The sequence below is a fragment of the Eleutherodactylus coqui genome, chromosome 9 (genome assembly GCF_035609145.1).
Source record: "Eleutherodactylus coqui strain aEleCoq1 chromosome 9, aEleCoq1.hap1, whole genome shotgun sequence".
NCBI classification, from domain to species: domain Eukaryota; kingdom Metazoa; phylum Chordata; class Amphibia; order Anura; family Eleutherodactylidae; genus Eleutherodactylus; species Eleutherodactylus coqui.
In genome coordinates this window covers 17049533-17337890 of record NC_089845.1, presented here as the reverse complement: position 1 = coordinate 17337890, position 288358 = coordinate 17049533, and the positions used below count along the sequence as shown (strand labels likewise).

Genomic DNA, 288358 nt, shown 5'->3' with positions numbered 1-288358 from the left:
GGATGCGCAGGGCACTTTAACCCTTTCCAATCCAATTTGTACCCTGGTTTTCCTGGGGGGCTTACTCTTTCTGCCATTATACAACGGTGCTATCTGCTGGCTAAAGCCAGTACTGCATGAGGTGACACATTGGATAGGCTCTGACAGCAGAGACGCTGGCAATATACAGTAAGAGAACCCCGACGGACGTCTTTCAACATCGGAGCTGTACAGCCTTAAATCATAATGTCTTCAGAGGTCAGACAGTGGATTGGAAAGGGTTAAAGATCTTTAACAAAAGAGTGGGGTGTCATTACGTACCTTTTGCAACTGCACTGACATCTTCATAAAATCCAGCAATCAGTGCGACATGTCCTGGTCGGGACTCTGTAGGAACCCGAGTGTGAGAAACTCCCCAACTTGCCTTGGTTTTTATTAGGTTTCTGAAAGACACAAATAGCAAAGAAACCTCTAACGAATCATTAATGAGCACAGAGTTGTCAGCGCAGCCCATGGATATCAGTCTCAGAGTAGGTGAACTCATATGCAGGCTGAAGGGAGAAGAGACGGGGTAGGAGGTAGACAATACATCAATAGGAGAACTCATGTGCCGCCCTGAAGGGGACGGGACAGTGGGCGGATCCCAACGATCTAGGCAATCATTAGCAGCGATTGGACGGCGAAAGCCAAATTGTTCACTTTTCGTTTGTTTTATGCAACCATAAAAATCATCGTTGACTTTCACTAGTTTAAATACTGTTCATTCAGTCCCTCCCTTACAGTGAATGATCAACGGAACGATTTCTCTTTTGAACTAGCCAATGATGTACCAGGCTGTACAAACTGGCTGCACAGGTGAACTTAAGCATCATTGGCTCATGTGAAATGATGGTCTAACAAGGCTGGCAGCAGCTTTTCGATGCCATTTCCATACAACTGCTTTAAATGCACTCTTAGAATTAGAGTAAGGCCTGCCTCATGAGCGTATCAGCATGTGACCACTGCAGCCAATCAAGGACGACCGTTTACATACTCAGATAAACCCCATATGGTGGCCAGAACCATCAGATTCTAGAGGAAGCTGTTAATTTTAGTCTGCAGATGGCAGGAGAAAGGGTCAACCATGTTCACAAGTCAAACATGTCCAATCCTTGCTTCTACTAGTGGGATCTGGCAGCAGTTAATTCCCCTTACCCCATTGTACAACTGAGTGATGACGTACCTACTCAGTAGCACCCATTGGAGGGATGCCATATTATGAGTTCATATCTGACTTTAAACCCCTAAACGACCGGGCCATAGGGTTTTTACGATCTCCTTCAGTGGGCTTTATTCTCTGAGGACGTAAAAACATGTGTCCTGCAGAGAATAAAGCCCCTCGGGCTCTGGACGTGACGGCTCCATGCTGCCAGTGACCGCGGATAGCAGACAGCATGGAACTGCTATGCCGGGCTGCAGGGACCCTCGCCCCCAGCAATGCAATCGGCGCTATCCAATGGATCGCATAAGTTAAATTTTTTTTTTTTTTTTAAAGTTAGATTCAGCTGCCCTGATGGATCGGAACCATCAGGGCAGCTGAAATCACTCACCCGGGTCCGCCGCACTGCTCCCCGCTCTCCTGGTCCTCTGGGCCCCGAAGCCGACCTTCTGCACATGCGCGCCAGGCGGCATTACGCACATGCAGAAGGCTCGGCGGCCTGGGAAACTTAAAATCTCCTGGCTCCTGTAGGTAGCCGGGAGGCAGGAGATGTCAGCGGGGACCGCGATCACGTACCACGATCGCCGTTATCCAATGGATAACTGTGATCATGGAAATGTAGAGAAAAGTGTAAAAAAATAAATAAATATAAAAAAAAAAAAAAAAAAAAAAAAGAAAAGCTTCACCTCCCTTCATGGATCGGATCTATAAGGGAAGGTGAAAACACTAACCCCGCTTCCTCCATGTCCTCGGGTCGGTCTCGGGACCCTCCGCTGGCTTCTGCGCATGCGCTGATGTGGCGCGCATGCGCAGAAGGCCGGCGAGCCTGGCAAATTCAAAATCTACCTGCACCCGGCTGTCAGATAGCCGAGTGCAGGGAGATATGACTGGGGACCGCTGTATGCGGTGTCTAGTCATATGATTACCGTTATCCATCGGATAACGGTGATCAAATAAAGTGTAAAAGTAGAAGAAAAAAAAAGTTTATAAAGTTAGTTTCATCTCCCGGGGGATGAAATTACATACCCAAGGTCCCCGGATTTGTTCCCTGATGGGATGTTGATCCGCGGACCTTACCCCAGCTTCGGCTCATGCGCCCGTCAGCATGATGGCGGACGCATGCGCAAAAGTGAAATATCGCCCAAGAAATTTAAAATCTACCTGCTGCTGGCTACCAAAGGTAGCCAAGAGCCTGGAGATGTCACGGGGAGCCGCGGTATGCGGTTACTGGTCACGTGATCCCCGTTACCCAATGCATAATGGCGATCACGTAAAAGTTCTTTAAAAAGTGGCAGTTTCATCTCCCCTCACCGATGCGATCGGTGGGGGGAGATGAAACATCTTCTCGGAGGCTTCCGCATTTGAATCCAGATGCGATTATCCTCCATGGACCCTTCCAGCTGCTGCGCATGCGCCCGCCAGCAAAATGCCAGACACATTCGCAGGAGTCGGGGAGCCCAGGAAATATTAAATCTCCTTGCTCCCAGCGACCAATGGTCGCTGAGTGCTTGGAGCAGTGACCGGGGGCCTCGTTGAACGGTCCCCATCACGTGATAAAGTAGCGATCTAACATTAGGCGGGTCACGCATGGCCGGAGAGGAAGTACGGGTTCTGCATGCGCTTGATCAGCGGTAATCCACGGATCAATCGCATGCATTGGATCACACAATTCCCCCCAATTAGTAGGTTGGAATTACGGAATCCACTCACAGAAAGCAGAACACGGCATGCTATATTTTACCGCGGATATCCGCGACCTAGAGCCCATTGTGCTTTATGACCGCGGATATACTCGTAGCCCATATGCAAACACATTGTGTACAGGCTGCGGGGGTACCCTGGTCATCTCTAAGCGACGGCGCGGGAAATAAAAACACAACGGTGTACTGCGCATGACCGCCTGTGTGAGTAGGCAGTTATGCGCAGTACGTTACGTGGCCGTACACAGGGTCACAGCCGGGCTCACAGCTGGAATCCGCTGCGGGCCTCCGCAAGCGGATTCCACCTATGGCTACATGAGCCTGGCGTTATTCAGACCGCTACCTGTAATCCGTAATTTACAAGAAGCCCCGGGAATGTTCGCCTTCCTGCAGTTCCAGGAGCAGCTTGTTGAGCGCCTTCTCTGTGAGACCGCTGCACCTCATCAAGCTTACGAAGACTCACGGAATGACACTTATTACACCCCATCCTGGCCGCTGAGGTTACGAAATACCCCCCAAAAAGCATGAGAGGAGGGGGAATACCCGGTTTTCTTGCCCCATGTGCCCATCCCATTCAGCCTCCGTAATTACCCCTGTCTTCAGACATAAAACGCAGTTTATATTATTACCTTAATCTAATATTTAGGGAATGCCAAAAAATGGGGGGGGGGGGGGGGGATTATTTTTTTTAGGAAGTCAATTTTTTTTCCGTATAAGTGGGCAATGGGGCCTGGAATTTATTCAGTTGTACCCTGAAATCCAGCGGACATTCCCTCCATTATGGGCCTAGCCATGTGTCCTTTAAATAGATTAGGGCCACAATGGGTATGTTTCTGAACACGGGACAGCGGGGGTATCCATTTTGGGGTGAACGTCTTCATTCCTATGTACACTGTCCAAAAAAAACACTGTTTTTAAATTGACAAAAAAATGAGAAACATAATTTTTTCCTTCTGCTTGGCCTAGATTCATTCTAAAACTGAAGTTAAAAAAGTTATCGTACCCCTAGATAAATTCATTAAGGGGTCTACTTTTAAAAAGGGGGTCACTTGTGGGGATTCTCCATCGTTTTTGTTACTCAATGGCTTTACTAGTGGGCAATAGGGCCTAAATCTCCTTCAAGCCAAATTTGTTCCGAAAGCCACGGGTTGCTCCTTTCATTTTGGGCCCCATTGTGCATACAGACGTAATACTAGGGCCAAAATGGGTATGTTTCTGAGCTCGGGACAAACGGGTATCCATTCTGGGGTGCAAATTTTCATTTTCATGTGTACTATAGAAAAAAGTACCGATTTTAAAATGACATATTTGCAAAAATATGAAATTTTAGTTTCTGTTCTAAATTGCATTGACTCCTGAAAAAAAAAACAAAAAACAAAAAAAAAACTGGAGTTAAAATACTTATGACACCCCTCAGTGAAAACGTTAAGGGGTGTAGTTTTTAAAATGGGGTCACTTGTGGGGGTATCTATCATTTTGACTCCTATGAGCCTTTCCAATCTTGGATTGGTGTAGGAAAACAAAGTGTTCCTCAAAATGCTGAAAAGTAATGTTACATTTGTACGTCTCCTAAATAGTTAAAAAAAAACACGAAAGTTTTTCCAATGTGCGCCCAAAATAAAGTAAAGGGATGGAAAGATATATCTTAGCAAAAATTTCTATATTATGTTAGCACATATTTGAGATATTGCAGTTGGAAATGTGAAAAAATGACGATTTTTTCAAAATTTTCCCAATTTCGGCGCTTTTAATAAATAAAACAAATTCTATCGGTCTTTTTTTTCCCACCTAAGTCGTCAAGTACAACATGTGGCGAAAAAACAATGTCAGAATCGCTTGGATACGCAAAACCTTTCTGGTGTTTTTTCCCATGTTAAAGTGACATGTCAGATTTGCAAAATTTGGCCTGGTCATTAAGACGCAAACAGGCTTCGTCACTAAGGGGTTAACAGGCCTTGCAACCTCAAGCCAAAGAATAGCCATCTACATAGCGCAGTTTGATTTCTTGCCCCTCAGTAAACAATAGTGTTAGTTATCTAGGTTTGAGACCATCAACTTGAGTCCAAGGGGTGGGGTGGAGGAGTAAGGTTTCACCTTGTGGGGAGCCCCATAAGGGGTAAGCAATCTGACAGGTCAGGAAGTATAAACAAGTGATGGAATAGTGCCTCCCTAGTGCCCCCATTAGTGAACAGCCAGTCAATATGAGGTTTTAAACAGGCTTTGTAACAGGACTACAAAGATAAACCAAAGCAATATACTAATCTATATTCTGCCATTTCAGTGGTTTTGTCCCTCCATCAGTGGACGGTAGGGTTGTGGTTCACCTACTCAACCAGAACCGTACAAGGCAATAAAGGGATTATTCCATTGTTCATGTGCATTGCTTTTTCCCCCAAGGAGTAATGCATGGGTTCCAAGACTACACCTTGGGGGTCTTCTGTATTCTAGTGGTCTGCACAAGGACAAACCTTACCCCTCTTCACCACTAACGCATGCTTGGGCAAAAATCGTTTAAAGCTGTCAACTGAACACTTGTGTACATCCAACCCGCAAATCTGTCTTCCACAATGTACTGCACTTTAGTGGCAAAAAACTATAAAAAAACAACATTGTGTAGATTTATACACAAGTTTTGTGTATTGTAAGTGTTGCACAAAAGTGAATCTTAGTTGCAGCAAAATGTCGTTTAAAAAAAAAAAAAAACACAACTATAGCAAAACCTTAGTCCTCAGTTTCAGCTTACCTAAGATAGGGGGCTCTAGGAAGGCCATGCTCATCCAACGCAAAGAAGGTGTCGGCTCTCAGTCCATCAGCCACAAACAGAAGCAGTCGTTTGGCGGGAGGCGGATGCAGCGTCTGCTGGGGCGTCATGCCATGGACCAGCGGAGAAGTAAAGTAGATGTCAAAAATGGATGCAAAGAAAATGAGGTGGACTACCAAGCCAACGACGAAAAACAGAAGCATCCTCTAGACGACCATGTGCCGACACTGCCTGGGAACGAAGCAGATACACTTCATGTATACAAGACCTAAACACATAAGGAAATCACGTTCTAAGGTATAAACTGCTGTGCTACCCCAAGGCCAATTATAAATCTTACCTGGAAACAAAGACCAGACACCCATAGAAAGCCGCAGCCAGCGATATGGACCCATGTAATAGAGTTAAGACCAGCCACAAAGTCTGCGACAACGGCAGCACCATGACGACAACTATATTCATATAGCACCAACATAGTCTGCAGCGCTTCAGATACCGGGGTTACATAAGGGCAGACTCAAAGAAAAAAAGAAACACGAGTCAGGATTCAGATTCTAAGGCAAATCATTCAAGACAGACACCGTCCGTGTTCTGTGCGATGTGCGGAGATGGCACATCTATCTTTTGTTCTCACGTGAGACTCAAGGAAAGTCAAAAATTAAAAAAAAAAAAAAAGAAGAACGCTGCATTTGTTCAGTCTTACAGCTTCGCTTGAAAGGAAAAAAAAACAAAAACATTAAACTTCGTGAGAAGACCTGCTTCTATTTTCATGCTTTCTGTGATGCAAAACTTGGTGACGAAATGTTTTCTCTTTAATTGCAGCGTCATCGTTTACTTTCACTCATCTGAACAATTGTTTAAGAAAAAAAAATCTCATCTAAAACAGCTTTGACGAACCAATTTACAGTATAAAAACTGGAATGAGGTCCTGGCTCACAAGCACTTACGATCTACAGTACTGGGCGAAAGTTTTAGGCAGGTGTGGACCTGGAAAAAAAAATAATAAAATACCTCCAGAGTAAGGAACAAGCAGTTCTGGAAGTGATAAATCTCCCTGTAAAGACCTGATGTGAATCATCCAGTCTGTCAGAAACAGAAGGATTTGAGCGAGCCGACCTCCACAGATCTGTGCTGAAGAAACCTCCCTGCTAAGTGCCTTCAAAAACTGTGTGCAAGTGTCCTAAAAGAACTGATGAGGCCACACAAAATATTTAGGGTGGTTTCACACGTCCGCTAGTGATTCAGTTATCCTACTCCATTCGGGAGACTGAAACCCTGAACTGTGCCCAATAGGTGCAAAAAGCAGCCCGAGGCTTTGATCGCCCACAGCAGAACTGACGTACTACAAGTTTCAGGAATCATTCACACAGGCGGAAGGGTTTAAAGTCATACCCACCATATTTAAGGCACCAAAAATCATTCACGCCCACGTTACTTGCCCACTCCTGTGGGTTTTTGTGCATACACAAAGAATGCAGAAGAGCCCATGTATTTGCTGCACAAATACGCAAGTTCTGGGTATGCACCATGTATTTACACCGGCAAATTGGTGTGTAAAATGAACATTTTTTTTAATATATTACGAGAAAAAAAAAGCTGCAAAATTTTTTCTACCAAAAATTTACAACAACTTAAGTCATAAAAACCACAGGTAAAATTCCTAAAGTTTGTTTTTTTTAGGACCGAAACACCATGATCCTTAAGGGGTTAAAGAATCCATAAACATTGCATTAGACACTTGGGGTCTGCAGGGCCCCGCTGGTGGCAGAGCAATATCTTAAATAAACGCAGTTACGTACCCAATAAGCGCAGACTGACGTCTTTAGAGTCGTTCCCGTTTTGTTCTACAATCGACACTAGAGAATATTTCTGTAGAGCCATCTGCGACTGCAGTACAGGCTGGCCCGTTCTTAGCTCAGTACTGCCACCTTGTGGCACTTTTATCATACACCTACTATTACACTGGAGGACGCTTTGGAGATCGAGACAAGTAATATCTCCTAATCCACAACGCAAGCATGTAGACAGATAATTCACACATAGCGCAAATCAATACGGGAAATGTGGCTTTATGGCGGCAGCCATCTATATCTACAAAGACCAACACAAACTGACATTATGGCAGCCCGCAGATGTGGGACTAACATAGCAAAAGCCTTCCAGCAGTCATTACATTTGAGGCTGCACAGGTCATACAGTATGGATGAAGCCATGCGTGATACCACCTCCACAGGACAGGGGAGCTGGGTGACTTCAAGTACCGAGACTCAAACACATTCGGATAGTAGTTGGATGTTATTTCACCAGTTCACATACCGTGTTTCCCCGAAAATAAGCCCCCTGAAAATAAGGAACCCCCTGAAATTTTCAGAAGTCCCAAATATAAGGCTCCCCCCAATAGTAAGGCATAGTAAAGTGTGCAGGCAAGTCAAGAGGACTGTCCCCTGCTGCCATCCCAGTTGTCTCCTACCTCCTCCTGTGCTGTACAAGTGTGCTGTTGTAAGCTCCCCTTGCTGGCTGGAAAACCCCATACTATCGTTCTCTTGCTGCGGCACACGTCTGCTGTGATGAGCTCCCCCTGGTGGCCGGAAGCTGCAATACCATCCTTGCTTACAAGTGGTACAGGAACTTCTGTCTGCAGGTACGTTACTTTTTTTTTTATGGCTCTGTGTGTGAGTCAGGCAACCATATGTGTGATTCTTAAGGGTGGGTTCTCATAGTGTATTTCCAGCCTTAGGGGGCGAGCATGACAGTCTGCTGTTATCCTGTCCCTGCTGTGCTGTTCAAGTGTGCTGTTGTGAGCTCCCCTTGCTGGCTGGAAAAGTTCATACTGTACATTCTGTTCCTGCTGTACATGTCTGTTGTGATGAGCTCCCCCTGGTGGCCGGAAGCTGCAATACCATCCCTGCTTACAAGTGGTACAGGAACTTCTGTCTGCAGACAGGTACGTTACTTTACAGCCCTTATTTTTTTATGGCTCTGTGTGTGAGTCAGGCAACCTGTGTGTGATTCTTAAGGCTGGGTTCTCACAAAGCGTATTTCCAGCGGAAATCTCGCAGTTTGGCCACAGCGATAGACAGCGAGATTTCTGCCGGGAAAGCGCTGCTTCAAAACCCACGGCACTCAGCCGCTTGTTTTGAAGTGACCTGGCTGCACGCTTTTCCGTTTCTGTGGCCGGTGAATCCGCACCACAACACTGGCTTCTCCCAGCTTTGCCGTGACAGATTTGCTGTCCCATGTTGACGAGATTTCTGAGAAATTTCATCCACAAAGCTGGCAACTTGAGGGATTAGTGGCCACAGACGGATTTGCCGCGACTAAATAAAACACCCCCTGAAAATAAGACGTAGCGCATATTTGGGAGAAAAAATTAATATAAGACAAGTCTTATTTTCGGGGAAACAGTACATCCTACATAAGCCGGCGCCTTAGTTTATTCGACCGACTTCTAGCTTTTACATCCATCTGCTCTGCTTATCCTCCGGGATAATGAAAATCCCAGTCACCGTCATCTTAGCTTCTACGGTAAAGGACATATCTTCCCAGGTCTTCCTCAGATGGTCGACCTTTTTGTCCATCGGGTCCGAGAGCCGAGATGCATCCTCGAAGGGTAGAAGAGTTCTTTCTCACCTTAGCGATCTGTATGTCTACCTTTGGGGGCTATACAGGTGGACATCTTCAGGAGCGAACGCCAGCCGGTTCGCAATCTCTTTTGAGACAGCTAGTCTCCTCTCTGGTTCCTGCCATTCGTCCACAATAATTTGTTGCAGGGATTGATTAACCCTTTACAATCCAATGTCGGGCCTGCCCTGACAATTTCCCTCCACAGCTCCGATGTCGGGGCAGGCCTGACACCAGTGCAGGAGTGCGTCTGCACCCGATCGTCAGACACATCTGGTGCAGATACACTCCTGCACTGGTCCCCATCAAGGACCCCCGAGAAGGTAGAAAGGGTTTTTAACCCTTTCTGCCTTCTCCTTTACACATTACATAGCACTAAATTAGCGCTATGTAATGCAGAGATTCCGGCCGGCGATCATGTGACCGCCGGTGTTACCTGACCCCCAGCGGTCACATGAACGCCAAGCCGGGAGCCTGCACCGTGGGGGGACCTGCTTACCTGTCTGGCGTCTTCTGCCGTCTTTCTGCCTCCTGGCTCGGCGATCATGTGACCGCTGGGTGCCACCTGACCCCAGCGGTCACATGATAGCCGAGCTAGGAGGCAGAGGGAGAATGCGGAAGACGCCGATCAGGTAAGCAGGTCCCTCCACGGTGCAGTGAGCATCTGCACCCTCCTGAACTCTGTCAGTTCAGGAGGGTGCAGGGAAATGTATTTTTTCTCATCCATTCTCCCCAGCTCCAATTTATTTGGAGCTGGGGAGAATGAATGAGAAAAAAATAATTGGATTGGAAAGGGTTAACAGGAAACATTTCGTCCTAGACTGTTCTGGGTAAGCGGTCCTCTTCGATCTGCATAGTTTCCCTCACTGCTTTTATGAGGTGCCTAGCTATAGCTATAGATATTTTTTTTTCCCCCTCATCCTCCAGTAACAGTGGATGTAGTTCTCCCTCTGATAGGAGTCCCAGGGACTCACCGGAGATAGAGCTCACCAATTCCACCTGCCTTGACCTATTGGGGGCCCTTGAGGGACGAGGCTGAGGGTAAAAGGACGTCATTGAGGCCTGCAATTCCTCTTTGATCATGCACCTATCGGTTTTAAACGCCGCCTTTCCCCTGCTAGGATCTTCCCAGTACACTCCTCACATAGGGGTTTTTTGTAGTTATCCTCTAGCCTCTTACTACATATAACACACTTCCTAGATTTTTTCCTGGAGTCCACTTAGTCTTCAGACCTTTATCCATCTAACCCATACCAGAAAATGGGAGAGGGGGGAAAAGGAACATATATGCATCAATCAATCATAACAAGTTAGCATATTCCATTTTTTGGCCTATAGCCACTCACGTTTGTAGGGCATCTGCTTCTCCATCTCGCACTGAGCGGTCGCGTGTAGATATGCTGAGGCACTTCTGGCAGTTGCAGGATAACTTCTATGAGGAGTATGGAGAAGTCTTTCGAATTTGGCAACATTTCCTGGTCTGCACCCGCAGTCACACCCTCTACGTTGTGTGCGTGATGTCACCTGTACGCGCCCTGAGGACCAGGGAGGCCGCCGCTGCCGTTCCCCTGCCAGGAGGAAGTACCCGATTGCGGCAGCCGGAAGGTGCCGAACTGCTCAAGGAGGCCTGTGCAGGGACTACTATGGTATGCCGCCCCGACCTCTTCCCTCCAGGGGATCTTCAGCATTACGTGCCTCTGGTAGGTGAACTCTGGAGCTTGCTTTATCTAGCCAACGTAGGGACAGTAAGACACTGAGGAATGGTGGAAGGTAGGTGCTTTCTAAGGGCTCTTTCTGTCCCTACCGAGGTCAGAGGGCAACTTCCATTGTAAATGGGGCCCTTATTAGTAGTTCTCCACGGTTAGTGCTGATAGCATTGTTTCCCACTGGAGAACAAGAGAACCGAAAGCAGATAAGTCATCAGGCTATTAACTGCTTTCAGCTAAGGCTTCATGTGCACACTTAATTGCTCTTCAGTAGTTACTGAACACCGTAGTTTATGCAAAATGATCAAAGCGGTCACTCAAATTGTCGTTTGAGCGATCGTTCCGTGTAAATGGGCCTTAAGTGGTTAATGCTCGATAAAAGGATAATCCTTTCCTGATTAGGTGTCAAAGGAGTATTCCTCACAAAGTGTCAGATAAGTTAGGGTCTCAGAAGAACAGGGGTCCAGGGACCGCTAGTCTGGCTGCCTGATTATTAGGGAGAATAGTGGGAGTTATCCCAAGTAGGCAGCAAAAAAAAAAAAAAAAGACAGAGGAGGCGTACGTGGGTAGCGCATGGCGGGAGAGGATGCAGCTACTGGAAGCTCCTACACCAACCGTTGAAAAGGCATTGGGCACCGGCAAAAACCATCTCCAGAGACCCCAATAGCCACGATGGTATGGCAAGACGGGGTGTTGAAGCGCTCTCAGGACCCTGCACTCTGCATCAAGCAGATCCAAGATGGCAATGGACCCTTCAGGCCGGAGTAAGCTGGCGGCTACTGTGGAGTGCATAGAGTCGGAGCGCTCCCCAACAGAGATTGACAGCAAGGAGAGGGAGGGGACATATTACAAGCGGGGACACACCGGCTCCAGTGGCTTTAGAGACTCTTCGCCCAAGGTTGGGCAACGCTGGCAGTAGCCACATCAGACACTCCCCTCTCCTTGTATAGCAGAGCCGGATGCCTGAGAGGTAGTCCCTCATGGGATTTATCTCGACCCGCTCCGGGCAGCACCGCTGTGGGTGCACATTTAGTGCAGAAGGCTGCAACTGTGGCCCCACATGCCTTGGAGGAAGCAGCATAGAAAATTCACATAATGGAGATTGCTACAAGGGATGAGCCAAGCATCCTACTTACAAAGTTAAGTTGCAAAATTTTCACGAGCAGCAGGCTGCCGATGCCCAGGGTTTACTTTGAGACCTTGTCGATATGTTTATATATGCTTGGGGTGGGTTTGGGCACAAGCCACGTTTGGGCTTATTTGCAGAGCGCAGGGGGCATGTACATGCCAACACTAATCTTTTGGATGGCTTTCACTCCTTTTATCATAACTTCTACAACCTGTGGAAGGGTCAAGCAGGAGTAAAGGAGCCAATCAAGAAAGGAACATTTACCTATAGCAGGGAGCATCTTGATGCAGTATTAGGCCGCCTGCAGACGGGCGGAAATTCCTGCAGGATCGCCGCCGCTGGAAGCCTGCATAGGATTGCGTTAACAAACGCAATCCTACGCAGATGGATGCGGTTTGACCACGCAAAATCTCGCGCAGCAAACAAATCGCGGCAGGCAGAAACGTCACTCACCCGCCGCTGGCTCCGGTCTGCGCATGCGCCGGCAGCCGACACATGAAAGATCCGGAGCTGCGGGGTGCAAGTGAGTACGCGCTGGTCCCTGCAGGCGCTCTGATCAGACCTGGCCTTAGAACAGGGTTTTTTCTGGAAGAGGTAACAGATATAATTTGAGCACCTAAGCTGGGCAAAAGTCCCAGGTGTTTTTTAAACTATGTGGTGATGCATAGGGGGGGCTCGATAAACTGAACCGAGCACAACCTCTTAATTTATGTCACCAATCCTAGATTAGCACTTCAGTGTACTCTAAAAGAATTTGAGAGGTTCAGTAAACCAACTTCAGTCAACCTCACTAAATCTGAGATCCTTAAAAGAGGTTGTCCAGCAGAAGCAAGTGCAGTTATACACTTCTGTATGGCCATATTAATGCACTTTGTAATATACATCGTGCATTAAATATTGGCCATACAGAAGTTATACACTTACTCCCTCCGGTGCTGGCGTCCCCGTCTCCATGGCGACGACTGAAGCCTTCTCTGGTCGCCGCAACAGTAGCGCTTGCGCAGAGAAGAATCCTCTTCTGGAAGCTCCTAGCTCACGAGCTGCATCCTGGCTCCTCCCCCTTCTCAGCGTCATCGCGTAGCTCCGCCCCCGTCACGTGGTGCCGATCAGCCAATGAGGTGGCTGTAATTGGCAGTGGAGCTCAGACTGGAGAAGAACATCCACGGTGCACCATGGGAGAAGACCCGCAGTGCACCATGGGAAATGACGGCAGCCATCTTGGAAGATTTTTATAACTTCATGAAACAGCTTCATGGTCAGTAGAAACGCTCTTAAAAAAACTATTTACGTGGGTAGTTTGTAATGCTTGCTTAACATGGGGGACTGGGGTGTGAAAATTTACGTTTTGGCCGCGGGACAACCTTTTAAAGTTATAGCTTTCAAACGCTACCTATAAAATTAACGGGCATTCCTGTCCTGGATTAGGCATTTAGTTATGAGATTCATCTGGGGTAATCATAGGCCCAGGTGGAACTGAAGGGCCCTGACTTGCCACAGAGCGGGGAGGAATGGGGGTCCCAGATTTTTTACTATACCATAGGGCTTCCCTGACGAAGTATCTTAAACTACGATGGTACAGCGTGCAAGCGGTGGGTGGAAGCCAAAGAGTCAGTGACGTTGTTTGGGTGGGACAACAGGGGTGCGTCTGGTTTCTGGGCAGAAATACACAGAAAAATGGGATTGGCTCTTTTCCTGGGTAATTTAGTTAAATCCTAGATAGGTCCTGCTATTGAATCAGGGTTAATTGTACCAGGTCCAATCACCCTACGATGGGCAATCCAGATACACCGGCCTTCCTCAGAGGCAGCTCTTAATCCTGGGCATCAGGATTAAGACACTGCAAGAGGTATTAGATGGAGGAGACCCCCTGACAGGGGCTTGGTTCTAATATCTATAATTGTGTCACTCTGTCAGGTCCCTATGTAGTTTACTGCAGTTGGGAAGACCCATAACCGCTTTTGAGCAGACATGCTTGTCAAACCATGACGTCCCACTGAACATGACCCTCCTTCACAAATCACTATTCAAGACTGACATGACAGGGAGCAGTAGGACACTTGAGTTGGCTTGGGACAGACATACAGGAGGAGCTCTGGAAGGCAGCATATGTCATGACCAATAAGCTGCACATATCTAGTAAGATACAGGAACTCAGTTACAGAATTTTCATACTGTGGTACAGGACCCTGGTGAAGCTGCCCAGGATTTACCCCAGTATCAGGATGTGTTGGAGGTGCCTTAGTGGATCAAGGACCATGATTCATTTATGGTGGTCATGCACACTAATTCAGTCATTTTAGCAAGAGGTGGGAGCTTTGTATGATGCAATTTGTAACAGTTGCCAAAATACATGGAGGAACTTCGTGGCAAAGAGGAGATTCGATATACTAAATTTTACGCAACATTGGCGATGTGGATGCACTTCTGCGCACTGCCGGAGTTAAACACCCGTTAACTCGTTGGTGCTGTCCGGCTCTAACTTGGCTTGTATAGCCTCAAGCTACAATAGTCAGGGAGTAGACTTGCTTGGGAGAGTGTTCTAGATGCCCCATTATGCTGGACTCCGATGTTCTTAGGAAGCACCATTAACAAAAAGGAACACTATTTATGCCAATATTTTGTACTTAGATGAATCCAAGAAACAAAATTCTAGACTTAGGATGCAACTTCAGGAAGATGGATTTCTATATAATTCACAATTCAGGGGTAACTTATAACCTCCATCTAATTTGTTATCCTGTTCTTATGAAGTCATCATAACAGTCTTCCTCAGATCTCCAAAGGGTATTCTTCACCATAGAAAGCTTACCAAAAGATGTGTGGGGAGGATAAAGAGGCCCTCTATTGTCTTTCCACTGAAGATCACCTGTCAAAATCTCCAGCCCCACACAGAGGATACGAATAAACAGGTCATAGGCAGAGCCAAGAGGCTATGAGTCAAAGGCAGATCCTAGAGCGACAGACAAAGCTCAGCAACCAAAAGCCAACAGTCTAACATGCAAAGGTGAGGCCTGGGGGGCACAAGGCCAAGCACAATTGCTGTTAGCACCTAGGTCAGACACAGAGGCCCTAATTAAAAAAAATAAAAAATACAATAGGCAAAACGGATAGGTAAACCACAAAAGTTTAAAGGCCAAACCCAGAAAAAGTTGCTATGCCACAGCACAAATACCACAAAGGCAATAAGCAAAGCCCGAAAGCCATAAAAGCTACAAGTCATAAAAAACTAAGCCTGAAGGACACTGGCATAGCTATAGGGGATGCTGACGACATGGTTGCACCCAGTCTTAAAGGGGTTGTCCCGCGCCGAAACGGGGTTTTTTTTCCTTTCAACAGCCCCCCCGTTCGGCACGAGACAACCCTGATGCAGGGGTTAAACAAGAACACCGGACAGCGCTTACCTGAATCCCCGCGCTCCGGTGACTTCTTACTTACCTGCTGAAGATGGCCGCCGGGATCTTCACCCTCGGTGGACCGCAGGGCTTCTGTGCGGTCCATTGCCGATTCCAGCCTCCTGATTGGCTGGAATCAGCACGTGACGGGGCGGAGCTACAAGGAGTCGCTCTCCGGCACGAGCGGCCCCATTCAGAAAAGAAGACCCGGACTGCGCAAGCGCGTCTAATCTAGCGATTAGACGCTGAAAATTAGACGGCTCCATGGAAACGAGGATGCTAGCAACGGAACAGGTAAGTGAATAACTTCTGTATGGCTCATAATTAATGCACAATGTACATTACAAAGTGCATTAATATGGCCATACAGAAGTGTATAGACCCACTGTTTCGCGGGACAACCCCTTTAAGGGGACCATAAGGCATATCTTCTCCATATAGGAAGCCCAATACTATGAATAAAGCATTATAGATGGGGGCCCTGTTACAAGTTTTGCATTGGGGCCCAGGAGCTTCAAGTTACACCTCTGCACAAGGGCCATAGACACAGCAGATGACCCAGAGGAGAAAAAAATAGATTATACCTACCCGATAATCGGGTTTCCAGTAGTCTTCACGACAGCACCAATTGAGATTGCCTCCTCCTGATAGGACAGGAACACACGGAGAGGTTAAAAGCTCCCCCCCCCTTCCCCACTTTCCTCAGTGGATTTTAACGAATTGCCGGGGTAGGAGCTCAACTTAAATCTCTTCCCTTAACCGGGGTTTATTTATTTATTTATTTTTTTAATAAAATTATAATAAAATATATATATATATATATAGTTTCTTTTCTATCAATTTAGGGGGGGGGGGGGGGGGGGGGAGGTACGGGTGCTGTCGTGGAGACTCCTGGAAACCCGATTATCGGGTAGGTATAATCTATTTTTCCCCCAGTCGTCTACACGACAGCACCAATTGAGATGTACCAACAAAAGTTTATTAGGGTGGGACTGCTGCCGAGAGGACTTTGCGGCCGAAGGCCATGTCCTCGTCCTGCTGCACTTTTACCCTATAGTGTTTAACAAACGTGTGGGGTTTCTTCCAGACTGCGGCTTTGCATATCTGCTCGACCGAAGCTGAGCTATTTTCGGCCCATGAGGATGCTACTGCCCTTGTAGAATGTGCTTTAAGAGCTAAAGAGATTTCCTTCCCGAGGGCCTTATAGGACTATGATGGCTAGGCGGATCCACCTGGCTATGGAGCTTTTCGCTGCTTTGCTCCCTTTATTTGGGCCACTGAACTGGACGAACAAGTTGTCGTCCCACCTCCAGTGGCTTGTCGCCTCTATGTAGCCTAGGACTGCTCTCCTAACGTCCAGGCAGCTTAGGGTTTTTTCTTCCTCGGTTTAGGTTTACTTAAGAATGAGGGAATTATGTCTTGGGACCTATGAAAATGTGATACTACTTTGGCATAAACGCCAGGTCCGTTTTAAATACTAATTTGGTGTCCGAGATTTTCAGGAATGGGTGGCGAATGGACAAGGCCTGCAGCTCGCTAACCCATCTTGCGGAGGTGATGGCTACTAAGAAAATGGTCTTGATAGTAAACATTTTTATGGGTAGTGCTTCGATCGGCTCGAATGGTACCGTTGTCATGGCCCTTAGAGCCCAATTAAGGTTCCAGTCTGGAAAAAGATTTATGGGCCTAGGCTGTAATCTAGTTGCTGCTGCTAAGAACCTGTTGACCCATCTGTTGTCTGCGAACTCTGTCATATATGGCGCGAAGGGCTGCGACCTGGACCTTCAGGGTGCTTGGAGAGAGGCCCATCTCTAGGCCCTCCTGCAAGAACTAAGATGAGAGGGATGTCCGGGATAGAATCCCCACGATCCCTTCCCTGTCTCCATGAGGAAAACCTTCTCTAACTTTCTGGTAGATAAGGTGGGTCGTCTTTTCTGCTGGACACTAACGTGTCTACTACTCTGAGAATCCCTTCTCTTTTAGTGAGGATTCCTCAAGAGCCATGCTGTTAAGTGGAGCTTATCTAGGCTCGGATGGTTCAGTGGCCCCTGCGATAGAAGATCTGTCCAGGTAGGGAAGGTGACTGGGTCCTGGACGCTCAATGTTGCTGGAAGACCGAACCAGCTTCTTTTGGGCCAGAAGGGGGGGGGGGGGGTCACCAGGATTAGTGTGCATACCTGGGTTCTGAAATGTTGTAAGACTCTGGGGATCAACGGTATAGGAGGAAAGGCGTACGCCAGCCCCTCTCCCCAGTCTTGGCCTAGGGAGTCTACTGCTGTCGGACGATTTCCTGGCCGGAGGGAGAAGTTGCTTACTTTGGCATTTTCCCTGGTTGCGAACATGTCCAATTGTGGGGTACCCCACTGGTTGGTCAGGATTCTGAATGCTTCCAGGGAGAGACCATTCTCCTGGGTCTATTTGCCTCCTGCTGAGAAAGTCCGCTTTTTGGTTTAGCATCCCCTTCAAGTGGGTTGCCGTGATCGAGAGGATCCGGCCCCCTGCCCAGTGGAAAATTTTCTGTGCGAGGTTTTGCAGAGCGGGAGATCTTGTGCCCCCTTGGTGTCATATATGGGCGACCGCGGTGATATTGTCTGACAGTATATTTATATGCTGGTCCCGTAGCGAGTTCCCTAACTGCTGTAGGACCTGCCATACGGCCTGTAGTTCCCTGTAATTTGAGGACTGTTCTTTTGTCCTTTGAGGCCATGGGCCCTGAAAGAACTGGTTCCCCACATGCGCTCCCCATCCCCAGGCGCTTGCATCCTTTGTGATGTGAGTGGCTGGGTTTTGTAGCCAATGAACCCCTCTGCAGGTTCTCTGGGGATGTCCACCAATGCAGGGATGTACCTTCTTGTCCCTAGAGAGGACTGCCTTTTGTCCCACGTGGCTAGGACTGAGGCTTGCAGGGCTCTGGTGTGAGCCTGGGCCCATGCCACTCCTGGAATGCATGATGTCAAGCTTCCCAGGAGAGACATGGCTTCCCAAATTGTGCATAATCCTCTCCGTAGAAAGGTTTTGACTAGCCGTCGGATTTTTTGTATTTTCTCCTTGGGTAGGCAGGAGCATTGCGATTCTGAGTTGAGCGTTATACCCAGAAACGTCTTCTGCTTGTCAGGATCTAGGCTGGATTTTTCCCAGTTTATGATCCATCCTAAGGACTGGAGAAGTTCTAGCACTATCCCCAGGTGTTTCGTTAGGAGTTCTCTGGACTGTGCTATTAAAATATCGTCCAGGTAGGGTACTATTAGGACCGACTTCTTCCTCAGGTAGGCGGCTACCTCTGCCATAATTTTGGTGAAGATTCTGGGTGCTGAGGAGAACCCGAAAGGCAGGCATCTGAATTGATGGTGCTCTGTTCCTTTGCCCATATCCACTGCGAACCTTAGGTATTTCCGGGACCCCTCGTGGATCGGTAGGTGGAAATAAGCATCCTTTAAGTCGATGGATGCCATGTAGGCTCCTTTGGGAATCAACTTTATTGTTGAGGAGATGGACTCCATCTTGAATTTTCTGTATCTGATGCAGGTGTTCAGAGGTTTCAGGTTCACTATCATCCGCTGTTTCCCGCAGGGTTTCCTTTCTAGGAAGAGCCTGGAATAATGGCCCTGGGTTTCCTCGTTTTGCGGTACAGGGGATATTGCATTTAGTTGTTGCAGGTCCCGAACGCTTTGCCTTAGTAGGTGTAACTGTTTGGAGCCTCCCGTGATAATGCATTTTCTTCTGGGGAGGGACACCAGCTCTATCCGGTATCCCTGCTGTAAGATCTTTGGGATCCATGGGCCTTCGGAAATCGCGGCCCATTGATCCACAAAGCTCCCCCAGCCTTGCCCCTACGGGGATGGCGTCAGGGTCTCTTTGGCTCCCCCTGGTGGGGGTTAAAGAGGATGTTTCTTCCTCTGCCCCCCTTGGGGTAACTCCAGCGGCCTGTCTTGCCCTTGCCTCGGTAGGCCTCTGGCTGTTGCACTGGGGCCCGGAAGAAGGTCTTCCCACTCTGTGGCTTTTCTTCCGGGAATCCCTTCTTTTTGTCGGCCGCCTTCGCTAGAATCTTGTCAAAGTCCGGTCCAAACAAAAACTGGCCGTAGAACGGGAGGGCGCATAGCTTATTTTTTGAGGCTAGGTCGCCTGACCACGATTTCAGCCATAACACTCTTCTGGCGGAGTTAGACCGGACTGTAGCTTTCGCCGAGAGTTTGACAGCTTCGGCCACGGCGTCCGCTAGGAAATTTGTTGCCATATGCAGGATCGGAAGGGAATTTAGGATCTGTTCCCTCAGCGTCTTATTGGTTAGGTGTACTGTAGCTGCTCTAGCCATACCCCCAGAGTCCGTGCCACACAAGTGGCTGCGATCCCTGGCCTAAGTATGTTTGCCGCTGCCTCCCATGATTTCTTTAGAAGGCCCTCAGCTTTGCGATCCATGGGATCTTTTCACTGTGCGGCGTCCTCAAAGGGCAGGGTCGTTTTCCTGGCTACTTTGGCCACTGGAAAGTCTACCTTAGGTACCTCCTCCCAGCTTGCGCAAACATCCTCCTCGAATGGGTACCTTCTTTTTACACCTCTAGTGGAGAAGGAGCTTGCGTCTGGTTTCCTCCACTCTTTCTGGATTATTTTGGTGATATTCTTGTGGACAGGGAAGGTATGCTTGCGCCTCTCCCCTAGTCCCCCAAATATCTCATCTTGTAAGGTACATGGTTCTCTGGGCTCTTCCATTTTTAGTGTAGCCCTGACTGACAATCAATTCCGTTAAGTCGTCCTGATGGAAAAGGTATCTTTTGTAGTCATCGTCTGAGGACTCCTCGGCGGACTGTTCCTCTTGCTCCGACCCGATAGAACTCCTGGAGTTGGAAGGCTCGTCGGGAACATACGCCCTTTTCTGGCGTTGCGCTGGTGGCGCCAGCTGTGACGTTAGGGCTGATCTAACCTTTTTTCACCAGCTTCCTAACATTCTCCATGAAACCCCCCCAGGTTTCAGCTGTTTCTGGGGCTGGAACACATTACTACACCGGTGCTGCAGACACCTTACAACCTGTAGTGCTGGCTGTTCTGGCTTCTCTCAGGTTCCTATGTTTTTTTAATTTTTTGCGCTCCTGTGCTAAGCCCCGCCCCCTCCACTCCTGATGATGTCATCGCGCTGGACACGTGACGCGGCACCCCACCCCCCGCTGAAGGGCTTCCTGGAGCGCCGCGCTGTAACTCTGCAGGGAGGACGAGGGGGACTGAGGCTCCCGCTTTGTACCCCCCATGGGCCGCCGCGGGAGGCACCTGGCCCGGGGATTACCACCCCATGTAGCGTCCCGGGAGTAGTCTGGCTTGGAAGGGAGGACAGGCTGACCCACTGCCCTCCGATCCGCCTGTAAGTAATCCTGGCTGGCTTCTCCACCAGCCCCTCTCAGTGATCCTGCCTCCTGGCAGGACAGGAAGACACCGAGCGAAGTGGGGGAAGGGGGGGGGGGGGGGGCTTTTAACCTCAGTGTGTTCCTGTCCCATCATCTCAATTGGTGCCGTCGTGGAGACTGGGGAAAAGACAATTTAATCCACTTCTGGCATCTCCTTTCCTGGGTATATTGTGCTCATTGAACACTGTACTAAATAGTTAAATTAGAAGTATTACTTCCACTATGTGACCCAGCAATGACGTAACTGCTGGGTGCCTCCTGTCACAGCAGAGCTGCAGGGTCCTAGCAGACTCTAATCAGCTCTGCCTGTGACTACTGTCATTATAGAGGGATGTTCTCTTTGTAACTGGGACTCCCATGGATGCCTTAAGTGGAAAAAATGAGAAAAAAAATAAAGTGAATGACCCCTGAGGTCTTGTATGACACCATGGGGGTTCATATATTTTTATAAAAAAAAAAAAAAAAAAAAAAAAAAAAAAAACTTTAAAAAAAATAAAATAAAAATCTACACAAGAAAAAAACCCACCAGCGACTGCAACCACAACAGTCGCTGAATGTGCCCTGTTTTCTATAAGGAACATATCAGAAAGTCTGAAAAGTTTAGCTTTTCACCCCCAACACAAAGAAAAAGTGTGTCAAAAAAATAAAAAGCCCTTTAATGAATAATGCAGGAGAAATCATAGAAGACAATAAGTAGGATGGGAAGGGGGGGGGGGGGGGGGGGGGCAAATCTATTAACCCCTTGAGTGGCGGGTTTGCTACCACCCTGTTGTGCCCACCAGGGCAGGTTTTTTAAAATGGTCTAATTATTGAATTTCAACTAATTTTGCAGTTGCGTCTCAAGAGCCATAACTTTTTCATTTTTCCATTGACATGGCCATATAAGGGCTTGTTTTTTGCGGGACAAGTTGTGATTTTTTTAAACGGGGGGGGGAGGAAAAAAAAAAAGAAATGGGGAAGAAAGAATAGGGGCCATGTCATTAAGGGGTTAAATAATGTATTAACTTCCTTCTCTGGGTCATTACGACGCATGGATACCCCATGTGTGATTGTATTTTTGATTTTTTACAAAGGGAGACAAGTGTTAATTTTTTTTTATTTTTTTTTTGTCCCTTTAGGAGACTTCCACAGGGACCCATCAGGACCCCTGATCACATTCCAGGGGTCTGACGGTGACAGCCCTTTACATGCTGCAGTGACAGCCCTTTACATGCTGCAGTGACAGCCCTTTACATGCTGCAGTCACATAGACTGCCGCATGTAAAGGGTTAACACAGCAGAGATCGGAGGTTTTCTCTGATCTCTGCTGTAAGAGCTGGTACCTAGCTGTCCTCTGACAGCTAACAACCAGCTCTCCCTGCCACAGAGACCATCGGCTTGCTTCTGACAAGCCAATGGTCTCTATGGCAACTTGTAAGCAAAGCAGGAGGTTGCCGACATATCGGCAATATCTTCTGCTGGTTTTTCAAAGCCCTTGCACTGCTCTGTGTGGGTCTGTACAGGCAGAGCACTATGTCACAGCTTGTGGCATTGTGCTCTGCAGCTCCCATAGTGATACATAGCCCGGAAATCTTCCGGGCTATGTCACTATGAGCAGTGGAGCTCGTCCCGTAAAATTTCCGGGCGTGCCACTCAAGGGGTTAAAAGGTTTCTTTTCAGGTGTATTCACAAACTATAAGGAAATGTCCGAGGGGCAGGGGAATAAAACAAATCCCCACCCCACGGCTACATATTGCATACCTAACACACAGGAGGGAGTGCTGAGCTGGAATAAAAAAAAAAAATTAAAAAAAGGAATCAATAAATCACCAGGCCCAAATGGAAAACACCCAAGGGTTCTAAGGGAACCAAGTGATGTGATAGCTAGACTGCTATATCTAATATTTATGGACACTATAGAGACCCGGGGTTGTACCACTGTATTGGCGCATTGCCAATGTAGTTCCAATATACAAAAAGAGGCCCAAAAGAAACCCTGGCAACTACAGACAAGTCTCACTTTAACAACTGAACTCCTCACCAGCATGGGTTCATGAAGGGTCGGTCATGTCAAACCAATCTGAGCAGCTTCTATGATTAAGTAAACCCTAGGCTGGACCGGGAGAGTCTATTGATCTTGTATATCTGGACTTCTCTAAAGCGTTTGACACCGTGCCACATAATAGGCTGATATATAAAATGAGACAGCTCGGACTGGGCGAAAACGTGTGTAAGTGGGTAAAGAATTGGCTCAGATAGAAAGCAGAGGGTGGTAATAAATGGTTCATACTCTGATTGGGCCACCGTTGCTAGCGGGGTGCCAGAGGGTTCAGTATTAGGCCCCATTCTGTTTAACATATTTATCAACGACCTGATAGAGGGGCTGCACAGCAAAATATCAATATTTGTAGAGGACACAAAATTATACAACATAATTAATGCAACGGAGGACAAGATACGGCTACAAACGGACCTGGATAAGCTGGGGGCTTGGGCAGAAAAATGGCAAACGTAGTTCAATGTTCATAAATGTAAGGTTATGCACACGGGCAGCAAAAATGGATGTCAGCAATATACACTATATACTGCTAGGAAAAAGTGGTGTGGAAAAAGACCTGGGGGTACTAGTGGACTGTAGACTTAACTAGAGCAATTAATGCCAATCAGCTGCTGCAAAAGCTAATAGAGTCTTGGGGTGCATTAAAAAAAAAAAAAAAAAAAAAAGAGGTAAAGGGGCAAGGGGCAAGAACATTCTTCCACTATATAAGGCACTTGTCAGGGCCCACATAAAATACTGTGTACAGTTCTGGTCACCAATGCTCAGGAAAGATGTTACAGTGCTTGAGGGGGTTCAGAGGGCAACTAAATTAACAAATGCAATGAGAGGACTGGAATACCCAGAGAGGCTATCAAAATTAGGATTATTCACCCTAGAGAAAAAAAAAAATAAAAAAAAAAAAGTACAGCTGCCTGTCCACAGGTGTTGCGGTATTCCACGGCGGGTCTCCGCTGCAGGAGCCAGATGACGGATTTACGCTGTCAGCCTGTCTGACAAATAAGCTGACTCTGGAGCATCATGGCAATTTGCAGCATGCTGTGGCAAGAAATAACGCCCGTGGACAGGCAGCCTAAGGGGCGACCAAAAAACTATGTATAAATACATGAGGGGACAATACAAGGATCTCTCCCATGATCTGTTTACACCCAGGACTGCGACTAACAAGAGGGCATCCGCTACGTTTAGAGGAAAGTTGCATCACCAACACAGAAGAGAGTTCTTGACTAAGTGCAGTCAGACTGGAACTCTGCCTGAGGACGTTGTTATTGCATAATGCACTAAGGAGTTGGAGGCGACGAGACTTCTCGAGGATATAGACATTAGGTGGCCAGCGGGTTTGTAGTTCTGTGTCTTAATCAGGTAGGAACCACCAAGGTTAATCCAGGGATTTTTCTGATTGCCATTATGGAGTCATGAAGGAATTTTCCACAAAATTGGCCAATTGGCTTCTGGCTTTTGGGGTTTTTGCATTTCCTCTGGATTAACAAGGGGGGGGGGGGGTTGAAACAGGCTGAACTAGATATACACAGCCTTCATTCAGCCTAACATACTATGTTTTAGGTCACAGGGGGACCAAAAAAAACAAAGCAGTAAATTTAGGTAGCTGGAAAAAAAAAAAACAAAAACAAAAAAAACAGGGCAGGAAAATCACTACATGGCAAGAAAAGCATAGGAAAATTATCCTACCGTTGATTACCCTTCTTGAGTCATCCTGACAGCATACACATGGAGGTTGTCCCTAGACTTCTGTAGGGACAGGAAGCAGAAGAGTATAAAATTACCTCCGCTCCCCACCTGATCACCAATTACTACGTCCTTCACCAGAAGGTGCTATTTATTGTACGCAAACACCTTACAACGAAAAACACAACACATTCACCACACGCGTGAGAGTTTGAAGAACGTACAAAATGCTGTCATGATGACTCCAGAAAGCAAATTAATGGTAGGATAAAACTCCTATGTTCCTCTAGTCATCATGACCGCCTACACATGGAGGAAGCCAAATTAAGAGGAAGGGCTTATGGCGGAAAAACAGTCTGTAATACTTTGCATCCGCAGGCTGCATCTTGACAGACCTCCAGATCTAGTCAATGTTTGACAGAGGCGTCGTTAGACCACATAGCGAGTCTGCAGATCTGATCGGTGGTGGCGTGAGCTTTTCCTGGCCCAGGGCAAGCTATAGCCCTGGTTGAGTGGGCTTTCAGTGTCCTTTGAGATGGGGAAGGGGGGAGGGGAGAAATGCCCTGGGATTTGTAGGCCCCCTGAATAGCTTGTCTGCCCCAACGGGGCAATCATATCCTTAGAAGCAGCCTTTCCCTAGCCGACCCCAGAAATAAAACAAAGGTTATCAGAATTTTTTAAGGAATACGTTGCCTATAGGAGAGCTAGTATTCCCTCCTGACATTTACATTATGGAACTCCTGCTCCTTCCTTCTGCCAAGACACCAGGAACAAGGAAGTGTTATTGACTGCCCCTATGGAAGTCCATTAAGGCTTTTGGTTTAAAGGGGGTCTAGCGTAAATATCTTGTCTGCCTTATGGGAGAGGGCCTGTATTTCTCCCACCTATCTAGCTGACGTAATTGATACTAAACAGGGCTACTTTAAACATGAGGGTAGCAGTAGACAAGTCTGCAAAGGGCTCAAAGGGGTGGGGGGGGGCTCACAAAACAATTGTAAAATTGGGGTTAAATCCCAAGGAAGAGTAGTAGACCTGACAAATGGGTGCAGCCTGCTAGCTTCTTTGAAGAATTTAGTACCCCACCTGTGTTCTACCAGGGAAAGGTCAAAGAAAGCCCCTGAGGCTGCAACCTGTACACCTCTAGGATATTTGAGCTTAAGCCTTTATCTAGTCACACCTGTAAGAAATTAAGCGTTTTAGGGACCTCTGTGTGATGTAGGTCCTAGATATCCTGACCTGCTCACTTTGTGAAAGCCTTAAATCTTTTATGTAAGTTCACCGAGGATTGACACAACCCTATAAGAAAGGCCCTGATCCAAGAATTGTACCCTCTAGCATCCAGGGGGTTAGTTTGAACATCTGAAAATCTGGGTACTCAAGGTCGCTGGAGTAAAAAGGTCCCGTCTTATTGGCAGGTGATTGTGCAGTCTATCCTGCATGAGTCGGCCCCGACTCATGCAGTCATCAGTGAAGCACAGGTAAAATTCCTCCTGGGGAGCCCGGTCTGCAGGTGATTCTGACTGCTGTTGGATAGCAGTCACAGCGGGTAGAGAACCTTTCCTTGGGTTTTATGCCAGCACAGACAAAAGGCCCAGGAGGGAAGACCGCTCCTCCACGCCACCTCACTTACGCTCCATCGGATCTTTCAACTGGGAGCAGTCTTCAAAAGGGAAGCGCCATCTTTGCCAATTTTGCTACAGGAACGTCAACTTTGGGGATTACACGCCAAAGAGAGCCATCCTCCGCAGTAAAAGTCTCTCTGAAATCTTTTTGGATGATGCACCCCCGTTTGGGTTTGTGCCACTCATCCAAGATCATATTTCACAGGTCTTCGTTAACCGCGAAGCACTTCTTGTGGCAAGGTTTGAGGCCCCCAAACATTTCATGTAGCACTGATCTGACCTGCGGCATATCAGTGACTTCCATGGTGTTAGGGACTGCGGAGATTAGCTCCTCTAGGTCCGTATTTGAGAAAAATAATTTTATCCCCTTCTGTGGGGGTTGACAGTTCCGATGAGTTGTCTGAAAAATCTCCCTCGGAATGTTCAGGTGAAGAGATCCCATAAGTTTCGGTGCGGGCTATTTTCCAGGATGGTCCCGGCTGGGCGTCCAAGGTTTGCTCTTTTAGTGCCTGTACCTCTTCACGCACCATTTCCCGAATACCCTGTAATAGGTTGTGTTGCTCGTCTTTAACTATTTTTGTAGCAGTCTGAGCATATGGGTCTCTTGGCGTTATCGTCCACTTTTTTCGCGCATAACGCACACCTCTTGATCCTTTTTTTCTCCTGCTTAATTTTTAATGCTTCCTCCTATAAGGAGAAGCCATTACTAATACCAGGTGTGAAACTTTGTTACTCACAAAAAAATGTCCCCCATTTTGTCCAAGTGGACTACTTACAGTTGGCACAATCTTAACCCTCCAGCGCTATTCATATTTGCTCAGCCTGGAAGGGAGAGACGCCTGGGACATGAAAGGGATCATTCAAATTTGAATTTGGCGCCTTTAAGCGCCCGCGCTACGTCTGACGTCATCCCGCCGACGTCTGATGTCCTCGCTCACGATGCGGCGGCGCCCCATACCTGGAAGCCGGCCGCCTGACGCCGGGGAGTAGGAGCGCAGAGTAGTCGCACCTGCAGCTCCCTCTGGACAGAAGATGCCGATCCTTCGGATTGAGTGAGGAAGCTGCCTCCCCTGGCCGGATACCCCGCGCCCCGGTGAGTAGCGCTCGCAGCTCCTCCATCCTCAGCACGGAGAACTCCTCCTGTGTCCGTTTGGGACAGAAAGACACTGGAGTCAAGCGGTGGGAGGTGGCTTTTAAAGAAGTCCTTCCTGTCCCAAGGATCACAGGCGGAGCAACCTCCATGTGTGCTGTCATTATGGACGCTACGGAAAGTAAACTTGACACATGCAAATACACCCATTAAAAACTGAGCGGAATGGCCACCCGTTAGACCAGCTCTGTTCAGGCAGTGTAAAAAGTGACACATTAGCATCCCTCAGACCAGACAGGCGTATACAGAGGCCATCTGAATTACTGCAGAAGACGGCTCCAGCAAGGAGATCCTTAGAGTCCGCCGACAGTGAAGTGAGCCATGGTCAAACCCCTCCATTCTGAACGCACACTATGCTGACGCTCTGTAAAGACACCAGCTGCAGGAGACAATCGCTGGATACTAGCAGCACGTCTCACATAGGAACAGAGGCGCAGGCAAATACACAAAAGCCTCCCACCGCCTGTCTCAGATGGGGAGAACAGGGGGGGGGGGGGGGGGACAAACCGTGCTGCAGCCCTCATAATGCAAGATGGCACCCAGGACCTTTTGATGACTGCAATAGAAACCCAAGATGGCATGCTCCTCACCTCAAACCAGCAAGGCACAACAAAGCCTGAAAAACCAAGAGGGGACCCTCAGAGCTTCTGTCCAGGCGCAAGCTCTTCAGACACAGGTCAGTCTCACACAGAAGAACCACCCCAACAAGGAAAAAAAACAAAACAACCAAACATCAAGATAGGAAAGAGACTTAGACAAATGCCAACACTCCAGGCAGCCTAGTCAAACAGAAAATGGTGCTCCCAAAAGGATGGCAACACTGAAGAGACATGAATTCTCCACCATTATTACACCGCCAGAAAACTCCCTTTAAGGGGTTGTCTCGCGAAAGCAAGTGGGGTTATACACTTCTGTATGGCCATATTAATGCACTTTATAATATACATAGTGCATTAAATATGAGCCATACAGAAGTTATTCACTTACCTTCCCTGCGCTGGCGTCCCCGTCTCCATTGCTCTGTCTAACTTCAGCGTCTAATCGCCCCTTTAGACGCGCTTGCGCAGAAGGGTCTTTTGCCTTCGGGTATGTCCGGCAGCAGCGGTTTTGCTTTTTTAAACCCCTGCATCGGGTTTGTCTCGCGCCGACCGGGAGAGGGGGCTATTGAAAAAAAAAAAAACCCCCGTTTTGGCGCGGGACAACCCCTTTAAGGAAACATGCAATCCCCCTACAAATGGGGCTTTGCCATAAAAGGTGACTCTAGGAACAGCTTCAATTTAGTTTTCAGCTCACTCGAAAAAAGACTGTATATGCTCCAACAATGGGGACTCCCCATCTACGCCAGCTAAACACGTTGGGCCCAAATCTCACACGACTCCAAAGTTGGTGAAAGACTTACTACATGGACCTTCAAACTATTAAAATATAACTTATTGCAAATGACTAAAAAGGGAAGGGGGGGGGGGGAGAACAAACATTAAAATAGATAGAAGATTGGAGAGAAACTGACATTTATGCCACTCTTGTAGACAGATAAAGACCAAGCAAGCTGAGTAGAGAAGTTATACTCGGCTATTGCATATTACTGGTCTTCAAATGCCTCAGTAGTCTAAAATATACCACAATATACCAGGACTGACATGCCGCCGTTTTTCTCATTTATTTTGTTTTCAGTTCATTATAAAGCTCTAATTTAAGGACCTTACTATTTAGGGATCTTTATAGGCAGCACAAGCTCCATTTACATATCCATTTGAGCAACTATCCTAAGAGTTATTGAGGGCTTTAGACAGCAATTTATGGAACTTTATCTAACCTTTGACCGGGATACACTATTCCAGTTAAACCTCATCTAGGAGAGTAGATCTGTTCTTAATGTATCTTCTACCCCATTCCCAATCACTGCTGTTGTGGAATTTTTGGAAACAGTTGACTCATCAGGAAATACGTATCTTTTAATAACGACCATAAATTACAAGCTTGGTCGTAATTTCCTGAAGAGAGCAGATTTGTATCTGATTCCTCTGTATCCTATGCTGCTCTATCGTTGAGGTAATTTTGGATACTCTGAGTATTATTCATTTACCTAAGCCACTATCCAGTCTATTACTGGAATTAACTTATTGGAACCCCTGAAGAACCCACAGATTGAGTTCTTTCGCATATGTCATTTCCCACCATCAGAATGACACCTGCGCAATAAATTGCAATAGCCGAGTATAACTTCTCTACTCAGCTTGCTTGGTCTTTGTCTACAAGAGTGGCATAAATTTCAGTTTCTCTCTCCGATCTTCTATCCAATTTAATATATGTGTGTTCTTACCACTTTTTTAGTCATTTGCAATAAAAGTTATATTTTAATATTCGTTTGAAGGTCCACGTAGTAAATGTTTCGAGATTTAGTTGGACTGATACTGCCTTTGAAATTGGTTGGTTTAACCCCGAAGTTGGTTTAACCCCTTAGTGACCGGGCTTTTTTGCTTTTTTCCATTTTTGTTTTCTCCTACTCCTTAAAAAAATCGTAGCTCCCTTATTTATCCATCGACAGCGCTGTATGAGGGCTTGTTTTTTGCGGGACGAGTTGTATTTTTCAATGGCACTATTTATTGTACCATATAATGTACTGAAAAACTTTAAAAATTCTTAGTGGAGAGAAATGGAAAAAAACGACATTCCACCATCTTTCGGTGCGTTTTGTTTCTACGACGCACAAACTGCAACAAAAACGACCTGATATTTTTATTTTATGGGTCAGCACAATTACTACAATACCAAACTTATATAGTATTGTTTTTGCTGTAGTACTTGTATTTTTTTTTTTAAGGTATTAAATTTTTTCAATTATTTTCTGCGGTCATTTTGTGCGCGCAATAACTTATTTTTTTCGTCGATGTAGTTGAGCAAGGGCTCATTTTTTGCAGGATGTCCTGAAGTTTCCGATAGTATCAATTTGGAATACATACGACTTTTTGATCGCTTTTTATTGCGTTTTTTCTGGGGGACAGGGTAACTAAAAAAGTGTATTTCTGGCGCTCTATTTTTTTTTTCGGACGACGTTCACCATGCAGAAAAAATAATGCACTACTTTGATAGATCGGACTTTTACGGACGCGGCGATAAATACATATTTTTATTTTATGATTTAGAATTTTTAATAGATATAGCAAAAGGGGGGTGATAAACTTTTATAAAGTTTTTTAAATTGTAAAAAAAAAAAGTTATTGATCTTTTTTTTACATTACTTTGAAGTCCCCCTCGGGGACTTTAACATGCGATGCTTTGATTGCTCCTGCAGTATGACGTAATGCTTAACATTACATCATACTGCTTTTTTACAGGCAGTCTATGAAGCCACCCTGTGTGGATGGCCATTCATTAGGCCCCCGGCTGCTATGACACCTGCACGGATCCCCCGATCTCACCGCGGGGGGGGGGGGGGGGGCGTGCAGGACCCCCAAACAGCGTTCAGGGGATTTAAATGCCACTGTCAGAATTGACAGCGGCATTTAAAGGGTTAATAGCCGCGATCGGCCAAACTGCCGAGCGCGGCTATTGCCCGCGGGTGTCAGCTGTAATAAACAGCTGATGCCCGCGCTGTATGGAGGGAGATAGCGGCGCTACCTCCCTCCATACACGGCCTGCAGCTGCAGGATGTAAAAACACTATGGCCCAGTCGTTAGGGGGTTAAGAATGGAGCTCAGTGGCCAACTGCGATCGAGGAATTGTTAGCTTAAAGGGGTTGTCCCGCGCCGAAACGGGTTTTTTTTTTTTCAACCCCCCCCCCCCCCCCCCCCCCCCCCCGTTCGGCGCGAGACAACCCCGATGCAGGGACGTACAGAAAGCTTACCGGAGCGCTTACCTTAATCCCCGCGCTCCGGTGACTTCTATACTTACCTGTGAAGATGGCCGCCGGAATCCTCTTCCTCCGTGGACCGCAGCTCTTCTGTGCGGTCCATTGCCGATTCCAGCCTCCTGATTGGCTGGAATCGGCACGTGACGGGGCGGAGCTACACGGAGCCTGCATTCTGCACGAGCGGCTCCATTGAAGAGAGCAGAAGACCAGGACTGCGCAAGCGCGGCTAATTTGGCCATCGGAGGGCGAAAATTAGTCGGCACCATGGAGACGGACGCTAGCAACGGAGCAGGTAAGTATAAAACTTTTTATAACTTCTGTATGGCTCATAATTAATGCACAATGTATATTACAAAGTGCATTAATATGGCCATACAGAAGTGTATAGACCCACTTGCTGCCGCGGGACAACCCCTTTAAATCATTAGGTAGGCCTAGGACAAGAACTGTTCTACAGTACCTCCACAAACAGCAGTCTCATACATTGTAAGCCAGGTTAGTTTGTAAACCTTTAGTTCTAAAGGTTTTTAATAAGGTAAGCAAAGGGGTTTTTTTTTCTTGACTTGAAGGCTTTGGGTGGAAAAAAAAAAATGGGGGGGGTACAGAGCACCTTCAAACACATTGCCTTAGGTTTTTTGTTTTTGTTTTTTTATAAGGACTTTTATTTAATATATTGCATATAGATGTGCTCGTGTGGGACTTGGTGCAACTTATCCAGGGAGATTTCAGATCGCAGTCAGATACGAATGAGGTATGGCTGCATAGGTCTCCAATTGCAAAAAGTAGATGTTTTCCACATACGTGACTAGGGTGGCTTAAATACGATTGTTTGACGTCGTGTCCTACCACCCTGTCCCAGACCAGTTAGTTTAACTATCCGAGCACCACTAGTTTTATGTTTATTTCATTGGTTCAACTTGATGAAATAATCAATAGATCAACGACTGGATCAATTAGAGATACAGAATGAATAGAGGGTTCGATGCATTTCTGTCGGACCGACTTTTCAAGAACCGTATGGTCGATAATCTGAGATATGTTAATATGTCTGTCTGTATATCCACCTAACGGACATATATGAGATAGAATGAAATAAAATAAAATAGTTGATCTTGGTGTGAACCACAACACCAGCTGGTATTATTTATAGGATGATGAATCCTCCGAGATATAATCACTACCTTGTATCGTATTGTAACTCCCTTCCTAAATGAACAAATTGCCGATTGTTTGGCTAGTCTCCTAATATAAGGAGATCAGGCAAGTTATAGGGGTCACCCCTCTTGGACAGAAATCAAATAATTTGTCCGAGTTGCCTTACTTTTAATGCCTAGCGCTTATAGGATTCAGCCTAAGATAGAGAGTGATATCCCTTCATCTAGGTCTCAGTTTAAATATATACTCCTGCCTAGGTGCCCATATTTTGGGTATTGAGGCTGGAGGCTATATAACTCTCTCCTAACTTTTAGGCCTCATGTCCACGGGGAAAATAAGAATTAAAATCCGCAGCGGATTTTAACTCTTCTCCCGCGCGCGGATCCACATCCCATAGGGATGCATTGACCACCCGCGGGTAGATAAATACCCGCGGATCGTCAATAAAAGTGATTTAAAAAAAAAAAAATGGAGCATGAAAAAATCTGGACCATGCTCCATTTTCATGCGGGTCTCCCGCGGGCTTCTATTGAAGCCTATGGAAGCCGTCCGGATCCGCGGGACACAAAAATCATATTTTACTTACCAGCTCCGGTTCTTCTCTTCAGCGCCGCGCCATCTTCTCTCCGACGCGGCCGGATCATTTTGCTTCGGCCAGGCGCATGCGCGGGGCACGTCACCGACGTCATCATGCACATCCGCCGAGCCGAAGAATGAAGATCCGGCCGCGACGAGAGAAGATGACGCCGCCGCGAAGAGAAGAAACGGAGCGGATGGGAGGTGAGTTTATTCTCATTTATTTGTATTTTCAGCGCTCATGTCCGCGGGGCAGGAGGGACCCGCTGCAGATTCTACATGGAGAATCCGTAGCGGGCCCGATTTTCCCCGTGGACATGAGGCCTTAGCCTAAGCAGAAACGCTTTCTATTCAGCCTCAATACCCAAAATATGGGCACCTAGGCAGGAGTATCTCCTTATATTAGGAGACGAGCCAAACAATCGGCAATTTGTTTATTTAGGAAGGGAGTTATAATCACAAAATAAAAACACCCACACTAAAAAAAAAAATAAAGTGTCACACTCCTTTCAGATAATCCTGAAGAGAATCGGGCTATTCCTAAAATGGGAAAGCCCTAGCGAGCCGTTTCACCACTGGCAAGTCACTATAAAATCGGGCTAATAAAACCACAGAACGCGCTTCCCATCGCAAATAATTAACGTGACTAGCAAGATGGTGCTACACCCCGGACAGCCTTGTACCCCTCTTTATGTTGGAGGCTGCGGGCGTAAGGTAGGGGCACGCTGCTACAAGCCGCCTACTAATATCTATTCTGTGGGGTTCGGTGTTTGTCTATCATTCGCCCCTTCACCCCAACTAAATAGTCAGGGCCCGTCCTTCCTGCTGCTCAGCATTAACATCCTCCCACTGATCACAGCTACCACATGCTGTGTCCTTCATGCTTCCCGGCTTACACTAGCACAAAAATGGAGAAGCAATAGAAGATAGTCCATAGAAGAAGCCCGGAATCTTCCAAACTGCTAATATGAAAAAATGCCCGCAGTCCAGGGTGGGAAACGAGACGCCTTCACCGACAAACTGCACATATGGCTTAACCGCTCTGCTCCGCTAATCTAACAACCCCTCCGCTTTACACGCCATCCGTCAAAAACCATCCATCTGGTCCTCGCAGGTTGTGTTATTTGTTGCAAATGATAACGTTACTAATAAGCCGAACACTCCAGGCTACAGTTACATTTATGTACATTAGTCCATAATCAGGGACCAGAGGCTGTTTATCCCTCGTAGAGATGAGCGAGCATACTCGCTTAATCGAGCATTGCCCTTAGCAAGTACCTGCCCACTCGGGAGCAAAGATTAGGGTGACTGACGGGCGGGGAGCTGCGGGGGAGAGCAGGGAGAAGTCTCTCTCTCCCCCTGCTGACTGCTGCAACTCACCTGTCAGCTGCATCGGCAGCCGAATCTTTGGAGAGGAGCGGGGAGATACTCGCTAAGGACAATGCTCGATCGAGCAATTGTCCTTAGCGAGTAGGCCTGCTCATCTCTAATCCCTCGTAATACCGATGTCTGCTGCCATAATCACACCTGTACCAATAAAAATAACAAAGAATCTAACACGCTGCGTATTGTTTTGGGTTAGGGAATTCGCTTGCAAAATCTGTGCTGGTGAACTAAGCCATTGAAATCAAATGGGTTCCAGTCACTGCGTATTGGGCGCACGCTAATACAAAGAACCCCCTACATACAAAACCAGTTCTGTTCCAGGAGGCTGTTGGTGCATTTGTTTGTGTGTGATCATGCATGGAACGCTGCATGCATTACCGCTATGGAGGTGGCGTATAGCAGCGATATTACCTGTGCATAAAAGCGTATCATGCACGCCGTCATGCGCACTCCACCCGATTTGTTTTATTTCCTGCTCTGCCGCTTCACAGCAGCGAGTAACTCGCCACATACATGCAGTGCATTTGCGCATATTCGGAGTGGATTATAGGCCCAGAGAGAACAGGGCTTTATCGTGCGCAATACGCAGTAAGACACCACGGTCGGGGCGTGGCCTGCGACCAAGATGGCCGGTCGCACTTAAGTGTAGCTCCCAGGGGATTTTTATTATCCTGTAACGATCCTGGCCTAAAGTACTTCACTTACCTCCCTGAGGCACCGACGGGACCTACTTACCCTGCTGCAGCAACGGAACAAGAAACAGCGGCGCTTCTGGGTTCCCGCTGGACGGCGGGAGACTCGGGACGGAGCGCGAGGCGACCACCTGCCAGCGCCCTGCTGGCACTCTCGGCCGCGACCCGCTGCATCATATCGCTCGCCCCCCCCCCCCCCCCCCCGCGAGCGGTGCAGACACACGTGCCCCCGGAGGGGCCATCTCCCGGTCACCGCCAAGACACTTCAGCGGAGGCGCCCGAGACCTACTGGCCTGCTGCCGAGATTCTCCTGCAGCGTCCCGCTAACGGAGCCCCGGACGAACCCGCTCCCTGCAGGCCCTGAGCGCGTCACGGGCTGGCCTTCTCCTGCCGGACGGGACCCTTTAGAGCGGCGGCACGCCGACCGGAGCTGCAGCGCTGCTGCATTATACCGACCTGCCCGCCGACATATAAGATCCGTGGCGAAGCTCATCCACCGCTGGGCCCCTGCTCTGAGGGACCACGAACTGTGAGTAAGTCAGGGGGGGGGGGGGGGGGGGGGGGGGTCACTGCCCGGGAGATTGACATCCCATAAGCTGCGCCCGAGGAGGGGGTCGCCCAATACTGGGAGCACCCCCAGATAAGGCCCTTAGCAGGACACTCCATAAAGGAAAATAGAGACAGCACCGCAACCCCTCACAAACCCGTGCACCCGGGATAACCTCCGACAAGCGGCGCTTGAGGGCAGCCGAAACAAGCCCATTAAATCATCTATCTGTTTGGGACCCAAGGGCTATTCCCCAGGAGCCACTACAGGACCCACATTAAATCCCTGAGGCCTAGTCCTCACGCCTTCTCCAATTACCATCTCCTGCTAGACCGACTGGTCTGCAGTCCAGGCCCCTACACAACGTTCAAGGGCCTACATTCCTAACGGCCGGCTGTGTCCAGCTAACACCGCTGAGCGCTTCAAGACACCCAGCTCCACTGACAACACGAGCAAGGCCTTTCTTCAGCTTTATACATTCTCTCTCAATAACATCGCGGAGATATACTCCGACAGCTCCAATCATCCTCCCCGCTTAATATTTGTTCAACATGAGTACCCGAGCCAAGGGTGGCACTGCGGCCGAAAAACTTAAAGAATTCTCTAGGACAGACACCTGAACACACACCACGCCCTGCACGTACCACCCAGGCGAGAGAGAGCGAGACAGACCCGGGGCAACCCCCGGAACCCACTATGCGGCAACTTCTTGAAGCCATTAATATCTGCAAATCCTCCCTCACGGGCAAAATAGACGAAATCAAAGCAGATGTCTCCCTGCTAAGACAGGACTTACAAAACATGCGAGGCAGAATGAGTGAGATGGAAGACCGCGTTTCCAGCATTGAAGACTCCCTGAAACCACTCCCGGCAGCAATACACAAAGTTACCAAACAATCAGAATTTTGCCAGTCCAAGATGGATGACTTGGAAAATCGCCTCCGCCGTAACAACCTACGGATAATCGGCTTGCCGGAGCGAGCAGAAGGCTCCCATCCGGAGTCTTTCACGGGAACTGGCTAAAGTCTATACTGGGGAACGACATTTTCTCAGCCTCCTTCACCGTAGAGAGAGCCCATCGTGTCCCGACTAGACCTCCACCCCCGGGTGCCCCCCCCCCCCCCCCGCGCCCCTTTCTGGCAAGGATTCTAAATTGCAGAGACCGTGACACCGCACTGCGTCAAGCCAGAATTAAAGGCCCACTTAAATACAACAATTCGCTAATCTCCATTTTTCCTGATTTTTCCACGGATTTACAGAAGCAGAGAGCCACCTTCATAGAGGTCAAGAAAAAATTCAAGGACAGGAATATCCCTTACTCCATGGCCTACCCAGCCCACCTGCGCATTGTAGCGGACGGGAAAGCCCTCTTCATGCAATCACCAGCCGAAGCCATGGAATGGCTCCAGATGCATCCTACACCATCCGCGGACGCTGGATCCTGAACACGCTGTAGCTATATCCTAAATTTTATTTGTAATGTTACTCTGTAATTCCCCTGGCCTACTGGGAACAATGGGCAATTAATATTCAATAAGCCCCTCATTGGGACCTCAAGACACAAAACCTACTAGTCTCAGTCGAGGCCACCACTTCCCTTAAGGCCACAGGAATTTCCCCTATTGGCAACAACCGTTACTCTCTTGATAGAGCGTAACTTTAAGATTTCCTCTTGACATTTCCGTTATAATTGTTAAACGGAATGTTACATGTTGACTGTTTATGTGATTATAGTTCAGTTCTTGTTAAATCCCCGGAGAGTCCGTGCCGATGCTACTATCCCATTAATACACGCAAATTGCCGCCGCTCTTAAACGCCCTACCCGTGAACTACCGGGTCTTTTTACCAATTAAATGGCGTTAACATGTTTTAGTTGGAATGTGAGAGGTTTGGGTACCACCGCCAAGCGCAAGGCTGTGTTTTCATGCATTAAACAATTTAATCCTCACATTGTATGTTTACAGGAAACTCACCTCACCTCAGAAAAGGCCGAACTACTCAAAAAACCGTGGGTCCAATGGGTAAGCCACTCCTATCACACCTCCTCCTCCAGGGGAGTCTCACTCCTTATTCACAAAGCAGTAAGATGGAACCCAATTAGCACCCGTAGAGACCCTGAAGGGAGATTTATTTTTACATATGCTGAAATAGACTCTAAACCCTATACCATCTTATGTATATACAACCCACCCCATAACAACCAATATCCCGTACAAGCGGCCATCGCGTTTGCCCACCAATACCCCCTAGCAAGCGTCATCTGTATGGGGGACTTTAACCAAGTAATGGATCTAAATATAGATAGGTTCCATACACCATCCACAGCCCCTACCACTGCTAAATCCTCCCTGCAACAGCTTACTGACAGCGTGGGATGGGTGGATTTCTGGCGCATCAGTCACCCCACTACCCAGGAATACACCTGCCATTCCCAGGGACATAACACCCTATCCAGAATCGACTACATATTCGGCTCCCCATCTCTAGCAATCTATCTCTCCAATATAACACTGCCCACGGGGCGTCTCAGACCATTGCCCGATTCTATTAACCTTAAAATTCCCCCAAAATAAAATCATCCCCAACTGGAAAATACATCCATTCTGGCTTAAACTTATTGATACCGACGACCAAACACCCGCCCACATATCAACCTTTCTAGACGTCCACAACAACAACACCCACTATGCCCTGAAATGGGATACCCTCAAGGCTTACCTCAGAGGCTGTCTTAAATCCACCATCACTCACATTAAAAAATCCACATCCCAGTCTGACCGCGACATTGAGGCCCGGGCTACGGAGGCAGAAAAACTATACATCTCCGACCCTACAGACTCCAACAAAGTGGCATGGCTCGGCATGTCCCGCCTGCATAAAATTCAAATCCATGAAAAAACCAAACGTAAATTATTCTTCACCAAACAATATTACTTCGAACTGGGGAACCAATCCAGCCATCTTCTGGCTAATCTCATCAGGCGGGAGAGCCACTCTAATACTATCCTCAAAATTCAAAACACGCAAGGCGAGACGCTCACCGATGCCCAGTCCATCACAGAACGATTTAGAGAATTCTATGCCAATCTCTACAGCTCCTCTACTAACAAAACCACTTCAGACACCCTCAACTACCTCCAGGATCTGATATTCCCAACACTCGAGGCCGAACAGATAGCGCTTCTAGAAGCCCCTATTTCCCTAGAGGAGGTTCAGCAAACCATCCAAGATATGGCACTGAATAAATCCCCAGGCCCAGATGGCCTCCCCATTGAAGTATACCAAAAATATAGTGAACACCTCACCCCACTACTGCACGAAACACTACTTCAAGCCCAAATAGGTAACTCCCTTCCCCCCTCATTTTATAAAGCCACCATAATCGTCTTACTAAAGCCCAATAAAAACCCGTTAGACTGTAGCTCCCATCGACCCATTTCGCTAGTCAATGCAGACTACAAAATCCTAACCAAAGTCCTAGCAACCAGATTAAACCAAGTCATCCTTTCTATTATACATCCAGACCAGACCGGCTTCATGCCAGGGAAATCCACAACGATCAATATAAGAAAAGTCCAAACCGCCATTCAGATTGGTACCAAATTTAATATGCCCTGGGCCCTCGCATCACTGGACATGATGAAAGCCTTCGACTCCCTGGAGTGGAGCTTTCTAGAGGCATGCCTTCTTCGCTTCGGTTTCGGTCCCCAGTTTATACACTGGATCAAAATATACAAATCCCCAAGCGCCAATGTAACTGTAAACGGTATTCCATCAGCCGACTTCTCATTGACCAGGGGCACCCGCCAGGGCTGCCCACTATCCCCGGCTTTATTCGCCATAGCCATAAAGGCGCTGGCGATCCGTTTGAGAGCCACTCCGGCCGTAGCCGGATTTAAGTGGGGAGGCCTGGAGAGCAAGGTGGGCCTTTACGCGGATGATACGATCCTGTCCTTGTCAAATCCAGAAACCTCCTTCCCCCAGGCCCTACAACACATTGATAAATTTGCCCAGTACTCAGGCCTACAAGTAAATTGGTCCAAATCCACGATCCTATACATGGACCATAACCCTGTGACAGACCCCTCAGTAGCTAGATATGGCCTGGCGGTGGTATCAACGTTCAAATACCTAAGGATAAACATAACCCGAAACCACAATAGAGCCCTAGAAGAAAATATTGACCCTCTATTTGAGACCATAAGACACAAACTTAAACAATGGTCCAGGTTGCCCCTATCAGTTGCAGGTCGCATAAACCTAGTCAAAATGGATATACAACCGAAATGTTTATATATACTACAGCACATGCCTATGATCGTCCCCAAACGGTATTTCCAATCCCTAAACTCCCACATCTCCTCATTTATATGGGGCTCATCGAGACACAAACTAAGTTTAATGTCGTTACAGAGACCCAAAAATCAGGCGGGTATGTCCCTCCCAGACCTCAGATTATATTATCTAGCTGGTCAACTTCGCAATATTCGCCCGTGGTTCCAAAACACAGTAAAACCCATCACAGATCAATACCTGGAACATCAAGTGAAAGGCAACAATCTGTTGGTGTACTTGGAGTTCCCCGAATGTTCAAACCCCTCAGATTTACTACCACTCCACAGATTGGCGCTGAGTGTGTGGAGAGAGACAAAATCTATCCAGAGCTTTGACGATACAGTATCCGATCTTCCTCTCTGGGATAACCCAGGCCTGACGGCTCTGCAGACAGTCCCAGACCCCCAATACTGGAGGAATTTGGGGGTCACCTCACTCAAAGATATATACAAGGACGGTGTATTCCCTACATTCACTCAACTGCGCGATCTGTTACAATCCCCGCACCTCCAACTGTTCAGGTTTTTTCAACTTAGGCACGCACTAACCACCCAGTTTCCCCCCAACTCTACTCAGATATCCAACTTCCCTACCATCGGAATCCTTAAATCCCAAGGACCCAGGGGCTTGATCTCGGCACTTTATACACACTTACTTTCAGCCAAAATAAACCTCCACCCACTTCCAGTCTTTAATAAATGGGCGCTCTGCATCCCTTCTCTCACAACTGATGATTGGACAGACATCATGGAATCCCATTTGTCTGTCTCGCCCGCCGTGAATAATAAATTGATTCAACTTTATATAATCCATCAAGCTTATCTCACCCCTAACCGACTATACCAAATGGGTAACGCCCCATCAAATTCATGCCACAGATGCCATCAACCTGGGGCGAACTTCTGGCACTTAATCTGGGACTGTCCGCCAGTAAACAATTTCTGGTCCGACATTGCAGCCTTTACAAACGCACTTTTACTACCTCCATTTAACATATCAATGGATCCCAAAGTAATTTTATTCGGCCTACTGCCGGAAGATCAATGGCCCAAATACACACGCACCTTCCTCAAGAAAATACTGTTTCTGGCCCGCAAAGTGGTGGTACTGCACTGGATGGCTGCAGACCCACCCCTACTATCACAATGGATAAAACTAATAAACGATGTCACGCCATATGAAAAAAATCATCTATAAGAATAGAGGATGCCCGGGAAGGTTTCAGGAGATTTGGGGCCTCTGGCTCATCAACCGACAAACTTTATCATCAATGTGAGTTCTATCCGGGCTCCCACCCCTTCCCTCCCTCTTGGGGATCTCATATTTCCCTCATCTCTCCCTACATCCCACCCGCATCTTTAATGCATTTCCCATTTTTCTGCCAGGTACTGAGCGGCTGCCCGGCACGGGCTCTCCGGCACTCTCTCCCCCCTTTTTTTACTGTTGTTCAACTGTTTGACTTGAAACTAAGCAAAACAAAAAGCATTGTTTCTCCCCTTTTTTTTTATTGACCAATTTATACAGGTGCAGTTCAGCATTAAATGTACTTTTACGTATATATACGATATTTGTACAGATACAATCAATGTCATGTACAATATTTTCTTCATGCAATATGCTATGTACCGTGATTCTGTATTTTGTTAAATAAAACAAAGTTAAAAAAAAGACACCGCGGTCATTATATGCAATAATTAGCAGGTGTGGGTGGATCAATGAAAATCCATGTACTTCTATTGACTTCATTCACCACATATTGCAGACCCCGTGTGAGGCCCGGCCCTAAACGCCTCTTACTCCAGCAAGCAACATATTTAGAGCTTATTCAGACGCATTTGTGCATGGTGAGATGAAACTACTCAACTCCGGCCTCCACCATGTCCCCCAGCAATCTGGTCCTGGTAAGGAACTTAACCCAGCTTCTGTGAATGTGCACCGCCGGCGAAAAGGTGATGCGCATGCACAGAAGCCAGAAGAGCCCACGGAATGTAAAGTCACACTGTTCCTGGGTACCAAAGTTTGCCGAGACTCAGGAGCGGTCAATGGAGGAACAGCGGTGAGCAGATGCTGGTCACATGATCTCTTATTTAACGAACAACTATTTACGACCCATCCTGATATTTTAAGGGAGTCCATTTTTTCCAGCATGATTAATGGGGCCTGGAATTTATTCAGTTGTGCCCCGAAATCCAACGGGTGTTCCCTCCATTATAGGCCGAGCCATGTGTCCTGTAAGTAGATTTGGGCTACAGTGAGTATTGCTGAACACATACACAATATAAAAGTTTTGTCACCCCAGTTTTCACTGGCTAAAAAAGTAATATTTATGAAATATCATTTTTCACCTGCTTTATAATACTTTCAGAAAAACTGGGGTCAGCATGCCCAGTACACCTCGATAAATTGGCTAAGGGGGGGGGGGGTATTACTTTGGCTTGATGGCTCTACAAACAGTGGGGTCCAAGTCTTCATTCAGATGTGTTTGCTTAGATTCTTTCAAAGACTGTGGGGGGCACAATATGCAGTCTTTTATCCAAAATTGACTTATGGGGGGGGTTTCTGTCATTTTGGCCGCTCAAGGGTTTGACAAGTGGGCAACGGGGCCTAAATCACATTCAAGCTGTCTCTTCTGAAAGCCACTGAACGCTTTTTTGGTTCGGGCCCTGTTGCACACAGACACTAGGGCCACAAAGGGTATGCTTCAGAGCTCAGGACGAAAAAAAAGGGTATCCATTTTGGGGAGTAGATCCTGTACACACAAAAAAGTCTTTAAAATTACATATTTTTGAAAAAAAAAAAATTTCCTTTGACGGTTTCATTAATTCCAGAAAGCAACCTGTGGAGTTAAAATGCTTCCCCCCCACCCCCTTCCAGTGAATCTATTAGGTACATTTGTGGGGGTATCCATCATACGGACACCCATGAGCTTTTGCAATGTTGGCTTAGTGCAGGAAAAGAAAAAAAAAAAAAAAAAAAGGTTCCTCAAAATGTTAGTTATTTTTTAGGTCTCCTAAATTGTTAAAAAAAAACAACTATTTTTCTAGTGTACTCCCAGAATAAAGACAGATGGAAATATCTCTTATCAAAAAGATGTAGTACGAATTTCAAAATTCAGGAACATAAGAACCTGTGTGCTAAATAAGGTTCTAAGGAGCTCAAACAAGTGCTTAATGACATTTTTGGGGGGTGGTTTGGGATTAAGGTTTTGTGGTTTGTTTTGTCTCCTCCCTACATGTTCACCGCCCATCCCCCTCCCTCATCCATCCTCATTACCCCCCCTTCGTGACTTCTGTCAGCCAGTGGACAATTCAAGATTACCAGCCTATTTTGGATAAATATTAAATTTAGTTTGTGTTCTAAACTTGTCAAATTGCACAACAATTAATCAGATAGCTGTCAATCGACATGAGCCGATGCAGATTAAGTGTACGGAAAACCAATTTAATTGTGTTTTTACTTTGAAAATATTTAACTTTGGGAGAAAAAAAACAAAACTTTTTAGTATGTTTGCACGTATTTAACGTAGTAGTTGAAAATGTTATAACACTTCAAAATGTCGCTTTTAATACTCACAATGTCGGTTATTTTTACCAACTTAAAGGGGTTGTCCCGCGCCGAAACGGGTTTTTTTTTTTTTAACCCCCCCCGTTCGGCGCGAGACAACCCCGATGCAGGGGTTAAAAAAAAACAACCCACACAGCGCTTACCTCAATCCCGGCGGTCCGGCGTCTTCATACTTACCTGCTGAAGATGGCCGCCGGGATCCTCTGTCTCTGTGGACCGCAGGGCTTCTGTGCGGTCCATTGCCGATTCCAGCCTCCTGATTGGCTGGAATCGGCACGTGACGGGGCGGAGCTACACGGAGCCGGCATTCTACACGAGCGGCCCCATAGAAGACAGGAGAAGACCCGGACTGCGCAAGCGCGGCTAATTTGGCCATCGGAGGCCGAAAATTAGTCGGCACCATTGAGACGAGGACGCCAGCAACGGAGCAGGTAAGTATAAAACTTTTTATAACTTCTGTATGGCTCATAATTAATGCACAATGTACATTACAAAGTGCATTAATATGGCCATACAGAAGTGTATAGACCCACTTGCTGCCGCGGGACAACCCCTTTAATGAAGCACAATATGTGACGAACAAACAATGCCAGAATCACTGGGATCTGCAAAGCCTTTACAGAGTTATGCTATGTTAAAGTGACGTCAGATTTCCGAAATTTGGCTGCAGCACTAAGGCGTACACAGGTCACTAAGGCTGCCTGTCCACGGCTGTGACCAATCACCACTAGCAATAGTCCACCGCAGGGGAATCTGAGTCCCATGAGCGGAGAAGCGTTACGATTTTTTTGGTAGTGGACAGCAGGGCTGCACTTTCCGTAGCAACACTATGGAAGGAGTTCAGCGTTACCCGCGGCTGGATTATCGCTGCGGGGAATAGAATGAACTATTCAACATGGACAGGAGCCACAAGGGGTTAAGTTTAGCCCATTTCAGTAAACGGGGGCATGGTTTGGCGAACAATTTTCGTCAAACCTGCACTTCCGCACCTTGAGAATTTCATTTTGCAAAAAGGCTATGCAAGTGTACATGCAGATACACATCGGCCGGATGGACATAAGTTTACACCAGCAGCTCAAATGCCACTCTTAAAGGGGCGTTCCCATCTAAGCAGTTAATTGCTGAGACCTAGACCCCCACAACTGATCGGACCCAGCTATGATTAACAGTGCCATTCAGGAGCCCATTCCACAATCTGGATGTTTGGGCCACGTGCGGATGTCACTCAACTGCTGCGGAACGTGCAACAAAGTAAGTGAAAGGGGTCTTATTAAAACCCACTCAGGATGGCTTTTATACCAGCTTTAGCTCAGATGTACGTACCTCAGTATAAAGATCCTGCACTGTGAAAGGCTTTTTTGTGCACGCATCAGCGTATTTTATAGTAGGTTTTCTGCCCGCGGTTAAAGGGGTTGTCCCGAGGCAGCAAGTGGGTCTATACACTTCTGTATGGCCATATTAATGCACTTTGTAATATACATTGTGCATTATTTATGAGCCATACAGAAGTTATAAAAAGTTTTTTACTTACCTGCTCCGTTGCTAGCGTCCTCGTCTCCATGGTGCCGACTAATTTTTGGCCTCCGATGGCCAAATTAGCCGCGCTTGCGCAGTCCGGGTCTTCAGCAGTCTTCTATGGAGCCGCTCGTGCCAGAGAGCGGCTCCGTGTAGCTCCGCCCCGTCACGTGCCGATTCCAGCCAATCAGGAGGCTGGAATCGGCAGTGGACCGCACAGAAGAGCTGCGGTCCACGAAGACAGAGGATCCCGGCGGCCATCTTCAGCGGTAAGTATTGAAGTCACCGGAGCGCGGGGATTAAGGTAAGCGCTCCGGTAAACTTTCTTTACTTCCCTGCATCGGGGTTGTCTCGCGCCGAACGGGGGGGGGGGGGGGGGGGGGGTTGAAAAAAAAAAATACCCGTTTCGGCGCGGGACAACCCCTTTAACCTTTAAGTGTGCAGGAATATAAACACTAATGGATTGAAGTGGCCAATTCATGCCACATGTACTCTTTTTTCCAGCGTAATTACATCACCAAGAGCCGTTACAAGCATCATCCGTCTGGTCATCAGCTGGGGAAGCGCCAGCAAACACAGAGAACCCCCAGGGAAGATGCCAACCCTGAGTGGATGTTGCCTCACAGGTACAGCGCTCCCATCCCAGCCGGGGCTCCCCAACTTATTTTACACTTAAACCAAGTGCTTGCCATGACTTCTGCACCTGGAGGTGGCCAAGTCCTCGTATAGAGAGTCAGAATCACAAAGACTTTAGCCTCGACAAGAATGGCACTGTGCCCGGATGCTTTTAAGGACCCAGGAAGTCAACAAGCCACCTAGAAAGAATAGTTCATGAAAGTCTATAAACTAAAGATGGCGCCTACAAAGCCCCATTTTAACCACCAGAGTGGGACACAGATTGAATTGGCCAATTCTTTTAGGTAGTTAGGTTACCTGCAGAATTAGTGTTCCATGCATTTCTATAAATCTTGTACACATTTACTTCGCTTTAGCGCATAAAAAAAAAAAAAAAAGCAGAAAGAGCCCTTTTTATCTTTTTTGCATAGTCAAAAGGCACACAAGGTGCAGAAAAGTGTACAAACCCATTCAACTATAGGGGTTCAATGCGTTTAACTTTTGCAGCCATACGTCGTTATGGGAAAGACGATTGCAATGACCAGTCTGGTTTTTGCTGCAATGCCAATATCCTTGTTTTTCCAGATCTTTTCCATTCCTTGCATTCCTACCAAGTGTAATCCGTCTACTGTTCTTGGGTCCAGGCTGCCCGTTACAATCGATTAAGGATCTAAGGAAGATGAAATCTTGGACAGACTTTGCTGGACAACATTCAGTTAACATAAAAGCTACTGCGGTCATGACTTTGTCTTCTTGCTGGTGAGGTACAGTCCCATGCGTGGTTTCCTTTTGCACTCGTTGGATAAGGTATTTCGGGTCCCTTTCACTTTCCACCAGCAGGGTGGTGTTATCTGCATATCGGAGGTTGACATTTCCGCCACTGATTTTGACTCTGGTTTTTGATTCGTCCAGATTGCATCGCCTCCTGATCTACAGATGGACTGGTGATAAAACGCAGCTTTGCTGTACACCTTTCTCAATTCCGAACCAATCCGTGTTTCCGTTTGCTGTCCTGACTGTTGCTTCTTTATTACACACCTTTTTAACCTTTTAGTGACCAAGCCTGTTTGCACATTTATGACCAGGCCAAATTTTGCAAATCTGACATGTCACTTTAACATAGAAAAACACCAGAAAGTTTTTGCATATCCAAGCGATTCTGACATCGTTTTTTCGCCACATGTTGTACTTTATTTAGGTGGGGGAAAAAAGGACCAATAAAATTTGTGTTTATTTATTAAAAGCGCCAAAATTGGGAAAATTTTGAAAAAAAACGTCATTTTTTCCCATTTCCAACTGCAATATATGTGCAAACATAATATAGAACTTTTTGCTAAGATTTATATTTCCATCCGTTTACTTTATTTTGGGCGCACATTGGAAACACTTTCGTGTTTTTTTTAACCATTTAGGAGATGTACAAATCTAACATTACTTGCAATGGCTCATAGGAGTCAAAATGATAGATACCCCCACAAATTACCCCATTTTAAATACTAAACCCCTTAACGTATTAGTATTTTAACACCAGTTTTTTTTCAGGGGTCAATGCAAGAGAAAAACTAAAATTTCATATTTTTGCAAATATGTTATTTTGAAGACAGGAATTTTTTCTATAATACACATGAAAATAAGGATTTGCACCCCAAAATGGATCCCCCTGTTTGTCCCATGCTTAGAAACATACCCATTGTGGCCCTAGTATTAAAGGGGTTGTCCCGCGGCAGCAAGTGGGTCTATACACTTCTGTATGGCCATAATAATGCACTTTGTAATGTACATTGTGCATTAATTATGAGCCATACAGAAGTTATAAGAAGTTATTCACTTACCTGCTCCGTTGCTTGCGTCCTCGTTTCCATGGAGCCCGCCTAATTTTCGGCGTCTAATGGCCAAATTAGCCGCGCTTGCGCAGTCCGGGTCTTCTTTTCTCAATGGGGCCGCTCGTGCAGGATGCCGGCTCCATGTAGCTCCGCCCCGTCACGTGCCCATTCCAGTCAATCAGGAGGCTGGAATCGTCAATGGACCGCACAGAAACCCTAAGAAGTCACCGGAGCGCGGGGATTCAGGTAAGCACTTCGGCGCGGGACAACCCCTTTAAGTCTGTATCCACAATGGGGCCCAAAATGAAAGGAGCAAGCGGTGGCTTTCAGAACAGAAATTTTGCTTGAAGGAGATTTAGTCCCCATTGCCCACTTGTAGAGCCATTGAGTGACCAAAGCGATGGAAAACCCCCACAAGTGACCCCATTTTGAAAAGTAGACCCCTTAACGAATTTATCTATGGGTACGATGACTTTGACTTCACAGTTTTTGAATGAATCTAAGCCAAGCAGAAGGAAAAAAATTACGATTCATTTTTTTGGCAAGTTTGTTAAATTAAAAACAGTTTTTTTTGTACAGCGGCAGGGATGGGGTGTAAAAAGTGGCGCTCTGTGAGGCTTCGTAATCTTGCTGTGGTGCAGCGGTCTCACACAGAAGGCACTCACCAAGCTGCTCCTGGAACTGCATGAAGACGAGCTTTCCAGGGGCTTCTTGTAAATTACGGATTACAGGTAGCGATCTAAACACCGGGCTCACAGCCGGATGCAGAATACGCTTACGGAAGCCGGCAGCGGATCCCAGCTGTGACCCTGTGTACAGCGACGTAATGTACTGCGCCTAACTGCCTACTCACACAGGCGGTCATGCTCAGTACACCGTTTGTTTTTATTTCCCGCGCCGTCTTAGAGATGACCCGGGTACCCGCAGCCCGTACACAATGTGTTTGCATATGGGCTGCGAGTATATCCGCAGTCAGAGCACAATGGGCTCTAGGTCGCGGATATCCGCGGTAAAATATAGCATGCCGTGTTCTGCTTTCTGTGAGTGGATTCCGTAATTCCGACCCGCTAGTTGTGGGGAATTGTGTAATCCAATGCATGCGATTGATCCGTGGATTACCGCTGATCAAGCGCATGCAGAACCCATAATTCCTCTCCGGTCATGCGTGACCAGCCCAATGTTATACCGCTAATTTATCAAGTGACCGGGGACCGCTCAACGAGGCCACCGGTCACTGCTTTAAGCACTCAGCCACCGTTGGTCGCTGGGAGCAAGGAGATTTAACATTTCCTGGGCTCTCCGGCTCCTGCGCATGCGCCGAAGCTGGGGTAAGGTCCGCGGATCAACATCCTACCAGGGAACAAATCCGGGACCTTGGGTATGCAATTTGATCCCCCTTACGGATACGATCCATAAGGGGAGATGAAACTAACTTTATAAACTTTTTTTTCCACTTTTAACCTTTTTAACTTTATATGATCACCGTTATCCGATGGATAACGGTCACCATATGACTGGAAACCGCATACAGCGGTCCCCGGAGAGTCTTATCTCCCTGCACTCGGCTATCTGTGACAGCTGGGTGCAGGGAGATTTTGAATTTGCCGGGCTCGCCGGCCTTCTGCGCATGCGCACCACATTGGCGCATGCGCAGAAGCCAGCGGAGGGTCCCAACACCGGCCGGAGGACATGGAGGAAGGGGAATGAGTATTTTCACCTTCCCAATCACGGTAACGGGGACCGCTCACTGCGGTCCCCGCTGACATCTCCTGCCTCCCGGCTACCTACAGGAGCCAGGAGATTTTAAATTTCTCGGGCCACCAGGCCTTCTAAGCATGCGGCTGACGTAATGCCGCCTGGCGCGCATATGCAGAACGCCAGCTTCGGGGCCCGGAGGACCAGGAGAGCGGGGAGCAGTGCGGCGGACCTGGATGAGTAATTTCAGCTGCCCTGATGGATAGGATCCATCAGGGCAGCTGAATCTTTAACTTTTTTGCACTTTTTGCAACTTTTATGCGATCAGCGCCGATCCAAAGCGTGTCATGTTCGATACAAATGCCTCGCTGTAGTCAATGAAGCACATGTACACATGACACTCCCAGGTCTTCTCCACGACCTAGTGCAGGTTTGCGATTTGGTCACTGGTGCCGTTTTCATTGTTTGGGCAATATCATAGTTTTAAAAAAAGTTTTGTTCCTACAGGACAAAGATGAATGAAGGCTTTCACCCCAAAAGAGATCCCCCCCCATTTGTCCTGTGTTCAGAAACCTACCCACTGTAGCCCTAGTCTACTTACAGGACACATGGCAAGGCCTATAATGGAGGGAACACCCGTTGGATTTTATGGCACAACTGCATTCCAGGCCCATGGCCACTAAGCAGCCACAAAGCTAGAATGCCCCCCACAAATGAGCTTATTTCGATAACTAGAGTTCTGACCCCACAATTGTGCAAAGTTATAAAGCATGTGAAACTATAAAAGTCTAATTACTCAAATGTTACGCTCATTACAGTTACCTTTGTTTCAAACAAAACTGGGAAGGCGAAACCGAAATGTAAACGCACTGATTCTTCTGTGTTCAGCAATACCCCTATTGTGGCCCTAATCTACCTACAGCACACACTACTAGACCAGTAATGGAGGGAACACCCGGTGGATTGCACGGCACAATTGAAGAAATACCAGGCGCCATACCTGACTTGTGTGAAAAATTAACTCCCTAGAAATAGTAGGTTGTTGGAGTGTTCCCTGGAGAGGGACGTATAGTGGTGCACATGTATCTTTATAGGGAGCGTCTGACAGCCGCAGAAAAGGTTCAATCTGATAACACTACAGATCCATGACAGATATGTTATACAGTACCACAAATGAACCACTAGGTGGCAATACAGCACAAGCTAATGGCATAGCATAAAAACCAGAATCATTATCTATTAGCATAATGAAAAAAGCGCTGGTCCGGTGTTAGCCAGTAGAACAAAACGTTCCCCGCAAGAGAAAGCATGCAATCTTGTAGATATGATACCTTTTAATGGCCAACAAAGACATGAATATGCAGGCTTCTGAACCAACGCAGGGTGCTGCTTCAGGCCATACACATACAATACCACAACAGAAATACAAACCTCTTTAAATAGCCACTGATTGGGGAGTGAAGGTTTCATGGTCCATGAATTAGTGTTAAGGGGTCACCAGGCCAGCAGTGTTATCTGTGCTAGAGATGTGTCATACTGCCCAGTCACACATGAATCCTTGTATAGAATTTAACCCTCTCTTGAAAGAGTCAAGAGTTGTTATAAGCCTATATTCCCTACTTCAATGGCTTTGTGACTTGAAACCATCCTTCAATATCACAACTCTCATATCTCCTATGTCCTATCCATGGGTAGAAAAGTGCTCAGCCGCAGGTAATTCTGTCTTCCTCTGTTTAATTGAATGGCGATGAGATCTCATCCTCGCTTTAAATCTTTGTCCTGTTACTCCAACATGAATGCCCCCCAACGGGACATTACTGCAGCAGATCAGTTACACAACATTGGACATGTGACTGTCCCCGGATCTTATAGTCCTGCTGTGTGTTGGGGTTATGTATCCTGTCCACAGTCAGTATATGTGAGCAGGTCTTACAGCTCCTTATATTACAGGGACCTTATAGTCCTGCTGTGTGTTGGGGATCCATATCCTGTTCGCGGTCCGTACATGTGAGCAGGTCTTACAGCTCCTTACATTACAGGGATCTTATAGTCCTGCTGTGTGTTGGGGTTATGTATCCTGTCAGTGGTCCGTACATGTCAGCAGGTCTTACAGCTCCTTACATTACAGGGATAGGTCCCTTATTTGTGTGTCAGAGGGTAATGCACTCCTGATTATACACAGTTACTCAAGTTTGGAGGTTGCCTGTAAAGCAGTAGCGGAGGGTCTGGGGATATGGAGTTCAGACAGTCACCCTTGCGTAGGGTATGGTGGAGTTGGCACTGCAATATGCCAACCTTTTCATGGCAAAACTGGAGGGAGATTCTGGCCTCCTGCCCCAACAAACCACTGGCCTACTTCTGCTACATTGATGACCTCAATCATCTGGACCAACACTGAAAAAGAACTAAAACTTCCATGAGAGATTCAATGCATTCCACCCCACCCCACAATAAGCCTGACATTTAGCTACTCGCATACAGAAACCACCTCTTTGAACACCATAAAAACGTCAAACAACTCAATACAGACATCCCTATACCGAAAACTGACTGATCGGCCCACAGACCTCAGATGGGACAGTTCCCATCCTAAACACATACAAATTCCACAATCTACAGCCAGGCCATCGGATAAAACATACCCTACACAAGGATGACCGTCTGAACCCCATATCCCCAGACCCTCCCCTCTGTTACAGAACCCTGCCAAATGTTAGGAACTTCATGATCAGGAGTGCATTGTCCTCTGACACACACTATAAGGAGCTGTAACACCTGCTCACATATACGGACCGCAGACAGGATACATAACCCCAACACACAGCAGGACTATAAGATCCCTGTAATGTAAGGAGCTGTAAGACCTGCTCACATGTACGGACCGCGAACAGGATACATAACCCCAACACACAGCAGGACAATAAGATGCCTGTAATGTAAGGAGCTGTAAGACCTGCTGACATGTATGGACCGCAGACAGGATACAGATCCCCAACACACAGCGGGACTATAAGATCCCAGGGACATTCACATTTTCCATATCGCATGTTGTGTACCTGATCATGTGCAGTAAATGTCCTGTTGGAGGCCTCTACGTTGGAGAAACAGGGCAAAAACTGAATGCGAGGACGAGGGCTCATCACCACACGATTAAAGAGAGACAGACAGAATTACCTGAGGCCAAGCACTGGTCTAATCACAGACACAACACAAGAAAGTTTTGATATTGATCGGTGGTTTTAAGTCAAAGCCACAGAAGAAATGAGGAATAAAAATTTATAACAACTTTTTTTGATACTTTTAATAGAGGGTACAATTCTTTAAGGATTCATGCCTGACTGGGAGGTATGAGAAATGTATAGCCCAGATACTGCTGGCCTGCCCCCCCCCCCCCCCCCCCAACACTAATTCAGGGGTCATAAAACCTTCTCTTATCAGTGTCTGATTGAAAAGGTTTGTATTGTTGTGGTATTCTTTTAAGTGCAAACCAATCACATCCATGTCTGTGCCTCATCATATACATTCATCTCTTAACTATTTCATTAAGCCTGAAGAACCCTGAGAGGTTGGAAAGCTCCCAACAACATCATGTATTTTTGTTAGCCACTAAAAACTTATATCTACCAGATGATGGTTTCTCTTGTTAACTTTAACACAAATCATTGTTAATCGGGCCGGTTGATTTGGACTCCAATGAAAGTCAATGGGAATATAAAAAAAAAAACCCATCAGGTATACCAATCTGCCCTCCAGAAGCTCCCAAACGCAGCTGCCCAAGTTACATGGGAGTACAGCCACACATCTTCGGAACACTGTACTTCTCCCCAAAAAAAGGTCAAATTCATGTACAGAGGTGTGGGGGACAATCGTAGCACAGGGGTGTCACTGAAAGCAAAATAAAGCAGACAGTGTCTCCTAGATTAAAAATTGCACCAAGGCCGACCGAAGGCGTGTCGCTTGTATTAAAAGTCAGGTCATAAATTTTAGCAAACAAAAAAACTCTACCAGGAGAACAGAACAGCCAAGCACGGCCCTCACCCTCCTACAAGGAAAAGCTGTAGAGCCACCCAAAATTAAGCTAAACAAGACAGCAGGTGCAGAGCTCGTTTTATAGGCAATGCTGAGTGTACGCAGGACAAATACCAGGTGAACAGCCGAGCACGGACCTCCTCCAAGCTGTAGAGCTACAGATGGCTCGTGCTTAGAAAGTGTTCTGTTTGTGAGAAGGAAGCAGAAGCACCTTGAGAACAGCAAGTACTCCTTGTGGAAACAGACCCTGCTTGGCTGCCGGCCCCATCCTGTCCTGAATTCTCCTTGAGCAGGAGCGAGCAGACAAACCAATATGCTGCTGTTCATATGCTTGCCCTTTGGGTAATCCTCCCGCTCTCATGTAACCTGCACTGGATCACTGGTCACCTCATAAAATACTAAGGAGTAATATACAGACCACACAAGCCCCCCAGTCTCCCCCCACACTTGTCTACCTGGACTGAAGTTATGGTTATTCCCCATATGCTTTGGGAGTTCATAACTTGGCATTAGCAGACCTCCTTACGATTCCTCCAAGGTTCTTTGTCTATAATTCATCCCTGTTACATTAGTGTGGCAGTGGGAACTGCCACCTACAGGAACCCAAGGACGTGCATACATGCTGGACACCAACCAACAGGCGCCAGGTTTATAATTTGACCAGAATACGCAAGGTCAGAAGCCCACATCAAGGGTCCTCATTGTCTTATAAGGCCCTACTGTAACAAGACATCAACATGGGCAACCCTGCATACAAGTGGGGAGAAGGTTCTTATAGGGACCACCCCAGGCTGGAACCTAGGGGCCTGGCTCACCATAGATGGTACCAGGTAGGACCACCAGACAGGGGGAATGCAACATATGCACTGACCAACTGGAGCCTGTTCATTCCAAGTGTAGTCCACATCTACAGACCTACAGGGCACAAACCAGTCACACCTGAAGCCTGCTCACCTGACGGACAGGAGACCACCCAGAAGAGCAAGGATAGAATAGGAACTAGTACAAGTGCCCACACAACGAGAGAGGGCTAAGGGCGTCAGATCCCAAACTGTCAGACATTACCCACCTGACCACATACAAGGCATCAGATGTCTGGGGGCCACACCTGATTAAGGGAAGGGAGAAGGGACCACAGAAGGTCAGACTGGAGGTCAGGTGTCCAGTCTTCAGGGAGGCAACTCAAACGAGCAGCATGCATGACACCAAGTAACTTGAAGGAAGGAGAGAGATAAATGTCCAGCGCCCTCTAGCAGAACGGGTGGGAATATATCTGCACAGACAGGTGGTGATTGGCTGGCTGAACTCTACACCCCCGCCAGCTCAATCCTCCCACACCTGTAGAACTACAGGTTCCAGGAGTACAACCTGACGCCAGCTTCTTCCTTCGCAGTGTCCTGTCCATAACCCCATCAAGACTCGCTCCCTGTCCCTGCATAGGATACATTTAGTGATATAAACCCCTACACTGCCCTAAACCACCAAGAGCATATTAGAATGAAACTTTTTCCTTATTTCTAGTGCCTAATATTGGGGGGGTGCTGCAGTCTGGGGTGCATCAGCCATAGATCAGTGAATCGAGCCCAATGATTCCAAAAAGTTCATTCCAGTGCAGGAAGTGCAGCACCTTCTCACCTCCATTGGCTTGCACGCTGCGCGCTGACTGACTGTCTCACGCAGCTCTTCACACATTTGTACGAGGGGTGTTGCGTTTTGTATGCGTGTGTGCGCACTTTACAGTATTTTCTTGCACACGCAAAAAAAAAAAAATCCCCCAAACAGTTACCCCCATTGATTTCAAAGTGCAATTAAAGGAGATGTCCCGAGGCAGCAAGTGGGGTTATACACTTCTGTATGGCCATAATAATGCACTTTGTAATGTACATTGTGCATTAATTATGAGCCATACAGAAGTTATAAAAAGTTTTATACTTACCTGTTCCGTTGCTGGCGTCCTCGTCTCCATGGTGCCGACTAATTTTCGCCCTCCGATGGCCAAATTAGCCGCGCTTGCGCAGTCCGGGTCTTCTGCAGTCTTCTATGGGGCTCCGTGTAGCTCCGTGTAGCTCCGCCGCGTCACGTGCCGATTCCAGCCAATCAGGAGGCTGGAATCGGCAGTGGACCGCACAGAAGAGCTGCGGTCCACGAAGATAGAGGATCCCGGCGGCCATCTTCAGCGGTAAGTATTGAAGTCACCGGACCGCCGGGATTCAGGTAAGCGCTGTGCGGGTGGTTTTTTTAACCCCTGCATCGGGGTTGTCTCGCGCCGAACGGGGGGGGGGGGGGGGGGGTTTAAAAAAAAAAAAAACCCGTTTCGGCGCGGGACATCTCCTTTAAGCTCAGTTAAAGATATTTCCATGTGAGATACACAGGATTAGCGCACACTGCAGGGCTGTTGGCACAAACGAATTGCATGAAGATAAGAAAATAAAAACTAACACCACGTGACCAAAACCCACTGAAATGACTCCGCTCTACTCTGCCTATTACACATGGTGCATGCTGTAAAAACCCACCACAACCGCCGCCGCTCACCTGCATTAGACCGCCTTCAGCTTTCAAACTGCTTCACCTGTCATCTCTTTTATAGCTTCCTGGGCGCGTAAATGACGTCACAAAGCAGCAAAGCATGCCGGGAGTTGTAGTTTCCCCCCCCCCCCCCGGTATTACCAATCTCACAGTGTAGTCCCCAGTCATCATCTATACAGTCACTGACTATGTAGATGGCTGTGGAGACGGCTGTAGTCCACCACTAGCACGTCATCACTGACGATTTATAAAACATAATAGACGGGGATGCGTTATTCATTGCTGGCTTTAGAGTGTAGTGGGCTAAAGAAGGTGTGACGTCAGAAGGTCAGGTGGCAGTCCCAGGTCACGTGACTGTCCAGCAGAGGCGGGGTTTGAAGAGAGCGGTGTGCATATTAACTTTTTCCACACCATTTCTGCCCTATTCAGCAATTCCAGCAACCTGATTGGTTGTTGAGCGGTGTACCCAGAGCTTTGTAGATGGTGCAGCTGGGAAGGAACAGGGGGAGTCACGTGACAAGTCATTCAACTGCGCCAACCGAAGAGTTGGTCTTCAGAAAGATGGCAGCGATCTCCCAACCCACACAATGGAGGCGTTTTAAGCCTTGTTTTAGGTTATTTCCCACAACTAACTCTCATTGGTTACAAATAGTGATTGACAGATTAACTCACCAGTCATGTTAGCAGCTCAGACTTCATACGTATGAAACCAATCTTCTGAAATCTCATACTGTCAGTTTTGCTCCGGTGTTTGCCGGGTTACGGGGGTGGTATTATTTTAGTTAAAGGGGTTGTCTGGTTACTGGCCCCCTTGAGAGGAGCAGTACCTATTTGTTCCATGTGGTCGTGAACCAGCGCTGTTGTGACAGTTGCTGTCACCGGAAGTCAGCTGACTGCTGACAGCCCCTTTAAGTTTTATATTTTTTCCCCCTGAAGTCAATGAAAAAGTAAAAGTAATGAAACAGCAGTGAAAAGGAAAGAGCAAAATGGTGCAGCGCCTCTGTTACACAGTATCAGCTGACCTTACATAATAATAATAAACTTTATTTGTATAGCGCCAACATATTCAGGCAATACTCCAGAGCCCTGCAAACAGGCACAAGATACAAAAGTAACAATGACCTCAACTAAATAAATTGTGTGACCAATACAGTGTATATTATATTATGTATCCCTTGGATGTCTTATGGTGTGCTCCTTCCATTCTCTTTTATATAGGCTTCATTCACATAAGCGTATATCGGCTGCGCTTTCACGCCCGGCCGATATACGCTGCCTATCTGATGCATTGGTTTACAACGCATCAGTTCAGATGGGCGTATTCCCACGGCGTAAAAGCGCCCGGTTGTGGCTTTTACGCCGGCCAAGAAAGATAGTTCAGGAACTATCTTCAGGCCGGAATACGGCAGCAGCTTCCATAGACTCCTATGTGAGCGAGTTTGTTAGCTAAACTCCGCCCCCTTAACTCTTCCTCTGCCCGCCTTGCCAGCTGTTTGCAATGGGAGGGGTCAGGACGCTGCAGTAGCTACCCCATTTTCCCCAAAATAAGACCTACCCAGAAAATAAGACCTAGCCAAATTTCCAGGGAGGCATGAGATATAAGCCCTACCCCGAAAATAAGCCCATAGTTACACTACATTAAAAAATATATTACCTAACAGGCTCGGTCTAGGTCCCTCTCGCTGCTCTCTAGAGGTAAGGTATGGTTCCCACAGTCCTCAGCTACTTGTTCATCACTTCCTGGTTACAGGATTAATAAGTCCCACCTCCAGGAAGCGATTGCTGTTACTGGTTCTTTGACTGATTCTTAGCCAATCGAAGCAGCGCTGGATACACCAATCACAGCCATTGCATTGGTTCATCCAGCGATGCATTGATTGGTTCTTCGACCACTGCTCAGCCAATCACCAATATTGTGCGGCCAAGGACTGCGGGAAGTGTGTCGGAGCTGCGCAGAGCAACAGGAGGAACGTGGACCCGGCCTGCTAGGCAAGTAGAATAAGACAATCCCCAAAAATAAGACCAAGTTTAGCTTTCGTGGCAAAAATTAATATAAGACAGGGTCTTATGTTTGGGGAAACACAGTAGTTGCCAAGCTTCTGCCCCGTCCCATCCCCTCCCATTGCTGACAGCCAACAGGGGACTGGAGCTTAGCACACTAGCTCCCGCCCCACCCCCTTGCCGAGAGTCAGCGAGGGGGCAGAGAGGGGGAGGCAGTTTACAGAAATATCTTGGGTTCAGCATATGCTCGCCGAACCTGGGCCGTCTGAACAGGCGTTAAAACGCCCGTTCACGCAGTTTTTGGCCAAGCTGTGGCATGGCTGTCTGAAAAGCACCACACCTTGTGAATGGGCCCATAGTCTGTCAATGCTGTGTACTTTTCCTCTTACAAGATTTGCCATAACGTACTGAAGAATAAAGGCCCTTTTAGACACAGCGATTACCGCTCAAAATTCACGCAAAAGCTGTCTTTTGAGCAATAATGGTTGTGTGTAACTGCACGGACATCTGCAGTTTTCGTTCTCCCGTCGCTCATCGTTGTCTTTTAGCGTGCTGACGATGAGCCTTATCAGGGATTTACAGTGGAATACAGCTGATATTGTTTCAGCTGTATCCCGCACTCTGATGACAGGTTAAATATGAAGAACACAGCGGTCCAGCTCTGTTCTTCATACCTGGCACGGAGCGCTCTGCGCAGAAAACAAGCAGGGACACCCCGATTGTCTTCTGCATCCTCCGCTGGCAGCGCAAGGTGATCGCTCATTTTGAGCTATAAATGACACAACGATGATTGCTCAAATGTCGCTTGAGCAACATCTTTTGAGCAATTATCGTTGCATCTAATGATGGCACCTCAATGATTAGAATATTCCACAGTCCTAGATTGAATGCCTCGGGTCTGGGCGCCCTGTTCTCCTGTCTCTCTAAACAGCTTATAGTTTATTTAAGTACTCTGTGTTTGGAGAAGTTAATCATGTAGTGTTCTACTGCTTCTGCGCTGCTTTTCTTTCAGCAATTTAGGTGTTAAATTCCTCATCATGTATATTCATAATGTTTGTCTCATCGACCAATGGTAATAAATGAATTAGAATAGATTTGAATTATTGTAATTAGATCATGTGCCTCTATAAAAGCTCGTCTGCCAATCAATAAACCGATTACTCTGATCACGCTGTGTTGTGGTGAGTTATTCTCCTGAGCTCAGCTAACCGATAACTAAGAATTTAAACCCCATAAATCATACCCTATGGCAAATATTTAATTTTGCACTAACATGGTGCTCTGATACCAAATCTCACGTTTTAGCCACTAACATACCACCATTACATCCAGCTCTCCCAAGCCGGAGCTAGTGCTAGCTATAAAAGGAAACAGCCAAGAGGATCAGCAGCCTTACACAATAACATGTATGTAGGGGAGGATATTAGACTGAAGAATGAAAAGCGTAATAATCTAGCCCCACAGAGCCCTGATCTAATCATCCAGTCTGTCTGGGATTCCAGGAGCTGACATCCACATATCTGTGGTTAGTTCTCACAAGATGTTTAGAACGTCCCTGCTGAGTTCCTTCAAAAAACTGTGTGCAAGTGTACCTGATGCTGTTGTGAAGACCAAGGGCGGTCACACCAGATATTGATGTGATTTACATTTTCCTTTTGTTCAGTCACTTTACATTAAGGCTTGTATCTTTAAAGGCTTCCTTACTTTGTAGCATTTTTTTTCGACATCTGCCTAAAACTTTTGCACAGTATTGTAGGTCTAGATAATTACATAGCCGTGTGATTATGGGTATGCATAAAAAAAATTAATCTACACAAATATAAGACACTCAAAAAGGCCTTTTCATCCGCAGAGGGATAGTCTTAGGCCGCTCTCACACATGTGCTTTGTACTGGGATTATCGCCACGTTTGGATCGCCGCAGTAATTGTATTACAACTCTCCCATTGATTTAAATGGGGCCTCGCAGACCTGTGCTAGAATGTGCTGGTTTCTGAGGGTGCATTCACACGAACGTATATCGGCTTGGTTTTCACACCGAGCCGATATACGTTGTCCTCATGTGCAAGGGGGGGGGGGGGGGGGGGGGGCTGGAAGAGCCCGGGAGCAGGAACTGAGCTCCCGCCCCTCTCTGCCTCCTCTCCGCCCCTCTCTGCCTCCTCTCCGCCCCTCTGCACTATTTGCAATGGGAAGAGGCGGGACGGGGCGGGGCTACTTCAACCCACTTAGCCCCGCCCCCATCTCACCTCCTCTCATTGCAAATAGTGCAGAGGGGCGGAGAGGAGGTAGAGAGGGGGCGGGAGCTCAGTTCCTGCTCCCGGGCTCTTCCAGCCCCCCCCCCCCCCCCCTGCACATGAGGACAACGTATATCGGCTCGGCATGAAAACCGAGCCGATATACGTTCGTGTGAATGCACCCTCAGAAACCACCACATTCTAGCACAGGTCTGCGAGGCCCCTTGGCACGGTGTTGTACTTTTTAATGTGTCTCCTTACCCAACGCCATGGGGTGTGTTAAGAAGCACTGTAAATGCTCTAACATGCGTTTTAAAATGGCGCTAACAGTCGACCGATGCCGTGTGTGAGCGCGGCCTTAGAATACCCAAGTATAAAACGACACTATATGGACAAAAGTATTTTTACACTACAGAAAAACAGCAAATATGCCAATACTGAGTTTGCCGCACAGGAAGGGCATGGGTAAAATAAAGATCTGCTTGTTATATGTTAACCATTCATCCGATCAAGGACTTGAGACAAAACTGGAGCGCCACGTACGACACCGCCACTCACGCCCATCCTCACAGCCTCGCACGAGGAATGGTGGCTATTCCTGCGCAGACTTACAGAGCTTGTGGAGAGTACGCCTGGACGTGTCGCCGCTGCAATACACGCAGTAGGAGGGCCGACACGTTACTAAATTGCTATTACAACTTAAGCAGCTTTTTGTTTTACCCATGCCCTTCCCAGCATACCGTGCGGCAAACCTAGTATTTGCATATATGCTGATTTTCTGCGGTGTCCAAATACTTTTGTCCATGGATCTGGTGACATCAATGGTAACTAGGGAACGATCACTTGCAGGACATTACAAAGGTGGTGGCCTTAAGGCCCCTTTAGACAACGATTATCGCTCAAAAGATGACTTTCGAGCGATAATCGTTGTGTCATTTACAGCGCAGGAAGATCGCTGAAACGTTAAGCGATTAGCTTGCGCTCCGAGCGGGGTGGCCCCGCATGTCCTCTGCATCCAGCTGTTCTCTGCTTGGAGCACCCAGCTGTTATACAGCCGAGCGCTCCGAGCGGGGTATGGAGAACAGAACTGGACGGCTCTGTTCTTCATACCCCGCCTGTCATCAGGGAGCGGGATACAGCTGTGAATCTCTGATAACTGATCGCTGATCTATCAGCATACTGAAAGACAATCAGCGACGGCTTAACGAATACTGCACGATGTCAGTGCAATTACATGCAACGATTATCGCTCAAAAGACGGCTTTTGAGCGCTAGTCATTGTGTCTAAATGGGCCTGTATAGTGACTAATGACCTCACGCCTAGTAAAACTGAAGTTGGAGTATAGTCACACTGTATGCTAATGAAGTGTAGACATTAGCCACTATAATGCCACCACCACCAGAGGGCCCTGTAAGGGACTGGTCCAAGCTGCTGTCAGTAGCTCCAAACTAGTGGCAGGTTCCCTTTAATTCCAGATAATAGTGGAGAGCAGCATTGGGTGTATTGATGCCGTTTCTCCCATCCTTGCTGTCCTGCTAGCAGTATATGTCAATGTGCTGATAACCATTAGGCATTCTATACACAATTTTTTGGCTTTTTTTTTAAACGCTTGCAAAAAAAAGCCAAGAACTTCAAGCATTTTTCATAGTGTTTTTCTAAGTGCTTTTGGGGACATCTTTTTATTCTGATGTTTTTCATGTACTATGAGGGGGGGGGGACACCATAAAAAACTCCACATCTAGGGCATGCTGTTTTTGTTTTGTTTTGTTTTTTTAAAGTGCACCCCAAACCCGAGGTATGCCACAAATAAAAACACTGAACGTAGACTTTCACAAACTCTGCTCACAGCCTCCAGCGCAGAACCATCATGAAATGCCAGGGAAAAAGCCGTGCATACAGGACTTGTCTAGTAAAAATGGTGGACAGGTGCAGGAACCAAATAGACCCTATTAGAGCCAATGGGGTCCGTTTGGCACAGTTGGTTCCGCTATGACACAGATCCGTTCATTCAGGTGATTCCGTTTTCCGGCTCCCATAACGGAATCCCTCGCACAGATGTGAATTTAGTCTTAATAGCTTCCGGGATGATCACTGCATGTTGAATATAGTGTATGTTAAAACCATAACTCTATGGAGCAGTGCTAATTGGCTCCAAAACCTCCAAGCTGTCAACTAAAACTATTAGAAAATGCAGATTAAGACCGTTTCGACACAGGCGACCAAAAAAAATAATAAAATTTGCACGATTTTCTCGCAATGCGGCGGTGCTACAGATCGCATGTATGTGAAGCCCAGGGTTTCCAATTAGTTATTTCACATGAGTGATGTTTTATAAGCTGCTACATTGCAAGAACACAAAATTGTGGCATGCTCTATATATATATATGCTCTATATAGCCGCGATTTGCAATGTTGTGTAGCCCATGGTTCCCTATGGACCCTTCTTTTCTGCTGCAACACACAAAAACCCGATCCTGGGCAATGTGACGGCACACCCAATGGTAGGACGGCCCTGGGAAGCTGCTGGAGAACGGGGTTTTGTTTTAATTATAAAACCCCTTCAACAACTTGGACTTAGCATGCACATATTCCAACAAGTAGACATAATGTAATATCACTGCAGGTTACGGAGTTGTTAAATACAACACATCTACAGGATAAACTAGAAAAACATCTCATTGTTACAGCGTGCAGTAACACACCCAGTACCGCACCTACAGACTGTCACATAAACCCGCCACCGAGCCCGGCCAGCACACTTGTGTAGTTATCACTGTGCAATGTGTAATTGCATGAAGTTGGAACTAACCAGACTCTAAGTTTGCAGAGATTTCTGACATGGACACTGGAAAAGGGCAGACTAGTGTAAACAGACTAGTACAGGTAAAATTAAAGGGCTTAACGTAGGAAACTAAATTAGTTCTTATCCACAGGAGAGCAGGTAACTAGCTGATTGGAAGGGGGGGGGGGGGTGGTACCCCTTCCCCATTGATCCTGAGAACGGAAGTCTTGAAGGTCCTGCAAGAATAAAGCCCCATTTACACGGAAAGATGTTTCAAAATTTGTTCAAAGCATAAGCTGCTAAGCTTCATTTGCATGTAAATGAGCCTCCTGAGCTGTACGCAGAGAATGGGAAACATCTCATTGCACTCAGGTGGACATCACAGGGCATGCCATTGTTTTGCCTCACAGCATTGATTGTGTGTATGACGCCATTCAACAGACGGGTGTTTATATTCACGTGTGTTTTGTGCGTCTCACAACAAAAAAACTCGCGAGATTCATACTAGACGTAGCTCTAAGACAAAAAGTAGTAACGGAAAGGCTTTTACAAGCCATGAGCTAGGAGAGAATGCTGGAGCAGAGTCACACTCGGCTTGATCCAGGAAACTGGCATTGATGAGTTTCTTCCAGTTTTTAAATCTCCTGTGGCAATTATACCCCATTTTTTACAGCACTGATGCAATGGAACATTATCACCATACATGTTGTGTCTTAAGGAGAGCATCCAACAGGTGTGTGGAGACACCTAGGTGAGAGAGTAAGAAGACTTTTAAAGCCATGTTAGTTCCTCTGGGTAATTTATGCAAATAGGGAAAATGAAAAAAACACCACTGCAGCGCCACCTGTTGGATGGCACTATTCCTTCAAACCAAAACAATTTTTTAACACGTCTTAATAATGATTAGAACTAATAAGCCAAGCCAGACCACCATACACAGACAGCCATCTCAGAATGCTTGCCCCTTATGAGAGTGCAGTAGAAGTCTGTGAGAACCTATGATCTGAGCCAGAAGCAGTGTCATGTCTCCTTAACCCCTTAGTGACCAAGCCTGTTTGCGCCTTAATGACCAGGCCAAATTTTGCAAATCTGACACGTGTCACTTTAGCATGGAAAAACACCAGAAAGGTTTTGCATATTCAAGCGATTCTGACATTGTTTTTTTTGCCACATGTTGTACTTCATTTAGGTGGAAAAAAAAGACGATAGAATTTGTGTTTATTTATTAAAAGCGCCAAAATTGGGAACATTTTGAAAAAATCGTCATTTTTTCACATTTCCAACTGCAATATCTCAAATATGTGCAAACATAATATAGAAATTTTTGCTAAGATTTATATTTCCATCCGTTTACTTTATTTTGGGCGCACATTGGAAAAACTTTCATTTTTTTTTAACCATTTAGGAGACGTACAAATTTAACATTACTTTTTAGCATTTTGAGGAACACTTTGTTTTCCTACACCAATCCAAGATTGGAAAGGCTCATAGGAGTCAAAATGATAGATACCCCCACAAGTGAGCCCATTTTAAAAACTACACCCTTTAACGTATTCACTGAGCGGTGTCATGAGTATTTTAATCCCACAGTTTTTTTTCAGGAGTCAATGCAATTTAGAAGAGAAAAACTAAAATTTCATATTTTTGCAAATATGTCATTTTAAAGACAGGACTTTTTTCTATAATACACATGAAAATGAGGATTTGCACCCCAGAATGGATACCCCTGTTTGTCCCGTGCTCAGAAACATACCCATTGTGGCCCTAATTGTATGTCTGGATGCACAATGGGGCCCAAAATGAAAGGAGCAACCGGTGGCTTTCGGAACAGAAATTTTGCTTGAAGGTTTAGGCCCTATTGCACACTTGTAGAGCCATTGAGTGACCAAAACGATGGAGAACCCCCACAAGTGACCCCATTTTGAAAAGTAGACCCCCTAACGAATTTATCTAGGGGTACGATGACTTTTTTGACTTCACAGTTTTTGAATGAATCTAAGCCAAGCAGAAGGAAAAAATTAGGATTTTCATTTTTTTGGCAATTGTGTCAATTTAAAAACTGGTTTTCTTGGACAGTGTACATAGGAATGAAGATGTTCACCCCAAAATGGATACCCCTGTTTGTCCCGTGTTCAGAAACATACCCATTGTGGCCCTAATCTACTTAAAGGACACATGGCTAGGCCTATAATGGAAGGAGCACCCATTGGATTTCAGGGTACAACGGAATAAATTCCAGTCCCCATTGCCCACTTGTAGAGCCATTGTGCGGCTAAAACGATAGAGAACCCCCACAAATGACCCCATTTTCAAAACTAGACCCCTTAACAAATTCATCTAGGGGTGTACTGCGTATTTTGACCCCAAAGTATTTGAATGAATCTAAGCAAAGCGAAAGGAAAAAATTACAATTTTCATTTGTTTGGCAATTTTGTCAATTTAAAAACTGGGGTTTTTTTGTACAGTGTGCATAGGAATGAAGATGTTCACCCCAAAATGGATCCCCCCGTTTGTCCCGTGTTCAGAAACATACCCATTGTGGCCCTAATCTACTTACAGGACACATGGCTAGGCCTATAATGGAGGGAATGCCCGCTGGATTTCAGGGCAGAACTGAATAAATTCCAGGCCCCATTGCCCACTTATACAGAAAAAAAATTGACTTCCTAAAAATAATCCCCCCCCCTCACCCCCGCCATCCCCATGTTTTTGGCATTCCCTAAATATTAAATAAAGGTAATAATATAAACTGCGTTTTATGTCCGAAGACCGGGGTAATTACGGAGGCTGCTTGGGATGGGCACATGGGGCAAGAAAATCGGGTATCCCCCCTCCTCTCATGTATTTTGGGGGGTATTTCGTAACCTCAGCAGCGGGGATGGGGTGTAAAAAGTGGCGCTCTGTGAGGCTTTGCAATTTTGCTGCGGTGCGGCGGTCTCACAGACAAGGTGCACAACAAGCTGCTCCTGGAACTGCAGGAAGGCGAGCGTTCCCGGGGCTTCTTGTAAATTACGTATTACAGGTAGCGGTCTGAATAACGCCGGGCTCACGCAGCCGTATGTGGAATCTGCTTGCGGAGGCCCGCAGTGGATTCCAGCTGTGAGCCCGGCTGTGACCCTGCGTACGGCCGCGTAATGTACTGCGTATAACTGCCTACTCACACGGGCGGTCATGCACAGTACACCGTTGTTTGTTTTTATTTCCCGCGCCGTCGCTTACAGATGACCCGGGTACCCGCAGCCCGTACACAATGTGTTTGTATATGGGCTGCGGGTATATCCGTGGTCATAGAGCACAATGGGCTCTAGGTCGCGGATATCCGCGGTAAAATATAGCATGCTGTGTTCTGTTTCTGCGAGTGGATTACGTAATTCCGACCCGCTAATAGGGGGGAATTGTGTGATCCAATGCATGCGATTGATCCGTGGATTACCGTTGATCAAGCGCATGCAGAACCCATAATTCCTCTTCGGTCATGCGTGACCGGCCTAATGTTAGTTCGCTACTTTATCATGTGACCGGGGACCGCTCAGCGAGGCCACCAGTCACTACTCCAAGCACTCAGCGACTGTTGGTTGCTGGGAGCAAGGTGATTTAAAATTTCCTGGGCTCCCTGGCTCCTGCGAATGTGTCCGCCATTTTGCCGGCGGGCGCATACCCAGAAGCTGGCAGGATCCATGGAGGATAATCGCATCTGGATTCAAATGCGGAAGCCTCCGAGAAGATGTTTCATCTCCCCCCACCGATCGCATCGGTGAGGGGAGATGAAACTGCCACTTTTTAAAGAACTTTTACGTGATCGCCATTATGCATTGGATAACGGCGATCACGTGACCAGTAACCGCATACCGCGGCTCCCCGTGACATCTCCAGGCTCTTGGCTACCTTTGGTAGCCAGCAGCAGGGAGATTTTACATTTCTTGGGCAATCTTTCACTTTTGCGCATGCGTCCGCCATCATGCTGACGGGCACATGCGCCGAAGCTGGGGTAAGGTCCGCGGATCAACATCCCACCAGGGAACAAATCCGGGACCTTGGGTACGTAATTTCATCCCCCCTTACGGATACGATCCGTAAGGGGGAGATGAAACTTTAACTTTTTAAACTTTTAACTTTTTTTTTTTTTTTACTTTTTAACTTTATATGATCATCGTTATCCGATGGGGCTAATTCGCGGAACTTAGCCCTGCCCCCGCCCCGCCTCTTCCCATTGCAAATAGTGCAGAGGGGCGGAGAGGAGGCAGAGAGGGGGCGGGAGCTCAGTTCCTGGTCCTGGCTTTTCCATCCTCCCCCCCCCCCCCCCCCCCCCTGCACACGAGGACAACGTATATCGGCTCGGCGTGAAAACCAAGCTGATATACGTTCGTGTGACTTCACCCGGATGGTGACCCACCATACAGGATATCAACCCTCACTGATATAACAGTGGGTTGCCCTGTATCTCCAGGTGGGCCACACTGGCTGACATTTTGGGCTCCCTCACCAACTAGCAAACGACATACTTGTTGTAACATACTGCTCCCATTGATTCCAAGCCGTGCTGCAGGCGTGTTCTAAGGTGTTGCTTACTAATGCTGCCATTTTTGAGCGCTGTCTGCTCTTTTTTTCGGTGTTTTTTGCACCTCTTCACCTATCACAATGATGGGGTGCCGTTAAAAACTGCTGTTGGATGCTGAAATCAGCAGTGAAGTTGCAGCATTTTGCCATCGCTTTCGGTCATATGCACATTGGTGAATTGAATTGCGGAATCCGCAATCGGCACCCACACGGACGATCCGCTGTTTCTGTCGCCCGTGCGAATTAATGAGCGTCTGCATCTCTGCCCACATGGAAAAACCATCTATTCTGCAATCGTCCGTAAGCATTTTAAATTCATTTCTGCAATAAATCGCAGGTCTTCCGTGGTGGAAATCCGCTCGTGGAGTCCAGACGTGCCGTGTGCAGGTGGCCTTAGGCCTCATACATACGACACATGGATTCCGCATGGGGAATAATGCATGGAATCCGGCCGTGACCACGTCAGTTTCGGCGTGGCTTGGACGCAGCAGATTGGCCGCCGCATGTGGATGAGTGTTTGGCAAATTTCGTCCTCTTAGCTGCTTAATCCTGGGATTAAAATTGCTGGCTAAATTTCCGTACAGAAAGTCTGCACAGAAATACCGCAGCAATTCCGCCCCATGTGAACCTAGCCTAAGGCCTCATGTCTACAGGCGGGTCAGATCCCCTGCAGGAAAATCCCGTACGGAATCCAGCCCTGCCTGTGGCCACGGACATTTTCTGTTCGGATCCGTTGCGGGTGGTCTCTGTCCAGGCCGGATCTTCTTTCCTCTGCACGAAGGATGCGCCTTTTTTTTTTAAATATCATGCTTCCCCGCGGGATCCGCGGCCCATCTGCAGAGTCAGCTGCGGGTGTGCCATGAATCGGACGGCTTCTATTGACTTCAATTGAAGCTGTCTGTGAGGGATCCGCTGAAAATGGAACATGCTGCGATTTGTTTTCCGGACCAAAAGGTCCACAAATTAAATGCGCATGCTTTAAATGATTTGCGGAAGCCCATGCATCTCTATGGGCAGCTTGATTTGTGGTGTCCAGAAATCACACCCACCCGTGGGCATCGGGCCTTAGGTTTAATGCACACGGACCTATTTGCACTGCGGGATCTGGAGCAAGCGTTCGCCTCTGGATCCTGCAGCAAATACTGCCCATAGACATACTAAGCAAAACGCTTTTCCATGTCCACAGGCGGAAATCAACTGCGATTTTCCGCTTGTGGGGGGAAAATAGCGGCATGTCCTATTGTAGTGCAAGCCTCACACGGATGGCTTCAATTGCAGTTGATGGAAGCCATCCATCCTGCGGTGAGTTGCTGCAGAGCCCCGTCAACACCAGCGCCATTCTCTGCACTGCGCATGTACGCCGATGCGTCAGCCGGCACATCCGCAGAGCAGAGAGACGACTACATGACAGGTACGCAGGGGTGGGGGGGGGGGGGGGTGAAGGGGGGGGGTTACAGGGTCCGATTCTGCTGTCAGATCCGCCTTAGGCCTCATACCCACAGCCGAGTCTGGCAGCGGAATCAGACCCGATTCCAGCCATAGACCCCATAGGCACCTGTCCAGATCTGCGGCGAGTGTTTCAGCAGGTGAGTTGGCACACATGCGGAGTACAGGGCATGATGCTGCCATCACGCCGGCGAATCCGCGGCGATTTCAAAATCAACATTTTGGAATCGCCAAGGATTGGACGGCTTCCATTGACTGCAATGGAAGCCGTTAGTGCAATTTTCCAAAATAGGGCATGCTGCGATTCTTCCCCGCAAGCGGAAAACTGCAGTTGATACTGCTCATGGGCAGGCAAGAATCATTTAATATGGCATACAATGGATGGACATTGCTGCGGTATTCACGGCGGGCGTTTGGCCGTGAATTCTGCAGCGATAGTCCGTTTGTGGGCGTTGGGCCTTATGCGGCTTTTTCTCTCCCACTAATAAATCCGGCAGAAAAACCCGCTTATAAGCTGCTTTCTGTAACATTAACCCCTTCCTGCTACAGGACGTACATTTACGTGCTGGAGCGTTGGGGTATGTATGAAGAGAGGTCGTAGGGCGACCTCTCTGCATACAGCGCTGGTGTCAGCTGTTTACTACAGCTGACACCCGCAGGCAATAGCTGCAATTGGCCATATGGCCGATTGCGGCTATTAATCCTTTAAATGCTGCTGTCAATTCTGACAGCATACAAACACAACAAGGGTGTCAGCAGCAAAAAAGGCATCCAAAGTAAGTTGAACAGGTCATCTGCAGCGCCCACTGTGGTCTAGATCCAGATTAGACCACCAGAAGTACTCATGCTTTCTTCGCATGGTCAATTCTGACATTGGCATTTAAATCCCCCGAGCAATGTTCGGGGGTCCCGTACGGCCGCCCCGCGGTGAGATCGGGGAAGCAGTGCAGGTGTCATGGTAGCCGGGGGCCTTATTGAAAGGCCCCAGGGCTGCCTTGAGAGACTGCCTATGAAGCCATCCCCGTAGGGTGGCTTGATAGACAGCCTGTCAGAATGCAGTATGACATAATGCTACAGCATTACGTCATACTGCAGAAGCGATCAAAGCATCGCATGTTGTAGTCCCCCAGCGGGACTTAAAAGAAAAGTTTAAAAAAAAATCAATAAAATGTTATTAATTTTAATTAAAAAAGTAATAAAAGTTTAAATCACCCCCCTTTTGCCGTATTTATAATTAAAAAAAAAATCAAAATCATACAATAAAAATACATATTTGGTATCGCTGCATCCATAAAAGTCCGATCTATCAAATTAGCGCATTATTTTCCGCGCACAGTAAACGTCGTCCGGAAAAAAACAATTAAAAACGCCAAAAATGAACTTTTTCAGTCGCCCTGTCTCCCAGAAAAAACACAATAAAAAGCGATCAGAAAGTCGTATGTATTTCGAATTGGTACTAATGGAAACTACAGGACATCCCGCAAAAAATTAGCCCTTGCTCAACTATGTCGATGGAAAAAAAAAAGTTATTGCGCGCACAGGATGACGGCAGAAAATTATTAAAAAAAAAAAAAATTTCTCTGAAAAAAATAAAAAAAGAGTATAGTAAAAAAAAAACCTACACAAGTTTGGTATCATAGTAATCATACCGACCCATAGAATAAAGTTATCATGTCATTTTTGTTGCAGTTTGTGCGCCGTAGAAACAAGACGCACTGAAAGATGGCGGAATGTTTTTTTTTTTTTCATTTTACTCCACTTAGAATTTTTCAGTACATTATATGGTACATTAAATAGCACCATTGAAAAATACAACTCGTCCCGCAAAAAACATGCCTTCATACAGCGACGTCAATGGATAAATAAAGCAGTTATGATTTTTTTTAAGGCAGGAGAAAAAAACAAAAAGGTGCCGCGTCATTAAGGGGTTAAGCACAAGTGCGCAGCGCGTAGATTTTCCATTCCATGTAGATGAAAAAAACCATTAGAACTCATTAATTTTAGCTGAGATTTCAAAACGCTGTGGATTGTAAGGCACCGTCCGGTGTGAACACCGCGGGAGGGACATTCCCCTCGGCCGGACTATTTCCTGCATCCGCAGCTCCTGCGGCTGCGTGCACATGTGCGGATATTGCTGCGGACTGATCTGTGCGGCTGCTGCTGCGGACTGATCTGTGTGCACGGGCCCTAGCAGCTATATAAGGCGGCGACGCGCCGGCGGCTGCTAACTACGTCCTACCGGGACCCGCCCGGTGACAACAGCCCCTCCCCGTCTCCTCGGATAAAGATGGCGGCCCCTGCAGCAGGCTCCGGCGGCTCGGCAGGGGTTACACCCGCGGCTGTCGTCGCCCCCAGCGCTAGCAGTAGTAGCATTAACCCCTTCCTGAGCGATTCCGAGGAGGAAGAAGACGACGCTGAAGAGGAGGAGGAGGAGGAGGATGACGAGGACGTGTCCCCCCTGGACGGCCGTGCCGCCGAGCCGGTGCTGCCCCCCGCCGGGCCCCGGCTGCTGGCCGCTCCCTCCGGTGAGCCCGGGCGGGTCCCGCTGGACGCGGTGGCGGCGCAGCTTCTGCGGGAGCAGCTGCTGCTGACGGCGCTGGAGCTGCACACGGAGCTGCTGGAGGGCGGCCGGGAGCTGCCGCGCCTCCGGGACTACTTCTCCAACCCGGGCAACTTCGAGAGGCCGACGGTGGTGGCAGTGGCGGTCAGCAACCCCGGCGGACAGCTGAGTGAGTGCGGGAGCGGCGGGCGGGCATGCTGGGGTGTCCTTGTGTGACCGGTGTGCGAGGGGCTCGTTCACACGCTGCGGTTGTGTCCGCGCCGACCGGTGATGGGTGACATATAGACTGATGGCACCGTGGGCAGTCCTGGCATGGTCTCCGGTGAGCGGCACGTCCCGCGGTAGCAGCCGTAAGCATTGGCGGCAGTTGTGCGCTGGCCGTAAGGCCGTCCTCAGCTGCGCTGGGAGCTCCAGTCTTGGAAGCGGACGGACGGTGTTGTCAGGGGGTCCGTGTGGCGCGGTTGTCAGGGGGTCCGTGTGGCGTGGTACTGTCCAGACATTCCTCTGAGCCCCTGTGCAGATGTGAGACCCCCTGTACGCCCGTGCTGTTGGCGAGGAGCACGCTTTAGGGGTCCTCCATATACATGAAGCGCGCAGCGAGTAGAACCTGGTTTCACTGTTTTCTCGTATCTTTCTCACAGCGCAGTCTGTCCGGTCTCGGAGCGGTTGTACCCGCCATGCCTGGCGATCAGTGCCGGAAACCGGATCACTCGCTGCGTGTTGGTAAACAAACCTTGATGTGACTCTTCTTTGTACAAATGGAGGGCACAGCCGCATGATTAAAGACCGCTGATGGGCCGAAGACCGCAAGCAGCGGCGTAGATCAGCCGGTATATACGGTCTTCACACACCGGGCTCTGCATATGCCCGTCTGAGTGCCCCTGTAGGCGGAGGGCATGGGTGGCATGGGCTGGGTCTAGTGTCCCCAGCACTGCTGATGGTGCGGCACTCACACCTGTATGTTAGATGTGACAGCTCTGCAGCCTCCGCCAGCTTCCAGAATGCAGGGCGCTGCATGAATGTCCGGCAAACACTGCAATTAATATGAAAGGCCCTTTATACACAACGTGCGACAGCTAAGGGCAAGCATTCCATGTAAACGGCCAGCGCCGGCTAGAACGCCCCACTGTGTGCGTTATCATGGTCCGCTCCGACTAGCACGCCCCACTGTGTGCGGTATCGTGGTCCGCTCCGACTAGCACGCCCCACTGTGTGCGGTATCGTGGTCCGCTCCGACTAGCACGCCCCACTGTATGCGGTATCGTGGTCCGCCCCCGACTACCACGGCCCCACTGTGTGCGGTATCGTTGGTCCGCCCCCGACTACCACGGCCCCACTGTGTGCGGTATCGTTGGTCCGCCCCCGACTAGCACGGCCCCACTGTGTGCGGTATCGTTGGTCCGCCCCCGACTAGCACGGCCCCACTGTGTGCGGTATCGTTGGTCCGCCCCCGACTAGCACGGCCCCACTGTGTGCGGTATCGTTGGTCCGCCCCCGACTAGCACGGCCCCCACTGTGTGCGGTATCGTTGGTCCGCCCCCGACTAGCACGGCCCCCACTGTGTGCGGTATCGTTGGCCCGCCCCCGACTAGCACGGCCCCCACTGTGTGCGGTATCGTTGGCCCGCCCCCGACTAGCACGGCCCCCACTGTGTGCGGTATCGTTGGCCCGCCCCCGACTAGCACGGCCCCCACTGTGTGCGGTATCGTTGGCCCGCCCCCGACTAGCACGGCCCCCACTGTGTGCGGTATCGTTGGCCCGCCCCCGACTAGCACGGCCCCCACTGTGTGCGGTATCGTTGGCCCGCCCCCGACTAGCACGGCCCCCACTGTGTGCGGTATCGTTGGCCCGCCCCCGACTAGCACGGCCCCCACTGTGTGCGGTATCGTTGGCCCGCCCCCGACTAGCACGGCCCCCACTGTGTGCGGTATCGTTGGCCCGCCCCCGACTAGCACGGCCCCCACTGTGTGCGGTATCGTTGGCCCGCCCCCGACTAGCACGGCCCCCACTGTGTGCGGTATCGTTGGCCCGCCCCCGACTAGCACGGCCCCCACTGTGTGCGGTATCGTTGGCCCGTTCACTAATTGTCTGGTTTAAATACCGGACCTTCAGCCGTTCTCACTTACAGCGACTGTGACTGAAGGATCTCGTGTTAACATGGCAACAATGTATCTGCTGTATTAACAGACGGAGCGGGAGAACAGGCAACCGTCGCTCGGTCACATGATGGCTTTGGTGTAAACGGACGCTATCTGGCCAAACCGACTGCAGTGCCCGGCTCCCACCCTATAGAAGTCAGGGGAAGGAAGGGTTAAACGTGGGATTTCAACATACAGAATCCTTTGTGCTGAAGGGAGATCCCATACGTGTGCTGCAGATCATGTATGTGTATGACAAGCTTGGGAGAGATAGCTGTAGACCATACGTGTGCTGCAGATCACATATGTGTATGACGGGCTCGGGACATATAGCTGTAGGCCATACATGTGCTGCAGATCATGTATGTGTATGACAAGCTTGGGACAGATAGCTGTAGACCATATGTGTGCTGCAGATCATGTATGTATATGACAAGCTTGGGACAGATAGCTGTAGGCCGTACTGGTGCTGCAGATCATGTATGTGTATGACAAGCTTGGGACAGATAGCTGTAGGCCATACGTGTGCTGCAGATCATGTATGTGTATGACAGGCTCGGGACATATAGCTGTAGGCCATACGTGTGCTGCAGATCATGTATGTGTATGACAGGCTCGGGACATATAGCTGTAGGCCATACGTGTGCTGCAGATCATGTATGTGTATGACAAGCTTGGGACGGATAGCTGTAGGCCATGTGTGGTACAGGTCATGTATGTGTGACGGGGTCGTGACAGATAGCTGTAGGCCATACGTGTGACTGCCGGCTATTTGACCTGTAAGGCCCCTTGGATTATCTGTACGCTGTGCTAAACAGGTGACCCCATATGGTCTGCTCACACATGGTGGGCTTTGTGTGGATCCACACCACAATTCACAGGTCTGGCACTGAGATTTTTGATGCTCATCATCCTCAAAATCCGCAGTGCAGGTTTTGACGAGGATCCACAGCGGATTTCACTGCGGATCTATACCAAAAGCTGCGTCAATCTTCACCAATGGTGGGAACTATCTGCTACTGAAAATCTGCAGCGTTTTCGCTACGTGTGAATGTAGCGTTACAGGGTCTGTCCTTCTGATCCATTGGTTGCTTGCGGTCCGCCGCCCGCTGCGGTCAGTGTATCCAGAGCTGTAAGCGCTGTACCCTTGGCAGCAGTATGGGTTGGTCATGTAGACACTGTTCTCATTGAATCCAAAATGACTGCAGTAATGACAGCTGGGGGTCCGGAGCGGCGGACCCCTTCCCATCAACTATCGATGGCCTATCCTGACAGGTCATCAGTTTTTAAAGGCTTGTCTGAGTTTAACAAAAAAAATGTAGGTTGCCTTCACACACTTCAGTTTCCTGCGCAATTTCTGTAGTGCTCTTAAATTTTCTTGTCCGCCCTCCACAGGTCAACAGGATTTGCTTTAATCACTTTCACTTCTTAATAGAAAACCTCTCGGTTGTGGAAAATTCGCAGCATTTTGATCACAGGATCCCATCATTAAAGGGGAGGTCGGTGTAGAACTTTTTTTTTCCAGTAAAATTGCTAAGCATGCTGTAAAAAAATAAAAGCATCATAGTTTACCTCCTTAACCGCTCCGCTGCTTCCTGGGAGAAGCTCCTACTGCCAGCGCTGGCAGGATGTTGGGTGACTGCTGCAGCCAATCAGAGGCCACAGTGTTACCTCCTGCGCTGATAAGGTAGAAGACAGGCATGTCAAAAATTACAAAAAAATTCCATAATGACGTTTCGGACAGAATGACCTATTAACAAACCCACAAATACAAGTAGGTAAGAGGCGGTTCACATCTGTGCTGGAGCTCCGGTGGGAGGTTCTGTCGCAGAGCCGGCACAAAATACCAGTAGAAGTAGCGCAGCATGGTCACTTTGTCTTCTGGTAAAATGCCTGTCAGCTGAGCGGAGAACAAATTATAGCCAATGGGGTCCATTCAGTTTGGTTCCCTTATAAGACAGTCCCGTTCAGCAGCGGAGATTGCCCTTTTTCTGCTCCCCGAACGGAATAGAAAAACAGAATCCCCGACGCAGATGTGAAAGCAGACAGGGATATTCTTAACCAGGACGCTGCAACCCCTTTTTGATACATTGTTACATAAATATTAGGAGTAGCAGACAAGATTAGTACAAATGAATAACCAAGAACACCGATGGTTACACCTCCCAGCGGAGTGCGCTGTTCACCTGGTTATCGGGGGATCTTCCTTTAACTAACAATATGAACAATGTATCGCTGACAAGTGTAACAATTGGATACTAGAACCACCTCAGCCCGCTCACACAGGTGATGGTGTAAGGGCAGCATCTTTACTGGGGCAGAGCACAGGCAAAGCAAGCAGCTGACGTCACCACTTATATTTTCCGTCCTGCTGACATAAAACACTGAGTTCAGAGGCGGTAAAACGCAGCGCACAGGCAGCATTCTACCTTGTTTTTAACATCTTTTACAATGCTCCTGATTCATTTTAATAAGATGTATCCAGTCTAAATGTGATCCCAGCAAGAGAAACCATGGAATCTTGTAGACATGCTACCTTTTAATGGCTAGCAAAATAGATAATAGAAGCTTTTGAACCATTGCAGCAGGGTTCTGCTTCAGGCTTAAAGTAAATGGATCCGTAGTGAAGGTTTTATGGTCCCTGAATTACTGTTAGGGGGTCACCAGGCCAGCAGTGTTATCTGTGCTATAGATTTCTCATACTCCCCAGTCAGGCATGAATCCTCGTGAAGAATTCAGCTCTTTATTGAAAGTGTCAAAAAGTTGTTTCAAATTTATATTCCCAAATTCTATAGTTTTGTGACTTGCAATTGCCTTTCAGTATCATAACTTTCATATCTTCTATGTTCTGTCTGTGACTAGAAACAGCTGGTTGTATTCCTCACCAGTGGTTTGAGGATACCTTCTACCCATCCTGAGATTCCTTCAGTGAGGGTTCCCACACCTGAGATGATTGGCCTTCTTGAGTTGCCAGCTTTGTGTAGTTTAGGAAGCATATAGAATACTCCAATCCTAGGGTTTTCTAATATAGAGTCCGAGAGTTTTTTTGGAGCCCACAGACAGGATTCTAATGACTCTTCTCAATTCCCTCACATATTTCTGAGTCTGGCCTTGATCCTGTTTGGTGTAGCATCTGGTGTCTGTTAGCTGTGTCTGCTTCCTTCTTGTAGTCCGATGTATCATGAGGACTATAGCGCCAGCTTTATCTGCTGGCTTAATGCTGATCTTTGTTGCCTTTTCGCATTGTTCATTTGTTCAAATCTTGTCTGTAATTGTGTTTTTTTTTTTTTAATCAAAAGATGGTTTCAGTGTTTCTTCAGTGCCCTGTCATACTATACCTTTATTTGTGTTTCAGATGAACGCTGCTAACGTCACTATATAACTTTATATTTTTAGAATCTGTTTTATGACCGTTAGGCCCAATGTCAACGGGTGAATTTGACTTGTGGGAGATTGGCAAACCAAGCCGTCCATAGGGAAGCATCAGCAGCCGTGAATGAAGCATGTGGATTTGTTTTGCGGACCTATTAGTCCAGTAAACGAATCGCAGCATGCTCCATTTCACTGCGGTCCCCGGACGGTTTCCATTAAAGTTAATGGAAGCCGTCCGATCCATGGCCCACCTGCAGCGAACACTGCGGCCGGGCCATGGATCCTGCAGGAGATTTAAGGGGAAAAAAGTGTACGGCACGTTTCTGATGGCAAGCGGTGAGGACCACGCACAGTACAGCGAACCCAGAAGTAGCAAGGTCCAGGTCACTGCATCTGACAGCGGGTTTTAACGCACCCTATTATTGTAATGGGTGTTGAGGTGCGTTAAAACACGGAAAAATTAAGCAGCCTGCACTCAAACTGCAGCGTTAAACTGAGTTCGAATGCATATCTGTGAGGCCCCATTGATATCAATGGGAGCCGTCTACTGCGATTTAACTGCTGAGGTGGCTGCTATCCACTGATAGACTGAGTAGGTCTAGAAAAGTGGCTCACAAAACATCTTGAACACCTTGGCGGGGCTCCTGGGTAGGAGCTGCTCTTTGACAATTTTCACAAAGTAACGTAGTAGCATAGTTCGTTAGGCTGAATGAAGACAATGTCCATCTAGTCCAGCCTGTCTATCCTCCTGTGTTGATCCAGAGGAAGGCAAAAAACCCCAAGGGCAGAAGCCAGATGGCCTTTTTGGGGAAAAAATTCCTTCCCAACTCCCTAATGGTAATCAGACTGTTCCCTGGATCAACCCCTAATAGTTCCTACCTGCCTGTATACCAGGATTAACAATTAACCTAAGATTTAATACTTATAATGTACTTCCTCTCCAGAAAGAAATCAAGTCCCCTTTTAAACTCTATGGATTTTGCCATCACCACTTCCTCAGGCAGAGTTCCACAGTCTCACTGCTCTTACAGTAAAGAATCCCCTTCTATGTTGGTGATGAAACCTGCTTTCTTCTAATCGTAGCGGATGCCCTCTCGTTACTGTCGCGGTCCTGGGTATAAACAGATCATGGGAGAGATCCTTGTATTGTCCCCTCATGTACTTATACATGGTTATTTGGTTGCCCCTTAGCCGTCTTTTCTAGAGTAAATATTCCCAATTTTGATGCCTTTCTGGGTATTCCAGTCCCGTCATTCCATGTATTAGTTTAGTTGCCCTTCTTTGAATCCCCTCAAGCACTGTGACATCCTTCCTGAGCACCGGTGACCAGAACTGTATGCAGTATTCCATGTGAGGTCTGACAAGTGCCTTATATAGTGGGAGGATAATGTTCTCGTCCTTTGCCCCTATACCTCTTTTAATGCACCCCAAGACTTTATTTGCCTTTACAGCAGCTGACTGGCATTGGTTACTCCAGTTTAGTCTATTATCCACTAATACCCCCAGATCCTTTTCCATATCACTTTTTCCTAGCGGTACCTGAATATCGAATATCGAATATTGGTGACATCCGTTTCTCCTGCCCATGTGCATTCTTACATTTTTCAACGTTGAACTTCGTTTGCCATTTTTCTGCCCAAGCCCCTAGCTTATCCAGGTCCGTTTGTAGCTGTAGATTGTCCTCTGTTGCATTAATTATATTGTATAATTTTGTCGTCTGCAAATATTGATATTTTGCTGTGCAGCCCCCCCTATCAGGTCGTTGATAAATATATTGAACAGAATGGGGCCTAATGCTGAGCCCTGTGGCACCCCACTAGCAACGGTGGTCCAATCAGAGTGTGAACCATTTATTACCACCCTCTGTTTTCTATCTCTGAGCCAATTTTTTACCCACTTACACCTGTTTTCACCTAATCCTAGCTGCCTCATTTTGTATATTAGCCTATTATGTGGCACGGTGTCAAAGGCTTTAGAGAAGTCCAGATATACGAGATCAATAGATTCTCCCTGGTCCAGCTTAGAGCTTACTTCATCGTAGAAACTGATCAGATTTGTCCGACATGAGCGACCCTTCATGAATCCATGCTGGTGAGGAGTTATTCCCTTGTTCTCCTTGAGATACTCATCGATGGCGTCTCTCAGAATCACCTCGAAAAGTTTTCCCGTTATTGAAGTGAGACTTACTGGCCTGTAGTTACCAGGCTCAGTTTTGCTCCCCTTTTTGTAAATTGTAACCACGTTGGAAATGCGCCCATCCAATGGTACTACACCGGTCTTGAAAGTGTCTAGAAATATTAGATATAGCGGCCTAGCTATCTCGTCACTTAGTTCCCTTAGTATCCTTGGGTGTAGTCCATCTGGGCCCGGCCATTTATCAATTTTAGTCTTCTTTAGTCGCTTCTGCACCTCCTCCTGCGTTGGGTATGAGATATTGTGATGGGTTCATTTTATTCCTCTGCATCTCGTGTGGCATTTCCTTTTCGTTTGTGAATACGCTTGAGAAGAAACTGTTTAATAGATTTGCCTTCCCTCCATCATCTTCAATTATTTCTCCTGCATAATTTTTTAAAGGGCCAGTGCTCTCCCTGCAAATCCTTTTGCTGTTAATATAGTTGAAAAATGGCTTTGAGTTGTTTTTGCTCTTTGGCGATCCGTCTTTCTGCTTCCTCCTTGGCAGTTTTGATCTTATATTTGCATATTGTTTTTTTCCCTGTACGATTTTATCGCTTCTTCGCTGCCTTGTTGCTTTAGTAGTTTGAACGCTTTCTTTAGTTTATTGCCCCTCTTACCGTCTTGTCGAGCCACATTGGTTTCCTTTTAGTTGAGATTCTTTTATTTTTAAAGGGAATGAACTGCTCACATGAGGTGATTAGGATCCTTTTAAACTTTTCCCATTTATCCTCTGTACTGATGTTTTTTTTGAGGATGTTGTCCCAATTAATGTTACCGATAGTAGTTCTAAGCTCATCAAATTTTCCTTAACTAAAGTTTAGTTTTTTTGTCTCTCCCTGATAAGGTCATATAATTTATATCATTTTTTTTTTTTTATTTTTTTTTTTGCTATTCGTACTTATGGCTGATCTATCAGTTCTAACTGTACTAACCCCACCCCCTGCTCGACCCCCATTCCCTTTGCTTGGACCCGGGTTGCTAGTTATACTGGCTACCCCACTATTTCTCATTTTACCCCCCCCCCCCCCCCCCCAGTCCCTAGTTAAAACACTCCTCCAGCCTTCTAGCCATCTTTTCCCCCAGCACAGCTGCACCCTCCCCATTTAGATGCAGCCCGTCCCTATGGTAGAGCCTGTAGCCGACAGCAAAGTCAGCCCAGTTCTCCAGGAATCCAAATCCCTCCTTTTTACACCAACTCCGGAGCCACTTGTTTACCTCCCTAAGATCCTGCTGCCTTTCTAGTGTGGCTTTAGGTACAGGTAGTATTTCCGAGAAAACTACCCTGGAGGTCCTCGCCCTGAGCTTGGACCATAGGTCCCTGAAATCACTTTTGAGGGTCCTCCATTGACCTCTAACTTGTTAATTGGTGCCAACGTGCACCATGACTGCTGGATCCTCACCAGCCCCTCCCAGTAATCTGTCAATCTGATCTGCGATGTGTCGAACTCGAGCGCCAGGAAGACAACACACTGTTCGACAATCCCAGTCTTTATGGCAGATTGCCCTATCTATCCCCCTTATAATTGAGTCCCCCACCACTAGAACCTGTCTAGCCTGCCCTGCACTCCCCGTCCCCGTCTCACTGGAGCAGTCATCCCCCTGGCGTTCAGAGGGCATGTCGTGCTGCAGCGGTGCTGGCTCTGTAATGGCATCGCCCTCATCTGCCAACGTTGCAGACATGTTGGGTTGTGCCAATTCAGGACCAGCCTCCTTGGATCTATTCCCTCTACGTCTCCTTCTCTGTCACCCAGCTTCTTGCCTGCTCCCTGTTTTTCCGTACCACCATCCGCCCCTGCCTCTACCCCAGCGAGTGCCTGCTCAGTGAGCAGCAAACTCCTTTCCATGTTGTCAATAGCTCTCGGTACTGGGAAGATAGGGAGGCTGTCCATGTAACTCCGTGGGTATCTTCATAAAAAGCATGTGTGAGTAGCCTTTGGCTTGCACTGCAAACACAGCAATTCCATCCGGCGCATCTGCAACAGCAAAACTGTGGCAATTCAGCCCCGTGTGAACCCAGCCTTAGGCCTCCCTCACACAGGTGTTTGCAAAAACGCTGCACTTTTCAACACTGTTTACTGCGGCTTCAGCAGCGTTGGTATGCGTTATGCCAGCGTATATGCCTACTATAGCTGAAAACACAGCCAAGGAAGCTGGAAAATAATACAAATATTCATAGGTGCCGTCCAGGTCCCTCCCGCTAATCTTCAGCGTCCCTACAGGCTTCCCATGCCCTTGACAACAAAACATATATTGCTGGTAATAGGGATTTAAAGCCCCTCCTCCAGTAAGAGATCACTCTGATTGGCTGAGCCAGCACTTGAAGCGCCAATCTGAGCATTCTTTCTGGAGGTGGGGTTTTCAATCCCCAATACCAGCAATAGATGTTCTGTTGGTGCCAACAAGTATAGGGAAGCCTTCGGGGACCTGGACGGCACCTGCAGGGACACTGGAGAACAGTGTTCCCACCCGTGATCCAACAGTGGACCTGGACGGCGCCTGCTCGGGCATCGGAGAACAGTGTTCCCACCCGTGATTCAACAATGGACATGGATGGTGTCTGCAGGGACACCGGAGAACAGTGTTCCCACCCGTGATCTGACAGTGGACAGCGCCTGCTAGGTGAGTATTGTTTTTTCATGCAGTGGAGCTTAGGCTGTTGAGTGCTGTCAAAAACACATCACCAAGTCATGCAGCATTTTCAGCAACGCTGAAAACTCTGCTCATTCATTTATATTGGTGACTGTTTAAAATTGCTGAAATGCCCAAAAATAAATCTCATACCACTCAAGAATTGCTGCAATCGAGCGGCTGTCTCCACCTGAGTGAGCGGTCTCATTAAAAACAATGGGAGCATTGTACTGTGATTGGCGCGGTGCGGAAAGCACTCCACTAACAGCGGTAAAAAGCACGTGTGAGGGGGGCCTTAAGCCGCTGTCACATGGAAGTAAGTGCATTTGTGCCGCATATTTGCGTATACATGTTTTACTGGTGGTCTTGCAAAAAAAGCATACAGCCGCGCCCCTGTTCATTGAAATCGGCAATTAGTGTAGTTAATGTGGGGTTTTTTTGCACAGGAAACTAAAGCACACTGCTTTATTTGCCTTCCGGTGCCCAGCTTGGGAGCGCCCATGCCTGAACAGGTGCCGCTGCGGCCTCTGATACCAGCAGAGTGTAGTCTTGGGGTTTCTGTTTGATGGTTCAAACATTTTTTATTTAGGCCTCATGTCCACGGGGAAAATCAGATCCGCTGCAGATTCTACATGTAGAATCTGCAGCGGGTCCCTCCTGCCCCGCGGACATGAGCGCTGAAAAGAAGAATTTACCTATCCGTAGCGGGCGGGGAAGGTCTGCTGTTCCTCACGGCCGGATCTTCTTTTTCGGCCGGCGGATGAATTCGTCACGCCGGCGGCACGTCGTCGACGTGCCGCGCGCATGCGCCGGGCACATCCGCTGAGCCGAAGCAAGAAAGATCCGGCCGTGAGGAATAGAAGACCTTCCCGGTCCGCTCCGGATGGGTAAATACTTTTAAATTCCTATTTTAGGTCTCCCGCGGATCCGGACGGCTTCAATAGAAGCCCGCGGGAGCCGTCCCCGCGGGAGACCCGCACGAAAATGGAGCATGGTCCAGATTTTTTCATGCTCCATTTTTAAAAAATCCCTTTTATTGACGATCCGCGGGTATTTATCTACCCCGCGGGTGGTCAATGCATCCCTATGGGATGCGGATCCGCATGCGGGAGATCCGCTGCGGATCTTAAATCATATTTTGCCCGTGGACATGAGGCCTTAGTCTGCCATGAATAAACATCAATTACAGCAATCGGGAGTGGTGTCATGAGTAAGCATAGTTAGGATTAACAAATACTCAGTCTGTCCTCCTTTTCCATCCACGTTCTCAGCCTGAGGCAGTTTCTTCGTTTTTCTGTATAAACAAGCCTATTTTAACAACATACCCTAGTGGGCTAGTCATTATTTGTTTAACATAAATTTAAGAACAACAAGAATTGAGAAAGAAGAAAAGAAAGCCGAGTGTTGGATAGATAGAAAGGGGACAGGTGGGGGGAGTGGGGGGGGGGGGGGGGTAAGGGGATGGGGAAAAGGTGACCCTGGTTTTGGGTAGGTAGCAATAGGAATGTGGTTTATGGATTAATAGAGCGGACTATGGAGGTGGTTGTGAATGTTGGTAAGGTTCTGCTGTCAAGCCACGTGTTTAGGTCGGGAGAGAGACTGAATTGGTTCCAGACCAGCCACGTTGCGATATTTGTTGTCTCATCTTTTGCGCAGAGTTCCTCCATGTACCTTATGTGATCTAGTGCTTCCAGCCACTTCAATCTTGAGGGGGTTGTCGTAGATTTCCAGTTTCTGGGAATTATCTGTCGCATGGCCAGGACGAAAAATCTAAGTAGGGAACCTTTAGAGCGTGCTATTGAACCCGGGAACATGGAGAGTAAGGCGTGAAGGTGATATCATATCTGCATATACAGGAGTACAAAGTATTGACCTCCCTCCAGAGGGGGTGGATCTGGGGGCAAGACCACCATATGTGAACTAGTGTTCCAGTTTCTCTTTGGCATCTCCAGCAGGTATCCGGGTACTGGGGGAATATCTTGGCTAGCCCTGCCGGGGTACGGTACCATCTTGTCAAGATTTTATAATTTAATTCTTGCAAATTACTGGATACGTTTAATTTGTGGGTTAGAATGTATGACTTCCTCCATGACTCCTCTGGGGGTGTGATTCCGAGGTCCCTCTCCCACTTCCTCTCTAGGTCTGTTACTGTTGCATGCGTCCTCTATTAACATCTTGTATAAAGATGATATTTTTTGTTGAGTCGTAGAGGCCGATAGACACATCTTCTCGAAGGTGGTCAGGGGGCGTCTCATCTGGTGTGTATCGCTTAAGGTCCCCGTGTAGTGTCGCAGTTGTAGATATTGGAACCACGCCCCGGGTGGGGGTGTATGTCCTTCCAGTAGTTCGTGTAATGTTTTAAATCCGTCCCCTAGAGTTATGTCTCTGACCCTGAGGATCGTGTCTGTGATAGCGCTCGCCAGGGTAGTGCCCATTAGGAAGTTGGGAATATCTGTTACCAACCAGGGGAGTGAGTGGGCCCGGTCTGCGGATCATGCCTGTTTTGGTCGCTGATTTCAGCCAGGTTGAGACCAAGTCTTCTATAAATGGGGACCAGCCCAGACCTTTGTGTTTCTCATTGCCTGGGACCCATATGAGCCCCTCGCTATTAAAGGGAACCGAGGCTTGTTCGGTCTCTACCCATATTTTCTGGGCTCTGTTATGGAATAGGTCTAGGATCCGTTTAGACAATGCCGCTTTATGGTATAAGGCAACGTTCGGAATGCCCATACCTCCCCGGTCCTTGGGACCGGTAAGGGCCCTCCAGTTGCGCCTGGGTCTGCTATTCCCCCAAATGTAAGTCCTGATGGCTTTCCTAATCCGTGATAAAAAGGACCCGGGTATGTGGCTGGGCACCGTTTGGAGCAGATAAAGAAACCGCGGTAACACATTCATTTTTATTGTGTTTATTCTGCCAAACCAGGACATGGGGACCAGTTGCCATCTCTTAAAGTCTGTTTCTAGTGTGGCGAGAAGGGGTTTGAAGTTTTTTTCAAAGAGCTTGTCTGGGTCTTTTGTTATCGTGACACCTAGATATTTGAGATTGTCCTGCTTCCATTTTAAACGGGAGAGTAGGTTTCAGGGCCCCCACCTCAGAGTCTGCTAGCGTAACATTAAAGATTGTTGATTTGTTGAGGTTCACTTTAAAATTGGAAAGTTTGCCAAACCTTTTAAATTCTGCTAGGATGTTAGGGAGAGCAATTCTGGGGTTTGTTATATATATCAATAGGTCATCCGCATATAGGGCTGTTTTATTTTCCTTACTGCCTGTTCTAACGCCGCTAATGTTGGTGTTTTCTCAGAGGGCGTTGGCCAGAGTCTCCATCACCAGGATGTACAGGAAGGGAGACAGAGGACAACCTTGTCTCGTGCCATTACGTATTTGTATGGGTGGCGAGAGTTGACCATTGACCCGGACCCGAGCGGAAGGGCACTTGGATAGCGCCATTATCCAGCTTCTAAGTCTCGGGCCCATGCCCACCCGTCCCAGCACCACCTCCAGGAACCCCCACCCCACCCTGTCAAAGGCCTTTTCTGCATCCACCGAGAGTAGACACAAGGGATCCCCGGAGGCGCGCGCCTGGGACACGAGGGCAAGTGTTCTGATTGTGTTGTCCCCTGCCTCCCTCCCCGGGACAAAGCCCACCTGATCCTTATGTATTAGTGAGGGAATATATGACTGCAGGCGGGTAGCTAGAATTTTTGAGAAGATCTTGGTATCCACGTTTAAAAGGGATATTGGTCTATAACCACTACAGGATGCGGGGTCCTTTCCCACCTTGGGGATTACTGTAATCATGGCTTGTAGGGCTTGAGCCGGGAAAGGGCAGGAGTTGGATATGCAGTTAAAAGTTTTAAGCATTAGGGGTGCCAAATCTTCTACAAAAAGTTTGTAAAAACGTGGCGTAAAGCCATCTGGTCCCGGGCTTTTTCCAATTTTCAGGGATTGGATAGCCTCTTATTTCCTCCAGGGTGATGTCTCCCTCAAGCTCGCCTTCCTCAGTTTCCAAAATACGTTTAGGAGCAAAATTAAGTAGATAATTATCTCTATCCTGTAGCAGGGTCTCATCTTGGTCCCCTAGCCTGTCCGGTAGATTATATAGGTTGTGGTAATATTTGTGAAAGCCATTTACTATTTTAGTGTTGGTGTTAACTTGGCCTTCGTCTGGCGTATTAATTGCAAAGATATAGGTCTGCGGGGGTTGTGGGTTTAGTGCTTTAGCTAGCCCTTTACCGCTTTTATTCCCGTGTTCGTAAAAGTACCCTCTAGCTTTATCCCGTCGGCACAAAGAGGCCTGATCCAGTAGCTGCAGGACTCGGCTACGTATTTCTGAGATTTCCGGCGCCCTCGCATTCAACGGGTCTCTCTTGTTTATGTTTTCGAGGTGGGTCATTTGGGACAACAGATCCCTCAATGTGGTAGTCCTTTCCTTTTTCAGTCGCGCCCCATGGGAAATAAAGATTCCCCTGAATACGCATTTGAGGGCTTCCCATTTTGTAGGGTCTAAGGTGTTGTCTGAGTGATCTGTGTTGAAATTTTCAATGGCCTGTTGTATCGCTTGTATGCAAGCTGAGTCCAACAGCAGGTTGTCGTTTAACCCCTTCCCGCTCCAGGACGTACCGTTACGTCCCGGGAGCCTGGTACTTCCCGCAAAAGGACGTACCGGTACGTCCTGGAGATAGCACGGGATCACATAAGATCCTGCGCTATCCCGCAGCGGGAGTCGGCTGTCAGTCACAGCCGGCGTCCCGCTCCAACAGCGGGGGGACATCGGAGATGTCACAGAGGGATCGCAATACCTGTGTGTCTCCGGCCGGCTCTCGCGCTGTCATCGCGAGAGCCCGGCCTGTCACCATGGCAACAGGACGCCAGACACTGGCGTCCTGTATTGCCTGTGCCTATAATCGCTGTACAAGCGATAAGGCATGGCAGAGCAGTAGCTCTGCCATGCCTTATGACAGCGATCATAGGCACAGTGATGTAAGTCCCTCAGAGGGACTCAAATAGTATATAAAAAAAGAAAAGTGTAAAAAAAAAAGAAAAATGTAAAAAAACCCCTTTTTTATGCTTTTTCTAATATTGGCATAAAAAAAGGGAAAAAAAACTAAAACCCCACATATTGGATATTGACGCGTCCGTAATGACGTGTACAAAAAGTTGAACACGCTTTTTATTTTGTACGACAAAAAGCATAAAAAAAACCGCTAAAAAACAGAGGCAAAATGCTAATTTTTAGCATTTTGCCTCACAAAAAATGCAATAAAAGTGATCAAAAAAGCCGCACATTTCCCAAAATGGTACCAATAAAAACTACAGCTCGTCTCGCAAAAAATAAGCCCTTAAAGAGCTCCGTACATAGAAAAATAAAAGTTACATGACTTTGAATGCAGCTATAGAGAAAAAAAGATTTCCAAAAAAAGGGGTTTTATTGCAAAAAAGTGTAAAAACCTAAAAAAAATATTACAATTTTGGTATCGTTGTTACCGTACCGACCCGCAGAAAAAAATTTTGTGTCATTTATGCTGCATGATTAACGCTGTAAAAAAAAAAAAAAAAAATCTATGGCAGAATTGATGCGTTTTCTCTCCCTGTTATCAAAAAAAAAATACAAATTTTACGATATTGTCTATATACCCAAAAGTGGCACCGATAAAAACTACAGATCGCCACGCAAAAAACAAGCCCTTATACGGCCGCGTCCACGGAAAAATAAAGTTATGGCTTTTGAAAAATGGAGACGGAAAAATACCAAAAAATCGCTTGGTCCTCAATGCCAAAATAGGCCGTGTCATTAAGGGGTTAAGCGCCAATTGATGTTGTTGGTGTCGTGTGTGGCGCGTCTGATCGACCCCCATACCGGAGCGTGGTATGACCATATGAAGGGGCCTATGGTGCTTGAAGGGTCGCGGTCTAGTAGTTTATGTGAGATGTATAAGTAGTCTAGGCGTTGGTATGAGTTACGTGACGGGGAGAAAAAGCTATAGTCTTTCTCTTTAGGGTCCTCCATAAGTCAATGAGCCTAAGACTAGCCAGCTCCTTGCGTAGCCTACGTAGTGATGTGTGTGTGATTACAGACTTACCCCCAGAGGAGTCGAGTAGAGGTTCCACGCAGAGGTTGAAGTCTCCACCTAGTAGTATGTTGGAGCCGTCAGCGAAGGTCCTCAGGGCCCCCAGTACCCGGATTCCGAAGTGTACCTGCGCTTGATTTGGGAAATATATATTAGCGATAGTTATAATTTCGTTATAGATTTGGATTTTCAGGAAGATGTATCTTCCGTCTTCGTCCATTGACGACGAGAAGTTTGTGAGGGAGTTGCCTGTGTATGGCTATGGAGGTTCCTCCTGCTTTTTTGCTGGGATGCGGGCTGTGATGCTATGTTGTGTAATTACGATTTTTACATTTAGGGATTTTGCTTGCTTGAAAGTGAGTTTCCTGTAGGAGCGCAATCATAATTTTATGTCTGTGCAGATGATCCAGTATTTGCCCCCTCTTGGCGGGTTTGTTTAGCCCTCTCACATTGTAAGTGCCAAATGTGATATTAGCCATGATCTATATTCAGGTGGGGGAGTTGTTTTGTGACCAGGGTGTAGTTGGGTCTGGTGATAGAAAGAGTAGAAAAGAGGGTAGGAAAAAAAGGTTTACAAGGAAAAACCTTTTGCGGCATTCAGCGGCCGCATACGCCATCATGGTGAGAAGTGTTGTGGTTGTAGCGTTGTGTGACAACTCACCCTAGGCAGGGAGTGGTGGAGTGCTCGACAGGACAGGACCGGCTCTCCCGCCCCCACCGCCCGGGATAGTACTTATAACATTTGGGGTACCCAAGAGGGACCCTGCGAATAACCTCCAAACGGCGGCAGTTCAGATCAGATGATCCAGTATATAACGGTACCTTGAGAAAATTATGAACGGCAGATGCTCCGGCATCAAAAGAAGGTGCTGCCAACCGGGTAGCCAGGCCAATATTCCTTCCCATGTGTTCCCCCTACATCGATGGTTTGGGTCGTGTGTGGGGTAAGGGATCGGAGGAGATCTATCTCCCGGTTTTCTTTGTCTCCATTTAGTGTAGTCTCTGGCCAGTCCTTCTCGTGTGGACTTCACTGTGGGGTAGATGGGAGTCAAGTGTCTGTTTCAGGTCCTCTTACGGCGTTCACGGCGCTGTTTGGGTGGGACCGTCTGCCAGTGCTCTTGGACTGTTAGGGGCAGCAAGGTTGGGGCGCTTGGCCAGTCGGGGAGTGTGATCATGGGGAGTTGGAGAGTCCCCAGAAATTTAGGAAGGTCTCCTAGCATGCGGAATGTGGCTGATTTTCCTTTTCTGGCGGTCAGGGAGAATGGGTATCCCCAGCGATACGGTATGTCCCTTTCTCTGAGCAATGTTAGTAGCGGCCTCAGTGCGCCCCTGAGGCGGAGCGTGTGGCGTGCGAGGTCTTGGAGTATAAGTGGTTTGCCATTGTGCATAAGGTTCCCCTTTTCTCTGGCGGCGCACATAATGGTTTCTTTTTCTCTAAAGAAATGGATCCTGCATAGTATGTCCCTTGGTCTATTAGGGTCGGTCGTCTTGGGTCCCAGCGCCCTGTGTACCCTGTCGATTATGATTGGGTTGTCCAGTGCGCGATCTAGTAATTGTTGGAAAAATGTTTGTGCCACGTCTCCAGTTGGGGGCCATCTACTTCAGATAAACCCCGGATGCGGAGATTATTTCGTCGGTTCCTATTCTCCAGGTCGTCTATGTGCATAGTCAGGTTGGTGATTTGGTCTGTTTGGTATTGTATGACTTGCTTATGTGATTCTAAGATGGCTGCCGCGTCTTCTTGCACCTCCTCTACCTGCAGCAACCTCTGTCCCATCTGGTGTATATCAGAGTGGATACGATCAAGGGCCTGTTTGTTTGACGTTTCAAATTTTTCAAACAATGCGTGTAGCTCATTTTTTGTGGGGATCGACATTATGTGGGTTTTCCACTGCTCAGTGTGTTTATTGGAGATTTCCCCTTTATGTGAATTATCAGTTGGGCTGCTGGGTGTACTGCTCTCAGGGGACACCGACCATCCCAGGGAGTCATGGCCCCTGTTGATGGGGGAGGCATAGTGTGCAGTACGTGAAGCTGCTGCTGGTGTGCCTGTATGTGCTGAGGGGGAGTCCATGTTGGTATAACTCAGTTCTGTTGCTCCCTCCTGCTTGTCCTGGTGCCTCAGGCGCGGGGTCCTCTCGCGCTGGAGGTTCCTGCTGTGCTGTGGCTGTTTCCTTCTCCCTCTGTGGGGTGCCGAGAGACGGAGACTGCAGCGGTTGAGCCCTGCTGTGCCTCGCATCACTGTGGGGCTGAAGGATTTCTCCGCCGCCGCTGTCAGAGGATCGCGGAGTTCTCTAATTGTTTCTGATGGGGCCGGCGCCACTGATATTGCAGAAAGATAAAACATGATGCGTGTTTTTTTTTTTTTTCCATGCGATATCGTGGGAGTGAAGACATTGCGAATGAGACCATAAGCCCGTGACTTCACTCGCATCGCGGTTAAAAAGTGCAAGATGCAAAAACCCCGCATAAATATGAGCCCTATTCTATAAATAAGCAATTTCTTTTTTTCTCTCATTGCGGTGTGGTATTAAATCACGGCATGCCCTCAAAACGCCTCGCCCATTGTCTTCAGTGGGGATGGTCAATACCTCGCACGGCATGTGAGGTGCTCTCGTGTCATGCAAGCACTGGCCAGCAGCGCCAGAGGATTGCTATGTCCCTGAAGTGATGGGAGGCGTCTGACACACAATCCTCTGATCCGTGGGGGAAATCGCATGTTGGTGAGCGTGATATCGGACAAGCTTAGTGGTGCACTCGCCGCTGTAAGATGAGCTTTGTTTCTTTCCATGAGAATAAGTGGTTTGACCTCTGACCCCACTATGTGATCTCATGTTATGTCTGACTTATCCGAAGTTTTCTTTGGCTTCCCCTGTTAAATGATAACATGACCGTCATCAGAGGTCCCTGCTGGCACGTACGATCGGTTGTGTACCCGACAGTGATGATGGCTTCACTGAAAGTTTTCCACCCGTCTGTGGACTATTTGACGTCCTATAGTACATTATTTTCATTATTGGTTCCTGCAAGATAAAGTTTAAGGCGGCCCTCACAGATGAGAAATTTGCACGAGATTTGTGTTGAGACCCCATTGATTTGAATGGGTCATACATATGCAATGTTTTTTAAATTTTTTTCCCCTTTCTTTTTTTTTTGTCCTATCTTTAAGGGTGCCTTAGCATCGCCCAGTGTCTTTAGTGGGGCTGGCAAAGCATCACTCTGTGTGCTAGGTGCACATGAGTGCAAATGCAAGGTTTCCCATTGGAGGCAGTGGTTAACAGGCTGTGTTCCTCTGCTGACAGCTGTGTCGGAGGTTCGCTACTTCCCTGTAGTGATGCAGAAGTCTCTGATACAGTCTTGCATCTGTCGGGAAATCGCACATTAACGAGCGCGATTTCACAGCCTTATATCCTACTCACTCGCCCGTGTGAAATTAGCCTATATTGGGTTTGGGATGTCTGATTAACTCTGCCTGAGTAGGGATTGTCAGGACGGTGGCCATCCTGTTGCCCCTCTTCATGGAGGGCAGAGAAGAGTAAGGAGGGTCTATTCTGCTCTTACAGTAAGTGCACACTGTGGGTTCCGCCTTGGAATTGTTTTGTACAGAATTCGCCTGTAAAACGTAAAATGCGTGGATGATCTGCCACGGATCCACACTCTGGTTAAGGCCCCCTGCACACGGGCGGAAATTCTGCGGTGGGATTTCCCGCAGAAGTTCCACCCCTGCCGGCTTGCAAAGGATTGCATTACAATACGCAGTCCTATGCAGATGGCCGTGATTTGTCCGCGTTAAATTACACGCTGAAAGCAAACTGCGTCATGCTCTCCTTATTGTGCGGGTCTCGCGGATTTTTACGCATCTCTGCGCACTAAATTTGCATACGGCACAATAGCCACAGACTGCTGATGCAGTTGTACAAGTGAATTCTATTAAAAAGCTGACGCGGAATCCGCTGTGAGCAGGTCTAACTGCTCATATGTAGATGTTGACTATCTGCTACATCATACATGGCAAACACAAGGCTTGGATGCGCCCCACCACTTGTGTTGTGACCCACTGGCCATGTAGGGAAGCCTAACATAGATTCTGTGAGTACAGATTTTTTTTTTGCTGTGCTCAGCCAATTACAGATAGTGCTTAGCTATTCATTCATGTATAGCTAAGATAGTGCTATTCATAAATGAATAGCTAAGCACTAGCTGTTATTGGCTGAGCGCTCAGCCAATTAGCACAGCCCTTTCAGGAGGTGATTTTGAAATCCCCGCCTCCTGAAAGCGCTGGGTAGCAGTGTCGGGGAGCCAGTCGGAGGACGCGTGAGCGTAGCGGAGAGGGTACCTTTTTTCTTTTTTCCTTTTTGTTTACTTTTTTAACCGCTTATTGATTTTCAGGGAACGGCTTATATTTGAACCCCTTCCCCGAAAATCATACTGAAGGGTTTGCCAAAACCACTGCTTTCAATGGGACCGGCAGCAGCACTGATCCCATTGAAAGCAATGGGATAGCATGCTGCACTTCTGTCACAGCTGTGGAAGAGGATTCCTTCATCCCCACGGTCCCCGCGGGGATGAAGGAAACTCCTGTCACAGCTGTGACAGCAGTCCATGGTATCCTCCATATCTTTTCAATGGGGCTAGGGCTGCTGCCGCTGGCCCCATTAAAAAGACTGGCGCTATCCCGGTCTCATTCCGGTGTCTGTCTTGCACTACGAGGCAAGTGTTTTCATTTGCTCTCGCAGCCCAAGATAGAAAATATCGCCAGTGGGTGTCCGCCCTAATGAGGCCTGAGGGGGTGTCTGTATGTCCAGAAGACCCACCACGCCCTGGAACTTAAAGCTCCTACTCACTTGCGTTTTTGTGACCTTTTAATAAGTCATTGCGGTTTTTTTTTTTTTACAGTTTTTGTGCAATGCTTTTACACTTTAGGAAGTCCCATTGACATCAGTGTTCAAAAAAAGCAGCTTTAAAAAAAGCAAGTGGGTAGGAACTAGAGATGAGCGAGCACCAAAATGCTCGGGTGCTCGTTACTCGAGACGAAATTTTCACGATGCTCGAGGGTTCGTTTCGAGTAACGAACCCCATTGAAGACAATGGGCGACCTGAGCATTTTTGTCTATCGCCGATGCTCGCTAAGGTTTCCATTTGTGAAAATCTGAGCAATTCAAGAAAGTGATGGGAACGACACAGCAACGGATAGGGCAGGCGAGGGGCTACATGTTTGGCTGCATCTCAAGTTCCCAGGTCCCACTAAGCCACAATAGTGGCAAGAGTGGGCCCCCCCCCCCCCCTCCCAACAACTTTTACTTCTGAAAAGCCCTCATTAGCAATGCATACCTTAGCTAAGCACCACACTACCTCCAACAAAGCACAATCACTGCCTGCATGACACTCCGCTGCCACTTCTCCTGGGTTACATGCTGCCCAACCCCCCCCCCCCTGCACGACCCAGTGTCCACAGCTCACACCAAACTGTCCCTTCAGCTGCCCTCATGCCACACCACCCTCATGTCTATTTATAAGTGCGTCTGCCATGAGGAGGAACCGCAGGCACACACTGCAGAGGGTTGGCACGGCTAGGCAGCGACCCTCTTTAAAAGTGGTGGGGCGATAGCCCACAATGCTGTACAGAAGCAATGAGAAATAGAATCCTGTGCCACTGCCATCAGGAGCTGCACACGTGGGCATAGCAATGGGGAACCTATGTGCCACACACTATTCATTTTGTCAAGGTGTCTGCATGCCCCAGTCAGACCATGTTTTTTTATAAATAGTCACAGGCAGGTACAACTCCGCAATGGGAATTCCGTGTGCACCCACAGCATGGGTGGCTCCCTGGAACCCACCGGCGGTACATAAATATATCCCATTGCAGTGCCCAACACAGCTGATGTAACGTCAGCTTTAATGCAGGTGGACTAAAAATTACTAGGATTACACTGTAGGCGAGGGCCCCAAAAAATTGGTATACCAACAGTACAAATGTACTTCAAAAAAATTGCCCATGCCCAACCAAGAGGGCAGGTGAAACCCATTAATCGCTTTGGTTAATGTGGCTTAATTGTAACTAGGCCTGGAGGCAGCCCAGTTTAAATAAAAATTGGTTCAGGTGCAAGTTTCAATGCTTTATTCAATTGAGAATTAAAACTTATAAACATTGTTTACTAAAGTAATATGACTGAGCCTTGTGGCCCTAAAAAAAATTGCCCGTTCGGCGTGATTACGTGAGGTTTCAGGAGGAGGAGCAGGAGGAGGAGGAGGAATATTATACACAGATTGATGAAGCAAAAAGGTCCCCGTTTTGGATGGGGATAGAGAACGATGCTTTCATCCGCGGGTGCAGCCTACGTATTGTTTAGGTATCGCTGCTGTCCGCTGGTGGAGAAGAGAAGTCTGGGGAAATCCAGGCTTTGTTCATCTTGATGAGTGTAAGACTGTCGGTTGACAGGCGGGTACGCTTATCCGTGATTCCCCCAGCCGCACTAAACACCCTCTCTGACAAGACGCTAGCCGCAGGACAAGCAAGCACCTCCAGGGCATACAGCGCGAGTTCAGGCCATGTGTCCAGCTTCGACACCCAGTAGTTGTAGGTGGCAGAGGCGTCACGGAGGACGGTCGTGCGATCGGCTACGTACTCCCTCACCATCCTTTTACAGTGCTCCCGCCGACTCAGCCTTGACTGGGGAGCGGTGACAGTCTTGCTGGGGAGCCAGAAAGCTGTCAAAGGCCTTGGATAGTGTTCCCCTGCCTGTGCTGTACATGCTACCTGATCTCCGCACCTCCCCTGCTACCTGCACTCTCAGTGAAAAACTGCCAGACCTTTGAGCACCTCGGCCTCTGCAGGGTGGCATGGCGTGAGGGGGCGCTTTGGGAAACAGTTGGTGGATTATTCGGTCTGGCCCTGCCTCTACCCCTGGCCACCGCACTGGCTCTGCCTGTGCCCACACCCTGACTTGGGCCTCCGCGTCCTCGCCCGCGTCCACGTCCTCTAGGCCTACCCCCTACCCCTCAGCATGCTGTATTACCAGTAGTGCAGAAACAGAACGCTGTAATTAAATGTGCCGCTTATTGACCTGTGGTTGGAGGCTGACTTCGCTTACGGAACGCACAGCAGAGCCAGGAAAGAATTTTGCGCAAGCCCGCTGTAACACTTAGCTGGCTGCATATTAATTAGGACTACTACCCCCAGCAGAGACGCAGTACAGTCAGGACAGTCACAGGCAGCCCAAATATATTTTTTTGTCCCAAATTTTTTTGGAAAAGCCCACTGCCTATATAGACAGTATGTCTTTCACGTTTTTCACTGTCCCTGCCTCAGCACTACTGGCCCTATACTATGTAAAATTACTGCAGACTGCGGACGCAATGCTCTGCACGGCCGATATACAAAAAAACAAAAACAAATATGCAACACTGCAAAAAGCAGCCTCAACAGTACTGCACACGGTCAGATGTGGCCCTAAGAAGGACCGTTGGGGTTCTTGAAGCCTAAAATCACTCCTAACACTCTCCCTATAGCAGCTCCAGCACCAGCAGTACTGTCCCTGATCTCTGTCAGAATGCATCTGTGGCGAGCCGCGAGAGGGGCCGATTTATATTCTCGGGTGACACCTGATCTCGCCAGCCACTCGCTGCAGGGGGGTGGTATAGGGCTTGAACGTTGCAGGGGGGAAGTTGTAATGCCTTCCCTGTGTTTGTATTGGCCAGAAAAGCGCGCTAACGTCTCAGAGATGAAAGTGAAAGTAACCCGAACATGGCGTGGTACTCGCCTCTAGTAATGAGCATCTCGAACACCCTAATACTCGAACGAGTATAAAGCTCGGACGAGTACGCTCGCTCATCTCTAGTAGGAACCCTTAAAAAAATACATAATTGCGCAACCGAGGCTGTATCTTGGTCGAAATGGATTTTTTAAAAAATGCCAAGGTATTTAATGAGGAAGGTTTGGAAGAGATAAAAGATTTATGGGGCGGTCTAGATTACAGACTTCAGGGGTATCGTGGAAACTACTGCTGGATTTAGATACCCAGGGAGCTGTCGGTCTGACCCCTGAACGTGGGGTGTGTGTAGTATAACTCTGGGTAGAATTGTGTAAACTCTGCCGCAATCCTCTTGGGGTTATTGAGGGCTCCACCACGGGAGGACATCTCCGGGACAAACCTGCAGAATCAGTCATCTCAAAGATTTTGCCAGGATCCTGCTACATTCATTCCCGAATTCTAAGTGTTGCCATCCCTTAGCCAAGATTAATTTAGTTTGGAAGTCTGTAATTCAGTCATTTTCAGGTAGTGGTGATGCCGATTTGGTGGAAACCATGGGATCATGTTTTTTCTCAAGTTTTTCAATTTCGGGTATGAGGGCTTCCAATTCATGAGAGCTTGTGTTTTTTTAAGCAGAGTACCATGCCTCAAACAACCCCCGGACGACACTTGTGTGCTGCCCAGACTATCAGAGGGGAGGTATTTCTCTTGGGGGGGTTTACTCATAGTGGATGAAGTCCGGATGGGTAGATTCACAGTGACATTGTCCATTAAGGCCGCCTGCAGACGGCCGGGTCTGATCTGGCGGCGAGAATTCTCGCAGAGGGACCCAAGCCGAGCGCCTGCGGAGAGCAGCGCGGAACTCACCCACTCCCGCAGCTCTGGCTCTTTCATATACCGGCGGTCGGTGAGTGACGTTTCTGTGCTAGCATGCCGCGGTTAGATTTCGCGCAGACTAACCGCGGCAGTCTGCATCGGATTGCGTATTGTAATGCAATCCTATTCAGGCGTGTACGGGTGGAAATTCTGCGGGGAATCCCGCCGCGGAATTTCTGCCCATCTGCAGGAGGCCTAATGACTAGTTTAGGCTCCATTGCCTAGGTCTTAAGTCCTGGGGAAAGCTAATGAGTGATGTAGCATCGTGTGATCGGCATATTTAATATCGGCTCTTCCACGATTGACCGCATAAGAGGTCCGAGTGTCTAATGAGAAAGTAGTCAATTCTTGAATAGACTTAATGGCCAGGCGAATAGTATGTATAGTTTCTCCTATCTGGGTGGGCTGTGCGCCACACGCTTAACTGATTAAAGTAGGGCGTTAACCGTGACGAAAATCAGAGAAAGCAATATGTGATGTACCTCTCGACATCAGAGTGGGTTTATTGCTAGATTAATCCTTTGCAATCCAATTTTGGATTCAGGGTTTCCTTGAGGGCTTTCTTTATGCCATTATACAATGGCGCCAACTGCTGGCTAGAGCCAGTACTGCGGTATGGGACATGCCGGAGAAACCCCCGGCAGAGCAGCCAGTAATACAGTAAGAATACCCTGCCAAAAGTCTTCCGACATCGGAGCTGTACAGCCTTCAATCAGAATGTCTGAAGACGTCAGACAGTGGATTGAAAAGGGTTAAAATCTCTGACCTAGTCAGGACAGAATGTTGGCTAGAGCAGTCAGCTGGATGGAATTGGTGAAGTATGTTTGCAAAAGTATATTAGTGGCCTGCCAATATACCATTGACAAATAGCCACTGATGGGCATCAGGGAATCTAGGGGATCGAGCAGTTGGAGTCAAGCCCTTTTTAAGTGCGTTTCTTAAAAAAAGACCATCTGAACAATCTTGCTCCATTGGCGTTAAAGGAGGGAGGATCTCTTGAGGCAAATTAAGCCCTCATGTATTGATCGTGGCAAAGGAAATGGTGTCCCTGACGTGTCTCCGGTCCATGGAAAGGGAGAAAGGATAATACATACATAACCAACAGAAGGGAGAAATAATAAAAAAAAAGCGAGTGAACAGACGTGTAAGGGCACTGACCCCTAAGTTATTCCAAAAACAGACAAGAGTGGGTAGTGCAGATGAGAGAACTCGTGAAGGCTAATCCCAGGCAGCCACTGAACTATTGGTGGCTTTAGAGGTACCAAGCTGTTTTGGAAAGCTCAAACTGTAGACCTTCCCTAGGCCAGCCTTCCAGTGTAAATGGAGAAGCCTCCCTATAAGGGCCCCCACACACTTGCATTTTTTGTTAACGCGATTGTCAATGGGACTTTCTAATGTTAATAATGCAATGCGCCAAAAACGCAATTGCGTTATTTTTTTAACATTAGAAAGTCTCATTGACAATCGCGTTAAGAAAAAACGCAAACGCAAGTGTGTAGGAGCCCTTACGGGGAGAGAGATGGGCAGCTTGTCAGATACCCCGCCAGGACAGGGTGCCTTGTTTTTTTTTTTTGGATAGCTAAGTTAAGAGTACATAAAGCCTGGCCTCTTATTTGATAAGCAGGACAGAAAAGGAGAGAATAGGTGATGTCCACATTGGCTAAATATCAGAGGTTCTCTGTCCTGAGACAAATGTAATCTGCTTTAGGCCGCCTGCAGACAGGCAGGTCGGAACCGGCGGCGAGAATTCTCGCCGCGGGACCCGACCCCAGCTCCTGCAGGGAGGAGCGCGTACTCACCCACACCTGGCGGCCCCGGCTCTTTCATGTGACGGCGGCCGGTGCATGCGCAGACCGGAGCCGGCCACCCGGTGAGTGACGTTTCTGTGCGAGGCTCTGCGAGCCCCGCACAGAAATAGGACATGCAGCGGTTTCTTTGCCGCGCGGCCAAACCGCGGCCCTCTGCATAGGAGTGCGTATTGTAATGCACTCCTATGCAGGCTTTCAGTGGTGGGATTTCCGCCTGTGTGCAGGTGGCCTTAGGCTGGGTCTTTGGCTCTCTTAGCAGAACAGCGTCTATGTGGACAGGAGAGGGGGTCCTCTAGTCTGGGAAAAGTAGAAATAAAAACGGGGCTAGGTCTATGGATTCTGGCCATTCTTTGGGGTCTTGTAGCTGCTGATCATCTTGTTTGCTGAGGCAGGGGATTCCGCTGCATAGTAGGTAGTGAAGGTTTGAATCAGCTTGATCAGTTGATTTAGGAGGGGGGTCAGTTGACTCCTCATCCCTAAGGTCTGGTTGGAGAAATCTGGGAAGAACTGCACGGATATGTTTTGAACGGCTGTGGGCGCCATTCTCCCCGCCTGTTGGATTTCTTTCTCCCTGAAGAAATGTATTCTGCAGAGAATGTCTTAGAGTTGGGTCGGTTAGGGTCTGCCACTCTGTATCTGGATCTCTGTGGCTTCAGCTCGTGCCATGACTTAACGATGGCTGTTAGCGTGTTGGCAGGTCTTGAGTCGGAACCGACTCCACAACACCTCGCAGCTTCATGCTCCTGCGGTTTCTATTCTCTTGGCTGTCATCTTGCAGCAGAATTACTGCGATATCTTGTAGTTGTACGGAGGTACAGGAAGTATTACTATAAACCTTAGTAGCATGTTCGAGTTGTATTAACAAGCTTGTTGGCAGACCCCTCCCTAGGCTTGGTCCGAGATTAGTAAGAAGGTAAAGGTGCCGCACTCCTTCAGTAGCCTTTGGTCAGGTGATTATGCAGCCGGAAGATTTTGCTTCTGACTTCTCTATGGACATGAATGCTGCGGGTGAGGAACAAGGCACCGGACCCCTGTAGTGCTGGCTTATCTCCCTTCAGAACAAGAGTCTGGACCTCCGTACACCTCAAGGCCGGATTCACATGAACGTACTTGAACATGAAAAATTTGTTTGTGCAATATATAGAAAATTGAGCCCTTTGAAATCAATGGGTTCTTTTACTTGTGTATTGTGTGCGCGATTCTGTTTTGCAAAAAGTGCTATACGCTGTATTCTGCACATTTGTGACAGGAAAGAGCGCATCTTAAACATTAAACTAACCCTTTTAGTGGCGGAGAGCATCGGTACGTGTATCTTTTGCACACGACTTGTACACTTAAACTACAGTAAAGAAAAAGCAGGAGCATGTGCGAATACGCAACGCCCACTGTGCCGAAAATGGTGTGCAACTATGCATATGCTCGTGTGAATCCTGCTTTAATCGTCAACCGTTGGGCCAACATTCATGTGATGGGTGTAGGCTACTTAACCCTGCAGGGATCTGTCTGTTTTGCACATTTTTAAGATCATTTTCCCACCACATAAAACTGCTTCACAACCACTTGACCCTTCCTGGTTGTTGGAACATGTGACTGCTGCAGCCAATTACCAGCCATAGCCGTGATAATCTATAGGCAGTGATTGGCTGCAGCAGTCACATGTCCAGCAGCGACCGTGAGGTCTCGGCAAACTCCTTTTGAGGTGGTTCATATGAGAAAACCGTGGGGAAAAGTGGTTATCAAAGTGAATAAGATTAAATCAAATCCAGCTCACATGGAGAGGGCAAAAACACTACAGACTTCCATACCGCTAACCTGGGAATTTGCTACGGACATTCCACAAATCCACAGCCTTTCTGCAACGTGTAAACAGACACTAAGGCCACCTGCACACGGGCGGAACTGAATTGTGGGATTGGCAGCCGGCGTCCGCCCCCAGATTCCATAGATCGGTGTTCCCCCAACTCCAGTCCTCAGGGACCACCAACAGGTCAGGTTTTCAGGATTTCCTCTGTTGCACAGGTGATGTAATTATTGTTGGTCCTCGGACATTGCCACAGGGGTTCTTACTATAGGATATCCTGAAAACATGACCTGTTGGTGGTCCCTGAGGACTGGAGTTGGGGACCCATGCCATAGATGATACTGCCCATGACATGCTATAGCAACGCACATAGCATGCTGTGTCTTTCTGCGGGCCCCGCACGGACAGCTTCCATTTATGTCAAAGGAAGCCATCCGACCCGCGGTCCTTTTGCAAATAACATTGCGGAATGGTTGCATGACCTGCGTTATCGTCCAGCGACATTGCAGAAAAATCTGTACTGCGCATGTGCTACGGCCGGACAAGCCGCAATGTAGATTAAAGGACAGTTATGGAGGGTCACCAGCTACGGTTGGGGTGGATTCCATGGGGGATTCCACAGCCGAAATCTGGATGTGCCGTTTGCATGTAGCCTAAAAATGTTTTTACTATCAAATACTATCGATGACCCATCCTCAGGATAGCTCATCAATCGATCGCTTGGACGATCAACTGATCAGTGATCTAGAGCAGCAGCTACTTGGCCATCAACTATTGATCTAACCTGAGGAGAGCTCATCCAGAGTATTTGACTGGAAAATCCCTTATCCTCTTAAGGACATGGCCCATATTTACCATTGGGACGCAACAGTTTTTGAGGAATTTTCATCTCTACTTTTGGAAAGTCTTATTTTTCTGTCGCTGCAGCTGTATAAGGGCTTGTTTCTTGCGTGGTTAACATTTTTGGGTTCATATAATGTAGAACTTAAAAAAATTTTTTGACCGAGGAGAGAAAACAGTTCAGTCAAGGTTTTTATTCAACAACCTAAATGAGTTTTTTGCCAGTAAGTACAGTTACGAAACCAAAAATGGTATATTTGTAGCTTTTCTACTTTTGCACAATAAGCAAATTTTTAAGAATTATGATTTTTAAATCGCTGCATTCAAAGTGCCATAATTTTTCCTTGACCATGGACGGAGCTCTGTAAGGGCGTGCTTTTTGCATCACAAGCTGTAGTTTTTATTTGTACCTTTTTGGTACATAGGCTCTTTTTGATAACTTTTATTACGCTTGTTTAGAGTTAAACAAAATTTTCGTCTTTTCTTTACGTTTGTGCTGCTCAAAATAGTTTAAATTTGAGTACAGGTCATTATGGACACGAGAATACCAAATATCTGGGTTTTTCTTAAATATTAGTTTTTTTCATACAAATTAGAGAAAATGAACAAAGTGTTTTTGCTTTTTCCAATTTTGTTTTCTGACACTGTCCCTGAAAGGGGCCTGAAGCATAGCTGCTATGATCGCTTTGATAAGGCAATGTTGGACTTCTGTACTGCTGTGCCTTATTGCTTGTATTAGAGGTTATAGGTAATGGCAAGCCTGCATGCCTGTATTTAGCATCCTATTGCCATTACAACCAGTCGGCTCTCCACGTTTACATCGGGGGGTCTGACGTCACATGGAGTGCCCTCCCTCTATTAACCTTTACATGTATAATTTACATGGATCACGGTATGTAGGGGGTTAATAGCAAGGGTCGCTATCTTCGTGTACCCCTGCTGTTGCAGCGGGGTTCCGGCCATCAGTAACAGCCAGCCACCACTGTGGGAGCAGCTTATGATTCAGCGGCATCCACAGGACATAAGCTTACGTTCGATAGCATTAAGTACCCGGCAGCCAGGGCATATACTTGCACCTTGTGGCGTTAAGGGGTTATACAAGTTTATGCAAGTTTAGGGGCCACTCTGGCAAAAACAGATTTATCAGTTCCTGCCTGCTTCAACCTGATTGCCTGCCCACTCTAAGGGCTCCTGTCCATGGGCACAGCGAGATCTTGTGGGAGCTGCTGCTGGGGAGAGCTGACTTCTCTCCGCACTGAGCATATCTGATGGGCTCACCACAGAGAATCGCAGCAATTCACAGCATGCTGTGATTTAAATTCTGCGAGCGGAGAATCGCTATGATTCTCCACTCGTGGACAGCGGAGGGTTTGCGTTCCGTAGTGAGTCTATTGAAAGTGTTCACTGCATTCTCCTCGGCTGGATTATTGCAGCAGGGAACGCAGTGAAAACTCGCCCGGTGTACAGGAGGCCTAAGGCCTCATGTCCACGGGGAAAATCAGGCCCGCTACGGATTCTCCATAGAGAATCCGTAGCGGGTCCCTCCTGCCCCACGGACTTGAGGCATAAAAATGAGAATGAACTCGCCTCTCGCCCGCTCCGGATCTTCCCTTCGCCGCGGCTTCATCTTCTCTACGTCGCGGCCGGATCCTCTTTCTTCGGCCCGAAGAAAAAAAGATCCCGCCGCGACGGAGAGAAGATGAAGCCGCGGCGAAGGGAAGATTCGGAGCAGGTGAGTAAATTCCGATTTTGGTATCCCGCAGATCCGGACGGCTTCCATAGGCTTCAATAGAAGCCCGCGGGGGACCCGCACGAAAATAAAGCATGGTCTAGATTTTTATGCTCCATTTTTAAAAAAATCACTTTTATTGACCATCCGCGGGTATTTATCTATCCACGGGTGGTCAATGCATCCCTATGGGGTGCGGATCCGCGGGCAGGAGAAGAGTTAAAATCCGCTGCGGATTTTAATTCTTTTGCCCGTGGACGTGAGTCCTAAAGGTCTCTTCTGAGTATTGTAGTCACTCCCATGCAGTGCACTCACCTGTCTGATCTATCGGCACAGTTTGGATGGTGAAATTATTGCTTGCACATTAATCCCATGAGCTATTAGCATAGCATTAGCTAGAGGCTGTACCATTTCTGCCTGTTTTGTGGACAGTTAAATTACCTTCTATATTTTTCAAAATAAGCTACAGACCATAAGTATAGTCAGGAGGATGAGCTGTGATCACCTCCATTACAACTGTGACAGGAACTGTATGATCAATAACAGTAACTGACAGTGTCTGTATCCCCTTCTAAGCAGTTTCTATGCTGAGATCCATGCATCACACTGACTGAGAAAGTGACTAAAAACTGAACACACAACCCTAAGTAAATCTAAGCTTATTTGGATGACATGACTTTAAGGAGAAGGACTCCGGAGTTTCAGGTAGAAAAACTAAGGTAAAAGCCAACTTGTATGTACTGAGGGATAGTTAAATGAGAGAAAAAATCACTGGAGTGGCCGTTTAATGACTAGGCAACTGAGTTAAAAACTTCTTTTTATTTTGTTTTTTAAATCTTATCTTGACTAGTCCTAAGACAGCAAATACAATCTAAGAAAAAGGGGAAGTGGAAGATAATAATGTATGGTAGGTAAGGCAGTGTGTGTGTGTGTGTGGGGGTGGGGGGGGGGGGGGGGCGCAGCAGGAGTCTTCATTGTGAGGCATATTTCTAACATGGTGGAAGAGATGGGCGGACGTGCACCTTTGTTGTTTTCCTGTGCCTGCAGTTAGGCGTCATGGTCAGAGGGTTTTGCAGGGGTAAGTCCTGTGAGTATCTCTTAGCTTGGGAGTTTTCTCCTATTAACCAGACCAAATCTAGTCCCGGGTTCCCAAGTTTTCTTAAACTGTCTTCATCTATCCTGCTGAAATGCAGTTAGTTCCTCATATAAGAGCAATTCAAAGTCATTGTGTCTCCTAGTTCCTCAATTTGGGTAATTAAAAGAAACTTCCACTTTCTAGCAATCAAAAGTTTTGCGACAATTAAATACACGGCACATGACCACCCTATGGACATAAAAATTTCTGTTTAGCAGGAGTAGTGGCATTCCAGGGCTAAGCCGAAAGTTGGTTATGTGGAGTCTGGAGAGCAGGAAGGGGACCTGATTCCAGAAACCAGACATATATGGGGCATGACCAGAATATGTGAAGTAGGAACCCACCACCCCTCCTCATCCTCCGACACTCAGATGTACTTCCCCATCCGATAGACACACAGGTTAAAGTACCACCAATTCAGTTATTTTTGGTACTGTAACCAGTGGGAAGCAGAGGCAGTTGATTTGTTGGCCCATTTTAGTACCGTAGCCCATTCCGTAGTTGGAAATGGTTTAGTTTTTCACAGTTCACAATTGTATGTTTTTTTTCTTAGTTTGTCCGTGAGGAAGCGATAGAGGGAGTAAGTGTTGTGTTGCTTGATTAGGCTGTAATAGCTTGCACAGCAGCCCTAGTATGGCTATAGAGGTTTTATTATATTGTAGATTCTGATTAGGAGGTACCTGTATATTTTTGAAATGTAAAAGCTGTCCTATATCTGGGAAAAGGGGATAAGGTTTCCCTGTTGTAGATCTGTTGGCATCAGCTCATGTCCTCTAGGCCACCCTTAAGGGATCAGGGAGGTCAGACTGTAGCAGGAGTGCGAGTTGAGTTCTTACAGATGCCGATTCTCTCAGCAAGTCACAGATTTCCCTCCGTAGCAGACAGTGGTAACCATTGTTTTGGGATCCCTAGGTAGGGAATATGGCCAACCCGATGCCAGAAGAGCTAGCCAGTATTTAGTGTGGGACAGGGAGGATTCTAGGACGGGCTAGGATTTGTTTGCATCAGTACTACCAGTGTTTGATTTGGTCTAGTAGGGCATTATGGTAGTGAAAGATTAGGCACCCCCATGCCACCAAGGCATAGAGGACTGGACATTATGGAGAATGCAAACCTAGGCTTTGTCCCACGCCAGATGAAACTAGTCATCTGACTATAAAAAGCAGAAAAATAGTCAGGGCTGTTTAGGGAATGCATCGCAGGTAGTATGTGTGGGAGCTTTAGCATTTTATGAAGTACTATTCTACCCATCCAACTGGATTCGAGGGTGGCCAGTCTGTCCAGTTATCTTTGCAACGATGTTGATTGGGTGGTGGGAGTGTTTGGCTGTGACCGTGTCCTCTAATGAAGGGGTTAGGCGGATACGCAAGTACAGGAGGCCGTGTCATCACTGTAAGCTGCATTGTTTTTTATTAGTAATTTCTTGTCTGTCTGGTATATGGATGCCCATCTGTGACTTGCTTGTATTTACTTTGTATTAGGACATGGAGCTGAATTGTTTAAGGGTGAAGGTTACATGTGGGATTGAGATCTTGGGGTTTGTGACATTGCCAGCAAATAAGAAAATATTTTAAAGATGTGCCAGGTGTATTCTTAATAGTTATGACAGTATGGAAATGAGTGTTAATTCACCTGGTTCCAAGTGAGGAAAACCTTATACAAGGTACCTCACTGACACCACAATCCAGGTAGACTTGTAATAGATCTTGAATCCCGAATCCGATAGTACACTGAGAGCAGCAGGATAAATAACAAGCTCACCGGTATCCGGGACGTAATATATACAGAGTGCATAAAATAAAAAATAAATCCGCGCTCAGAGGATAAGATTTAACTAATCAAGCGTCACTTTTTAAAAAAAATTCGTTTTGTTTATTGAAAGATTTGCAGAGTACAGAGTCAAAAAACAACTGTTAGGTAGGGGTCAATAGATACATGGTTATTAAACTGTGATTGAATACAGTAGTTGCTACCGTACCCCTTGAATAGGTTGTTTGAGCATTTATTACTGTAAGCTTTCAACTTAACTTTTTTTACAAAAAACAAATAAAACCGTTCTGTCTAGTACTGAGAAAGAAAGAAATATTACAAGTCTTGGAGCGCTTGTTGGTAAAAAGAGGGGGAGGGAAGTGAGGGGGGAATGGAATTGGGGCTCAGGGTTTATTCCGTAGACAAGGTGGAATGAGAGTCCAACCAGGCACCCCATACTTTTTGAAATTTGCTCGGGCAGCTTCTGTTCTGAAAAATAATTTTTTCATAGGAGACTACAGTATTTACTATTTGAATCCAGTGCAGAGTTGAGGGGGGTTCTGCAGCCATCCATTTCATGGCTATCACCTTACGTGCTAAAAATAGTACCTTCTCGAGAAATGTACGAGTGTAGTATGGCCACTCCTCCTCCTCCAGTAAGCCAAACACCATCTTGGGGTCCAGGTTAATAGTGAATGGGGGAGGTAGTAGTGAATTTATGAGGTCAATAGTTTTGGTCCAGTATTCATTGACAGGGGGGCATTCCCACATCAGGTGCCAAAAGTTGGCCTCTGGCTGGCGGCATCTATGGCAGGAGTTTGAGGATATGTTGCCCATTTTGTGAAGACGGCTGGGGGTGAGATATGCTTGATGTATTATGTATAGCTGAATCAGTTTGTTATTTATGGTAGGGGAGACCAATAGGTGGGATTTGGAGATATCTTGCCAGTCTTCAAGTGTGAGAGATGGAATGGTTTGTTTCCACCTGTCATATCCCTAAAGTGGGTTGTGATCTATTTTGGCCGAGAGAAGATGTGTGTAGAGAACCGAGATTAGCCCTTTGGGTCCTTGTGATTTAAGGATGCCAATTGTAGGATATCTGGATATTCGGGTTGAAGAGGGTGGAAATTGGGAATTCAGCGCATGTCTCAGATGGAAAAATTTGAATAATTGGAGATGTGGGGATTGTAGCCTGTCGCGTACTTGAGTGAATGTAGGGCATATCTCATCCGTATATATATCGTCTAGGGCATATCTCATCCGTATATATATCGTCCAGTGTATTTATCCCCAGAGACATCCAATACTGTGGGTCTGGGACCGATTGTAGTGCAGCGAAACCAGGATTGTTCCATAGGGATAGATCAGGTATTACGTTTTGGTATCTTTGAAGGGTTTTAACTTCCCTCCACACACCGAGGGCTAGTTTGTAAAGCGGGATTACGTCGGAGGAGTTTGTGCATTCTGGAAACTAGGTAATTTAGTAAATTGTTTCCTTTTACTTGTTTCGCAAGCTGTTTGTCTGCTATGGGCATCTTTGTCCAGTACCCAGGCTTGAATATTTCTCAGTTGCCCTGCTAAGTAATAAAGCCGGAGGTCCGGGAGGGCCATTCCGGCTTGCTCTTTAGGTCTTTGTAGTATTGATAAGCTTAGTTTAGAGCGGGAAGAGTTCCATATAAATGAAGTTATGCGGGAGTTTAGGGACTGAAAAAAGCGCTTAGGCACGCTTACTGGCATGTGTTGTAATATGTATAAGCATTTTGGTTGGATGACCATTTTAACAAGCTTTATCCGCCCTGCCACAGAGCGGCAGCTTGGACCACCTCTTGAGCTTATGTTTTATATCCTCCAGTAATGGGCTGACATTATCCGCTATTGCTCTGCCATGGTCGCAGGACATAATCATCCCCAAGTATTTAACCGTTGAAACCGCTTTTAGTCCATATCTAGTGACACACGGATCATTTTTTGGGTGGAGGTCTGTGTATAGGATTGTGGATTTGGACCAATTAACGTGCAGTCCTGAAAATTGAGAAAATCTGTCTATATGGATCATAGCTTGGGAGAAGTTTAATGGGTCTGTTAAGAAAAGAATTGTCGTCTGCGTATAATCCTAATTTACTCTCAAGGTCTGCCCATCTGATTCTGGTTACGTTGGGGGTGTTTCTCAGACGGATTGCTAGTGCTTCAATAGCGATGGCGAATAGGGCTGGAGATAAAGGGCATCCTTGTTGGGTGTCCTTTGCCAGTTGGAACTCCGCTGATGGGATGCTATTTACGATCACGTTTGCGTTCGGGGATTTATATATTTTAACCCATTGCCGAAATTGAGGACCAAATCTGAAACGGATCAGGCAGGTCTCTAAAAAGACCCACTCCAAGGAGTCGAAAGCTTTTGTCATGTCTAGCGAGACCAGGGCCCAGGGCATGTTGTATTGTTTTCCCAATTGAATGGCTGTTTGGACTCTACGAATATTTATTGTTGTGGATTTCCCTGGCATAAAACCTGTCTGGTCGGGATGTATTATGGATAAGATTACCTGATTTAGTCTGGTGGCCAGGATTTTAGTTAAAATCTTAGTCTGCATTCAGCAGTGAAATGGGGCGATATGAGTCGCATTCTATAGGGTTTTTCCCAGGTTTCCTATTACTACTATGGAGGCTTTGTAAAATGAGGGTGGGAGTGCTTTATCTATTTGGGCCTGGCATAGTGTTTCTAGTAGTTGCGGGGCCAGTAGTTCGCTATATTTACGATATGCCTCTATTGGGAGGCCGTCTGGGCCAGGAGATTTGTTAAGAGCCATGTCTTGAATTGTTTGCTGGATCTCTTCCAGAGTGATTGGAGCTTCCAGCTCGACCTGTTCTGCAGAAAGAGTTGGGAAGGTCAAGTCATTTAGATAGTTTAGAGTATCTGCCACAGTTTTTTGGGAGGAGGAACTGTACAATTTGGTGTAGAATTCCTTGAAGCAGTTTGTAATAGCTGGAGCGTCAGTCAGCTTCGCTTCACATTGGTTTTTAATCTTAAGGACTGTATTGGCTTGATTTTCCCGTCTAATCAAATTGGCAAGTAGGTGGCTGGATTGATTTCCCAGTTCAAAATAATATTGCTTGGTGAAGAATAATTTGCGTTTGGCCTTAGCATCAATTTGGTGTTTATAGAGTCGGGAGAGGCTAAGCCAGGCTATTTTGTTAGCATCTGTGGGATTAGATATGTATAGTTTTTTTGGCTTCCATAGTTTGGGTTTCTAGTTCTTTATCGGCCTGGGATGTTGACTTTTTAATGTGTAATAGCGGATTTGAGGAATCCTCTAATGTAGGCCTTGAGGGTGTCCCACTTGAGGGCGGGGTGGGTGGTGGTGGTATGAGCGTCTAGGAATAGGGATATATGGAAGGGAGTTTGGTCATCTGTCCCCATAAGCTTGAGCCAGAATGGGTGCAGTTTCCATACAGGTATTATCTCGTGCCGAGGGAACTTTAAGGTTAACAGTATGGGGCTATGGTAACATATGCCTCGCGGACAGTGCGTTATATTGGAGAGGAAGTTCGCCAGCTCCGTGGAACTGAATATATAATCTATTCTCGCCAAGGCATTATGTCCCGGGGAGTGACAAATGAGTTCTAAAGTTTCGGGGTGATATAATCGCCAGAGATCAACCCAGCCGACACCTTCGATCAATTGCCTTAAGGGGGAGTTTGAAGTGGAGGTAGTGTTAAGAGATGTATGGAATCTGTCCTTGGTTGGATCCATTACCAAGTTAAAATCCCCTAGGCAAATCACTGCCGCCGAAGGGTATTGGTGCGCAAATGCTATGGCTGTTTGTAGAAGATAGAGGTTGTTGTGGGGTGGGTTATAGATAAAAAGAATGACATAGGGTTTGGAATCAATTTCCCTGTGTATGAATACGAATCTTCCTTCGGGGTCTCTGCGGACGTTAAGGTTCCATCTCAAAGACTTGTGGATAAGCAGAGACGCCTCTAGAGGAGGAGGTGTGGAAGGAGTGGACCATCCATTGGACCCATGGTTTTCTCAGGGTATCGACCTTGTCTTTAATTAGGTGGGTCTCCTGCAAACTTATAATGTGTGGATTAATTTGCTTAATATATGAGAAGACTGCCCTTCACTTGAAAGCGGTGCCCAAGCCCTGCACATTCCAACTAAGGCATGTTAGAGACATTGGTATTTACGTAGGCATGGAATTCACCCTTTTTATCTATATCTATCGAGTATAGGAAAGGGGAAAGTATTGACGGGTATTGGAAAATGGGTTGTGTCAGCGCAGACTTGTTAAGAATATTGAGGAACAGATTAAAACATCTTAAACAATTAACCTTTGACATCTTGCTTAGGTGTCAATCAAAAACGGAGTAGAAAGAGAGAAATAGATGAAAAAAGAAAAAATACAAAACAATTTAGCTACAATCTATCTAGAAGTAGCAGATGTTATTAGGAGGGGATATCCCGGTGGCCTATAGAGGGCTCAGTCCGACCGCTAGGCCTTGACTGTGATTTGAGTGCCGCAGCCGTTCAGTTCGCCATCTAGAAGTCAGAGGGGTATTGGCAATGCAAATTATGACTGGGTTTAGAGTCCTGTCATAGCTGTGACAGGATCAAACGTCTCTCGGTGACTCTGGATGCATATCAAGCCACTCGAGGGCCTCAGCGTGAGACTGCAGAAAGATCGCCTTTCCTTGTGCCACGATGCGCAAACAGGCCGCGTATGCCATTGAGTAGAGGATATTTCTTTTTCTTTAAACTTCCTCTTGACTTCCATGAAGGTGGCTCTTTGTTTTTGTAATTCGGCAGAAAAGTCAAAGAATACGGAAATTGTTGTGGTGGTATATTTGAGTGGGCCCTTTAGTCTTGCTTGACGAAATGCGGCGTCTCGGTCCCTGCAGTTCAAGATCCTTGCTAGGAATGGGCGCGGCTACCTTTGCAATTTGTTTATCAAGTAAATTACACTCATGGTGTTGCAGGACATGGATTGATGAATAAAAAACTTTAGTGTTCGACTTCAATTCTTTTATGGGCTATGACAGAACAGCACTTAGATTATTTATGTTGGCATTTAAATACTCCAGGTTTAATAGAACATGGTGGTTTAAAGGGGTTGTCCCGTGATAGCAAGTGGGGTTAAGCACTTCTGTATGGCCATATTAATGCACTTTGTAATATACATCGTGCATTAAATATTGGCCATACAGAAGTTATATACTTACCCCCTCCGGTGCTGGCGTCCCCGTCTCCATGGCGCCGACCAAAGCCGCCTTCTTCCTGGATTAGACGCACTTGTGCTGAAGGGGCCGCTCAGGCGTGCTTGCACCGCACAGGTCTTCTGCGCACGCGCAGACCAGCTCTCATTCACGATTATTTAATTACAAAGTGCATTAATATGGCCATACAGAAGTGCTTAACACCACTTGCTATCATGGGACAACCCCTTTAAAGAGGGCTATTTTTTATCTGGGTTTGATGGGGCGATGATATTCTGAATAGTTTTATTAAAGGATAAAGGATCATAAAAATGAGAAGAAAGTTACGGTATGGACAGGTGAAACACAAATTTTTATACGATCTAACCAAATCTAAAAATAAAAATCAAACCCAATGATAATAAAGTACTACGAAAAATCAAAATGAAAATGAGTCCATCATTAAAAAGCAGAACGTACCCAACACTATCAGTTAATCATAAGAAAATAATAAACATCTGAGTCCACTAATCATACTACTCCTTTAGCTAGATTTGAACAAAACATATTAAAACTTCCTTCATGTTAGTCTCCCCCTAATTTTTCTTTAATAGATTATACATAGAATCACCAAAAGAGGGAAAACTAAAGTAATCCCGATGAGCATAGAACTGATAATACTGTAGACAAATACATGTTAATCTGTTCTAACCCTTCCATAGCTGTCAAAGAACAAGAACCCATAAATGTCAGCCAGTGTGCTTCTATCTTCATTAATCCTTTGCATTCAAATAATAAAAAAATCAGTGGTAATGATGATAAATCTATTCATTTAGAACCCAGTACTCCTGTTAATAATGTGTCGAATGACAACCTATCAGTTCACATAAAATTCATTCCCCTACTGTGTACTTTTTAGGGGCACATCCCAAAATAAAACAAACACTTGTTACATCTCCAGAAACCATACCAATAAAAGTCAATATGATCACCACACCCCCACTAACAAGATTAAAGATAGGACATTACTTTCCACCTTCCACATTAAAAACCCCAATAATAAAAATACAACCCCGGAGAAGAGGAAAAAGAGGTGGCAAGAGTTAAAAAAACAAAAGAATAACCTCCATCCAAATACGGAAGTGAATGCAACCACAGCATCACTCCATGGGATTTTGAATCTTTCTAGTCATATTTTAAGAAAAAAATTTGCTTTATTATCCAAGGGACTATCATTTTGCCCCTCTTCTAATTCTAAGTCATTCAAACTTTTTATAGATTTAAACAAATACAAACGTAAAATCGCCTTAAATAATAATTTATTATGCACGAAAAAGATAATTTTAGAGAAACTATTATAGACTTTGACCTTAATGAACCAATTAGCACTGATTTAAAACCTAAATTTTTATCCGATTTAAAATATTATGATAAAATAATTCTATGAACGGTTCTTTATTTTCAAAGATCTGACCGATATGTGCGATTAAAAAGAATAAATTATATTCACAAAATCTGACATTAGCAGAAAATTTTTTTTAAAAAGTTTAGTGAAAGCTAGGATTTGGTTATTAAACGTGCAGATAAGGGGGGGGGGGATAGTTTTAATGGACTACAGTCGTTATCATAGGGTTAATTTAGTAATTTTGAGCAATAGTAACTATAAAATCATTCCTAAAGATCCCACTAATGATATTACGAGAAAATTGCACATTACCGGCAAATTGCTTTTATGTTCTGTCCTGCTCTGTGGATTAATCCTCATGAACTCTACTAAAGGCTTCATCATTGAGACAATTAGTGGGTAGAGAAGACAACCCTGCCATGTGCCATTCGGTATCTGGAACGGCCGTTACATTACCAGGGCTGATGAGGTAGAGTAAAATGGCATACAAAATGAGCCCCTCAAAACTAAACGTCAGTCTGGTGCATATAGCCCCAGTGCTGTTAAAAGCCTTCTCTGCATCCAGGAAGCAGGAAAGTCGTTTGGTTTGTCCCCACACTCCACACCAGGTCAATTAGTCGTCGCCTATCGTGAACCCTACCTGGTCTGTCTTAATTATCTGAGGAAGCCTAGAGAAGAGCCTGCTAGCAATTACTTAAGTATAATTTAATGCCGAGTTTAATAATGAGATCAGGTGGAAGGTGGCTGGAGAGTCCTGTGATTGAACTGCTTTAGGAACTGTAACTATTGTTGCTTTTAAGTTTTCTGTTACTATTTCCCAACTGCAGGACTTGATTATAAAAGGTTAGGATGTAGGGAATTAAGGCTTCCTCGAAGGTACAGATATATTCGTTATACAACCCATTTGGGCCCCGGGGGCTTTGTCTGACTTCAGGGAATGAATAGCATGTTCTAGCTCTTCCACTGTTACAGGAGTGTAAGCCCTGGAAGTTGATCTTCAGGGATACAGGGTAGTTCAAGTTACAATAGGAAGTTGGTGGTATTCTGGTGATTGGGTTGTGGGGTGGCACTATCCTTGGAAAAGCGGTGGCTAGAGATGCTGTTTTGGAGAGTAAATCTTGCCTAGTTTGGTCACGCTGTTTGTCTATTTGGGTAAGTAATCCTCATATAGGCCTTATGCACGTTCTATAAGATAAAAGGCTTGTTGTTTTGGGCATTGTGAAAAATTCTGTTTCAGTGTGTGAGGCCTTCAGTTTAAGAGACAAAATGTTTGTTTAGGTAAAAGAATTGTAAGTGGTGTGAGCAAGTGCAAAAGATAGGGTTATTTGAGCGTGGTCTGACCATGTGATGTCCCCTCTGCTGCATAGGGTCACCATGGGGAGCAGCTGTTTGGAAGCTTGGAAGAAGCCGATGTCTGTCATGTCTGTGGAAATAGAAGGTATAATCCTTTTCTAAGGTGTATTTACAGCGCCAAATGTCAAATAGAGCTACACGGCTCAGCCAGTCAGACATGGAAGGGGGGGCCTGTGCTATTTAGGCCATGTATAATTACATTAGGGGAAGATACAAGGATCTCTCCCATGATCTGTTTATACCCAGGAATGCGACTGTAACAAGAGGGCATCCGCTACGTCTAGAGGAAAGCCGGTTTCATCACCAACATAGTAAGGGGTTCTTTACTGTAAGAGCAGTAAGACTGGAACTCTCTGCCGGAGGAAGTGGTGATGGCAAAATCCATAGAGGAGTTTAAAAGGGGACTTGATGTCTTTCTGGAGCGGAAGAATATTACAGGATATAAATCTAAGGTTAATTGTTAATCCGGGTATACCGGGAGGTAGGAACTATTAGGGGTTGATCCAGGAATTGGTCTGATTGCCATTAGGAAGTCGGGAAGGAAGTTTTCCCCCCAAAAGGGCTAATTGGCTTCTGCCTCTTGGGGTTTTTTGCTTCCTCTGGATCAACACAAAAGGATAAACTAGGCAGGACTAGATGGACCTTGTCTTCATTCGGCTTTACGCACTATGTTACGATGTATTTGTACTCCTGCTTTTCCTCACGTAGAATTATAGTAGTAAATATATAGATAGTGCTTATAAAAAAATCTAGGAAGAGGTCTACCTGAAGTGAGATTCCTGAATATACACCACATAAGCGTCAATCTCGACTTCTTTCCAGAAGAGAACGCTTGTAAGGGCTATTTAAGGCATCTAAAGTTAGAGGACAAGAACATCAAATCCCTACTTGAATACTTTGCTTGGTGTGCCTCCCAAGATGTAGCACAGGCGACTATAGGACAGAACTAGTGTGGTGAGATGCCTCATGCAACCATAGGTCGGGGTAGAAAGTAACTGTAAAAATACATTAAAGGGGAGAAATAATGAGAACCTGTATTTTAACATTCCAGTGTTTGAGACTGTGCAAACTGGGGAAGAGTTTGCTAAGATTTCATTACTAAGCCTGAGATCCTGCTGTTAACTATTGCCCACTCTCTCCCACTCCCAATTTAACTTAGGAGAGGGATCTACCATGGCCTCGTTCCTTGTTTGAGGTCGGGGTAAGGGAGGATTCCCCAAGACTCCAGCAGTTCTGTGTCCTTGCCCACTGTAGAGAAGACGTGTGTAGATCCATTTCTGGATACTATCACCTTGGTTGGGTATCCCCACTTGTCAGGTATGGTGTGAGCGAAGCCCCAAGGTGACTGGCCGCAGCTTGCTACTTGCTAGTATTGTAGATTGCAATAAATCTATATACAGTGGGCAGGGAACGTGCCTTCCTGCAGGCTTGCATCACTTAATGTGGAAGAAATGGAGTATGGCGATGGTATCCCTGGGAGTGGGGACAGCTGGCGGCTCTTGGCAACCTGTTCGCATGGTCAATGGTTAGGTCGGGGGGCACTGTTGTAAAATCATGCCCATTAGCTTCTGGATGTAGGGAGTTGGCTCTAATGCAGAAACAGCTTCAGGGATGCCCCTAATTTCATGTTCCTGCAATTTCGGTCTTCCAGGTTTGCTAGTTTTGAAGCAGAACAACCTCACTCTGTAGATCATTGTGGGAATCCACAAGTGAATTGTTAGCTGTGGTAAACGCCTCTATCTTGGGTTCAAGGTGGTCTGTGCGATTTCCCCCAGCGCCTCTACTTGGGCATGAATGCCTGCTAGTGCCATTGATGGGTCTTCCTGTATGGAGCGATGCAGTGCCAACATGGCTGCCTTCAGTAGCCATCTGACAGCTGGTAATTCTTGCAGTGAGAGGTCTCCTTTAGATGTACGTGAGGCAGTGTCTGCATGCTTTCTGCTTCACGGGGCTAGTAAATGAGGACTCGGCGCTCTGTGAGGGTGTTGGCTAGTGCAAGTCCTGCTGGACTATTTGGCATAGTGAAGTGTGTGTAACACAAACTCCCTAGTAGTTGCCGGATCAACCTGACAATGTTTTTGAGCACTCTGCCAACTGTTGGGAGGCTGTGGCCACGGTTTAACGGTGGTCTTTTCCTACCATTGCATGGCTCCTTCTGACAGACCCTGTCTGTGCGACGCTTTAATAAAGCATTGCCTAGCCCCTACCATAGAAGTGCAGTAACCGTTGACCTGCCCATATTACCGCTGACCTGGCACCACTAGATAAGGTGGGATGGCGGCACTCGCCTTAAGTTTGTCCTGCAGCTTACACAAACTCTCCTCCATGCGACCAGCCAGGTCTGGAGAGGAGTAGCGCCGAAGGGTCTCCTGAGGAGCCGTATGGACTTACTAAAATAACCCGCCATCTTTTCTGGTCATAATGTAGCTTTCCCTTTAAATCAGGCAGCTCATGAGGCATTGGAAGAAAACTGCTGTAATAGCAGAATTGGTCTAGATTTTCAACAGTGGAAAAAGTGTCATTTATTGCAGATCTGCACTAAAATCCACAGCATTTAAAGGGGTTCGGGCAGCTTAAGATCCCCATCAATTAGGCATATTTTGGTACAATTACCTTGGCTCCCCCTTCCCCACTGTAGAGAAAGCCAAATTCAGTTGTGTGTATGACAGCTTGTTTACATGGTCGTGTTGTCACAGCATAGTACGCACGCCTATATCCCGCGGTTAATACACGGTGAATGGAGTCAGTGAAAGCCTATGGACATCCATGCACACCTGCGTGGGGACGCGGTACTCCGTATAAAGGTAGAATTTGAAGGTGTTCTGGCTCTCCCCCTGCCCCAAAAACAATTTGCATAACTATTTGTACCAAGAAAAGCTACAAATCAGCGCAATGAACAAGCCCTCATGCCAAGGCTACAAAAATCAAATGTTGGCTTTGGAAAGAAGTTCTTGAGATCCCCAAAAATAATTGCCTCCTCAAGGGGTAGAAGTTACTTTTTACATTTATGGTTCAAACTATATTGTAAAGCTACAATATCTAAAATGCATGTTTTCTTTCTGCTGGCAAGGCCTACATTGATGGTCCGGAGCAGCCTTGCATTTACATGGCCTGCTAGTGATGGCTTCCATTAGGTAACATGTAGATCTGCAGAACTAATCCCTGCCACCAGCTCTATGGCTCGGCACAATCCAGAACAACCAAGTTGGGAAGGTTACAGTAAGAGGTGGGGAGAAACTAATAAAGGAAATAAAGCCATAAATCCCTGCTGCATATATCGCCCAACAGTATTCTTATCATTGATGACACGTCTTTAAAAGTATGAGGGCCCAACACCATGAACCCCTTAGCGACGGTGATTTGTTTTTTTCTGATATTTTTTTGTTCTTCCCCTCCCTTTTTAAAATTCGTGACTCCTTTATCCATTAATCTAGCTGTATGGGGGCTTGTTTTTTGTGGGACGAGTTGTATTTTTCAATAGTATTTAATGTACCATATAATGTACTGAAAAACTTTTAAAATTTAAGTGGAGAGAAGTAAAAAAAAACAAACCGTTCTGCCATCTTTTGGACGCGAACTTGTTGTTGTGACACACAAACTGCTACAATGACCTTTATTCTATGGGTCAGTAGGATTACGAAGATAAACTCAGGGTTTTTTTTTAAAGTAGTTAAGAGATTTTAGGATTTTTCGTCTCCATCTTCCGCGCACAATAGCTTTTTACGTTTTCCGCTTTCGTAGTTGTGTGAAGGCTCATTTTGTACGGGACGTCCTGTAGTTTCCATTGGTACCGTTTTTGAATACATACGACTTTTTGATCGTTTTGTATAACACTTTTTCCCCCAAACACAGGGCGTCCAAAAAAACGTTTTTGGCATGCTTTATTTTTTTCTGACAAAGTTCACCGGATGGGGTAAATGCATTATTGGGTTGGATTGGACTTTTACCGACACAGCGCTACCAAATGTGTTTTGTTTAATTGTTTTATTGCAAATATGGTAAGAGGGGGATGAACTTATTACTTTTTCATTTCCAATCTTTATTGAAATGGCAGAAGATCATTATAAACAATGACATTCTGCGTTTGTGTGAACCTATACATCCAAACGTTCTTAATGTACCGCAATTTTAAACTTAAATTGAAAGGAATGGGATGCGAATATAGGGGTAAAATAAAGGAAGGGCAAATAAAGGCGGTGGTGGCAAGCAAAGGGGGGGGGGCAGGGGGCAGATACGGTAGCTTGTCATAATCCACACATGTTAAAACATGAAAATTATTTTAACCTTCCCAAACCCAGCGGCAATAACTCCCGGATGTGTTTAATTCACTATTTCCTCTTATTGAATTGTCCCTTTTTTGATGCTGTTTAGCCATGGTTGCCAAGTTTCTCCAAAGCTGCGCATTCTGTTTAGTCTTAAGCAAATAATTTTTCATAGGAGGCCTGCTGTGAGATCATAATTAAATTGTTTTGAAGGTGCATTAGGGGACTTCCACCCTCTGGTTATCAGCAACTTAACACTAAGCAAGATGTGAGCAATAATCTTCCTATGTTGGGGGAGGATCTCTTCTATACCCAACAGCAATATGGCCAATTGTGGCTTCGGTTGGACTTTAAGGCCTCATGTCCACGGAGAAAATCAGGCTCGCCGCAGATTCTCTATGCAGAATCCCGCAGCGTGTCCCTCCTTTCCCGTGGAAATAAGGCCTAAAAAGAATCTCACCTGTCCGTACGCAGCAGATCTGCCCTCCGTCGCGGCCGGATCCTATTTCTTCGGCCCGGCGGATGTGCTCGGTGTGCCGGCAGCGTGCCGCGCCTAAGCGCCGTGCACTTGTTTTTTTAACTCCTGCTCTCCTGCGCCGGAGAGAAGAAATTCAGCTCCGGGTGTGCCACGGATCTGGACGGCTTCCATAGACTTTAGTAGAAGGCCGTGGGAGACCCTCAGGGAAAAATGATATCCGCAGGTAGTTAACTACCTGCGGATGTCCAATGCATCCACATGTGGCGTGGATCACTCGTCCGGGAGAAACGCTGAAGATTTTAAATGTGTTGCTGTGGACATGAGGCCTTATGCCTGTAACCTTAAAAATTATAGTAAACACCAGATTCCAAAGTAGAGGATAGAGGGGCACTCCCAAAATATATGTAGCAGTGAGTCTCTTCTCCACAGCCTCTCCAACATGATCCAGGGGTACCTGGGAAAAGTCTAGCTAATCTTATAGGGGAATAATGCCATCTAGTTATCGCCTTTTGATGTACCTCCAATATCCTTGCGCTTGCAGTACTTTTGTAGGCCCATTTAAAAGCTCTACCCGACTGTGTGAAGTCGTACATCAATGTCAAGTCTTCAATCCCAATTGAGATTAACTTTTCCCTCCATGACAGCATACATATGGAGGTTGCTCACCTGCTGACCTGATGGGACAGGAAAAGGCAGAGCATAAAAGAAACCTCCCCTCCACCAACACCAGTGCTTTTCCTGTCCCTTCAGGACAGCAGCGGCAGAGCTCCAGCGATGCTATCCCATGCCGGAGGTTCCAGGGCTTACCGGTGAGCGGCGGCATCTCTCCTGGCAGCCCCGGTTGCCCCAGTGGCAAGTACCTCATCTGGAAGCTAACTGGGGACTGCGTGGGCCTGGGTCCAAGTACGGGCTTTCCGGCACCACCGTGGCCGTCATTTAGGCGGCGGCCGCCATCTCTGGGTCCAGGGCCGAGCAGCAGCATTTCTCAAGGGGGCGTGGCCTCGGAGGAGCACAGGGAGTGACGTGGTGATGCCAAACGCTCCAATGGGGCGTGGCCTAGCGCGGGTGGCGCCGGATTCAATTTTTAAAGCTCCTCTGCACCAGGGAAGACGGCTGGTGTTTCTTCACGCTGGGAATCGATCCTAAGTACAGGAGTTGATCCCACAAGCGCAGGATGTCGGCCAGAGAATCTCCAAACTGTAAGTGGTCCAGTGGGCCAACCTACAGACACCTGCACTACATACACTTCCTTACTAACAGAGTTCTCCCTTGTCATTTCAGGACAGGGATACTCAAAAACCTAAAAAGGCGAGGAGGAGGAGTAAAGTGTCCAGTGTGCTTGGCCAAACTCGACGACTCCTACACCAAAACATTATGTGCCGTTTGTTCTGCAAAAATTCTGCAGGAGGAAAAATCTTCCCATATGTCCGAAATTCGGTCGGTCGTCCGGGAAGACGTTCAGTCCTCCCTCTTGGACCTCCAACCTGGGCCCTCAGGGGTTACACGAAGGTCTGCTCCGGCTGTGGCAGAGTCTGACTCTGACATGGCGGAAGATTTGGAGTTTGATAATCTTGGAAGTGTTGCAGGAGGAGAAAAAGTACCTTTTTTCCACCGCTGACATGGATCAACTTTTAAAAGCTGTACGTAGAACCATGCAGGTGGAGGAAGATGTGCAGCAACCCTACACAGTGCAAGACGATATGTTTGCGGGATTGCTTCCACAACGGTTATCTTCGTTTCCTGTAAATGCCACACTAAAACAACTAATCCTGAACGAGTGGGTTTGTGTGGATCAGGCTCCGCTAATCCCTAGGGAGTTCAAGGAGCGCCTTTTATTTGCGGGGGACGAGGTGGCGTTTCAGGACGAAATGCCGAAAGTCGATGCGGCTATCGCTATGGTGTCCAGGAAGTCTGGATTACCATTTGAAGATACGTCTCACTTAAAGGACTCCTTGGACAATAAAGTGGACATGACCATGCGTAAGGCCTGGTCCACGTCCAGCCTTATTATAAAATCCAATATCGTGGCCACTTCTGTGGCTTGCTCCATGGCGGTCTGGCTGGATCAGCTCGCGTCCCTAATTGACCAAAAAGCCTCCAGGGAAGAGTTTGCGAGCGGCATCCCTCTGCTACAAATGGCAACGGGGTTTCTGGCGGATGCCTCTATGGAAACGGTCCTCTTCGGAGCTTGCATGGCAGCCCTATCCAACACCGCCAGAAGGGCAGTCTGGGTAAAGGAGTGGTCGGGGGACTTAACATACAAAAACAAGCTGTGTACCCTACCCTTTCGGGGCGCACGCATTTTTGGACCAGACATGGATCGCCTGCTGGAAAAAGCAGCTGACAAAAACCAGGGACTGCCAGCCATCAGACCGCCCAAGAGACCCTTCACTCCACGTCCCTAGTCTACATACGCTGGGAAAGGGAAGACCGGAAGATGGTCTTATCTGAAGGGTGGAAGGGGTAAGACTTATTGTCCCTCAGCCCGCATCTTCGTCCCCGTTGGGCGGTAGACTGGCTCTAGTTGGCGTAACATAACGACTAACGAGTGGGTGCTAGTGGAGGGGTACAAGATCGAACTAGAATCTCGCCCCCCTGACAGATTTATTGCAACCTCAATCCTATCTCCAGGCCTAGAGCAGGCTCTGTTGAGAGGTGTACAGAACCTGTTGGATCTTGGCGCGGTTATCCCCGTCCCCAAGAAGGAACGGGGGAAGGGATTTTATTTCCCCCCCCCCCCCCCCTTTTCTGGTTCCCAAACCAGATGGTTCCCACCGCACAATAATTAACCTCAAAGAACTGAATAAATTCATTGAGTATAGGAATTTTAAAATTAAGACTATAAGAACTGCAACTCCCCCAATTGTCAGGGATAATGTAATGGCTACAATTGACCTAAAGGATGCTTGCTTTCACATCCCTATTTACACCAACTCGCAAAAGTTCCTGAGGTTTGCGCTGAGAATGGAAGGGGAAATCTGTCACTTTCAGTTTGTGCTTCCCATTTGGAATTTCCTCTGCTCCGTGGATTTTTTCCAAGGTGGTGATAGAAATGGTTGGCTTTTGTGGGATTATCATCCCCTACTTGGACGACTTCCTGTTGGTGGCAGATTCGCCAACTATTCTGAGGTCACACTTGGGTTCCACACTTCAACTGTTTAAGGACCTGGGTTGGATTATTAATGATCTAAAATCCAACATGGAACCAGAAACCAGGAAAAAATTCCTGGGAGTCATTCTGGATTCCAGTCTCCAAAATTCGTCCCTTCCTCCTCTAAGGAAACAGCTTATTTTAGAGGAATGTTCCACTCTCTATAAAAAATCTAGAGTAACAGTAAGAGACGCAATGCGGATCCTGGGGCTAATGACTTCGTGTATTGGTGTGGTTCCCTGGGTCCAGTTCCATAGTCGCGGTCTCCAGTCACTGATCCTTCAGAATTGGGACAAGTTACAGTCCTCACTTGAGCAGACAATCTCTATTTCTGCTAAAGCCAGATCTTCACTCCGCTGGTGGTTGTCATCGGACAACCTGTCACGGGCATCCGGATGGAACTTGGACCCTGCAATAATCACAACAGATGCCAGCGCCAAAGCTTGGGGGGCCCACTTTGAAGGCGGTCATATACAGGGTACTTGGGACGCTCATGAGAGATCTGGTTCATCTAACTTTAGAGAACTTAATGCGGTGTGGAAATCCCTACGTAGCCTGTAATCGCTCTTAGGGATGAAGCATGTGAGGATCTTTCAGGTAATATGACAGTCACTCATTCGCCACCAGGGTACCACCAGGAATCCTCTACTGCAGCATTTGGCTGGAAGGAGCCTTCAGTGGGCGGAACTCACAACCAAGTCACTGTCGGCCTTTCACATAAAAGGAGCCGAGAATTCAGCTGTGGACTTTCTAAGCAGGAAGAAAGTGGACCCAGGAGAGTGGGAACCCCATCCCGAGGTGTTCAGCCTGCTTGTGACGAAATGGGGGGTACCAGAAATAGACCTATTTGCGTCAAGCGCAAATACGAAGTGCTGGCCTTTCTTTTCCCGAGGCGCGGAGAAACAGGCCTTGGGCACGGACGCTCTCACCCCTGGGTTTGGGACTTAGCGTACGCTTTTCCCCCTTTACCATTAATTCCGCTCCTACTAAGGAAATTACTGCGGCCAAGCCTGTCAGTAATTCTGGTAGCACCTTATTGGCCCAAAAGACCTTGGTTTCCCCTCCTGAGATCTGAGAGTAGGAGAGCCTTTCCACCTTCCATCAAGACCGGACCTATTGCTGCAGGGCCGTCTTCTTTACCCAGAGGTTACCAGGAGGGCTGTCTGGGTTAAGGCATGGACAGGGGATAACGCCTCCAAGAATAGACTCTGTTCCCTGCCCTTCCAAGGACACAGAATCTTCGGGCCTTCCTTGGATACACTCCTAGAGAAGGCATCGGATAAGAGCCAGGGACTACCGTCGGAGAAATGCTTTAAGCGGCCTTCCTCCTCCTACCCTCCTTTTGTTCCTTCTAGAACATACAAGGGGAAAGGAAAAACCGGACGCTGGTCCTATCCCAAAGGCGGAAAGGGTGAGAATCCACCTTCCCGGATCCTACAAGTAGGGGGTAGACTGAAGGGGTTCGCCCTTAGATGGAGTGAGGTGACCTCCAATCCCTGGGCCTTACCCCTAGTCTCGGATGGCTACAAAATTGAATTTTCCTCCCCGGAGGTTCGTGGTCACCCCCTGCCAGTCACCTGCGTCTGCTCAGGCCCTCCAGTTGGGGGTGCAAGAGCTGTTGTCCCTAGGGGCCATCACTCGGGTTCCCGCAGAAGAACTATTCAAGGGGTGCTACTCCCCCTTGTTCCTAATCAAAAAACCTAACGGATCCTATAGAACTATAATCAATCTGAAATTCCTGAATAAATCTATCGCGTATCAAAGATTTAAAATGGAATCGGTGCGGTCAGCAATCCCCTTAATTGCGCCGGATAGTGTCATGGCCACCGTGGACTTAAAGGACGTCTATTACCATGTCCCTATACACACAGATTCCCAGCGGTTTCTGCGGTTTGCCCTGGTGATAGATGGCTGTCTCTCACTTTCAATTTACGTGCCTGCCGTTCGGGATTTACTCCGCACCCCGGGTGTTCTCCAAACTGGTGTTAGAGATGGTGGCGGCACTAAGGACTGACAAGGTGTTGATTGTCCCATACCTCGACGATTTCCTGATCATAGCAGGATCGGCTTCAGAACTCCAGTTCCAGGTCAACCTCACACTCCGTCTGTTCGAGTCGTTAGGCTGGATCATCAACTCCGCTAAATCCAGTCTTCTGCCCGAGCAGAAGAAAACATTTCTGGGGGTGATTCTGGACTCACACCACCAGTGCTCATCCCTTCCCCTAGAAAGGCAAAAAACGATCCAGGATGAGTGTCAGGCACTTTCTCTAACCACTGAAGTCTCCCTTAGGAGAGGCATGAGGGTCCTCGGCCTCATGACATCTTGCATCGGGGTAGTCCCTTGGGCCCAGTTACATTGTAGAACCCTCCAAGACTTTATCCTAAACAACTGGGATAAATCCCCCGCCTCCCTGGATCGCAAAGTCGTCCTTACCTACAAGATAGATATCCACCATTCCAAGGAGGATTTTTATCTCCAACCTTGCCAGAGCCACGGCTTGGTACACCGCATCCCCAGTATCCATCTTTACTGACGCAAGTGCAACTGGCTGGGGGGCACACTTAGGCCGTCATTACGTCCAAGGGGGCTGGAAGCGGGAGGAAGCTACTCAATCCTCCAACTACAAAGAACTTTGCGCTGTCTGGAAGGCCATTCAGGGCCTCGAGACGGATCAGGGGTAGACACATTAAGATCTTTTCGGATAACTGTGTCCCTCATTCGCTACCAGGGATCCACGCGGAACCCCCGACTCCAAGACCTGGCGGAGAAAGTTCTCAGGTGGATAGAGCAGCGGATGCCTTCCGTCACAGCGTACCACGTAAGGGGCCCAGAGAACTCCATAGCGGACCATCTCAGCCGCAGGAAGATAGACCCCGGGGAGTGGACTCTACATCAACACGCGTTCCAGCTAATTTTAGAGAGATGGGGGACACCCAAGGTGGACTTGTTCGCCTCTCGGGAGAACAGTGTTCTCGGTTTTTCTCCAGGGGAGCAGACGGGGGCTCCCTGGGAATAGATGCACTATCCCAGGCCTGGGATTGGGACCTTGCATACGCCTTCCTGCCTATCCCCCTGATTCCTCGGGTCCTAAGGAAAATTCAGGAGTCCCCAGGCTCCGTTATCCTGGTGGCCCCATTCTGGCCCAAGAGACCCTGGTTACCGCTCCTGGCTGCTCTCGAGACAGGAGCCTCTACATCTGCCGCAGAGAGACTACCTCCTTCAGCAGGGTCCCCTGATATGCCCAAAGGTCCGACAGTTCAGACTGGCGGCCTGGAAGTTGAGCGGGTAAAATACCTGAGCCAGGGCCCATCAGGGAGGTTGACCACTACTTTATGTGAGAGCCTTAAAAAATCCACCAGAAAATTATACTCCAGGGTGTGGGATACCTTCTCTAGGTGGTTGGGGCATAGTATACATGACCTCCAACAGCCCGACATTAACAAAATATTGGAGTTCCTACAGGATGATTTGGACATGGGGCTAAGACCTGGTACCCTTAAGGTCCAGGTGGCCGCCCTTGGGGCTTTCTTCGACTTCCCCTTAGGCGACCATAGGCTAATTAAGAAATTTCTGAAAGGGGCAGTTAGACTCCACCCCTTTATAAGGGAAACCATGCCCCCCTGGGACCTGAACCTTGTTTTGCAGGCCCTCTGTGCACACCCCTTTGAGCCCCTGGAAGATCTATCAGTAAAGATCCTCTCCTATAAAGTTGCCTTTCTAGTTGCCATCACATCCGCCAGACGGATCGGGGAGATCCAATCCCTCTCTATTAGGCCCCCGTACATGACCATCTTCCCGGATAAGAGTTCAGGCCTGACCCCTTTTTCCAACCGAAAGTTCTCACACTTTCACAGAGAACAGCGAATAGTACTTCCCTCCTTCTGCCAGGAACCCCGTAATACCACGGAACAGAGGTTCCATAATTTAGATGTTAGACGAGCAGTCCTGAAGTATTTGGAGGTCACACATTTCTTCAGGAAGTCTAACAACCTCTTTATTCAATTCCAGGGTCCATGCAGAGGAGGGGCGCGTTGGGTCAGGAGGGCCATAGAGGCGTACAGATCCCAAGGGATCCCACTCCCGGGTGACGTTAGAGCCCATTCCACTAGGGCGGTCGCCTGTTACTGGGCGGAGAGAGCCCAGGCGACAACCGACCAGATCTGCAGAGCCGCCACATGGTCAAGCACGCATACCTTCACGAAACACTATCGCCTGGACCTGGGGGCCAGCCGTGATATGGCCTTTGGGCAGAAGGTGCTACAGGCAGTGGTCCCTCCCTAAAGCCCTTGATTGTTGGCACTACTCCATGTGTATGCTGTCAGGATGACGAGGGGAAGACAGGAATTAGGTCCTACCTGTTAATTCCTTTTCTTGAAGTCATCCTGACAGCATAAGGGCTTTTCCCTCCCCTTGAGTTATTTTTACGTGAAGTAACGTATTGTACTATGATTTCTGTATTAAAAATTGATTGGTTAAGCAAAGCCGGGTCACTATAGTTGTTTGGTACACACTGGGGAGCCGGTGGTGGGAGTTACCTTTTGTATTCTCCGCTTCCTGTCCCAACAGGTGTCCGGCGGACAACCTCCATGTGTATGCTGTCAGGATGACTTCAAGAAAAGGAATTCACAGGTAGGACCTAATTCCTGTCTTTTTCCCCAAAAAATTGTGCAATACAATATTTATATATTTATATATACTCTCCAAAAATGATGCCATCAAAAAGTACAACTTGTCCCGCAAAAAACAAGCCCTCATACGGCCCTGTCAATGGAAAAATGAAAGTTATGGCTCTTGGAACACGACTGGAAAATTAGTTGAAACTAAATGATTGGCCCCTTTTAAAAACCTGCCCTGGTGGGTCTGACAGGATGGTAAGAAACCCGCCACCGAAGGTTAAAGATGCCATACAAATATTTTATACTCCTCTTTGGGAGATCCTGGGTAAATAGTAGCATATACAAATATGTGGGAAGCAATACTGATTTGTGCTTGGGAACCTCCTGAAGTCAGCATCCCATCTTTCAAAAAGGTCCTTTCCCTATTAATTTTAATAATGGTTCTAGCGAATTAAGCAAAAAAATCAGCAAATGTGTCTCTGGGGTGCCAACTTCAAAAAATTTCACTAATTCAGCAGGAACTTTGTAAATATGGGTTCTAGAGCTTTGAGCATCAAGAGTTTTCTTCCGAACTCTCAAGGGTGTACCCAGAACTGTTATAAAATCGTGGGATTTCACCAAAATTTTTTGGGAAGCCCATGATTTCCTGTAATTTCTATTCACGTTGATATGATATTGCAAAAGGGTTTTTCAGAAACACAGAATTCTGTATTAGACGCCAATTCAGTATGAGAACTGACTTGCAAAAAGTGCCCTCAAGTCATACATGAAGGATATGATTATAAATCGCACTTATAGACCGCACTGTATTTACAGAAAAAATAGTTTCAATTGGTATCCAAAAACAAAGTGCAACTCCAGGCTCCGTGCCAACAACTGTACAGCTTAATAAGCAGAAATACCCCATAGCTGGGGCAGCATCTTATCAATACACAACTCCTAAAAATAATGGGCATTACACAGCATACAGTTAGGACCCAACTACTTGGTACATGAACCACATAATGTTAAGTCGCACTAGACAATGAAAAGAATCAAGAATTTCTCAAAAGTTCTGAACAGAACTTAGTTAGGTGTAAATAACTTTTGGGGTAATCCTGCGATTTTAGAAGAGTTCTGGAGAAAACTCTTGATGCTCGAAGCTTTAGAACCCTTATTTACAAATTTCTCGCTGATTTAGCGAGATCATTTTTTGAAGTTAGCACTGCAGAGAATTTTTTTTCCCCTTAATTTGCTAAAACAATTTTTAAAATTATAAGGTAACTCTAGAGCTCCAAGGTGCATCCAGATATTTTGAAGTGTGTTTTTTTTTTTTTTTTTTTTTTTGAAAGATTGGGTAGACTTCAGGGTTGGGAAATTAACTCTTGCCAAAAGGCACAAACTAAGGGCATGGCATAATCACCAAATGTGAAGGAAAGGGTCACTTTCCAAGGAGCATCTCCAGCATTTTCCAGAAATTTGGTGATACATCTTGGAGATTCTGTACCATCTAGACAAAAGCTTGTAATCTCTTGCGAAGAGAAGTGTTTTTAGAGTGTGCCTGAAGTTTTGTCAGGAATTGCCTGGATATTTTTTGGTAGCGCGTTCCAGAGGACTGCTGCTGCTCTGGAGAAGTCTTGGAGGCAGGAATGAGAGGTTCGAATTAGAGGGACACTTACTCTGATTTCGTTAGCAGAGCACAGGGCGCGGCTTGGGTGATGAATTGAAATGAGGGAGGCAATGTAGGGTGGGGCAGTGGAGCGCGTTGTGGATGAGGGTAGGGAGTTTAAATTGTATTCTGTATTTGACAGGCAGCCAGTGCAGTGACCGGCACAGGGCAGAGGCGTCCGAGTAGCGGCTGGACAGGAAGATGAGCGTGGCTGCCGCATTCAGGATGGACAGGAGGGGGTAGAGTCTGGTGCAGGGGAGGCTTTTAAGCAACGAGTTGCAGTAATCAAGCCGAGAGTGGATTGCTTATGGGCACGCATACATGCACACCCATAGTGAAGAATGGGCTTTCTTGCGCATATTTATATGTTGCAAAATAGAATATCCTGTGTTCTTTAGCATATCAAAATTACGTAATCGAGTGCAAATGGGAGTAACTGTGTATGGCAATTTAATTGCCTTCTGGTTATTGCGTATCTCACGGACGTGCAGAGCTTGCGTAATACGCAGTAATTGTACACCCATGTGAGCCCCGCTTTAAGAGGAAAAAATAAGCTTGTTTGAAATCTGATGCTGAGTATTTGAAATATTGCGGCTTTCACACTGGATACTTAACCTCACAATTGGCTAACAGTATTTTTTTTTATTTTTTTTTAGCACAATTCCTTTTCAGAAGGGCTGGGGAGACAGATTTCAGACGTCTTACACTTAAGGGATAATATGCAAACTTAAAGGGGTTGTCCCGCGCCGAAACGGGTTTTTTTTTTTTTTTTCAACCCCCCCCCGTTCGGCGCGAGACAACCCCGATGCAGGGAGGTAAAGAAAGCTCACCGGAGCGCTTACCTGAATCCCCGCGCTCCGGTGACTTCTCTACTCACCGCTGAAGATGGCCTCTTCCTCCGTGGACCGCAGCTCTTCTGTGCGGTCCACTGCCGATTCCAGCCTCCTGATTGGCTGGAATCGGCACGTGACGGGGCGGAGCTACACGGAGCTACACGGAGCCCCATAGAAGACTGCAGAAGACCCGGACTGCGCAAGCGCGGCTAATTTGGCCATCGGAGGGCGAAAATTAGTCGGCACCATGGAGACGAGGACGCCAGCAACGGAACAGGTAAGTATAAAACTTTTTATAACTTCTGCATGGCTCATAATTAATGCACAATGTACATTACAAAGTGCATTATTATGGCCATGCAGAAGTGTACAGACCCACTTGCTGCCTCGGGACAACCCCTTTAAAGGCCCATTTAGCTTAAATGTGTCATTTACAGCGCAAGATGATCGCTCAAAAGTTGAGCGATCACCTTGCGCTCCAGCTGTTCCCCCACTCTAAAGGCCTGGCTCTTATACAGCCGAGCGCTCTAAGTGGAGGATGCAGAAGACAAGCAGGGTGTTCCCGCTTGTCTTCTGCATCCAGCTGTTTTCTGCATGGCGCGCCCGGCTGTTATACAGCCGAGCACTCCATGCAGGATTTGGAGGACAGAGCTGGAGCGCTGTGTTCCTCATAGCCTACCTGGTCATCAGGGAGCAGGATACAGCTGATACAATAGTATAAGCTGTATCCCGCTGTGAATCTCTGATAAGGTTCGTAGTCTTTCACAACGATGAGCGACGACTTAACGAATACTGCACGATGTCCGTGCAGTTACACACAACGATTATCTCTCAAAAGGCGGCTTTTGAGCGATAATCGTTGTCTGGATGGGCCTTTAATTTGATCCTGCAGCTCCCAGCAAGAGAAAAGTCCAGTTTATTCATGAGGAATGGTAGCCCTGTGCATCCACCCTGATTAGCAGTTTTCTCCAGGTCAGGTGGGTGACGCTAGCAGCATCTCACAAATAAACCGGTTTTATCAGCCTGCTGGAAGCTGCAGGAACAAGCTGTAAGTTTTTAAAAACCACTGCATATTACCCCATAAGTGACACCGCTGAAGTCCATGTCTATTACTGCTTTATGCTGCCCTCGGTCAAGCAACCAGCAGTGAAATAAAATCATATCAGAAATATTAAACATAAGTTTTATTAGTTATCTATAAAAGGCCATGTGCTACAATGTTAAACATCTATAAACTAAAAGTAATATAAAATCTGAGAAGGCAGACAAATCTATTGCTAGGCTACCCCCTACAATAACCTTGGAAACTGTAGCCTGAGAATGGAGTGATCGTCCTGAAAAGGGCGCCCCCGTGCAGCACCCTCCTACAGAGCCCTGAGGCACCCTTACTGGAAGAAATGAAACCCAATACTCCAACAATCTCCCATTACATCAGATTTACTACCGTACTACATAATTAGAGGGAAACCTTACCTGGTACACATGCAGATATTAGTGATACCAGCATCATTACACTTAGTTTTATAGCTTTACCTAAGTGGTGGCTTACTGCCTCTTATGGATATCTAATAAGGGTATGTTTTATCATTTTTTATATGATCTGAATTCAGTAATGGTTAACCCCTTAGTGACAGCCCTATGGTAAAACTACGCCCTGCTGTTGCAGGACGTGTATGGAGGGAGGTAGTGGTGCTATCTCCCTCCATACAGCGCGGACATCAGCTGTTTATTACAGCTGACACTCGCGGGCAATAGCTGCGCTCGGCCGATCGCGGCTATTAACCCTTTAAATGCCGCTGTCAATTCTGACAGCGGCATTTGCACCCCCCCCCCCCCCTGCGGTGAGATCGGGGGATCCGTGCAGGTGTCATGGCAGCCGGGGGCCTAGTGAATGGCCCCAGGGCTGCCTTAGCCGACTGCCTATCAAGCCATCCACACAGGGTGGCTTGAAAGACTGCCTGTAAAAAAGCAGTATGACGTAATGCTATAGCATTACATCATACTGCAGGAGCAATCAAAGCATCGCATGTTAAAGTCCCCCAGGGGGACTTCAAAGTAATGTAAAAAAATAAAAAAATTTTAATTGTTAAAAAAAAAAAGGTTATAAAAGTTTAAATCACCCCCCTTTTGCCATATCCATTATTAAAAAATAAAAATCCTAAAATAAAAATGTATTTGATATCGCCCCGTCCGTAAAAGTCCGATCTATCAAAGTAGTGAACATCGGCTGAAAAAAAAATAAAGAAAGCCAGAAATACACTTTTTTAGTTACCCTGTCTCCCAGAAAAAACGCAATAAAAAGCGGACAAAAAGTCGTATGTATTCCAAACTGATACTATCGGAAACTGTAGGACATCCCGCAAAAAATGAGCCCTTCCTGAACTATGTCGACGGAAAAATAAGTTATCGCGCGCACATAATGACTGCAGAAAATAATTGAAAGAAATTAAATATCTTAAAAGATAATACAAGTACTACAGCAAAAAAAATACTATACAAGTTTGGTATCGTAGCAATCGTACTGACCCATAGAACAAAAATATCTGGTCGTTTTTGTTGCAATTTGTGTGCTGTAGAAACAGGACGCACCGAAAGATGGTGGAATGACGTTTTTTTTTCCATTTCTCTCCGCTAAGAATTTTTTAAGTTTTTCAGTACATTACATGGTACATTTAATAGTGCCATTGAAATATACAACTCGTCCCGCAAAAGGATCTGTTCACATAAGTGTCATAATACAGGAAGAAATAGGGCTGCATGCGGCGCTTGGTCTGCTGGTAGAAAGCGGGACAGAGTGGAGAGTGAACAGACCTTTGTCTAACATAAGTGGGGTCTGTTCAGCGCTGTTGGATTCAGACAGGGAATCCCCTTTCCTGTTCCTTGAACGGAGCAGGGGAACGGAACCCCAACGCAGATGTGAAAGCGGCCTTATTCTTTAACCCCTTAGTGACCAAGCCTGTTTGCGCCTTAATGACCAGGCCAAATTTTGCAAATCTGACGTGTCACTTTAACATGGAAAAACACCAGAAAGGTTTTGCATATTCAAGTGATTCTGACATTGTTTTTTCGCCACATGTTGTACTTCATTTAGGCGGAAAAAATAGACCGATAGAATTTGTTTATTTATTAAAAGCGCCACAATTGGGAAAATTTTGAAAAAATCGTCATTATTTCACATTTCCAACTGCAATATCTTAAATATGTGCAAACATAATATAGAAATGTTTGCCAAGATTTATATTTCCACCCGTTTACTTTATTTTGGGCGCACATTGGAAAAACTTTCGTTTTTTTTAACCATTTAGGAGACGTACAAATGTAACATTACTTTTCAGCATTTTGAAGAACACTGTTTTCCTACACCAATCCAAGATTGGAAAGGCTCATGAGTGTCAGAATAATACCCCCACAAATGACCCCATTTTAAAAACTACACCCCTTAGTGTATTCACTGAGGGTTGTCATGAGTATTTTGACCCCAGTTTTTTTCAGGAATTCAATTTAGAGGAGAAAAAGTAATATTTCATATTTTTGCAAATCTGTCATTTTAAAGACATATTTTTTTTTCCCCTATAGTTTACATGAAAATGAGGATTTACACCCTAAAATGGATACCCCTGTTTCTCCCCTGTTCAGAAATATACCCATTGTGGCCCTAATGTTATATCTGTGTCCACAACGCGGCCCAAAATGAAGAGTAGTTGGTGTCTTTCAAAGCAGAAATTTTGCTTTAAGTCCTTTTAGGCCCCATAGCACACATGTAGAGTTCTTGAGCGCCCAAAATCATAAAGAACCCCCACAAATGACCCTATTTTGAAAACTAGACTCAACGAATTTATCTAGGGGTGTACTGTGTATTTTGACCCCACAGTTTTTGAGTAAATTCAAGCAAGGCAAAAAAAAAATTAGGCTTTTCGGGTTTTTGGCAATTCTGTCATTTTAAAAACAGCTTTTTTTTGTACAGCACACATATGTAGGAAGACTTGCACCCCAAAATGGTTACCCCTGTTGGTACTGTCTTCAGAAACATACCCATTGTGGCTCTAATATTATGTCCGCATGCACAACAGGGCCCAAAATGAAAGGAGTAGTCAGTGGCTTTCAGAACATAGATTTTGCTTGAAGTCCTTTTAGGCCCCATTGCCCACTTGTAGAGTTCTTGACCGGCCAAAACTATAGAGAACCCCCACAAATGATCCCATTTTGAAAACTAGACCCCTTAACGAATTTATCTAGGGGTGTACTGCATATTTTAACCCTACAATTTTTTCAATATATTCAATCAAAGCAGTAGGAAAAAATAACGATTTTCATTTTTTGGGCTATTGCATCAATTTAAAAACAGATTTTTTTTTTGTACAGCACAGGTATAAATGACGACTTTCACCCCAAAATGGATACCCCTGTTTGTCCTGTGTTCAAAAACATACCCATTGTGGCCCTAATAGACTTACAGGACACATGGCTAGGCCTACAATGAAAGGAATACCCGTTGGATTTCAGGGTACAACAGTATTTGAATGAATCTAAGCAAAGCAGAAGGAAAAAGTAATGATTTTTCAATTTTTTTGGGCAATTTTTTAAATTTAAAAACATTTTTTTTTTTTGTACAGCGTACATAGGAATGAATACGTTCACCCCAAAATGGATCCCCCCGTTTGTCCCAAGTTTAGAAACATACCCATTGTGGCCCTAATCTGCTTACAGGACACATGGCTCGGCCTATAAAGGACGGAACACCCGTTGGATTTCAGGGCACAACTGAATAAATTCCAGGCCCCATTGCTTATTTGTAGGGAATAAAAATTGACTCCCTAAAAATCCCCGCCCACACACACTACGCTCCCTTTTCGGCGCTCGCAAATCTTAGATAAAAGTAATAATGTGAACGGTGTGGTATTTCTGAAGACAGGGGTAATTATGGAGGCTGGTTGGAATGGGCCCATGGGGCCATAAAACCGTGTATCCCCCCTCCTCATGCTTTTTGGGGGTCATTTCTTGACCTCCAGTGGCGGGTATGGGGTGTAAAGTGTCTGAGTCTCCGTAATCTTGCTGAGGTGCGGCGGTCTCACACAGAAGGCGCTCAACAAGCTGCTCCTGGAACTGCATGAAGGCAAGCGTTCCTGGGTCGTCTTGTAAAATACGTATTACAGGTAGCAGTCTGAATAACGCCGGGCTCACGGAGCCGTACGTGGAATCCGCTTGCCGAGGCCCGCAGCGGATCCCATCTGTGAGCTCGGCTGTGACCCTTCGTACGGCTGCGTAATGTACTGCGCATAACTGCCTACTCACACAGGCTGTCATGCGCAGTACACCTTTTTTTTGTTTGTATTTCACACACTGTCGCTTAGCAATGACGCGGGTACCCGCAGTCCGTACACAACGTAGTTGCGTATGGGCAGCGGGTATATCCGCGCCATGGAGCTCTGTTGCGGATATCCGCGGTAAAATAGAACCTGCTGCGTTCTCTTTTCTGCGAGTGGATTACACAATTCCAACCCATTAATGCGAGCGGAATTGTGTAACCCAATGCGATTGATCTGCGTATTACCGCGGATCAGACGCATGCGGATTCTAATTCCTATCCGGTCATGTGAGACTGACCTATGTTAGAGCGCTACTGTCTTATTAGGTGACTGGCGACCGCTCAACAAGGTCACTGCTCCAGGATCTCGCCGACTGATGGTCGCTGAGAGCAAGGAGATTTTACATTTCCTGGGCTCCCCGACTCTTGCGCATGTGTCCGGCATTTTGCCGGCGGTCGCATGTGTAGAATTCGGGAAGGTTCACGAAGGAGGATTGCGTCGGGGTGCAAATACGGAGGCCTCCTGTAAAAAGGTTCATCTCCTGTCACTGATCGCATCGGTGAGCGGAGATGGAACTTCAATTTTTGCCGCGGCCCCCCGTGAAATCTCCATGGTCTTGGCTCCGTTTTGTAGCCAGGAGCAGGGAGAATTTAAATTATCCTGGCAATCCACAGCTTTTGCGCATGCGCTCGCCAATTTGGCGACAGGCGCGTGCGCAGAAGCCGGGGTAAGGTCCGCGGATTAATGATCCGTGAGGGGAGATGAAACGTACGCTTTTTACACTTATTTTTAACTTGATCACTGTTATCCATTGGGTAACAGTGATCATGTCCCCCGGTATAATCCCTCTGCTCCTGGCTACACATGGCAGCCAGGAGCAGAGGGATTTTGAATTTCCCGGGGCTTGAGCCCCTCTGTGCACGCGCCCGATGTCAAGCATCGAGCGCGCATGCGCAGAAGGGGATTTCGGGTCCCAGGACATCGGGGAGGACCGAGGTGAGTATTTTCACCTCCCCTCATGGATCCGATCCATGAGGGGAGGTGAAGCTTTTCATTTTTTAAACTTTTTTTTTTTCACTTTTCCGCGATCGCCGTTATCCATTGGATAACGGCGATCACGGTACCGGGGACCACTCACCGCAGTCCCCGCTGACAACTCCTGCCTCCCGACTACCTACAGGAGCCGGAAGCCAGGAGATTTTAAATCTCCCGCGGCTCCGGGCCTTCTGCGCATGCGGCTGACGTAATGCCACCTGGCGCGCATGCGCAGAAGACCGGCTTCGGGGCCCGGAGCATCGGGAGAGCGGGGAGCAGTGCGGCGGATGGGGGTGAGTAATTTCAGCTGCCCTGATGGATCCATTGCTGGGGGGGAGTCCGTACCGCCCGGGATGACAGCTCCATGCTGTCGGCTACCTGCGGACACTGACAGCATGGAGCTGTCGCGTCCAGAGCCCGAGGGGCTTTATTCTCTGCAGGACACATGTTTTTACGTCCTCAGAGAATAAAGCCCACTTCGGGAGGATGTAAATCGCTATGGCCCGGTCGTTAAGGGGTTAAAAGGCATGACCACAAGTTATATATTACATTATAATTTCTTCACCCTGGAGTCGGTGAGTGACCACTCTGACTCTTCACTTAAACTTGCCTCTGACTTCTTCATGACTTACGCTTAAGTGATAACTGTATTAAAAAGGTAACTGCAGCATTCTTATCACCATTGAGAGAAAATCAAGCTCCATCCTAAATTTCATGTCCTAGTTATCAATAAATGGGGACCTAGATAACTACAGCCTCCACAGAACACTTAACGACTTTCCTAAATTACTATGGAAGGAAACATGTAACCAATTCTGCATAGAATATATTCTGATCTAATTCAAACTTGAAGTCTTTACAGTTCTTCACCAAAATTGTACTCCATGTCAGACTACAGAGCGCTGTGTCCTGCGTACAAGCGCTGCAGAGATTACTGATCCCCTGAGGAGATTCTCTTATCTGTACTTGCCAACTACCCTAAATGTTCCAAACTTGCTTTATGGAAGTCAGTCAGCAAATCTAGCTTGTTCGGGAACCGGCTAATGTAAAACCATCTCCATCCTGTCATTAGGTGGCCTCGGGGTGACTGATCCATCCTGGAAATCAAAACTGGACACCAGTTAGAGAAATATCACATTATGTCAAGGAGGGGAGTGGGGGGGGGGAAGCATGGTCCCCGAGTGACTTTATTTATAAATAAGAATATTCATAATTATCAGTAGAAAATGACCCAAAACGATGGTTTATGCTGTGTTCTCTATCACCCGAGGTGGTATAGTACAGTGGGGGTGTGCATGAGCAGCGTGAAGCTGTGTATATTCACACAGCAGTTGGTTGCAGAAATGTACATGTGAGTGGGTTGTCTGGCGTATGTGATTTTTACACACCCCCCCTCCATGAGTCAGACAGGGATCTATAAATCACAGAAGTTTCTGTTGCCAGTCTGCCCCATGTCACCCTACTCTTCATGACCTGTAACTTTAACCCCTTTAGAACATTTTGACCGTGACCGTGACTGTTGAGTGGCCGTGGTGCGCACTAGATGAGGTCTGTACTTGTTCCAGCATAACTGGTGCAGGCGTGGGATGTCTTCGTAAATTTAGCAGTTAAACTAGGCTAAGTCCCGTGGGCATTGAGCATTTTAATAGACTTTCAGTTAAGTTGTAATTTAGATTTTCTCTATTTTTCTAAATGCTGCAGCTCTCGGCAAATTTAAAAAGTGAGACTACTGTACAGCTGAGTAAGTGGAGATGGCTGAAGCACTAAGAAGGGTTGTGCCGAGAAGTACGCCATGGAGTATGAACCGGATCCTTTTTGGAGATGAACAATGGAGAGGTTGCAGCGGTGACGCAAGTGCCATGGCCCCTTCAGTAAGCTGATCAGTGAGGGTTCTCTGCAACCTCCCACCTCCTGCTAATGGCCTCTAAATTTAACCCTTTGCAATCCAATTTTGGTTTCTTGGTTTCCTAGGGGGCTTTCTCTTTCTGCCATTATACAATGGTGCCATCTGCTGGCTAGAGCCAGTGCTGTGGTATGACATGCTGGAGAGGCCCTGACAACAGAGCGGCCAGTAATCCACAGTAAGAATACCCTGCCGGAGGTCTTCCGACATCGGCGCTGTACAGCCTTCAATCAGAATGTCTTTAGATGTCAGACAGTGGATTGGGAAGGGTTATTACTAATGTAAAGATGCTGGAAACCTGCATATTTTCATTATTTTGCTTATGGTACAATTAAGGCTGCTTTCACATGTTTGCTGCACCCTCTGTTCAGATTGTCGCTGATAAATACAAAATAACGGAAGAAAAAGCGCTGGTAAAATGTCAACGGATGAACAAAAACCCAAACTGACTCCATTATAGTATGTGGGGTCTGTTTGGTGCTGTTCAGTTTCGTCATAAGACCCCTTCGACCAGGGGGTTCCCCTCTCAAAATAGAGCAGGTAAACCACTCCGTGGCAGATGTGATAGCTGCTTCATGCCTGTAAACACACTGGGTTTATTTTCAGTCGGGGGGACCTTGGGTTGGGCTCATGGCACATCAGCCATACCCGCACCACTATACTGTACGGCGTGAGGCTTGAGTGGAGTGCGGCCGAGTGTTAGCGCAGTTATGGATCTAAACTGGTTAGTAGTCTGCTTTATAGTAACAATCATTCTAAACCCTCCAGCCCATGAGCCTGCCTCCACATCAGGGGCCGCCTGATGACTTTCGGCTAGGTGCAGATCACCTGCTGCTGCGCTCTGTAATACTAATGCTCCTGGAACACAGCTGTATCTGGAGATGCATATAGAAGGGTCTTATGTTAGTCCTGTTTGTGCTGTGCCCAGCACATAGCCGGACCATCTACCCCCGAGCTGGTGTGAATGGCGCCTGGAGGAAGTCACATGACATCTCGGTACAAGCAGGTGGAGGGAGTTTTAAACACTTTTAGTAGCAAGATTCTGCCCAGAAAAACCAACATGTTGCAGATTTTAACTATATTTTCCCCCTGTGTATGGGGAGAAACTCCGTGAATCCACAGGGGGGGGGGGAAATTATTTAATGCCTGTGGATGTTTGGGACTTGCTGCGATATTTGCAGTGTAATTACTTCACTTGTGGCCTTGTCTTAAGTCGCCTGCACACGGGCAGACCTGCTGCGGAATCCAGAGGCTGACGCCGGCTCCAGATACCACAATGCAAATACCTGCCATAGTGTGCTATAGAAAAGCCTTTTTTCCTGCCCACAAGTGGAAATCAAATGCAATTTTTCCGCTCGCAGGGGAAAAATCGCAGTATGCTCTATTTGAAAATGGATTCTGTGGGGATGACTTTAAAGTCAATGGAAGCTGTCCGACCCACGGCCCTTCTGCAATCATCATTGCTGAAAGGTCGCAGGATCGGTGTCATCGCCTAGCGACTGCGCTGTGTTATCTGTACTGCACGCATCTGCAGCACAGATAAGAGTCTGAACAGGTATTCTGCTGAAGGATCCCGGCCCAGTCGTGTGCAGGCGGCCAAAGGCTACAGTACTTTATTCCTTAGGACAGCAGTATTGTAGCAGCTGTGTATGCCAGAAAGTAGATTGTATCCCGTTAGAGAGCAGGTAACAATGCAACTATGTATCCATTCATCCTCTAAGGAACAGCTGCAGCCGTGTATCCAGATGCCGCCTCTGTCATCTAGCAGTAATGTTGCACCGGAAAGATGACATGTTGGTTACCATGGAAACTGTCAGCCCGGGCTATTAATGTTCACATAGTGTGTTGTATGTGAATCTAGTGTTAGTGTTTTGCTTAAATGTAGTCAATCCCTTCTGCTCATAAAGCAGTTTACACAGCAAATAATAGCGGTAATTGTGCAGCTGCGCCAAACCCATCTATTTGCCAATTCTGCCATGGAGGATGGGTGGTCTATCAGGGTGCTGGCAGTTAAATTCCACTGCAGTAACTCGGGTACTGCACTCCCCAGAGATCAGCGCAGCAGGTCATCTCCTCGTGTGGTAATCTCACAGCCATATTTGTGTCTGTAACTAATAGAAAATTGTTAACTTTGATAGGAACAGAGGTGGGTCACGTTTAGGCACAGATTTAGGTTCCTCATCAGATGTCACCTGCGCCCTTTCCCATTTGAAAATATAAATTTGGTTCCAAGATGGCAGCTTTGAAAATGGCCGTCGTGTGACACCTCTCCAGATTTTCCTCCTTCCCCTTAGCAACATGCAGCACACAGGATGGCATTCCCAATCATCATTTTCTATTTATTAGCTAGAGAACAATAACATACAGCTCCTGTGCAGCTTCTGGGACCCCCAGGAGTTTCTAGAAGAGTGTATCCTGGTCACCTGACCGCATCGGCAGTTAGAATGGAGAATTGGTGCTTCGCCTTCAGAAAGACGTATTAGCTGTTAATGCCAAGTAATACCAAGTTCCATCTTTACATGGATTTGTGCACTTCCTCTCCCCTTGTATTGTTGTGGAAGACGGTGTGAGTATGTGATTTGCCTTGTATGTGAGTGAGGAAATAGAACGTGCTTGTTGTTAGATTCTGGCCAATCTATTGGTATTTGGGATCCTCGTCTCACTACCTTCTTGTTCCTTTTCAGATCGAGCGGGTAGCATTAGCACTCTTGATTCACTGGACTTTGCGCGATACTCTGATGATGGGAATCGGGAGACTGATGAGCGGGTGGCAGGTGAGTAGCACCAACATCATAAAGGACAATCTATGCACTGCTATATGTTAGAAGTGTTTCCGGCCATGTTTGTTATACAATTGGCTCTGGTCACTGACAGCAGGCTGGGCGATCTGCTAATTGGCAGACCCCCACCCATCAACTATCGATGACCTATCTTGAGAGGTCATCAGTAGTCCAAGCCTGGAAGAACCCTTTAATTTTTCACCCTGGAGCACTACAGATGAGGCTATGGAACTTCAATAATTTGCCATAAATACTGCTTTTTGATCTTAATATTTCAGTACAGGGGTGCACAACCTGCAGTTCATTGGAGAACTCTGTAGTCACTACAAGAGCCTGTACACAAGCAGCCTGACACTGTGTGACCAGAGAGCACTCCTTGATTTCAGAAGAGGCATTCATTGGGTAATATAGGTGCTGGTATTAACCAATGAATGCTTTCCCCTGAATTAAGGTTATACCCATGTGATCGCCACCTGCATGAACCCATGAACTTTATTTTTTTTTCCCCCTGCAGCAAGGGGAGGTGTTTTTTGGCTACCATATTGCAGGAGCAATGTCCAGCAGTACATAAACACAAAAAAAACGGTCCCTTGTAGTTTTTCTGTTTCATGCCTGGGGTTTTAATTTCCTGCTCCATTCGGGTGGGCAGGAAAGGGGAATCCCTGTGGCTGAACGCCTACATCTTAGAATGAACAAACCTCATTGACTAATGGGTCCGTTCAGTTTCCGCTCAGCTGGCCGGCGTCTGGACTGGAGAAGAAGTGCTGCATGCAGCGCTCTTCTGGTATTGAGCGGGATCTGCGACTGAACCAATGCAATTATGAAACCACCCCAAATGTTAGGCTAGTTTCACAAGGACGATTGCGACTTGGCTGCTAGAAAATCGCAGCAAAATCATGGCGTTTTCCTGCAATTTTTTTTTTAAGTGTTAACCCTGCCTTGTCTCACAAACATCGTTGCCACTTGTGATTTTCTATTGCGCTTTTTTGTGTGCAATATTTGCCTTGCTTTTTCAGTGCAAGAGTCAATAGGACTTACTAATGTTAAAGATGCATCGCATGAAAAGGAGGCGCCACAGGGAAACATGGAAGATTAAAAATAATCAAACGTAGAAAGAAAGACAAAACATGTCACAATATTTTTCCCTTTATCGCATGAGGGAAAACTTCGCAAATGTGAAGGAAACCATTGAAAATCTCTGGTTTAGTAATTCTGTGTTTACTGCCACTCGCACGTTTTTATCGCCTTGGAGTTGTGCGATGTGATGACTGCTTCCCGTCAGCAGCAGGGGCCGCGTGTAGAGCCTAGTTTAGTCCTCCCCTCGTAAAGCCCTGGCTGCCTTTCCCACCATACCCGGTGTCCGTAACGGGTTAATCAGAATTCTCAGTGGGTTGCTGCAAAGGGACTACTTCCTGTACGTTCTGACTACTGTGATGGGGTTCAGTCCATTACCCCAATAAGTAGGACTTGTTAATGGGGCTTCTGTTTTTCGCATGGTACAGGTTGTTCTATTACTTCCTACAGGTAAGACAAATGTGACTACCCGACACATGTGGTTATTCTGTAGTCAGGCTGTCGCATACTAGAAGTCCCTGCGCAGCTTTAGCCTTCCTGGAACTTCACACATTGCCAAGACGCTACAGATTTTTCACATCAAAATTGGCTGCAAACCCCCCTTTGGTCTTTAATGCGGCTCCTCCAGTGGGTTGTTCACTGCAGAAATTCTGCATTGCACGAATCCCTAAAAGCGGAGTGCTCCCTTTGACTTTGGTTGATACACTTATAGGGAAGCTGCGTCTTAAATGTGACCAAAGGTTGGAGGTTTCCTTAACACACTGGCGTGATTTATGATACATTGTATGAAAGATTCTGCAAAATGTATGTCCTTGTACTTGACGAGGCGTTTCCGAGCTCTTGTACCTACAGCTCTGTGCATGTTCTATGACTGTTCTCTTACTAAATGCAGAATTACAGAATTGGCGATAATTATGTGAAATAACGGAAGTTATCATATTTGATAAAGAAACATGCAGCAGAGTGTTTATTGTTGGCCCCAACCCTCCAGATATTGGTTTGTCTGGCCATTGTCATTGGTTTCTTGCAGTCTGACATAGTGTGTGTTTTTGTTTTTTCCCTTTACCTGTTTTGGTTGTGTTTTTCATGCTGCAACGCGTGTGCTTTTTATATGTATTTTTAATTGTGTTCAGTTTGTTTTTTCATTCCCTTTTATACACATTTTTTCCTCATTGCCTCCATCATTGGCTTAGTTATGCATCTCACTTCCTCGAGGATCTTGATCTAATTCAAACCAATTAACTTATTTTCTAAATATATTTTAATTTAATTTTTGACTGAAGCATTATCAAATTTAATAGCAATGCTCAGACTGTTTTTGCAGCCCTCACTAAGCGCCACGATGTAGTGCCTGTCACACTGCATGGATATGTCTGCTGTGTGGATCTGTGCAGGAGTTTTGGAGCAACTTGCTTGTTAGCAGCCAGACAGTCGTCCTGCATATTCATGAGCTGCAGGCTAGCCACACCCACATGGCTCTCCAGCCAATGACTGGCAGCTTTCTGTGTGCACCGTTAGACGTCAGTCAGTGTAGCTAGACTGCAGCTCAATAATACCCAAGATTACTTTAGGTAGTCCTCTGTCTTTGTTGCTACAGATAAAATGCAAATTTCTCCAGAAATACTGCACAGATCCGCAAAGACTTATTGCTAATCGGCGTGACTATCACGGTACTGGTGTATCTTGATGCCACAGAAGCTAGGGGTTTGACAGGGCTTCCATGGAGAAACGCCCCTGTCACACCCCTATCTACCAATTGGCGGAATAGCACACGGTCCTGCAGTGGATCGGGCACAATCGGCGTGGGATGTCAGTGATTAGCGCTCCCTGTGTTTTAGCCGCCACTCCACCCCTTTAACCCGGCTCTGTGTCACACAATCGGCGCAGTTGCCTGCGTGCTTGAGGGAGCCGCTCTCCATGAATCTTACCAGTGCTGTGCTCCACTACTGTTAGCCGACGCTTTCTCACAGTCCAACGTTGCTGTAGCTTTCCTGCTTACCTGATGCAGTCATTGGAGTGTCCCACAGTGCAGTGGGATCCCTACGATCTGCGGCCGACGGCTGTCACTGTCTCTCCCCACGCCGGTGTGGCCTCCCTGCTGCCAGCCGCAACGTCCAACTTGCATGAGGGGGGCTTTGTGGCCCTCTGCCAGGAAAGCCGCTGTGGGCTCCCTGCTGTCGATTCTGCTGAGTACTTCACGGTGAGGGGTTGGCACCTTGTGGGCCTCTGTCAGGGAAGGCTCTTGCAGCTGGGGCTGCGCCGCTGTATGCATTTAACATCCATCTTTACTGGGCTGCCAGGACCTGCAGCTGAGCTAGCTGTGCATCCAATCATACAGGGGGTGTCACCCCCTGTCAATCTGGTCTCCACCAGTACTTCCCGGTGGCGTCAAGATACACCAGTACAGACTATAACCTTGTGCTGCTTTCAGCAGGGCTGCAAAAAGATGCTGACAGTCTTCAAGGCCTCACACAACAGAAGAAAGTATGATACCAAGGAGGAGGTCTACACGATCCACAGACTAGAACTTACTGTGATTTCGTATGAATTCTCTTCTTGCTCCATATGCCTTATGAACGGGTGTTCATGTGCGTTGCAGTAAATGCACTTTTAGCAGACCTATCTATGTCATTTAAAATAAAAATTTAGGACCTGTTCATACGGACGTGGATTGAGCTCCATTCATCGGGAAAAATCAATGTGTGGATTTTCTAACGCGAGTTCCACTTTTGTTTTTCTGCATGTATTTAATATCCATAGGCAGAGAAAACTTATACCACATAAAGCTTCCCCGTGGATGCCCACTGAATATAATGGGATGTGGATTTGCCACTGAATTTGTCACAGAATCTGCATCATATGCACCGTATGAACGTACCCAGAGGACCTTTTTTAGATGCCCAATTTTTCCATCGGATTGCTGCCAACGTATTTCATCGACAGTACTAAGGTCTATTATAGCCAATTAGACTAGTCACAAGCATTTTTCAAACTGACTGCTGGTACTTATCGGGAGAAACAAATTGGACCGGAATCGGACCTGTAACATACCCTTTTGTCATGTGTTCTGGCCTGGGCAAGTAGCCCCAAAGAATCTTGTTTGTAACTCGCACTCGGCCCTCTGATTATGACCTTAAGGAAATAACTTTCGTGGATCAAAATCATCTTGTGTATATATCAACCATAATAGGGAAAATTTGGCTTGCATGTAATAGAGCTTAGAGATGTGTAGTTATTACACGGATTGTATATAAAGCTAATGTCGTGTAGATGTGTATGAGCCCATAGATTAACATTAGCAGGATCCGGAGTACAGTCATGGGCATAAAGCATCTAGAGACTAGGCTGATTGTCATTGGGCAAAGGGAGAGAGGTTATTGGCAGAGTACAAAAAGCCAGGGGAAGAACTACCCTGTCTTAGTCATTTTTTTTGGGCCACAAAAGAGGCACTAGGTCTTATTTTCTGGGAATGTATTATACTTGCTTACCACAGGCTCAGCCAAGTGCCTCCCGCTGCTCTCCAGAGCTCCAGGGCACATATCAATTTCTGCAACACCTCTGCCGTATTCAGCAATTCCAGCAACCAGATTGGTTCTGGTTCACATTTCCAGCAACCTGATTGGCGGTGTGGGTTGGCTGAGTCGCACCTGACTGGCGGTGTGGGTTGGCTGAGTCGCACCTGACTGGCGGTGTGGGTTGGCTGAGTCGCACCTGACTGGCGGTGTGGGTTGGCTGAGTCGCACCTGACTGGCGGTGTGGGTTGGCTGAGTCGCACCTGACTGGCGGTGTGGGTTGGCTGAGTCGCACCTGACTGGCGGTGTGGGTTGGCTGAGTCGCACCTGACTGGCGGTGTGGGTTGGCTGAGTCGCACCTGACTGGCGGTGTGGGTTGGCTGAGTCGCACCTGACTGGCGGTGTGGGTTGGCTGAGTCGCACCTGACTGGCGGTGTGGGTTGGCTGAGTCGCACCTGACTGGCGGTGTGGGTTGGCTGAGTCGCACCTGACTGGCGGTGTGGGTTGGCTGAGTCGCACCTGACTGGCGGTGTGGGTTGGCTGAGTCGCACCTGACTGGCGGTGTGGGTTGGCTGAGTCGCACCTGACTGGCGGTGTGGGTTGGCTGAGTCGCACCTGACTGGCGGTGTGGGTTGGCTGAGTCGCACCTGACTGGCGGTGTGGGTTGGCTGAGTCGCACCTGACTGGCGGTGTGGGTTGGCTGAGTCGCACCTGACTGGCGGTGTGGGTTGGCTGAGTCGCACCTGACTGGCGGTGTGGGTTGGCTGAGTCGCACCTGACTGGCGGTGTGGGTTGGCTGAGTCGCACCTGACTGGCGGTGTGGGTTGGCTGAGTCGCACCTGACTGGCGGTGTGGGTTGGCTGAGTCGCACCTGACTGGCGGTGTGGGCTGGCTGAGTCGCACCTGACTGGCGGTGTGGGCTGGCTGAGTCGCACCTGACTGGCGGTGTGGGCTGGCTGAGTCGCACCTGACTGGCGGTGTGGGCTGGCTGAGTCGCACCTGACTGGCGGTGTGGGCTGGCTGAGTCGCACCTGACTGGCGGTGTGGGCTGGCTGAGTCGCACCTGACTGGCGGTGTGGGCTGGCTGAGTCGCACCTGACTGGCGGTGTGGGCTGGCTGAGTCGCACCTGACTGGCGGTGTGGGCTGGCTGAGTCGCACCTGACTGGCGGTGTGGGCTGGCTGAGTCGCACCTGACTGGCGGTGTGGGCTGGCTGAGTCGCACCTGACTGGCGGTGTGGGCTGGCTGAGTCGCACCTGACTGGCGGTGTGGGCTGGCTGAGTCGCACCTGACTGGCGGTGTGGGCTGGCTGAGTCGCACCTGACTGGCGGTGTGGGCTGGCTGAGTCGCACCTGACTGGCGGTGTGGGCTGGCTGAGTCGCACCTGACTGGCGGTGTGGGCTGGCTGAGTCGCACCTGACTGGCGGTGTGGGCTGGCTGAGTCGCACCTGACTGGCGGTGTGGGCTGGCTGAGTCGCACCTGACTGGCGGTGTGGGCTGGCTGAGTCGCACCTGACTGGCGGTGTGGGCTGGCTGAGTCGCACCTGACTGGCGGTGTGGGCTGGCTGAGTCGCACCTGACTGGCGGTGTGGGCTGTTCTCAGCCGCACCTGACTGGCGGTGTGGGCTGGCTGAGTCGCACCTGACTGGCGGTGTGGGCTGTTCTCAGCCGCTCATAGAGCATCACTTCCTGGTTACAGGATTCATAAGTCCCGCCTCCAGGAAGCAATGGCTGTGGTTGGCTGAGCAGCCGTTTAAGATCAAATCAATGCAGCGCTCGAACCAATCACAGCCATCACATTGGTTCTGAATGCTGCTTAGCCAATCAATGCAGCGTTCGCTGGACCAATCAATTTCAGTGGCGTTCTGGAGGTGGAATTTATGAATTTACTGAGTGGCGTTCGTGTCAGCGGAATCTTTGCATCTCGGTGGCGATTGCTAGGTCTGCTGTGAAGTGAGAAGCCGCTACCAGAGATGCAGGTAGTCCACTTAGGTGAACACTGCTCAGGCAATTCATAAATCCTGCCTCCAGAACGTGATGGCTCAGTGTAGCTGTTAACCCTTTAATGCCGCTGTGCATTGCAGGGAGCTGTATGGGTATTGTGGCTGCCGGGGGCCTCCTAAAAGGCGTCAGGGCTGTCATGGCAGGATGCCTATCAAGCCATGCCTGATGGCAGGAGGATGTAATGCTTTCAATAGTTTTACTAACTTTTAAGAGTTTTTAAAAACCTTTTTTCCATACATATAATACAATATAATAAAACAATTCATATGTAAGGAGAATGTGTTCATCAAGAAAACAATCCCAGTTCTCGTGTTGAAGTCTTGGCTCATAGGAGAAAAACAAGTCACACCAGCCTTGTTGCGGTATCAAATGATTTCTAATGTTTTTAAAGTTGTATGTGGTTTATATACCATGAATGACATCACAGGAAAAGTACATACCTCCAAGAGTAATAAGAATACATAAGGTATTACTAAAATGTCTAACATAAGTTACACCTTTTAAGGTGGAACTATTACATACAAAGAAACCGTTATGATTTCAGTGAGGGGGTATGCGGGGTGGGGGGCCAGGAGGAGTCTGGGAGACTATCTTATCCTGTCTTTATTCAGAACCATTCCTTGGTATATAAAAAAACGTTTTGTTTAACCCTTTCACTACTTGTACTAGCAGGATGTAATTTCTTCCTAGTCTACAATCTAATAGCAAAAACAATTAACTGATCGTACTATAATTTTTTTTTAAAACATTTGGTATCGCTGCGTCCGTAAAAGTCCGATCTATCAAAGTAATGCATTATTTACCCCACATTAGCGTCCAGAAAAAAAAACAGTAATGCCCTTTTTTGGTCACCTTGTCTCCAAGGAAAAATGTAATAAAAAGCTGTCAGTCGTTTTCTAAAACGAAACATCCTGCAGAAAAACAAGCCTTCATACAGCTACCTCGATGGATAAAGGAGTTAAAATTTTTAAAAGGAGAGGGGAAAAAAATAAAAATGGGAAAACGGAAAATTTTGTCAGTTATGGTTTAATGGTGATTTCCTAGAATGGTGTGGTAATGGGGTAATCTGGCTATTAAAGGACTGCAAATGTGCTAAAATATTTAGTTTAATAAATAATTTCTCTTCTGTTCTCTGAGCCAGCGATCCTGCAGGGTAGTTCCCACTGTACTCCCATGTCCAGACAGTCGTCCCAAATTTTGCAGCTAGCACAAATTTTAAGTAAAGACTTAATTTTTTCCCCCAAAACTTCTGCAGTCCTCCCTGTCATGCTGGAGATGAGCTTCTGGGCCAAATGATGACTGATGGCAACCAATTCTCTTCTAATCAGTGTTTGGAGTTCAATCCCAGTAAAAAGCATCCTGAGACTGTACCTATGTGGGATTGCTTTTCAATCAGGGCATTGGGCTCACTCACAATTTCGACTAACACTGCCATGAATAAAGAATAACTAGACCTCCAAGAGCAACTTCTCTCAACCATCCAGGAGCAATCTGGTGATGAGCAATGCTTTTTCCAACATGATGGAGCACCAGCTCACAAGGCAAAAGTGATAACGGAGTGGCTCAGAACAAAATACATGGCCAGGAAACTGCCCAGATCTCAGTCTCAGTGAGAACCTGCAAACAAAACACCCAGAAACTAATAAAACTCCAAGCACTGATTAGGAAGAATGGCGGGTAGTCCTCGGTCAGGTTGTGGTCTGGAAGCTCATATCTGGCTTGCTGGGGTAAGTTGCAGAAACCATGAAAAAATGTTTAACATTGTATTTACTCCTATCTGCTGAAACTTGATGTCAAGCTTAAAAGCTAATAAAATGCTTAGAATTGTGCTTCAGTATGCAGTGATCCCTTGTCTATTGAGGGGCTTACGTTCTAGAGACCCCCGTGATATGTGAAAATCGGCAGAGTAGTGGCGCTATAGTTACACAAGTCAATCAAAAAAGTGAACAGACCAACCGATGCTACGATCAGTGAGCCAATCAGCGCCCAGGACACACAACATTCCATCAGCCAATAGTGCGCCGTGTACAATCTCACGCTGGCAAGCGCTAGCGGCGTACTGTATTTCCTGTATGTACCGCAGAATTCCACGATATAGCGAAAAAATCTGCGAAAACAGAATTCTATATTGTCTATCTAAGATCCGCGAGGCACTGAAGCCGCAATCCTTGAGTGGCGATATAGCGAGGGATCACTGCAAGCGAATTTTAGGAAAGCCAAAAATCAGTGTCTGACTCAAAATGTACCACGACTGTACTGCTGCCACGTGTGGGTAAAGACCGGCATGGGACCTCAGGAGAAGCAAAGCTGGATTGCTGGATCAGAGAGTTGATGTGTTTTTGGAGATTTTTATTTTCATGCACACCTTCAGCCCCTTTTAATCCAGATAACCCATATATAGTAATGTGTCCTGATAGCAGTAACAAGTGTTTAGTGTCTCTGGGCACATCGTTAAATCCTGAAAGGCATTACATATATTTTTGTAGCTAGTAACATAACTTCTACTACAGATTACAGTTGATGTCAAAATGGAATTTGGTACTGGTGCATCTTGTCTCCACCAAAAGAGTGGGGACCTGCAGAGTGTCAGGTAATGCCCTAACACCCCTCTCAGCTCCCGCATCCCACTGTGACGTGACCCTGGCAGCTCACACGTGTTCCTTCTGTTCTTGCAGAGACTGGATGAGAATCGACCAGTTCAGTTTTAAGCAGCTTAAAATCCGAACGACCATCTTTCAGTGTAAACGATAGACGTTCATTACTGAGCAGAATAGAGGAGCTGGGAAGAGTGGCGAGATGTGATGCATGTTTTGGGATATCCGCGCACCTACACATAATCTATGCAGCCATCCGCTGTCAGACCAGACAGCCTCGCCCACTATTAAGTAGGTGTCGTTCCCCCATCCCCTTCCCCAAAGAGCGGCCCCAGCAGTAATGGTGACACCAATCCCCCCCAGAGCGGCCCCAGCAGTAAGTGAACCCCTCCTTCCCAGGCGGCCCCAGTGGTAATAGTGACACCAATCCCCCCCAGAGCGGCCCCAGCAGTAAGTGAACCCCTCCTTCCCAGGTGGCCCCAGTGGTAATAGTGAACCCCCCCCCCTCCTCCCGAGCGGCCATAGCAGTAATGGTGACCACCCCCCCAGAGCGGCCCCAGCAGCAGTGGCAGCAGGGAGGGCTCTGCGTGCCGCCTCTGGCACATGTGCTATAGGTTTGCCACCACTGCTGTATAGCATAATATATTTAGCAGCTCTGTACTCTAGTTCTGCTTACATCAGTCTCTGTTCGGCATGAGGTTGACAACCTGCCTCTCCTCTCAGTAATACGCTGAATCATCTAATATGAGTATTCTGGAGTTTCGGTGTAGTGTGTTATACAAGTGTAGGTTTGTCAGATTTGATCCTACACTGGAAACCTAAATGCTATGACTAGAGGTCGTATAGGCCTGTTTAGTTTTTTGAGTAGTTCCCTGTCCTGTAGGCTATAAAGGTCAGGTCCTGCAGATACTCCCGCTCTCTGACCGCTGCATTGGTGGCATGTGACGGTTGGGTGCGCTAGGAGCGTATGATGTGTCAAATCTCGCTGCAGTGACTGAAGGCTTCAGCTGGTGCTATAGGTAGAGGAGTAAGCCTTAGTATTCCTGTCTTTGGCAATTTTTCACCTCATGCTGCCCTGATGTTTCATATACTAGTTTACTTGCCATTTTAGAGGGTTGACTATATTGAAGTTCATACAAAGACCTTATTTGTCCGTTCTGCAATAACAATGCCCAGAATGTGTTTGCTTTACCCCTCAGCCCAGACTTTGTCAGACAGCTTGAACGGTGAACTTGGTTTGATTAGACTCATTTCCACAGTAGAACATGAAGTCCATCCGTTTGCTGAGCCAACTCTGCTGCATGCTTCCATAAGATCCATTAGACTGCATGCTTTCTGTTTCAATACAAACTGTATATATAATTTTTTCCACACCCATCCTTGCTTTTTATTTTTATTTTTGTTTCCCTTTTCTTGGTTGGATGCCTGTGTGTGTTTAATCCAAAACCCTGTCCAGTCCTGGAGTTTGAGCTACGGAAAGCCAAGGAGACCATTCAGGCCCTCAGGGTCAACCTTACACTGGCTGCAGGTGGTGTACATACAATTTTCTTCCTAGTTTTCTTAATTCAGATTACTAATGCTCGTTAAAGCTTGGTTCATCTTTATAGAAGTGTCAATTTGCTTTAATTTTTTGTGTTCCAGAAAATGAAGTTCCTTTACAGGAACGCAAGAATTATAAATCAAGTCCTGAAATTCAGGTATGACACTTTTTTTTCCTCATTACCTTATTCATTTTAATTACTTTTTAAATCTGCCCCAGCATATGGTGGCATTGAGAACAATACCCATTATTACACAAGTGTTTCATTTAATAAAATGTATTTGTTTAACTAGTGTCATAGCAGAAACGGAGTGGTCTAGAATGACCTGACTGCTGCAAACGGTCAAAGGTCTCGCAGTTGACTCCCATGCCTACCGGCTAGCGGTGTTAGCACTCCTATAGTTAGATCCATTCTGTAGGCTTTAGTAAACCTCATCTTGAGGTCTGCTGGACAGCTTTAGATGAAAAAAAAAAATTACCATTTTCAACATTTTTATTAGTTTTTGTTTTAAAATCAGAAGTCTTGCCAGTTTTCATGCTGGCCACTGAAGCAGATACAGGTGTGCTGGCGCAAGTAGATATACTGTTGGTGCCAAATTAGCTGCGCTTGGTACGAACGCTGAGAAATCAGCACAAGGTCTTCCACTAGCAGATTCTGCCTTTATTATATTTTTCAACAGGTTACATATTATCTTGAGGAGAAACCACCTACAGAGGGCCAGTCACAAAAATAGCAAGCTGTGTGCTAACATATTGGAATAGGTTAAATGCTAAATAGATTGATATGATCACAAGTTGCAACTAGTTGTATAACAAATTAACAACCCATGCGCATGTGGTGAGAAACGGATGGATTTTAGCAATAATTCTGAGGTGCAGGTGGCGGTATTATTGTAGCTGAAGACAATGGATACTTTTTCATTTCCCTAAGGCCCCCTGCACACGGGTGGAAATTCTGCTGCAGGATTTCCCACAAAATGTCCACCCGTGCCCGCCTGCATAGGATTGCATTACAATTCACAATCCTAGGCAGACGGCCGCGATTTGTCCACATGAAAATACACACGGAAAACAAATCGCGGCATGCTCTATACTTGCAGAGGTCCGCACAGGAATGTCAGTAGTGCCGGGCCAGCTCCGCTCTGTGCATGCGCCAGCTGGCCAGCAGCCGGAACATCACCGAGCCGGAGCCCCGAAGGAGCAGGTGAGACGTGCACTGGTCCCGCAGGGACGCCGGTCGAATCCCGCTGCGAGAAGTCTCGCAGCAGGAACCAACCCGGCTGTCTGCAGGCGGCCTAACAGGAGGCTGATGCTTCATGTTGTTTACGGCTCTCGTCAGCTGTGCAGTGTAGACTGGTTTAGGGAGATCAGAGAACAAGAGACTAAAGGGGGTTGTCAGATAAGAAAAAACATAGCGGCTTTCCAAAAAGCGTCACAGCTGTCTGTGGGTTGTTAAGCATTGTAGCGGAGTCTCCTCGTTAAGTGCAGCTGCCCATAGACAGATGCAGCGCTGTCACAGCTGTCTGTGGGATGTCTAGTATTGTAGCTCAGTCTCCTAGTTCAGTACTGCTGTCTTCAGACAAATGTAGCGCTGTCACAGCTAGCCGTGGGTTGTCTAGCATTGTAGCAGAGTCTCCTTTAGTTCAGTGCAGCTGCCCACAGACAGGTGTAGCGCTGTCACAGCTGGCCGTGGGTTGTCTAGTATTGTAGCGGAGTCTCCTCTAGTTCAGTGCAGCTGCCCATTGACAGGTGTAGCGCTGTCACAGCTGGCCGTGGGTTGTCTAGTATTGTAGCGGAGTCTCCTCTAGTTCAGTGCAGCTGTCCAGACAGGTGTAGCGCTGTCACAGCTGGCCGTGGGTTGTCTACCATTGTAGCGGAGTGTCCTCTAGTTCAGTGCAGCTTTCCAGACAGGTGTAGCGCTGTCACAGCTGGCCGTGGGTTGTTTAGTATTGTAGCGGAGTGTCCTCTAGTTCAGTGCAGCTGCCCACAGACAGGTGTAGTGCTGTCACAGCTGGCCGTGGGTTCCTTAGCAAAATCAGCTGGTTTTCCCAGGGTTCTGCGCCCAGCAATCTACCAAATACTGTAAGTGGGATTTCTGCAATGACTGCCTTGTAGTACTGCTGGAATACTAGAGCAGTGTTTCCCAACTTCACTTCTCAGGTATCCCAGCAGGTCATACTTTGAGAACATTCATGGTAGTTTGAGACTATGACAATAAGTACATGGCCAGTGTACTAAGGGAACCTGACCTGCCCAGGGGTGTAGAGGGCTGGAGTTGTGAAGGTAGACTAGTTACACCATACACACTGATAAGGCAGGTCCCTGTAAAAGGACCTGTATGTATCACTTCCTGAAGAAAGAGAATCAAGGACATTTCACTCTGCTTACTTTAGCTGCCATGAAGCTCACACCCTTCTGCATTGTCTCTACAGACCAAGCAGGAAGCAAGTGTTAATCTACATTATAAAGGAAAGCTTAGAATAATACTTGGCTTCACATTACTTCTCTTCCATGGATTAAAAAAGCTTAACTAAATTAAATCTATAAATTCCATAAGCATTATGATGTACATCCTATCAGTAGGGGTCTCAGCTTGTCTTTAAAGGTGTTTTCAGGGTTGTAATATTAATGGACTACCTATAATATAACCATATTGAGGTGCCTTGACAGGCTTAATGTGGCTTGTGATTTGACGAAAGGCCCCTTCACACGAGCGTATGTGCGTTTGTGTGCATGAGTGTAGTGTTATGCAGAATGAGCAATGCTTTTTTGCGTGAGCATCATCCTGTTCATTTGACTGCAGCAAACTAACTGATTTTAATGGCTAATTAGTAAAAAAATGCTAGCCGCACATGCAAGCCGTCTCCAGCGGGGCAGCGCTACTGACGTGTGCTAAGACTTAATTCTGCTGATTGTTTTTGGTCAGATTCCACATAAATGGCAGGTTTTTTTTTAGCTTTTGGACGTGGTGATGGCAAAATGGATAGATGCGTTTAAGAGAGGACTTGATGCCTTTCTAAAGCGCTACGATATTACAGGATATAGACATTAGGTGCCCAGCGGGTTGTTGATCCGGGTCTTAGTCAGGTAGCAAATATCAAAGGTTGATCCAGGAATTAGTCTAACTGCCATTAGGGAGTCGGGAAGGAAGTTTTTTTCCTCCAAAGGAGCTAAATTGGAATCTGCCTTGGGTTTTGTGTTTTTGTTTTTTTTTTTGCCTTCCTCTGGATCACCAAGGGGGGTTGGGGGCAGAAACAGGCTGAACTAGATGGACATTGTCTTCATTCAGCCTAACATACTATGTTACTATGTATGAAGGTCGTGGGTCTTGAGGCAAAAACTTTTATTTCCCCCTTTTCGTTTTGTTGCGTTCGGGAGGGGCTGTACACACCCTAGGTTGTCTTTTTTTCTTTTGCATATATTATAGACTCTAATGCTAGGTGGAGATACATCTTTTATTGTGGCCCTTGTAAGCAGTATAATGTGAGTCTTGGAACACAAGCTTATACACTCCTGCTTTAGGGCAAAGCTTCTGGAGAAAAATGTTTGACTCTCCTCTAGAATGAAGAAACTCTAGTGCCACCTGTAGGCGTCTGCCCTGAGTCCATGCCCAACCCTTCACAGAGCTGTAAAACATGACTGATTACTATAAACAAAACCTATTTTCAATCCTAGTCACTGGGATTTGGTATCTGCCTGCTTCAGTAAAATATCGCTATGTCCAAGTGAGAAGAGAGGGCTTGACTGCGCACACCGCTTTGACCTTATTATTGGGGTCATTGTAGCTATATATGTACTAGAATATTGATAAGAACAGGTTTTACAGATGAACATAGTATGTAAGGGTGAAAAAGGCCTGTGTGTGCAATGTCCAGCTAAGCCTTTTATCTGGTTATGTTGATCCAGAGGAAGGACCACCTCCTCGTACCATGAGAGAGCCAATTCTCCTCATTTTAGGTGAAAAATTCCTTCTAGACTTAATCTGGCAATCAGATGAACTCCCTGAAGTAATGGGCCTTTTACATGGGACGATTATCGTTCAGAATCTAATTCCTGCTGGAATATTAATTAGGTCAGCGATTGTACAACAATTCAGTTTCTGAACGACGAGCCATTCAGAAGTGATCTGCTGTTTACACTGAACTGCCTGTTGCTGTGAAGGGAGGCAGCGGGGGGAGACCGCTCCGTGGTCAGCTCCACCTCCAGTCCGGCAGCGTTGTGAGCGATGCTAGCATTACTCCTGTGTACACAGGACGAGCAGCTCTGGGACGAGTGTTAAGTATCATTTGACCGACAGCTGATCCTGTGTAAATGGCCCTTTAGCTGGCGCCTATAACATGTAATGTTACATTGATTAGATTGATCTTATTGTAGCTAAAATATTACAAATGTTCCGTGGTATGAGTTTTTTGATCTGATTTAAAAAAAAAAATTCACATTGAAAAGATGTGATGGCTGCAGATACAGCTGTTAACCCTTCACTAAAGGTCTGTCAGAATCCTCTGCTGCAGATTTCTGTGTTTCTCTAAAAATAATGGGCCTTCAGAATGTGACGAATCCTGTAAGGTGTTTGGGGCTGTGGAGTATCCGGACTGTCGCAGTATTGTGGCTTCAATGAATAACACAAACCACAATGTGAACGGAGCTTCATTTGTCTTCTGCAGGAATTTGACCCGCTTTTTGACCCCCACCCTCGCACCCTGCAGCGTGAAGTAGGAGGTCCTCTTATCTAGCGGCTTATTTGTCTGCAGTATCAGATTGCTCAATGTGAATAAGTTAACCTTGTTAATCTGACATGTTTTTTCTTTTATCTAGGAGCCTATAAAACCTCTTGAAAAAAGAGCACTAAACTTCCTTGTCAACGAATATTTATTGAAAAATAACAACAAACTTACTTCTATAACCTTTTCTGATGAGAATGATGACCAGGTGAGCCGCAGCCTGCTATCACTTATTAAATACCAACTTGGCCTGCCTTCGCCCCGATGGACTCTACTTGGGTTCAGCTTCCGGTGGGTGACCTAGAGCTGTCGGACAGTCGATAAAGAGCCCGTCTGATCGACTGTACAGGAGTGTGGTAAACGGGGACAGTCAGCAGGGCTGCAGAGCCGCGCCACCAGCCTGCTGACTTCATCCTGTGGCCCGTCTTTAATATCTGAATTAAAATTGCATTTAAACTCTTGTAGTTACTAACAAGAAGTTCTTAACACATTCCACTGCTTCAAGCCTTTCAATTACAGTATATAACTTTCCCTGACTGCATGTAAAGGCGTTGACCTGAAGAGATGAGCCGGTTGGTGTGGGGTCCCACTTACATAAAGTTACCTTGTTGTGGCTCAGTTTGATCGAAATGTGCTAAGGAGCTCACTTTTTCTCATACCACTAAATAAAAATCCATTTTGACTTAAACACTCCCCTTAATGTGCTGTAACACTTGTGAGCGACTGCTTACTGTGAATGGAGGCGGGTAGGCCAGAACAATCCCGGCCCGCTGCGCCTCCATTCACTGGCGACAGTTGTTCCCGTGTACAAACATAGGGACTATTAACACTGGGCATGTTGTCCCTGACAGGCTGTACTGTGTAAAAGCACCTTTAAAGGGTTATTCCCACTAACATAAATCTCACTAAATCCTCGGGGCAGCATAAAATATCACTGACCATCACTTCAGTTAATTATTATGTGAAAATGTGCTGTTCAAAAGTGTCTGCGTTACTTTTACTACTAGTTCTGTCCAACAGTGATGCTTGTATTAGGTGACTGTGTTGCAGGTACTTCTATCCTTGCACTGCTTCCTGCCTTGTATCCTCTGTTATGGCCCTTTTACAGGGGACGACAGTCGTCTAAATGGCTGCAAGAGCGCTGACATCAACACGAAGGTCATTCGCGCTCCTGCAGAGTGATCAGACAGGCTTCACTGCTGGATCGTGGGCTTCTCGCTCAGCGCTTCCCCCTACATGTTACACTGAGACAAGCCCGCGATCCACTGCGTTTACACTACATTATTGCTCAAATGTGTTCCTTTACACCAGACCTTTATCATTTTCACTACAATTTCATTCAAATGGCCCCTAAGATTAGTGCTTCTGAGTTAGGCTGCAGTCTTGCATGTGCTTTTCTATTGAGAGCCATCTGGTTCAGTTCCCTGTGAATTTTATTTGGAGGGTGGAATTGGGGAGTGTTAACTGACAGGGTGGAGGACTGCAAGGCACGTAGTCCTGGGGTCTGTGCATGGGAGCAGTAGTAGGTCAAGGGAAATGCACAGCCTACCCACTTTTTGCATACATGACCTGGAGGTACACGGATCGCATGGGAACGCTTAGAATTTTTAAAAAATTAAAGCTTTATTACAAAAAGTAATTTTGTATAATTCTATGTGACTTCAATAATTTTTAAGTGGCTTTTATTTGTGGGAATGCGTCTTTTTAAATTCTTCCATTTCGTTTGATAACTAAAAGTACAATAAAGTCTAGCTTTAAACCAGATTAGAAAAATAGAAAAAACCCTTAAACATGCAGGGAGTTCAATAATGCCTTCTGTTTTAGGCCTTTTCCATTGTACGTGACTTTGGTAGTCAGATTTGGAACTAGTTTCACACTATATTTTGTCTCCTTTGTAGGACTTTGAGCTGTGGGATGACGTAGGGTTAAACACTCCAAAACCTCCAGACTTGTTGCAGCTTTACCGAAACTTTGGCAGCCACCAAGCTGCAGCGAAGGACACAGCGGACGCTGCAGTAAGCGTAGAGGAGGACGATCTACAGCCCTTTCCAAGAAGTGAAAGACCGGCGGTGGAGCCAGTAGTTGTACAGGTCAGAAATGATGAGCTGGTAGTCTGATAATCCAATGAATTGTGATACTGTTCCTCTTCTGTTCAGTAGATATAACCCCGCCACAGCAGGTTTAGCATCGCTGCTGCACACTACAGCATTGTTCTGAGTACCTAATACTAGTGTCTTGAGCTCAACATAATTGTTACTTTGCATTTGCAGAGTTCTGTTGCATGCTACAATACTGACTGTTATTTCTCACACTCTGACATTGGGTTTAGTCATTAAGATAAAAATCCCTTGATGAGTCAAGATTGAAAAATTTATCAAATTATCTTTTTTTAAATTTTTTTATTCTCACCCCCCCCCCCCCTTTTCTTGTTTAGCCATCTGAATTAGTGCGGGAATTAGAAAATAGGATCAAGCAATGTAATGATGAAAAAGAAGTTTTGCTGAATCAAATTGGGATCCTCCAGAGGTAAGTAGTGCTGAAACCTGAGTGCTTTTAACCTTAAGGGGATTGTGCCAAAAATGACTTCTCACCTATCCACAAGATAATGTGATTGGTGCAGGAGGTTGACTAGAGCGGTGGTCAAGCATGCGTAACACCACGCCATTAATGTGGACTGGGACTGCCGGAGTTAGCAGAGCGTTTGCACACTATTTCCGTGAGCCCCATTGAAATGACTGAAGCCGTGCTTCTGCTACCACTGCTCAATTTCTTTTGACATTGCTGCAGGTGCGCTTCACCCCCCGCGCCCCTCCCATCCCCAGTGCGGAGAAGAGGGGAACCTTGTTCTCAGGATCAGTGAGGGTCTCTTTTATTGCCTATCCTGTGGTTAAATGATTCTTGGTACAACGCCTTTAAGCAATGGCAATGTTGTAATATCCCAAAATGATTATCTTAAAGTAACCTTTACGTTCTCATGTCTTTAGTTGCTTCAGTTTATGCTATATATTCAGATACATTTTGTGAAACCATGGAAACAAGTTAGTTTCCTCTTGCAGAGTCTGTAAAAGTTTAACAGAAGTAAAATAAAGTCAATATATTCATAGACTCAGTCGTGATGAATGATCACGTGTATTGGAGACGGAATTAACGCTAAGATTTATTGCCTTACTGTAAGGGCAATGTTCACTGGAAGTGCGATAACCCTCTTAGTATCTAAAGTTTTTTTAAGAGCTGAGAAGCCAACTGATCGCTACGTACATTAAAGGATTTCTTGCAGGGGTTTGTAAATGCAGGCAGAGTATACAGATCTGGTAGAGAAGTATATAGTCTATGAACAAATACGTACTTTCTCTTTATTTTGTACTTTAAAGGGGTTTTCCAGGGAGAGAACTAATCCTGACTTCTCCTTCGGATACGTTATCAATAGTTGATCATCTGGGTTCCGTCACTCAGGACCTCGACGGATTAGCTGAGCAGGCGCATGCTGTCAGCGCCGCAAATACACAAAAGTTAAAGCTGAAGTGGCGGAAAGCTCTGCGCCATCCTCCGTGTAGCGGCCGGCGCTTGTAACTGCAGGCACAGCTTGTATTGATTTTAATGAGAGCTGTTCCAGTTTACAAGCGACTGGCCATCACACAGGTCGGTGCAGAGACTTCCACTGCTTCAGCTCCAATCTCTGACAGCATGCGCCCGCTCAGCTGATTGGATGGGATCAGTCGCTTGGGACCCTGACCGATTGACTATTAGTGACCTATCCTAAGGACTAATCATCGGTAGTTCTCTCCCTGGAAAACCCCTTTAAACTGTTCACAGTGACATGACTTCTTTCACAGCATAACTGTACCAAAGCCAGGCGTTGTCTATCATGGAAAAGGTTGAACAGGATTTTATCGCTTTTGTATGTAGATAACTTTCTGTATCCAGATACTATCGGGCCTAAATCATAAAATGTCTTTAAGGCGGCTTGTAGACAGGCTTGTTTAAGAGGTTCTCAACCAAAGTAAAGTGATCTAACAGTAAATGAAATCCTTGTCCTGTTGGCACTGACTGTAGCCAGACATCCCTGTTACTAAACTCGCACCACAGCAGCCTTTTTTCCTCTACCTTTCCTATAGGTTGTCTCCTGTGTACTCGCTGAGAGCTGCTTTTTGTCTAAAGCCGTATTCTGGTGGCTCTATGGGGGTTGCTGAACTTGCATGAGATGTGGTCTGTGCTGCTCCATGTTGATGGACCCTGCACAGTGCATGCGCTATTCTCATCTATGAAAAATGTTACTGATTTGTTTTACACGGACCCCATTGGTCTATGTGAATGAACACCCAGTTGAATATCCCAATAGGGTGGGGCAATAATGGTTATATGTGCTGTCCATAGACTACATGATCACATGGCCTGACTATATGGCCATCTGAAGGAACTCTTAGGCGAACGTCACACAGGCGAGCGCGATATGGGTCTGTGAATCACGGCCCCATTTCTCACTTCCCACCATGTTAATTCCCCAGGGATGCAAGGCCTTTTTATGTCAAAACCTCCTCGCATCACTTCAGGGATGTAGCAAGCCGCTGCTGAGGATAGCCAAGTTTCTCCCATTGTTTTTAATAGGAGACTTTGCATCGCGCCGCTTTATGCATAAACATTAGCGTCTCATAATACCAGCACTTCAGAGTACTTCGGCCAAATATAAACTAATCAAAACTGAAAGGCTGAAGTATAAATCCCCAAGTTGTCTCCTGTGGAGTTGGTAAAATTTCAATTTCCCGTTGATTTGTTTTCCTAAATTCCAACCACTGATTTATACTCTTCCCTTACAGATCTCATTTTTTCGAGTTTCTTTAAGACTGACATGTAACGTGCTAAATGATGCATCTAATGTATTCAAATGTCTAACAAATTAAGTTCTTGTTTTTTGCTTTAAAATATCACTTTGATTTAAGGGAAATAGAAACTCTCAGAGCGAGCTCCATGGCAGAAGTTCTTTTCGAATCCCATGATGTCCCTGCCAGACTAAAGAGCCAGACCTCAGAAGAAAGCGACCATTACATAGACCTCAGAACAGACAGTAAATGTGAAAAAGCGGAAGAAAACCAGGCTGTAGAGCAAGCGGAACCAGACTTCCAGCTGTCACACGACATTCCCCCCAGCCCTGACTTGTCAAAAATGAGCAAGAAGACCCTGCTGTGTACACCGCCCATTAAAGATGGCGTCCAGTTTGATCAGCCTAATCGGTAAATTGCATTTGGGTTTCTAGTTGCAAAAGTAAAATGTTTTCTGTGGCTTTTGTGTCATTGTGCGCATTTGCTAGTTTTAAAAAAATGCCACGATGCTCTGTCATTGAAATGACCAATTAGCTTAATGAAATCAAGTCAATGGGTTCTATTTTCTGCGTATTGCTTACATGTGAATTCAGTGAGAACTCTCCATTATGTGACACATCTGCCTTGTTATGGCTGCCACTAACTAGTGTTGGTGTCCCATGCTGGATATGGCAGAAGTCCAGCTGACGTCTAACTGTTGGGATCAGCAGTGGCTCCACTTCCTGAGATTTAGCCCTTTAGATATTGGGATGACAGCATCTAAAGAGGCGGACAGCAAGGGGGCACCCTCTGTCGCCTGCAACACAATCCCAGGGTTCCAATGGGTTGCTGTGGCACAGAGATTTAACGGTTGCCTCCTGGCCAGCAGTCTGCAGTAGACTTAGGTCCTTCTAGAAAGAAGCTCTAATAGGTTTGTGGAGTACGTGGCAATAGTGAAGTGTTGCTGTGTTTATCAGCAATCAAAGGTGATAAAGCTAATAGCCCAAAAAATAAAGTGTAAAAGAAATGAAAGACTCTTTTGCCCTTTATGTAGAAAAGGAAAGCAAGAAGCCACACAGGGTTATTGCTTTGTTCTTGGCCCCAATAAAAGTTAGAACACTAATAAACCTGCACTGTGAACGATGTGAAAAAATATTAAAATGTGGCCAAAATAGCAGAGTTCTCTGTATCCTGTCTCACATGGAGTGATCTAACTGTTGAATTTAAACAAAATTTAATATAATTTACAGCTTGTCCCTTGAATAAGAAATAAGCCCTCGCTCAACTCCACTGGCAGAAAAATAAAAATGTTGCAGTTTTTTGAATATGGCGACTTATACCAAAATTGTGTTTTGTGTAATGGCTTTAAAATTGTTAACTAGTCTGCAAACGTAGTAAATCATGAAGGCTTTCCAAATGCGTTGGATATCGCATGGTTAACTTGAGAAAACAAATCCCAAAAGAGTGGCAGCAACCTCCCTCCCAAATAACATGTACCCAAAAATAGTTCTTTTCAAAATTATTTTTCCTGTTAAATCCCTTACATGACCTTACTGACACAAGATTTTTATATATTTTTCTTGGAATACAGCAAGAAAAACAAATCGCTTTGTCAATTTATGCTTAAAATGGGCCAGTTAAGGGGATAATTTGGCATCTGAAGGCGGCAGTGCGGATGTATCCTCTGCAGAGGACAGGAGTAGCAAGTGATGAGGACCGCAGGGCAAAACTCTGCAGTTCTAAAAGTTTATTCCAATTTTAATCCAGATTGATAGTTTTTGTCAAAATGCGCAGTGACAAATAAACGAAGGATTTGTGTGCTAGCAGTAGAGACACAGCAATAGAAGATCACTGTGCTCAATCAGAAGATATGCAGGTTTGGTGACTGGCCGGATTCCTGTGCTCAGCTTGTGCCTTCATGGGGGTCTTTGCTTACATATTACTAACAAAATGCATCCAAACCGCTTCAGCCAAATAGCAGAGGGTCTGAGCCACAATGTTAACCCTTGCATATGTTACCTGTAATGTGACTGTCCGTTTATCCTATCAACAGAAAACTATCTCCAGCCTTTCATCAAGCCCTGCTTTCCTTCTGTCGCATGTCAGCAGACAGTCGTTTAGGATCAGAGGTAATCGGTCTTCCCGTGTTTCTGTAGATTTCTTTATACTGCCTTTTTTGTGCATCTTTCAGTGTTTAACTGCTAAGTGAGTAATCAGCCTGCCTTCATGCTGGACGTGAAGTTCATTATTCTAGTGTTTCTTCTTGTAAGGAGACGAGCCTTATGAATATCTAGGTAGGTTATAAAGCAGTTGTCCGGGTTGGCTCACACTGTGATATCACTGGGGGAAGTTGACTGTAGTGCCCGTATGTGCCAAGTCCTCAAGAGGTAGTGCCACTCTTTGCCTTAAATGGGGGCATCCGTAGTAGGCAGCCCTCCTGATATACTCATATGCCTTAGTAGGGCATATTAATGCAAGCTATCTAAAGCACTAAATTGCAATTGGCCAAATCCTGATTTTAGTTTCTTCATTACCATGCCAGTCTGGTTCAACTGGAGTGATCGGTCCTGGGAAGAAGCAGCTGACAGTTCCCTTCATGGCGCTTCTCTTTAGAGAAACTAATTGGGCAAAAACCAGACATGCAGAATGTGGTTATGTAATGTCCATAGCCATGTTTATTAGCTTGTCAGTAGATGTGGTCAAATGGGTGTGATCTGCAAAGAAAATCGTCTGTGGCTGGCTTTTACTATATCTGCTACTTTGTAGATTCTTTCCTGTGCAACTACCAGAATCCTGTCCGTATTTGTCCGCAGGACTCCTTTTGTCCCCATAGTCCGGCTCTAGTCGAATACACGGATTTTTTTTTTCTGGTCATGACTCATTTCTAGGGTTGTTGACCCTTGAACTGAGCAGAACCCATTTGATTGCTGGGAGTTACTAGCGTGTCTTTAATTTGCAGGTGTCCAGGATCGCCGACAGTGAGAATGGTGTCATGCTTATGCTGGGACGGTGCTTGCCTCATATTGTCCCAAATGTGCTCCTTGCCAAGAGAGAGGTAAACCACTTCCGTTTAGGTCATTTCTGTTTAGTTCTGCCTACATTAGTTTTCAAGCCATATGTGTTCCATTAATTTAGTTGACAGTTCTATTTTTGTGCATGCATCTGCTTCTAGAAAATGGTAATGCATCTCTGCCAGGTGAGTAGAGTAGTACAGCATGATATCCCTGCCACGTCCCCCATGTCTCAGAGTACAGGACCAGAGCCGGCAACTGCTCTGTTATATACCCCTGTCCGTGTCAGTGTATCCAGCCAGTATTAGGATCATCTTGGTCACATCCACATTCTGCATATATGCACCAAACATATATGCCTACATAGTTTACGCAGCACTTGTGTTAGTATCTCTAACATTCCTTATGTTGTTGCCCTCTTGTTCACTGTATGACAAGTTTGTCTATTCCGGCTAATGGGAGGGTTAGCTACAATCCAGTAACTACAATATTTGACTGATGTTACAGAATTGTTCATCTAGACCCTTTTACACAATGATTTTATTAATGGAATGTGATAGGTGGGAACAACTGAACTAGAAGTGTTCAGAAGTCTCAAGCAAAAAAACTGTCCCATAGAACACAAGTTAGTGTGTGTACTAACAGGGATAGAAAGTGTAGATGTCTTAAAGAAAAAATAGTACCAAATGTTCCCACCAGGGGAATATACGGGGCTGTACAAGAATAGCATTATATATTGTAGCTGGGAAAAGAATTTGTCAAACTGCAGTGCTAAAAGTCTGTTGCCTAAATAGTAAAATCTATAGGTGCTTCCAACATGGCACATCATTGGGCCCTCGCACAGTAAACCTAATCCTGCCCCTAGCAATTAACCCCTTAAGGACATGGCCTATTTTGGGCTCAAGGACACTACGATTTTTGGCAGATTTTCTTCATTTATCAAGTCATAACTTTTTTATTTTTCCGTCGACGCGGCCGTATAAGGGCTTGTTTTTTGCCTGGCGAACTGTAGTTTTTATCGGTGCCACTTTTGGGTACATAGACTATATTGTAAAACTTTTATTATTTTTTATGACAGGGAGAGAACGCATCAATTCTGCCATAGATTTTTTTTTTTACAGCATAAACGACACAATCCATTTTTTCTGCGGGTCGGCATGGTTACAACGATACCAAAATTCTTACTTTTTTTTTTTCACTTTTCTGCAATAAACGCTTTTTTTGGAAGTCTGTTTTTTTTTTTTTCTCTCCCTAAATTGCTGCATTCAAAGTCCTGTAAGTTTTTTTTTGGTTTCCCCCCCCCCCTCCTATTTTATGTATGGAGCTCTATGAAAGCTTATTTTTTGCGGGATGAGCTGTTGCTTTTAATCATACCATTTTAAGGTACATATGGCTTTTTAAATCACTTTTATTGCTAAAAATTAGCATTTTGCCTGTTTTTACGCTTTTTTCCAAAAGCATGTACAGCTTATTGTACACGTCATTACGGACGCGACAATACCAAATATGGGGAGTTTTAATTTTTCTAACTTTTTTTAATGCTAATTTGAGAAGAAGCATTAAAAAAAGGTTTTTACATTTTTTTTCCAATTCATTTTTTAAATCTTAACACAATTTGTGTCCCCCTGGGGCACTTACAATACTGCCCTGATGATCGCTGTGATAAGGCATGGCTACTGCCCTGCCATGCCTTATCGCTTATACAGCAATCTTAGGCACTGGCAACAATTATATCGCGAGAGCCCGGCAGCTTCAGAGGGCGCGCGCTCCCTCTGTGAACCCTTCCCATGCCGTGATCTACATAGATTGGGGCAGGGAAGGGGACATCTCGGATGCCCCCACTGTTGCAGCCGGCTCCCACTGCGGGATAGCGCGAGATCATATGTGATCTCATGCTATCCCCAGGACGTAAGTTTACAGCCTGGTGCCGGAAGGGGTTAATTGTGATGTACTCCTTACACGTATTTGCAGGCACGATATTTATTACAAACCAATGAAAGCCTCACTTGCATTTACAGGCGTCAGCGCAGCACCCCTTTGTGAGCAGTGCTGACAGCATTCAGCTGATCGGCTGGGGTCCCAAGCAGCAGACCTCAGACGATTGGTTATTTATGGCCTAACCTGAGGATGCTTATCAATAGGGGTTCCCTAGAAAACCCTTCAATATTAAATCCTGTTGTGGTGTTCACACTTGGTAACGCATAGTTATTTTCCCTCTCCCTATGGCAGTGATGGCGAACCTTTTAGAGACAGTGCCCACACTGAAACCCAAAACCCACTTATTTACTGCAAAGTGCCAACATGTCAGGGGGCGGGGCTCATCACAACGTATGATTTCACCCCCGTCATTCTCATTGTTTGATAGGTGTATTATGTTGCCACCCCTTACTTCTGGTGGTGACATAATTCACCAGTACCGAGGAGACGTCGGGGCAGGAGTATCCCGGCTGCACACTGCCGTCAGTGTTCGCCGGGATCGGGGCTTCTAGTAGCGCAGCTCAGTGAATGCTGGCAGGGGAGCCGCAGCCCCTGCTGGTAGTAACAAGTGGTGAGCGGCCGATGACGGCGCGTGCAAGTAGGGCGGGCTCTGCGTGCCGCCTCTGGCACGCGTGCCATAAGTTCGCCACCACTGCCCTATGGTGATCGTTTCTGATAAGGTATTGTGGCCATGATACATACCTATGTATGCTAAAATGTGGCCTCATTATGGCCACCTGAAACCAGCCTAAAGGCTACTTGACACCAGGATTTTTGTGGTGCTTTGGTTTCAAAAATTGTTTTATTCGAACATGGTAACATTAGGTGTAAGGTTAAGACCTCTTTCCATCCAGTTCAGCCTTTTGCCCTGTAATTTTGATCCAAAGCTAATTTCCTATCTAGGAAATCCAAATTCCTTCCGGATTCCAATCTGGCAACCCGAATAATCCCCGGGTCGCCAACCCTTCAGAAGTAATCAGTCACTAAAACATTAAATCATCCTCAAGAAAGCGTCCAGGCCCCTTGTCAACTCTCATGAGTTCATCACCACACCCTCGGGCAGAGAGTTCCACAGTTTTACTGCTCTTACAGTAAAGAACCCCCTTCTATGTCGGTGTAGAAACCTTCTTTTCCTCTGGACGTAGAGGATGCCCCCTTGTTAGTCACATTCCTGGCTGATGGGAGAGATCTCTGTATTGTCCCCTGATACACAGCTGTCTTTTTTTCTTGGTAAACTAAAAAATCTCAATTGTGCTCATCTCTTTAGTCCACCCATTCCATTTATTATTTTAGTTGCCCGCTCAAGTTCTGATAAATCCTCCTTGAGTACCGGTGCCCAAAACCCTACATATTCCATGTGTGGTCTGACCAGTGATTTGTGGTGTTGTCATGCGCCCCTAGCCTCTTCTGATGCACCCTATGATCCTATTTGCATTGTCAGCAGCTGCCTGACACTGGTTGCTCTAGTAAAGTTAACAGTTAATGGTGTATTCTGGAGACTAAACAAAATAATGTAACTTTCCATAACTTTTACACCACTTATTGTCATTATGCCAAATCAGCAAACAGAACTCGGGACCTTTTTTTTGCTTGCCTGCGCCACTGATTCTTTACAGCCGGCTGCAGATTTCCACAATATTTATAATTTAGTGATGTATATAAAACTTTTTATTTGTAGAATAAATAAAAAATGCCTGGACACACAGTGACATACAACATATACGAATACCACCAAAGGTGCTATACAGCTCACTGGCAAAATGACAACTTGTGTAATTATCAGCCTGCTAGTGACTCCGACCCAGATGTACTATATCTCTTGAATATGGTATGAGGAGATGCTATTGATACCACACATCCATACTCAGACAGTATTGAAGACCCGCACAGAAATAGAGCATGCCACGATTTGTTTTCCGCGTGTTTTCACGCGGACAAATTACGGCCGTCTGCATAGGATTGCATTTTGCAATGCAAACGTAGGCGGGCACGGGCGGAAATTCTGCGGGAAACCCGCTGCAGAATTTCCGCTCGTGTGCAGGGGGCCATAGAGAGGGATTAAGATAAGGGACAAAGTGAATCTGTTTTATAGACGCCTGGTCTATCATTCTACCTGGGTCTGTCTTATTGGTCTTTATTTTAGTAGTCCGGAAAGGCTAACGGTGGGTGGTGGGGACCCGAAATAGAAGCCCTTCCCCAAAAATCATCCCAATCACAGGCAGCACTCAGCCATTCATTGAATTCAATACAGATTCTGCAGTGCAGAGAAGCCGGAAAACGACAGGTATGCAGGGTCACTAGCCGCGCATGGGGCTGGGTTCCTTGCAGATTCCCGCAGATGGAATCTGGATGTGCTGCGTGTGTATACACTTAGGCCCCCGTGTCCAAGGGCACACACAGATCGTGTGGAATCCCACAGCTGATTCCTGCCATGCCCCTACATAAGGCTAAAAATACATTTACTCACCTGTCTGGTCGCAGCCGGATCTTTTTTTACTGCACAGCGTACACGCCGTGCCTTTTTAAAAAAAATCTTTTATAAATTTCCTGTGGATCCGTGGCACGTCCAGTGTCGTGGACCGGACTGCTTCCATTGACTTGAATGGAAGCTGCCCCAGCAGGATTCGCAGGAAAAATAAAGCATGCGATCCGCACACCGGGATAAAATTTAAATACCTGCGGATGCCCAGAGATTGTCTATGGACATATTGAACTGCGGATCATCCGCACGGTTGACCCACGTGGATTCTGCAACTCGGTTATGCCTGTGGACTTGAGGCCTTACTGGAGCAGACATTCCCTGGCTGCTGATTGGCTGGTTTCGCAGTAGTGAGCAGCTTTATGTATGCAATGTATAGAGACCCGAATGGTCTATTCTTTAAGTGTGTATATATACAGTGTGTGTACAGTATAAGGCCTCCCTCACACATGCATTTGCGGAAATACTTGCTTAGCTGGCTCTAGGTCCCCTATGCTGTTCTCTGAAGCTCCTGACCTCCAGCAATAGATTGCTCTGATTGGTGCTGGATGCATTGAGTGGCTGTAATTGGTGCACCGAGCGCCAGCTCTGATTGGCGGAGCCGGCTCTCTTGAATCCATCAGAGCCATCGCCCCGTCACTAGCAATAGATGCTTTGTCAGCTTGACAAGCGCCCGGCATCCTGCCCGGAGCTCCAGAGAACAGCGGTGGGGTCCCTGACTGCGCCAGTCAGGTAGGAATTCTTTTGGAGGGGGGGGGGGGGGTGTTACGTCAAACAGCTGGCTTGCGTTTAGCGCTGCCAAAAACATCGCAGCAAGTTGTGCCACGGTTTCAGCAGCGCTGAAACAGCTCCCCATTTATTTCAATGGACAATGCGTGGCTGAAAACAGCCAAAGATCTAGTACATGCATCGCTGTCAAGGCGCAGAGTTTTGGTGCTTGTGTGAAACGCTCAATTGAAATGAATGCGTTTTACAGCATTTAGCGCAGCACTGTACAAAAAGTTCTGTGAGGGAGACCCCGTATAAAAGTATGACCGATAACAGGTGATTTAAACAGAAAAAAGAAGGCATGGAAAGGGTGGCCGGACCTGTCGGAGTCCTCGTCTCAATGCGCATTACATGGAGTGTTGGGTAATACGGGCATTCGATGCTGGGAATGGGGATTTTTTTTTTAGAGTTTCTAGCAAGGGGAAAAAAGCAGGAGAGAAGGTTGTAGAACAAGCTGTAGTGCGGGCATGGCAGAGCGGTATAACCATGGGTGCCAGGTTCTATCATATTGATCTCTGGCATCATTCCTCGTGGCTTCAAGTCTTTTGTTTGAATAACATAAGAGCGTGATAAGAGAACCTGATCTGCTTTGTGGCTATATGTATTCTGGCGGACAGTGTAAGTAATTGGATCAATCTATTTTATTGGTTCCCTGGAGCTTTGTCCCCTGATAACCTAGTTGTGGGGAGTAATGGGAACAGTTCATGAAGTACTGGATCATGTGATTGTTGCCAGAATGGGACCGCTATCTGATGGGGTCACACTGCGCCACAGACCTCCAGGGACGCTGCATCCCTTGATGCACACGTTTCTGACAGTGGGATAGATTGTGTAAATCAGGTACAGATTATGTGAAACTGTTTAATAGAAGTTACAATTAATGTGATACTATAAAGTCACCAGGTTAAGGCCCATTTACATTGGACGAGTGTTGGGCAAACTATGCCCAACACTCGTCCTTGTATCCCCGGGCTCCTGCACGGGAGCTGGCACAGCTGGCTCGTACACGGAGTGGTCAACAGGGAGCGAGAGGAGAGAAGTCTTCTGCACTGCCCCGCCGCCCTGTTGGCTGCTCCGTATGCGAGCCAGCTGTGCCAGGTCCTATGCAGGAGCGCGGTAATACAGGGACAAGTGTCGGACATCGTTTGCCCAACACTCGTCCAATGTAAATGAGCTTTTACAACAGTGGAAAGAAGGGCAGCTAGGTCTTCATTCCACTCATTGTTAATGGCGAGCGTTTATAGTAGTTAATACAATGGATAAAAGGCCTACGTGACACATTCATACAGACTAACATCAGGGGTTTAGATGCAGGGACGGCTTAGAAGTAGTGTAGAATTTTAGTTGGATAGAAATGTTCACTTGGTGGCATGTTGTAGTTCTCCAAAACAGTCAGTCCTGAAGAGAGCTGTTAGGATTACCTCTAATCAACTTAAAGGAGGGTAAAGTCTACAGTTTGTACTGAAAATATGACTGGTGACTTGGCGATATACCTGTTATCCACATAAGACCATCTACTGTAAATGGCTCAATGTATGCTCTTTTCCCATTTACCTGGGTTAGTAAGAGCCCTACTGTGGTCAGCTGAGCTACTTGGGCTGCTTTGTAGTGCCAGGTCAAGTCAGGGAAAGACTGACAACCCAATTTCTTGTGCTAAAACATCCCCCGTTGTGCCACTTATTGTCTTTATTATTCCTTATAAATGTCCATATGCTGAAGTGTATTGTGAAGAACTGACTGATGCAGGTACAGGAAAAGATCCAATTTAGGGTTAAACCTTGTAAAGGTAACAATTTCGACTGTTGAAGTCAGCCCTGACCCGAGTTATCGAGCCCAGATGGTTATTTTTTTATATAATGCAGATATTGAGTGATATTACCGAAATCTGTGAGATATTGGTTTTTTTTTTCTTAAAGCAGAACTCAGGGAACCTGGTCTTAATCCAGTGTGGGGGTGTTCAGAAACTGACTTGGCTGTGTTTACCTCTAGCCAAGGGCTATGCAGCAATAATCTGCATGTTAAACTGCTCTAAGGTAATGTGCTAGAAGTAGGGCATGTTAACGTACAAAACCTGTTATATGTAACAAGAAGGCCTTTCTCTCTCGCACTCAGGCCAGGCTCCCATGAGCGGGTCTGATTCCACACGCGGGAGGCCTGCAGCGCATTCCAGCAGTAAGCCCAACCGGTGACCCTGCATTCGGCACTTTAGTGTGTTGGGTATTACCGTGGAGGCTCGCGTACGGTCATGCGCAGTACACGGTTTGTATTTCCCACTTAGTGATGACATGGGTACCTGCAGCCCATACGCATTGTTAAATGCGAACGGGCTGCGGGTCACACGCATCCATTGACATGACTGGAGGCTGTCTGCACGGATTCTGCGGTAAGACAGAGCAATTTTTCTTTTGCTCGCAGAATACACAATTCGTACCCACTAGTGAAAGAAAATTTGAAAATCCATGCCTTTCAATGCCTGCGGATGTTGATTGTGGATGAGTTCCATTTGGAGTAGATAGATCCGGCAACAATGATTGCAGGAAAAAGTTTGTTCTAAATTCAGTGCAGTACTGTCCTGGTTCTCGGTCTCCTCTCACCCTCAAGAGCAACCCAGCGAGTTCTCTCAAAAGAGGAGACTGCTTCACATGTGACCTGCCTCCAAGTCCTGCGATCAGACACTGGAGTAGACCACTCGTTGTGATCAATATGGCCGGCTTCAAGGGACTTGGAAGAATCCTTGTACCTCTTCTTCAGTGGCTTCTTTTTTAGGACATGTTCTGAGCTCTCCATACAGCACTATGTTGGGCAGACATTGATTCTCCATCCGGGAAGTATGTCCTCCCCTGTGTAATTGTCTTCAACGGCATGGCTTACTGGTGATTGCTGCCTGTTTGGGGACTTCCGTATTAGTACTGAAGTTACACCAATGAATGCTGAATGAACAGTGCTGATGGAAGTGCTCAAAGAATCATAATGGTGACGATAGATGACCCATGATTTAGGAAGGACCCTGAAAGGTCCTTAAGCTCGCTATAACATCATGTATTTTTGTTAGCCAATAAAAGTTATCATATCTACAAGATTACTTGGTTTCTCTCACTGAGAATAATCACATTTTGACCAGTAAAGACTATAGCTTGCACTATGTTCTTGGATACTGCCTTTGTGAGTTAAGACTTCCGTATGCAGCCCACATAGTTCAGAGGCAACCAAAACTGAGCCTTGGTCTAAGCCGCTGTCGGATGAACAGAGCATGATTCTGATGTTACAGCACGTGATGGTCAGTCCTGGTACACCTTTTATAGGAAGGCGCATGCCTTTTTATTTTTCGTTCAACTGCAGATAATACACTGGAAGTGGAAACTGGCTTTGGTTAGGCTACATTTTCCTGGCCCCATGCCATGTGGAGTGAGCAGCGCTGAGCTCTAAAGAGGGCTGCTTGTTTGTTCAGGGTGCTGCCAAGTGTTATCTCCAAGGTCAGCAACACACAGCCCATAGACCTGCCCATTTTCCATTGCTTCGTGGCTTGGTGAGAAAAGCGCGGTTTCTTGATGTTCTTGAGGTGCACTTGACCTGTTCGGGCGAGAGATTGGATGTAGGGGGTGAAGAAAAGATCTGCATCGAATATAACCCCAAGGCAGCGGGCATGTTTGGGAGTTATGGTGGTGCCACACACTGAAATAGAGATGTTAGGATGAGGTCAGTTAGTAGAGGGCGGAAATAGGAGGTCCGTTTTTGAGAGGTTCAGTTTTAGGTAGAGAGGACTTAATGTTAGAGACAGCGGACAGTCAGTTGGTGGCGTTCTGAAGGAACATTGTTGTGACGTCACGGGGAGAGGGGTATAACTGAGTATCATCAGCTTAGAGATGGTGCTGAAAGCCAAATTTCCTGATGGTTTGTCCAATAGGAGCTGTGTAGATGGAGAAGAGGAGGGGGCTGAGAAACGAGCCCAGGGGGACCATAACAGCAAGGGGAAGAAGAGGGGAGGTAGAGCCAGCAAAGCAGACCCTGAAGGAGCGGTCGGATAGGTAGGAGGAGAACCAGGAGAGCGCAGTGTCCTTTAGTTCAGAGTTCCCCGACTCTAGTCCTCAAACCGCCAACAGGTCATGTTTTCAGGATTTTCTCAGTATTACACAGGTGATGTAGTTATTGTCAGTCCTCAGACATTGCCACAGGTGTTCTTACCATAGGATATCCTGAAAACATGACCTGTTGGTAGTCCCTGAGGACTGGACTTGGGGACCCCTGCCTTAGTCCAATGCCGCGAAGCATATTGAGGCGTTTGTGGTCAACGGTGTCAAATGCTGCAGAGAGATCGAGGAGGATCATTAGGGAATAGTCGCTCCTCGATTTGTCCGTCAGGAAATCGTTTGATACTTTAGTTAAAGCGGTTTCTGTTGGGTGTAGGGGCTCAAGAAGCCTTTTCTGAGAGATGACTTGTAAGGCGGGAGTAAACCAGGCATTGTAGTAGTTTGGAGATGAAGAGGTGGTTCCAGATTGGTCGGTAGTTGGCAGCATTGGTTGAGTCAAGTTTGTTTGTTTTTTTAGCAGTGGCGATATGATAGCATGTTTGAATGAGGAGGGGAAAGCGCCAGAGATCAGAGGTTGAATATAGTGTTGAGGTGGGAGATAACCACCGGGGAGAGGGGATCGGAGGAGGGGTGAGGGGCTTGAGGGTCGCTAGTGCAGGTGATAAGGCAAGCAGTGGAGAGCAGTCTGGAGATATCTTCCTCTGTCGTTGGTCTGCGTACAAAGAGTGAGCAGGAGCTAGATGCAGTGCTGATGAGACTTGGGTCAGGGGTAGTCTGGGATTGGGAGGTTATTTCCTGCTGGATGTTGTCAATTTTCTTTTTGATCTAAACAGCCAGCTCTTCAGCCTGGAGATCCGTCACCGGGGGCTGCAGTTTTGGGCTGAGAAGGGAGTGGAAAGTGGCAAAGATTTGTTTAGGGTTGTGTGATAGTGAAAAGACCAGGGGGTGAAGTAGACTTGTTTGGCATGGTGGAGGGCAGGGTTGTATGTTCTGAGCATGAATTTAAAGTGGAAAGTCTGCGGACTTTTGAGACCTCCTCCATAGCCGTTGAGCACACCTAGAGCACGACCGGATGAAGCGCGTTTGAGGCGTGAGCCAGGGTTGCCGCGGTCTGCATCGGATGGTTTTGGTTACGGGGGCCGCCACTTCATCCAGGGCATGTTTGAGAGTGGTGTTGTAATGTACGGCAGCCAAGTGGGGGCAGGAGATGGGGGACAGTGGACTGTAGGGACTCGGCAAAGTTTTGGGTGTGAACAGCCTGAAGGTTTCTGTACATACAAGAGGTAGGAGGGGCTGGGGATATACGGTAGGAAGCTTGACTGAAAGAGAAAAGGTTATGGTCTGCGAGCAGGAGAGGTGAGTTAGAGAAGTTGGGAGCTGAGATGTAAGAAGACCAGATCAAGAGTACTGCCATCCCTGGACAGCGAACGGAAAAGCTGTAGGGCATGTACCTCGAATGATGGGAAAGTGAGGGGGGGTACTGAGGGGGGGGGGGGGGGGCTGTTGACCTGGAAGGTGCATTGCGGGGAGGAAACAGCACCTACTCCTCCCCCTCGCCTGACTTGCGGTTAAAGGGTATGGGAGAACTGCAGGCCATTGTAAGACAGTGCAGCAGGAGAAGCCGTGTCAGACTGCTGTATCCATGTTTCTGTTAGAGCGAGCAGGTTTAGGGTTTCAGCAGTAAAGTCATGGATGGTGGGGAGTTTGTTGCATGCTGATTGACCATTTTAAAGTATAGAATAAGGCCGGGCTCTCACAAGTGTCAATAATGCATATTCCGCGTGTGGGTTTTGTGTGCGCAATATGCTGCACCAATCTAACACTGGTAGCCATGTTGCCACTCAGACAAATCGCAGCATGTGCCTTAACGTGTATTACGCGCACATACGCACCAAGATAGTACATGGCTGCGTGCTGGGGGTGTACATCTGATGAGAGCCCGGCATAACTTGGTTGACTACACTGCTCTATAGTTGAAATAAAATTGTAACACATGGGAACCTTGTAAAATAAACCCCAAATAAATGTTAGCAATGGAAGTGAGTGACATCCTTTTGTTTCCGTTTGGGGTTAACATCACTGAGTTGTTTTCTGCAGCGGTCACAGAAGTGGAGTCGCCCAGCATATAACACTGAACGATCCCTTAGTCTGGGTCTTCTGTTAAAACTTGTCTAGCATGGGTGGCCCTACCAGCAGAATACACCTCCACCTGCATGGCTTTCAGGCTTATCAGCGGACGCAAGCCCCTCCATCATGAGAGGCGTAGTGATTAAGGCCACAGGAGGGTTTGTAGTGCTAAAAGGGAACCTGTCACGTCCCCCGGCACCATAAACGAAGTATGGTGCTGTTGGGTTATGTAGCAAGGAGTTGCATGAGGGATTTTTATGCTCCTGCGATCCAGCGCGGTCACCTGCTGAGCTACGCACACGTATAGGAGAGTGTAAGTCCCGTGTGAACACTCTCCTATACAAGTCTATAGGAGAGCGTGCACATGGGACTCGGAGGACAGTTGGATTTTCTTGGCGCACGTTGACTTCAGAGGCTGACTAGCGAGGGGGGGGGGGGGGGGATAAAAATACATCCCACCCACCCCCACTCTCTAACCGCACCGTAGGGGCATGACAGGTTCCCATTAATAGAAGGGATTGGGATATTGATATGTCTACATGGCATCAGTTCACCTAATGTAAGCTTGATTCTCTTTTTAAACACCCGATGGGTTAGGATTTATGGTTTCACTTTCACCAAAGGAAAGCAGCTAAATATTTTAAGGAAATGGAATATCTATATCTTAACAGGAAAAATGTTCAACTAAACCGGTTATGTGTTTACCAAAAATGCATAAATACATGGTTGAACCATCGAGCCAACCAATAGTATCTGATATAGCTCATCGGTCTTCAAAAATGAGCCAAGCAGGCTGCCTCTTATCGGACACCCCAGTCACCACCAAGTCTGTAAATGTGTTCCTGATTTAGCAGCGGATGTTTGTTCGTACGCAGTTATTCTGGAGGAGGTTACAGGGCTGCAGGCTATACAATTTATCTTGTAACGCAAGGTGATCACTTGGAAACCGCAGAGTTCACTGTCAGTGTAACGAGTGTACAGGGCATAAGCCGTCTGCAGGCATGAGGTGGTCACACACATTAAGCCTGGGTTCACACAGGGCGGATTTGCCGCGGATTGCCATTGCATGTCCGCACTGTGGCAAAACCGCTGCGTTTGCAGTGCAATGCAGCACAAATGAGTTTTGCCAAAAAGCTGTTCTCACAGGACGGATTTTTTCAGCACAGCCGCAGTGCAGAAATACAACTGCGTCACGGTTTTAAAAGATGCAGCATGTTCATTCTTTGGTCGTTTCCGCAGCGCTTTTTTGTCCATAGACCTCTAAGGACGCAGCCAAAACTGCACCAAATACGCAACAAAAGTAAAAAACCGCTTGCCGATTTTTCCGCATGAAAATGCGCAGCAAAATCTGCAAGCCCAAATTAACCTTTGAAGCGGTTTTGCTGCAGAAGCAGTTATTCTGCGTCAAAACCACAACGGAAAAAACGCTGCAAAACCGCAACAAATCCGCCCTGTTTGACCCGAGCCTAAAGGTAGGTCTTCCCAACTCCAGGGTTTCTCTTGTTCTGATGTGTTGAAGGACCTCCCAACTGGTTTCCAGCAGCACAAGTCCGGAGTGATAAGGATCACAGAATGCAACATGGTCTTTTTGTTCTTGGGGGAAATAAGGCCGCATCAGAAGGGTGTGTCTATAGCTTTTCTCCCTTGCTACATTCAAAGCATAGGGGTCGGGAGGGGTAACATCTCTCCTTAGGGAGAGCACCAAGAAGGTGAGTGAGGAGACTTACAAGGCCATTCATGCTCCTCTGAGTAATATGCAAATAAGGAAGATGGAACAAGACCTCTACAGCGCCACCTATTGGATGGCAGCATTTTTCCAAATCAATGCTTGACCCTTTATACAGGTCTGTAGAACAATGATTGGGAATTCATAAAAAGCTGTTACGGGGGGTTTGCCCCTCATCAGTTTGAAGGAATGCTGCCATCCAATAGGTGGCGCTGCAGAGGTATTGTTCCTTTATTTGCGAGGAGCATGGATGGCCTTAAGTCTCCCCGCTCACCTTCTTGGTGCTCTCCCTAAGGAGAGATGTTGCCTCTCCCGGCCCACATCATAGGCCTCTCACTAGCTAAGCCAGGATCCTACTGCACACCGATGAGGGGAAAACACCCCGAAACAGCTGTGTATGGATTCTAGATTGGTTTTTAATTCTTTATACAGGTCTGTAGAGCAATGATAATGGGTCAAACATTGATTTGAAGGCATGCTGCCATCCCATAAGTGGCGCTGCCGAGGTATTCCATCTGCCCTATTTGCATTCAGAGCACATGCATGCTTGGCTGAGTGTATGGGGGCCTTTGGGCAAGAGCTGCTGGCCCAACGGGCATTTAGCAGACTGCGGTCTAATGTGTATGGCCCTATTTACTGCCGGAGGGTATTAGTTCAATGGAGTAGGGGGAGTTGGTGGAGGTAAACTATAGTGAAGTACTGCAGTGACCCAGGACCAGATGCAGAGCTCTAGTAGACCACATGATGGCAGCACAAGCTACTACTATAAATTACTGCACGTGGGCAGGCCGGAGCTAGTTATTTCGGACGGGTTAGTACAGAGGTTCTGCTACTTTCTTTTTCTTTTGGTTTCTGGTTGTGACGTTTATACTTTTACCTAAACTGCTATTTCTCTGTGATTCTGTCTTCTTTCAGGGATGTACAATATGCTCCTGTGGGATAATCCACCAATAGTACTAGAAGGGCAGCAGTTTAAGGATGGTTATATGCAGATCCGTTCACTTTTACAAGAATAACTCTGCCCCACTTTTGTGTTGGGCAGGAGACTTGGTGACCCGCTCGGCTTCCCTTGCGTTGATGCTAGTTGGCCATGTAAATCTGATTAAAATGAAGCTGCTCCCCAAATTTCTATATGTTCTCTCTTATTCTTCCATGCTGGTCTAGAAGCACTTTACCGCTTTCCACAAATAATCCTTTGCGTATTGTGGAAAGGGTCTACTCTGAGGATTTAATTAGAAATTCTTTGCTTGCCCTCAGTTGGAGAAAGCCCAGGACTTGCCTAATTATACTGGTATTACTTGGCTGGCCAGTTGATGAATGCGGCATAGTGGCTCTCTTCCTCAGATTATAATCCAATGGTGGCCCTGACCAGTGTCTGAGGGATCCTGCTCCCCATGTGGTTACGTTACTCATACTCTTGAGGGTTACCTTAAATATCTGGAGCATTGCCTTCTGTTTGACATCTGATAAGCAACTAATTGGTCCTATACCAATTCTCCCAATGTACATCTCCAACACCCACAACATTTCCCAGACTCATGTTCTGGAAGCGCCATGTGGTTACTACCCTCTGAGATATTTTGGAAGGAGGGGATTTCTGTATCTAGTCACAATTAAAATTGTGCTTAAACCTCCCCAGTAGCTGATTTTTTTTTTTTTTTTTAGACCACCTCTTCGTCATGCCATTAGGACAGTCTGCTGGTTTGACCACCCCCCTTACCCTGACTCTGTTGGAGCGGCTGGCTCATATGGCCCATTTTTGAGAGCGTTTTCCAGCTTTTATAGGCATTTGGAGCAACTCTTTGCTTCATGTAAAGGGGAGACCTTTTCGGAAGTGGAAACTTGATACACCAGACTTGGATGCCCAGAGACTTGTTGACAAGCTCTGGTCCTTTACTTAGCGCTACAGATATAAACTAATACAACTAAAATTTCTAAATGGGATCTCTTAAACTCCTCCTGGATGGTATACCATGGGGTTGTCCCCCTAGTGCAGATTGTCAGAGATGCTTAATGGGGGCGGCTATGGCCATGCACATGTTCTGTAGGACTACTGGCAGGATGCCCTTGAGTTCATGGAGTCCCACCGGGGAGCGCCACCCATTTTGGATCCTAAGGTGTGCCTCTGTGGCCTTGTGGGAAGCATTCTAGTTAATGCAGCAGCTTTTCATGCTAAAAACAGTAATACTGCTTAACTGAAAGCATTATTGTGGAAAATATCTTGTTTTCTCTGATTACGGCCTTCTTGAATTTGCATATTTTTTCTTGTACTCTATAAATTGCCCAACAAAGCTCCTTTTACAATAGAAAAGCAACAGTTTTGGATATTTTTGCCTCTTGCTTATTCAGACATTCTGCAAACCTACTGCATATTATGGGGAAATGAAGTCAGATCTGATTTTAGGAAAACTTCAGCTTAAACTTAATGTTAGCGATGCGTTGCAGATGGCTCGCTATCAGCTGTATAAACCTATGGTGATTGCCTATTCTACATCTTTATCGTGTATTTATAAATGAAACTAAGGTTTTTAAAGGGGTTTACAGAGAAAAATTAGTTTCAGCTGCCATACCCAAAAACCTAGCCTTTACTTACCTGTCTTGGACACCTGCAACTCTACTGCTGCCTCTCCATTCATCCCGCTAGATTTATTTACAAGCTGCTGAGTCTGAATAGTCAGTGGTCGACCACTGAGGTCTGTTTGGCTGCAGCAGCCTGTCATAGCTAGATAACAGGATGACTGCAGCCTAAACAGCAGCAGCGCAGAGAATGGAGGTGCAGCGCTGGAGTTGAGGGGACACAGGACAGTTGGGTACAGGTTAATTTACTACAACTGTGAATGGCCAGCTTTATTTGTTTTTGTTTGCTTTTTTCCTTCATGTCTGAAAACGACTTAAATTGTGATTGGTTGTTAAAGTAACGTTTAAAATTGTGACTAAGGCTACCTGGATCTGAGTTCTCGCCTATTTAAATAAACTCGCCAAGACTTGTCGGCAGTATATCCCCAGTGTTTGGGGGAATGCACTGCCAGCGGGTGGGCATTTTTATGCCTGCATAAAAGATATCATCATTTGAAAAATGAGCATTTGGTTATTCATCAGCTCCTCACCAGAATATTGGCTAATACGTTTAATCAGAGTTTTCTGTGCAGTCAGCCCATGTAAAAGAACCGCATGCTGATGTGATTGTTATAAAGCAGCTGTCTCCTATATTGCAAGTGGAGAACTACAAATTACATGTTCTCTGCGGGTTGGTAACTGTTGGGTGGTAGGTCACATGTTTGTATTGTGGAAACTGCGAGGTCTTGAATGATCTTCTGCTGTTGGGGCACAGAAGGCTGCCACCTACAGTTCATACAGCGCTCATTCAGCCTCTCCAGTCCTCCTTTGCCCCCAACAAACATCGGAGTACCTTCAATGTGCCCATAGGTGGTAGACTTCAGAAAGTTAGTTACTTCAGAGGCGGTCTCACAAATGACATCCATCACCTATCCATAGGCTAGGTTATACATGATCACCCTGACCACCACCCTTCACTAGATTGAGGGTCCTCAGTTAAACTATTTTGCTTTTTGATTGTGCAGCTAAGATGATTGAGGTGGCAGTGAAGCATATGCACTGCCGCTCCATGCAAAGCAGATGGGGTTGTTGGAAACGGCCACTTGCTGTCTTTTCAGTCCCATAGCTTTTGAATGGAGTGTCAGCTCCTGTGCTAGACTACTGTTTTTGTCAAATTTGGGACCACCATTCTACTCACTGTTGGGGTCTCTGCAGATTTTTGTGTTTTGTGTTTCCACTATGTGTAAACTTGCCCTAAAGTCGTTTTCCTACTACTGACATGTATCACCTATCAGTGCAGATTTCGGCTAGGAGTTGCAGCGCTCACACCTCACTTTGCAATACATCGCGCCCCTTCACATCAGCCAACAGCTTCTAGTGAGCACCAATCCGCCGGTCAGGGGTTGCCATTTCTAAATCGCCTGACAAGCAGCTCGGCACACACTAAAGGCTGCTGTGACGGATGGATGGGAGCGCTGTACATACTAAAGTCCCTTGCAGATCCCAGTTAAAATCCACATTGAAGGTGCAATATCTGACGTGTGAAATGCTGCAGAATTTGCTGTGGAGTTTTCAGCTGCTAGGGTTTTATAGTATTTCTGCTATATGGAAACCTACCCTAAAGGTATGTTCACATGGTGGTGTTAATCCCACGACTTTTAGCAGCAAACTTGGCCTTAAAAAAAAAAAAACACCCCCAAAGTCCATATCTCTAACATGTATCCGGATGTGGAATTTGCCCGGTCATTTCTTGATGTGGGTATTTAATTTTCTGTGTTGGAATTTTTCACGCAGATTTTGCCTATTGCAAAGTTAAATCTTGCTTGACAATTCATGCCAAAAACTGCATCGGAAAAACGCAGTTTGCAGAGGTGGATTTCTTGTGTTCTAGTTTGGTGTGCAAACAGGTTTTGAGTTATATAGCTCTTATCTGTAGCGCCTCTGTTGCTCCTAAGTGAGTGTGTGTGCCTGTTTTCTAACTGTATTGTCCCTTGGGGACCAGGGACTTGTTTAATTACTGGTTATTTGAAAGTTTTGTAGGTATATTTTATTTTTTTTAATCCAATCTGTACCATCCCCATTTAGAATGTGCTTCATGATTGATAATGCCGTCCAGTGTGCATCTTGTCCCATGTATGCAGTCCTTGAACAGTGATGTCCCGTCACTGCTTCTCTTCATCTTCTGGCCAGGGATCGAAAAATCCCCGGCTGATGGAAGAACTGGCTTAGATTTGCTGACTCCTAGCCAATCACAGCTAGTGCTCGATTAATGGCTGTGATTGGTTCAATAACAGCCATTCATCAAGCACTGGCTGTGATTGGCTAAGCATCAGCCAATCACAGACAGTGCTTTCAGGAGGCGGGGCTTTTTTAATCCTGGCCAGAAGATGAAGAGAAACCGTGCTGGGACCCGGGGAGAAGCTGCAGTGGCATCGGAGAGCGCTTCTAAGGTGATGTATAGGTTTTTATTTTCTGCAGCCAGGGCTTAGATTTGCCTTTGGCAGTAGGATTTCCTACTGTCAAAGTTGTATCACACAGCATGAAAATTGCGTTTTCATGCAATGCAACAGAGAGGAAGGCTTCATAGAGAAATATGGGCTACAAAACATCGTGAGTCGCTGTCATATCGCTGGACCCGCGATATTTTTGTGTTGGGTTGTTGCATGCTACAAAACATTGCATGTGTGAAGGAACCTGTAGGAAAGCATGGGCTTCACATACATGTGATTTGTAGCATTATAGCAACGCGACTTTGTCGCCCGTGTGAAGGAGGCCTAAAGGTGCACACAAGTTTAGAAGACAATAAACTATTAAAAAATAAATAAATAAATAAAAAGATTCCAAGCAATTTGAGACATGAAATATGATTTTTAAAATGAAGGTAATTAGACAGCTCTAGAGACTCTACACTTTACCTTTTTTTTTTCTCCCCATGTTGGCCTAGGGTAGACACAGGGTTAAGGTAAGCTTTTCCAGCAGTTTAGGGTGATTGCCAACTTCACTGGTGGTTGAGGGAAGTAAGGGAGGCTGGTGTAGTTTACCTGATGGTCTAGGATAATGATGGGGTTACTTGCCCCAGACTAGTGACTTCTTATCTTTGACAGGAGGTTGATTTGCGAAGTTTCCTTTTTAATTGCTTCCTCTCTGTTCCTGCCTAACTTCTCTCTATAATCGGTAAAAGACACAGAGGACTCTGATTCTTCGTTGTAGAATGGGAATATTCCAATTTGTGGGATAGCATTTGTTAGACTAAAGAAACGGAACTATTGTCCAGACAATTAGAGACTTTTATAAAAAGTGCATGTAACTGCTTATTACTTGACAGTCTAATAAAGACATGTATACAAACCTGTCAGAGGGCCAGACCTGTTCAGAAAGTTGTGTTTTTGTTTTTACGTGTGATCCCTTTCTCCGTCCAGATCTCTGGAAAATCATTTTTTCCCACATTTTTGTTTTCTTGTTCCTGAAACATACATGTGTAGCTGATCAACTAAGTCACCAAATCTAGATAATTTCCGAGTCTCATCAGCCGTAATGTAGTAAGAGGTCACGTTCTCTTAGCCTGTGGCTCCATGAGCAGTTTCCCGTAGCCTACCATTTTTGTATTTTTTGTTCCTGTGTTCTAACTTTGCTCCCATCTGTTTCCCATCCAGCCTTTGCTTGAATCCCCCCTCCTCTCTATAATACCCCCAGACTATTGGGCTGTGTTCACACTCCGCACTCACATGTATTTTCTCAAGTCTTTCCTTTATGCCTCACTTCTCAGGATCTACTCCTGGTAATGGCTATAAGTAGAAATAATCTGGATTTATGGTGAATTTGACTCCATCTTTAACAATCTTTGTACCTCCAAAAAGCCACAAGGGTTCTCCACACATCCCTTATTGTAAAGTGCCTTTGTTTCTATTAAATCTCTGTATATTAAGCCTGTTTACATTGGCAGTCTGTGTATGTTGATGGTTGTATTCATACTTGTGCTTTTTCCCTTGATGAACAGGAGTTAATTCCATTGATACTGTGCACCGCTTGCCTCCATCCAGAGCCTAAAGAGAGGGACCAGCTCCTGCATATTCTTTTTAATTTAATAAAGCGTCCAGATGATGAGCAAAGGTATGGTCTGCTTCATGGCCGCCCCCGGGGCCTTTCTGCCGCTCCTCTCTGCAAGGCAGTCGGTTCAAAGAATGAGACCAGAGTTACCTTTTTATCGCCGAAGCCTAAAACGTATCTAGTATGTCCAATCCGCTTGATCCCTCATGTAAGGGTCTGTTGATGCCAAACGGTTTATCGTCTGACTGTGCGAACGATATCTGAGTCGCTCGTTCACTCGAGCAGTCTGTTTATACTGGCAGATACATCGTTTGCTCGTTCACATTGGCTGTGTAAGCGATTGACAACGCCTGAGTGATGGGTGTTTAAACCGAACGATTACTGAACGAGCCAACGATGAGTTTCATGCCTGCATATAATAATCTGAAAGTAAATTGTCCAGTCTATGGCTGCATTTACTCAACTATTAGCGTTAACTTTTGCTTGTTTGATTTATTTTTTTTTAACGTTTTTCTGTTTAAAACAGTCTTAACCCTTTCCAATCCACTATCTGACACCTTCAGACATTAAAGGCTGTACAGCTCCAATGTCGGAAGATGTCAAGCAGGGTTTTCTTACTGTATATTACTGGACGCTCTGTTGTAGGGGAAGGGGGGGGGGCTCTGTCATGTCACACACTGCAGTACTGGCTCTAGCCAGTAGATGGCGCCATTGTATAATGGCATAAAAAGAGAAACTCCTAGGAAACCCTGAATCCAAAATTGAATTGCAAAGGGTTAACTGTTGAGCAAGTATGGTATGAACTATGGGACAGATTTATTTAATGGTCTAAAAGAAAAACTGTCTTGCCCATGGCAGCCAATCACAGCTTAGCTTTCAATATTCCAGAGCAGAGTGAAGAATGAAAGTTGAGCTGTGGTTGACTGCTAGGGGCAACTAAGTGGTGGTTTTTTTTTTGTTTAGGCAGTTTTATAAATCTGCGCTAATATGTCCACTGGACAAATGGAGTCAATTACCTTTCCCTTCTAATTTTAGCCTATTAAAAAAAAGGTTGAAAGAAATGTCTATTAGATGCTTTGATTTATGTGTATTTGTATGCAGAGAATGTTTTGTGCCGTCACCCTCAAGAGAAAAAAGCAGCTTAGATTTTTGCAAATTATAAATTACCAGGGTTTTCTGGGACTCTGCTAATTTGTCCTAAAGATAGATCAATATCAATCTCATCAGTGGGGAGCCGACTTCTGTCACCCCGGACAATCTGCTGTATTGGAGGGGCAAGAGGCATGACTACTTCCTTGTAGACTGGAGATAGCGCCTTAAAGTGTTCAGTGGCTGTACCTGGTATTGTTTGTACTCAGTCCCACTCACTTTAATGGGACTGAGCTGCAGGAAGGCCATGTGACCAGTTGAGGTGACTTCACAGGTCAGTGAAGAGGCCTCAGTGCTGGCCCGAGCGCTGCAGTCCTTCCAAACAGCTGATTGTGGGGGGGCCGGGAGTGTCAAAACTCAGATATTGATGACCTTTGCTTAGGATGAATCAGTAATATGAGCTCATGGGGACCAATCTCTTAAATGGCCTAGCAACATGCCTGATCATGGTAAATGTGACCCCAGCTATGTTTATACAGTTCATTTTAGGGGCTCATTCTCAGTATTCCTTGTACTACAAGCTTTTTTCCCCCTCCTTTTACTGGTTCCATTTTAGTAATTTTTGTTGCATTTTTGCGATCGCCAGATGTAAATAGAATCTTGGAAGATTTGGAGATCTAATCTGCTACTTTGCTCAATAAAGATAAATTGGCTTTTAATGCATACAAAATCTTGAAACTGGGTCTGCGATGTGGCGTATTTCAGAATGTGGCTGCACTGCATTGTCTGTTCTTGTTTTACTTTAGGCAAATGATTTTAACTGGATGTGTAGCTTTCGCTCGCCACGTTGGACCAACTCGAGTTGAAGCAGAACTTTTGCCACAGTGTTGGGAACAAGTATGTATCCGACTCCACCTACTGGGGCGAGGGGCATTGTCTGCAGTGTTGATTTGCTCGTTGTAGATATGTTGGTTTGCCTGACCAGACTTAGTATTGCAGATGTTAATACTGTGAGTGTTTTTGTAAAGATTTCGCTCAATGTTGACAATAAGAACGTTTGTGTGTTTTAGTTTGGTACCTGTAAGTTGGGTTCAGACGGGGCGGATTTAACTCAGAACCCTCTGCACAAATTCCACGGCACTTAAAAATCCTCAAAAAAAAACTGTGCGAAATCGACATGCGGTACAGAGTTTAATTCCGCAGCATGTCAATTGTATCACGGTTTCTGCTGCGGAATTCCTCTTTTCTTAATGAGGGGAGGGGAGAGGGAGAGTTCCCCACAAAAATACACACTAAAACCTGCATCCAATTTGGCACCAAATGGTTCATGTTTTAAGACAGACCGCCTGCTGCTGATGTGTTACAGAATTCACGCTGTGGACATTCCACTGCATTGCCGGCCCCTGGGGGGATGTACATGTCAGATCTGTGCCGCCGGCCCATGGGGGGATGTACATGTCAGATCTGTGCCGCCGGCCCATGGGGGGATGTACATGTCAGATCTGTGCCGTTGTATATAATTTTTATGAGAACTCTCAGAAAAGGAAGCCAGAAACACGCACCACCTGATAAACTATAGGGCAGGCTCAATCACCATAGACCCTGGTATCATGCAGAAAGCCAGATTGCAATATGGGGAGCTAAGTGTTCAATGCCGACTAATGTGCAGCCACTCAACTCAACCCAGATTAGGGGAAGGGTGACTGCAGCCAACATAGTCTGCATATATGAACCCCTAGCACGGTGGTGTGTATTTGGCTTTCTTTTCTGTGAGTTATGTTTTTTCTCACCTCTGTAACTTTAATTTTTGAGAGGTTAAATAATTTTGTTAACGTTCACTATGAAAATACTGAGCTTTTATTATCTAAAACAAATACTCGAGCGATCCGAAATATGCCTGTAATGCCAAATACTCCACATGTGATTTACTTAAACTAGAATTACAGCAAACTCCAGTCAGAAACATTGGAGGAGGAAAAGTCTGGAGAAATAAAAGTATTCACTACCGTAATTCACACAAAATGGATTTCCCTGACTTTCAAAAAGCATAGATTATTCATCCAATACATAGTATATGTATTGTAAAGCATGGTTATCCTTCTGTACGCACGATGACTAATCTCATAGTATCTATCTTAATAAAATACTCTAGTAGCCCATTTACACATAATTATCACTCAGTTTGTTCAAATTAATGAATTGGAGCCATAATTGTGCAGTTCAAATGCATGGAAATGACTCACTATTCATTCACAAGTTATTGCGGACTTTCAGTCAGCTTAAAATCTATTGCTGGATCGCTGGCTTCTCGTTCCGTGTAAACGCTCCCCACCCAGAGCTTCACTTAAAAGGCCAGCGAGAGCCCAGTGATCCAGTGCTGAAGCCTGTGTAAAGGCTCTACATGAGTGATAAAGACCTTTGCGGTGACGTCTGTTCTTGTGCAGTTTAAGCAGACTGTTGCCTGTGTAAAGGGCCATTAGACTAGCTCTCCAAATGGAATATGAAAGTACTGATGCGGACTACCCCTGTGAGGTCAGCACAGGAAGCGGGAATTACAGCTTCACTACCATTGAAATGGGTGGTAGAGCCACTTCTAAGTTCCCTCATGGTGAAAGACATCACATCCAGTCTTGACCATAAGAGAAGCAGGAAAAGGAAAAGTTAGTTAGGATTTTTTTTTTGTGTGCGCTCGAGCCTCTGGACCGGCTACCAGACTACTTTTCGTAAAATTTTCTTCATCTGTATTTCTAGTCTGTGCTAATGACCTCTTGATGCCATCTTCCAGATAAATCACAAATACCCAGAAAGAAGACTCCTTGTGGCAGAATCGTGTGGAGATCTTGCACCTTACCTCCCTGTAAGTTTTCCCACATCACTACCATAGTATGTTTTACTGGAGAGACATGTCTTTTTTAACCCCTTCCCGCTCCAGGACTTACCGGTACGTCCTGGGAGCCTGGTACTTCCCGCAACAGGACGTACCGGTGCGTCCTAGGGATAGCGCGAGATCACATATGATCCCGCAGCGGGAGCCGTCTGTCAGTCACAGCTGGCGTCCCGCTGATAACCCCTTCCCTGCCGCGATCTAAGTAGATCGCGGCAGGGAAAGAGTTCAGAGGGAGCGCACTCCCTCTGTGTCTCCGGCCGGCACTCGCGATGTCATCGCGAGAGCCCGGCCTGTCACCATGGCAACAGGACGCCAGACACTGGCGTCCTGTATTGCCTATGCCTATGATCGCTGCATAAGCGATAAGGCATGGCAGAGCAGTAGCTCTGCCATGCCTTATGACAGCGATCATAGGCACAGTGCTGCAAGTCCCTCAGAGGGACTCAAATAGTGTAAAAAAAAGAGAGAAAAATGTAAAAAAATGTTTAAAAAAACCCTTTTTTATGCTTTTTCTAATATTAGCATAAAAAAGGTAAAAAATTAAAACCCCACATATTGGGTATTGACACGTCCGTAACGACGCGTACAAAAAGTTACACACGCTATTAATTTTGTACGGCAAAAAACACAAAAAAATAGAGGCAAAATGCTAATTTTTAGCATTTTGCCTCCCAAAAAATGCAATAAGTGATCAGAAAAGCCATACATTCCCTAAAATAGAACCAACAAAAACTACAGCTCGTCTCGCAAAAAATAAGCCCTTATAGAGCTCCGTACATAGAAAAATAAAAGTTACAGGACTTTGAATGCAGCTATAGAGAAAAAAAATTTCCCCAAAATTTTTTATTGCAAAAAAGTGTAAAAACCTAAAAAAAATAAGAATTTTGGTATCGTTGTAATCGTACCGACCAGCAGAAAAAATTAAGTGTCATTTATGCTGCATGATTAACGCTGTAAAAAAAAAAATCTGTCAGAATTGATGCGTTTTCTCTCCGTTATCATAAAAACAAGTTTTACAATATAGTCAATGTACCCAAAAGTGGCACCGATAAAAACTACAGTTCGCCACGCAAAAAAACAGCCCTTATACGGCCGCGTCCACGGAAAAAAAGTTATGGCTTTTGAAAAATGGAGATGGAAAAATACCAAAAATCGCTTGGTCCTCAACGCCAAAATAGGCCATGTCATTAAGGGGTTAAACTAAGGGATTAGAAAGGTTGTGGTTGAAGGATTGTGGAAAACCCTTCTACACATTTCCATGAAAAATTGGTTCTAAGAAATCGCCCAAGCCTTTATTTATTTTTGCAAAGTTGGTTTATTTACTTGTATAAGTCATATGCCCCCTAACCCTTGAGTGGCGGGTTTCTTACCCCCTGTCGTACCCACCAGGGCAGGTTTTTTCAACGGGCCAATCATTTAATTTCAACTAATTTTCCAGTCGCGTTTCAAGAGCCATAACTTTTTCATTTTGCCGTTGACAGCCATATGAGGGCTTGTTTTTTGCGGGACAAGTTGTACTTTTTAATGGCATCATTTTTGGGTATAAATAATGTATTGCATAACTTTGTAAAAAAATCTGTAGGGGGGGGGAATTCTGCCAAATGTCTTTTGGGTTTACGGCGTTCAGCGTGCAGAATAAATAATGTGATATTATTCTCTGAGTCAAACGATCCTGGCGATACCAAGTTAATACAGATTTTTTTTGTACTTAAACTGTTTTTTTCTTAAAGGTTTCATTATGTCGCCACATTCCAAGAGCCGTATTTTATTTTTCCATTGCCAGAGCCCTAGAAGGCCTTTTTTTTTTATTTTTTTTTTTGCAGGATGAACTCTAAATCTTCATTTATCTAATTTTTAGGAACATGGCTTTTCTAGTGGCAAGATCAACAAAATTTGTAATTGTGGTGTGTGTTTATTTTTATTTCTCACTGCACTCTGAGTTATATAAAATATTAAAGTAATTCTACAGGCCAGTACGATTATGCCAACACTAAATTGTAACAGTTTTTTTCTTTTTCACGACTTTTTCACAGTTTAAAAAGAAAGTAATAAGTTTAAATCCCCCTCCTATTGCCATATCTATAATAAATCTAAATCCTAAAAGAAAAACACATATTTGGTATTGCCGCGTCCCTAGAAGTCCGATCTATCAAAGTAGTGCATTATTTACCCCTTAAGAATGTTATAGGCCTTTTATATGTATGCATATAATACACAATAAAAACCTTTGAAACTAAAGAAATCTGGACCTGGCTGGTTTAAAACAGGACTAATGTGCCTGCATAGACACAATACTAAACCCTCCCATGGTTCATCAGAACCTGACTTATGATAGTCCAGCTCCGCTTCTGATGAACGGCAGAACATTTGGGTATTGGGTCTATAATACGGTAGCATAAAAGCACCAGTGTTCTGGTCTGAAAGCGACCTTACTTTATTGGTTAGGGATTTATATGGTTACAGTACCCAGAGAAAGTCAGTGGTGAAACACAGGTATGGTGGTCTGGTGCGGTGGGTGTACTCAGGGGCTCGTGGCAATTGACACATTTGTTTACTATGTGGAGATCTTATGTAGTCTAGGAATTTTTTAAGAACTCAATGTATTTTTGTCTTACTAGTTGCATAATTCAAAACCAGATATGCACTTCACCCGATTTTAGTACTGGACACTTATTTTAAACTATACATTTAATGCTAATAAAAGTTGATATGTGATAAAATTCCCAATTTGCTTGCAAAAATTAGTTGACACAATTTTGTGGTCTTTGAATTTCTTTAACAGACAGCTGTGGAGAAAGAACTGTGGTATTAAGTCCTCACACCCATGTGGGCTAACCGCACCACTGATCTGTTTACACCCAGGACTACAACGGTAACAAGAGGGCATCCGCTATGTCTAGAGGAAAGCAGGTTTCATCACTAACATAGAAAAGGGTTCTTTACTGTAAGAGCAGTTAGACTGTGGAACTCTCTGCCTGAGGAAGTGGTGATGGCAAAATCCATAGAGGAGTTTAAAAGGGGACTTGATGTCTTTCTCGAGAGGAAGGATATTATAGGTTATAAATCTTAGGTTAATTGTTAATCCGGGTTTACAGGCAGGTAGGAACTATTAGGAGTTGATCTGGGGATTAGTCTGATTGCCATTAGGGAGTTGGGAAGGAAGTTTTTCCCCAAAAAAAGCTAATTGGCTTCTGCTCTTGTTTTTTTTTTTTTTTTTTTTTGACTTCCTCTGCATTAATATAGGAGGATAGACAGGCTGGACTAGATGGACATTGTCTTCATTCCGCCTAACGAACTATGTTACTGCTACAGGGCCCTGGGACAGAGGGGACTGGGGCTGAATAGCCCTGTCCACTTTCCAACCGCCAACTTGCCTCCCTCCCATTACCCTAAACATCTGGCCAGCAGCCTGTTGGTTCGGACATTTCTATCCGTGAGTTGAGAGGCCGTCTTCTCTCTGTCGTTCTCACTGTAGTACTGCCAGTAGGGGGAGGAAATATGTCCCCAGAAACTGTACCTTAACTTGTGCTGCTGGCCAGACTTCAGTAGAATGGTATCTTGTGGAGTCACAAAGAGCTGACACCAGTACCTTGTGGGGCCACAAAAGATACAAATACTGTGCAGGCCACAAGAGGGGACACTAGTGCCTTGTAGGGTCAATGAAAGGGAACACTATTACGGTTTAAAGCCAGTATCTGACTATTGTATGGTGACTGCATTATTTAGAGGCCGAATGAAGACCATGTCCATCTAGTCCAGCCTGTTATCCTCCTGTGTTGTTGATCCAGAGGAAGGCAAAAAAAAACAAGAGCAGAAGCCAATTAGCCCTTTTGGGGGGAAAATTCCTTCCCGACTCCCTAATGGCAATCAGACTAATCCCTGGATCAACCCCTAATAGTTCCTATCTGCTGTATACCCAGATTAATAATTAACCTAAGTTTTATATCCTGTAATATCCTTCCGCTCCAGAAAGACATCAAGTCCCATTTTAGACTCCTCTATGGATTTTGCCATCACCACATCCTCAGTTAGAGTTCCACAGTCTTACTGCTCTTACAGTAAAGAACCCCCTCCTGTGTTGATGAAAGCTGCTTTCCTCTAGACGTAGCGCATGTCCTCTTGTTGCAGTCCTGGGTATAAACAGATCCTGGGAGAGATCCTTGTATCGTCCCCTCATGTATTTATACATCGTTATTTGATCACCCCTTAGCCATCTTTTTTTTCTAGCGTAAATAATCCCTGTTTTGATGCCTCTCTGGGTATTCCAGTCCCTTCATTCCATGTATTAGTTTAGTTGCCCGTCTTTGAACCCCCTCCAGCACTGTAACATCTTTCCTGAGCATCGGCGACCAGAACTGTCCGCAGTGTGTCTGCTTTAGTTAGCATTATATTCAAGTTTGACCCCTTTTTTTGGTTTACATTCACTGTTGAATGATAAGTTGCCTGAAGGTGGTTGGGTGTGTGCTGTGCGCTTCTAATACACTGAAGGTGGTTGGGTGTGTGCTGTGCGCTCCTAATGCACTGAAGGTGGTTGGGTGTGTGCTGTGCGCTCCTAATACACTGAAGGTTGTTGGGTGTGTGCTCCTAATACACTGAAGGTGGTTGGGTGTGTGCTGTGCGCTCCTAATACACTGAAGGTGGTTGGGGGTGTGCTGTGCGCTCCTAATACACTGAAGGTGGTTGGGGGTGTGCTGTGCGCTCCTAATACACTGAAGGTGGTTGGGTGTGTGCTGTGCGCTCCTAATACACTGAAGGTGGTTGGGGGTGTGCTGTGCGCTCCTAATACACTGAAGGTGGTTGGGGGTGTGCTGTGCGCTCCTAATACACTGAAGGTGGTTGGGTGTGTGCTGTGTGCTCCTAATACACTGAAGGTGGTTGGGGGTGTGCTGTGCGCTCCTAATACACTGAAGGTGGTTGGGGGTGTGCTGTGCGCTCCTAATACACTGAAGGTGGTTGGGTGTGTGCTGTGTGCTCCTAATACACTTAAGGTTGTTGGGTGTGTGCTCCTAATACACTGAAGGTGGTTGGGGGTGTGCTGTGCGCTCCTAATGCACTGAAGGTGGTTGGGGGTGTGCTGTGCGCTCCTAATACACTGAAGGTGGTTGGGGGTGTGCTGTGTGCTCCTAATACACTGAAGGTTGTTGGGTGTGTGCTTCTAATACACTGAAGGTGGTTGGGGGTGTGCTGTGCGCTCCTAATGCACTGAAGGTGGTTGGGGGTGTGCTGTGTGCTCCTAATACACTGAAGGTTGTTGGGTGTGTGCTCCTAATACACTGAAGGTGGTTGGGGGTGTGCTGTGCGCTCCTAATACACTGAAGGTGGTTGGGTGTGTGCTGTGCGCTCCTAATACACTGAAGGTGGTTGGGGGTGTGCTGTGCGCTCCTAATACACTGAAGGTGGTTGGGTGTGTGCTGTGCGCTCCTAATACACTGAAGGTGGTTGGGGGTGTGCTGTGCGCTCCTAATACACTGAAGGTGGTTGGGGGTGTGCTGTGCGCTCCTAATACACTGAAGGTGGTTGGGTGTGTGCTGTGTGCTCCTAATACACTTAAGGTTGTTGGGTGTGTGCTCCTAATACACTGAAGGTGGTTGGGGGTGTGCTGTGCGCTTCTAATACACTGAAGGTGGTTGGGTGTGTGCTGTGCGCTCCTAATGCACTGAAGGTGGTTGGGTGTGTGCTGTGCGCTCCTAATACACTGAAGGTTGTTGGGTGTGTGCTCCTAATACACTGAAGGTGGTTGGGTGTGTGCTGTGCGCTCCTAATACACTGAAGGTGGTTGGGGGTGTGCTGTGCGCTCCTAATACACTGAAGGTGGTTGGGGGTGTGCTGTGCGCTCCTAATACACTGAAGGTGGTTGGGTGTGTGCTGTGCGCTCCTAATACACTGAAGGTGGTTGGGGGTGTGCTGTGCGCTCCTAATACACTGAAGGTGGTTGGGGGTGTGCTGTGCGCTCCTAATACACTGAAGGTGGTTGGGTGTGTGCTGTGCGCTCCTAATACACTGAAGGTGGTTGGGTGTGTGCTGTGTGCTCCTAATACACTGAAGGTGGTTGGGGGTGTGCTGTGCGCTCCTAATACACTGAAGGTGGTTGGGGGTGTGCTGTGCGCTCCTAATACACTGAAGGTGGTTGGGTGTGTGCTGTGTGCTCCTAATACACTTAAGGTTGTTGGGTGTGTGCTCCTAATACACTGAAGGTGGTTGGGGGTGTGCTGTGCGCTCCTAATGCACTGAAGGTGGTTGGGGGTGTGCTGTGCGCTCCTAATACACTGAAGGTGGTTGGGGGTGTGCTGTGTGCTCCTAATACACTGAAGGTTGTTGGGTGTGTGCTTCTAATACACTGAAGGTGGTTGGGGGTGTGCTGTGTGCTCCTAATACACTGAAGGTTGTTGGGTGTGTGCTCCTAATACACTGAAGGTGGTTGGGGGTGTGCTGTGCGCTCCTAATACACTGAAGGTGGTTGGGTGTGTGCTGTGCGCTCCTAATACACTGAAGGTGGTTGGGGGTGTGCTGTGCGCTCCTAATACACTGAAGGTGGTTGGGTGTGTGCTGTGCGCTCCTAATACACTGAAGGTGGTTGGGGGTGTGCTGTGCGCTCCTAATGCACTGAAGGTGGTTGGGGGTGTGCTGTGCGCTCCTAATACACTGAAGGTGGTTGGGGGTGTGCTGTGTGCTCCTAATACACTGAAGGTTGTTGGGTGTGTGCTTCTAATACACTGAAGGTGGTTGGGGGTGTGCTGTGCGCTCCTAATGCACTGAAGGTGGTTGGGGGTGTGCTGTGTGCTCCTAATACACTGAAGGTTGTTGGGTGTGTGCTCCTAATACACTGAAGGTGGTTGGGGGTGTGCTGTGCGCTCCTAATACACTGAAGGTGGTTGGGTGTGTGCTGTGCGCTCCTAATACACTGAAGGTGGTTGGGGGTGTGCTGTGCGCTCCTAATACACTGAAGGTGGTTGGGTGTGTGCTGTGCGCTCCTAATACACTGAAGGTGGTTGGGGGTGTGCTGTGCGCTCCTAATACACTGAAGGTGGTTGGGGGTGTGCTGTGCGCTCCTAATACACTGAAGGTGGTTGGGTGTGTGCTGTGTGCTCCTAATACACTTAAGGTTGTTGGGTGTGTGCTCCTAATACACTGAAGGTGGTTGGGGGTGTGCTGTGCGCTCCTAATGCACTGAAGGTGGTTGGGGGTGTGCTGTGTGCTCCTAATACACTGAAGGTTGTTGGGTGTGTGCTCCTAATACACTGAAGGTGGTTGGGGGTGTGCTGTGCGCTCCTAATGCACTGAAGGTGGTTGGGTGTTTGCTGTGCGCTCCTAATACACTGAAGGTGGTTGGGTGTGTGCTGTGCGCTCCTAATACACTGAAGGTGGTTGGGGGTGTGCTGTGCGCTCCTAATACACTGAAGGTGGTTGGGTGTGTGCTGTGCGCTCCTAATACACTGAAGGTGGTTGGGGGTGTGCTGTGCGCTCCTAATACACTGAAGGTGGTTGGGGGTGTGCTGTGCGCTCCTAATACACTGAAGGTGGTTGGGTGTGTGCTGTGTGCTCCTAATACACTTAAGGTTGTTGGGTGTGTGCTCCTAATACACTGAAGGTGGTTGGGGGTGTGCTGTGCTCTCCTAATGCACTGAAGGTGGTTGGGGGTGTGCTGTGCGCTCCTAATACACTGAAGGTGGTTGGGGGTGTGCTGTGTGCTCCTAATACACTGAAGGTTGTTGGGTGTGTGCTTCTAATACACTGAAGGTGGTTGGGGGTGTGCTGTGCGCTCCTAATACACTGAAGGTGGTTGGGGGTGTGCTGTGTGCTCCTAATACACTGAAGGTTGTTGGGTGTGTGCTCCTAATACACTGAAGGTGGTTGGGGGTGTGCTGTGCGCTCCTAATGCACTGAAGGTGGTTGGGTGTGTGCTGTGCGCTCCTAATACACTGAAGGTGGTTGGGTGTGTGCTGTGCGCTCCTAATACACTGAAGGTGGTTGGGTGTGTGCTCCTAATGCACTGAAGGTGGTTGGGGGTGTGCTGTGCGCTCCTAATGCACTGAAGGTGGTTGGGTGTGCGCTCGTAATACACTAAAGGTGGTTGGGTGTGCGCTCGTAATACACTAAAGGTGGTTGGGTGTGCGCTCGTAATACACTAAAGGTGGTTGGGTGTGCGCTCGTAATACACTAAAGGTGGTTGGGTGTGCGCTCGTAATACACTAAAGGTGGTTGGGTGTGCGCTCGTAATACACTAAAGGTGGTTGGGTGTGCGCTCGTAATACACTAAAGGTGGTTGGGTGTGCGCTCGTAATACACTAAAGGTGGTTGGGTGTGCGCTCGTAATGCACTAAAGGTGGTTGGGTGTGCGCTCGTAATGCACTAAAGGTGGTTGGGTGTGCGCTCGTAATGCACTAAAGGTGGTTGGGTGTGCGCTCGTAATGCACTAAAGGTGGTTGGGTGTGCGCTCGTAATGCACTAAAGGTGGTTGGGTGTGCGCTCGTAATGCACTAAAGGTGGTTGGGTGTGCGCTCGTAATGCACTAAAGGTGGTTGGGTGTGCGCTCGTAATGCACTAAAGGTGGTTGGGTGTGCGCTCGTAATGCACTAAAGGTGGTTGGGTGTGCGCTCGTAATGCACTAAAGGTGGTTGGGTGTGCGCTCGTAATGCACTAAAGGTGGTTGGGTGTGCGCTCGTAATGCACTAAAGGTGGTGGGGTGTGCGCTCGTAATGCACTAAAGGTGGTGGGGTGTGCGCTCGTAATGCACTAAAGGTGGTTGGGTGTGCGCTCGTAATGCACTAAAGGTGGTGGGGTGTGCGCTCGTAATGCACTAAAGGTGGTGGGGTGTGCGCTCGTAATGCACTAAAGGGGGTGGGGTGTGCGCTCCTAATGCACTCAAGGGGGTGGGGTGTGGGCTCTTAATGCACTCAAGGGAGCTAAAGGTCTTATTGAAATGGATATTCAAACCTCTTTTAAAGGCTATGGACCCTTTGTTAGGGGCAGTCTTATGTTTTGTTTTTTTTGTCTTTTCTTGCATGTATGTTAAACTGAAAAACAATCTTGCAATGGGGTTTAAATTAGAAAAGTTGTGTTTGGCTTCTGCGGTGTCTACTTAATTGCTATATACTGTAGCTGTAGACGGAGTTTCAATAGATCCATTTTTGCTGTGGTTGTAAATTTATTTTAAAGCATTAATTCAGGACTCTGCACATGATAAAAACGGGGCTTTAAACACGTCACACATGTAGGAGAAAAAAAAGCTATAAACTCAATAGCTTGCAAACCGGTGCCGAGGTGGAGAGGACGCTGCTAGTAAGCGCTTCCAGCCTACAAGGGAAGGAGACAGAAACAGTAGGTTGAGGGTAAAAAATGCTCGTGCCTAGTTATATTTTCCCATGTTCACAAGTTACGCACTTTCCCGGCAGTAATGAAGACCTTTCCTAACACCATTGGGGTTTATTAAAACAAAGGCAAGTCCATATAATTAATGCCTGGTGCTTGCGTAGCACAACCAATATGTATACTGCTCTTTTTTTTTTTTCCAGAAAGAAATCCGAAGCTCCCTAGTGCTGTCAATGCTGCAACAGATGTTACTGGAAGACAAAGCCGACATGGTGCGAGAAGCTGTGATTAAAAGTCTTGGTATAATTATGGGATATATTGATGATCCCGACAAATATCAACAGGTAAATGGCTCTGGCCAACAAGTATCTGTAGTCACCATCGTTATTAATATATTATATGTGCAGACTCTTAGGCTGGGTTCACACAGGGCAGATTTGCCGCGGTTTTGCCGCAGAAGAACTGCTTCTGCGGGAAAACTGCTTCAAAGGTTAATTTGGGCTTGCGTATTTTGCTGCGGCCTTTCTTGCGCACAAAAAAACACGCGCAGATTTTTCCGCACGAAAATCCGCAGGGCCAAATTAACCTTTGAAGCGGTTTTGCCGCAGAAGCAGTTCTTCTGCGGCAAAACCGCAACGGAAAAACCGCGGCAAATCTGCTCTGTGTGAACCCAGCCTTAATGGCAAAAAAACATTCCTCCCCCTAGGGGAAGTTGTTGGAATTGAATTTTACATTGTGATTGTAACGCTGATATAAGTATTTACAAGATTGGAGTAAATGGATAAATTGTGGGAAACGGACCCCTTAAAGGGATGATTTAGTACCCTGTTGTACCGTCTCGAGCTGGGATACAAGGTGTCGCAGGATACCATACAGAACCTGTATGCCTCCATGCCCGCTTGTATCACATTAGTCTACATTTGCTGTAACTGAGCCTCTAGATCATGCAAACTTGTAGGCTGTCGGAGTTGGTGTCCCAGATGGTTCCATACATCTTCTATTGGTAATAAATCTGGTGGCCACAGAAGTGTGACAATGTTGTGGGGGCTCCTGTGACCCCCTTGTGTGTGCGGCCGAGCATTATCCTGCTGCCTTATGGAAGCCGTCATGAGAGGAACACATGTGGCTGCAGGATGTCTTGTATATATCGCTGAGCTGTCCTTTAAATATCGTGGTGACCGACTGTCATATGTGATGGTTCCCCCCAGACCATCACACCAGCAGGGGGCAGTGTGCCGCTTCACAGCAAAGGCAGGATTGAGGCGCTTATTCTGAGGTCTCCAGAAATGAAGACTGCTGTCGTCTGCACCCAAATTAAACTGGTTTGGACGCAAAAACCTTCTGCAAACGTACATTGTTCCAAAGATGCTACATAAACTACAAATCATTCCGATACTTACCCCGCTCATTTTTCAGCAACATAAAACCCACAAAAAAAATCACTGTTACCTGGGACCCATGGTCTAAACTGATCTAATCCTGTATAATCTTTTAGAAGGAATAGAAAAATGCTTTTTAAAGGACATTTACACTAAAAGAGAATCGCTCAAATGACAGTTTAAGTGATCATCTTTGCATAACTTAGTAGCTAATTAGCTACTTAAAAGTTAAAGGGGTTGTCTCGTGAAAGCAAGTGGCATTATACACTTCTGTATGGCCATATTAATGCACTTTGTAATATACATCGTGCATTAATTATGAGCCATACAGAAGTTATTCACTTACCTGTTCCATTGCTAGCGTCCTCGTCTCCATGGTGCCGTCTAATTTCAGCGTCTAATCGCCCGATTAGACGCGCTTGCGCAGTCCGGTCTTCTCCCTGGTGAATGGGGCCACTCGTGTTGGAGAGCTGGTCCTCGTAGCTCCGCCCCGTCACGTGTGCCGATTCCAGCCAATCAGGAGGCTGGAATCGGCAATGGACCGCAAAGAGCCCACGGTGCACCATGGGAGAAGACCCGCGGTGCATCGTGGGTGAAGATCCCGGCGGCCATCTTGGTAAAGGAAGAAAGAAGTAGCCGCAGCACGGGGATTCGGGTAAGTAATAAACTTTTTTTTTTTTTAACCCATCCCTTGGGTTTGTCTCGCGCCGAACGGGGGGCCTATTGAATTTTTAAAAAAACGTTTCGGCGTGAGACAACCCCTTTAATGCAGGTGCTTTGTTCTCAGAGCTTTCAGCTGGTGTCCCGCTGAGAACTACCTTTGGGATACCAGCTGAAAGAATACTATCAGCGCCGACCGCTGAGAAAATCAGCGTGTGGCGCTGATGAGTCATTGGTGATTTCTAGCTTGCTAGAAATCACCAATTAACGAATAGTGCACGAAAAATGCCTGATGGCCGCACGTTTAGATGTACCGGTTATCACTCAAAAGATGGCTTCTGAGCTCATTTTGAGCAGCAATGGTTGTCTAAATGGGTTTTTAGACTTTGTTAAACAATCTCTAAGTTCGCATACGTAGAGTCCTGTGTGAATCATACGTATTGCTATATCAAGGTGTACTTCATAGTAGGATGCCTTTCTAAAAAATCTAATCCTTTCCTTTTTCACCCTTGAGTCCTTCCTACTCCATCCCTTGTTTCCCACTAAGAGTAATCCAGTATTTAATATGCAAAAGTTAGTTAGTTTTGAACATACATTGATCTGTAAATATAATAAAAACTTACAAAAAAAGCCCTGGATTCGTCAATGAAGACAACGCGGCTCCACTCTGTAGCGTTCAGTTTTGTTCACATCACTGCAAACGGAGGCCATCTTTAGATTATCCCACATCTTCTTTAGGTTTTGTTTCGGCTGTTTGCAGATGTCAGACTTCCTTTAACTCCTGGATCATCGAGAAGGGATCGGGCAGACGAGCGCTTTGTCCCATGTTAGCGGGGGGGTCGGGGTAATCACCACCACAAGATGACGACAGATTTGGCTGTTTTGAGGCCCCCTTACATTGGTGTGCTCCACTGGATACTTGCTCTTCTATAACCGTCCTAATGTGATTCCGTTTCAGGGTTTTGAGCTCTTACTGACCGCCTTAGGTGACCCCTCAGAACGAGTAGTCAGTGCCACTCATCAGGTGTTTTTGCCAGCCTATGCTGCATGGACAATGGAACTTGGGAATCTCCAATCTCACCTTATTCCCACCCTCCTTGGCAAGATTGAAAAGCTCCTCAGGGTAAGTAGGGTTGATAAGATTTATTAAAACTGTGTGTAGTGGACTGTAGGAAACCCACCATTTCGGGAGCCTAGTGGTAGAGGCTAACTTTTCACTTTGGTACAAAAGTACCAATGGTGTGTTTTGAAGACTGAATGAGATTTACTATAAACCAGTCCTTCAAACACAGGTCTTTTATCCCCGTCTCCACATGATGCTCCCAATGTATGAAGCACTTTTTTTTTCTTTTTTCAAAAACGTTAGCTCATTATTGTGCTAGTGTTGTGTGTCAGACACCAAAAAGGATGATAAATCTCACCATAGTCCGTCAGTGCTACTCCCACCTCCTTATTGTTTTTCACATTGTGTGTGTGTGTGTGTGTATATATGTTTATATTATTGCTATTCAGCAAAGGATTGCTCTTGTGACTTACACGGAGTATTGTGGTCTGTACGGCAGGCTGACGGTGCAATCCTTCATGGATAAAGTCGCGGTGAGAACGCTGCGCAGCAGGAGGGGTTTCCGTAAGGAAGCTCCACTAACCAGTGATCGGTCACTTTCTTTTTTTGGGCTCTTCAAAAGTTCTCAATGTAAAAACAGCATTCAGAATAATCTGGTCCGACTCTTACGTCTCCACCAATTACTACCATGTGCTCTTGATTGCTGACCCGGCACGTACTTCTGCTAGTGGCTCCGCACAGTACTATTCTGTCCCATTTATTACGGATAGGCCGTAACTATTATAGTTAATAAAAACTGTGGATTTTCTATTGCTTTTTTGAAAATGCGTTTTTGTGGTTTTTTTTTCCTTCCCTTTGTCTTCCTAATGGGGAAACACATTAAAGCTTCATATAAACCAAATCCAACTTTTTTTTCATACAAATATGGAAGAGCCTTTTATTTATATTTTTTTAAGAAAATTTGACAGATTTAATCCCCCAAGATTACAACTCCCTCAGGAGGATAGTATAAGGGAGTAAATCATAAGTGAATGGCCTGCCTGGCTGCGTTCATTCAGAGTTTAAGTGGTGGCTGTGCTTTTCCGCTTGGGTGCTGTCAGTATAGCTGAAAACCTTCTGTAATCAAGGTAAGTGCATAAATATAATGTCACCTATGCAGTCAGAAACAGTGCATAATACTGTAAATCACCAGTAGGGGGCTCTATCTGCAGGAGATTATGTGTTAATGTTTTCTCTGGGAAATGCTTGTCATTTGTTGACCTTCTCCTTCATGTAGATCATATCTGTGTAAAATGTAAAATGTTTTTTTTAAGGTGTAAATGGAAGATGGGACAAAACCTCTAAAGCACCACCTATTTAAACAAGCCTTGTAACAAGGACTGGGGCTTGTGAGCCGTTTGTGTATGATTTAGGCCCTCTGTCCACGGCCAAGGCAGAATATCGCTAGCGGTGTTCCGTTGAGGAGGGAGAGCGGACAGATCACAGCTGTGAGCCTATCTAACAGATGGGCTTGCCGCGGAGAATCGTGGCATGGCGCGATTTAAATCCCACGAGCGTAGAATCGCTATGATTCTCAGCTCTTGGACTCCGGCGCTTTCCATAGAAATGCTAGGGAAATCTTTCAACAGTGTCATCCACCGGCGGATCATTAACTGTGCACATGCAGCCTTATTCCAGCTTTGGCTCACAATTCCCAGTCATTGTTACAAGGAGTGTTAAAATGTCTGACCTTGACTTGCAGGAATGCTGCCTTCCAGTAGGTGGTGCTGCAGAGGTGGTATTGTATTTTCCATTTGCATATTTCCCAGAGGAGCATAGATGGCCTTATAAGTCTCCTCACACATAGGTGCTCTCCTTAAGGAGAAAAGATGCCCTAGTATACCCTTGTTTTGTTCCATTCTTTACTTCTCGCTTGCCAGTTTTGCTAATATATCATTTTATCTGTACTTTCTCTTTTTAGGAAGGCGAGCATGGACTGGATGAACACAAGCTGCACATGTATCTCTCTGCCTTGCAGTCCCTCATACCCTCACTTTTTGCTACAGTTTTGCAGAATGCACCATTTACAAGTAAAGCTAAGCTTCAGGGAGAAATACTGCAGATAGAAGGTAAGATTGGACTGCGCCATATTCATAGGCATTGCATGGGTTGACACGTGGCATAATTATATGCTGCACACAGGCCACAATGTCTTGCATGCCGATTTTGATGCAAATTTGCAAAGGAAAAGTTATTCAGCACTTCTGTGGCACATTTTGTGGCAGATTGTCAGTGGCCTAAAATAGGTGAATCCGTCCGAATACTTAAAAGAGTAATGATTAGAGATGAGCGAACGTACTCGTTTCGAGTAATTACTTGATCGAGTACCGCTATTTTCGAGTACTTCAGTACTCGGGTAAAAAGATTCGGGTGGCGGCGCGGGGGGTTGCAGTGGGGAACAGGGGGAGCCCTCTCCCCGCCACTCCCCGCTGCAACCCCCCACTCACGGCGCCCCCCGAATCTTTTTGCCAGAGTACGGAAGTACTCGAAAATCGCGGTACTCGGGCGAAAAAGGGGCGTGGCCGAGTACACTTACTCATCTCTAGTAATGATACAATTCTCTAATTGTTTCTCCTCCTGAGCCGAGCATGAAGCCCGCTATGTCCTTGCACTGTCTGTATGTCCTGGATTGCCGTTTGTAGTCATTGGCAGTCACTGAAGTGTTCCTCTTTTCGTGTCTCTAGTTGCACACCATACAGCGGTGGTTTTCTAGCGCTGGTGGTTTTTACACACAGTTTGATTTGATTTTTCCAGCTTCTGTTACAGTCTGTCTAGTCCCTAAAATAGATCTGCCAGCTATGTGATTTTCCTGCATCTGACTCAGCTGTCCCAGCATGTGAGACGCTGTAATGGCTCACATAGCCTGTCTGCCCTTTTCGTTAGACTCTCCGTGTAACGGATGGACACTTTCCAATTCCCTTAACTTTTTAAGTTACGTTTGTGTTTTCTGTGAGGATAGATGTAATGTGCTGTGCAATTACTGTATCAGTTGTTGCCGACCTCTTCTGCCAGAAGTTAAGCCAACTTTATTGCACTTTGTAAGACTTAAAAATAGTGCACAAAGATAGCATTTCTGTAAATGTCATGTTTTTTTTTCCTGTCGTTTTTTTTAAAGTGTTTTTTATTGAACTTTTTCCACCTTTTACATATCTTTATAGCATTTTTGTATATAACTGTCCCCCCCCCTTCCCCCCCTCTACACTCCTCCTGAGGTCTCTGTCTCAACATTTAGTCCTTTGAATGACAGGTCTCTGCGTATTCACAGTCCATCATCATGAACAATCGTAACGGTTCCTGGAACAAACATTTATTCTTTACTCTTCTTGTAGTTTGTCGTCTTTTGTGTTTTCTTTGTCTTCTTTTTTTGGTTCAGGGGTAGTTATTGCTGCTTACAAGGGACAGCCATTTACCTTTGCTCATTGTGTCCTCTGTCGTTTTTAATTAACTTGATGACTTCCATTTCTGTCTGGCACTTGTATGTTTAATCTCTTTTTATTAAGTTTTCAGAATATTTTACAAACATTAGGAAATATCAGTAAAAAGGAGAAAGGAAAAACAATAAAAGGGAAAATGGAAATAGGCCTCGCAGGGCCTATGGTTCATATTGTACAACAATTGGGCACATCTTCTTGTAAACAACAAATATAACAGTCAATTCGTCTAGCCCATAGATGATCCCCGGACCCCCTTGCCCCCAATCCAATGTTCTTTTACTATATCAACGCATATTTAACTGACGGTAAAGGTGGGGTCTACGTCATGATGAATATTATGGTTTATGTGGTGGGGATCCTTTTCATTTGAGGAAAGAAGAAAGAGAAAAAGAGGGGGGGGGGGGGGAAGATATAGAAACGATCTGAGCAAGTTAATTAGATAGCGCAGAAAGACAAGGTACTTTGACTATAGCTCACTGAACACCTCTACACAGACAGAACCACACATACACTCACACATAAAATAAGAGAACGAACAACAACAACAACAAAAAAAAAAAAAGGGGCGGGAGCACCCTGAGCGTCTTCCAGTCGGTCCCCAACTTCAAAGGCCCTGCGGCCCCTACAGGGCTCGTGAGTACGTTTAGTAGAACAAGCTGGCAAACTCTGCTGAGGACTCGAACATAATCCAGGGCTGCCAGGTCTTTCTGTATTTCTCCTTTTGTTTTTCGGGCTCTCGAGAGTGCTCCGCACATAGCTCCTCCATCTGGCTAAGGTATGCCATCTCCTGCTGCCACTCCCTCATTGAGGGAACTTGTGTGGATCGCCAGTGACGAGGGATGACTGCTCTGGCTGCTGCAATACAAAACCGGAGCAAGTCTCCCTTTTGTGCACTAATGGGGCCCGGCAGGATGGAGAGGAGAGCTATCTGCGGCGTATTGCTTATCGATTTTCTGCACATTGAGTTATATGTGGCAAACACCCTGTTCCAGAAGGGCCGCAGTTTATCACAACCCCACCAGACATGTAACAGAGTGCCTCTATCAGTCCCACAGCGCCAACACATGTCCGACACCGAGGGGAATATCGCATGTAGTCGCGTCGGGTATCTGTACCATCTAGCCAACACCTTGTACCCTTTCTCTTGAGCAGCGCATGCCATGGTTAGTTTGTGTGTGAAAATAAATGATTTTTCCCAGTCGCTCTGTGTGATTTCCTCTCCTAATTCCTGCTCCCAAGCCCACTTGAAGCCCGGGCTTGTGCAACTAAGTTCATGCGTCTGGCACTTGTATAAAGTGCAGGTACGCCTTGTGCAGCATCTCATATGAATGTCGTCTTCACAGCCGAAGTTACTTTACTACAAACATTAATTTTTATATTTACACCCAAATAGCTTGCTGATAAATCTCTCAAGGGGCTTCTTGTTTTATGATTTATAACAATAACTTTTAAATGGATAAAGATCCAGTGAAGAGTTGTGATAGCGTGGCGTTACCTGGGAGTCCCTGTGTGCACCTTATGAGCGGAGCGCTGCTGGGCATCCATGTCTGATCCTCTGTTACTGCATGATAGCCAGTAACAATAACTTCCTGCCATGCTTGGTTTCTAAGAGTGTGCATACTCTAAATGTAACACATTATATACCTACACTACTCTTAGTTCCACAATGCTTATACGGAAACTAAAAAGGGATCATGCTAATCGCTACCAGAGGGGGAAGGAGAGTGACTAAGTCCAGAGCCTAGTCCAGTAACACATTATCAACAGCACTGAAGGGGATATATTGAGCAAAAAAAGATGGGAAAAGGGTACTTTAATGCTAGAATACTTTATGTTGGGGTCCTTTTACACAGGATGAGCTGTAGAGAACAAATAGCCGACAGTTTGTCCCAGCGAGGATTGTTCCTATGCTTTACTCCGGAACAAGCATCGCTAAGCAACTGGAGCCTAAGTGGGTCGGGGATCGTTCTGGCCACTTCCATCTCCAGTAAACAGGCAGTCCATAGATGAACGACCGACAGTCTACATGGGCTGATGTCGTTCGGTATTTATGCCTGCAGAAACTGCATAATGAACGATGGCGAAGCAAGTTATTCGTCATTCAGTCAGTGCATGCTTTTAGGCTGAATGACAATCATCCAGATTCTTACAGGATTCTGAACGTTTTATCTGCCTGTGTAAAAGGGCCCTTACTTAAAGGGGTTCTGTCATTAAAAAAAAAATTTCCATGCTCTCCTATTCATCCACAGGCAGTCTTAAGGCATCTTCTCCTCCCTGAGCTTCTGCAGTGCCCCCAGGTCACATCTCCTCCAGCGGGTCGGCTTGTTATGAAGGTGCATTCCTCACATTCTCTTCCGGCAGGTCAGTGTAGGTCACGTCTCTGATGTAGCCCTCGCTGCCTAGGAAGGAATGCTGATCTATTGAAAACAGCAAGCATGCGTAGTCTCTGCAATAGCTCGGCGCTCCCCATGCTAGGCTGTGAACTGTGACCTAACATACCTTGCCGGGCAGGAGGTAATGTACGTAACCTCACAGGAAGCAGAGGAATCTGCCAGCTGGAGATGAGGTGACACCCCCCAGTTTCCCAGCTGCCCTCCCGACTGCAGGAGACAGCAGCAGGTCTGGCAAGTAGACTGACGGGGAAGGAATGTATAAGTATAGAATTTTTTTTTTTTAATGACAGAACCCCTGGAAGTTCGGGGTATGCATCATGGCTGCTAGTTGTTTCTTATAGCCGGCACCCGCCCGCAGCAGCTCTGATAAGCCGCACGACTCATTGGAGCTGTTAACTCTTTAAATGCCCTGAGCAATGTTCAGGGGTCTCGTATTGCCCCCCCGCGATGAGATCGGGGGAGCCGTGTGGGTCTCATGGAAGCCAGGGGCCTTCTACAAGGCCCCAGGGCTGTCATAGCAGAATGTCTCAAGCTGTGCTCATGGCATGGCTTGATGGAATGCCTGTCAGACTAAGTAATAATCTAGTGCAATGTGTTGCATTATACTGCCTAAAGGACTAAAAAAAAAATTGTTAAACTTTTTTGTAAACTTTTTAATTATTAAAAAAAAGTTCGAAGTTTAACCAAAAAACATTTGCCCTATTTATAATATCTAAATAATAAAACAAAAATGCATATTTTACACTGCATCTGTAAAAGTCTGAACTATCAAAGTAATGCATTAGCTACCCCACACTGTGAACGTCAATAAAGAATGCCGGAATTGTGCTTTTTTTTTTTTTTGATCGTTCTGTCTGCAAGAAAAAAAATAACAAAAAATCATAAGTATTAAAAAATGGTACCAACGGAAGCTACAGGACATCTTGCACAAAATGAACCCTCGCACAACTATGACAGAAAATAAAGTTATTGCAGCCAAAAGATGATCGAAAATAATTTTAAAGAATGAAATCTTTGGAAAAAAAACCAGTACAGCAAAAAATACATGTTCATTATCTTATTAATCGTACTGACCCATAGAATAAAGTAATGTCACTATTGTTGCAGTGTGTATGCCGTAGAAACTTTACGCACTTAAAGATGACGAAATTTCATGTATCTTTTTTTTTATTTTACTTCACTTAGATTCTTCTTTTTTTTTTTTTTTTAGGGTTTTCAGTACATTATATGGTACATTAAATGGTACCATTAAAGATATACAACTCGTCCCGCAAAAAAACAAGCCCCCTCATACAGAAACTGATTTAAAAAAAAAAAAAAAAAAGCACAACAACTTAAGGCAGTATGGAAAACAAAAAATTTGTGTCCTTAAGGAGTTAAAATATCTAACAGCCTTACAAGATTGTTAATATGAAAATCAATCATGGGGTGATCCCTTTATCTGTGATGTGTAGAAGGCAGTGCTTCTGCGTACTCCTCTAAATCTCCTGCATTAAAGTTTGAGTATGTAAAGATTAAGGCCTCATGTCCACTTGAATACAATCCGCACAGAATCTGCCGCGGATTTCTTCTGCAGATTCCGTGCGGATTTGCTTTAAATGGTATTTTTTTGCATGCAGATATCTGCACACATTGCTATCAATATGATAGCAAGGTTGCTGATCCGCGCAGAATCCGCGGCAGAATAGAGCATGCTGCGTCGTTCTCCTGCGCGTGAAAAACGCAAATCGATTCAATGGACCGCGGGTGGCCAATGATTCGCTATGGACAAAATCCGTGGCGGAAATCCGCTGCGGAATCCGCAATTCCATTTAGCTAGTGGACATGATGCCTAAGAACTTCCTAGTACTTTCTAGCATTACCTTCTCAAACCTAGGAGAATGACCCAGAGGAATACCCTGTGGCTCTGTGCACAAGTGTCCTAGAAGCTCTGAACACATGAAGCTATTCCCAATGCATCTATCCATTTATTCCAGCTGGTTTTGAAAAAGTAAAGCTTCATTTTCACATTATGCCAGCGAACTGCACTGCTTGCTTCCTTTTATTACCAGTGGGTGCTGTTGGCGGGCCTTTTGCTCACTGATCTTTAACTTTCTTACTCGGTTCCTTCCATACCTCATCTTAGAATGCATGTCAGTCTTGTTTCCTTTACTATTGTTTCATGATTAGTTTACTTAAAGGGGTTATCCAGGGACATGGTGTTACACAAAAGCTTGCAGCAGTACAATCACAGAATACATATTTACCCTTCCGTGCTCCCCCACTGCCGACAGCTCTCTGGTTCCCTCTGACCTGCACTACCGTGTGCAGGGCACCAGCGATGACGTCCCAGGCAGAAGGGCCATGTGACTGCTGCAGCCGAGCACTGACACCCTTCAGCCGGGGTATAGCTGCAGTGCTCATGTAGTCCTCAGTCCCCTCCCAGAAGTTCTGCTGGGACCGGTGGAGGAGCGTGGAATGGAGAGTATGTAATCTGTAAAATACTGAAAATCTAAGCCCGGGTTCACACAGAGCGCATTTGCCATGGAAATTCCGTCCGGAATTTCACCACAGCAAATCCGCCTGCAGCTGCTAATCCCAGGATTAGCCAGCCATGTGGACGAGAGTTCTCAGAAATCTCCTCCACACGAGATGGCAAAGCCGACATTGCGGCACGGATTCGCCGGCCGCAGCATGACCACTACCCCTCCCCCCCGCTGCCGCCGCGCTCTCCTTTATTGGAGAAAAAAAAAGCGAAAAAGCATGCGGCCAAGCCGCTTCAAAACGCACGGCTAAGTGCTGCGGGTTTTGAAGCGGTGCTTTCCCGGCGGAAATCTCGCGGTTTTCTGCTGCGGCCAAACCGCAAGATTTCCGCCGGGAATACGCTCCGGGTGACGCCAGCCTAATTCAGGCAGTGTTTAACTTGCTTTTGCTTGTAAATATCCCTTTTGTTGTTTTGGTTTCATAATGACTTTACAAGGCAGCGAGATCCGCTCTAACGTTGTTCCTCTGATCGGAAACAGAATCTACTAAAACAAATGCGCGCTTTCATGTCTGTTCTTCACTAGGCTCCTGGCTGCCATGTAAACCCATCGGCATCTCTCAATGGTGTCCCTGGGTGGCCCCCTCTTCGCCTGGCTACATTGACATGCTATCAGACGGTCAGCATCCGCTGGTTGTGGAGCCGATTATGTTCCTAAGCTTTTCCCCAAAAACACCACCCATAACTGTCCCCTGTTTATTTTTGGGGGTTGTCATAGGGTTAAAGGAAAAACGCAGCACAGCTTGTGCATGTTATGGCTGGCGGTGGCTTTTGGCCTTTCTCCATGAGGGGTGGGGTGTCCTCATGTGACCAGCGTCCTGAGTCACCAGCGGGACAAGTAATTCCTCAGAAATGTCGCTTGTTTTTGTGCCTCAATGTTTATTGATTACATTGTAGAAAAGTCCCTCGTTGGCTGTTTAGCCTTCTGCTGACCCGCTCTCTGGACTTGAGTAATTATGACAGTCTTTCAAGTGAAGCTCCGAACATACAGACAATATTAGCAGTAGATTAACCGCTTTATGTCTGTCTTTAAGTTGATATTATTGGGAATCCCCATGATTGTTCTAGATTGTGGCTAACACTGTCTTCTGCCCTTGTTTACAGTGACTCGCTTTCCACGCCCGATATCACCTCTGCAGGATGTAGCCACCATCATTGGCAGTCGGGAGCAGTTGGCCGCGTTACTTCAGCTTTATGATTACCAGCTGGAGCATGAGGGAACCACTGGATGGGAAAGTTTACTTTGGGTTGTAAATCAACTGTGAGTTGGTCTTTCAGATTGTTTTACTACATATCAGAGTCCACAAAACCTCTCATCTTAGTCATTAATAAATACTGTTTCCCTGATAAGATCTACCCAGATAATGAGACCTACCCTTGTTTTTGGGGAAGGCTTGAAATATAAACCCTCCCCAAAAAATAAGCCCTAGCTAACCTGCATTAAAAAATATCAATACTCACCTGGTCATCAGCGCCCCGATGCCTTGCGATGGTCGGCGGCTCTGTGGCAAGCTGCAGTGTCCTCCATGCTGACATCTGTCAGCTTCTTTCTGGTGACTGAGCTTTAAATACTACACCTCCAGCAAAGCGAGTGCTGTGATTGGATCGAGCACCAGCCAATCACAGCTGGCGCTCGATCATTCACAGCCATTCAGTGAATGACATTACTGAATGGCTGTGATTTGGCTACACAGTGCTCTCTTTGCTGGAGGAGAGTATTCAAAGCCCAGTCACCAGAAAGAAGCTGACGAAGATGTCAGCACGGAGGACACTGCAGCTTGCCGCAGCGTGGCTGTAGACAATCGCGAGGCATCTGGATGCCACGGACCAGGTGAATATAAGCCCCCACCCCCCACCGAAAATAAAACCCTGGCTCTTGGGGGCAAAAATTAATATAGGACAGTATCTTATTTGCAGGGAAACACTGTAGTAGTTGCCTTTTCAACTGTAAGTTTCCTGGAGATCCAGAAATGCAATCATATTAACCAATTTAAATTTTATTTTTTTTAATGGTGAAATAATGCATCAAATGTGTCTACGGCTACCGTTCTGTTAACAGTGTTTGGTGTCTGTATTATATGATGCCCTGTGCCCTGTGCTTGAGGGGCAGCTACACTATTTAGATGGTAACATTTCTGTTCACACGACCCATAGAGTACAGGCTGGTACAACCATGAGGCATTGGCACCTGAGCTACGTGCAGATCCCTATTGCCCAAATCACTTCTGTTATATAGTTTTAAATTTACTGACCCCTCCTGACACTTCTACTGATAGACACTAAAGTGAGGTTTGTGTCCATAGAAGGGGCCATGGTCTTCCTATTGTAGTATGACTGATCAAAGCCAATGGCATCCATAACCTAGTGGTGGTCAGCGGCATTTGTCATGCTTGCTATACTGCACTTTCAGATTGGTGTCCTGCTCTCAGTCTTTATAAATGTACTCAAGTGTTTAAAGTTCAGTATTCGCTCGGTTATGCTGTTCTCCAATTTATGGCTTATTAGAAGGATCTGTGTTCTTGGGGGGGATCCAACCTTCACAATTGTTAACACTAAGAGGTTTCTGAGAGCCGTGGCACCATGGCTCCGTTCAGCCACAAGGCTCTATTCACACTACTAGTTGCACTGGGATGAAAACCACATTGACAAAACCGCCTGAATTTGATGTGGTTTTGAAGTGGTTGCAGAACCGCAAAACCATGCTGTTTTTGTTAAGGCTTTTAACGCACCCCAACCTCCCCTGTGTGAATACAGCATTTGGTTTCCTAGGACAGAGTAGGTCGATCTATAATATATGTGGTAGTTTTAGGTCATCTCTTAACAAATCTTCCTCTACAGATTACCACAACTGATTGAAATCGTGGGTCGCATCAATGTGGCATCAGCAGCTTATGTTCATGAGTTTTCAAGATATTTCTGGAGGTTGTGCAGGACGTTTGGAAAGATATTTACTAACACAAAGGTAAAAATCAGTAGTTTTTGTGTCTGTAATAGCATATTCAGCTTCAAAGGGCCATTTGTCTGTCAAATCTGCATCTTGGAACACGTGTCTTGTGTTTTGTGTTTTTTTGCTCTATATCCATTCTAAAATAAAATTAAGGACACATTTGGCAGCACGCAAATCAGGACCTACCTACTGATCTGACATTGAGCAAAGTGTGAGGGCAGCACCCCTACTGGTAGAACAATGACGCTGTGGCATACTAAGGGCACTTCCAGGACGACCTGTCAGGTGCAGTTGCCCCACAGGTCATCCCAGCAATGATCGTTCCTGTGCTTTTACATGAGAACAGTCATTGCTATTTAATGGAGGTGGTGTGGGCCGGGGATCGGTGTGGGCCGCCTGCCTCCATTCACAGTAAAAAGGCAGTCATTGGTAGATGGATGACTGCCTGTTTACATCAGCCGAAAGATTTAGGTTGCATCTTCAGTCAAAGCGGATGCCACTCCCATTGACATTAGTTGGTCTGTGATGTCATGAGTTTACCTTGGTTTAGAAGATTTTAGCAATTGACATCAATGCAGTTTCTATCAATCTGTCAGTGTCTCATGCACATCCTGTGAGGTTGTAGCCGATCTCCTACCACTTAGATTTAATCTTGTGTAGTGCTGTCATGAAGTCAATAAAAGTCAACTATAGATTAATGTCATATTTTCCAGGTAAAACCACAGTTTCAAGAAATTTTGAGGCTATCTGAGGAAAATATCGGTAAGTCTATTAAGCGAAAATCCTTGTCATTGGCAGCCTAAACACTGGTATACTAAAGACTCAGACACGTCTGAGACTCCGCCTTAAATATTCCTGATGGCCAAGATATTGCATATGTATTTATGCTTAGTGGGCTTGGTTTAGCCCTGTCAGGTACTTTGAGTCCCGTAAGTGTCAATTAACCAAATAAGGTTACATGTGAAATTTCCTACAAGTTTGACTTCATGTTTGCTGCAGATTTTTATTCTTTGGATTGTAAAGGAAAGGTGAAAAATTAGCCAAATTTAAGCTGTGCATAGACTGAACGATTATCGTTCAGAAAAGGGTTAAAACAAGCCAAACTCAACGATAGTCGTTTAAATGCAGCCAACGACTAACGAGAATCATGTGCTGCTTGTTCGTCAAGTTTCAGCTGGCATAACAATCTGTGCAGGTTGTGCAGTTTAACCCGTTTAGGACCAAGCACTGTAAATATATGGCGCCTGGTCCCGGGCTTTAAGCCCAGCCCTATGTAAAATTACGTCGGGGATTAAAGCCTCCTGCTTCTATAATCAATCAGAGGCAGGACGGGTTGTCAGCTGTTAGTAACAGCTGATAACCCGGAGAAGAAAACAGGAGGCGTTTTTAACCCTTCCTGCCCTCTCTGAATACACAGCGCTCAATGAGCGCCATGTACTAAAAAGTGGAAGTGTAACTTCCCACTACGGGGTCCAGGGGTTACGTGACCGCGGGGGTTCCCTGCTACAGCTAAGCTGCAGGGTCCCAGAAGACCCTCAACAGCCCTGCCAGTGACGGGTGTCACTACAGCTGATGTTTCTCCCTGTGTATGAGGCTCATGGATGCCTCAGCTACAGTGGGAAAACGTCAAATGAAGAAAAACAAAAAACGTGAATGTCCCCCAGAGGATCTTATATGATGTCATGAACATAGATGGTAAAAAACATAATTCCTTACATAAGTAGAACAATATTACAGAATACAACAATATATACATAAGAAAATAACCCAAAGCCGACGCCAACAAAAACAGTCGCCGTGTGCGCCCTCTAAACCAAAACCATACATACTAATATATCAAAACGTCCGAAACAAAATGAGGTACGCGTTCCCATACATTTTAGCGTATACAAATTTAAAAAAAAAAAAAGGTCATTTTTTTTCCCTTTTATTTTTTTTTTAAAGCTTTTTACCCCAATAGAACAAGAAAAAAACAGAAGTCAGTGAAAAAGATATATAGATATTTTTTTTTAAATCGCCCTATATGTCATGGAAAAAAGCTAATAATTTTAATGGCTAAAGGAAAAAAAATTAAGAATAAAACCACCAAATGGGTAAAATCCCTAAAGTGTCTGGTCCTTAAGTGGTTAACTCTGACATCGACTGTGTTTGAACCACCAACCAAACACTGAATGATTAATGAAGTAGGCTGGTTTTTCATAGCCAAGAAAATCATGCGAGATTTGTGACCCGCGAGATGCACTAATATGAACCCCAGTCTTTTGATATAAAATCATGGCATGTTCTAACGCCTCACGTTCCTTGGAACTCGTCCCGCGTTAATTTCCATGGAAGCCTTAATGCCTTGCATGCAATGTGAGGTTTACCAATGAAATCTATGGGAAACTCTCTCAATGCTCTATTGCTTGTGAAACTTGTACGAGAGGATCGGGACTTCACCAATACAATGCGTGTCTGCCTGTAAAACACCTTGCACCCGCACATTCACAAGTGAGATATCTGTCCGAGTTTCACGGCCCGCTATCGCGCTCACCTGATTATGTAGCCTGAGAACTTTACTATTCTCAGTGAGAATTGTGTAACCTAAACGAGCTGCCAGTCCGCTGCTGACGCCACCAAATGCTTTGTTCGGCCAAACGAGAATCCTAAGATTCATGTTCAGTATCCAAGGGGTGTTGGGCATCAGAATGACCATGCTCTCTCTGAGTTCTGTGCCGTTTTGGTTACTTTTCACTATGCATGGATGGAGTCTTATAGACTTCATCCACATATATTGTACTGTAAGGTGTCCCATCTGCTTTATGGAAATCACACCAAATACATGCAACAATTCATAACTCCCCCCAATTATGTTGCCGCTCTGGATAATTGTTTTAGGTCTCAGAATACTGAATATTTTATTCCATAATCTGGATACTAAGTTTCATAGCTGTTCCTTACACTGTATTATATAAAATATTATATTTAAGCATGTCAAAACTAGATCATCAAGTTCAGTAGTGTTGTAAATGATTGGATGGTGTATGTAATATGTGCTAATTTTTCTCAGATTCTGCAGCAGGGAATGGCGTTCTTACAAAAACTACAGTCCCCATCTATGCTACAGGAGTACTGACATGTTATAATCAGGTAAGTCAATTATTGAAAGCCAACGCCATCATTCTTCATTAGATTGGTGGTGTGGCAATATTTTATAAAATTAAATCATTTGCTGATGAATAAGGGGATTGTAGCCTTCCGGTCTTCTCATGATATCCTTAGTTCAGAGATTTTACAGGGTGGAGGAGTGGAGGAGACTTGCATAAGGGACCCCCCCCCCCCCCCCTTTCCTTTAGAGCACTTTTTGTTTCCTCCTCCCGTTCTTTGGGTCTGATCTTGGTCTTTTTTCCTGAAAAAGTCTTTGCATCCTTTCTAACATTTTTTTTAAATATTCGGTCGTGAGAGCAAAATCTGACCACGAACGGGGATCCTGTTGCCTGGCTTGCGATTTTAAAATGCTTGGTCAACACTACCGTGACTGCTTACAAAGCTGATGAGGTGGAATCAGTCGCCCTCACATATAGCGCATTATGTATACAATTACCCTTCCTTATGCTGTGGAGGTTTCACTATGCCCCATTCTTGGTGAACCTATTTCAGAGTTTCCTCTGGTCTAAAACCTATTCTATAGCCTGTTTAAGGTTATTCTCCATCTCGATCCAAGGGCGGCCTTACTACACCATGACACCCAAGTTTTATGTCTCACTTCCCTCTTTCTGGCAGCTCACTCTTGAAAGAAAATGAATAACCCCTACAAGGTCCATACCCATTCTCCCACTCTCGTCTTTCTCTCTCTAGATCATATTTTCTTCCTTTCTTTTTCTTTTCTAAGCACTTTGTTTCGGGTTCAGTTGTTATCCTTGGAGCATTCCCCTGCTATTCTGGTTGAAATTGAAGCTACTCTTCTCCAGCTTCATTGACCAGTGAGGCATCACTGCACATACCGAATTGTTTAAACTATGCCCTCAAGTTCTTTTTTTTTTTTTCTCGTATGTTTTTTAACCTTAGTGTGTACCTTCTCCCGGACTCCTTCACTTAATGTGTTTTTCTGTCTCATACAGTCTTTGGTTAGCCTAGACCTTTTGTGTTTGACAGACATTGAATTGTGTTTGTAATGGAATTTTTCCGAATAAAGTCAACTTTTTCAGGTAGAAAATGAACACCATTCATTAAAGTATGTCATGCATATCTGTTGTCCACTGCCGATCTGCTGGGTAGCCAATATAGCTGCGCCCAGGTCATCGCCACTTGTTCTTTACTAGAGATGAGCGAGCGTACTCGGAAAAGCACTACTCGCTCGAGTAATTTGCTTTATCTGAGTATCGCTGTGCTCGTCCCTGAAGATTTGGGTGTCGGCACGGAGCGGGGAGCTGCAGGGGAGAGCGGGGAGGAACGGAGGGGAGATCTTTCTCTCCCTCTCTCCCGCCCGCTCTCCCCTGCTCCCCGCTGCGACTCACCTGTCAGCCGCAGCGGCACCCGAATCTTCAGGGACGAGCACAGCGATACTCGGATAAAGCAAATTACTCGAGCGAGTAGTGCTTTTCCGAGTACGCTCGCTCATCTCTATTCTTTACTTTTCCAATATTTTGCTATATCTTTTCAGGAAGAAGACCGCAAGCTGCTTGTTGGCTTCCTTGAGGATGTAATGACTATGCTCTCATTATCTCATGCTCCTCTAGACAGTTTGAAAGCTGCTTTTGTGGAACTAGGGTAGGTAAATCTGTCATGGCTATCCGGCACCAATACAACGTAACATATAACATCCTTTAAAGGGGTATTGTGAGACTTTGGTAATTTTTTTTCTATCGATGACCAACAGATCTTCCATGGATAATTGTGGGAACCTGCCGGTCAGATTCCTGCAGATCAGCTGGTTCTTGGTACCACTGTCGCTATGGCCTGCGGAGGAAGCTAAGATTGATATTGTAAGGGAGCACCGCTTTGGTCAGGGCTTTCAACTTCCACTGACCATGACGACAACTGCATTGGGAGTCAGCTGATCTTTGGTGATATGAGCAGCATGGGCCTCTGTTGACCATCAAAAGAAATAGTTAACAAAGGCCTCCTGGAATACTCCTCCAGGGTCATGGGGTCCAATCCCCTGCTCAGTGCAGGATTCACTAAATCATACCAGGCAGATATTTGTTCAGCCTTTGTTTGAACACTTCCATTGAAGGAGAACTCGCCACCTCCCGTCATGTGGTTGGGGTTAGAAAACCTGTTTTCAGATCTACTAAATAATTCAGGATTAATCAAAGGAGCGGTCTTTTCTTCAGGACCCCACTTTTTAGAATCTAGAGCAGGCAGCAGCTACAAAGAGGAGCTGTAAAGTCTGTACATTGCACACAAAGCCTCTTGGCTCCAATGATGTGTAATTTTTCTTGTGGCGCTGCAGTGGAAAGTTGAACACAACGCAGTGTTTCTTTATAACCGAGTGAAGGGGCCATTACAGTTTAGCATCATGTGCAGCGCTCATCGTCAAAGGACCCTTGTAATGGGAATTGCACAGTGAGATAATTTAGGTGATTGTCTTGAGGATCAATGACTGTCAATTAATCGGTTGCTATCTGTAGTGGAAGCTGGCAGCAAGTGTCTAATTCACCTGAATTTCTCTTGGCACTATGAAGTGCACATTACCCACAGAAATCCCTGTCCGCTGTGGTTGAAGGAAATGCGTCCTCAGAAAGTAGCTTGTTTTAAATCAAGTTTTTATGTTACACTATGTAACAAATTGCAACTTTTTTCTGTCCTTTGGCATTGGGCTTCAGGTCCACAGGGAAAATCAGGCCCGCCACGGATTCTCCATGCAGAATCCCGCAACGGGTCCCTCCTTTCCCTGGGACATGAGGCTAAAAAAATATTAAACTTAGCTGTCCGGATGCTGCGGATCTTCCCTCCGTCACGGCCGGATCTTCTTTCTTCTGCCCGGCGGATGTGCTCAGCACACCGGCAGCGTGCCACGCGCATGCGCTGGGCAGATCCGCTGGGCCGAAGAAAGAAGATCCGGCCGCGACTGAGGGAAAATCCGCAGCGTCCAGACAGGTAAGTTTTAATTGAGATACAAGTGTTCCGCGGATCCGGACGGCTTCCATAGGCTTCAATAGAAGCCTGCGGGAGCCGTCCCTGTGGGAGACCTACACTAAAATGGAGCATGTCGCGTTTTTTTCCCGCACACGCAATCCGCGCCTGATGGGAAAAATTACATCCGGAGGTATTTAACTACCTGCGGGTGTCCAATGCATCCCTATGGGGCGCGGATCCGCGTGCGGGAAAAGCGCTGCGGATGTTAAATCCTCTTTTTACCGTGGACATGAGGCCTTAGTTTTGTGTTCCGGTTTCCCCATGTCTAGGAAGTACAGAAAATAGCAATTATACCTTCCAAAGTTTGCTTTTGTGCTCAGGAGAATGAATTTTTTTATATTTTGCATATCCCCCATGTACGTAAATGGGTAACAAATCTTTATTTTTATAAACAGACAACATCTAGATCAAAAGTAATGTTTATATTTAAAAACAAAGACAATATTTAGAAATGTGTGGTTTTTCTAGATTTACGATGTACTACATGCCACTTTCCCGAATTAGTCCCCATATGTAGTCTCCCATCATGCTCTCATTGTACTGTCCTTGGTATCGACGTTCAAAGGCCATAATATCTTGGTGAAAGCGCTCCGCTTGAAATGATCCAAGTGAGCATCAAAGATGAAGAGTTTTAGAGACATCCTGCAACCCATCTTGCCAAAGGTCCTAACCAGAGTTTCAACCAGCTTCACATAGTTGTGGGCCTTGTGATCCCCGAGGAAACCTTTAACTATTGCCACAAAGCTGTTGCAAACTGCATTTACCTTTCTGGTCAGCCTCTTTGGGAATCCAGTGCACTTGATGAGCTTCTTTACCTGCAGTCCAATGAAAACACCAAGATGGGCTGCAGGATGTCTCTAAAACTCCATATCCTTGATACTCACTTGGATCACTTCAAGCGGAGCATGGAAGAATACTCAGAGAAGCTGGGAATGCTTCCACCAAGATATTATGGCCTTTGAACGTCGATACCAAGAAACGTACAATGAGAGCATGATGGGAGACTACATATGGGGACTAATTCGGTTAAGTGGTGTGCAGTACCACCGTAAATCTAGAAAAAACACACATTTCTAAATATCTTTGTTTTGAAGTATCAATAAACATTACTTTTGATCTAGATGTTTGTTTATAAAAATAAAAATGTGTTCCCCATTTAAGTATATGTGGATATGCAAAATATAAAACATTCTCCTGAGCACAAAAGCAAACTTTGGCAGGTATAATGGCCATTTTCTAAACTTTTGAGACATAAAGCAGGAAATAGCACAAAGTGTGTTACATGGTGCACTTTGTTAATATATATTTAATTTCCCTTGTCACTATGAATGTTTTCTTAATTAGTTTTTTTCTACAAAGTAGACCCTGCGGAGGTGAGCGCCAGCTATTAACAGCAGTTTGGTAAAGAGGAAGTTCAGTGCACCAATAGAACAAAGACTAAATTATCCCTCAGACTACATCATTGTTCTGTAAGAGCGTACTTCATAACAAGTCAGCATTTTGAACATTTAGGTAAATGAAGTAATTCGCTCTTTTAAACGATTAATCTGCTCGTCTAAACGGGCCCCAGCTTTCACTGCAGTCCTGCCTGTGATGAGATGACTGCTGCAAAGTTTATGCTGCAGAAAGTGTTAGTCTGTTAGTGCGAAAGCTGCAAGAGATTTGAATTGTTTATTTTTTTAAATATATCGTTCTACTATGATTAGTAATGAGGGGGCGTTCAAAGCTTTAAAGATTACGCAGGTTAAGAAAATTGAGTTTTATATACAGAAAATATTCTTCTGTACTTAACGCTGTTGAATCCTTGCAAAAAGCCTATATACTTAACCCCTTAAGGACATGGTCTTTTTTCGCCTTAAGGACTCGATTTTTGGTGGATTTTAACCCCTTCGTGACTAGCCCATAGTGTTTCTACATCCTAGTCAAGTGAGCTTTCATCCCTGAGGACGTAAAAACATGCTTCCTGCAGGGAATAAAGCCACATGGGCTATGGCCGTGACAGCTCCATGCTGTCGGTGCCCACAGGTAGCCAACAGCCTGGAGCTGTCATCCCGGGCCGCAGGGATGACACCCCCTGTCCCCCCCCATCCCCCCCAACCGCTGGCAATGCTATCGGCGCTTTTCGTTGGATAGAGCTGACCGCATTAAAGTGCAAATCAGTTAGATTCAGCTGTTCTCATGGATCGGATCCATTGGGGCAGCTCTGATTGCTCACCCGCCTTCTCTGTGGTGTCCCACGGTGAAATCATCCTCTTGGACCCGTTGCTGATCTTCTGCGCATGCACGCCAGACAGTCACGCGCATGCGCAGGAGGCCAGGAGCCCCGGCAAATTTAAAATCTCCTGGCTCCTGAAGGTAGCCAGGAATCAGGAGATGTCACCAGGGACCGCAGTGAGTGGTCCCCGGGCCCGTGATCACAGTTATCCAATGAATAATGGCAGTCACAAAAAAATTTTTAAAAGTTAAAAAAAAAAATTCAAGTTTCACCTTCCCTCATGGATCGGCTCCATGGAGAAGGTGAAAATACTCACCCCGGGTCCTCTGCGATGTCCCGGTCTTCCGGGACCTGAAGTCCCCTTCTGTGCACAGAGGGGCTCGCACCCCGGGGAATTCCAAATCCCTCTGCCTCTGTGTAGCCCGGAACAGAGAGATGTCACTGGGGATGTGATCATTGTCATCCAATGGATAACAGTGATCATTTAAAGTAAAAGAAAAGTGTAAAAAAAAGTTTTTAAAAAGCTTACTTTTCATCTCCCCTCACGGATCATATCCGTGAGGGAGGATGAAATTACATACGCAAGGCCCCCGGATTTATCTGTGGACCTTACCCCAGCTTCTGCGCACGCGCCCGTCGCCAAAATGGTGGCCGAATGCACAAAAGCGTGGAGTGCCAGGCTAATTTAAATTCTCCCTGCTCCTGGCTACAAAACTTAGCTGAGAGCCTGGAGATTTAACAGGGGGCCGCGGTAAACGGTTACTGATCCAATGGATAATGGAGATAGCATGTTACCATAGCAACCAGCCGGGCTCTCTGCGATTACATCACGATAGCCCGAGGACGTCACAGAGGGAGCACACCCCTTCTTTGAACCCTTTCACATGCAGCGATCGACATAGGTCGCGTCGTGTAGGGGTTAACAACGGGGGTCGCTGCTCCGATGCACCCCCCGCTGTTGCAGCTGGGGCCTGGCTATCAGTGACAGGAGATCTCTTGTGATCTCGTGCAATCCCCAGGACGTAGGTTTACACCCTGTTGCGGTAAGTACCCTGCTGGCAGGACGTAAACTTACACCCTGGAGCTGGAAGGAGTTAGAGGGTTTCCAGGAATAGCTTAACCAACAAACCCGTCCTCGGACTAGAGAATTACTGCACAGTTTGGGAGAGACGAGGTTTGGGGAAAGAGCCTAAGGCCTCCCTCACTCAGACGTTTCTGTGCAGTGCTACACGCTGTACAATGCTCTGTCATTTCAATGGGGCTGCTCCGCTATCAGTGCCTAGACAAAAAAGTTTGTTTGCTGTTGCAGAATTCCTTTTAAGTGCGAACCAATCCCATCCATATCTGTGCCTTGTCATAAGTATGTATGTTATAAGTGTGTATAAATATCCATGCCTCTTCAGATCCAATCCACTTAGCCTGAAGAAGAACCCTGCGTTGGTTCGCAAGCTCGCTGTAACATGTATTTTTGTTAGCCATTAAAAGGTATCATATCTACAAGATTACGTCGTTTCTCTTGCTGAGAACAATCACACTTTGCTCCACTGGCTAACACGGTACTAAACCTTTTCATGTTACGGATACTACGCTACCAAATATGTGGAGCTTTTAATATTAAAAAAAAAAAATTGTGCTAATATGTGAAAAAGCACCATGGAGTTCTTTTTTTACACTTATGTCCTCCTAGGGGACTTGTACAATTACAGCTATGATAAAGAATTACAGGACTTCTGTACTGCAATGCCTTATCGTTTGTATTAACGATCATAGGCTTTGGCAACGCCTATATCTGGCGTCCTGCTGCCGTGGCAGCCAGTTGTGCTCTCCATGATTACATTGCGAGAGTCCGATGAGTTTACAGAGAGAGCACGTTGTGTAGGGGTTAGCAGGGGTTTCTGTCCCGATGCACCCCTGCTGTTACAGGAGGAGGCTGGCTGTCGGTGACAGCTGGCTCCTGCTGCCGGATAGCGTGAGAGCTCTTATGATTTCGCACTATCCTCGGGGTGTAACTGTTGCACTGAGGTTCTCCCTACCAGGACATAGTTATACACTGTGGCGTTGAGGGGTTCAAGGCATGCACCACTTTTAGTTCATAATATTGCGCTACACGTACGCCGGCCATGAGGGGATGGAAGGAAGAGAAAGCCGACTGGCAAGTTGAGACAGATATATTCTGTGCAGAGTTTTGATGCATTTTGCGATGACTTGTGTTAATGTCACAGGGTGATTGAGTTTACACCCCTTATTGTTTGTGCCTAGTAGACCATTAATAAGTTGTGTTCCTCCTGCAGGACTAATCCAGCCTACCACGAGCTGCTGCTGACGGTGCTCTGGTATGGGGTTGTCCACACCTCGGCGCTGGTGCGGTGTACTGCTGCAAGAATGTTTGAGGTTAGTTTCCAAGTGGAATTCCTTAATATTACTATATTACTAGTACTGTGAGATGGAGCAGAAGGAATATATGAGCTCTATGGCTGAAGTTTAATACAAGCAAGCCTGTGTGATATCTATCTTTCCTCGATGAGAATGGTCTTCCAGTATTTGGACTTTTCATATCGTCTGACATTAACCTTATAATACTCCACGTCCTTGCATTTAATAACCAGACTAACCACCCTTTGCCTCTCTTTACTTGGTCTCCATTTACAACGTTGCTTGTCTTTCCTTCATAGTCTGAGAAGGTACTTATATATTTGCAGACAACACTTGATGGTTATTCACACAGCAGAGGTCCATATTATATAGCGGTGTGAACTAGGGGGGGGGGGGGGTGTAGGCTTGGTCAGATACCGTTGTTGAGTGTTTATCAGGTAAGAGTGTTTCTCAACTCCAGTCCTCACGCCCAACAGGTCAGGTCTTCAGGTTTTTCTCAATGTTGCACAGGTGATGTAATTATTGTTGCTGCCTCAGATATTACCACAGGTGTTCTCACTATAGGAGATCCTGAAAACATGACCTATTGGGGACGCTGAGGACTGGAGATGAGTTACACTGGAGACTCTGTAGGGTGGACACACAGAGCCAGGGGACTCCAGAGATGCCACGCTTCCTGCTAAAACAAGTATGTGCTCAGCCGCTGCTGGCCAGGCACAGTTGGCATGATCTTGTTTGATCAATGCAGTGATCAGGATTTAGAGTGTCATATGCCACAGGCATGATGGGAGGAGGGTGGAGCGTGAGTTGCATGTGCTGCAGAGAATCTCTGTTCATCAATACAATTTAAAGGGGTCGTGATTTGCGGACCGCTGTACTAAAAGGTAGTGTGTAGAGATGAGCGAACCTACTCGGCCACGTCCCTTTTTCGCCCGAGCGCCGCGATTTTCGAGTACTTCCGTACTCGGGCGAAAAGATTCGGGGGGCGCTGTGGGTGAGTGGGGGGTTGCAGCGGGGAGTGGGGGGGAGAGGGAGAGAGAGGGCTCCGCCCCGGCGCCCCCCGAATCGTTTCACCCGAGTACGGAAGTACTCGAAAATCGCGGTGCTCGATCGAGTAATTACTCGAAACGAGTAGGTTCGCTCATCTCTAGTAGTGTGGCCCACAGACTCTGCCCAGTCAGGTTGATGGGCCTAGTAGTGTCCTCCGTGATATTTCTGTGTGTTGCAGCCTGTTAGAGACTGGAATCTGCAGTTCTTTGCGCAGACTATAGAACACAGCACAGTAGCCAGGCTTCCCCCACTGGTTCAGAAGGAACTTTGAACTATATGTACACCCTCCAAAGGGGAAAACCTGGGGGAAATAGAGTACGTCATATAATGGTCAGAAATAGTGTTATTCCTTATATGCACACGGCAGCTAATTCTGTAAGATGAGGGATGCTTGACACAAGGGTGACTATTGGTAGTTGTGTCCTTGACTGACAACATACATAAAGTATTAAGGGGCTTTCACACAGTGAAGAATTATTCTGCAACACGCACCTAAAGCCACAGAAAGGTCTACACCAAAATCCCCATGTACACATACGGGCTATGGAGCAGGAACGGGCAGCGGTAGACGAAGCTACGTGATGCAGAATAACTCCACACTCTGTGAATACACCTAAATGAGCCTTGTACTTTGTACGTGGTGTAAGATTGGAAAGTCCCATCTGCTCTCCTAGAAATCAGCAAAGAACCTGTAAGTCTATTTGACTTTGCCTAGTGTGAGAATATTTTATTAGTGAAGTGTTAGGGTTTTTTTTTTGTTTTTTGTCCTTTTTTTTTTTTTTCTTTTCTGAGGATGATGAGATCATGGTTTGCTTGAACAGTTATGATTAATTGCATTGTTTGGGTGTGGTTATGTGTTTTTATGTCTATTATGCTTCGGGGGTAATTCTATACAAATGATATGATTGAAATATAATGTATGGGTGAATTTACACCTGTTGCAGACTACACAATTTTTCCGTCCAAATGATTGGAAACGTAACGGAGTTGATGCAAACAGAGGAAAGTGATCCTTTTGCTTTCCTTTTTTCTGTTTTCTGTTTTAAATCCCATTGAAATCAATTGGGAAAGAACTTAAATCCTGCCTCCAGAAAATGTTGGCTCTAATTTTAGTTTTTTGAGCACTGCTCAGCCAAGCAATTCAGCACTCAATGAACCAGTCAGTCATTGCTTTCTGGAGGGGCGGGGTTTATGAATCCCGTAACCAGGAATTGATATTCTGTGGGTGTTCGAGGACTGCGAAACGCGTCGGAGCTGTGGAGAGCAGCGGGAGGGACCAGGCTTGCTAGGTAAGTATAGAAGACGTCCCCCTGAAAATAAAACTTTATATAATGCAGATTCTTATTTTTGGGGAAACACAGTATGTGTTTAAAAAGGAAAAAAAACGGGTTCTAATTTGTTTGGCTTTTTTCCATCACAAAAATAGTCCTGCAAGTTAGTCTTTTTTTTTTTTTTGCATTTAAAAAACTGATGAAACTGAAGTGAAATATGTGCCATTGGAATCTATGGCATTTTACTGGATCAGTTTGAGTGTTTTTTCCCCATTTTTCTGCTTTTAGGACAGAACAGGGAAACTGAAAACAGGAGGCTGATGTGGACTGTTTGAACCAAACTGTAACTCATAAACAAATGTGTGACAACTATCATTGGCCCCATACAAAAACTAAGTTCCATTAATACAACCATACGTCAGAGAGTAACCCTCTGCTTACTGAAGTGTGTTCATGCTCAGCAGTCAGCTGACAAACATTTAGGGTGGCTTCACACAAGCATGTTTTTGTGCATGCATACGCACGCACAAAAACACGTCTGTTAGAGCCAATGCATTCCCTATAGTGTGTCAACATGTCAATGTTTTACAGGCGTGTGTCTGCAAGGACAAGACGTGCACCATAGGGAAGACACATATTGTCTGCAATGGAGTCACGGCTGCTGCCGGCGGCTCCATTGAAGATAATGGTCTGCCAGCACCCCTTAATTTTTTTTCAGAGAAGACCTTTAAATATAAACTACTCCCTAAAAAACAATCGTACAAAAAAATGAAATATATATATATATATATATATATATATATATTATAGCATATTTTTCGCTCTATAAGATGCACCTGATGATTAGACGCACCTAGGTTTTAGAGAAGGAAAATAAAGAAAAAATTATTTTGAACTCCCCCAGACCAGGCAGTAGGAATAAAGAGCAGTAGTACTGCCTTGGAATGAAGTGTATACCACCAGATAACCTGCCATTAAGGATCCAGGAAAGCTGAGTGTAAATGTAATGGTCATCTTTCTACTTGTCACCCAGCTTTCCTGGACCCCTGAATGTCATGTTTGACTAGTTATAGCATTGCATGTTGTATACATGCTTGCATAACTCTGGAGTTCGCATTCAGGATCCTGGAAGAGCTGGGTGACAATGTAATAAGATTCCATCAGTTGTCACCCAACTTTCCAGGAGCTCTGCATGGCATGTCTCATTATGGTTATGTATGGAGTATATATCTGTGCATAACTAGGCAGAAATGTTTACAACATACAGGCAGCTCTCTCCCCTTCCCCCTGCTATGTAGGCGGCAGATGTGAGAGCTGTCTTTAACTACAGCTGATTGATAAGTCAGAGGGGGAGGGGGGGGCAGTAGTTCCTCTTACTAATCAGTTTTATGTGCACTGGGCTCTGCTATTATCACGCTGTCTGTGGGCTTCATAGCAGGAGCCACTGGCTGCCTGACCAGCTGTCGAGCTGCCTGCTGCTCCCCCGCCCCCACCAGTCAGCTGTTTTATGAGCGCTGGGATCTGCTATGGAGCGATCATTATTGCACTCTGTGAGCTTCATTTCAGGAGCCGCCGGCCGCCCATAAAACAGCTGAGCTCCCTGCTACTCCCCCGCCCCCACCAATCAGCTGTTGGGCGGGCCGCTCTGCTCTCCTGCTGTGTTGGCTTTGTATGCCTGCTGCACATTCGCTCTATAGGACGCACTGACTTTTTCTCCCCACTTTGGAAGGAAAAAAAGGGCGTCTCATAGAGTGAAAAATACGGTACTTGTCCACTTTTTATAGTGTCCACCGTGGGGGTGAAAAACACGTCTGCCACATGCTGCAGAAGTTTCCTTCATTCCCATGGGGAATAAAGAATTCCCTGCCGCACCTGTCACAGATGACAGCTGCGGTAGGGGATCCAGCTGCCGGCATCCTGTAATTTTTCAGGGAAAGGCTTTAAATATAAGCTCTTCCCTGAAAAACAAGACAAACTAGTGTAAAAAATTTAAAAAGACACATGGTCAGCCGTGCCCTCTCTGTGCTGTCCCTGGCTCTGCAATGCAGTTCTTTGAGCAGATGGGGATTTAAAATCCCCGCCTGCTGAACAAGCTGCTCCTGATTGGCTGAGCACCTATGTACACACACACTTGTGTGAAGCCACCCTTATGCAGGGAATGTTGGTACGAAGGCCTTTAACGTGTCGGTCTTTTTTGTGCTTGTATGCTCCGCTCAGGCACGCACATCTACAACAAAGACCAGTGTTGTGATTATACCTCAATAATGACGTTTGACTTCAGCAGTTTGTGTGGAGGAAAAAGGATTTTCATAAAATGTCCAGTGTAAGATTTTGTCATGAAGACTAGCCCATTGTAACTGAGGCTCAGGACACTCCAGAGGATCCACAAATCTTAGCAAAACCTCTACATTGAAAGGGGTGAAATCTTCAAACATGACCACCTCTGCTTTATTTTCTTTTTGAGAAAAGTTGCAGCGTTTGGATGAGCCTTTTTTTCAGCTAGCCACTTGCTGATGCTTTAATCTGCTGTGGTTATCCTGTGTGCTAACCCGCAGCATATCCAGTATGTATGAATATACCCTCATACTGTTTATATGTCGTGCAAAAAAGGAGTAAAAGTCTACACACAGGCAAAAACATATAGAAAAGGGGAAATTCATAACACAGGTTACGCCACTTTCTGATGTCACAAATTTTTGAACAGGTCTCACTTGCTGAAAAGTTGCTACGTTTTTCCACGTTTTCTGCTGCCCTTTTAATTAAAAAAACAAACAGGTAAACAGGTTGGAAAAGGTCAGCAGTTATAGCGTAAATCTTGAGTTGAACAGGAAGCGCATTGGTGGCCCAAGATCCGACTAATGTAATCAGGAGTTTGTGCCGCTTACATTTGGTGCACCTTATTTCAGTGCCTCTTATCCCACACCAGCGTGTAAGACACCAATCTTTAATAAATGTGCCCCAAAATTCTTACTGAAAATTGTTAAAAATATTGATACACAAAGATGATTTTATAGAGAGATCCTCACATAATGGCACAGTACGGAGTAGACGCACATGTAACTCATAGAATGCTAAGTTTTTAGCTTGGATTCAAACTGAAGTACCCGTCAAAAGTTTGGACACGCCTTCACTTTCCATGATTGTTTTTCTACATTGAAGATCCATATTGAAGACAAACTATGAAGGAACGTGCATGTAATTAAGTGGCAAACAAAGTGTTAAACCAGAATGTTCGACTTTAGACGTTAAATGTAGCCCTTTTGCGTTTGACAGCTTTGTCAACTCTTTGGGAGAATGCAGTCCGTTTCATAAGTTGGTGACTTGGAGTGGTTTCGCAGCTGCCTTAAAGGACTTCCCAGAGGTGTGGAGTTCTTGCTGGTTGCTTTTTTCTCTAACCGTCTAACTAGTGTCAAACTGTTGAAAAGCGCTGCAAAAAAGAGTCACAGCCCTGTCCTCTGCAGCAGAGGTGATTCTTGGTCTTGGAGCATTCCTCATGAATTCCAGTTTCATCAGGATTTATGGTTTTTTATGACTGCACTTGAGGAATACCTTCAAAGGGCTTGATATTTTCTGGATTGACTGACCTTGATGTCTTTAAAGTAATGATGGGCTGTCCTTTCTGTTAGTTGAGTAATTCTTGCTATAATGTGCATTAGATGAGTAGCTGAATAGGACTAAGCACTGTATATAACTGATTACCCACCCTATTGTGACTATTGCCCCGTGTAAACATAATTTAAGAGATGCTGCCAGCTGTAATTGATGTAGCGCCTTCTGCATTTTGCAAGACAGTAATGCTGTTTTAACCCCTTCCCGCCCCAGGACGTACATTTATGTCCTGGAGCATCGGGGTATGTATGCAGAGAGGTCGCCGGGCGACCTCTCTGCTTACAGCGCGGGCGTCAGCTGTTTATTACAGCTGACACCCGCAGGCAATAGCCGCAATCGTCCGATCGCGGCTATTAACCCTTTAAATGCCGCTGTCAATCCTGACAGCGGCATTTAAATCCCCCCGAATGTCCCGCACGCCGACACCCCCCACTCCGCGGTGATTTCGGGGGAGCCGTGCAGGTGTCATGGCAGCCAGGGGCCTTTATGCCATCAGCATATCAGCAACATGTGAATACACCCTACAGGCCGGGCCCTCACGAAAGAGTTGCATTTAGCATGTGGGACAGATTCCGCCTGGGAGCACAGCCAGTGACCCTGCGTACCTCCTTTTTACTGTACTGTGGATCACCACAGAGGCATTCAGGCAGTCATCCGAAGTACTTTTATTTTTGTTTCTTTTGTGTGTCCCGAGCCATGCCCACAGCCTATATGCAATTTAATTGCATATGGCCTGCAGGTCGGACGCCTCCATTGACATCAATGGAGGCTGTCTGCGCAGATTCCACGGCAAGAGTGTGCTGAAATGTTTCTTCCACACGCGAAATATGCAATTCATATCCGTGAGTCTGAAGGCAAAATCAAAACTAAATGCCTGCACTTCGCCACGGTAAGTCCGTGCGGATTGCGATCATACAATACAAATCAGGTCATTGAGACCAGCCTAAGGCGACAAGAAATCCCACAAATGAAGTCTTGACAAGGCATACCATTCCAGGTGACCACCTCATGAAGCTGGTTAAAAGAGTTCCCAGAATGTGAAAAGCTGACATCTAAGCATAAGGGGGCTATTTTTGACGAATATGAAGTGCTGTATAATGCATATTTAACCATTTTTGCTTACTTCCTCAGGGGGTTGTGTAGTTGCCGTGGGGTCTACTGTGTGGATACTTTTCATACAAGGCGGATTCCCAGATCATTAGTCTTTAATCAAAGATCTTTTTCGGTCTGGAAATGCTGACCGTTTCTAACAATCAAGAGGTTAAAGCTTTTCAGCAATCTGCATTTTTTTGTACCGTTTTGCTTATCGATTTTCTTTTAAAGTTTTCAGTGATGTATTTTATGTTTGACGTTGGTCTTCTAGATCGTCTGCTCTCTACCTAGATTATGCTTCAGCATGAAAGTAGTAGCTTCTAATCTTTGCCTTTTTTGTTTCTCCCTCCTTCTCTCGCTTTGTTGCCATTCTGCTTGCCCGCTCCCCTGTCCGCTGCAACATGACTCTCCCTTGCTCCGTCCAATCAGCTCTTGGTGAAGGGGGTGAATGAGACTTTGGTAGCTCAGAGAGTTGTCCCTGCTCTTATCACTCTGTCCAGCGATCCAGAAATGTAAGTGTCTTTTGCTGCTTTAAACCTTTTAAGCATCCTCAGTATAGGAAATGTCCCTCAGTTTACATCATGTCTCATAATTGCTACTTATTAGCAGCAAAAAAACCTTCTTTAAATTGTAACAAAATGTAATCTAGTTTTAGTAGTTTAATACCCAATGAGACTAAAACTGATGGCGCATATCCTAACTGCAACAGGATGCTTAATAGTTTGACTAACCAGTTTATTTGAAGTGTTAGCCCAGCATTAGTTAACTACCTTTCCACTACATCTATAACTACTATAGCAGTGGATTTAAATCAAGAGACCGTTTTCTATCTGCCCATCCACAGTCACAACTAGTCAAGGTCGACTTTCTTTTTACCAAGGAATTTTTTTATTGCATGTTGACTGGTTACAGCTCATTCTCCGAGGCATGCAAGAATCCCTAATTGACAAGAGAGTTGCTCCGGCCCTTGTTACCTTGTCCAGTGACCCAGAATTGTGAGTTTCAATAACTGACTAGTTAATTCTCCTATCTTTAAGATTTTTCTCTCCCTTCAATAACTAGATTTAAAATCAATTTTATGAAAGGTACCTTTTTACTGACCTGTTTTAATGTGTTGCATATAAATGGCAAAATGTACCTTTTTTTTCTATTACAGTTCTGTGAGAATTGCTACCATCCCAGCATTTGGTACCATTATGGAGACTGTTACCCAGAGAGAGGTAAGTTCTTTAAATACATGCTGTTTGACCTTTGCCAGTTAAAAGTTCTGCACTATATGTTGTAGTTATCAGCCATGATGAGAGCCAATTTGCAGAATGTGCATTAGAGAAACACAACAAACAAGACCTCATTTGGGTAATGTTTCTGGAACGTCTTATGGGTTGTGCTTTCCTTGTACTTCTACAATTCGATTGTCAATCATTTTACTGCTAAGGTTATTTTGGGACATCTTGCACCTCCAGTACACAAAACCATTTTCACACTTCTGACATGTTTAGATAAATCCCAGATTACAAAATTAAAAGAAATCCAACTAAACCTACAAACCCATATATTTTCTGAATGTATTCCCCTTTCACAGTGTCAAAATGCCACTCAGCACTTTGACACAAAATTGCATGTATATAAAGTGTACTTTCTCATTTTAAAAAAATGCTTCAAAATTGTTATTAGTGGCTAACAGTGTGGCCCAAGTAGATAAAATTAAATGCTCAGTACCTCCTAAAAAATAAACTGTGTGCAGAGTTTATATATCCCCTTTCAGCCTGTATATACATGCACCTATCGGTACTGGTGTATCTTGTCTCCACCACAAGTATGGGTGGAGACCCAGTGCTGGGCTGTATCCACCCAGTGTACGCCCAGAAGTTAGTGATTAACTTCCTGGGACAGAGGTTTGCCTTGTATGGAAGGTTAAACTGAGTTTCAGTGTTAAGCTAACATTATTAGCTGTTGACACCTCATGGTGTAAGCCTAACACTGAAACTAAGCTTAACCTTCCATACAACCTTCCAAACCTCTGTCCCAGGCAGCCTACCACTACGTCGGGCGACAGCTGTTGTCCATGGTTGTGCGGTGGGGAGAGGAGCGTGGAGCATACTCGCAGTGGTCCCCGCTGCAGGGGGACCAGTACCGGAGATGCCAGTCTGGCAGGAAGCCCAGTGACAGCGCTCCCGGGTGCAGCATGTGCCGTGGGAACGGGAGCCCACATTGGCAGTGCGGCGTGGAGAGAAGCCTGCAGAACATTAGCAGTCCCCGCCGGCAGCAGCCGACCGTGGGGATGAGAGTGGAGATGCCAGTCTGCTGAGGAGAGCAGCGGGGAGCTCGGTCACAGCGGTTCCAGCTTCAGCAGCAGTGAGCTTACATGACAGCGGTTCCGGTTTCAGCAGCAGCCGCAGGCTCCATGGAAGCAGTGTTTTCCCTGCCACAGTACTACCCAATTGAAAGCTACTGGTGTGCAGGGGCGTCCCCTCCTGCTAAGTGCTTTCACACCCCTAGCTTCCGTTGTCGACAATGTACAACAGTACCGCACATATCTTCATAAAATAACCAGAACTGGAAAGGGCAAATATCTGTTTTTAGGCTGGAAATTTAATAACTGCATTTTTAAAAATGCTATTTGTTAGTATCAAATGCTAATAGCTGTCAACCGTTCATCAAGACAACTGCAATCTGCAACTTTACGTAGTTTTATTACAAACAATATTAATTAATTTTAACTGTATTACCTCATACAGCAACATAAGCGTTTTGGGCACAAATGTATTAACTGCAGCTTGCTGTATTGTAGGTTGAGTAAATACAGACTGTAGAAATACAGGTGCAGTGAGAGCTGCAGGTGTATCCAGCTCCCACTTCACCCTCCTGTATCTTAGGCTGTACTGTGGCTAGAACCACTACTCTGGTCTTGTTTTACATTTTTGGCTTTAATACAAGACAGCGCAAGTTATAATTCTTAGCAAGGCTTTATCTCGTACGGCTTAGGCTACTCTCCTTTCTCGAGCATTCTTATCAGCTAAATCTTCAAAGTTGTGGCAATTTTATCAGTCTGATGGTATGATATATTAGTGGAAAATGTGATTTATTTCGAGAAAATGTGATATGTGCATGTTTTGTTTCTTGGATGGATATAGTTTTATAATCCTTGCATTGCAGTTGCTAGAGAGAGTTAAAATGCAGCTGGCATCATTCCTGGAAGACCCCCAATATCAAGATCAGCACTCCCTACAGATTGAAATAATCAGGACATTTGGAAGAGTTGGACCCAATGCAGAACCTCGGTTCAGAGACGAATGTGAGTAACTTTGATTAGTCTTGGCACAATCTGAGGCAGTTGGCATTCCTGAGTGCGCAGGCGGTATGTGCCAGCAGCTCACTGAAATTTCTGTGGTTGGGAAGAGCCAGTTGTATGTTTACATGAGTAACACATAGTGAAAATATAAAAACCCATAAATCTAGGTATAAGCCAAAGCACAAATCTAGAAATGAAGATTACTCTGTCTTCTTTTTTGCGCACTCCATAATACAGGAACGGTATGCATCTGTAGGTTCTTTTTGTTCAGGACTGCATTGCACTGTGTAGGGTAGGTAGCACACTGGGATGAATGGTAAAGTTGAGGTTGTGGTTGGGACTGGCTCAGACTTCAATAACAGATTCTTTATGCCACCGCCCACATCTAGAGTAGGAGTTTTGCGCAGAGTACATGTCCTGCCCTTGTTCCGCTGCTGTTTTAACCCCAAGGATGCTGAAGGGACCACGATTACCTAGAATGTCAACTACATGGATGACTTTTCTTTTTATATAGTATAATTAGCTGTTTTTGCCCATCAAGATTTGTTTATTCCACTATTTTAGTTAATGCCTTTATTACTATATTCTTAAAATATTTGGTGCCTTGATGTGGGAGAAGGCTTCTCTGATAGAAAGCCCGTTACTCGGGACTCTAGGCTCATTGTGGCTGAGGGTAGGTAGCTGTCCCTTCTCAGATTGTGTCCTTTCCCTCTTGGGTGGCATTGCTTTTTTCTTCGTCACTCTAGAGTCTTTCCACTCACTCTTTCTAACATTTTTTATGTCTCTCCTGTGCTTTCTGTCTTCCCCCTAAACCACATTCTGCTCTATCCCCTTTGTTTCTGCATTTTTTTTTCTTCCCAAATTTTTAAAAATCAGTAGCTTTTTTTCCCTTTAACAACCTAAAACGTGTTTTTTGTGGGACTACTTGTATTTTTCAGTGGTACCATTTTAAATACGATACAGTATAATGTATTGAAAAAGCTTTTTGTCTTTTTGGGGGAGGTGAAGGTTTTATTACATTCGTGCTGCAGTAAGAACATCATCTTGGCTTCATTATATGGATCAGTATAATTATGGCGACGCCAAAGTTAGTGTATTGTGTACGATTTTTTTTTTTTTATTTACCTTTTAGGGAAGAAAAACTGTTGCTTTTTGACCTTCATAATTTTTTTTTCTTTGTCTATGGAGTTGAGTGAGAGCTCATTTTTTGCAAGTCTTTTTTAGAAACCATCTTGTATAATACATTATATGTATAGTATTAGGTAATCAAAAGAAAAAGGAGAAGATGGGAGATGAAGGTGAATACCATCATGGGGTGGGGAGGGGGGTTACACAAAATCTTGGGGGGATGGGGAAGATGGACAAATCAATCTTGGAAATCAAGAGAGCTCAATAAGTAGGCTGCCTAATGGTTGAGCCACTGCTCCACTGCTGATTTTTATTCCCAAGTATCAGGTGGGGTAATGGAAAAAAATATTAAACTTTTTTCAATTACTATTTTTGACAGTAGCATGGTCAAAAGATTCCTTCTAGTGGGGAGGAAAATAAACGTATTTTCCTTGCAAATTTCTATTTATTGAATATTGTAACAGGTCAATTTAACATCCAGCCATAGAATCTACATCCCAGCCAATAAAAATGGCATGGGCTGAATTATGATCCATATATATGTATGGAACAGTGGGCCTAGGTTGACATTTATCATCATTTGGAGGCCACACCATAAACGTCTAACAAAGGGAAAGGGGAGAAGAATTGGGTGACATGGAGGGAGAGGTGTTTAGCACAGTAATGGAAATTCACTTGTAATAGCACATTTAGGCCTCATGTCCACGGGGAAAATCAGGCCCGCTACGGATTCTCCATGGAGAATCCGTAGCGGGTCCCTCCTGCCCCGCGGACATGAGGCATAAAAATAAGAATTAAAGGGGTTGTCTCGCGAAAGCAAGTGGGGTTAAGCACTTCTGTATGGCTCATATTTAATGCACGATGTATATTACAAAGTGCATCAATATGGCCATACAGAAGTTATTCACTTACCTTCCCTGCGCTGGCGTCCCCGTCTCCATGGCTCCGTCTAACTTCAGCGTCTAATCGTCCGATTAGACGCGCTTGCGCAGAAGGGTCTTCTGCCTTCGGGTCTGTCCGGCAGCAGTGGCGTTCTGGCTCCGCCCCTTTCTGTGTCATCGCGTAGCTCCGCCCCGTCACGCATGCCGATTCCAGCCAATCAGGAGGCTGGAATCGGCAAACGTAACGGGGCGGAGCCAGAACGCCGCTGCTGCCGGACAGACCCGAAGGCAGAAGACCCTTCTGTGCAAGCGTGTCTAATTGGGCGATTAGACGCTGAAGTTAGACGGAGCCATGGAGACGGGGACGCCAGCATCGGAGGAGGTAAGTGTTTAACTTCTGTATGGCCAATATTTAATGCACGATGTATATTACAAAGTGTATTTATATGGCCATACAGAAGTGCTTAACCCCACTTGCTTTTGCGAGACAACCCCTTTAACTTACCTCTCGCCCGCTCCGGATCTTCCCTTCGCCGCAGCTTCATCTTCTCTCCGTCGCGGCCGGATCCTCTTTCTTCGGCCCGGCGGATGCGCAGGGCACATCGGTTGCGTGCCTCGCACATGTGCCAGCCCGAAGAAAAAAGATCTGACCGCGACGGAGAGAAGATGAAGCCGCGGCGAAGAGAAGATCAGGAGCGGGTGAGTAAATTCCAATTTTTGGTCTCCCGCGGATCCGGACGGCTTCCATAGGCTTCAATAGAAGCCTGCGGGAGCCATCCCCGCGGGAGACCCGCACGAAAATGAAGCATGGTCCAGATTTTTTCATGCTCCATTTTTTTTTAAAAACACTTTTACTGACCATCCACGGGTATTTATCTACCCGCGGGTGGTCAATGCATCCCTATGGGGTGCGGATCCGCAGGCAGGAGAAGAGTTAAAATCCGCTGCAGATTTTAATTCTTCTTTTGCCCGTGGACATGAGGCCTTAGAGAAGTCACAGCAACACCAGTAGCTAGAAGAAAGCGCTAAGGGACTAGGACTGGATAATTTTTTGTCTTTGGTTTCTTGCTGTGAGGGGGTTTCTACCCAATCCATTCTCCGTACTTAAATGTTTTTGTAAGAATAGTGGTTGTGGTGAGAACACTATTGGAGAGAAGTATTTTTTTCAGTTTGGTGCTGATAAATGCATACTGAGGTCTAGTTATCCAAAATTGACCAGGCAGGCAACCGTAGTAGATGACAGACCAGGTATGTGAGAGCAGAGAAATTATTCTATACGAGAACACACCCAAAAATGTAACAAAAACCCGCGTTTAATTGTGTGGTTGGGCCAAGTAAAGGAAGGCCATCTTTCCATAGATCATTGGGGAGATATAGGCCTTGTATGACTGAGTGCCACGTCCCAATAGGATGCTGATATGTTGCAATGCATTATATACACTAAGGCTGGGTTAACACAGGGCGTATTTTCGTCAGAAATCTCGCGGTTTGGCCGCAGCAAAAACCGCGAGATTTCCGCCGGGAGAACCGCCGTGGTTTAAGCCGCGGCGGCTTTGAAGTGGTCCGGTCGCATGTTTTTACGTTGCGGCCGGCTCTCCCATAGAGGAGAGCGCGGCCGTAACATAAACAAAAAACCGAATGTAAACAGACATGCTGCTTCTTTTGAAACTGCAGCTGCGGCGGCCGCTGCCGCGGTTTCAACCAGATTTACCGCAGCGGATTAGCCGTCCCGTTTGGACGAGGTTTTTGAGAAACCTCGTCCACATGGCTGGCTAATCCCGAGATTAGCGGCCGCGGGCGGATCTGCTGCGGCAAAACCACGGCAAATCCGCCCTGTGTGAATCCAGCCTAAATGTTGTTGATCAACAAATTAAAAAATCTGTGAAATACAGTAGACAGTTTAAACATTTCATGCATTGTACTGCTGCAGGACTGTAGCTTCTATTAAAAGGGTATCTGTCACCGTATCAGACTTACATGGTCTTTTACATATGGCCTAATAATGCTGAATTGCAGTGCCCAAAATTATGTGGAAGGTACTTTACAGCCCCTTATCCTGGAGCCCTTAACCGTTTTGGTAGAATTGACTGGTCATATACTTGTAGCCTTGACTGCCACAAAGAAAACAGGAAAAGTTTTGTTGTAAGAGGTTTCGCAGCATTTGGCATGTTTGATCCCTGTTTGCCCAGCATTGTTGGACCATTTGCAGATGCACCAATGGACTTCACAGAATGACAGTTGTCTTCTTATTGGCATTATCTTCTGTTGTAAATGCATATTAAATAAAGTAATAACCTTTCTAACTACCTTTTGTCTTCTAGTTGTTCTTCCTCATCTGCACAAACTCGCTTTGGTCAATAATCAACAGTCTGTGGATTCCAAAAGACTGGACATCGCCACTTATTTGTTTGAAGCTTACAGTGCTCTTTCCTGCTGCTGTATCCTTTTTTGCTGCTCGTTACTTTAGGCCTCAGATATGGGAACATCGGTTTTGCTTCTAAATGTTCTATTTAGTACTTTCCTCGTGGTTTTTTCCTTCATCTGTGAAACTGACCTTGGGGTACGTTCACACGTTGTGGGTTTTGTGCAGATTTTCTGCATGGTTGTCATAAACAGATTTTATGCAAGCAATGAGGTAGAATATACTGCATGGTGGCTTTCATACCATAAAATGTAGATGCTTTTATTTGCCTGTGTTAACGTGACATGTTCAGTTTTTTTACACATGAACATACAGTATCAGACTGGTGTTTTTTCTACTTATTTAAACGGTTTCAGTTTTTATGATTTTTAACGTTAACACTTATGAACTACATATCCCTTTTATCTTCCTCATTCTGCAGTGTTAACACGACAGAGGTTTACGTAATGAATTTTCAGATTCTAGACCTTGATCCCTTATGCTGTGGGTAGAGATACCCTGTTTACCCAAAGATAAGACAGTGTCTTATATTAATTTTTGCTCACAGATTTTACTTTTTTACATGTACAGCTGCCTGAACACTATATTGTCTTTTTTAATTAACTGTAACTAGGGCTCAATTTTGGAGTAGGGCTTATACTTCAAGCATCCTCAAAAATCCTGAAAAATGCTGCTAGGGCTTATTTTCAGGGAAACAGGGTAAATGTCTGATTGCGGGGTATATTCTCAGTGATTGCCTCCCACCGGAATTTTTTTTTTGTGCCAATTAAGTTCTTTAACCTATTAAGGACCAGGCACAGTAAATTTACGGCATCTGGTCCTGGGCTTAAAGCACCTGGCGGCACTTTAAGCCTCCTGGCTCTGCAATCAATCAGAGGCAGGAACAGATTATCAGCTGTTAGTAACAGCTGATAACCCGAGGGGTTTGTAACCCTTCCTGCCTTCTGCTTCCCCGAGTACACAGTGCTCAATGAGCACTGTGTACTGAAAGTGAAAGTAAACTGTAACTTTCACATCGGGGAGGAGGGGGGTGGGGGGCATGTGACCGCCTGGGTTCCCTGCTACAGCAGAGCTGGAGGGTCACACTAGACCCTGGCCATCTCTGCCAGTGACTACTGTCACTGCAGGGGCTGTTTTCCCCTGTAACTGGGGCTCCTATGAATGCCCCAGCTACAGTGGGAAAGTGTCAAATAAGAAAAAAAAATGAAAGTCCCCCAGAGGTCTTAAATGATATCATGGGGGACACAGATAGTAAAAAACATAATTACATACATCAGTAAAACAAAATAACAGAATAAAACAATATATGCATAAGAAAGAAAATAACACAAAGCTGACGCCAGCAAAAACCGTCGCCGTATGCGTCCTGTAAACCAAAATCATAAATATCCCCTCTTTTTAGGTTATTGTAGAAACATTGGACACAGAAAAGTTCTAAGATGCAGTCACTTTATATAATATAGAATTCAAGAGTGTAAGCTCATCTAATCACCTGTGAGTGTTTCCCCGATCTTGTCATATACTTTCATTAAAGTTTTTGTTTTGATTGTAAATCAACCTTGAAGTGCCTACCTCTCTGCAATCCATAACTCAGGGCTTCCCAAACGTGGAAACAGCCTTGCATTGCTGCTGATGGAATCCCCTGTCACAGCCACGGCAGGGGATTGCAGAGTTCTCCCCTTGTTTTCAATAAGGCCTCCCTCACACAGGGCGTTTGCAGAAACGCAGCGTTTTTCAACGCTGCGTTACAGCAGATCCCGCCCCGTTTCAGCAGCGCTGGCATACTTTTTGCCAGCGTTTTGGCTGCGTTTTCAGCTCGGCTGAAAACGCAGCCCAGAATGCTGAAAAGAGAAAAAAGTAATACTCACGTAGCCGCTGCAGTCCGGGTCGCGGCCGCTGATCTCTGCCGCTTATTCGGGCTTCCTCGGCACTCCCAAGTCTATTGCCGGAGGCCAGGTTTGAGAACCCCGGCTCCGGCAATAGAGTGCTGTGATTGGTTGTCAGTGCTTGCTTGATGCCCAATCACAGCCCTTCATTGACTGTCTCAGCCAATCAGAGCTTGCCGACGCTGATTGGCTGAGATAGTCAATGAAGGCCTGTGATTGGTCAGCGAGCATGCAGACAACCAATCACAGCACTCTATTGCCGGAGGCGGGGTTCTCAAACCTGACCGGCAATAGACTTGTTAGTGCAGAGGAAGCCCGGATCAGCGGCAGAGACCAGCGGCTGCGACCCGGACTGCAGCGGCTAGGTGAGTATTTTCTTTTTTTTTCTCTAGCCAGCTGGGACTGATTTTCGGGGTAGGACTTCTATTGCAAGCCCTCACCCCGAAAATCGGCAAGCGGTTAACGCTGCCAAAAACGCGGCCCCAAGTGTTGCCGCGTTTTCAGCAGTGCTAAAACCGCTGCCCATTCATTTCAATGGGCGACGCAGGGCTGAAAACGCCCCAAAATAGAACTTGCATCGCTGTCAAAGCGCAGCGTTGGGAGGCGCTGCGTGTTCAGCCCTGTGTCAGCAGCCCCATTGAAATGAATGGGAGTGTTGTACAGCGTTTAGAGCTGGGCTGAAAAGGCAGCGCTAAACGCTGTATAAAACGCCCTGTGTGAGGGAGGCCTTAAGACTGGGCCCCTTGAAACAATGTGTGATATCGCAGGAAGATAGATCATGCTACGATGTGTTTCCTACATAGTTATGGCGGTGCTATGCAGTCACCCCATTCAAATGAATGTGGTTCAGATTTGTGCAACTCGCAAAGCACAAATCACGCACTATTTTCTCACCAGCGTGAGGGCCGCCAAGTGTGCCTTTACGCTGGCGATGTAAGAGAGGTGAAAACGTGGCGAAATCCTTCAGCCCTGCAGTGGGCCACCTATATATGGGATCACTAATAGTACTGGGGCCAATATAGGGAACGCTGTTACTACTGGGGCCACCTATATAGGGGGCGCTGTTACTACTGGGGCTACGTATATAGGGGATCACTATTACTACTGGGGCCACCTATATAGGGGATCACTATTCCTACTGGGGCCAATATAGGAATCATTGGTACTACTAGGGCCACCTATATAGTGGACGCTGTTACTACTGGGGCCACCTATATAGGGGTCACTATTACTACTGGGGCCAATATAGGGAACGTTGGTACTACTGGGGCCAATATAGGGAACGTTGGTACTACTGGGGCCAATATAGGGAACGTTGGTACTACTGGGGCCAATATAGGGAACGTTGGTACTACTGGGGCCAATATAGGGAACGTTGGTACTACTGGGGCCAATATAGGGAACGTTGGTACTACTGGGGCCAATATAGGGAACGTTGGTACTACTGGGGCCAATATAGGGAACGTTGGTACTACTGGGGCCAATATAGGGAACGTTGGTACTACTGGGGCCAATATAGGGAACGTTGGTACTACTGGGGCCAATATAGGGAACGTTGGTACTACTGGGGCCAATATAGGGAACGTTGGTACTACTGGGGCCAATATAGGGAACGTTGGTACTACTGGGGCCAATATAGGGAACGTTGGTACTACTGGGGCCAATATAGGGAACGTTGGTACTACTGGGGCCAATATAGGGAACGTTGGTACTACTGGGGCCAATATAGGAAACGTTGGTACTACTGGGGCCAATATAGGGTACGTTGGTACTACTGGGGCTAATATAGGGTACGTTGGTACTACTGGGGCCAATATAGGGAATGTTGGTACTACTGGGGCCAATATAGGGAACGTTACCACCACTGGGGCCAATATAGGGAACGTTACCACCACTGGGGCCAATATAAGGAACGTTGTTACTACTGGGGCCAATTTATAGGGGGACGCTGTTCCTTCTGGGGCCACCCATATAGGGGATGCGGTTCCTTCTGGGGCCACCCATATAGGGGATGCGGTTCCTTCTGGGGCCACCCATATAGGGGACGCGGTTCCTACTGGGGCCACCCATATAGGGGACGCGGTTCCTACTGGGGCCACCCATATAGGGGACGCGGTTCCTACACGGGGGCCACCCATATAGGGGACGCGGTTCCTACACGGGGGCCGCCCATATAGGGGACGCGGTTCCTACACGGGGGCCGCCCATATTGGGGACGTGGTTCCTACACGGGGGCCGCCCATATAGGGGACGCGGTTCCTACACGGGGGCCGCCCATATAGGGGACGCGGTTCCTACACGGGGGCCGCCCATATAGGGGACGCGGTTCCTACACGGGGGCCGCCCATATAGGGGACGCGGTTCCTACACGGGGGCCGCCCATATAGGGGACGCGGTTCCTACACGGGGGCCGCCCATATAGGGGACGCGGTTCCTACACGGGGGCCGCCCATATAGGGGACGCGGTTAGTACACGGGGGCCGCCCATATAGGGGACGCGGTTAGTACACGGGGGCCGCCCATATAGGGGACGCGGTTAGTACACGGGGGCCGCCCATATAGGGGACGCGGTTAGTACACGGGGGCCGCCCATATAGGGGACGCGGTTAGTACACGGGGGCCGCCCATATAGGGGACGCGGTTAGTACACGGGGGCCGCCCATATAGGGGACGCGGTTAGTACACGGGGCGGATTTGCTTCGGAATTTATAGTAGCTGTAGCAGCAAAGTGGATAAGATTTTAAAAATCTCATCCACACCCTGTGGAAAAAATCTGCACAAAACCCGTGCAGATATTAAAATGGTGGTGCGGAATTGAATTCATAGCATGTTAATTTTAAATATAATGTACAATACATTTTTAACATGCAGTGCTCCAGCGTTACTCCCCACCCCCACCCTTTTTTTTTTTTTTTTTTTTTTAATGGCCCTGTCCTTTTTATAACGGAGGTTAAAAAAAAATCACATGTTTTGATAAGATACACACCCCTAACCATCCACTGACCACACCCTCTGTCCTTTTTCAGCCATAGAGTCCTTTTTGGAGTCCTACAGTGTTAGGCATTTAGCTTCTCTAAACACTACAAGTTGTGGACGACTTCTTGGCTGTGAGGGAGGGGTGTCTTCACCGGCTCCCCTGCACTAACACCGCTCACATCTGCTAGTAGTGTGAACACCATCTCTGCCTCCCTGGATGTTTTGTGTAACTATCCTTTTATGTGTGCTCTCTAGACAGATTGGCCAGCAGGCATATGAGGATGGTTTACCATCTATCATTGCGGTTTACATTGGCCTGCTGGGTATAGTGTTGTGTTTTTATCAGGGTGAGTCCTTTTTATCCTTTTGAAATATAAGTTTCTTCATTTACTGACCCAAAACGCTGTCTCTGTTTTTAGATTTACTATTTATCTGCATCAAGGTGATATCCCAAAACATCCAAATTTGGAGAATTTATGGATCTTAATTTGCAAGGGATCACTGATTTACCATGCTGTAGTAAATGGCGAGTGAGGAAACCTTTATATGCAGACAGAGGCTTTGGGCGCACAAAAAGTAGGGCCATCTCTGGAGAATTGGGAAGGGATACGATAATACAACATTTTAGGGTCCATTAACTCATTAATGATCAGGCTGTTTTGTACCTTAAGGACCAGACGCTTTTTAGGGATTTTACCCATGTGGTGGTTTTACTGCCCTATTTTGTTTCCTTTAGCTACCAAAATTATTTTTGCTGCGTTTTTTTTTCCGTGACATATAGGACTATTTTTTAAAAGTCTCTTTCACAGACTTTTTTCTTTTTTTTAGTTTAGTTGGGGGTAAAATGCTAAAAAAATTTTTTTACTTTTATAGTTTTTTTAAATTTAGTATATGTATGCTAAAATAAAGTACGGGAAGGGATCAGTCTATTTGTTTTGGACGTTTTGTTATATAATACGTATGGTTTTGGTTTACAGGGCGCATACGGCGGTGGTTTTGGTTGGCGTCTGCTTTGTGGTGGTTTCTGTCTTATGTATATATTGTATTCTGTAATTTGTATTTACTTAGATAGTAAACATAATCTATATATATAAAGATGAAAGCCCTCCTTGACTGACTCACTCACTGACTGACTCTCCAACTTCCTGATGTCGTAGAAACATGAATTTTGGCACAAGCATAGATTACACAGGTCTGCAAAAAAACTTTTTAAACAATTGTTTTGATTTTGTTAAATCATCTTTATGTAGTTTTTTGCACAGATTTCAAAAATGACATGGGTTTTTTTCTATCACGTAAGGCTTGCCTACAAAATAAAGTTGACGTATTTGGAAAAAATACAAAGAACGGAAATTTTTTTTTGTTTTTATTTAACATCAAGTAAAAGCAAAAAAAAGCAATACCTAGCTAAAATAAGCATAATAGTGATACACGTGTTGCAAAGTTATTATAAGTCTTTGTAAAAACGTTTTCTTTTTGCGTCAAAGCTTCTTTTGGTACTTTTTCGGCTGTGGTCTTGCGAATTTTCCCTTTTTAACATCCAACAGTAGTCTGCCATCATGTTGACATTCCATCGACCTTGGTATCTGCGCTCCATTTCTTTTAGATCTTGATGGAAACGTTCTCCTTGTTCCTCACTTACAGCCCCAAGATTTTCTGGAAAGTAGTCCAGATGTGAGTGAAGGAAATGGACTTCGACACTCATGTTGCAGCCCAAGATTTTGTAGTTTTGTAACAATTCAGCAACCAAAGTTTTGTAGTTTGGGTCTTTTTTATTTCCAAGAAAGCCTGTTACAACAAGTTTAAATGAATTCCATGCATTTTTTTCTTCCATTTCCATTTTAGTGACAAAGATTTCATCTTTTAAAAGTTTTCTTATGTCAGGCCCAACAAAGACTCCCTCTTTCAGCTTAGCATCTGATAGACCAGGAAACTGTTCACAAAGATACTTGAAACACTCTCCTCCTTTGTGTAATGCTTTCACGAACTGTTTCATTAGTCCCAATTTGATATGAAGTGGTGGAAGTAAGATCTTTTTAGGATCCACTAAACTTTGTCTTTCAACATTTTTAACTCCAGGAATAAGAGCTTTTCTGATTGGCCAGGTCTGCTTGACATAGGGTTGTTTCCTGTCACGGCTATCCCATTTACAGAGGAAACATGGAAACTTTGTGTAACCACTTTGTTGACCTAGTACCATGGAAATAACTTTCAAATCCCCACAAATGGTCCATTTATGGTCAGAGTAGCTGAGCTTATTAAGAACAAACCCAAGATTTTCGTAGCATTCTTTCAAATGGACTGAGTGTCCAACAGGCACAGAAGCATATTGGTTACCATTGTGAAGAAGTACGGCTTTCAAACTCCTTTTTGACGAATCTATGAAAAGTCTCCATTCCTCTGGGTCATATGTTAAGTTGAACATTTTCATGATTCCAGGTACATTGTTGCAGAAAACTAGTTCACCCTCTTGTGTAAAAAAGGGACAAATTCCTTTTCTCTAAGTCGGTACCATGAAAATGAAACACCGGAGGCTAACATATGTCTTTCTTTAAGTCTAGACCCTAACACTTCCGCTGAATCCTTTGGTAGGCCCAGATCTCGGACTAAATCGTTCAAGTCTGATTGAGAGAAAAGTTCAGGGTCATTGGTACCTGGATCATAGCTGTCATCATTATTGCTGCTACTATGTGACATTTGGTCTAAAGCGTCTAAAATATTGTCCAGGGTATCCGGAGGTGAAGGAATAGGCAAGTCGGGTCCATGAGGAACAGGGCGAATAGCCGAACGTATGTTGGTTGGGTATGAAATGTCCTTTCTGTTTTTTAAATTGAAACCTTGCACTGAACAAGAACAAAAATAACAGTCATCACTGTGATTTTTAGGCTCTCTCCAAACCATGGGTACTCCAAAACGAAATGATTTCTTCTTACCTTGAAACCATTGTCTCAGTTCTTCAACACACACAGAACACACTATATGGGGAGCCCAAGATTTATCTTGGTCCCCTAATTTCATACTAAAGTATGCAAAATACACCTTCTGAACAAAATTAGAAACGTTCCTTTGTTGCTTCTTGACGGTAGAAGACCCACAAATATAACAAACAGGAGAGTTGACACATCTTCTAGTAGCCATTTCTTCTAAATACCGTATCACAAAACTGTTTGCGTACACCACAGTGGCTGGCTCCACACTGAGTCACTGACTGCAGTCAAGGTCACGCCTAGCAGACAGTTTAGATTCGTTGTCCTACGCGTACCGAACCTGAAAAACCCTGAAAATAAGAAAATTTCAGGTGAAATTTGTGACTTATCTATTTTTACCGTAATCGGCACAAAAAATACTGTTAAACCCACTAATTAAATATGCTACAATTTTTTTCATCGCAGACCTTAAAGTACATAATCTAAATCCTCACTTCCCAATGTCATAGAAACTTAAAATTTGGCACGCGCATTGAATATGTCATAAATAAGAAAAGTTAATAGGTTCCAACTCGATTATTCAATTCTATGCGCAAAAGAATTAGCGTCCAAATTTTACGTACGGAATCTAATTCTCTCACTTTCCGGTGTCATAGAAATGTGAAATTTGGCACGAGCATTGATTGTCATAAATAGGAAAAGTTCATAGGTCCCAACTCGATTATTCAATTCTAGCGCAAAAGAATTGGCGTCAAAATTTTACGTGCGGAATGTAATTTCTTCACTTTCCGGTGTCATAGAAACAGGAAATTTGGCATGAGCATTGATTATGTCATAAATAGTAAAAGCTAATCGGTCCCAACTCCATTGTTCAATTCTATGCGCAAAAGAATTAGCATCCAACTTTTACGTACATAATCTAAATCTCTCACTTCCCAATGTTATAGAAACATGAAATTTGGCACAAGCATTGAATGTCATAAATAGGAAAAGCTAATGGGTCTCAACTCGATTATTCAGTTCTAAGCGCAAACAAATTGGTGTCCAAATTTTATGTACGTAATCTAATTCTCTCACTTCCTGATGTCATTTTATATAAAGGAAACGTCACATGGTTACCTCTACGTGGTGTTTCCTGGGTAACGCAGAGAACTATGCAAAATGGTGAACATATGTTTTTCCTCAGTATCTCTAAAGTAACCACGACTTCATAAGATTTTCCGTGTCAACACCAGTACCAAATTAACTCGGGCGAAACCGGGTATATCAGGTAGATAGGTAGATAGGTAGATAGGTAGGTAGGTAGGTAGATGGGTAGGTAGATGGGTAGGTAGAGGGGTAGGTAGAGGGGTAGGTAGAGGGGTAGGTAGAGGGGTAGGTAGAGGGGTAGGTAGAGGGGTAGGTAGAGGGGTAGGTAGAGGGGTAGGTAGAGGGGTAGGTAGAGGGGTAGGTAGATAGATCCCCCCTATGACCTCGTATAAGACCTCTGGGGGACATTCCTGTTTTTTTCTTTTTCTTTTTGACACTTTCCCACTGTACAGGGAAAAGCAACCCCTGTAGTAGCATTACTTACTGGCAGAGCTGGCCAGGGTCTAGTATGACCCTTCAGCTTTGCTGTAGCAGGGAACCCCAGTGGTCACATGACTCCCCAGCTCCCGTAGTGGAAGAAACCCTTCCACATGCTAGTACACAATGCTCCATGAACGCTGTGTACTCGGGGAAGGAAAAGGCAGGATGGGTTAAATACCCCTCCTGCCTTTTCCTCTGGGTTATCAGCTGTCCTTAACACCTGATAACCTGTCCTGCCCTCTGATTGATTGCAGAGACAGGAGGCTTAAAGCGCTGCCTTAATTTTACTATCAGCAGGGGTTTTAAGCTCAGGACCAGGAACCGTATATTTACCGCACCTGGTCCTTAATGGGTTAAAGGCAGACTAGTTACCTTTTTCAGAAGCAGTGCTCTGAATTTAAAGGCCACATTAGAGTACACTTAGAATTTGTTGATATTGTGCTTCGTTACTTTACATTATTTTTATGTTTAATCAACTTTTATTGAAGGCGTTTAAGAAATACAAAAAGGTTGAGCAGGGCCAAGCCAGAGAAAATAGAATAGAAAGAACAAAGTACAGTGTATCAACTCATGACCACACAACAATCCCTCTGACCTGAGAGGATGCCCCCTATGTCCACTAGCTAAGAACACCGGATAATGCATCAGTCTAAGGGATAAAAGGATATGGATAGAAAAGGAAAAATATAAAACCAGGTAACCTGCAACAGGAAAACCAGATTCAGAGTGAAAGACTATAACTAGAGGAGGGAGAAGGAATGGGAGAAAAAAAGGGAGGGTAACCTATTAGAACTCCACCAATCCTCTAACTTTGTGTCCCTGGCAGTTCCACAACGCCAACATGTCTCTGGAACAAACTACAAAGAGTGAAGGCAAGTTGTAGTAAAGGACCGTTTTGTAGAAAGCCGGGGTAAAGCCCTCTCAGCCTGAATTTTTCCCAACTGGCGTAGATTTAATAGGTGGCCCTATTCCTGTCTGTAAAGTCCATCTCCAAGTCCTCTCTAGAGTTGCTGTCCATTGTTGGAAGAGCAGTCTCCGTAATGTAATCAGCTATACACACCTGCGAGGGAGGCATATCTGCAAAATGCCCGACGAGATCATATAACTGAGAATAATACAAGCGTAAAACTTCGACAGTCTCCATCAGTTAATATTTTGGCCAAAATCTCACACTCCTAACCCAATACTTGATATTTATTTCTTCATATCAGTAACATGCAGTGCGGCTTTGAATGCTGGGCGAGCCCAGGGTGCCAGTGTGGTTTACCTATGAGGTGCGGGCCGCCCGCTGGAATAAAATATTCCCCTGTACTCTTCCTTCATCAGACCTAATATGGAATACTGTGTCCAGTTCTGCGCACCTCACTTAAAAAAAAGACTGACAAACGAGCAAGTTCAGAGAAGTAACCAAGTTGGTCTGCAAGCCATGTCCTATAAATTAGAGTTGATGGATTTGGGAATGTTTAGCATTGGATTTTTGACAAATTGTTGGAATTATTGTTTTGTTGGAATTATTGCTGACCATTTCCTGAGTATGGTTACCTTGTCTAGAATGTCTAGGTAAACCTCCATGTTCATGACACTTGCCGCTATAACCGACTGGACAAGACCATGCCACATAAAAAATCTGTTGATCATAATGGAGCCTCCACCATGCTTAACTGTTGGCACAACACATTCAGGCAAAATGTGTTCCCCGAGGATCTTCTAAATCAATGTATGTTCATCTATTAGAAGATGGAGTAGAGTGATTCATCACTGCAGCCTTGTAGTTGGGCTGATGCATTGCACTTTGTGATGGGTGGCTTGTATGCACAGGCATAACCCCTTATATCCAATAGCATGCAGTTCCCATCACAAACTATGGCTGACACCTCCAAGGGTCTGGATCTTATGTACCATGGTGTCGGACACGAGACATGCAAATAAGACATGATCCGTTCTACCAATATGGCTGTCAAAATACTTTTAGCATGTTAGTGTATGTTTCCTTCCTATACTGTAACTGTCCCCTCCTCCAGTCCCCAGTATAAATACTCCCCCAGCCTTCTAGCCATCTTCACACCAAGCACAGGTGCAGCCTATCCCTACCATAGTCTGCAGCCAACAGAGAAGTTGGCCTAGCTGTCCAAGAACCCTCTTCCAAGCACTTGAGCCACCCTTTTACCTACATATTCTCCTGCTGCCTCTCTGGTGTGGCATATGAAAAGGGTAGGATTTCAGAAAAGACTACTTTTGGATGTCTTTACCCTGAGAATACTACTGATGTCCTTAAAATCCTTTTTAAAGACCTTCCACTTAGCCTTGTCATTGGTGCCAAAATTCACCATGACCACTGGGTCCTCACCAGCCCATCCCAGTAATCTGCCAACCCCATCCACAATATGACTAATCAGAGTACCTGGAAGACAACTTTCTGTTCAACAGTCCTGGTCTTTGTAACAGACTACTTTCTGTTGACCAAATAATGGAACCCCCCTCTGCCAGGACTTGTCTGGTCTCCACTCAACTCCTATTCTCTGACATACCGGAGCAGACATTGTGCTTGTAGTTAGAAGACTTGTGTTGCTGTGTAGCAATGTTAACCCTGAAATGGCATACCCCCCCCCCCACCCTCCCTCATCTGCCAACTTGCCAAACTTGTGGGGGTGCTCCAGATTGGGAATGGCTTTTCTGAACCTCCCCCCTCTCTACTCCACCTACTAAGTATAACTTGTGTATCGCCCCATGCATGCTACTATGCTTCCATGCATCTGCCCCAGCAAGTGTTGGCTTAGTGAGTAGAAATCTCCTCTCCTTTTAATTAATGGATCTCATTGTTGGAAATTGCTTACTTAAGTCTAGAATCTGGGCATCCAATGGTGCACACGTCTTGAGCTCAGGGAAGGTAGAAACCTCAATGGAGCAATATGTTTATGAAAGCGTACAGTTGTACATCTTAGGACACCTGCATTACGGCTTGACAGGGTCTACCGCCTCAGGCAAACTCCCTGTCGGCCACTGTCTTCGGGGCACTGTTTAAAAGAACTGCATACGTTGCACAAGGCACTCGCACACTTGATAGAATTCCTACTTGAGGAGCAGATTTTTAATGGGGATTGTAGAAAAGTAATTTATACAAATTGTAGAGATAAACAAATAAATCCAAGTGACTCCTTCTAAATTTCCCAGAGTCCGAAGGTCACCTAAACATACACTCTAGATGACAACACACTTGCAAATTCCCACACTTGCTTTTTCTCTTGGCTTTTCAAGCAGTTTTTCCCCACTCAGCTGCAGTAGATGCTGCACGTGAATACATCTGGTGACACGGGTTAGAGCTGTGGTGTTACTCCTGCTACTGACAGGTGCTAAGATTGTGCTGCTAATTTCGTTTGTGTATTTATGTTGTCATGCTTATCTTCTAATACTTCAGCGCAGCATAATTCTGTATCCAAACAGACTCCGTTAATTCTTCAAGCCAAGGAACAGTCTTAACATTCTGTCTCGTGCTACAGGAAGCTAATGTTCTGTATTTTAGAAGTGTTGCCGCCACAAAACTTCCTGGACACTCCGTGTAAAAATAGATCAGTGAGTTGTGCAAGACTTTTGATGATATCTCCGTTATAAATGGCAGGCTTGTGCTGATAAACGAGAAGTCCCACTGATGTGTCAGTCAATAACTGCTTCCTCACCAACACCTTCCTCTTTTGTTAATCTGCATTAACAGTTTATTTTATTTTATCATGTTTTGTTCAAGCATTTTATTAGGTCATTATGGCAAATCAGCTTGGTGTCCTCATCTGCAAGAGAGAGGGGTGTCTTTATTGAATTGTTTTACTTTGTATTTGGATTAAATCTGAGTCAACCTGACTTTACAATTAACTATTCTCAAATAGTTAATTGCCATTGAAAATTTTCCTTGATTAATTGGCTCCCTTGTCTTAAACCCCATTAACTTGCCAAGATGTTCGCTCAAAATTCACTCAAAAGATAGGGAGAATGACAGTTTAACCCTTTCCAATCCACTGTCTGACGTCTAAAGACATTATGATTTAAGGCTATACAGCTCCGATGTTGGAAGATGTCCGTCAGGGATCTTTTACTGTATATTGCCAGCCTCTCTGCTGTCGGAGCCTATCCAATGTGTCACCTCATGCAGTACTGGTTTTAGCCAGCATATAGCGGCGTTGTATAATGGCAGAAGAAGAGTAAGCCCCCTAGGAAAACCAGGATACAAATTGGATTGGAAAGGGTTAAGCGATCATTTTGCATAAGCTGCTAATGGGCACTAATACCCATTTGCAGTTTATTAGCTTTATTTGCATGTAAATGAGCCTCCCTGAGATGTATGCAGAGAACAGCAGGTGGTCTGTTATCTGCATACAGCTCTTGTTCTGCTGCTGGACTGCAGCTGAATACAATGTTATCAGCACTCCTGTGGAGAATCACAGCATGCGTTTCCTGCTATCAGCTCTCCGTCCGAATGATCGATTTTATACTCAACTTAAAATCATCGTTCGGAAGAAAAGCAAATGATGGCAGCATTTGCACGCAACGATTATCGCTCAAAGGACATCGTTTGAGCGATAATCGTTGCGTGTAAATAAGCTGTACAGACTTCCGAAACATGGAAACGGAAAAAATGATACCTGCACCTCCTAACAGCCTATCTTTTATTAATTGCTCTTCTCCTGCCTCCATTCTCCATGCAACCTTTTTATCTTGCTTTTTAGCAATTTCTATAGTTAAGCTGTGTTTTCTCAGTCTTTAGTGACCGATTCTGGTAACTACATCTCATGATACCATGACCAGATCCCATCTTTCAGATTTAGTAGTTATATGTAGTAAAATCTCTCCAAAAGGTTCCCTCTTTGACAAGACCACCCCTTTATCAAGACGAGATTTCCTTTGACATATTTCTACATGAAACGCCCTCTAGAACAGTGATGGCGAACCTTTTAGAGACAGAGTGCCCAAACTACAATCCAAAACCCACTTATTTATCGCAAAGTGCCAACACGTCGGGGGCGGGGCTTATCACGTGTGATTTTACCCCCGTTCTACAAAGGACAGGGCTGCTTCAAAATAGACCGGGAGCAGATTCTGACTGCTTTTGGACGTGGAAATGCTGCAAAATATCCCCAGCGGAAATTTCGGTGGAAAATTATGCAGTATTTCTGCATCTAAAAAGCAGTCAATATCTGCACCCTGTCTATTTTGAAATAACCCTGCCCATTTCTGCCACATGTAAACATACCCCAGTGGTAATAGTGACACCTTCCCCCCAGCGATAAGTGACATACCCCAGCGGTCCCCCAGCAGTAATAATAGTGGCACCCCCCCATTAGTAATAAGAGTGACATACCCCAGCGGTCCCCCAGCAGTAATAATGCCCGCTCCCCCTCCCCCCCAGCGGTACCCACAGCAGTCATAATAGTCATAATACCCCCCCCCCCAGTGGTCCACCAGCAGTCACAATGCCACCCCCAGCTGTCCGCCAGCAATAATAATGCCCCCCTCCCCCCAAGCCGTTCCCCCAGCAGTCATAATGCGCCCCCCCCCCCCCCCAGCAGTCATAATGGCTCCCCCCCAGCGGTTCTCCTGGCAGTCACCATGCCCCCCTTCCCCCCCCCCCCCAGCGATTTTCTTGGCAGTTATCATGCCCCCCCTCCCCCTCAGCGATTCTCCCAGTAGTCATAATGCCTCCCCCCAACGATTCTCCCAGCAGTCATGCCTCCCCTCCCCCGCCAGCGATTCTCCCAGCAGTTAGATTGTCTCCCATCCCCCCCCCCAGCGATACTCCCAGCAGTCAGAATGTCTCCCATCCCCCCCCCAGCGATACTCCCAGCAGTCAGAATGTCTCCCATCCCCCCCCCAGCGATACTCCCAGCAGTCAGAATGTCTCCCATCCCCCCCCCAGCGATACTCCCAGCAGTCAGAATGTCTCCCATCCCCCCCCCCCCCAGCGATACTCCCAGCAGTCAGAATGCCTCCCATCCCCCCCCCTCCCCCAGCGATTCTCCCAGCAGTCAGAATGTCTCCCCCTGCTGTCGATTCTCCCAGCAGTCAGAATACCCGCCCCCTGCCCCACATACTTACCGCTCCCCTCCCTCCTGATCTCAGGTGTACACTGAAGGCAGTGTGCTTCTGTTGGATGCCTTCTCCCCCTGCTCTTGCGGAACCAAAGTAGGAGACGTCGGGGGAGGAGGATCCTGGTTGCACACTGACTCAGTGTGCATCGGGATCAGCACAGATAGCAGCGCTGAGTGAATGTCAGCAGGGGAGCCGCGGCCCTGCAGGCATTCACTAAGGTGGTGAGCGGCCGATGGCGACGCGTGCCAGCAGGGAGGGCTCTGTGTGCCGCCTCTGGCACGTGTGCCATAGGTTCGCCACCACTGTTCTAGAAGACCACTTTTTAATGTAGTTTTGAGCGATTGTCTCAGATTTAAGTGTACATGACTGGCCTTAGGGTTGGTTGGTGAGCTGTGCAGTACACTCCTTTTGATGCTTCCTTTTTATGGTTTAGCATGTAGTGCCCAGACATTCCTTAACCCCTTAGTGACCGGGCTTTTTTTGTTTTTTCCTACTCCCTTTTAAAAAATCGTAGCTCCTTTTATTTATCCATCGACGTCGCTGTATAAGGGCTTGTTTTTTGCCGGACGAGTTGTATTTTTCAATGGCACTATTTATTGTACCATATAATGTACTGAAAAACTTTTTAAAAATTCTTAGCGGAGAGAAATGGAAAAAAAAATGACATTCCACCATCTTTCGGTGCGTCCTGTTTCTACGGCGCACAAACTGCAACAAAAACGACCTGATATTTTTATCAGTATATGCACAGTATGATTACTACGATACCAAACTTATATTATTTTTTTTTAAAGAGATTTAATTTTTTTCAATTATTTTCTGCGGTCCTTTTGTGCGCGCGATAACTTTTTTATTTTTCTGTCGACGTAGTTGTGCAAGGGCTCAATTTTTGCGGGATGTCCTGTAGTTTCCGATAGTATAAATTTGGAATACGTACAACTTTTTGATTGCTTTTTATTGCATTTTTTCTGGAAGACAGGGTGACTAAAGTGTATTTCTGGCATTCTTTATTTTTTTTTCTCCGGACGACGTTCACCGTGCAGGAAAAATAATGCACTACTTTGATAGATCGGACTTTTACGGATGCGGCGATATCAAATACATATTTTTATTTTATGATTTAATTTTTTAGTAATTGATATGGCAAAAGGGGGGTGATTTAAACTTTTATAACACTTTTTTTTTACAATTTAAAAAACTTTATTGATCTTTTTTTTTACTTTACTTTGAAGTCCCCCTGGGGGACTTTAACATGCCATGCTTTGATCGCTCCTGCAGTATGACGTAATGGTATAGCATTACGTCATACTGCTTTTTTACAGGCAGTCTATCAAGCCACCCTGTGTGGATAGCTTGATGGGCAGTCTGCTAAGGCAGCCCTGGGGCCATTCATTAGGCCCCCGGCTGCCATGACACCTGCACGGATCCCCCGATCTCACCGCGGGGGGGCCGTGCGGGACCCCCAAACAGCGTTCGGGGGATTTAAATGCCGCTGTCAGAATTGACAGCGGCATTTAAAGGGTTAATAAACAGCTGACGCCCGCGCTGTGTGGAGGGAGATAGCGGGACTACCTCCCTCCATACACGTCCTGCAACAGCAGGACGTAAAAACACTATAGGGTGGTCACTAAGGGGTTAAGGTGCTGAAAGAATACTGCCACCAGATTGCCTAAAAACACTGTTAAATCAGTAGAGATGGGAATCTAGCTGCATACTGTTCCGCTGCCTCCAATGTGCAATTGCATAACAAAGACTAGAGGGGGCCAATGGTTTCCCAATCATATGCGATAGGGGAGCCACTACACAGCTCATAAAATCTTCAGGTCCAACTGGGTTATGTAAACTTAAATTGTGTGCGTGATACTTGTATATTAGTGTTTGTCTTTGTTTTTTTTTCTGGTTCAAAAGTATTTTATTAACCCCTTAAGTACATGGCCCTTTATTTTTAGATTTTCCTTTTCCCTTTTTTAAATATCAGAACCAATTTGTTTTATACTCTTAGCTGTATGAGGGCTTGTTTTTTGTAGGACGAGTTGTGTTTTGTAATGGTACTATTTAATGTGCTATAATAGACTAAAAATGGCAAACAAAATTCCACCATCTTTTAAGTTCGTATTGTTTCTACAGCATACACTGACCTGATAACTTTATTCTATGGATCAGTAAGCTTGATATACCAAACATAGGTTATTTTTTTTTTTTTTTTAATTTTGCTGACTACTTTTTATATTTTTTTCAAAGATATTTAGTTTCTTTAAATTTTCTGTTGCCATTTTCTTAACTTTTTTTTTCCAGCAGCAGTTGTGTGAGGGCTCCTTTTGTGCACTGCATCCTGTAGTTTTCGTTATCATTTTTTTAATATATACGACTTTGATTACGGTTTAATTTTTCTTGGAGACGGGGTGACCAAAAAAGCACAATTTATATGCATAAAATAATGGGATTAATAGTGAGTTACTTTATAGATCGAACTTTTAAGGACGCAGCGATACCAAATGCTTTTGTATTTTTCGATTATTCTATTATAAATATGGCTTAAGGGGCCAGGGGTTAAACTTAATTTTTAAAAAATGTAAAAAGTAAAAAAAAAAATTAGTAAACCTTTTTTAAACTTGTTTACTTTTATCTTTTAGTCCCTAGAGGGAAGACCTTGCGATGCTTTGAATGCTCCTGCAGTGTGATGTAATTCCATAGCATTACATCATACTGTGATCTGACAGGCATTCTTTCAAGCCATACCATAGGCATGGCTGGATATGCATTCTATTATAGCCCTGGGGCCTTTCTAAAGGCCCCCAGCTGTCATGACACCCGCGCGGTTAACGAGGAGGGTCGGTGGGAAGGGCTATGCCCTACAACTAGAGATGAGCGAGCACCAAAATGCTCGGGTGCTCGTTACTCGGGACGAACTTTTCGCGATGCTCGAGGGTTTGTTTCGAGTAACAAACCCCATTGAAGTCAATGGGCGACCCGAGCATTTTTGTATTTCGCCGATGCTCGCTAAGGTTTCCTTGTGTGAAAATCTGGGCAATTCAAGAAAGTGATGGGAACGACACAGCAACGGATAGGGCAGGCGAGGGGCTACATGTTGGGCTGCATCTCAAGTTCACAGGTCCCACTATTAAGCCACAATAGCGGCAAGAGTGGGCCCCCCCCCCTCCCAACAACTTTTACTTCTGAAAAGCCCTCATTAGCATGGCATACCTTTGCTAAGCACCACACTACCTCCAACAAAGCACAATCACTGCCTGCATGACACTCCACTGCCACTTCTCCTGGGTTACATGCTGCCCAACCGCCCCCCCTCCCCCCCACAGCGCACACCTAAGTGTCCCTGCGCAGCCTTCAGCTGCCCTCATGCCACACCACCCTCATGTCTATTTAGAAGTGCGTCTGCCATGAGGAGGAACCGCAGGCACACACTACAGAGGGTTGGCACGGCTAGGCAGCGACCCTCTTTAAAAGGGGCGGGGCGATAGCCCACAATGCTGTACAGAAGCAATGAGAAATAGAATCCTGTGCCACCGCCATCAGGAGCTGCACACGTGGGCATAGCAATGGGGAACCTATGTGCCACACACTATTCATTCTGTCAAGGTGTCTCTGCATGCCCCAGTCAGACCGGGCTTTTTAATTCATAGACACAGGCAGGTACAACTCCCTATTGTGAAGTCCCTGTCGACCGACAGCATGGGTGGCTCCCTGGAACCCACCGGCGATACACAAAAATATCCCATTGCATTGCCCAACACAGCTGAGGTAGTAATGTCGTGCTTAATGCAGGTGGGCTTCGGCCCACACTGCATGCCCCAGTCAGACTGGGGTTCTTTACAAGTGGACACATGCAGTTACAACTCCGTGTGGACCCACAGCATGGGTGGGTGCCAGGAAGCCACTGGCGGTACATAAATATATCCCATTGCATTGCCCATCACAGCTGAGGTAGTAATGTCATGTTTAATGCAGGTGGGCTTCGGCCCACACTGCATGCCCCAGTCAGACTGGGGCTCTTTAGAAGTGGACACATGTACTTACAACTCCGTGTGGACCCACGGCATGGGTGGCTCCCTGGAACCCACCGGCGGTACATAAATATATCCCATTGCAGTGCCCAACACAGCTGATGTAACGTCAGCTGTAATGCAGGTGGGCAAAAAATTAATTGGATTACACTGTATGGGAGGGCCCACAAAAATTGGTGTACCAACAGTACTAATGTACCTCAGAAAAATTGCCCATAGCCAACTAAGAGGGCAGGTGAAACCTATTAATCGCTTTGGTTAATGTGGCTTAAGTGGTAACTAGGCCTGGAGGCAGCCCAGTTTAACGAAAAATTGGTTCCAGTTAAAGTTTCAACGCTTTTAAGAGCATTGAAACGTATAAAAATTGTTTAGAAAAATTATATGAGTGAGCCTTGTGGGCCTAAGAAAAATTGCCCGTTCGGCGTGATTACGTGAGGTTTCAGGAGGAGGAGCAGGAGGAGGAGGATGAATATTAGACACAGATTGATGAAGCAGAAATGTCCCCGTTTTGGATGGTGAGAGAGAACGATGCTTCCATCCGCGGGTGCAGCCTACGTATTGCTTAGGTATCGCTGCTGTCCGCTGGTGGAGAAGAGAAGTCTGGGGAAATCCAGGCTTTGTTCATCTTGATGAGTGTAAGCCTGTCGGCACTGTCGGTTGACAGGTGGGTACGCTTATCCGTGATGGTTCCCCCAGCCACACTAAACACACTCCCTGACAAGACGCTAGCTGCAGGACAAGCAAGCACCTCCAGGGCATACAGCGCGAGTTCAGGCCACGTGTCCAGCTTCGACACCCAGTAGTTGTAGGGGGCAGAGGCGTCACGGAGGACGGTCGTGCAATCGGCTACGTACTCCCTCACCATCCTTTTACAGTGCTCCCGCCGACTCAGCCGTGACTGGGGAGCGGTGACACAGTCTTGCTGGGGAGCCATAAAGCTGGCAAAGGCCTTGGAGAATGTTCCCCTGTCTGCGCTGTACATGCTGCATGATCTCTGCGCCTCCCCTGCTACCTGGCCCTCGGAACTGCGCCTTCTGCCACTAGCGCTGTCGGATGGGAAGTTTACCATCAGTTTGTCCACCAGCGCCCTGTGGTATTGCATCATTCTCGAACCCCTTTCCTCTTCGGGAATGAGAGTGCAAAGGCTCTCCTTATACCGTGGGTCGAGCAGTGTGTACACCCAGTAATCCGTAGTGGCCAGAATGCGTGTAACGCGAGGGTCACGAGAAAGGCATCCTAACATGAAGTCAGCCATGTGTGCCAGGGTACCTGTACGCAACACATGGCTGTCTTCACTAGGAAGATCACTTTTCAGGATCCTCCTCCTCCTCCTCTTCCTCCTTCTCAGTCCATACACGCTGAAAGGATGACAGGCAAGCAGCATGGGTACCGTCAGCAGTGGGCCAAGCTGTCTCTTCCCCCTCCTCCTCATCCTCCTCATGCTCCTCCTCCTCCTCCTGAACGCGCTGAGATATAGACAGGAGGGTGCTCTGACTATCCAGCGACATACTGTCTTCCCCCGGCTCTGTTTCCGAGCGCAAAGCGTCTGCCTTTATGCTTTGCAGGGAACTTCTCAAGATGCATAGCAGAGGAATGGTGACGTTAATGATTGCAGCATCGCCGCTCACCACCTGGGTAGACTCCTCAAATTTTCCAAGGACCTGGCAGATGGCTGCCAACCAGGGCCACTCTTCTGTAAATAATTGAGGAGGCTGACTCACACTGCGCCGCGCAAGTTGGAGTTGGTATTCCACTATAGCTCTACGCTGCTCATAGAGTCTGGCCAACATGTGGAGCGTAGAGTTCCACTGTGTGGGCATGTCGCACAGCAGTCGGTGCACTGGCAGATTAAACCGATGTTGCAGTGTCCGCAGGGTGGCAGCGTGCGTGTGGGATTTGCGGAAATGTGCGAGAGCTGGCGCACCTTTCCGAGCAGGTATGACAAGTGGGGGTAGCTTTTCAGAAAGCGCTGAACCACCAAATTAAACACATGGGCCAGGCATGGCACGTGCGTGAGGCTGCAGAGCCGCCACCAGCTTACGGCCGTTGTCACACACGACCATGCCCGGTTGGAGGCTCAGCGGCGCAAGCCAGCGGTCGGTCTGCTCTGTCAGACCCTGCAGCAGTTCGTGGGCCGTGTGCCTCTTCTCTCCTAAGCTGAGTAGTTTCAGCACGGCCTGCTGACGCTTGCCCACCGCTGTGCTGCCATGCCGCGTTACACCGACTGCTGGCGACGTGCTGCTGACACATCTTGATTGCGAGACAGAGGTTGCGTTGGAGGAGGAGGAGGAGGAAGGTGCTTTAGTGGAGGAAGCATACACCGCCACAGATACCACCACCGAGCTGGCGCCCGCAATTCTGGGGGTGGGTAGGACGTGAGCCGTCCCAGGCTCTGACTCTGTCCCAGCCTCCACTAAATTCACCCAATGTGCCGTCAGGGAGATATAGTGGCCCTGCCCGCCTGTGCTTGTCCACGTGTCTGTTGTTAAGTGGACCTTGCCAGTAACCGCGTTGGTGAGGGCACGTACAATGTTGCGGGAGACGTGGTCGTGCAGGGCTGGGACGGCACATCGGGAAAAGTAGTGGCGACTGGGAACTGAGTAGCGCGGGGCCGCCGCCGCCATCATGCTTTTGAAAGCCTCCGTTTCCACAAGCCTATACGGCAGCATCTCTAGGCTGATCAATTTTGCAATGTGCACGTTTAACGCTTGAGCGTGCGGGTGCGTGGCGTCGTACTTGCGCTTGCGCTCAAACTGTGGCGCTAGCGACGTCTGGACGCTACGCTGAGAGACCTTGCTGGATGGGGCCGAGGACAGCGGAGGTGAGAGTGTGGGTGCAGGCCAGGAGACGGTAGTGCCTGTGTCCTCAGAGGGGGGTTGGATCTCAGTGGCAGGTTGGGGCACAGGGGGAGAGGCAGTGGTGCAAACCGGAGGCGGTGAACGGGCATCGTCCCACCTTGTGGGGTGCTTGGCCATCATATGCCTGCGCATGCTGTTGGTGGTGCCTCCCCAGCTGATCTTGGCGCGACAAAGGTTGCACACCACTGTTCGTCGGTCGTCAGGCGTCTCTGTGAAAAACTGCCACACCGTAGAGCACCTTGACCTGTGCAGGGTGGCATGGCGCGAGGGGGCGCTTTGGGAAACAGTTGGTGGATTATTCGGTCTGGCCCTGCCTCTACCCCTGGCCACCACACTGGCTCGGCCTGTGCCCACACCCTGACTTGGGCCTCTGCGTCCTCGCCCGCGTCCACGTCCTATAGGCCTACCCCTACCCCTCAGCATGCTGTATTACCAGTGATTTGATTTCCCAGGCAGGAAAGAAAGTGGCGCAAGCCTGCAGCCAAAATACAATTTTTTTCCCCTTGTTTTTCAAAGGACAAGCCACACTGCGTGTATTCAATGAATACTACTAAGTTTAATAACTGTGTTGTGGCCCTGCAAATGTGTCAGAGAACTGCAGTGATGCAAAGTTATTGGCTCCAGCAGATCAGGGATTTCCCATGCAGGAAAAAAATTGGCGCAAGCCTGCAGTAAAACGTAGCTGGCTGCGTCTGATTTTTTTTAACGTTCTGCACGCAGCACACACGTACCCCGAGCCCTGAGGACTGTCAGAGGCAGGCGAAATACAATTTTTTCCCTTGTTTTTCAAAGGACAAGCCACACTGCGTCTATTCAATGAATAATGTATGTCTTCTGGCCCTGCCTACACAATTCTATCCCTGTAGTATTAATGCCGGGTGCAATGGTCTGCACAGCCGGTTTTGAGAAAAAAAAAAAAATATGCAACACTGCTAACAGCAGCCTGGACAGTACTGCACACGGATAGATGTGGCCCTAGAAAGGACCGTTGGGGTTCTTGAAGCCTACACTCACTGCTAACACTCTCCCTGCCTAACCCCCACTTCTGTCCCTATTGCTGGGCGCAATGCTCTGCAGATCCAATTTTGAAAAAAAAAAAAAAAAAATACAGTGCTAACACAGTACTGCACACTATTCGATGTGGCCCTGAGAAGGACCGTTGGGGTTCTTGAAGCCTACACTAACTCCTAACGCTCTCCCTACAGCAGCTCCAGCACGATACCACTGTCCCTCAGCTAACTCACAAGGCATGTGTGGCGAGCCGCGGGAGGGGCCGACTTTTATACTCGGGTGACATCTGATCGCCCCAGCCACTCACAGCAGGGGGGTGGTATAGGGCTTGAACGTCACAGGGGGAAGTTGTAATGCCTTCCCTGTCTTTCAATTGGCCAGAAAAGCGCGCTAACGTCTCAGAGAGGAAACTGAAAGTAACCGGAACACCGCGTGGTACTCGTTACGAGTAACGAGTATCCCGAACACCCTAATATTCGCACGAATATCAAGCTCGGACGAGTACGTTCGCTCATCTCTACCTACAACCAAAAGGCCCTATTATACTTATAGTGATGATTTTATTAAGTAGAGAATAAAGTAGAGTTCATGGTTATGGAGTTATAACTGCATATTATCTATACTGCCCTTGTGTTGTAGAAACTGGCGTGTTTGTCATCGTCAGCTCCAAACTTTTCCATATGCATTACTAGCTGATATACCCGGTTTCGCCCGAGTTAATTTGGTACTGGTGTTTATCTGGTGTTCACACAGAAAATCTTATGAAGTCGTGGTTACTTTAGAGATACCGGAAAAACATATGTTCACCATTTTGCATGGTTCTTTGCGTTACCCAGGAAACAACACGTGCAGGTAACCATGCGAGGTTTCCTTTATATAATGACATCAGGAAGTGAGAGAATTAGATTACGTACGTACAATCTGGACGCTAATTGTTCTGTGCTTAGAATTGAATAATCAAGTTGGGACCCATTAACTTTTCCTATTTATTACATCTGTGCTTGTGCCAAATTTCAAGTTTCTATGACATCGGGAAGTTGGAGAATTAGTGGCCAGTGACTCAGTGAGGGCTTTCGTCTCTAGATAGATATAGATATTGTCTAGTGCTTCTAGCCATAGCTTTTGTTTGTGTGGGTGTGGGAGGTTTTGATTTCCATAGCTTAGGGATAAGTTGACGCATGGCTAGGAGAAAGAATCTGAGTTGACCTGCTTTGGTCCTTTCCAGAGAGCCTGGAAGCAGTGTAAAAGGAGACATTTCTGGGGAGGAGTTAAAAGCCACATTGTATAGGCTATTTATGTCCAGCAAAATATGGTATATCTGAGAGATCTCTTGATGGTGGGGTGGATGACATGCATAATTTTTCAAATTGAGTTATATACTAGGACTGAGAGATTGCATGTATGTACGTATCTGTAAATACTGAAACCATGTGCCGACCAACGGGCTCAGTCTGCTGATTAGCTCTCAGCATCCTCATACCGGACTCCGAAACCAAGTCACGTAGACACAACAGATGAGTTTCCAATCTAGACAGTAATCTGTAACCACTAAACAATGCCATCAAGTCTCGGTTGCCTAGTAGGGGTGTGAGTGGGCCAGGTCGAGATACCAGACTTAAGCATTTCGCTAGTCTTTTTAGAATTTTTTTGTTTGGTTTTTTTTAAAGCAGGTTTTTTTTTCTTAAAAAGCACTAGTAGCAAATTGACCAATTTGTATCCCTGGAGAAATCTTGTAATTGATTTATCTCAGAATTTCTTGTCCTGTAACAGACATCTGTCATGTTTATTTCTTAAACAACATTTTAGAAACCTAAAGCAACCCTCTGGTTTTAGGATGAAATTCTGCCCTAGACAAGTGGGGGAGGAGGGTATATTATCTATGGTTCATCTATGCCGCCTGTCTAATTTGCCAGTTCCGGGCCCTGTTTTTGGCCACAGATGGCCGTAGGAGTTTATAAACTACGTAATGCACGCTGTGCATTGCTCTCTGCTGTTGATTTTGTGAGCTGCGCTGGCCAATCATAAGCAGGTAAGTGCATGGGTACTCTACCTAATCTCCACAGTGCATTGGTAGAGTTAGTCTGAAGATTGTTTTCCATCTCAGATGGCCGAAAACGGGACCATGAATTGGTGTATCTGAGGGATGGCAGAGAACAAGAAGTGCAGGTAATATACTTCTCTTCCCTCCGGGACAGATACAGAACAGGAAGGTCACTTTAACCATAAACCTATCAATTGGTCAGTCATGTTGACAGATGAGCTGAAGTTGTTGTGTGTTGCCTCCCAACTCTCCCATGACAGCAGATGTTGGTAGAAAGAGGGAATCAAGTGTGTTGGATTTCAAGATGCTGATCCTTTGTTCCCATAGAATTAAGGACATACACTGTCATTTGTCTGACAGCCATGTTTGTTTGACTTCACCCTAAACTTGCAGGTTCAACCAAGTCTCCCATACGTGATTTGCTGAAGTTAAAGCTTTATAGATGTTGGTATAACTACAAAACAGTTTGTTTAGACTACCTTAACACATTTGTCAGTCATATCGGAAGAGTTGATGGTCAATCACTTTTTACCGGGTCTCAGGTGTCTGCGTGTTGACATGGAACAGCTTTCCCCTGAACATGAGGTAAGTTTGACTGCTCTACAAATCTCAGCCAAAGTAGTTTTTGTTTGGTTTTAGTTTTCAATATTGGGATGAATTGGTGTTTCTTTTGTAGGCTTTAGGCTTCTTTCACATGGGCTACAGAACGTGCGTATGCGATGGGTTCTTTCACATGAGATGTTTTGTAGCCTGAAGGAACCCATTGGAGACCAGGAGCTTTACATACATGCATTTTGTAATGATGATTTTGCAGCCCGTGTGAGAGGCCCTGGGAATGGAGTACACATAGCACTAATGTGCTGTTCATCTGAGAGCCACGTACCAAACTACCATTGTGTGCGGTCAGCCTGTAGTAGTCTTTTTAGTGTGTGTGTTGTACGTAATTCACAGTTCTTTTTAGATAAGAGTCCATTACTTAGTGTTGGGTTTGCTTTGTGACATATAAGCTATTAACTGACCAGACAATGTTTTTAATCCTATATTCAACCAAACCCTACATTAATAGGCTGACCAACTGTGTGATTACCATCAGTGCTAACAGACACTTTATAATCCAGAATACCACAAGTAATTTCAACCAGAATGTATTTTATTAAACCTTTCTTTAAAAATGAGTGTAAATAATGGATCTTGATATCATAAAATGTGCTAAAATCCAAACCCATTGTCTGCCACATTCATGTTTAGCATACGAATATTCCTAGTTATAACATGTTAACCACAACTTCTCTAGGCACTATAGTGAATTTATGGTGATATCATGCATGAATATTATCCGCCCTGGTAGTGCGGAGGGATGGGTTTCAGCTGCTTTGTACCACGGTCAGTACAACGCTTGTCCTTGGCTTTTTTGGTAGTGCAGCTCAGCTCTATTCACATGAAGCCTTGTTGAGCTACAGTACCACATACAAGCTATGGATAGATGTGGTAATGTTTTGGGCACAAAGTAGCCATGTTTTTCTCATCTTAGAAACCTCTTTAATACATAAACCTGCCTATTAAGTCGTAGATCCTTGCAAGAACCTTCTAGTTCTCAAGCACAATGCACATTTTATGCATGCCCCTCTTTTTGCAGTAAGTGATTAAGTCTGCTGTGTCAAGAAGTTAAAGGGGTTGAAGAATTAAAAACAAAAAACATAGCCGCAATCTATGCCGCCTGTGGAAACCCATGCTAGGATGGGAGAATGTATCTCTAGGGGAGGTGGAGCATGGGTGGAGCTAATTCCCGGAACTTAGCCTTACCTCCTCTCATTGCGAATAGTGCAGAGGGGGCGGGAGCTCAGTGCACTGCTCCCGACTCTTCCAGCCTCCTCCCCCTGCAGAGAGATCGGATCCATGGGGGCTGCTGAAAATACTCACCCCGGTCCTCTGCAATGTCCCACTGTGATCGGGACTTCCCGCGGGTTTCTGTGCATGCACCGATGTGGCGTGCATGCGCAGGAAGCGCTGCAAATTTTAAAATGTGCCTGCACCCAGTTGTCAGGGAGATGTGATCAGGGACCGTATGCTGTTCCCGGTCACATTATCACAGTTATCCGTTGGTGCGTCTGATCTGCGGTAATATGCGGATCAGTCAAATGCACGGATTATACAGTTCCGCTGACATTAGCGGGTCGGAATTATGTAATCACTCACAGAAAACAGAACGCAGCATGTTCTATTATACCGTGGATATCTACAACATAGAGCCCATTGTGCTCCATGCTCGTGGATATACCCACAGCCCATATGTAACTGCATTATGTACAGGCTGCAGATACCCGCGTCATCGCTAAGCGACGCTGTGTGAGCCCGGCGTTATTCAGATCGCAACCTGTAATACGTAATTTACAAGAAGCATCGGGAATGCTCGCCTTCCTGCAGTTCCAGAAGCAGCTTGTTGAGACCGCCGCACCTCATCAAGATTAGGAAGCCTCAGCGTAGCATAACATGCTTTGTGTCCCCGGAAACAAATAGAAGCTGGTAAGTGAATGTGCGGCAGGGCTCTGATGTCTGTGATTTTTCTTTTGTCAGGTTATTTTAAGCTCCATGATAAAAGAATGTGAACAGAAGGTGGAAAACAAGAGTGTCCAGGAGCCTCAAGGGTAGGTGCCCATGTTCATTTTTGAAGTGCCTTTGTCATGACAACCTAAAAAAAAATCCTGCAAGTGTTACTAAGAAAGATTCAGGTTATTTTAGATAGAATTTGGAATTCACCTAGAAATGCATATGTCCTTTAAACAAAAGTAGGTAATGCCCCTGGTCACGTGTAAAGACTTGGGCCTCCCTCACACAGACGGTTTTTTAAGCAGAACCTCTCATACAACCACTTGATAGCGCTGCGATCTATTTTTGTGCGTTTAGTGCTCCTCATCAATGAGGGGTGCTAAAGTCTGGCGTTGGCTGTAGCATCACTGCGGCCGATAATTAAGTAAAACGTTGCAAAGCACTGCGATTTTAATCGCAGCACGTTCAGCAACGCCTGTGTGAGAGAGGCCTTAAAGGGCCACTCTGACGAAAATGCATTTTCCATCACTGTGCCAGTGTGACAGGCAATTGCCTTTCACACTTTGGATGTCTCCTATGTATATTGCAGTTGCTTTCATGCAGTGCAGCCTCCTGTCTGATGCTTATAAGGTACCATATTGATGCTGAGAGTTCTTCCTACTTTATTTCCTTTTATGCTAATTTTCCCATGGTGCATCAGTGCAGAATCACATGACCAGCTAGAGCCAGTATCCTCTCAGTCTGCAGAGAAGACGGTGTGATTATTACTACTGTTTATTCACTTACATAAACTTTAGATCTATAAGCTATACAATCTGGAGAATGAGCTGTGATCACCTTCCTTATGACTGTGTGACAGGAGCCTCTACTTGTCAAGCCATTAGAGGTACCCCTGACGAAGTACCAGAGTGGCTGAAATGTGCTTTGCATTTTAAAGGATGAGCTAAAGAATGCATTTTATTTTGGATCCCCTTGGTACCTTGGATTTTTGTCCGTATCTTGGTGGTTTCCCTTCGTATACGTCCTCGATGAATGTGATATCATTCAAGACTAAGTGTTCATGCGCGTTAACCAGAGATAACTTGCAACAGTGCGTGTGTAAAAACTATAGATCAAGCATGCGCTGTTGTGATTGTTGATCACTGCCAACGCACCTCTCGGCCTGATGTCACAACAGGCTGTGCAGCGGTGCCAGGATTGTATCCCATAGGGGGTATGAAGCTGAGCCTAGAGCTTCATTCTCATGACTCGGTCATGTCTCCTAGTCACAAACTGGACTAGGAGACATTGACTATAATGGGGTCATCTGCTTTCTGCCCAGTTATACGGCTTTTGAACCGAAGAAAAAGCTCTGCATGCAGCACTTTGTCTACCGGTATGTTGTGCCAGATCTGTCCAAAACAGATGTGCAGCTGCACGAAAACCTTTAAAATCCAGATAAGGAAAACTGCACTGGTCACACGGTTTCTGACTTCAGAGGGTCTGAGGTGTTTTTAGAGTAATTTAAAAAAAAAAAAAAAAAGTACTTGCTGACATGCTGTATAAGTGTTCCCTCACCATCTCTCTGCTTATAGATGGCCTGCCTTCTTTTATTTCCCCAATAGCACAGGGAAGATCAGTTGATGCTCTATCTACTTTCTGAGAGAAAACCGATACAAAATAAGAATTTAAAAGTTCGGCCTTCTCAACATTCATGACAAATTCACCATTTTCATCTTGTAAGCATCCAACAGCATCTTTGACTTTTTTTCTTTTCTTTTTTTGCATCTTTACTCTCTTGCTTTTGACATACCCCCAAAATCATTTTTTATTACTTTTGGCCTCTGTTGCAAGCCTCAATTCATTATTAGCTTTAGCTTTTTTAACACTTGCCCTACAGTTTCTGCAGACCGCATTATATTCTTCTTTAAATTTTCCCCCCTCTTTCTATTTGATACATACGGTAAAAATGAAGAAAAACGTTTAAGTTCTGTGTTCATCCATTCTGGTCTCTTTAAATGCTTCCCATTCTTCCTTTTAGGGATTGTTAACGATTGTGCTTTGAGAATCTCATTTTGCAATATTTCCCAACCACCTTGGACATTTCTGCTCTTAAGAACATCCAGCTATTGGATTCTTACCGTCCTCTTTCGGAGTTCATTAAAATCTGCCTTTCTGAAATCCAACCTTGAGGTCTGAGTTTTCTCAGGTCTTCCTCCCCTTTTTATCCAAAATTCAAGGATAGCATGATCACTGCCTCCTAAGGACACAGTCACCCTTACTCCCTCAACCATTCCCTCACTGTTGGTAAGAATTTGGTCCAAGATGGCAGATCCCCTTGTTTTCCTTTTAACTTTTTGGAAGATAACGTTGTCAGTAAGAGCGGCTAAGAATTTGTGGGATGCATTACTTTTACCTGAGAGAGATTCCTAACAAATGCCTGGATCAGTGAAATCTCCCATGATCAGTATGTTGTGCTTCTTTGAGAGTTTGGCCATCCGGTGTATAAAGGGTTCATCCCTATCTTCTGCTTGTCCAGGCGGCCTATAGTAAATGCCTACAATGGTGTCCTTTCTGTTCTCTTTGCATTCTTAGCCAAACCGTTTCCTCAGAACTTCCAGTGTGGGTGTGTGTGCGTGGTAAAATAAAATAGAATCTATAAAATAGAATTTGTTTATTCAGCATGCCCCTCCTCCTCACCGCCCAAAAAGTTATACAATGGGTCATTCCAGAATAAATCTTCCAAATGACTTTTTGTTCTTTGCATGGCTAGCTGTAGTTCTCAGTGATACAATTTTGGGGTACATATAGTGTATTGCAGTCATTCCAGGACAAATCACCCAAGGGGTAACCTCCTACCATCTCTGCTTTTCATGAAATTTTGAACATTTGTTTTGTACTAGAATGTATATAATAAAAGAAAAAAAGTAAATTTTCAGACCCATCATGTCATGGGGTCATGAAATACAGGTTGAGGTCAGTTTTACAAAGGTCACAAAGAACCCTAATTTTTATAATATCTCTGACACTTTAGAAAAGGAAGATATGCAAAGTGTCCTATTCATAGTAATGTGTAGATGTATAACTTAGCACTGTAATTTTCATACAAGTTTAACGTAAAATTGGAACAAAAATTTTTTTGGAGCTGATAGAGCAGCGGTGATGCGGTTCCTTCCTCCTAGGCTCTTATAGAGCAGCGGTGATGCGGTTCCTTCCTCCTAGGCTCTTATAGAGCAGCGGTGAATGCGGTTCCTTCCCCCATCCAGTTCAGCCTATTTACCCCCCAAATGTTAATCTAGAGAAATGCAAAAAAAAAAAAAAAGATTCATATTACACAGATTTTATATGGGGAAAATTGGCTTCTGTCTTGATGTGTCGCGCCTCTGTGGAGATGATGATCTGCGTTTTACATGGTGATTCCCACCACCCTGTGAGCTCATTGGTCAAGCAGCAAGCCTCGAAGGGAACTTCCCTTACCAATCCTTCAAGTAGACAGTCATGGGGATTCACTGACTGGCTGTAAAAATGTTTTTATATGATTGGGTGAGAGATCTGCTTTTGAACATATGTTTAGGTGTATTTGGTAATGTTTGAGACCACGGAAATGATAGTTGGTTACAATCAAGAATTTTTTTTTCTCAAATTGCACGACACTTTCCTGAAATTTTGTGGTAAGAAACTTCAATGTATAGTAGATGGATTATATACACGCATACATTTTTTTTCAGCTTTCCCTCTGGAGTGGTTTCATTCCAAAAGGGGGGGAAAAAACTAATTTTTGTTCCTATTGTATTTGTAATTAGTGTTATGTAGATTTAGAACACGTTTCCTATTATCGGGCAGAGAATGACGCCTCAAGTCTTCATATCAGTAGTTTCCTAGATATGAATTGATTAAAATTATGGTGGTACAGAAAATTGACACCACCCACCCAGCTTTGTATTTCTTGGCCCCATAATCCAATGGGTCTTAAAGTTTGAGATTTTTATATACAGTCTAGTAACTAACAAATTGCCAAGTTTCGTAAAAAGCGGAGCTAGTAGGTTGTTACTCCTTGGGTGACTTGTCCTGGAATGACCCCCAATACACAGTGTATCCCAAAATGGTACCAATAAAGACTTCAGCTCACCATGCAAAGAACAAGCCCTCATTTGGCCATGTCGACAAGGAAATAAGTTATGACTTTTGAAAAGAGGGACGCAACAATTTTGTAGGATGATTATCTCCAAAGTACCAAACCAGGCTGTGTTATTAAGGGGTTTATATTGCTATACAGACTTACACACCCCTGTTAGTGGCTGCAAGGGATCTACTGGGCTGTGGCTTATTTCATATACAGTAGGATGATGGAATGAATTGCTAAATATTTGATGGGAGGCTACTTCTTATTTGGGCAGTGTGTGAATTGTCTTGGTCATTTTACATTGACATGACTATGCTCTCTTAGGATGATTTCAGATCTGTGCCTTTCGGGAAGCAGGGAAGGGGAATCCTCACGGCTAAATGGTTTAGTCTCTGGGCCGCCCCATTGACTATGCAGCACTTTTTCTTCCGGTATTTACAGCTGGATCTGCAATGGAATAATGACCTCATGTGATCTAGACTCTATGCTTCTCTTAATACTTCCCAGAATTATGTTTGCCTTTTTGGCTGCTGCATCACACTGTTGACTCATGTTCAGTGTATAATCTATTAGTATACCCAAGTCTTTTTCACATGTGCTGCTGCTTAGCCCAATTCCTCCCATTCTGTATGTGCTTCTTTTTTCTTGCCTAGATGTAGGACTTTGCATTTCTCCCTGTTAAATAACGTTAGTCGCTGCCCACTGTGCAAGCTTTTTCTAGATCTTTTTGAATACTCTGTTCCTTAGTGTTGGCTATCCCTCCTAGCTTTGTGTCATCAGCAAATTTGATCAGTTTCTCATCACTTCCCTCCTCCAGATAATTTCTAAAAATGTTGAACACCACTGGGCCTAGGACAGAGCCTTGTGGTACCCCACCTGATACATTCTTCCACTTGGATGTGCAGCCATTTATGACCACTTTTTGAGTACGATCACTCAGCCAGTTGTGAATCCACCTAACAGTTGTCTTGTCAATCCCATTTTTGGTCATTTTTTCAATAAGTATAGTATGAGATACTTTGTCAAATGCTTTACTAAGGTCAAGATATACTTTATCTACCTCATTTCCCTGATCAACCCAGTCGGTGATTCTCTCATAGAAGGAAAATGTGCAACCACCCTAACTCCTCCTCCTTTGTTATATATATATATATATATATATATATATATATATATATATATATATATATATATATATATATATATATATATATATATATATAATGTGTGTGTGTCCTTTATGCGCTACTACACCATTCATTCGATTGCCATGAAACTTTGGGAAGTTGTTGAGTACACTCCTGGGAAGATTACTGGCATAGTACATCTATCCTATGATAAATGGCGCGTGTGCGTCGTCGACAGTTACGCCCCCCCCCCCCCCCCCACGTAGATCGCTTGATTTCCATCATTGCCACTAATTCTCTCACTTCCCAATGTAATAGAAACTTGAAATTTGGCACGAGCATTGATTATGTCATAAATAGGAAAAGCTAATGGGTCGCAACTCGATTATTCAATTCTAGGCGCCAAAGAATTGGCATCCAAATTTTACGTACGGAATCTAATTTTCTCACTTCCCAATGTCATAGAAACTTGAAATTTGGCACAAGCATTGATTGTCATAAATAGGAAAAGGTAATGGGTCCCAACTCCATTTTTCAATTCTAAGCACAAAAGAATTAGCGTCCAAACCTATATATATATATATATATATATATATATATATATGAATGTATGTCTGCCCTTTATGCATTACTACACCATTCATCCAATTGCCATGAAACTTTGTGAAGTTGTTGAGTACACCTCTGGGAAGATTACTGGCATGGTACATCTATCCTACGATAGGTGGCGCGCGTGCGAGTGTCGTTGACAGTTATGCCCCCCAGACAAAGATCGTTTGATTTCCATTTCAAGCACGAAAGCAAAAGGCATTACGACCAACGGGATGAGTTTTCAACCAGAAAATGATGCATCCACCGACCGTTTCGCAAGACACTTGCTGGATATTGAGAATGCTGATGTAAAATGAAAGCTGTGCTGTGATTGGTTGCTATTTCTTATACTGCTGAGGTAACATGAAAGCTGTGCTGTGATTGGTTGCTATATATTATACTGCTGAGGCAACATGAAAGCTGTGCTGTGATTGGTTGCTATTTCTACTACTGAGGTTACATGAAAGCTGTGCTATGATTGGTTGCTATATATTATACCGCTGAGGTAAAATGAATGCTGCGCTGTGATTGGTTGCTATTTTTTATATTGCTGAGGCAGAATAAGAGTTGCGCTGTGATTGGTTGGTATTTCTGCTGAGGTAACATGTAAGCTGCGCTGCGATTGATTGTTATCTAGATATATAAAAACGAATGTATGTATGTCTTCGCAGCAACGCGCGACGGGTAAGCTAGTTTCATATATTTTCAATACATCCTATAGTGAACTATTCATTCCCTGTTAGCTGCATGGTATTTGCTCTTGTTTGAACCCTGAAATATCTTATTATTTTGAGGAGGCCTTCACACTGGCGATAAAATCGTGTGATTTTTGTGCGATAGTGAGTGAAAACGCAGAATTATGAAACCAATAATGATTATTGCGTTGCAGAGCATAAAGTTAAGATATTTGTGCGATGCGGTTTTCCCCATGACATCATGACAGCATACGCTGGAGGTTGCTCACCTGCTGACCTGAAGGGACAGGAAGAGGCAGAATATAAAAAGCACCTCCCCTCCACCAACACCAGTGTTTTTCCTGTCCCTTCAGGACAGCAGCGGCAGAACTCCAGCAACGCTGTCCCATGCCGGAGGAGGACTTACCGGCGAAGCAGCGGCGTGGATCTTTCGGGCAGCCCCGGCAAACCCAGTGGGAAGGACCCCATCTGGGAGCTTTCCGGGGACTGCGTGGGCCGGGGCCCAAGTACGGGTTGCCGGCACCACTGCGGCCGTCATTTCGGGCGGCGGCCGCCATCTCCGGTGGGCCGGGGTCCAAGTACGGGCTGCCGGCACCACTGCGGCCGTCATTGCGGCGGCGGCCGCCATCTCCGGGTCCAGGGCCGACAGGAGCGCTCCAGGGGGCGTGGCTTCGGATACAGCGCGGTGACGTCAGGCGCTCCGCAAAGGGGGCGTGGCCTGGCGCGGCCGGCGCCAAATTCAAAAATCTGCTGCCCCTGCATCAGCTGGTGGTGTTTCTGCACGCTAAGGAACGATCCTAAGCACAGGAAGCGTTCCTGCAAGGCGCAAGATGTCGACCAGAGAGGACCCAGAGACCCTCCTAACTGTAAGTGGTCCAGTGGACCAACCTACACCTGCACTACATACACTTCCCGACTAACAGAGTTTCCCTTGTCTTACAGGACAGGGATACTCAAAAACCGAGGGAGGCTAGACGCAGGAGTAAAAAATGTCCAGTATGTCTAACCAAACTTGACGACTCCTGCACCAAAACGTTATGCGCTACCTGCTCCGCGAAAATTATGCAGGAGGAAAAAACTTCCCTTATGGCCGAAATTCGGTCAGTTGTCCGAGAAGAAGTGCAGTCCTCCCTCTCAGACCTCCAACCTGGGCCTTCCGGGGTTACACGCAGGTCGGTTCCGGCGGTGTCTGAGTCTGACTCCGACATAGCGGAAAATGTGGATTTTGACGGGGAAGTGACGCAGGAGGACAAGAAATATCTTTTCTCTACCGCGGACATGGATCAGCTGCTAAAAGCAGTACGCAGGACCATGCAGGTGGAGGAAGATGTGCAGCAACCCCGCACAGTCCAGGAGGATATGTTCGCGGGGTTACTCCCGCAACAAAAATCTTCATTCCCCGTAAACGCCACACTCAAGCAGCTGATTCTAAATGAGTGGGAGAGCGTAGATCAGGCTCCGCTAATCCCCAGGGAATTTAAAGAACGCCTGTTATTTCCGGGAGATGAAGTGTCCTTTTTGGACGAGATACCTAAAGTCGATGCTGCAATTGCCATGGTATCCAGAAAGTCCGGGTTGCCCTTTGAGGATACGTCCCACTTAAAGGACCCGTTGGACCATAAGGTGGACACATCCATGCGTAAAGCCTGGTCTACTTCCGGTCTCATCATGAAAGCTAACATCGCGGCCACTTCCGTGGCTCGTTCCATGGCAATCTGGTTGGACCAATTCGCAGCCCTAGTGGACCAAAAAGCCCCTAGGGAGGAGTTCGCAAGCGGCATCCCTCTGCTGCGAATGGCAACAGGGTTCCTGGCAGATGCTTCGATGGAAACAGTCCGCCTCGGAGCCCGCATGGCAGCCCTATCGAACACCGCCAGAAGGGCAGTGTGGGTGAAAGAGTGGTCAGGGGACGCAGCGTCCAAAAATAGGCTATGTACCCTACCGTTCCGGGGCGGGCGTATATTCGGACCAGACCTGGATCGTCTGCTGGAGAAAGCAGCTGACAAGAGTCACGGACTGCCTGCCACCAGACCACCCAAGAGACCCTTCACCCCTCATCCCTCGTCTACGTACGCCGGGAAGGGAAAGACCGGAAGATGGTCTTATCCAAAGGGCGGAAGGGGTAAGACTTTAACTTTTGTCCCTCAGCCCATACTTTCGGGCCCGGTAGGGGGTAGACTGACTCGCTGTGCCAATAGCTGGCGTAGTATTACAACTAATGAGTGGGTACTGCACCTAGTGGCGGAGGGGTACAGGATCGAGCTACTATCCTGCCCCCCGGACAGGTTTATGATAACCCCAACCCAGTCTCCAGGCCTAGAACAGGCTCTGTTGGAGGGTGTACGGAACCTGCAGGGTCTCGGCGCAATTATCCCAGTCCCTAAGAAGGAACAGGGAAAAGGTTTCTATTCCCCCCTCTTTCTGGTTCCCAAACCAGACGGCTCCCACCGCACCATTATCAATTTAAAACAACTGAATAAATTCATTGAATATAGGAGATTCAAAATGGAAACCATTAGAACTGCAACTCCTTTAATTGCCAGGGATAACGTAATGGCTACAATAGACCTTAAGGATGCCTATTTTCATATCCCTATTTACGCCAGCTCACAAAAATTTCTGAGGTTTGCGCTGAGGGTAGAGGGGGAAATCCGCCACTTCCAGTTCGTCTGCCTACCATTTGGAATCTCCTCGGCTCCGCGAATTTTTTCCAAGGTCGTGATGGAAATGGTGGCCTTCTTACGAAATCAGGGTGTCATGATCATCCCCTACTTAGACGACTTCCTGTTGGTGGCAGATTCCCCGTCTGCTCTGAGATCACACTTAGAGTCCACATTGCAATTATTTAAGGAGCTTGGCTGGATTGTTAACGAGTCAAAATCCAACATGGAGCCAGAAACCAGGAAGAAATTCCTGGGTGTCATCCTGGATTCCAGTCTACAAAATTCGTCCCTTCCTCCCCTAAGAAAACCTCTTATCATAGAGGAATGTTCCAACCTATATAAAAAACATAGGGTAACGATAAGAGACGCAATGCGGATCCTGGGACTAATGACTTCGTGCATCGGCGTGGTCCCCTGGGCCCAATTCCACAGTCGCGGACTCCAGTCACTAATTCTCCAGAATTGGGACAAGTTGCAGGCTTCGCTTGATCAGACAATCCCTATTTCTGCGGAAGCCAGAGCTTCACTCCGTTGGTGGGTGTCGTCGGACAACCTGTCTCAGGCATCCGATTGGAATTTGGACCCGGCCGTAATAATCACGACCGATGCCAGCGCCAAAGGGTGGGGGGCCCACTTTGAAGGCGGTTATGTACAGGGGGCCTGGGACGTTCACGAGAAAGCTAGCTCATCGAACTTTAGGGAGCTTAAAGCTGTATGGAAATCCCTGCGTAGCCTGCAAACACGATTAGTGGCGAAACATGTGAGGATCTTCTCAGACAATATGACAACAGTATCACTCATTCGCCACCAGGGTACCACCAGGAATCCTCCACTACAACGACTGGCGGGGCGGATCCTTCAATGGGCGGAAGGCACAACAAAGTCCCTATCGGCCTTTCATATAAGAGGAGCCGAGAACTCAGCCGCGGACTTTTTAAGCAGAAGGAAAGTGGACCCAGGAGAGTGGGAACTCCATCCAGAGGTGTTCAGCCTTCTTGTGGAGAAGTGGGGGGTACCAGAAGTAGACCTCTTTGCGTCAAGCGCAAACACCAAATGCCGGCTTTTCTTTTCCAGAGGCGCAGAGAAACAGGCCCTGGGCACGGACGCTCTCTCTCACCCCTGGGATTGGGACCTAGCGTATGCCTTTCCCCCTCTACCACTAATCCCGCTTCTGCTAAGGAAATTACTGCAGTCAACCCTAACAGTAATTTTTGTAGCACCATATTGGCCCAAAAGACCGTGGTTCCCCCTCCTGAGATCCCTGTCAGTGGGAGAGCCCTTCCACCTTCCAACAAGACCGGACCTACTGTCGCAGGGCCCTCTTCTTTACCCGGAAGTTCACAAGTTCAGGCTTACGGCCTGGAGCTTGAGCGGGTAAAGTTCCTAGGAAAGGGTCTTTCCCCTAAGGTTATTTCCACCATTAGCGAGAGCCTTAAACCCTCGACACACAAAATCTACTCCAAAGTCTGGAAAAAATTTTCGGAGTGGTTAGGCCAGGACATCCAGCAGCTGGATCAGCCAGACGTCCGGAAAATCTTAGATTTTCTCCAGGCGGGCCTGGATAAAGGTTTGAGTCCGAATACGCTCAAAGTCCAAATTGCGGCCTTGGGGGCATTCTTCGATCTCGCGCTAGCGGAGCACAGGTGGATTAGGAGATTTCTTAGAGGGGCGAGCAGATTACATCCATTCACACGGGCCACGGCACCACCCTGGGATCTAACCATAGTCCTTCAGGCCTTATGCGACCCCCCATTTGAACCGATTACGGATCTATCCATCGCCTGGCTGACATACAAGGTAGCCCTGCTTGTGGCAGTTACGTCAGCCAGACGCGTGGGGGAAATCCAGGCCCTCTCACGAAGGGCCCCATATATGACTATCCACCCGGACAAAATAGTTTTTTCTTTAGACCCATCCTTCCAGCCTAAAGTATTGTCAGATTTCCACAGGGGCCAACCAATAGTTATTCCAGCCTTTTGCCAAAATTTCAAAAATGCAAAAGAACAAAAGCTCCATAATATAGACGTCAAAAGAGCGGTACTAGCGTACCTCGAGGCAACAGAAAGTTTCAGGAAGTCTGACAAACTTTTCGTTCAATTTCAGGGGCAGGCCAAAGGAAAGGCCGCTTCTAAAGATGCGATCGCCAGGTGGCTCAGGAGAGCCATCCAGGAGGCTTACAAGGCCAAGGGCATCCCCCCTCCAGAAGGATTGAAGGCCCACTCAACGAGAGCGGTGGCATCCTCTTGGGCGGAGAGAGCGCACGCATCGATTGAGCAAATCTGTAACGCAGCCACATGGACTTCAGGCCATACTTTCATCAAACATTATAGGCTGAACTTTAAATATAGTCAGGACGCATCCTTCGGTAGGAAGGTGCTCCAAGCCGTAATCCCTCCCTAAAAAGCCCATGCCACTTATTTGGTATTCCTCCAGCGTATGCTGTCATGATGTCATGGGGAAAACGGGAATTTTTTCTTACCGATAATTCCCTTTCTGGAAGACATCATGACAGCATACGGGCTTTTTTCCCCCCCTTACCAACATGGTTACCCTAGTTTGTCCAACACATGAGGTAATGTGTATGCTTTAACTTTGTTTTCTGAGGTGTGTGATGTCAATAAAAACACACCTTCTGGTTAAGTAACTGGTCACTGTGGTCATTTGGAACGCACTGGTGTTGGTGGAGGGGAGGTGCTTTTTATATTCTGCCTCTTCCTGTCCCTTCAGGTCAGCAGGTGAGCAACCTCCAGCGTATGCTGTCATGATGTCTTCCAGAAAGGGAATTATTGGTAAGAAAAAATTCCCGTTTTCACATCAAAGTCCAATTGACTTGACTTTTGCGTTAAAAAAAGCACGAGAAAATCGCAAGTGGCAGTCATGGTTTTTGCGTGAAAAAGCAGCACTGACGCTCAAAAATCACATTAAAAAATATTCAATTTTGACGCGGCGATATCACGATCGCCAGTGTGAAGGAACACGGAGTCTTGATTGTCAGAAATATACGTGAAGGTTAATAAAGATCAGCGCCATGACAACCTTTTTCTTATCTCTGAATGATTCACTTGATAATGAAATGTTTATTTTTATTATTTCAAGTAAACTCCGCTTTTAGATTTTCAGCTTAAATTCAATTTCACTCGTTTTGTGCGGTTTAACTGAATTCTTTTACTTGTCTTGTTTACTACATGGTGTGCGGTTTTTCTTAGTTAGAGGAATCGCTCTGCTATAGTTAGATCCCCGCGTCAGGGATGGATGTGATTACAGTGGGTCTCATTTAGCAAAACTCTGACAATAAAGGTGTTTTTACATGGAACAATTATTGTTCAAACGGGCAAAAGTGAATGATCATCATTCTGTCTGAACGCGCGCCAACGACCAACAAGAATCCTTCGCTTTTTGCTCATCCATTTTCTTCAGGCGTAACATTTGTTGGGTCGTTCACTTATTGTTGGGGTTAAGCGGCGCTCGTTCAGTCCCTCTCAATGCCTTATACCGTAAATGTGAAAGACTGAACGGTTCTCCTTTGAACGAGTCAACAGTGTATTTGCTAAACGCGCTGTACGACTAGCGGTATATGGGCAGCGAGTGTACTGTGCATGCCCGCATATCTCAAACACGTGCAGTGTGACCTTTTTTTAAAAACAATTCCCCGCTCTGTTTCATAAAGGAGGTTGCACATGAATCGACGCCCATACGCAATGTATCGTGTTTGGACAATGTTTCATACGCTGCCCATACAAAAGTATAAAGCTCACGCTGCATAACATGCAGAGAAATGGAGCATGCTGCGGGTTATTTCTCGCTTGTATCTGCGCACTGTCTACACACATGTGCATGGATCAATGAAAGTTCATTGACTCATTAACTGCATAACACATGGCTGTGCTACGCATGCGTAATACGCGGTGATAAACCGCCTGTAGACACAAGCCCTATGATTGGCCCCATTGTCTATAGCGACTAATCAAAGCTCAGCTTTCATTTTTACATGGCAGTTTTAGAAATGAAAGCGGAGCTCTGATTGGCTGAGTAACGAGGACAGTCTTATTTAGGTAAATGAGGCCGTTTAATATCTGCCATAAAGATGACATTTTAGTAACTCCAAAAATGATACTGTGGGACCTACCGGTAGATTAGTGCTGTTAACCTAAGAGTTGTCACTTCTGGGTTTAGAAGCAGCGATTTGATTACATGTAATGGTACGCTTTTGTTTTTCACTGCGGTTTCTTGCATAGGCTGACTTTATTACCAGATATGAGGACTAGTTGTCAGTAAATCTGTGTAGTATTTTATGGGGAGGTTTATGCAAACTACGTATTGGCCAATCTGCTTGTCTCCTTGAGTAAAAGCAGATATAAAAGCATAGATTCTCTACGTTCCATGTGATTGGCCTGCTATGTGATATGAGCATTACTGTAGAAAACAGAAGAATTAAGAGTATTTTCCTGAAAAGGGAAGTTCCCTTAAGCCCCTTGTTGCTTCCCTCCCTCTGGCTTCCTCTTTTGACTAATTTCTTCCAGATTTCATTTGAAATGGTGTCTTACGATGGTCCGAGGCGAACAAACGTGAAGCATAAAAACTTTTATTTTGGCATGCGCATTGAAGAAAACCTTTGCATATTTAGATTTTAACTGGCAAACTTGGGTCCTGTTCATCAGCTGGCAAAACCTTTGTAAAGCTATCCTCCGCTAGACTGAAGGATCTGCATTTTCACGTACAGCAGTATTCAGATTTTTTGTTTTACACATTACAACAGTGCAGCTAAATCTACAAGATGTAAGCGCCAGATCATTCTACATCACACGTGTCAAACACAAGGCCCGCAGCCTCATTTTATGTGGCCCGCCAGCTATGCAACAATCTAAGGGCTGTTTCACGGGTGTAGAGATCTTTGGTCAGCCATGTCACGGCCACAATGCGACCTAAAATCACGTGAATGAGAGGCAGCCATGAGCGAGTCACAGCTGCATCTCCCGTCCATTCTGCTGTTCAAACGGCCTGGTCTGCCGAGTATACTGCATTCACCCTCTCTGCTCCTTAGCCGGCTCTCAGCAAGGGGTAGGGGGGCTAGATGGGGCGGAAGCTGGTGTGCTAAGCTCCTGCCCCCTCTCTGCACCTTGTCAGCTGCCAGCAATGAGAGGCGATGGGGCGAGAGCTTAGCACACTAGCTCCTGCCTCCTCCCACTGCAAACAGAAGGCAAGGGGCAGAGAGGAGGAAGGAGGGGGTGGGAGTTTAGCAGACGCACTAAACTCCCTCCCACCTCCCTTCTCCGGCAGCTCCCATAGGAGTCTATAGGAGCCGCCGCTGTATTCCGGTGGTGGGTCAGTTACCACTAGGGCCACTATGGGGTCACTTTTATTACTGGAGTCACTGTTACTGGGATTACTCTGGATGTCACGGTTACTACTGGGGCCACTATGGGGGCACCTATCACTACTGGGGACACTATAGGGGTCACGCTTATTACTGGAGTCACTACTGGGGCCACTATTGGGGTACCTATCACTACTAGGGTCACTTACTATTGTGGCCACTATTACTACTGCGGCAACTATGGGGGTCACTTACTACTGGGGTCACTATTACTATGCTATCTTACAATTACAATTGGCCCTTTGAAGGCAACCATAAGGCTTATGTGGCCCCTAATGAAAGAGTTTGACGCCCGTGTTCTAGATAGTTGTGGATTGTGAGCGTGGCCTTTGACCTGTTTGTTTTTGAAAGTTTCTTAATGGATATCTGTATTTTTACATTGGAACATGCATACTGAACCCCAAATAAAGCACCCTGAAGCCTCAATTATGGCATTAAACAGACAAATCCTTCTTGCATTATTCTTTTAATCACCTTGTTTAACTTGTATTAAATCAGATGTATGTGGGGCACTTTCTTTTTGTAGAACTCAAATTTTAAAAAAGCCCTTCATTATCACCTCATTTTACATTGGGCTGCATGGTTTCCTGTTTGGTCTTTACTAGTGTTGAGTGAACTGAACCAGTAGAACCCGGTTTCAGGTTGAACTTTGGCACAAACCCAAACTGAGATTTTAGCAACCTGCAACAGGGCTCTACTAGTTCTGAGTACTGGTGTATAACGCTAAGCTGTAAAAACCCTGTCTAACGCTCTTAGAGGGCTTTTATGACTCTTAAACGGCGTTCTACACCAATTTTAGGGATGTTGGCGAACCTCCACCTTCATTTAGTGAGTAGGAGTTATGTCAAACATACACCGGTGCTACAGGGATACTGGTGATCACTTGTATCACACAACTGCAGAAGGACTCTCCTGGCGCTCAGATGTGGGTGGATGCCCTTTATTTTTTCGGTGCAGCATGGTGGAGCTTTTATGCTGGATATGTTTTACATGAAAAAGAAATAAAGAAGTTTTTTTTATCCACCCACCTCTTAAGTGCCGGGGTTGTCTTTCTGCAGTTGTCATACTGGTGAACGTCCAGTTTGCTCATCACTAATCTTTACATATGAACTTATTTACTTGTCAGACTTCAACTTTTAGGTAATAAAAAGAGGAACCAATTTAGAGGTTGCAAAGCTAAGTACTCTGAACCTGTATCACAGCATACGTGGTCCTTACAGCTACATACTTGGATGCTGCAAGCTGTGCCTGAAACTCCACCATATAGTTCCTCTATATAACGCCTTGTTATAGATATAGGCAGTGCTGCTGAGGGAGGAGCTTACCATGGAAAACAAATTGGAGCATGATTTATTAATTCATAGGAGGCAAATTAGACAGTATGAATCCATAGGCTTGTATGAAGCTGTAGCTAAAATCACACTTTTTCCCCCAAGATGTGGAAATTATCCTAAATAGAACATTTCATTGGGAGAGGGGAGTAAAAATGTTAGGAGGGAGGTTACAACAGAATGGAACATTTTCATCCTGTAGCCTTTAGCAGCACCCTAAATGCAGACGGTAGTCTATAAAATGTTATGGTCATCCAAGTGTTTTTTGAATGTCTCTTTATGCCTTCACATGGTACATGGGACTTTATAGAATTGTTTCCTTTCTAAAGATCTTCTCAGATTAGGTACATTTTTGGAATGTCATGCTGTAGACTTCTTCCATATGATGACTTCCAGCATGGAGAGATGTCTGCTCACAGTAGTTTCTCTGTACAATATTGTCTAAAGAAATTCTTCTTCTGGTGTATGGTCTTAATAACTAAACCCAAACGTTCCAGATTGCTGATGGAGCATGTCGATACAATACTGGAGAGTTAAAAGCTGGCTGAGAACATTCTTCAAATCTATTGAAGTGCCGTCATTCCCTGTCTTCTCCCAAGTATTCTCCGTTTCCTTGTTGCCCTTACTGAATTGCACTTTACCTCTTTCTCTCTACTCTCAGCTTTTCTTGCTCTCATTCCAGAATGCTCTCAGCTTGTCTTTTTCCGGCCAATCTGTTTTCCATGCCGTCGTGTGCTCGTGCTCCAACCTGGAACGTTTGGTCTCTGTCCAAGTCAGGAGCTGAAAAGAAGGGTTAGAAGTGAGTCTTTCTATACAGCTTTATATACAACTTTTATGTTCTAGATCAGACCATTCTCTAATCATTGTGTTGTGCTCAGCTCTCCAGTGCTAGGGGACAACATCTTCCATTTAAAATAGGGTTTGTCATGACATTGGCCAGCCCTGTGTAATCTGTCAATGTTAAGAGGGTCTGTGGTGATGGCTATCAGCATATTGCGATGGCAAACAAAGCTTAATTTTAAGAATCTCTAATAATTGTAGAGTGTAAGTCTTAAGGAAGCCTTGAAATATTTTGAAGAACACTGATGCAAGTTAAGAGTCTGGGACGTCAGTAGACCAGATTGTAGAGTCCATAATGCTTCATTCAATATTGGGTCTTGTCTAAAGATGTTTTTATTTAAATGTGTCTTTCGGTTATGGCTGTGGTACTACATACACTTATCATTTGTGTAATTCTTTCTTTTAGTTCCATGTCTATCGCTGCAAGCCTCGTGAGTGAAGATACAAAGACCAAGTTTTTGAACAAAATGGGCCAGTTGACGACATCTGGTGCAATGTTAGCAAATGTTTTTCAGCGGAAGAAATAAATGGCTTCCTGCTAGCCAATAAAACACTAAAGATGGACCACTTGCTCCTCGTACTTGAAGTACTTGCCTTTTAATTTGATTTTTTTTTCCCTCCTGTCTTGCATTCTTGTAATTTATAATTTTATTGAAACTCCAAAGATATTTGCACTTCATTAGTATATCAGCATGTCTGTTGATTTGGGAGTTACTACTGTAGAAGTTCTTTCAGCAGGATCTTTAGCCTATACCATGTCTCCGTTCTGTGTTGTCTATATTTTTTTTTTATACATAAGACGAAAATATATATATAAATATATAGTGAAAAAGTATTTTTTTCTGAAAGGAATATTGGCGGTTCTGTTATATACTGCACACACTGCAATGGTACTTAAATAATGTAAATTAAATTCATTGTCATGAAGTAATAAAGTGAGAAATTGATATGTATTTAAATTATGGGTTACCGATCAGTTTATTTTCGAGAGGAGAGCCAGCCAGCGTTACCCTGTGCCTTTTGGATTTTTTTCTTGAGTCCATGGTAGAAGAATAAGCATAAGAAACTCTCACACACAATCAGAGCCTTTTTTACAATTCCTTATGTGTCTTTCTTCTTCTTTCCCCTTAGTCTTGTCTTCAGACGTGGAGTGATACCAGTATGTCATTGTAGATTGGAATCTTGATGAGCCTTGATTTTAATGGGAACAAAATACTGTAAATTTTTTTAATGTCCTCTTGAAAAAAAAACGTAATTCAATATTAAACAGTTTATCACTGACTGTTTTCCTATGGTTTTCCTTCACGTCAGTATTTCAGGTAGTCTTCGTGTAACGGCCATACTGACATTGCGTTGTCAGGTACAGCCAGGATCCTGACAACCTAGAGCGGCACTATACAGGACTATTTCTCTTGTTTTGCTTGAGCCTGAAGGAGCGCAAGGAATCCGTAATCAGTGGGTCTGTATGGAGGAGGATGATCCGTAGATTGACCGAAAATCGATCTTGATTTGAATTGAATTTTTACTTAAAGTGAATGTCCCCCATTTTGCTTCTCTAAATCCTAAAATATATAAAATTAACCAGCACAGGATTTTGCAAAGTGTACCTGCAATTTGAAGTGCTCCTCCATCGTTGCTATGTGAGGCCATCTTCAGCTGCGGAAAGGAAATGGCCAATGGGACAGGAGTGCTCCAAAGTAGAGCAGGTACTCTTAAAGAGTAATTGAAGCTCCTGTTTTCCTGATGCACAACTCTCTAAATCTTGCCTTTGACGGATTTAAAAGATAACATATGGTCTGCCTGCAGCCACCACTAGAGGGAGCTAACGGTATACAGTTATACATTGAACGCAATAATAAAACCATATTCTGACAGCTGTTATGCTGCCCATCTATGAAATCATTGTGTCTGCAAGTTATTTGGAACTTTTTGTATGACAAAAACAGCCTTCTAATAGTTAAAACTTAAAACTTCTTATCAGGTCAGTTCTTTTGTCTTATTAGTGTAGTTACTATGTATTGCTGGAATTCAGCAGTCTGTGATTTCATATACCTCCCCAATTTACCAGATTTTTAACGTCCTGGAACTCTGGACAGAAAAGGTTCTGGAGAACAGAGCTGCCAGCCCTCAGTTGATCAACAGCTGACGTATATTGGCCATGATAAAGAAAAAATGTTTAAATAATTATACTGGGCAGTTTTTGTATTTTTTGGCGGTGACCATGTATAGGAAAGCGCTGTCTGCTGCACTTTCCCATACAGTAATAGTTATGCTGTACGTGCCGCCCTGTAAGCATATATATCTATATTACAGTCAAGTTCGGCACTATGGAACAATTCCAGCAACCTGATTGGCTGTTTGGCTTGTCTGATTCAACATGATTGGTTAGTGCCAAACTTGAGGGTAATCTAGATATATGCGCCCTGTAAGAGGGCCTATTGGTAATGTTGAGCATATGTGCCCGAAGCCTTCCTGGCCCATCCATGAAATGTGTTCACTGCGTGACGTAAACACATCCTTATTGCCTACTAATGCCCTATGCAGCAATAAGTCCTGGAATAAGTTGAAACCCTCAACAGATGAAGTTGCATTGCTGCAATATCCTTCCTAGACTGTTTTCAACATTTGGATGTTGTGATCTGAGAAGGGATTGTGCATGAGTGACTCTACCAGAGCGGGATGTGCAGTCAGTTCGTGCTGATGCCACATCAGTTGTTCTCTCCTCATCTTGCATACAGTAAATGGAAGTCCTGCAAGCATTTCCCCAGAATTATCTGCGCACCTCTAAGGACTTGTGCACACAGCAGAGACTATTGCGTAGAGACCATACTGCCACATAGAGCCACGTGGTCCATCGTCTGCTGTATGTGTGGAACTGTTCTCCCCAAATAGGATGGAGCACGAAACTGCCTTATAAAATCGGAATATATAGTGCAGTTGACTCTCCTTGGCAATCTATGGAGACCCCTATTAAGACTCAGTATACAGAGCCCAAATGCAGATCTGTGTATGAGGCCCTAGTTCAGTTAATAGGATGTTAGTGTTAGTCTGAATAAAGTACAGAACACCTCTGTCTAATTGGGTGGGGGGTCGGGGTTACAGATTAACTTTTAAACATTGCAATGTCTTTTCTGAATTGTATATTTAGCTGGTTACTAAACTCCAAAAAAAAAAGGAAACACTTAAATCACACATTGAATCTTGATGAACGGATTATTTTAAAAAAAATCTTTACCGATGGTTCAATTCATTAAGAACAAAAGGACATACTGCAAGTCAGCGGAAACCCAAATTATGTTAGAGGATGTGGCCCCAATGACGGACTAACTGATTCTGGTGTTCTCTGCCGAGTGCCACGATGCTAGGCTATAATCCCAGATTCCACTACAGGACATCAGGCCGTTATGCCACTTTCATGGAGTCTTTCTGACTGTTGAGTTAAAACATGCAGCGGTTACTGGCAAGATCATGTGATCATTGTCTGCCGCATGAAAATGCAGCCTAACTGCATGGATTGAAATTTTTGAAGTTTAGAGGACCACTCCTGTGAAAGCGTTCACGTGGTCCACCACACCGCAGGTTCAATTCTGGAGGTCTTCTATTTATATTGCGGTCACTTCTATGTAGTCCAGCTGCCTATCTGATGCTTATTAGACACCAGCTTGATGTTGAGATATTTACTTTCACATCAATCCCATGATGCATCAGCACAACATTACAGAAGCCTCTTGAGACTGTGCTATCTTTGCTGCAGGGAAACCGCTGCCATTACCATTCTATGACCACAGAATTCAGAGTTAGAAGGGACCGGCCCCCTGTTCAGTGCAGGATTTACTAAATCATCCCAGACAGATGTCTGTCCGGCCTTTGTTTGAACACTTCCATTGAAGGAGAACTCGCCACCTCTCGTGGTAACCTGTTCTGCTCATTGATCACCCTCACTTTCAAAGGTTTTTTCTAATATCTAATTTGTCTCCTCCCTTTCAGTTTCATTCCATTGCTTCTAGTCACCTAAATATGCTACAGACCATAAGTATACAGTCAGGAGGATGAGCTGACAAGATGTGTGATCATCTTCAGTAACTGTGATAGGAGTGTTTGTGTCCCCCTCTAGGCAGTTTCTGTGGTGGGGTCCATATAAGGGTATCATACAGATGTTATGCTGATTGAGAAACTGACTAGAAACTGAACACACAAACCCAAGTAGAGCTTGTCGGAAATGAGATCACATGATGACCTGAGGAGGAGTCCAGGAGTTTCCAATAGAAAGAAATAGTTAACCAAGGTAATACTAGTTGACTTGTATATAAAGGGGGCATAGCTACATAATGAATTTAACGTGTATCCATTTAAGTGACCTGGGGCTATACTGTGAAGTTAGTGTTCTCTTAAAGCAGCCCTCCAGGCCTGATGTACACTGTGTGTATTAGAATGCATTGGTGTTCTAAGGGCCCATTTACATGGGCCAATATATTGTTCAGATGTCTGCCATCAGCGAGAATCTGAACAATGATTCAGTGAAAGTGCAGGCACAGAATCCACGTCAAATGATTGGTTTGCTTATAGTTTGGCCTTCAGTTTATGCATGCCGAAAAATTTGAAGACAAATTGGTCTGTGTAACATCTATGAACCATTGTCTGTTTACCATCAATGGAGGTGGGTGGGCCACAGGGTTTCCGGGAGAGAGCACACACGGGCCTCTGAAAAGAGTGATTTGCAATAGCGGTGTGATCTTCACCAGCAGGCACCACAGGAACCAGGGAGCCGATATATAAAAACACCTCGCCTGGCTCCGTCACCTCCACTAACCGCACCATAGCTTATGCTTTTGGTGGTTACAGGGAAGTGACTGGTTCCCTTTTAAGGAAAGTTGCCATTGTGTATGTTCACAAGGCCCCAACCTGCTACTATCATTAGAACGGACTGTTTGACTCCCTGAACTGCCCTTTTTGGATCACTCTTTAATCCCTACATCTGTTGCCAGCTGTAATGTCTTCACCATTTCACTTGGGAATGTTTTTACCACACCGTGGATAGTATCAAATAGAACTGGGCTTATCAATGCCACAACTATTTCATAGACATGCTGACAGGCTTAAAGTATAATGTGTAAATCTAGAATGTGTGAAGGACATTGAAGCAGTAGGCATGCTTACACCCGCGGAACTCTGACATCACACGTTCAAAATGACTGGCATGAAAAGAAGTTATGGCAAAAACTAATACAAATGGGTCATTCATGATTAAATGTTTTAATTGGCTTCAAAATCATTGGAAATCTTAGTGTATAATGTCATTTTGGAATATATATGCAAACCTGCCTTAAAACCACCTTGTAATATTGTGTACATCCCCCTCGTACCACATTAGTACGGAAGGCAATACAGTTGCCTTGAAGTGGCTTGGTCTGCAGCACTGTTTAGCTGGTAGATGATATACCATCCACATGATGCCAGGACCCAAAGCATTGCCCGCAGTATCACATTTCCTCCGCCCGCTTGCCTTCTTCCAGTGCATTCTGGTGCCATCTGTTTAGTGTCACACACCAGTCTGTTCAACTGATGTAAAAGACAATATATGATTAGACCACAGGCCGCCTCCTTCTGCTGTTTTGGCCCAGTTTTGCTGCTCACGTGCCCATTGTACAGTAGATGCTTTCAATGATGGGTGGTCAGCATAGGCACTAAGACCAATCTGCAGTTAGAGCCAGCATTAATCTTGCAGTATTTTGTGCTAAAACAGCTGTTCTGTGAGATGGGACCAGATGCCTGGCCGCTCTTAAACGCAGTAATCTGTTTTGGGCACCCATGATTCTGTTGCTGGTTCATGTGTTTTCCTCCTTTAGGGCTTCATGTCCACGGGCAAGTCGGATTCCGCCCGCAGGAGTCGCCGATCCTGCCCGCGGCCAAGGATAGATAGATATATATCTAATTTTTTTAAATTTTTTTTTTTATACCTGTCCAGGTCTTCTCCCTCTTGTCCGAATCAGTCCAGGATCTGTACAGAAATGGAGCATGCTACGATTTTTCGGGACCAGAAGGTCCACAAATCAATTAAAGCATGCGGATTTGATTTGCGGACGCCCATGCAGCCTTATGGGTCGTTTTGATTTGGGGGGGCCCGCACAGATTCCACAAATCAAATCCGCCCGTGGACAAGACTACGTTTGGTAGGAACTAACCACAGCATATGCTGACCACCCCACAAGGCCACCTGTTTTGTCTAGCAATCATAATTTGACCCTTGGCAATGCCGGATTCTTACACTTGCCCATTTTTCCTGCTTCCAACAAATCAACTTCATGAACGGACTGTTCACTTGCTGCCTAATACATCCCACCCCTTGACAGCTGCCATTGTCACAAGATAGTCCATGCTGTTCATCTACCGGTCAGTGGTTAATGAGATGACCAATATATATGTATATAATGTATATACATAAAACCAGTTTCTTATGTATATTTCTTCTCTGATCTAGTTGATGGTGCACTGTGTGTATCTGATGCATAAGACTGTTCTCCCTAATAAGTGTATGGGTAATAGTGAAAGTGTTTGTCACATTAGGTTTAAAGACTGTCACCATCTTTTTGTACCTCTGAGGACTGCATAAGATAGTGACAGTCACACTGATTGCAGTGAAATGTCTCCTGTGCAGTAGTTTCTGAGAAACTTGCCTTTTTATTAGAAGTAGCAGGTGCATGGAGGACTACTTAATAGTAGTCCTGAGCAGCAAGCTAGCTCCACCCACCCTCCAGCCAATGATAGACAGCTCTCCACTGTGTATAGCCAGAGAGCTACTAATCATTGGCTGGTGGGTGTGGCTAGCCTGCAGCTCATGAATATGTAGGACTATTTCTGTGTCTGCTACTAATATAATGCAAGCTTCTCCAAACCTACTGCAAAGATACATTACAGACCTATCAGTGTGACCGGCACTACCTTGTGCTGCTCTCAGCGAGGACTGCAAAAAGACGGTGACAGATTTCCTTTAATGATTTCGTTTTTGACACTGTGACTTAACTATACAGTATTTGTGAATTGTGTGTTGTATATGTGTGTACATTACCTTGTATTCATATATGGAAAATTGGCACAAAGCTTTTCTCTTTCAATTAAAATGACATTTTCTTTAAATTTACATGGTTATTTTATGTCTCTTTTCTGGTCAGGACTTGTTTATACATATTACTAGTAATAGGAAATTTATAGTCCCAGTGTTTCTGGTGGTGCAATGCGCCACACAGCTGTGCTACTTGGTACATCCATTATGATCCCCACACATTACACACAGCTTTGCTACGGGATACATGCATTATGATCCCCACACAGCGTGCACATAGCTCTGCTACATCAATCCTGATTCACACACAGCTCTACTACATCCATCTTAATTCCCACACATTACACACACAGCTCTGCTACATGGTACATCCATTATGATCCCCACACATCATGCACACAGCTCTACTACATCCATCCTGATTCCAACACAAGAGAAACACAGCTTGGCTCCTCCCACAGCAGTGACCTCATCACAGGTCCTTTAGCTCACCACTCTGTGGTGGAGGTAGATCGGTGTCTTCTGTTAGGACCGCTGAGTTGTGTCTGAGATAACAGTTTACATAGTATGTAAGGCCAAATGAAGACAATGTCCATCTAGTTCAGCTTGTTTATCCTCCTATGTTGTTGATCCAGAGAGAGGCAAAAAACCCCAAGAGGCAGCAGCCAATTAGCCCTTTTGGGGGAAAATTCTTTCCCGACTCCCTAATGGCAATCAGACTAATCCCTGGATCAACCCCTAATAGTTCCTACCTGCCTGTATACCCGGATTAACAATTAACCTAAGATTTATATCCTGTAATATCCTTCCCCTCTAGAAAGACATCAAGTCCCCTTTTAAACCCCTCTATGGATTTTGCCATCACCACATTTTCAGGCAGAGAGTTTTACAGTCTCACTGCTCTTACAGTAAAGAACCCTTTTCTGTGTTGGCGATGAAACCTGCTTTCTTCTAGACGTAGCGGGTGCCCTCTTGTTACCGTCGCAGTCCTGAGTGTAAACAGATCATGGGAGAGATCCTTGTATTGTCCCCTCATGTATTTATACATGTAGTTATTTGATCACCTCTTAGCCGTCTTTTTTCCAGAGTAAATAATCCCAATTTTGATGCCTCTCTGGGTATTCCAGTCCTTTCATTGAATGTATTTGTTTAGTTGCCCTTTTTTGAGCCCCCTCAAGCACTATAACGGCTTTCTTGATCACTGGTGACCAGAACTGTGAGCAGTACA

At 45.9% G+C, this 288358-nt stretch overlaps 2 protein-coding genes across 6 annotated transcripts in view; one reads left to right on the top strand and one right to left on the bottom strand.

Annotated features, from left to right (window-relative positions):
- PIGN (phosphatidylinositol glycan anchor biosynthesis class N) overlaps positions 1-55756 on the bottom strand; it is a 351259-nt gene extending 295503 nt beyond the window's left edge. Inside the window, 3 exon segments of the mRNA XM_066579178.1 lie at positions 301-422; positions 5621-5869; positions 55694-55756. Coding sequence (XP_066435275.1) covers positions 301-422; positions 5621-5841 — 343 coding nt within the window. The 5' untranslated portion in view covers positions 5842-5869; positions 55694-55756.
- A 15170-nt stretch (positions 55757-70926) lies between these two features.
- Positions 70927-287208, top strand: RELCH (RAB11 binding and LisH domain, coiled-coil and HEAT repeat containing). 5 transcript variants are annotated; one of them, XM_066579174.1, is made up of 30 exons: positions 70929-71436; positions 139207-139296; positions 149942-150013; positions 150127-150182; positions 154841-154954; positions 156645-156836; positions 157181-157272; positions 159684-159974; positions 161596-161671; positions 162502-162597; positions 182212-182324; positions 184157-184247; positions 186136-186207; positions 195750-195890; positions 198544-198708; positions 200609-200756; positions 208140-208296; positions 209874-209997; positions 210696-210744; positions 213032-213111; positions 214625-214731; positions 220609-220708; positions 228625-228707; positions 228869-228932; positions 230869-231007; positions 235335-235451; positions 261297-261385; positions 263375-263445; positions 279913-280029; positions 280477-280634. In XM_066579174.1, the coding sequence occupies exons 1-29, from the start codon at positions 70995-70997 to the stop codon at positions 280025-280027; spliced, it is 3546 nt and encodes a 1181-aa protein (XP_066435271.1). In that variant the 5' UTR covers positions 70929-70994; the 3' UTR covers positions 280028-280029; positions 280477-280634. The 5 variants fall into 5 exon arrangements, 4 of the variants coding, with proteins under 4 accessions (XP_066435270.1, XP_066435271.1, XP_066435269.1 ...); XM_066579173.1 differs by lacking the exons at positions 228625-228707; positions 279913-280029 and adding an exon at positions 228142-228224 and having other exon boundaries at positions 70927-71436; positions 280477-287208; XM_066579172.1 differs by lacking the exon at positions 279913-280029 and having other exon boundaries at positions 70930-71436; positions 280477-287208.
- Positions 287209-288358: the final 1150 nt, after the last annotated feature.

Excerpts from the sequence above, each read along its gene's own strand:
- RELCH (XM_066579173.1), top strand. The coding sequence starts at position 70,995 with ATGGCGGCCCCTGCAGCAGGCTCCGGCGGCTCGGCAGGGGTTACACCC. Across the intron at positions 156,837-157,180 it reads TGGAGCCAGTAGTTGTACAG|CCATCTGAATTAGTGCGGGA; the intron begins GTCAGAAATGAT and ends TTTCTTGTTTAG. Across the intron at positions 184,248-186,135 it reads TGCCACAGTGTTGGGAACAA|ATAAATCACAAATACCCAGA; the intron begins GTATGTATCCGA and ends GCCATCTTCCAG.